Source organism: Megascapheus bottae, chromosome 15 (assembly GCF_031878675.1).
Source record: "Megascapheus bottae isolate mThoBot1 chromosome 15, mThoBot2.hap1, whole genome shotgun sequence".
Taxonomy (NCBI): Eukaryota; Metazoa; Chordata; class Mammalia; order Rodentia; family Geomyidae; genus Megascapheus; species Megascapheus bottae.
The window spans coordinates 27,805,987-28,034,825 of NC_143523.1; the positions used below are offsets into that span (position 1 = coordinate 27,805,987).

A 228,839-nucleotide genomic window follows, 5' to 3' on the forward strand; every position below is an offset into this window, starting at 1 on the left:
CTAGCTTCAAATTACAATCCTCAGTCTGATGCTGATGGCTCATGCCTGTAATCCTAGCTACTCAGGAAGCTAAGACTTAAGGGTCATGGTTCAAAGCCAGTCCAGGTAAGAAGGTCCATAAGACTTTCATCTCCAATTAGCCAAAAGAAAACCTAAAGTAGAGCTGTGCCTCAAAGTGGCAGAGTACTAGCCTTGAGCAAAAGAGCTCAGGGACAGCACCTAGGCTCTGAATTCAAGCTCCATGACCACCAACAACAACATAAAAACTTCCCAGTCCTCAGATTTCAGCCTCCTGACTCGCGAGGATTACAAGTGTGAGCCACCAGCGGCTGACTGAGTTTTTCAATGCCGTTATTGGTCTAAATCAGCAGTTCCTTAGGACATTCCATTGATTTCCATGTTTCTACTCGGCCTCCTGAATAGCTAAGATTACAGGCGTGAGCCACCGTGCCTGGCCTCCATGAGATTCATATTTCTAACCACCAGAAAAGCAGAAGTGGCTCAAAGTGATCAAGTGTTAGCCTTAGTCTTAAGCTGAAGAGCTCAAGGACAGTGTCCAGGCCCAGAGTTCAAGCACCATGACTGACCAAAAAAAAAAAAAAAAAAAAAGATGTAGCTTTTAAGTATTTGTTCAGGAAGAAATCTAGAAGGTGCATCCATAGTGTCAGCTGTTATTATTATCTCGCTTTCAAGACCATCCAGCTGTCACTTGTTGCCTAGAGTGATCTGTTGCTATCTCTCATGATTCTTCTGGGGTACAGTATGAGGATTGAACACGGGACTTATGCTTTTAAGACAGGCATTCTACTGTAAGCCATACTTTCAGTCCCATTTCCATTGGTTCTTTTGAGATCATATCTCACTTCTCACTCAGGCACGTGCCTGCACTGCACTGGGTTATTTGAGGCTTTTCCTTGCTGTTTGGGTGACGGCACATGCTATCTCATCCACCTTCCTTCCACTGGGATGGGTCTACAGCATGGGTAACAGAAGTACATTACTAAACCCAGGACAGGCATATACAAAAATACGTAGTACTAGTAGTAATAATATATCTTCACCAATAAAATTTTAAGATGTTATTTGATATGTTGGTATTTTCTTTGGGAATTGGAGGTGTGTGTGTGTGTGTGTGTGTGTGTGTGTGTGTGTGTGTGTGTGTGTGGAAGGGGCGTGTCTATGCCAGTCCTCAGGCTTGAACTCAGGTCTGGGTACTGTTCCTGAGCTTTTTCTGCTCAATGATGATACTTTCAGTTTTGGGGGGGGGGGGCAGGGAGGGCAGGGGTGGGAATCCCTGTCTTGAGGTTTAAATTCACAGCTTGGATGTGGTCCCTAAGCTTTCTGGCTAAAGGCTAGCACTCTACCACTTAAGCCACAGCTCCGCTTTGATTTTTTTGTTGGTTAACTGGAGATAAGTCTCACAGATTTTCCTACCCAAGATAGTTTCCAATCTGCAGATCTCAACCTCTTAAGTAGATAGGATTTACAGCCATGAGCCACCTGCACCCAGCTTCTTTGGAAGATTTTAAGATGACTTTGCTGCTCTTTTTCCAAATGCACATTTTAAATTCTTCTGATTAATGAGCAGCAATAGTCATAAAGCTGGATTATGGCGCCCCCTTGTGGCCAAATTTCAGCATTCACTTGAAACTGGCTCTAGCCATTCTAGATTTTCATGATTCTTTTTAAAGAAATTTTTTTGGGGGGGAGAAGCAATTGTAAAGTACCATTGGAAATTACTCAAGATTCTTTCTAGTACTTTTTAGCTATTCCTCTATTCCTTATTTATCTTCCATTTATCTAGGTTAAGTCTTCAAGAGAACTGAAAATTTCAAGAATGGATGGAGCTCTAGTACCAATTTGCCTAAAACCTCCCTGAGACCTCTACAGGCAGAATTCAGAACTCAGCTTCTCTGGGTTGAGTGGGAGAGAAAACCATTTGCCCCCTCTGGGTGGACATGGTGGGGGCAGCTGGCTCTGAAGACTTGGCACAGGTTCTTCTAAACGCTCATACTTCCCCATCACTCTTTTGAAACCAAACAATTTCCCCAAAATACAGTTTCTGGCATCCAATAGGAAATTGTACTAAACAAACGGAAATGTTTTGCTTTAAATACTGAAGCCATTGTTTACATTAAGAAATACTTTGTATTCAAAGCCCATTATTGAAAAGAAACCTGAACCATCCATCATGGAGGATTTTATAGATAAGAAATAAACCCTGGCCTAAACAATTGTATTAAACATGAACAAGTTTTCTGGGGAGCTTTTGCTGAGTCATATTTCAGGAAGTGAGTTGTCCAGGGAGATTTCTTCTGGAGGAACAATTGACAATATTTTCATATTAATAACCTCCAGTTGCTTTATTGTTCTCAAAAGTTTTGTTAATAAGTATTTTCCTGTTCAGTGAGAAAAAAAGGCATTAATCAAAAGACAAAGTCTAATCTGATTTACTTTTATGTGTTTGGGATTCTTTTCTTCTCTGTGATATTAAATATATTTAAGTAAGAGCTCACTGCAAAACATCCTCATTCACTGAGTATAATGTCAGGAAATCTCTTTTCTGACTTTTTTTTTTGATGGCTTGACTTTGCACATGCTGAAAAAAATACTCTACCACTGACTATATCCCAAGCTTTTTTTCCTTTTTTTCTTTTTTTGCCAGTCCTGGGGCTTGAACTCATGGCCTAGGCACTATCCTTGAACACTTTTGGCTCAATGCTAGTGCTCTGCTACTTCTTTTTTTTTTTTTTTTTTATAGGGATTTCTTTTTTTTTTTTTTTTTTTCTTGGCCCCTTTCTCTTTCTGGCCCTGCTCGCTCCGCCCGGCTCGCTCAGGCCGGCTAGGCCCCCTTTCTAGCTCAGGCCCCGCTCGCTCCGGCCCTGCTCGCTCCGGCCCGGACAGCTCTGGCTTGCTCCTGGCTCTGCTCGCTCTGGCCCCTTCTCGCTCCGGTCCTGCTCACTCAGGCCCTGCTCGCTCCGGCCACCACTCGGTTGGGCTCTGTTCACTTCAGCTCAGCTCGCTTCTTTTCGCTCTCTGTCGCCATCGCAGTCTTGTCTCTGCCACTTCCGGCTTGGTTGTGTATATGGGATACCGAGGAATCGAACCCGGGTCTTTGTGCATGCTAGTCAAGCACTTTAACCGCTAGGCCAAACTCCCGGGCCCCTCTGCTGCTTCTGAGTATGTGGTACTGAGGAATCGAACCCAAGGCTTCATGCATACTAGACGAGCACTCTACCTCTTCTTCCTCTTCTTCCTCTTCCTCTTCCTCTTCTTCTTCTTCTTCTTCTTCTTCTTCTTCTTCTTCTTCTTCTTCTTCTTCTTCTTCTTCTTCTTCTTCTTCTTCTTCTTCTTCTATCTTCTTTGTTTTTAGCATATTTCTTTCAAAGCAAAAGCCTGGAGACAGGTCTGCTCAATTCCCTTTGAACTCTTTGAGTTACCTTTCTGAGACAGCTGTGTTCTCTGAAGGCCCGCACAGAAGCAGGGCTGGGGTGTGGGTAGGGAGGACAGATTGCCCAGTAATGTTCCCAGAAGCTCCCAGCACCCACTTTAGATTCCACCCACAGCTAGCATTCTACCACTGGAGCCTCAGTACCACTTCCCTGAGCCTTTCTTTGCTTATGAATGAGGGTTTGTGACAAGAGGCTGAAGTCACCTCCAATTAGAGTAGGGTAGGTAAACTGTGAAATCAGATCATTGTGTGATTCTGATTTCTGCTATAAATAATTGTGTTTATTGTCTGACAACCCGCATAACATTTCCACAATCTTGCCCATGGAGGCTTTGGTGAGAAAGTGTGGCTTCACCCTCACAGTATAGACCTTCTGCCAAGTGAAGAGCCCAGAATCAAAGTAGGCTACTTTACATGGTAGAACACAGCCTGTAATACCAGAACTCAGGATGCTGGGGCAGGAAGATCTGAGCTCCATGCTAGACTGAGATACATAGTAAAAAAAGGAGAGAAAAGAAAAAAGCAAAAGGAAGGGACAGAGACAGGGAGAGAGGAAGGGAGGGAGGGAGGGACTCAACAAACTAATGAAAAGAACAGTACGAGGAATAGTAGGGCATCGTAGAAGAATTAGAATCATGTCATTGGTGAGGGACAGTAATGTATCACAAGGAGAGGAGGTGAGAGAGAAAGAGAAAGAGAGAGGAAGAGAGAGAGACAGAGAAAGACACAGAGAGCCGGAGAGGTTTACTGGAGTTTGAACTCAGGGCCACAGCTATCTAGGCCTCCAACTCATTTTGCTTTTCAGTTATTTCTCAAAGAGAGTCTCTTTTTGAGGGGAGAGGGAGCTGGTCTGGCCTAGACCAGGAACTTCTATTTGTGCATAATGAGGATACTAGTCAAGCATCACTACAGCTAGCTCATTGGTTGAGATTGGGTCTCAATAACTTTTTGCCCCTGCTAACCTCAAATCACAGTCTTCCTGCTCTCTGTCTCCTGAGTAGCTGGGATTATAAGCATGAGCCACTATGCTCAGTATTGATTTTTTTTTTAAATTTTGGTCTGATGGGTGTTACTTTTCCTCTAATTCTTTTCAAATGAGTACTTATAGGTAATGTCTTTGATGTTCAGTGATTACAGTTTTGGAAAGCTCAGTGATCTATAAAAATGTTAGAAGATTTCACTGCCCATATGCTTATTATAAAGGTTTTTCCTGATTACTATTGTATGGTTTGCTAATTTACCCATTCATTCTTTATTTTTATTTTATTTTATTCTTTTGTGGGTCATGGGGCTTGAATTTATCCTAGGTGCTGTCCCTGAGTTCTTCAGCTCAAGGTTACTGCACTACCCCTGGGCCTGGTCATTGTCCCTGAGCTCTTCAGCTCAAGACTGCTGCTCTACCCTTGAGCCAAGCCCCACTTCCCATTTTCTGGAGATTAACGGGAAATAAGAGTCTCAGGTCCTTTTGTGCCTGGGCTGGCTTTGAACCTTGATCCTCAGATCTCAGCCTCCTGAGGAATCAGGATTTCAGGCGTGAGCCACCTTGCCAGTTCTTCCATTTTTTAAAAAGATTATATACTTAAAAATCTACAGTGTAATGGGAGGGAAAAAATGGCAAGAGAGACATGGAAGGGGTGACAATGTACTCTTTACCTGACCTGTGTAACTGTACCCCTGTGTACATCACCTTGCTAACAATAAAAAGCAAAAATAAAAAGATCTACAATGTATCTAGTTCTGTACAAGCCCAGAGGTCAGGGGAAATGTTTCTCCTTTCTTCCCACTTGAATGAGCGGTGGGGATAGAAGTGAGGAATCTCCACCCACAATGGTCCACACATATCCTGGAAGAATCCACTCCAGACCTCAGGGCAAGGACTGAATGCTGATCTTCTTGACAGGCATTCCATCCTTGCCTCATTTGGAGGCTACAATCTTAATGACTAGAAGTTTCTATTCTTGCCTACTACCACCCATTTGCTCTGTCCAGTCTTTTAGAGTTCATTTGGGGAGCAAACAAAAAAAAAAAAAAACATTAGAAAAGGAGCTCCAGATGCTAGGAAAGAAAGAGGATCTGATCATGAGTTCCTTTAATGTTTTCTGTTCTAGTTTGTCCTTTCCCTAAGAGAAAAAGTAACTAAAGGACAATGCCTTTACACACAAGCACAGCCTCCATCTTCTTGTGGTTTTTCTTCTTATTTCCCTGACCTCTCCTTCTCAGCTTCCTCCCATGCTCCTTTAGATGTAGTTGTTACCCAGGATTCTGTCTCACTCCTTTTCTCTCTTCTTCTTATTCCAGACTCTTGAGTGGAGACACATCTTCAATCTAGATCTTCTACTGTACTTCTCACTGGAGCTCCATACTTCATTCCCAACAAATTATATTCCACATCATTCCAGTTTATTCCAGAATGAACTCGTTGCCTTCCTCTCTTCCCTCTTTAAGCCATTCTCCATGAACTGATAATGAGAAGAATCCTAATGTGCACATTCCCAGCTTGCTTTTACTCTCCAAATCAATCTCTGTGAGTCGTTGGCTCTGATCTGAGCACAATTAGGCATTTATAGTTAATCCTTTTATCTGAAGTGGACTCCTGGCTATCAGCCTGGTGAATAAATTTCTATGCATTCAACACTTAACATAGGGAACGGGAGCTTGGCCTAGTGGTAGAGCATTCCAGATCTGACCAAAAAAAAAAAAAAAAAGATTTATCATAGGTGAGTCTTCCTTCTTCAAAGATACTCTAGGTTGTAGATAAGATAGGACAAAATTTGGATCAGATTTATATGCTTTATTTGCAATACCAAGCTAAAAATTTAGCCACTTCTAGACATTCTATCCCCTTTGTCATTTCTAAGCAGTCAGTAGGCAATCTCATAAATAAAAATCTTCAGTAAATGTTTGTTGGCATGATCAATTAAGTAAAATGGAATTTGTGTGTCTTCAACTAGTGAGTTATTTCTTCCTCCACTCAAGCTTGTCTTCAAATTTCCCATTACCTAGTAGTTTCCTGGATTGGCCACTACTCTGAAATTTTTGATGTGGTAAGCAGTCTATTTTATATAGCTATTGGGAGCAAATTTGGTTTCTATACCCTGACATAATCTGAGCCTTTCACAAGGACAACTATTGTAGAGTTAACAACTAAAAGGATGACTAATGTGAATTCTTTCATTTAAGCACAGTGAGATAACAAGAAAAGTTTCCATTTATACCAGGTTTTACAGGGTTCTGGTTCAATAGGTGATCTGTATGCTTCCTTTCTACTTCTAAACACATGTGTTCCTTTGTCTCTCAGGAAGCAATCATCATGTAGCCATGGAAATCAATGAGTGCAAAGGAAATGTTGCAGGGGAATAATGAAGCCAACTAGCTCAACTCTACAAAAGTTGGTCACATCCTAAAACAATTAAAACACAACCGTCAGAGAGCTCTTAGAGGAAATGCTGCTCGGTGCTTGGTATGCTGACAATGACCTATACGGTATGTAAAAGCATCTTAAAACTTTCGAAGCACTTATAAAATACAATGACATTATCAAGACCAATGAGTGAACAAAGACCAATGAGTGAATGCTATGAACTTTTCCCTTTTTGCATACATTGCCTACTTCTGTAATCTCAACAGCTCTACACAACATCTATTTTCTGTCTTATTGGATGTAGAATCCTCAACATAGAGAAGTGGTACAGGTCAGAGCTGATGATAGGATTCATCAGGCCATAGGCAACATTGAAGCAATGAGATTGAATGAGATCATCAAAGTGGTAAGTGCAACTAGAAAACAGAAGATCTCTTAAGAACTGAGCATGGTATGTGCTACCACATATGGACCAAGGAAAGGAAAAGAACCATGGCAAAGCCAGTGGTTCTCAGGGTTAGGGCATGTGTTTAGCATTGAGTTCCTGCACTTAATCCCCAAAATGGAAGAAAGGGAGAAAGAAAAGGAGGAAGGGAGGGAGGGAGGGGAAGAAGGGAGGAGAAGAAAGAAGGGAGGGAGGGAGGCGAGCAAAGCATGGTGGGGCGTGCCTGGGGGCCTAGATACTTAGGAGATCGAAGTAGGAAGATAGAAGTTTCCATCTGGACCTGAACAAAAATAAAGCCAAAAACAAAAGGACTTGAGGTTATGGCTCCGTGGTAGAGAGCTTATCTAGCAAGTACAAGACTCCGAGTTCTCACTATTACTACTACTAATAATAATAATAAAGAGGAAGGAAGAGAGGAAGGGGGGACACGAGCCTTCTAAAAAGCATCCAAAGAACATATATGAGCCCAAATGCTGGATGAGTGAGGAGATGAAATTGTGGGAGTTTAAGAAAGTTTCCTATCTGTAGATCAAAAACAATGTCATCATGAAAATGAGATAGGAAAGAAGTGGCGTTTGGGGAAGGAAAGTAAAGATATACAATAGTCTTCCAGCAGAGTAAAGAACGACAGGCCTCGAAAAACTCTACAATTTCCTGAGCAGTGGGGAGAGTCCAGTGAAGATGAGTGAAGAATAAAATAAGGCTGAAGCCAGTGGCTCAAACCTGTAATTCTACTTACCTGGGAGGCAGAGATGAACGAATTGTGGGCATCACTACTCTACTTCAACCAACCAGTGGCTGGGAGCAAATGCGCGCAGCTGTGATATTAGCAACAAAGAAAAACAAAACTAGGAGGACTTCAGGCCAGCCAGAATATAAAGTAAGACTCAACCCTGTCAGGAAAATGCAGAAGGGGATGAGTGAAGGCTGGAGGTGTGATTTAAGCAATAGAGTGTCTGCCATGAGAGTTTGAATTCTGGTACTGTACCCATGAAAAACAAAAGAAAACTGGAAAAGCGACTCAAACCATTGAGTGCCTGCTTGGCAAGTATGAGGCTCTGAATTCAAGGCCAGCTAGGCTGTGTGTGCCTTTCTCCAGATGTTTCAACTGAAAATGGAGTGAGGAGAACGTCCAATGGAACAGACTGTTGTCTAGCTGAATTCATAAAAGGGAGCCACAAACAAGGGAGCACAGGATATTTCCAAGACTGATTAAATGGACCATGGATTTGAGCAACATGAGGAACATGGAAAGATGGACTGACAGCAAAAAAACAAACCAATGGATTTGAGATTTCTAGTGGAACTGGATAGAGTTTACAGTGTTTCTATGCCCATGAAAACAAAACAAAACCTTTATTATAGCTGTGCCTAAAACTGAGGGGTAGCCAGTGAACATTCACTCACTCCAAAACAAGTAAACCAGCCCTTTTTACAGATCCTCCAACCTCTGACGTGGTACAGTGTGACCTCTGATGTGACATGATTAAGTTTCCTCTTTGGATCCTGTATTTCCACGCACTTCCGGCCATTTCCCGATATTTCCTGCTCTGGGCAATGTGGAGATTCCAACAGACTCCCACCCAGAGCAGTGGGTGGGGTCAATCAGACTGGTTTCTAGAGCCTGGGGAGAATTGGCCATCTGAGCTTGGTGGGCTATTGTGTTCACCGGGCCACAGGTGTTTCTAAAGTGCTTCAGTGAAGTTACTCCACCAGCAACAAGGCTGCTCTCTCCTCATTTCCACTCTCATCCTGGGTGTGGAATAGAGCCATAAGCTCCTCTGAACCTCTCTGGCCAGACTCTTTAAACAGGAATAAAGAAGAACCCAACACCCGTGGACAGATACAGAAAAAGATCAAAGTATCCCTGTGTCAAGCAGCTCATAGAAGGCACTGTGCATGGAATACCAGGGCCCAGTTTTTCCAGCCAATAACTAACAGAGTCACTCCCAAGTGTCTTTCTGTTGTTGACTAACACCTCAGAAAGATGGCAGAGCCAAAAGGGTTGATGCATAAGTGATGCTGAAAGTCTCCTCTTTCTCAGACTGGTGCTGAAGCTTGAACTCAGGGCTTGGGTTCTGTCCCTCAGCTTTTTTGCTCAAGTCTGACATGTAACCACTTGAACCACAGTTCTTCTTCTGGCTTTTGGGTGGTTAATTAGAGGTAAGAGTCTCATGGACTTTTCTGCCTAAGCTGGCTTGAACCAAGACCCTCAGAGCTCAGCTTCCTTAGTAGCTAAGATTACAGGTGTGAGCCACCAGCACTGAGCTTCCAAGTTTTGTTTTTATTTTTGTTTTTTAAGTATCTAAGCTAATGACTTTATAGCCAGGTATTTTTAACTTCTTGTATACAAAAGTCTTCCCAGAATCTCAGAATTTTAAGGTTTTTCTTTTTTCTCTTCATCAAATATAGAACTGAATATAGAACTAATATATAACAGAAGAAGAGGAAATAGTTAATGATAATCCATCTGTTATTTTTTTCTTTTACTTTTACTTTTTTTAAAAGAATCTACCAGCAGTAAATACAATATTAACTATCTAGGAGTTATGAACAAACACAAGATTTTAGCCATCATGACCAAAATGGGCAGATAATATGTTTTGTATTTTGAAATAACAGGAAAAAATAGATCATTAAAAAAATAATAAATAAGGGGCCAGGAACTTGGCCTAGGGGTTAAAGTGCTTGCCTAGCATGCACGAAGACCCGGGTTCGATTCCTTGGTACCACATATATAGAAAAAGCTGGGAGTGGTGCTGAGGCTCAAGTGGTAGAGTTCTAGCCTTGAGAAACTCCAAGGATAGTGCTCAGGCCCTGAGCTCAAGCCCAGGACTGGCAAAAAAAAATAATAATAATAAATAAATAAATAATAAATCAAAACTCCTTCTCCCTGACTCTTTTAGTTAGGGTCTACACTACTTACACTGCTTGTCACCGTTCCCAAATTACAACATCGAATTTCAATCAAAAGGAAAAGATTTTTTGTTGGTGAATGAACTGAACTCAGAACATCCACCTGTACATTAAAGCAACAACGTTTTTATGATTCGTTTTGATGTGGGGTTTGGAGGCTGAGTCTTATTGAAAGCACTAAAGTGTCTCTAGTATTTAAAGGGATTAGGCTTCCAGCTCATTGTGTTGACTGTCTTTTGAAAGATTAGATAGTTTGGTTAGGCTCCTACTGGCCATGTAAATGTCTCAATGTTTATTGACTGTCTGCAGTCATTATCAAAGACCGAACACAATCGACACCTTGTAAACAGAAATCCCATTTGGGTGTGAGTGTGTGTGTGTGTGTGTGTGTGTGTGTTACTGATAAGTTTTTCTGAAGACTTAATTTTTTTTTTAATGATCTGTCAGCTAAAGACATCAGTATAGTATAGGAGAGTATGATAAGAGAGTATGAATTTAATCAGCCAACTGGCCCTTTTGGGAAACTCTCATCTTATTTTGCTTGCAGATTATAGAATTGATGATCTAAAAAGCATTGAGTTTACAAGTATTTCTGAAGTCTGTGTGAATTGTTACATGTATGCCTGCATTAATGGTCCACAAAAGGGATTTACATTTTCTTAGGAAGATGTTTTTTATTTTTTTAAGTATACAGAAAGAGAAATTATGCACTAATTTACTTTGGGAACATTATAAGGATTTGTTCTGGGGATGTTTGTGGGCCAGCATTTAATTTTTTAAGGTTTTGATCTTTTTTTTTCCTGTCAGTTGTTGAGTTTGAACTCAGGGCTTGAGCACCATCCTTGAGGTCTTTCTATCAAGGCTAGTGCTCCACCACCTTGAGCCACAGATCCACTTCCCATCTTCTCCTAGTTAATTGGAAATAAGAGTCTTAAGTACTTTCTTCCCTGGGCTGGCTTTGCACTGTGATCCTCCAGTCTCAGCCTTCTGAGTAGCTAGATTACAGCCTGAGACACCAGCACCTGGCTAATGTTTTAGTTTTTGTACAGGGGATGGAACTCTGGGCGTTGTGTATGCCTACTAGGCAAGCACTCTACCATTGAACGACATCTCCAGCCATTCGGCGTTTCTGGCAGAGTCTCAGTATGTAACTTAGTCTGACCTCAAACTTGAAATCCTACTTAGCCTACCAAGTGTTGAAATAACAACCATGTGCCACCATATATAGTTTGGGCCTCCATTTAAAAATATAATCAAAATAAAATTTGAAAAGGTGTCCAGTAGATGCATTTGGCCACAGCTAATATTCACGACACCAACATTGTGTGGATTCTGAATTTGGTGATCTCTACTAGGAGCTTCCATCCCTGCCTCAAGTAAGATGTGTGACAGATGGGAAATTGGCCTTCTCTCAGGATCTGCATGGCATGCCTTTAAGAAAGCACAGCTTTAATATAAAAAAAGAAAAAGAAAACACAGCTTTAGGGGCCGGGAGTTTGGCCTAGTGGTTAAAGTGCTTGTCTAGCATGCACGAAGACCTGGGTTCGATTCCTCGCTACCACATACATAGAAAAAAGCCGGAAGTGGTGCTGAAGCTCAAGTGGTAGAGCTCTAGCCTTGAGAAAGTCCAAGGACAGTGCTCAGGCCCTGAGCTCAAGCCCAGGACTGGCAAAGAAAAAAAAAGAAAAGAAAACATAGCTTTGACACTTTGACAGCATTTAGAGTATAGTCATAGGAAGAAGAAAGAAACTTTGCTGCAGGCTGCAAGAAGAGAAAGAGACAGAGGGAGAGGGAAGGAGAGAGAGGGAGGGAGAGGGAAGGAAAGAGAGAGAGAGAGAGAGAGAGAGAGAGAGAGAGAGAGAGAGAGAGAGAGAGAGCCCTCAACAGAAAACAGCAAGAACAGGACAATTCGTGAAAGAAATGGAAAGATTGCCTCCCACCCCCACTGCTGTTTATTGTCTCCACATAAAACCTTCCTTGCTTGATACAAAACATGAAATGCCAACATACCTTCAGAGCCCCAGTTCCTAACTTGACCTTCATCACCCATGGACCACTGGACCCATGCTGGCCTTTGCATTTGCTGAGCCCTGTTCCTCCTGAGGAAAGGAGTTAGCAGCTCCTCTGTGTGCGCCTTTCTTCCCACACTACTTGCTACAAGCAACTCACTGCTCCACAATTGTCATGGATTTTTAGTCATTTCCTTGTGTATTCAGATTCTTCAAATCTGTACGATCCTAGGGAACAAGCCTCAATCTGACTCTTGAGCATCGTCAGGGGTCTAGCAAATGAGTGTATAAAGCAGAAGAAATCCCATCCATGCTGTTGTTCATACATACCATCTTCTCTTCAATAGAAAGCCTAGCCAACCAGGTACCGGTAACTCACATTTATAATCCTGGCTACTTAGAAGGCTGAGGGTGGCAGTTCAAAGCCAGCCCAAGCAGGAAAGTTCATGAGACTTTTATCTCCAATTAAACAGTAAAAAGATGAAAGTAGAACTGTGGCTCAAGTGGTAGAGCATCAGCCTTGAGCAAAAAGGCTAAAGGACAGCATCCAGGCTCTGAGTTTAATCCCCAGTACCAGAACACACACACACACACACACACACACACACACACACACACACACACAGAGCAAGGTTAACCATCCTCAGGAGCCACTGACTATTTGCAGACCTCGCTAGCCAATGATCTCCAACTTCTATAAACCCTTATAGCACCTGAGTAACAATTGCACACTTGACACTTACAGAACTCATGTCCTCATCTTAGTTGTGTTTTGTTGTCCATGTGCTATTTCCCCAATCTCCATCAAAGACTCTTTGTAGTTACAAGCTGTCTTTAACTTCCCATCACCCACAATGCCTAGCTGTGCTCTCTTTCAGGCGGTTACCTATCAAGTGTTTGTTGATTAGGGTGAAGAGGCAGGCTGTAAGGAGAACCAGAAAGGATGGTAGCAGAATATACTGGGGACAGCTCAGACAAAGCCAGAGATCAAGCAAAATCTCCTCAATCCTCAAGCACCTCAAAAAGGGACAGCAAGTCCACTAAGTGTGCAACAAGGGAGTAATAGCCTTCACTTAAGCTAATGAAAAACCAGGCCACTAGAGGAAGGAGCAAATGTCTAATTAGTTCCTGGAGCAAACCAGGCAAGATGGAGAAAGTTCCGACTGTGAGAACTTACTAAGCACCAACTATGTGCTAAGTATGTAATTTACATTCTGTTGCCTAAGACTTTTATTGCTATATGGTTCATAGGCCATATAATTCACCCATTTGAAGTATGCAATTCTATGGATTTTAGTAGATCCACAGAGTTGCAAAGCCAAAAGCACAGTGGATTGTAGAATATTCTTTTTACTTCTCCCTAAAAGCTCCCTATCCATTAGCAATCACTCTTTATTCCCTCTTCCACCTATCACTTACACTATCACTAACCTACTTTCTTTTTATTCCTTTTTGCAGATTTTCCAACTCTGAAATTTTATCTAAAGACAGAATATAACACAATTTTGTATGATTTTTCTTCCTTCTTTCATTTAATGGCTTTTCAAGGTCCATCTACACTGTAGAATGTTACCAGAATGCATGCCCTTTGGTTTTCAAATAGTATACCATCACATGGATGTACCACACTCTATTTATCTGCTTATTGGTGGATGGGTATTTCAAATTGACTCCTAACAAACATTCACTCATTAATCCAGCCCAATACTCCTGGGTATTGGAAAGGTAGATGTTAGTCTCCTCATTTTACAAATGAGTAAACTAAGACTCAGATAGGTTAACTCTCTTGCCCTTTCATGTAAATAATGGTCCTGGGATTGAACTCAGATCTGCTTTAGTCCAAAGTCTCCCTGTTTAATCACCACCTGTTATTTATCCAACATTGTCAATGCAGGTCTATAGATTACATCAGATTCCCAAGACTCAGAGAGATCACTGGCACTTCCCACCTTTCAAGGAAATCAGTTAGAAGTAAAAATATGTAATGGTTATGGATAAAATGGAATATGAGCTTTGGAGTAAAAGGATAAACTTGATTTTGAATCCCATATTCTAGCTGTATGATAGGGGGCAGGTTGTTTAACTTCCTTGAGCCTCAATTTTCCCTCCTATAAATGTGCAGATAAGCTCTACCTCATAGGATTGTGAGGATTAAATGAGCTGATAATACAAAGAGCCTGACATTAAGTAGGAAAGGTAATTACAATATGGTAGCCATCATTATCATTGTTGTTTCACTGGTGGCAAAAGCAAGTAAAGCACTCTCTCTCTTTCCCATAGACCGGAGTCTGAGGTCATGATTGGATACATAGTGGTGGGAAATCCAGGCAGAAGTCTCCAGCAGTGGCAGACAGAGATAAGAGACAGGAACTCAGGTGAGAGGTCAGGGCTGGAGATATAGATTTAGGGGTTATCAGCATGGAGGTGGAGCCTGAAGCTGTGACAACCTTTCAGGTAGGATCAAGCAGAAAATAAAGAAATGAACACAATGTTCAGGTCTTTGAATGCCCACCTTAAAGCCAAGAGAATGAATAAGAATGAGTAGATGGTACCAAAATGAGTATTTAGTGGGATTGTGGTAGACCAGAAGAGCATTTAATTTCAAAGAGCAAAGGAAAATGTATTTAAGAAAGAAATAAGAGGCAGGGGAGGAAGTTAAAAAGGCTGGATTGCAATAATGAGACCACTAAATTTGGCCACCAGGAAGTCAATGGGAGCCTTAAATGCCAAGCATCCATCCATCTATCCATCCATCCATAGACACATTGGTTTTTCCACTCATTAAAAAAACTACCATGGAGGGAAGGGATGACATTGTACAAAAAGGTATGTACTCTTTACCTGACATGTAATTGTAACCCATTTGTATATCACTTTTATAATAACAATTAATAAGTAAGGGCCCTGGTGACTCACACCTGTAATCCTAGCTGGTCCAGAGGCTGAGATCTGAGGATCATGGTTCGAAGCCAGCCCAGGTAAGAAAGTCTGTGGGACTCTTATCTCCAATTAACTACAAAAAACCTGAAAGAGGTGTTGTGGCTGAAAGTGGTAGAGCTCTAGCCTTGAGCACAAAAAAAAGCTCAAGGACAGCACCTGGGTCCTGAGTTCAAGCCCTAAGACTGACAACAAGTATAATATGAAATTTCATAAATAAAGTTTCGGCCATTAAAGTAAGTGTCTAAGGAGGTTTCAACACATATATACAGTACAAAGTTGATAGATGTTTATTCTCAACATGATCCTCCAGCTTGAATAAAGTCATTCCCATCAGGTAAGGCAAAACCAAGAGAATCTGGAAGAAGAATCTCTCTCTTCTCCATCCAGTAGAGAACATAATGCAGGGAACCTGCCTGTTTGCCCAGGGACAGTGGGAGAGGCCAGGCTCCCAAAGACTCTAGGAAGCACCACTGTTTCCTATTGCCCATGTTAATACCATAAAGCAGGTACCCTGCTAAAGGAGTCAGAGCTTTTGGGGGTTTTTTTGCATATAAAAGGAAGCATCAGTTAGGTTAGGGCTAGCCACAGTACTAATGACAGAATACCAATAAGCTGGAATTGTTTATATTTCTCATGGAAAAGACCCGAAGTAAATGCAGACTGGCATAGTAGCTCTGCCCCCACGAGGTCCTCTGGTCTCAGACTCTTTTGAGGGTTCTGCTGTGTATTCTAAGGACCTTGCATTACAGCTTTGTCATACTGGTCCATAACAGAACTCCAGGCAGCTTTCTACAGGAGCCAGTAAAAAACAGCAAAGGACACACATCAATTATCTCTGCAGGAAAGCTTCCAGTCTACCAAATCCATTCACATCCCATGGACTACAAGGAATACTCTGAAATGTAGTTTTAATTCAGTGGCCCTGTGCATAGCTGCAAATTCTCTTGTGGTGGAAAGTGAGAATGACAATATTGGTTGTCAATCACCAGTTTTTGTTCAGAAGAATGGAACATCAGCATTCCTCTCCCTCCCTGATCCTTAGGGAAACACATTTATTGTGAATGAGAGCCAATTTTGAAATCTTCAATTATCCTCCGAAGGAGACGGGGGTTTGGGGAGGATGACAAAGACTCCAGTAAACTACATGAACAAATACTGGCACAGATATAGCTGTTTTTGCACATTCGTAAGAGGTTTCATGATTTGATCAAAGATGTCAGCAACTCATTTTGGTCTAATGTATCTGGAACCTGTGAAAAGTAAAGTTATTGTTCAGTTCTGAAGATCTTCACTGTAATCAAAGGATAACCTTTATTTTGGTTTGTTGTACTGTTCCTTGGCTTTTTGTTTTGTTTTGGTTTTCTCTTTCTTTTTGTTGGCTTGAACTCAGGGCCTATCCCTGAGCTCTATTGTTCAAAGCTAGATGTCTACCACTTAGAACCACATCACCATTTCTGGTTTTCTGGTGTTAAGTGGAAATAAGAGTCTCACTGGGGCTGGGAACGTGGCTTAATGGTGGTGCTTGCCTAGCATGCATGAAAACTTGGGTTAGATCTCTCAGTACCATATAAACAGAAAAAAAACGGAAGTGGTGCTGTGGTTCAAGTGCTAGCCTTGAGCAAAATAAGCTCAAGGACAGTGTTCAGGCCCTGAGATCAAGCCCCAGTACTGGCACAGAAAAAAAAAAAAAAAAAAAAAAAAAGCTGGGCACCAGTGTCTCAGGCCTGTAATCCTAGCTACTCAGGAGACTGAGATCTGAGGAACAAAATTCAAAACCTTCCTGAGCAGGAAATCCAAGAGACTCATCTCCAATTAATCACCAGGAAACCGGAAGTAGTGCTGTGGCTCAAAGTGGTAGAGCACTAGCCTTGAGCTGAAGAACTCAGGGACAGCACCAGGCCCAGAGTTAAAGCCCCATGACCCACAGGAAAAAAAAAAAAATCTCACAGACTTTCCTTCCAGGGCTGGCTTTGAACTCAGATCCTCAGATCTCAGCCTCCTGAGTAGCTCAGATTACAGGTGTGAGCCACCGAGCCCAGACTGATCTCCAACTCCTGAGCCTCCTGCCTCATCTTCTTCCACAATTACCACAGTGGGCGGGTACCACCATGGCCTACTCCCTTATCCTTTGTATTCAAGACTGGTTTCCTACCACTTGAGCCACAATCCCACCTTCAGCTATTTTTTTTTTTCTGGTTATTTGGAGATGAGAATCTCACACATTTTCCTGCTGGGGCTGGCTTTGCACTGTGATCCTCAAATATCAGCCTTCTAAGTAGCTAGGATTACAGGTGTGAATCACAGAGCAGCTGGCTCTCAATGCGATTTTTGTTTCTTCTGAGTAGCTCTCTGAACCGGTCACATGACCTTGCTGGAGAGAAGTTCTTTGAGTTAATGCCTTAAGTGTCATGGTACCCTCACCTGCCAGTGCCTTTAGCTCTGTTTGAACTTGATGTTTCCTTTGGGAAGGCCTTTTCCATTATAGTAATTGATAAGAGGATTTACAACCTGCCAGGTAAAGATCTCTGAAACAGGACCCTGAAGATGAGTCCCATCATAGAGTCATTAAGAGCACTTCAAGTACATTAATGTCCCCAGTGCTGGGATTTATTGCAACACAGTAAAGTCTCTTTGCAGAAAGCATCCTCTTAGCTCCATTTATCCAGCAGCCTTTTCCAGAGAGAGAGACATTAGAAGCAAAATGATTCGAGATAGAATCAAAGATTTCCAACTTTTTAATTAGTGTGTTAAACACAGGAACATGGAATACAAATATTTGACTACGTGGTCAAGCATGAACTCGAAGATTGCCGGAGGAAGTTTATAGGGAACTCGAAAGGCCCTACACAATAACTGTCGTGGGTTATGACTTCTTCAATCAGTCTTCATTGCTAATAGCATACATCTGGGCATAAATAAAATTTGTTCAATTAGGGTACTTTTCTGGCTAAAATGTTTAATCTTCACTTTAAATGAGTTGTGGTCATCAAAGCCTCTTTGTTGGGTGGAAAAGGATATCTTTCTATAAGGTTAGGTCTGTGAACCAAAGCCTAATGATTCATTAATTCAAAATGCTTTTTGGATAGAGGCCAGACTTGTCTAATCACCATGGGAAGGGAGAAAAGAAACATCTATTTCAAAATATTTTTGGTTAGTATAATTCTAATTTGCCTGGACTTCTTATTGTATATATTTTACCCAAGTCTTGGTAACTGCTGAAGTGGTAAAATCGTGTATTCAAATATTTCTGCTTTACATGAGAACTTTTCTCAGATTTGGTCTCTCCTTTCTTCTTTCTTTCCTTCCTACTCCCCTTCCCCCCCCCCTGCTTCCTGCCTTCCTTTTTAAAAAAAAAAAAAATCTTTCCTACTTTTTTGGTGCCAGTACTGGGGCTTGAACTCAGGGCCTGGGTTCTGTCCTTGAGCCTTTTCACTCAAGGCTGGAGCTCTACCACTTGAGACACAGCTCCACTACTGTGTTTTGGTAGTTAATTGGAGATAAGAGTTTCACAGACTATCTTGCCTGGGTTGATTTTAAGCTGCAGTTCTCATTTCCCAGCCTCCTGAGTAGCTAGGATTGAAATTTGCTCTATCCTAACACAGTTCTTTACACGGTGGACTTGTGACCATCTTCCCTCTCATGTGCCATGCTCGTTGTCTTACCTAAAACCAGAGATAGCTGTGCTATGGGGGAAGAATAAGTAAAGGAACTGATCTTGGGAGGGCAAGCAGACTATTACAGGCATACACTTTCAATACCAATGAGGAAATCATGAGTTTGAGGTCAGTCTGTGTCAGGCTGAACGGATGAACTCAGGTTCATCTTAAATATTCTGTTGGGTAATTCTGGATATGGCTTCTCCCAAGCTACCTTTATGGCAGCTGAAAGACTCTATTTCCCTTTGTAACACCTGCAATATTGCCACACGTATACTTCTCATGGCTCTCATATGTTCTCCTTGCATGCCCAAGACCTAGCCCAGAGCACAGCACAGGGTCAATTATCATTGTATGTTTGTTGAATGCATGAATAGATGGAGAAAGTGTAGACTCATCAATCTGACCTATTTTTAAAAGTCAAGACCTTCCAGCTGCACAGCCATGTTTATCACTGCACTGTTCACAATAGCCACAGGATGGGAGCAACCCAGATGCCCCACTACAGATGACTGGAGACAAAAAAAATGTGGTACCTATATACAATGGAATTCTACATAGCCAACAAACAAGATAAAATAATGGCATTTGCTGGGAAGTGGATGCAACTAGAGAAGAGTGAGATAAGCCAAGACCAAAGAGACAAAGGTGCATGGTCTCCCTGATATGCCGGCATTAGATCTGAACAATGCAAGGGCGTGGATGGAACTGAATGAGGAGAAAGAGGGAACAACCAGATCACTAGCAAAGGGAAGAAATGTACATAACATCCGACCTGGAAGAAATACTTTCACTGACAATATTCAAAGAGATAAACCTTTCATTCTAAGTCTAGAGGGTTTTTTTTTTGTTTGTTTGGTTGGTTGGTTGGGTTTTTTTGTTTGTTTTTTTGTTTGTTTGTTTTACCAGTCCTGGGCCTTGAACACAGGGCCTGGGCACCGTCATTGGGCTTTCCTCAAAGGTAGAGCTCTACCATTTGAGCCACAGCACCACTTCTGGCTTTTTCTGTGTATGTGGTACCAAGGAATCAAACTCGGGTCTTCATACATGCTACGCAAGCACTCTACAATAGGCCAAACTCCTGGCCCATGCTCTGAATAAATATTATCAGATTGCTGTCCCTTAAGAAAAATTGAAGTAACAAACAACCTGAAGTATAGACACTAGTGAACAGATGACAAGAAAGTAGGCCTAGGAGCCAGGGATGGGGGTGCATAGCTATCATCCTGACATTCAGGAAGCTGAGGCAGGACAATCATAAGATTGAAGCCAGTCTAGGCCATTTCATGAGTCAAAAGAAGCTGGGTGCTAGTGGCTGACACCTGTAATACTAACAACTCAAGAGGCTGAGATGTGGGGATCATGGTTCAAAGCCCGCCCAAGAAAGTCGGTAAGACTCTTACCCAATTAACTATCAAAAAGCTAGAAAAGAAGCTGTGGCTAAAAGTGGTAGAGTGCTAGACTTGAGCACAAAAGTTTCTGGAAAAGTGGTCTGTGGCTCAAGGGGTAGGGCAGTAGCCTTGAGCTTAAGAGCTCAGGGACAATGCCCAGGCACAGAGTTCAAGCCCCAGGACTGGAAAGAGGAAAAAAAGGGTAGAAGAAAGAGGAGAAAGAGAAGGAGGAGGAGGAGCAAGAGGAGGAGAAACAGGAGCAGGAGGAGGAGGAGCAGGAGGAGGAGGAGGAGCAGGAGGAGGAAAGAAAAGGAGGAGAATCAAAATTTTTATTGGGGGAGCAGAGGGATAAAGACTCCAGTAAACTACTTGAACAAATACTGGCACAAATACAACTGTTTGTGAGCATTTGTAAGAGGGTTTATGATTTAATCAATTATCTCAACATCTCATTTTGGTTTAATGTATCAGGAACCTGTGAAAAGTAAAGTTATTATTCAATTCTGAAGATCTTTACTGCAATCAAAGGATTACCTTTGTTTGTTCTACTAGTACTAAGGTTTAAACAAAAACCTGGGGCAATGTCTCTTAGCTTTTTTTTTTTTCTTTTTCTTTTTCTTTTCATCAGCTTGAACTCAGGACCTGGGCTCAATCCTTGAGCTCTTTTGTTCAAGATTTTGAGCCTGAAGGCAAATTATTGTTCATTTTTTAAAAAAGTAAATGAAACCAACTTTTTTTGCCTCTGAAAAATATTTCTCTCTAGTCTTCAGTTAATATTCCAAGAAGGGAGCCTAACAGAAATTTAAAAAACAATAACTAAGATTTATTGAATGATTACTTAAGTTGTGTACCGGAACAGGCAAATGACATTTAATTATTATTTTATAAGTATTGAGGATTGGACTCAGAGCCCAGCACAGGCAAAGCAAGTACTCTACTGCTTGAGCCATACCCCAGCCCAACATTAATCCTTTTAACAATGGTTCCTGAGCCTTGCTCAGAAAGGAGAAATTACAGGGTAAAAGCAGTAATTCACTATATGGTCTACTGTTTGCCCATTTTACTGTTCTGCACCTCAGACCTCAGATTTCCCACTCCTAGTTTTGAATATTCACACCCCAGTTCTCTAATCTTTCTTGTTAACAGCTTGTAGTTTGGCCCTAGATTAATTCAGTCAGTGATTAGCACTTCTCCCATAAGTGTTAATCTCTCCTCTAAAAGATCTCAGAGCTTGTCCCTCACTGAGTAATTGTGCCACAGCCCAACCTCACACAGAGAGGACTTCTCTATTGTGGGCTCTATCTTCCAGGCTTTCCCAGAGCACCACCAGCTTCAAAGCCTGCCACTCGGTGACAGCCAGCGTGGACTCACGGACTGGGGTTTGCACTCACGTCAGGCAGTAGCCTCAACCGTGTACCATTGATCACTCTTAAAGGCTGGAGATTTGAACACAAGGAAGGCAGAAGACAAGGCAACTCCCTCAGAGGCAGTTGCCCATGGAGGGAGGGAATCCAGCCTTTAAGGGGCTGAACGAGGGGCTGAGCTGGGCCTCTGAAGCCACCATGCTCACAAGCATGGAAATTGGCTTCGGGTCAAATTCCCCCGCAGGCATGAGGACCTGTTTTCTTCTTGGCCATGTGTCTATGTGAACTAATGCATACACTTCAGGGTGAACACACCACCAGTCCCAAAATGGCATGCCCTTAGAAGTCACCTCACAGGAAGAAAGGCAAAGCCGAGGAGTTAGGTTTTTCTCTTGCATTTGAAAGGGGACAGCTTTGATCCTAGTTTGGGGATAGGGGGTCAGTTTTTATTATAGACTTGAACTGTCAGTGTTCCCCACCCCAACACGCTACCAACAGACTTCCGAGTGTTTCAACCTTGTGATTTCTAAGACATCACTCCATCTCATTTGAATATTTTCCTTTAGGGTGCAGCCATAAACTGCAATTGTAGGTTTGAGATGATTTGTTTGTGGGCACTTCTGGCTCACATCTGTAATCCAAGGATTACTCAGGGACGTTGAGATCTGAGGATACAGGTTTGAAGCCAGCCCAGTCAGGTAAATCTGTGAGACTCTTTATCTCTAGTTAACTACCAAAAAACTAGACGTGGAGGCGTGATTCAAGCGAGAGGTAGAATATCAGCCTTGAGCAGAGAAACGTAAGTAAGATCACAAGGTTTTGAGTTCAAGCCCCAGTACAAGTGCACACACACACACACACACACACACACACACACACACACACACAGTGTCAAAGCCAGAGGAGTGATTGTCCTCTACCTCACACACCCCTCTGAGCAAGGTTCCAGAGGCACTGAGACTCCATTTCCTGGGCTTGGTACACAGCCATAGACCATTGACTTCAGAGTCTTTCCTGCACTGTAGAAAAGAAGTACCAGCCGGGCACTAGTAGCCCATGCCTGTAATACTAACTACTTAGAAGGCTGTTCAAAGCCAGCCTGGGCAGGAGAGTCTGTGAGCCTTTTATCTGCAATTAACCACCAGAAAACCAGAAGTGGCACTGTGGCTAAAAATAGCAGAGTAGTAGTCTTGGGCAAAAGAACACAAAGACAAAGCTCAAGCCCTGAGTTCAAGCCCCATAACCAACAAAAAATAAAATAAAATAGAAGAGAATTCCCAAGACAGAGCAAAGGCAAAAAACAAAAGGGGGGGGGGCTTTTATGTATTTTATACCTCAGCTCCTATTCCAGTTACTACAACCAAATGCACAACCGCTACAGAAATCTTCCAACTTTAGGAAAGAGTAGGAAACTTTACAGAAAAGTTCTAGACATGTTAATGTTTGGTGAGGGGGGTAAGCTTGCCAAGGCTCAATCTCAATATCTGAAGGAAGATGTATTTTTAAATCGTTATTGTAAAGGTGATGTACAGTTATATAAATCAGATAAAGAGTACATTTTTTTGGACAGTATCACCTCTCCCCCATAGGAAAAAAATTTTTAAACTAACATGGGGATATGGGGAGCTACTGTAGAATGAACGGGGTGGAGGAAGTAGCTCAAGTGGTAGAACATATCTGAGACCCTGGGTTCCATTCTGAGTAACAGATTCTTTTTTAAATTAGAAAAACTACTGAACTCAGTTGGGTTCCTCAAAAGTCATACATTGAAACCCTCCCCTCTAACATGACTGGATTCAGAGATGAGGCCTTTAGAAAGGTAATAAATGTTAATGAGTATGCAAAGCAGAGGCCCTAACCAGCCAGTATTCTGTCTGTGTGGGAAGCACATAGAGCTGGCTCTCTCCCTCCTGGCACTAATGACAGGCTATTTGAAGACAGGAAGGCAGCAGCCTTTAAGGCAGGAAAAGATTCCTCGCCAGAAGCCAATCAGCACCTTGACCTTGGGCTTTGACCTTCCAGAACTGTGGGAAAAACTATTTCTGTTGTTTAAGGCTCTCAGTCTATGCTATTTCTTCTGACAGCCATAGCAGACTGACTTGTCTCTAAGCTCTGACCCTTCATCTGTAAAGTGGGGAAAATGTCATTGAATGATTGCCTTTGCCATAGTTACTGAGAAAAGGAAATGAAGTCTTATATGTAGCCATGTATGTGGTGCGTGTGTTAAGCTAATGGGCACAGGAATTGGAATATGATGGAGTGAGAGAATCCAAGCAAATTTTTGACACAGCACTCCACAGGTATTTTTTAATTTAATTTATTGTTTTGTGCCAGCACTAGGGTTTGAACTCAGAGTCTCACACTCTTTTTTTTTTTTGCCAGTCCTGGGCTTGAGCTCAGGGCCTGAGCACTGTCCTTGGACTTTCTCAAGGCTAGAGCTCTACCACTTGAGCCTCAGCACCACTTCCGGCTTTTTTCTATGTATGTGGTACCGAGGAATCGAACCCGGGTCTTCATGCATGCTAGGCAAGCACTTTAACCACTAGGCCAAACTCCCAGCCCATCTTTCTTTACTTTGTACTTAAGGCTGGTGCTCTACCACTTGAGCCACGCCTCCACTCCCTCCTTTTTTCTGGATGATTGAAGACAAGAGTCTCTGGGATTTGTCTGCCTGGTCTAGTTTGTACAAGGAACCTCAAATCTCTGCCTTCTGAGTAGCTAGGACTATAGGTATAAAGTCCCCAACACCCAACTAGCACCCATGAATTTAAAATAACCATGGGTAAATAAATGTCATACTTTTGGTACACTAGTTTACTCTGTGAAAGTGCCTTCCAACTTATACTAAAGACTTTTAAAGAAACACATGATAACCATGTTATAAAAGAGAGATGAAAGAAGATCACTAAGCTCTATTTTGGGTTCCCAAGACAAACATCAGAGGAAAGAATTTCATTGAATCAATTTTTCAAAACCCATGAAGGAACCAAGTAAGTACTCAATACCCATTATACTAAAAGAAATCTACCATCCAGCTGAGAAGACAGGTTGACCGGAGATGTCCCAGGACAGCTGCTGCAGAGCAGGACAGACCAGGCTCATTGTCGTGAAATGTTTTGTCCCACATCCTTGAGTTTTCTAAAAGGTCAGGAAGCAAGACTTCGGTGACATTGTTCTTGGCTCCATTCCTTGATTTGAAGATTCTCATTAATTCAAGGAACTGCAGAGAGCTTGAAGAGGTCAGCCCTAGGTTCTGCGGTACTTAAAGAGTCCCCTGGAGAAGAATCAGGAAGGGAGGAGGGACAGCCAAGGCTGCGGAGAGGTCAGAGGTCAGAGGGCATATCAACAGCTACCCCACCTTGGCAGTCTTATCCTCCCCCTCCCCTCTTCCACCACCTGGAAAAGCATTCATCTGAATTTTTTTCCCCAACCCTAAAGCAAGAACCGTGTGAAGCAGAAATATATATATATATATATATATATATATATATATATTTCTCTCTTGAGAAGCCAATCTTACTTTCACCAACATAGATTAAAGTATCTTCAAGGGCAAAGCTGTATGCTAGGTGCTGGGGTTATAGCAGGAAAGAAAAATGTTTGCTTTCTTGAGGGCAAGGTATTTAAATAACTGATCCATAATAGAAAGTCAGGATGTGAAAATATATGAAGAAAATCAAAGCATGTTAGCAGGGCCACTGATAGTTTACAGAACCCTAGCTATTCAAGAGACTGAGTGCTGAGGATCATGATTTCAAGCCAGTTTGAGCAAAACTGTCTGTGGGACTCTTAATCTCTAATTAACCACCCAGATTCTGACTAGAGGCATGGCTCAAGTAGTAGAGTTCCAAACTTGAGCAAAAAAGCCAAATGAGAACATGGGTCCCTGAGTTGCTGGCACAAAAGTCAGAAAGAGAGTGAAAAGGAGGGAGAGGATGGAAAGAGAGAGGGGGGGAGACAGACAGACAGACAGACAGACAGACAGACAGAGACAGAGAGAGACACAGAAAGAGAGCATTGTGGCTCAAGTGGTAGAATGCCTGCCTAGCAAGCTTAAAGCTCTGAGTTCAAATCCCAGTACTACCAAAGAAAAATAATTGGGTTTCAAGTAGTGAGTGCCACTTTACATGAGAGAGGACTTCTCTGATGGAGTTAACTCTGAGCAGAGACCTGACTGAAGAGGCTGAACAAGCCATGTAGGCCTCTATCATAAGAGATTGTATCTTCCCGGAGCGTGGCCTAGTGGTAGAGTGCTTGCCTAGCATGTAGGAAGCACTGGGTTCAATTCCTTGGTACCACATACACAGAAAAAAATGGTGCTGTGGCTCAAGTGGTAGAGTGTTAGCCTTGAGAAAAGCTCAAGGACAGTGCCCAGGCCCTGAGTTCAAGCCTGAAAACTGGAGAGAGAGAGAGAGAGAGAGAGAGAGAGAGAGAGAGAGAGAGAGAGAGAGAGAGAGAGAGAGAGAGAGAGAGAGAGAGAGAGAGAGAAAGAGAGAGAGAGAGAGAGAATATCAAATGCCAATGCCCAGAGGAGATAAGAAGCTTAGGGAACTGGGGACATGACTGGGAAGCAAGTCAAGAGAGAACTGCAAGAATTCCAAGGAAAGATGATGGAAGCCTGGATCCAGTGGGAGAGACAGAAGGGAAAAGAAGAGCACACTTGGCATTGGCTATGACATCTAGCTAACACATGCTCATCAATATTTGTTTTGGAATAGCACATTTTTGCCTGTGCATACCCCTGTAATCTGGGCTACTCAGCAGGCTGATATCTTGAGGATTGTTCTTTGAAAATGTCCCAGGTAAGAAAGTGCATATGAGACACTTACATCAGGAGCCAGTGATCAAGTGGTAGAGCACTAGGTAGATGGCCTAGGTAGATGGTCCTGAGTTCAAGCCCCAGAGCTGGCACAATCAACCAATAAGAAGAATGAGTATGAAGGAAGGGCAAGAGCAGTGTTGCAGCTCTTGAATAACCAAGCAAAGCACTCATCCCTTCCCTCTGCCTGTTTGCAACAAGTCAAATAAGGCAGATTTACACTAGGGAGAAGATGGTGTATTGTCATCTATCAATTCACCTTCACAGACACACACAGAACAATTCTTTTGCCAATGACCTAGAGTCCACTGACCCAGTCAAAGTGACAATAAAACAGCTCATCATACTCTGATTACCACTTACTCACAAATGCTCTTTTTCTGTTCCAGGATACCCGGCAGGGTGCCATGGTCCTCAGATCTCAATGTCTTGAGTAGCTAGGATTACGGGTGTGAGCCACTAGTACCCAGCTTACAGGTTAAACCTCCCCTCTCCCCCACAACTTGGGGAGGGGCAGCACAGCCTTTTCCACATGAAATCTCCCTACTACACTGATAATATGAAACTTGGTAGCCACAGGCAACCAAGTTTCACTTCTCTCAGGCTGCCACCACAAGAAAGAAACTGTTCAGACATTCTGTGGTTCAAATTTAAAAGTCTTAGAGAAGAATTTTATGTACTTGATTTGTGACCCATGGTTTCTACTAAACCAATCGGGTATGACTGAGGAGGTTGTCTTCACACAGCATGCCTTCCAGAAGGAAGACTCATGGTGAATGGGGCAGTGACGGCCTGCCCATTACCTTATTTCAAAGACAATAATGTCAGCGGTTTACACCTGTACTCCTCGCTACTGGGAGGTCCAGAATGGGAAGATGAAGATCTCAGGCTCTATCTTCACGGAAAGGAAGTTAGATGGGAGGGATGCTAGCTGTGATCCCAGCTAAATTGGAGAGCCTACCGTAGGTAGATCAAGCTCAGGTACTCACCCAGGAGGAAAGTGAGACCCTATCCTAAAAATAACCAGTAAAAAAAAAAAAATCGAAACAAAAACAAAAAACAGGGCTGGAGGCATGGCTCAGGAGACGGTGCCAGCCTAAAGTTCAAAACCCCAGTTCAAACCTCAGTACCACCAAAACATGTAAAAAGGAAAGGTGAGGAGATTGTAGTTCAGAAGGCTGTAACCTTACAGCGGCCCAGAACTAATCTTTAGCAAAAGGAAGGCAAGATTTAGACTTCCCAACCACAGCCAGTCTTGGGTACTTTCCTGTCTCCCTACCATTACTGTGGTTATGCATTTAATCCGGAGAACCAAAGTATCTGAAATTAGAAACAGCCTTAACATTTATCGAGCTTTTCCTGGCACAAGAATCTCCTAGTGTATCCAAGCTGGTACAGAAAAAGTGGAAATCTTTCCTGTATATTTGTCCAAAATTGCTGTTTCATAGATATTCACACTCAACAACTTTGGATATATACTGTGCGTGTGTGTGTGTGTGTGTGTGTGTGTGTGTGTGTGTGTGTGTGTGTGTGTGCCAGTCTTGGAGCTTGAACTTGGGCACGGTCCCTGAGCTTCTTTTGCTCAATGCTGGCCTCTATCAAGTGAGCCACGGTGCCATTTCTGGCTTTATTTGAGAGGTTTAGTGGAAAGAAGAATTTCATAGTCTTTCCTGCTTTGAACTTTGATCCTCAGATCTCAGCCTCTTGAGTAGCTAGGGTTACAGGCGTGAGCCACCAGTGTCCAGCTTCATATACACTATTTTATATAGCAGATAATAGAAGAGGAGAGGGTTGAAGCATTTATAGCCTTATTAAATCATCTGGACTATAACTATAAAATGAAACTCCATGCATTCATTAAGGAGAATGAAGAGATCTGTAAGGGAAGTTGCAAACAGAGCATTGAGGAAGAAAGCACAGAGCACAGCACACTATGAGCCATGTGAGTCTCCATCTGGAGGTGGGGAAATGGCCCTGTGGGCACCACATTCTGAACAGTCTTCAGTGATGGTGGGTGCACAATAGCTATTACTTTCTTCATTAGCCTTTTTGGTAATATTGGAGTTTTTATTAATAAGCCAAAACCTCAAATGTCTTATGCTTAGTGAAAGTGACAAACACAAAAGATGACATATTAGGACCGGGAGTTTGGCCTAGTGGTAGAGTGCTTGCCTAGCATGTACAAAGACCCGGGTTCAATTCCTCCGTACCACATACATAGAAAAAGCCAGAAGTGGTGCTATGGCTCAAGTGGCAGAGCACTAACCTCGAGGACAGTGCTCAGGCCCTGAGTTCAAGCCCCAGAGCTGGCAAAAATTTAAAAAAGGTGATATATAATTCTGTTTATATAAAATAGCCAGAATAAGCAAGTCTATAGAAATAAAAAAGCAAATGAATGATTATCAGGGATGATGGGAGGAGATAATGATTAAGTACATGAGTATGAAGATATAAAAATGTTTAGGAAAGCCAGGCACTGGTGCATGACTGATTGCATGACTGCAATCTTACCTACTCAAGAGGCTAAGATCTGAGGATGACGGTTCAAAGCTAGCCTCGGTAGGAAAGTCTATGAGACTCCTATCTCCAACTAATGATCAGCAAACTAGAAGTAAAGCTGTGGCTCAGAGTGGTAGAATGCTGTTAACCTTGAGTAAAAAAGCTCAGAGACAGACTCAGGCCCTGAGTTTAAGCTGACAAAAAAAGGAAAAGAAAAATGTTTTGGGACTAGATAAAGATGATTGTTGTAAAGCATGGCTAATTTACTGAATTCCTCTGGATGCTACACTTTAAAATGGTTTTATGTTATGTAAATGTTTACCACAGTCAAAAAAAAAAATCTTAAGCTGGGGGCACAGCTCTAATGATAAAGTGCTAACCCAGTACATGCAAATCCCTGGGCTCAATCTCCCAGCACTATTTTTTAAAAATTTTCTTGGGGCCAGGAGTTTGGCCCAGTGGTAAGAGTGCTTGCCTAGCATGCACCAAGGCCCAGGTTCAATTCCTCAGTACCACATACATAGAAAAGCCAGAAGTGGTACTGTGGCTCAAGTGGTAGAGCGCTAGCCTTGAGGAAGAAGTCTAAGGACAGTGGTCAGGCCCTGAGTTCAAACGCCAGGACTGGCAAAAAAAAAAAAACAAAAAAAAAACCCTAAAACTTATCCCAATGTGGTAGTACACATCTGTAATCCCAGCCCTCAGAAGACAGAGGCAAGAGGATTGAGAATTAGAGGCTAGGCTACTAAATATTGAGGTCAGGGTCAGTCTGAACATCATAAGGCTTGTTTCCATTTGCTATTTATTAATGGCTTCAGAATTTTTTTAAAGAAAATGAAAACAAATTACCTTTTTTTACGTGTGACTTCAATTTCCTTCTGGTCATAGGTTTATGAAAATTTTCATACTTCCTCAATGCAAATGTCTTTTCTAGAGAATGCCTCGTTCATTATATTCTACTGGTTGGAAGAGATTTCTAGAATCAAGCTCTGTCCTTCCTTTGACAACTGTTTTTTTGGGGGGGAAATAATCTTAATATTGCACAGTAACACAAGAAAGTATTCCGAGCCCCTGAATCCTAAAGCTGGGGAGGAAGAAGCTCAAGATACCAATTCCACCTCCACCACCACCCAGAGCCTCTACAGCAGCCAGACCTTGCCCAGCGCCATAGAGCTGGGAGAGAAGTCTTTTTTAGGTGAGGCAATAGAAGAAATTGGCTGGGCAGATTTAAAAATAATAATAATAACTCGGTCAATTGGGTGGAGCCAACAACCCTGGGCAGAAGTATTACTTCACAGTTGCATTGGCTTCCTGTGGCTACCAATAGAAGCAGCATCTGGCAGTGAGCCCACCGCAGAGAAGAGGGAACTCTACAGTAAAGAAAATAGCAACAAGGCCCAAAGGTGGAAGTTCAGCTCTGAGAAACTTCAGCCACCCTGGAACCAGTCTGCTAGCTAGTCTTGCCACTCTACAGAGCATGGGACACAATGTCCCCTCAGGCTTGATAATATAGATATTGGCCCAGCCTGGTGGCACATGGCTATAATCCCAGCTATATGGAAAGACCATTGTTTGAGGACAACCTAGGCAAAAATATATCAAGAGGCTGGATGCTGGTGGCTCATGCCTGTAATCCTGGCTACTCAAGAAGCTGAGATCTGAGGATTGGGGTTCAAAGACATCCAGGGCACTAAAGTCCATGAGACTCTTATCTCCAATTAAGTACCAGAAAGCTGAAAGTGGTGCTGTGGCTCAAGGGGTAGAGCAATATCCTTGAGCTGAATCACTTAGAGGCAGTGCACAGGCCCAGATTTCAAGACCCACGACCAACATAAAAAGAAAAAGAATCAAGACTCAGTACCCCTTCCCCTCAACTCGGCAAACAAACTGGTTGTGGTCTATAATCTCAACTAGCTGGAAGCTGGAGTTAGGAGGAATCTTGATCCAAGGCTAGCTCTGGGTAAAAGTAAGAGACCTTATCTGAAAAATAAAAAGAAATAAATAACTAAATAAACAAAAAAAATACAATTGTGGATCATGTGTTAGTAAATATCATGTGACAAAGTGCCTGCCTAGCAAGCGCGAAGCCCTGAGTTTACACCCCAGTACTCCCCAAAATACAATGAAAGAAAATCTTGTTCCCCCTTCTAGGGGAGCCTATGACATATCACTTCTCACCTATTCTTTTATTCCATGTCATGAGACAAGTGCTATTATTTTTCAGATGAGAAAACCAAAGCTCAAAGAGGTAAAATAACTTAGCCAACGATTCCGACTCTGGAACCCATTCGATAACAGAAGCACCTGAACTTTTCCAGTGAAAATCAGGAAGATGTGAAGTTGAACCATCTCCACCAGCCTTGTAGATTGCAGCCAGCTCGCCTCCTCCCTTCTAGGTAGTATTTTGGGTTTTCCTTCCTTGCATACCACCAGGCAAATACTCAAGGAGACAAATATAAAAACAAGAAGTGAAAGATGCCAGACACCTGAAGCACAACCATTTCTGCAAGCTCAAGCTCACAGAAGTGTGCTTGTCACAAAGAGTTGTGTGCTGTACAGATAGGCTATGTTTTGCTTCAGGGCTGCGCATGCACAGCAGTGATAGGGCCTGGCCAGGACCCACTCCTTTGATGAGTTAAACACACAAAGGCCTACATTTTGATGTAATCTGATAGCCCATAGCTCAGCTCAGCCACACTGCCCTGTGAGGAACTGATAAACCCAGCTTCCTGCACAAAGCTGCCTGAGATAACACTTTCCATGGACAGGAAAGGTGGTGGTGGGGTGGGGGGGAGACATGATTGCTACAGAATTTAAAAGAAACTATATCCCATTCTTAATAACTAACCTCTTTTTCATATGGCCCAGTAACATCTAAGCAAAACTGATTATTGTCCGATGGCTTCGTGAATGTCACTCTGCCTGGAATGCAACGTTTGTTTATAAATGAAACCACTCAGGATTCAGTTTGTTTTGCTCGCATCCTAAATCTCACAGTTCAAACCCTAAATCTCAGGTATCTTCTTGACCAGGAGAAACTTCCCTGAGATTTCACAACAGTTCCGATTGAAAGAATTATGGCCACACTACCCCACCCAGTAACATTCTCCCTGAGCCATTGAGAGACTCGATCTGATAAATGCACACTAGAAAGGTACCCACTTAGCCAAGGTCTATAGCGGTTTCCATCATGCCAAAGAGGCATGCTCGTTAAGTATTTCTGTAGGCTGTGTCATCTATCAACAAGCAATGAAAACCAGGCATGATGGCACACAGCTGTAATATCAGGAGGCTAAAGTGTTATCATCAAATCGGGCCACTGTGGGCTATGAAGCAAGATCGTATCTCAAAAGCAAAAATAGACGATAACAAGTCAACAATCAGGTTGTGCTGGGAATTTTCTGTGAAGAAATTCACTCATTTACTCCTTCACTGAGTTAGTGAATCTTTGTTTCAGTGACTATTATGTGCTAAGAAATTCAGTCCTGAACAGAAAAAAAGGGGTGATCCCTTGCTCTGAAGATTTTTCTACTATAATTAGGGAAGAAACTCACAATCACAACCAGAAATTATCCAGCACTCTGCAAAGGTAGGTACAATGTAGCCCCCGTTCAACTGAAGTGCTGAAGTGTGACTTCATTCTGTCCCAGAGCAAGGGGGAGAAAACATCCTAGAGGAAGGTTCTGGATAGACACAAGTTTGTGGCTTCAAGGACCAAAGGAAACAACTGAATGGAGAGAGAGAGAGAGAAAGAGAGAGACAGAGGAGCTTTATTCTGTACAATATGGGGAGCATCTCATGAATCCTGCTGGCTTCTAAACGTGCTCTGCTTCTACACTGCTTGCTTGCTAGACTACAATCTCAAGGAGAATGCAGGCTCTAGTATCTTTTGGGGGAAATCCCTATAAGGAATCTGGTGCATCCCTGTAGTCTACCAAGTCCAGTTAGTTCAGCCAGACTCCAAAATGGGATGGAAAAAGATTAGGGTAAGGACGGGGAGGGGGAGGAGGAGGAGGAGGCAGCAAGCCAGTGCCAGTGGCTCACCCCTATAATTCTAGTTACTCAGCAGAAGGCTGAGATTTACAGGATCACAATTCAAAGCCAGCCCAGGCAGAAAAGGTCCAAGCGATTCCATTACTAAAATAACTGGCAAAAGGTTGAGTTGGCGGCATGACTCAGGTGGTAAAACACCAGCCAAATAAACGTGAGATTCTGTGTTTAAACCCAGTGTCAGGGGAAAAAAAAAGGAGAAGGAAGGAAGAAAGCATTTAGATCATGTCACTTTTTGAACAAGCCACTATATTACTTTAACATAATTCTAAAGTTGCATAGCTCTGACGCACAGATGGGACCTTGGGACCTTGGCAGTCATATCCCAGTTCTTTCCCATTTTACAAGGGAAGTGCTGGAGGCCAGAAAGCACAAAAGTCTTATCTCTTGCTCCACACGGTCTCCCCCATAAACAGTGGCTTGTGAAGAGCACACAGTGGAGGAGCTGAGGGCCTGTGACCCCTGCTCCACTGCCCCCCTCCCAGACTCATTCTCCCAGCTTCACTAACTTAGCCCCCCATATTACTTCTGAGGTTCCTTGGTTGAAGCCTTTGTGATGAAGACATAAAGGCACCAGAGATGAACTGACCCTAAGGACAGAGAGTCTGGATGGCTGAGCTTCAAGCTCACACCTGGTCCAAATTCTGTCCCTGTGAATCTTCATATGTTGCTTTTTTCCCACAATTGAGTGACCTAAAGGGCTTTCAGAAACAGGTTAATACAATCCTATCTCTTTCTGTCTCTCTTTCTGTCTTTGCACCTAAGACTCTGAGACCCTAATGGAGATTTGTGTTTTGTCCTGAGGCTCTTTCAAGGGAAGCTGAAGAACCTGTTGGCTGGAGGATGACAAAAATCACCTTTGTCACACACATGGTTTCCACGTGGAGACTGAGAGGGTTGGGGGGCCCTGGGGGCAGAGATCCCCCTTGCTCTGTAGGAGTTTTCTGACCTCAGCAGCATCATTATTGGCCTCAGGTAAAATCTTCACCTCTCTGGTCTCAGCTTCCTTCAGGCTATGCTCAAGGCCCTGGCAGGTTCAACAGTCTACATGTCCAAGACAAATTAAGTTGGGAGTCTCAACAGAAATTACTACCTTCTAAAACTGGAGGTGGGGGAAGAAGGGAGAGTGGAAGGAAGAGAAAGGAGTGAGAGACAGGGTGAAGAGGTAGGGAGGAAGGTAGAGAAGATAGAAAAGAGGGAGGAAAGGAGAAAAAGAAAAAAGAAGGAAGGAAGGAGGGAGGTAGGAAGAGAGAAAAAAAGAAAGAGGGAGGGAGAGAGAGAGGAACAAAGGGACCGAGAGAGGGAGGGAAGAAGGAAAGAAGGGAAGGAGGGAAGGAGGGAAGGAGGGAAGGAGGGAGGCCAAGAGTAATTAAACTAGTGCCCAGCTAAGGACGGATAGGTCAAGAAAGCTGTGTTTTTCAAACTTGTCTGTACCTGCATGGAAATCTATCGGACTTCTGTTGGAAACAAGTTAGTGCTTTTTTTTTAAGCTTTCAAAACATAGTCCAGTGGTGTGTGGCTGGAGCCCTTTGCAGACTTTGAATGTGAACGCGGCTAATTGCATAAGCAACTTTTGTGTAAAAAGCAAAGGAGGAGCTGAGCACCAGTGGCAGAGCTATAGCTCAAGTTATAGAGAGCAATCCTGGAGCAAAAAATCTTAGGGAGCCCGTGTGGCTGGCTCATCCTAGCTACTCGGGAAGCTGAGATCTAAGGATGGTGACTGGGAGGGGTGGGTACAGAGCCCAGGGATAGTATCCAAGCCCTGAGTTTCCCCAGGACAGGCATGTGAGTGCGTGCGTGCACACATGCACACACACACACACACAGGCATGCACAGGCATATATACACATGTGCACAAAAGCATAGGAGAAAAATTGCTACGGAAGAATAATTTTTACATTTAAAATATTCTGTATTTCAAGGATTTTGTGAAATGTTGGGGTTTTTTTTGATAAATACTATTTTATGTGACCGGAGCATTGTGCCTTTGTGCTCCTTCCCTAAGATCATTCTTCTTTGGTTTCACTGTGTGTGAATGAATGCCCAGAGTCCTGTATAATTGAATAGCTGGAGTTGATGAAAGATTCTTAGCTTGGTGAGTGTTGTTTGGAATCCTTACTTGGCGAACGGCATGGCATAAGTATTGACAGCTGCAGTTCCAGACGCCTGCCCTTCAGCTAGTCTCTGCACTCACATTTGTGAGCTGAGTTCGTCAGACTGAGCTGGATTGCACATGAACACTTCTCCCACCTGTAGGGTGCAGTTCATTTCTAATGGGTGCATGGCTCTTTGTTTGGCCTGAACGCTGACATCATCTCAATAAAAAGTGTCTCTCATGTCATGTGACAAACCATTTAGATAACCCGACAAATGTTTCTCTTTTCTTCCCTGAATTGGTAAGTGGTAAAACACTGAAATTAGATGAAGGTGACTGGCACTCAGAGCTCATGCCCATAATCTTCACTATTCAGAAAGCTGAGACCTGGACGATTAAGGTTTGAAGCTAGCCTAGACAGGGAAGTCTGAGAAATTCTTATACCTAATCAGCAAAAAAAAATGGATTGGCGGGGTGATTCAGGTGGTACAGCACCAAAAGAGCAAGCATAAAGCCTTGAATTCAAGCCCTCAGAAAACTAAAACTAGTAGCTAAGAAGTGGGATTGGTATTTGCCTAGAGAATTAATCAAGGTAATACATTTTGGACAATGAATTAAAATAGACATCATCTAGAAATGTGACGTTGGGGCATCTGGTCGCCCTTGGTGCCTGGTGAGATTGCAAGACCTTCAGTCAGCTTTCCCAAGCTCCACTGGTTCTTGACTACCTCACAATGTCTGCTGAATTCTCAAGGCTCCCTACAGCTAGATTGGAAACATCCTTGGAGGGTTCTTCTTCGGGTCATGTTGTTTCTGCTTTCCAAACTCTGTCATCATCATCAATCCAGCTCTCCTCCAAAAGGAAAAGGAAAAAAAAAAAACTATTGTGCAATGTAAAAAAAAATTGGCAGATCTTATGAAAACACATTCTTAAAACACCTTTCATTTCTGAGAAACAAAGTAAAATGTGGGGAGATTGTTTCGTGTTTTGGTGACTAATAAAATGACTCACTGCTGCAATGTGGTATGTTGACCATATCTACATAAAACAGGTATGACCACTGAATTGAAAAAAAAATTAAAATAACTCACTTAGAAAAACAAACCTTGAGTGAACCCCTCCTCTCTAAAAGGCACTGAACTTTGATTCAAAAAACCAGGCAAGTGGTCAAGAGCTATTTGAAATTACTTGGGTGTTAATCTTAGCTCAGAGCAATGACAAGTTACTTTGCTTTGCTTTGCTTATTTCTTGTGTCAGTACTGGGGCTTGAATTCTGAACCTGGAAATGTCCCTTAATTTTTTTTCACTCAAAAATGGTGCTCTATCACTTGAGCCACAACTCTACTTACTGCTTTTTGCTGGCTAATTGGAGATGGAGTCTTACTTTAAACCATAATACTAGCCTGGCATGGTATCTCACACCAGTAATCCTAGCTACTCAGGAGGCTGAGATCTGAGGATCATGGTTCAAAGCCAGCCTAGACACTAAAGACCAAGAAACTCTTATCTCCAATTAATCTCTAGAAAAGGGGAAGTGGGGCTGTGGCTCCAGGGGTAGGGTGGTAGTCTTGAGCTCAAGAGCTCAGGGACAGCACCCAGGCCCAGAGTACAAGCCCCATGACAAAAAAAAAAAAAAAAAGAGGTTAAAGTGCTTGCCTAGCATGCATGAAGACCCGGGTTCGATTCCTTGGCACCACATACATAAAAAAAAAGCCGGAAGTGGTGCTGAGGCTCAAGTGGTAGAGCTCTAGTCTTAAGAAAGTCCAAGGACAGTGCTAAGGCCCTGAGCTCAAGCCCAGGACTGGCAAAAAAAAAAAATCTTAGCTTCCTTTGTTTCTAAGATTCCAGGCCTGAGCCACCAAGCCACCAGCACCCAGAAAGTTTCTTACCTATGCTTGTCAGAGTCATCTAATGCAGTTTCCCATGTAATATGGCAGGTTATCTTCAGTGATGCTATAAAGATAAAATACACTCCAGATTTAGAAGTATTAGGAAGGAAGGAGGGCAGAGAGAGAGAGAGAGAGAGAAGAGAGAGAGAGAGAGAGAGAGAGAGAGAGAGAGAGAGAGAGAGAGAGAGAGAAGAAGAAGAAGAAGAAGAAGAAGAAGAAGAAGAAGAAGAAGAAGAAGAAGAAGAAGAAAAAAGATACCTCATTAATAATTTTATATTGACTACAGATTAAAATGAGACCATTTTACATAAATTATGTTTAAAAATACATTGAATTACCTCGCTACTCAGGAGGCTGAAATCTGAGGATCAAGGTTCAAAGCCAGTCTGGGCACAAAAGGATCTGAGACTCTTATCTCCAATTAACCTCTAGAAAATGGGAAGTGTGGCTGTGACTCAAGGGGTAGAGCAGTTTTCTTGAGCTGAAGAGCTCAGGGACAATGCCCAAGCCCAGGGATAGGGTGGTAGGCTTGAGCTGAAGAGCTCAGAGACAGAGCCCAGGCTGAGTTCAAGTCCCATGACCCACAAGGAAAGAAAGAAAGAAAGGAAGGAAGGAAGGAAGGAAGGAAGGAAGGAAGAAAGAAAGAAAGAAAGAAAGAAAGAAAGAAAGAAAATTGAATTAATCTTTTTTAATTATTTTAATGTGGCTAGTATAACTTGTTTCCATGAGCTGAAAACGCTTTTTATTAGCAAATATTGATTTGAAAAGGGTTCCATTTTTCTATTTACATATGCACATATAATGTACTTCGATCAAAGTTATCCCTGTTATTCTTTCTTATCATCCTTCCCTCCTATTTATTTGTTCATTTAGTGCCAGTTGTAGGGCTTGAATTCAGGGCCTAGGAGCTGTTCTGAAGGTTTTTTGCTCAAGGCTAGCACTCTACCACTCGAGCCACAGCTCTACTTCAGCTTTTTGGTGGTTAATTGCAGATAAGAGTCTCTGGAAATTTCCTGCCCACACTGACTTGAAACGTCAACCTTCAGCTCTCAGCTTCCTGAGTAGCTAGGATTACAGGCACAAGCTACAGGTGCCAGGCCCTTTATCATTTTTTATGGGTTTCATTATTCTATGTATTCTGTGTATACATGTATACACTTCGATCATATTCTTCCCCCAATCAATTTCTTCTTTCTCTTTCTAACCCCTGGCTGACTCCCACCCCACACTCTTCCTATTCCTTTCTGCCCAAATGATCCCTTTACATTCATTGCCATTTAATTTTAGGTCTAAATGCCATGCAGGAGAAAACAAACAAACATGTGGTATGTGTCTCTCTGAGTCTGCTTTATTTTACTTATACTGACCTTCAGTTCCATCCTTTTCCCCTACAATCTACATAGTCTCATTTATTTTTATGGCTGCACAATATTCCATTGAACTCATATAACCCTGTCCATTCACCAGGTAACAGACATAGGGTGATTCCACAGGTTGCTTATTGTGAATAGTGTTATACTGAAGATGAATGTGAGGGTATCTCTATTGTGTGTAGACTTCTATTCCTTTTATTCCTTTAGATATATGTGGTATAATAGGATCATATAGTATCTATCTTAAGTATTTGTTTTTCTCTTTTTTTTTTTTTTGCCAGTCCTGGGCTTGAGCTCAGGGCCTGAGCACTGTGCTTGGACTTTCTCAAGGCTAGAGCTCTACCACTTGAGCCTCAGCACCATTTCCGGCTTTTTTCTATGTATGTGGTACCAAGGAACTGAACCCAGGTCTTCATGCATGCTAGGCATGCACTTTACCACTAGGCCAAACTCCCAGCCCATCTTTCTTTATTTTTTTTCTTTATTTTTTTTTAAGCTTTTGGTTGGAAAGTTACATTTTCCTTGATCAAATGAATTTTGAGGGCCTACTCCTTTTCCCTCATACAAGATATATTGAAAACGAACAAAGCTAGAAAGCATCTCATGTAAGGGCCTGGCCATCAGTAACTATATAACCAATGCTCATCATTACTGTCTTATTAGCCATAAAAATCCAAGCTAGCTGGGTATGAAGGTGCATGTCTATAATCCCAGCTCTCAGGAGAGGGAGGCAAGAGAAAAGAAAGCTCAAGGCCAGCCTTGGCTGCATGGAGACCTTTTCTCAAAAAGAAAAGAAAAAGAAACCAAGAAACCTCAAGCTAAACCCGATGCAAACAAGGAAGTGAAATCAAAGAAAAAAAGAGAGACATGTGATGGCTACTGAAATGGCAGGAAATGGTGCCTGGAAGGCCATGGGAAAGGGTGGCACAGCCTCCAGGTTATTCCCAGAGCACACTCTCCAGGGATGAGCCTGGCAGATGATGGAGCCAGGTAGAGACCCACACTCGGAAAAGGACAAGAAAGATTCAGTGCGGGCAGTGAGAGTATAAAGGGATCTGTGCATATCCAATGATGAGTTCTTGGTGGTTGAATCTACATCCCCTCCCCACCCCACCTCACCCCACCCCCCCAAAAAACCCTCAATATTGGAACATTGCCTTTACAAAGCACTACCCAGAGAAAGCAATGTTTAGAAGGTGTTATTGATAGAACTGAGCTGTTGTAAAATTTGCATATTGAAATTTCACCTTTGTTCTTTCCCATGTGAGCTTATTTAGAAGTAGGGGCTAATGTGGGCCTCCATTGGTTAAGATGAGCTATGCCAAGAAGAATTCACCCAGCGGCCACCAGCATCCTGATAAAGATGAGCAATTGATACAGTGGCAGGAGAAGATGAAGACAGAGGTCAGGGTGCTGCTTTTACAAGCCAAGGAAATGAGCTGGCCATCATGTTGATGATCAACTTCCCGGTTATAGCAGCCCTGGAAAGCCATCCCCAAGCTGAACAAAATCAGGAGCTCCAAGAGAAAGGACAGAGAAAACAACTCTGCTAAGGTCACTGATGACCTTGAAAAGGTCAAGTTGCAGAAGAACAATGGAATCCAGATGAATGAAAAATAAGTTCTCCAGAATTTTGAGTAAGCAAAGAGAGTGGAAGGAACTTCAGAGGGAATCATTATATAGATTCCTTCTCCTCCTCCTCCTCTTTATCTAAGACAATCTTGTTCTATTGCCCTGGCTGAACTCAAACAATCACAGCTCAGCCACCTGTGTAGCTAAGGCTCCAGGTACCTGGACACCACCATACACAGCTCTGTATTTTCTTTGAGTGGAAAATATTTGGTAAGAAAGATGTATGAGATGAAAGGGATAAGGAAGACTGGAGGTAGAGCACAGAGGGGAATAAGAAGTGGTGAAGTGCCGGGAGTTTGGCCTAGTGGTAGAGTGCTTGCCTAGCATGCATGAAGACTGGGGTTCAATTCCTTGGTATCACATACACAGAAAAAGCTGAAAGTGGTGCTGTGGCTCAAGTGGTAGAGCTCTAGCCTTGAGAAAGCCCAAGGACAGTGCTCAGGCACTGAGCTTAAGCTCTAGGACTGGGGAAAAAAGAAGTGCTGCAGTTCAGATATTTGTATATTTCAGGGTTATCTTATAGGATTTGAACTTAGGGACTTGTTTCTCTCTCTCTCTGCATGCTTCCTCAAAGTTGGTGCTCTATGCCTTGAGCTATACCTCCAATTCTGCATTTTCTGTGTAGCTGGACATGGAATTTCATAAACTTTTCTGCCTGGGATAACTTCAAGCTGAGATCCTCAGATTTCAGCCTCCTGAGTAGCTAAGATTACAAGCCGTTCATGCTTGACTACGATTTGGATCTTGACTGCCTCTAAAAGCCCATGGGTTAAGGGCTTGGGAGATATGGGATCTTCAGGAGGCAAGGCTGTGTTAGAGGCCCTTAGGCCATGCAGGGGTTGGGGTGGTACCTCAGAAGGAACTTGTGGATGGCTGAAGAATCCCAGTGTGTCTTTCTTTTTCAACCTTCAAACCTTTAATCTCTCTCCACTTGGAAGCTCGTCACTACCTCAAACAACTCTCTCTGTTCTTGCCTCTCAGAAAACGTGGTCTTGACTTTGTCTCTGGGAACTGTCAGTAGTCCCTTCATCTGGTAGAGCTTCTTCTGGATGCTTCAATCAGGGCATTTGTAGAATTTAAGCCCTTTTCTGACCATAATATAATTATATAAAAACATAGCTCTCGGGGCCGGGAGTTTGGCCTAGTGATTAAAGTGCTTGCCTAGCATGCATGAAGACCCGGGTTCGATTCCTCGGTACCACATATAGAAAAAAGCCGGGAGTGGTGCTGAGGCTCAAGTGGTAGAGCTCTAGCCTTGAGAAAGTCCAAGGACAGTGCTCAGGCCCTGAGCTCAAGCCCAGGACTGGCAAAAAAAAAAAAACAAAAACATAGCTCTCACCTCTGCCAAGCTGTAACTTATTCATATTGATTCCCAAGCTCCCCTTTCCCCCACTGTGTCTTCAAATAAACTAAGGATCTATTACTTCAGCCACAGCCCCTACCTGGCTTTTGTGTGGCCCCCTCATGGGTAGCTGGTGTTCAAGTGGGGACTCACCAGAATGCCCTACCTGACTCAGGCCTAGTCTAGGTTTCTTTTCTCTTTTTTTGCATATATTTTTTATTGTAATTAATAGAATGGTTACATTATATTCTCCAGATAGAAGGTGCATTACTTCACATACACTGATACCCTTTCTCATGTCTTGGTCCCCATTTCCCTCCCCCCCATCTTGTTTTCTCCCCTTGCCTATCCTATTTCAAATAACCAAATAAACGTATATATAATATGTCAGATAACAAGGTAAATAGGTTTCCTTTTTCATAATGTTTCCCTCATCCGTCTCCAACCAGCCACCCAATCTGGCAAGAAAGAACCTGGGAGTCTTTGTTGAACTCTCTGACTTGGCTGTCACGCTCTCTATCTGGTCCCAACCCAGCTCCTGTAGATTTGACCATCTAAACAGTATCAAATCCCACATCTTCCCTCCAGCACACTGCCACCCCCTTAATCAGAGCTACCATCTGTCTCTTTGCACACCAGCTCTCGGGTATCCTAACTGGGCTCTTCCCATTAACCCTAACCTCGTATTCCCAACCCACACATCCCTGCGGCTAGAATGACACTTGGCTCTCACCAGGTCACCTCTATAGGTTTACAATCTTCAGTGCCTTCCATTGCTTTCAGGAAAGAGGTACAAAACCTTAATGGAACTGACTGTGGACCCCAATATCATCTTCCCCTGCATGGCCCTCCACCCTCATTTTGTGCTGTTCTCTTTGCTCAGTGTCTCAGCCACAAGGACTACTTTCAGTTCCTTGAAAGTGCCATCCCCACAGCCTTGGGCCTGCACACAAGCTGCTGCTTCTTTCCATGCAGTACCCTGCCTCTGCCTCTAAAATGCCTCCCAAGGCCATATCTCATTTTAGGCTCTTACTCGCCCCCATTTTCCTCTCCTATCAGAATTATACATGAAATATGTAAATTACTTAAGAGAGGGGAATAATAGCTGTGTTCTTTTGTCATGCAGATAACACATGAGCTACTCAACAATATTTATGGAAAAGGGGAAAGGAAGGAGGGAGAAAAGGAAGGAAGGGAGAAAAGGAAGGAAGGGAGGGAGGGAGGGAGGAAGGGCAAAAGTTGCTCAACTTGTGGCTCAAGTGGTAAAGCACTAGTATTAAGGAAAAAAAGGTCAGGGACAGCACCCAGGCTTTGAGTTAAAGCCCCAGGAATCTCAATCTCTCTCTCTCTCTCTCTCTCTCTCTCTCTCTCTCTCTCTCTCTCTCTCTCTCTCTCTCTCTCACACACACACACACACACACACACACACAAGCAAATGTAGCTACAAATATATCTCAGTAGTAGCACACTTCCCTAGCAGTCTGAGATCTGAAGATCAATGTTCCAATTGGCAGTTCAGCCCCAACAGACAAATCTACAAGACTCGTATCTCTAATTAATCAGCAAAAACCCATTAGTGGCTGTATGGCTAAAGTGATAGTGCACCAACTTTGAGCAAAAAAGCTCAGTGAGAGTTCAAGTCCCTGAATTCAAGCCTCAGTACTACCTGCACACGTATTCATATACATCATACACACACACACACACACAGATCCAAATCATAACTCAGAGCTGCCACCTCTTGACCAACTCCCTACAGAATTACATTCTTTCTTTTGTTAACCTGAAGTCTCTCTGGTCCCACTAAATCATATTAGACATTAAAAAAAAAATCTTTGTCCTTCTAGATTACTATTCTCTATTACTATGTCTCTACCTTTGTCTCTGTCTCTGTCTCTCTCCCCCCCCCCCCATTCTTTCTCTTTCCTTTTTTGGTGGTACTCAGGTTTTGAACTTCAGGACCTTGGACTTGCTAGGCAGTTGTTCTGTCACTTACATCACACTCCTTCCCTTTTTGCTTTAGGATAGCATCACCTGTACTATGCCCAGGCCAGCAAGGACTTCAATTCTCCTTACTTGGACCTCCTAGGCAGCTAGCTAGGATTACTGAGGTGAGGCGCCAAGCACAGCTGGATTACTGCCTTATCCTATGGAGACCTATAAAAGGCTGTCAAAGAGAAAAATCTTTAGGAAAAATGTAAAATATATTCTGCTAGCACTTGTGTCCCGCAGTGAGGTTGGAAGAAATAAAAGTAAAAGGCCATGGCTAGTTTGAGGATAGTGACTTCAGGAGCTGTTCTGCCCAGGGAAGAGTTCTGGTTATCAACTATTGGCTCTGGATGGTGTCTCACTATTAGGAGTAGTAGGTGTTCAAGAAAGCAAAGCTGAGAATTATTCCAACTTGTAGATTTGTGCATGCTAGTCAAGCCCTTTACTATTGAACTAAATCCTCAGCTACTATTGTTTATTTTAAAACAAGGTCTTGGGGCTGGGAGTTTGGCATAGTGGTAGAGCCCTTGGTTCGATTCCTCAATACCACATACACAAAAAAAAGCCAGAAGTGGTGCTGTGGCTCAAGTGATAGAGCACTAGCCTTGAGAAAAACTCAAGGATAGTGCCCAGGACTGGCAGAAAAAAAGAAAAAGAAAAAGACAAGGTCTCACCATATAGCCCAACTCTTGAATATCTTGTCTGAGCATTTAAAATGCTAAGATTACAGGAGTGTGCTACTACACCAAGTTTGGAATTATTTTCATAATAGATATGCATAAGACAAAGTCAAATAGGTAAGAATCGATCCAGAACTTCCAGAGAAGCTGCTAGGATTGTGAAGGAGGGGCCTCAGGGTACCTCATGTTCAGGTACTGATGTTCTGTTTGCTGTAAGATGTGTTAAGACTGGCAGCCATGGTGAGAAGGCAGCTGAGGAAAGGGTTGATTTTTTTCCTCATGGTCTTCCCTTTCCTCCCTCCTCCCTGTCTTCTTTGACCAATCACTAGTTATGGTTTGTATGACATTTCCCTTTGTGACCTGCAGGAGTGTGGGTCATAATATATACGCAGTAGATTTTGATATGTGGTGAGATTATAGATTATATTTTTAAATTTTTTTCTTGTTTCTAAGATTTTTTCCCCCAGCAAATGTGTTATAGGAAAGGGTATGATGGCATAATAGCTATTTTGCCACTCAGAAACTAAGTGTGGGGTCTTGTATCAGGAATACAAACCAAACCAAAACCAGGGAGGAGAGCTGGAGAGAGTTGTGGGGAGGAGAATAAGGGGATAAGTTCAAGGCTTTGCACCTACCTCTCTACCTTTTCCCTCATGTTTCTCTTGGGCCAAACATTCAACATTCTTGCTTCTCCACACCTAATTTCCCGCCTCTTCTTCCCCCATCGTCTGCTGGTGAGAGCCCCTCCTGAGCCACACTCTTCGCTTCAGCTGCCTTTATAAACTAGCTTTCTAAACTGGGAAAGTAATAATCCACGCGGCTAAGCACAGGCAGTTTCACTAAGACAGATGGAAGCAGAAACGGACCACATTCACTCACAGATTTGCATAGGGCCTCTCAATTCAGCCAAGACACCTTTCTATCTCCTGAAAAGTGACCCTCCCCACCCCCACCCCAGCCTTCTTCAGTAATCTTCTACTAACCTGACCAGTGCCGACAACCCACCCCACAGTCAAGCTGCTTGGGTTCAAATCATTCCACTGTCACTTCAGCCCTGAGACTTGTACAAAACTTCACTAAACCTCTACTTCCTCATTGACAAAATGGGTATCAGATGAACTAAAGGAGACAATGCAGTGGATCTGAGCTATTTCAATTTCAGTGATTCTACCACATCTCCTGTTACCTCTAATTGTTGAAGTTTCTTTTAATTAGATTGTCTGTTTTTACTCAAGGAACATTGGCTTTGATTGTTTCCCAGGACAATGGTGTCCCTCCTCTTTGGGAGGAGGAAGCCAGAAGATGAATTGAGTGTCAAATTCAATGCCAGCATCAGTGGCATAGCAAGACCCCGCCTGAGAAACAAAACCCATTCATTTTATTTGTAGATTACTTGAGGAATTTTGTCTGGATCGCTTGTGAAATGTGACATATATAAGGGAGAGAATTTCTTGGTTAATTGCTAAGCTGTATTCTGGGTATGGAAGTAGGGGCAGGAGGAAGAGGAGAGAGAAAAGCAGAAGAAAGAGAAGAAATGAGCAGAAGAAGAGGAGGAGGAAGAGGAGGAGAGGAAGAGGAAGAAGAAGGAGAAGGAGAAGGAGAAGGAGAAGGAGGAGAAGGAGAAGGAGAAGGAGAAGGAGAAGGAGAAGGAGAAGAAGAAGAAGAAGAAGAAGAAGAAGAAGAAGAAGAAGAAGAAGAAGAAGAAGCAGAAGCAGAAGCAGCAGCAGCAGCAACCAGTACAAGGCAAAGTGAAAGAACTCAAAACTTAATTGTCTAAAGCCTAGGCTGGATAGGGATGGACTGAGAGCCATGAGAGATTATTTGGGACTCAGAATCCAGAACATTAGATACATTTTTTTATTTTGTTATATTTTAAGGGTTCCTTCCATTTATGGTTTATGATCATTTGTAGCTTATGATAATTATGTAACATTCTCCTTCAAGACAAACTTACTTTGAAAGTGATTTGATGTAAAGAAAAATGATCAAATGAGAGGAATAGTAGGGCACAGATGGGCACAAGAGCTCATTATATACATCCCTTGAGGCAGGATAATGGCACAGGAAAGCCTAAAGTTTGAGCCGGGCTGAGGGTGTTGAGAGAGGTCGGGGGGAGGGAGGGGTGTCAGGGAAATCTTAGCTGCCAAGGAAATCAAGGCCCATTTGGGAGGGTTTGGGAGGAAAAAGAAGAGAAAGGATGGCTATTGGATTATTTATTCACAGAGGAAGATATTAGCAAAAGGAAAACCCCTATCTCTATATGTGTTTGACTATAGAATATTAGGAAAACTGATTTAGTCAAAGGCTATGCAATCCAGTAACAATTTGTTAAAAAGTAAAAAAAAAAAATCCCCTGGTAATTAACTGCTAACCTTGTTCATGTAAGGTGGCCTATCACTCCTTTTTCCCATTCAACAGATTTGAACAGATCGGCATTTTAAACACACACACACACACACACACACACACACACACACACACACACACACACAAAACACTGAACTGAACTGAACAATTGTTTGGGCTCCATTCTTCTTTGTTGTTTGTTTGTTTTTGAGATAGAGTCTCTCAATATGTATCCCGATGGAATTCCTGGCCTCAAACTCCTGATCCTTCTACTCCCACCTCCCAAGTGCTGGATTGTGATTATAGGTGTGCATAACAGGCCTGGCTTTGATCCCAGCCTTGTCTTCATAGCAAGATTCACTGATAGGATCAGTCCATATCGGAACTGAATATCATAACTAGTGGAAGACCTGACTGCTTCCCCACAACTATGCAGTGTGCTGTGCCTGGAGGAGTCTGGAGGCAGCATGGGGCCTTCACCCTCCAAAGCCTCCACACTCTAGGCCCAGGTCTGATCTGTTTGCCACTTGGTTATATAGAGACCTAAGAATGAAAATTAAGCCATCACAAGCTATTACTACTTTGGGTCAAGCTAGTTGCACAATAGATTGAGAGCCTTGAACAATAAATCTACTGAGGAAGACAGGCTAGGAAGTACTGAGAACTTTGGGTAGATTATGTGTACCTCAAAGGGAAGAGAGAAGGGCTCTGAGGTTAATGTACCTCTTCCTCATTTTGATGAAGGGCTAACATGAACCAATGAGCTGGCATTGGTAGAGGTTAGCTTACTTCACTTTTTTTGTCAAATATAATTTCTTCTTCCTCCTCCTCCTCCTCCTCCTCCTCTTCTTCTTCTTCTTCTTCTTCTTCTTCTTCTTCTTCTTCTTCTTCTTCTTCTTCTTTCTCCTCCTCTTCCTCCTCCTCCTCCTCCTCTTTTTCTTCTTCCTCCTCTTATTTTTCTCCTCCTCCTCCTTTTTCTTCTTCTTCTCCTCCTGCTCTCCTCTTCCTCCTCCTCTCCTTTTCTCTACTCCTCCTCCTTCTCCTTTTTTTCTCTTTTTCCTCCTCCTCCTTTTCCTTTTCTCTTCCTCCTTTTTGTGATAATGGTATTCAAACTCAAGGCCCCACATTAGGTAGGCAGGTGCTCTACTGCAGAGCCATACCTCCAGCTCTTGATAAATATTTAAAACATATAGCAGGCTGGGAGCTGGTGGCACCTAACTACAATCCTAGCTACTCAGAAGTCTGAGACCTGAGGATAAAGGTTCAAAGGCATCGCAGGCAGGAAAGTCTGTGAGACTCTTATCTCCAGTTAACCACCAGAAACCCATACGTGGTGCTGTGACTCAAAGTGGTAATGCACTAGCCTTGAGCCAAAAGATCTCAGAAACAGTGCACAAGCCCCAAGTTCAAGTCACACACACACACACACACACACACACACACACACACACACCCCAGCCCACACTGAAAATTAAGGGACTGATTACCAGTTATGTGTTTTATCATATGTGTGCCAGTCCTGGGCCTTGAACGCAGGACCTAGACACTGTCCATGAGCTTTTGTTCACTCAAGGTTAGAATTCTACCACTGGAATCACACAGTTCCACTTCTGGCTTTTTTTTTGGTGATTAATTGGAGATAAGAGTCTCATGGATCTTCCTGCCTAGGCTTTGAACTACAGTTCTCCAATCTCAGCCCCCTGAGTAGCTAGGATTACAGGCATGAACCACTGGTGCCAGCTATGAACATTCTTCAGCACAGTTTCATTTTTGTAAACAGTGTTAGCAGCATGGCTCTCAGGAGGCTCTGGGGCAGACCATCTAGTGGACATTACCCTAGATGCTGTCCAAGGCTGCTCCACTTACCAACTGAACACCATTCACAAGTAGCAGTCCTAACCCAAGTCCCTGGCACTGGGAGACTGGGTTCTGAGAAGGTGATTAGGTCATGAAGGTAGAGCCCTTTCAAGTAGAATTTAGACTCATCTGTTCTGTAAGAAAAGACCTTTCCTCAATCCCTCATTTCTCCCCCTCTCTCCCCATCTCTCCCTCTCCCCCTCTCTCCTTCTCCCCCTCTCCCCCTCCCCCCCCCTCTGCTTTCTGCCACAAGAGGACACAAGAAACTAACCAGGAAGTGAGCCCTCCCCGAGCATGCTGGATCCACCAGCATGTTGACATTAGACTTTCTGATCTCCAGAACTGTTGAGAAGGTTGTTCATTTAAACATGGAGTGTGGGGACCTCCGGCTACATTGTATGAGAGCAGCATACACAAACAAAAACACCCTATAAACAGGGGGAAAACAAAAATCTAAGGCTGCGATTGGTCACATGTTTTTTCTTTTCTAATGCCAGTATAAGAATAAGATTAGCTTGGGCTGGGAGTTTGGTCTAGTGGTAAAGTGCTTGCCTATCATGCACGAAGACCCAGGTTCGATTCCTTGATACCAAATACACAGAAAAAGCAGGAAGTGGTGCTGTGGTTCAAGTGGTAGAGCCCTAGCCTTGAGGAAAACCCAAGGACAGTGCTCAGGCTCTGAGCTCAGTCCCCAGGACTGGCCAAAACAAAAGAAGATAATAACAAGATTAGTTAACCTCCTCTAATATTGTTGGAATTAGAGTCTGACCCACTAGTAAGAGAACCTTCATGCTTTTCTCAATAGCAGTAACATTTATTCACCCTTCACCTAGGCCAGGCCTCTGAGAACTTTGCTTTCCCAGCAATATCATGAGGTCATTACTATGGTTCCTGTTTCAGAGATGAGCAGACAAGAGCTTTGGGGATGTTACGGCTCAATGACAGACACAGTAGAACAAGCAGTGTGTAGCTCTACCCACCCCACTGGAGCATGGTGGAAGTAATGGGCTTCATCAACTCACCTCTGCCTGTCCCTGTCTCTCCATCACATGAGCAAAGGGATGCCTGGGAATTTGTTCAGAGTAAAACCTTCACACACACACACACACACACACACACACACACACACACACCACCTGGACTCTTGTCACATGACACCCTGCACTTCCTGGGGACTCTGCCTGCCAGACAGTCATCCACAAATGCGGCGCCTCAGTCTCATACCTCCAGAACCCAAGTGACAAGCTGATGTCATACAGAAATGATGTGTGACCGAAAACAGCAAAAGTAATTTTGTAAAAAGACCATTTGAAATTTTACAAGACTCGGTGGTATGTCCCCAGTTTCCAGGCACATATATAATGACAACAAATACACTAAGCAAATAGCACAAAAGAAAAATAACAAGATGCTCATGGAGTGAATCAGAGGGTTCTAAGCTCCAGCCCAGAAAACTGCACTTAAAACAACTTCTCTAAGCGCTGCTGGTGTGCAGCGGGACTGGGGGATGCTGTTGACTTTTCCAGCTGGCTGGAGCCAAAGTGTCTAAGATGGTAAGACCTCCTGCCTCCCACCCCTTCACAGTGGACTGCATTTCTGAGATTCAGGTACATCCACGCACCATGTTCTTCCATGAGAACCTGGGTGCAGTGCTGGGAAAGGGTCCTATAAGATGCCTAGTTACTTAAGTTAGGCCTTCAGAGCCCACTCGCTGCCATTTGTGTCCTGTCCAGAGGAAGGGGTGTGACATGCAAGCCAAGCCAGGAGTCTCTAGAAGAAGAAAGTTCTTTATTGCATGCTCATAGACTCTCCAGATGATATCTACCCAGGAAATCAAGTCAAGTATTCTGGCTCTGGTATCAGATAAAGAAATCAGTTACAGCTTGGTCAATATCACTAAACTGACTTCCCAGCATCCGATGGGATGCAAAGCCACAAAAAGTTAGTCAGAGATGAGACAGAGAAGCCACTTGGTCATTTTATGGATGGAAAGCTGAGGCTTAAATATAGGGTACAGGTCTTTTTGGAGAAATATCCATATTTCAACCTAGATTTTTCTCTAAGAAGATTCAGGCTCAAAAAGGTGGTGAAGGCCTTACCCTGAGTCAAATAATATTAACTATACTCAATGTCTCAAGTCTATAATCCTAGCTATTTGGAAGACTAATGCTAGGTGACCATTGTTTAAGTCCATCCTCAGGCATAAAAGTTTGTAAGATTCCATCTCAACCAATGGCTGAGCATGGTGGCAAGTACCGGTCACACGAGATACCAGGGAAGCACAATGCCTGAGCACAGTGGTATGCTCCATGACTCATAGAAGTGCAAGTTCAGGCCTGTCCCAGTGTAAAATAAGATCCTGTTCCAAAAGTAACAAAGTGGGAAAGGAGCTAGAGGAGAGGCATGGTCTGAGCAGTAGCAAGTATGAGGCCCTAAGTTCAATCCCCAGTACCAAAATGCGTCATCATCATCACGACCATCATCAACTTAGCAAGTAGATTAGCTAGCTAGTCAATCAGCTAGAGCAAGGCATAGAGTGGACCACTGGGTTATCAAATTAGTTCTCAGAACTAATGAGTTTTCTGGTGCATGTGGATTGAGTTATAGTGAGAAAATAACACAATTATGTCCCTGAGTTCAAGTCCCACAGCTGAAAAAAAATAAATAAATAGAGTGCACAGGAGGAGTTCACTGATGCTCTACTTCCTGTGGGGCTCTCTGGGTCATTTGCGAACCTATGGATGTAATGATTTAATCTGTGGCCACTGTCCCACAAAGCTTACCTCAAAGAAAGCTCTCACTATAAGCCTGGGCTCCAGTTGTGTCAAATATTCAAAAAGCCACTGAGCCACTTGAAGTCCCAGGATGGTTGGTAAAGGAAACGAGCACTGAGGCTGAACTTCAGTAGTGGCACTATTTTACGCAAGAGAACAAATGGATTGTTTATCAGCTCTCTATCTGCCCCTAACAAGGCCATGTGAAATGAGGCATGAAACCCCCGAGGTTTTTAAAAAGATGACAAACATTGGCTAATTTGCTGGAGTAGGACATATTGAGTCAAATGTTTAGTTTTGCATTAAATCTGTATCTAGCGTTTTCATTAAGAGGAGCAAAATGGAGACTTTATTGATGCTTCAGCGCCCATTTCAGATGAATGCTTCGCATTGAAAACTGAGCATGAAATGGCAAATGTATCTGCAAACACATCAGTAAGGTGCAGGCTAAGTGCTGGCTAGGACTAAGAGCCTTGCTGGGGCCGCTGCCTTGTTAACGCAGAGCATATCTGAGCACATTTGCTTAGGCTGTTCCATAGTTAATATCCCTGATTGCTTAGTTAAATACCCTTCTAGATAGGGAGAGAAGTCACGGAGGAAATAGGAGGCCATATAATTTTTTTGTGTAATGAACAATTAAGTCATGATATACTTTCTGATCCCTACTTGTTATTCCCAGAATAATTAGGCTAGTCTCCCTCTGAAAAACCTATTCACGTCCATAATCCTTGGTCTAAGGAATAAGCAGGACTCAAAAATGTAGTGTAAAATTCACCATTTCTAAAATAGAACTTAATATTTGCCGTCACCAGAACCAGTATCATGAAAGCTGGACAGTGCTGGCTCACACCTGCATCCTAGCTACTCGGAAGCCTGAGATCTGAGGATCACGGTTCTCAGCCAGCCAAGGCAGGAAAGTTTGTTAAGACTCGTAACTCCCAATAACCACCAAAAATCCAGAAGTGGGTCTCTGGCTCAAGTGGTAGAGTAACAGCCTTCAGAGAAAAAGCTTAGGGACAGTGCCTATTCCTGGAGTTCAAGTCCCTGTATAGTATAAAGGTTTTCTTCATTATAAGATGAAGGTTTTCAGGCCAGGAGTTTGGCCTAGTGGTAGAGTGCTTGCCTAGCATGCACGAAGACCCAGGTTCGATTCCTTGGTACCACATACACAGAAAAAGCCAGAAATGGTGCTGAGGCTCAAGTGGTAGAGCTCTAGCCTTGAGAAAGTCCAAGGACAGTGCTCAGGCCCTGAGCTCAAGCCCAGGACTGGCAAAAAAAAAAAAATGAAGATTTTCTTCTTTATAAGATAAAAATCTGTATGATCTGAAATGTTGATTGAGTTGTCTATAAGGAAGAAATTCTGTAGTATATATCACTATGTACAGTACTAAAAATTAAATGATATGGAAGGAAAGAAATGTAATTTGGCATAGAAAGCAGGCTAAGGTAATTTTTGTAGAAGCAGATTCTGGAATCAGACTCTGAATCAAATCTCAGTTCTGGTTGATGCTAATGGGGATCGTGGATTGGCAGAGTCTCATGAATTTAGAATGAAAGAAGATTAGTTGTTTAAAGGAAGAGCACTGGTAGCCCAAAGTGAAAAATGACAGAGACCCAAGGCGCAGAGAACAACAAATGGAAATCACTTCAAATGATGCTAATATCACCAATGGCTGTGGATCAGGACCAAGTCCACTCTGAAACCCATAGAACGGATCGGGACCCAGAGGTTTAACGTGTGTGTGCACATGTGTGTGTGTGTGTCTGTCTGTCTGTCTGTCTTTCTGTCTGTGTGGATCCTATACCATGAATTCAGGTGCTGGGCACTGTCCCTGAGATTTTTTTGCTCAAGACTGCCACTCTACCACTTGAGCTACAACTCCACTTCTGGCTTTCGGGTGATTAAGTGGAGATTAGAATCTCCCAGACTTTCCTGCCCACACTGACTTTAGAACTGCAGTCCTCAGATATCAGCCTTGTGAGTAGCTAGGATTACAGCATGAGCCACTGGAGCCTGGCTTGAGACTTCTAATAAGAGACTGAGGAATTCTCCCAAATGCAATAAAAGTCCATAAAAATCATTCCCATCCTACACCTCATTTTCATCAGTAGCACCTCCACTTTCACATATTCAGGGTTTACCATGCTTGGAGTAGAGCTCCCGAGCACAGCCTTCAAGTCATACAAATACAGTGACCGCAAACACAGATTGCTCATTGGCTTTAGAAAATAAAGAGAAGCATGTCCGATAGGAAAACGAATGAAAAAGTCTAGAGGCTTCCAGATCTTCTTTTTTGGCTCTATATTTCACCTTCCTGTTCCACTTACCCAGCCATCCTTTCAAAGTCATAACTTACAAGATTAAACACTAACTACTGATCAAGGCCACTGCTGATGTGTCCAGTATATATGACCCCTCTGCCTCCAGGATGGGATCATAATAGCAGGAATAAGCTCAAAGATTTGAGTGCCTTCTTAGGGATCCTCACTCTCTATTTTGGCTTCCAAGAGGAAAATGTCATTGTTAAAGCCTCCATTTCTCCAACTTTTCACTCAATTAAATCTAAAAGAAATAATAGGTGCTGCAGACCAAACCCATTTTAGATAGCCTTTATTAAACCCAGTTCAATCCATGGGACAAAGCAGCATTTGTCTGCCTCAGGGAAAGAGTAAGAAACACACTTAAGTCCAAGGGTCCACTCTAGCGTAAGCAGTGACCTGCTGCTTCTGGGAAAGGGACAAGAGACACTCTTGGGCTGAGGGTTCTCCGCCAATTTAAAAACAAGTAGAACAGTGCTGACCAGTGTAAGAGAAGAGGTAGGACATCTTCCTCTGCTCTGGGTACACAACTTAGTAGGAGACAGAGGTTGTCTACCCGTGTGGGGAGGGCTGAGCCTGAACCCCTCCCAATGAACTTATCTATGCCACTGAAAGTCAACCCAAAAGCCAGGCACCTCACACCTATCATCCTAGCTACTCAGATCTGAGGACAGAGGTTCAAAGACAGCCCAGGCAGAAAAGTTGGTGAGACCCTTATCTCCAATAAATTACCACGACCACTCCCAAAGAAGCCAGAAGTAGTGCTGCGGCTTGAGGAAGAAGAAGAAGAAGAAGAAGGAGGAGGAGGAGGAGGAGGAGAAGGAGGAGGAGGAGGAGGAGGAGGAGAGGGGGTAGGAGGAGGAGGAGGAGGAGAGGGGGTAGGAGGGAGGAGGAAGCAGCACAATGGCTCAGGGACAGCACCCAGGCCCTGAGTTCAAGCCCTAGGACCAGCCAAAAAAAAAAAGGAAGGAAGGAAGGAAGAAAGGAGAAAGAAAGAAAAAAAGAAAGAAAGAAAGAAAGAAAGAAAGAAAGAAAGAAAGAAATTCAACTCAAGGTAAAAACAGATAGGCTTCCAGGAGCAATAACAGGATAGCAGAAAGGGTTATGGGAAGTCTTTACTGCCAGCATTGGCTTTGAACCATGATTCTCTGATCTCAGGCTCCTGAGTAGCTAGGTTCATTAGTGTGAGTCACAGTTGTCTAGTATGCTAATATTTTTATAAGCTAAGGTTTCTCACAAAGGAAGAAGTAACATTGTCCAAAAAGAAATGTGTTTGTTACCTGATTTATGAAATAGTAATCCCTTTGTATATAACTTTATAATATCCCAAGTAGGTCTGGCTCATGATCCTCCCGCCTCTATCTCCCAAGTACTGGGATTATAGGTATATGCCATCAAGATTGTGTATTTACTGTTAATCATATATATGTATGATTAATATATTATATGTTAACATAACTTATAAATAATATATTAATATATTTATTTGACAGAAAATCATGTATATATGTGCCTAGATACATCTAGAGATTGGGATTTTTTCAACCATTTTATTCAGAGCACATTATTAGGTATCACCCAAATTTAGCCATTTCCTACCCAGGGAAGGAGGCTAACAGGAAACCCCCACTCTCCCCCATTCACACACACACACACAGCATTGAAGACCAATGTGAAGAATTTCAACAGGAACCATTCCTGCAATAATAAATCAGATTTGTGTAATCGTCACAAAGTAGATAATAACCTCAAAACATTCATCTGAGGAAATACGATCACAAAAAGAGGAAGGCTAGAGGAGACTGCAAAAACTCTTCAGGCAGTCCTGAAGTTCACAAAAATGTAAGTCTTCAATGTGAAGAGAAAAATGGGTTTCAGTGTATGTATCTGCTTATAGGTAACCAATTCAGAAATAGTCCCTAGCACAACAGATTTCTGACCTTTTTGTTTACTCCACCTTTGGCAAGCCTAAAGTAAACAACATTATTAAGCTCCACTGGGCCCTCCTTTTTGACAGAGACAGTATCTGTAGCTGTGAAGCCCTAAAGTGGGCTTGGGAATTAATCATGGCTTTGGTCTGAGACCTTCTACAGAGCCTAGAGCCTCTGAGCTCTGTTATCCTGGACAAATGGTTTAACATGTCAAATGTGCAATCTAATACCCTACAGAATTATATAATCCTGAACAAAAGAGCATAATTCTGGTTCTATAAATTATTACACAAGTTAGACAATGCCATTCTTCACAAGTTATATAAACCAACTAAATTTTGTAGTGGTATCTGGCATAGTAAGTCCTCTGACAATGTGGAAAAAGAAGAAACAAGATGGAAGACCCATTTTTCCCAATTTCAAAATTTACTACAAATCTATAGTAACAATACAGGGTGATATCATCGTAAGGATAGACGTATAGATAGATGGATTAAAATTGGAAGTCCAGAAATAAATCCACATATATATGACCAACTGAGCTCTAATGAAGTTGCCAAAGCCATTTAATGAGGGACAAAATTTGACATTTTAGGTGAAGCTGGGACAACTGGATATTGACATAGGAAGGAATGAAGTCACTGGGTGCTGGTGACTCACACCTTTAATCATCCATGCTAAGATCTGAGAATCACCATTCAAAGCTTTCCAGGGCAGGAAGATTCCTGAGATTCTTATCTCTACTTTATCACTAAAAAGTTGGGAATGGAGATGTGACCCAAGTAGTTGAACACTAACCTTGAACCAAAGAAAGCTCAGGGACAAGCCCGAGTCCAAGCCCTAGGACCAGAAAAATAAAAGAAATCCATTCCTACTTTATATCATATTTAAAAATGTACATAATAGATTAACAAGTAGTATGACAGTGTACTTCAGAAACACCAGCACTCAGGAGAAAGATGAACATGCTGGAGAATCATGAGAATCATGAACTGAGACCAGCTTGAGCTACACAGCAAGACCTTGTCTCAGAACAACACAACAACAACAATAACACACACACAATTTACTTACTATTTACATTTTTATTAAAGAATTTATTAACATTGATTTTTACATCATATTTCAAATGATGTGTTTAACAAACAAGTATTTAAGAAGGGAATCTCTATATACAATCACTGGCACTTAGATTTTAGAACGTAAGTAAAATTAGGCTGAGGGTTTGTATGTCATAGATACATATTAATCTATGTAATAAAACATTATGTCTATAGAGTCATAAGCTTTTATGTCTATGTAGTTGTGTTTATATTTCCAGTACCATGTCCATAGCATTGGGTATGCAAATATCGAGTTCTCGCTCTTGTACTGTTTGGATCTAATAGCCACATGTTAAGGATACCATGCGCCTTTTGTTCCTTTGGTCTCGACTTGTCTCACTCAACATGATTCACTCTAGCTTCATCCACTTCCCTGCAAATGTCATTATTTTATCTTGTCCACACACACAATTTTTTTTGCCAGTCTTGGGCTTGAGCTCAGGGCCTGAGCACAGTCATTGGACTTCTCAAGGCTAGAGTTCTACCATTTAAGCCTCAGCACCACTTCTGGCTTTTTTCTATATATGTGGTACAAAGGAATCGAACCTGGGTCTTCATGGAGGCTAGACAAGCACTCTACCACTAGGCCAAATTCCAGGCCAACACACACACACATTTAACAACTCAAATATAAAGCTAAAATCATAGACCTTTTAGAAGAAATCATAGAGGATAAATCTTTGTGGCCTAGATTTGACAATAGATTCTTAGATGTGATGCCAAATCCATGAGCAGCAAAAGAAAAACAAATAATTTGAATTTTATCCTAACTAAACTCTTCCATGCACCAAAGAGTGGTATTTAAAAAATGAAAAGTGTCTGGGAATTTAGCCTAGTGGTAGAGTGCTTGCCTAGCATGCACAAAGACCCGGGTTCGATTCCTCAGTACCACATACATAGAAAAAAGCTAGAAGTGGTGCTGAGGCTCAAGTGGTAGAGCTCTACCCTTCAGAAAACCCAAGGACAGTGCTCAGGCCCTGAGTTCAAGGCCCAGAATGGGCAAAAAAGAAAAAAGAAAAAGATGGCCAGGAGTTTGGCCTAGTGGTAGAATGCTTGCTTTAGCATGCATGAAGATCCGGGTTCGATTCCTCAGTACCAGATACATAGAAAAAGAGCTAGAAGTGGTGCTGTGGCTCAAGTGGTGGAGCACTAGCCTTGAGCAAAAAGTGTCCAAGGACAATGTCCAGGCCCTGAGTTCAAGCCCCAGGACTGGCCAAAAAAAAAAAAAAGAAAAAGAAAACCCAGAGGATGGGATATATATGGTCTAATGCCTAGAATACAAAAACAAACTCTTACAAATCAACAACAAAATGACTTATTACTCAATTCTTACATAGACAAAGTATTTGATTAGATATTTCTCCAAAAATGACATTAAAATGCTAAGCTACTCGGCATTATTCATCATGAGGGAAATGAAAATCAAAACCACAATGACATATCACTTCCCACCCAGGAGAATGTCTATACTCTTATAATGAAAGGAAAATAAACATCATGAAGGGCCAGGAGTCTGGCCTAGTGGTAGAGTGCTTGCCTAGCATGCATGAAGACCCGTGTTTGATTCCTCAGTACCACATACACAAAAAAAGCTGGAAGTGGTGCTGTGGCTCAAGTGATAGAACTCTAGCCTTGAGAAAGCCAAAGGACAGTGCTTAGGCCCTGAGTTCAAGGCCCAGGACTGGCAAAAAATACATACATACATACATACATACATACATACATACATACATACATACATACAGTGAAGATGGAGCTATCTGGGAAAAGCCATGCCTGGGAATGTGAAATAGAAAAGTTGTCATGGGAACAAGTTGGAAGGTCCTCAAAAAGTTGATGTAGCCGGGCCAGGATGATTCACGTCTATAATCCTAGCTACTAAGGAGGCTGAGACCTGAGGATCACAGTTTAAAGCCAGCCCAGGCACTAAACTCTGTGAGATTCTTATCTTCAATTAACCACTAGAAAGCTGGAAGTGGCACTGTGGCTCAAGGGGTAGGGTAGTCGCCTTGAGCTGAAGAGCTCAAGGACAATGCCCAGGCTGAGTTCAAGCCCCATAACTGACAAAAAAAAAAAAAAAAAAGATGATGTAGAATTTACCATATAACTTGCATTTCACTCCTTGAAAATAAATACTTGTTCCCATTTATTCCTGTCATCACTATCCACAATAACAAAAAGATGAGATTAACTAAAAGGCCAATCAACTGAGGAATGAATAATCAAATTTAAATATGTTTCTAAATGGAATTGTATCCAGCTATCAGAAGGAATGAGGAGAACTATCTATAGATGAGAACTGTCTGTCCAATTAATTTGTCCATTTATTATTTTTTAGTGTTATAGGTTGAATTAATCCTTTATCAGTTGAATAGCTGAAGATTTTCTTCCAATCCATGGGCTATCTCTTACTCTGGTGCTTGTTTCTTTTGATATGCAGAAACCTTTTTAATTGGATGTAGTCACATTTGTCAAATTATGTTCTTGTTTTTTAGGCATACCTAATTACCTGTATCTATTATTTCCAGGGTTTTCCTTGCTTTTCACAGTAGATTTAAAGTGTTGGGTCTTATTTTGAGTTACCTGACCTATTTAGAGTTGATTCTTGGGGGGGGGGGGGGGTTGTTTGTTTGTTTTTGTGCCAGTCCTGTGGTTGAACTCAGGGCTTGGATGCTATCCTTGAGCTTTTTTTTTTTTTTTTTTTGTCAGTCCAGGCGGATTGAACTCTGGGCCTGGGCATTCTCCAGCTCAAGACTACCGCCCTACCCTTAAGTCACAGCGCTACTTCCTGTTTTCTGGTGATTAATTGGAGATTAGAGTCTCCTGGACTTTTGTGCCCCGGCTGGCTTTGCACTGCGATCCTCAAATCTCAGCCTCCTGAGTAGCTAGGATTACAGGTGTGAGCCGCCAGTACCTGGTATGTTCTTGAGCTTTTGTGCTCAAGACTAGTGTTCGACCACTTGAGCCACAGCTCCATTTCTTTGGAGTTCCTCAATTTTTGTACAAAGTGAAAGGATCATGTATCAATCTCCTGTATGTAGATAACCAATTTCCCTGGCACCATTTATTAAAGAGGTTATCTTCTCTTTGGTGTATATTTTGGCTTCTTTGTCTTAAAAATTAATTAATTATCTCTATGTGGAGCTACAGAATGCACAGAATAGATATGAAGTAACAAAGAAGGATCACACACATTTCTTAGTAAGCAGTTAAACTGTGTGTTCTGGTTCCTGCTTACAGATAACATGTGAAAGATATCACCATCATGAACACAATAACTCTTGGAGAAGCAAAATTTTGTCTTCGTTTATTTTTTTCATATATTTTTATTGTAATTAATAGAAGGGTTACATTATATTCACCAAATAGAAGGTGCATTACTTCACAAACATTGATACCCTTTCTCATGGTCTTGGTACCCATTTCCCTCTCCTACCCCCGCCCTGTCTTAGTTTATTTAAAAGTTGTGTAGCGGCCAGAAGTTTGGCCTAGTGGTAGAGTGCTTGCTTAACATGCAGGAAGACCCAGGTTGGAGTCCTCGGTATCACATATGTAGAAAAAACTATAAGTGGTGCTATGACTCAAATGGTAGAGCTCTAGCGTTGAGAAAGCCCAAGGACAGGGCTCAGGCCCTGACTTCAAGCCTCAGAACTGGCAAAAAAAAAAAAAAAAAAAAGTTGTGTCTTAGGGATCTTAAAAATTTGGTGGTTTAGCTGGATGAGATGGCTCATGCCTGTAATCCTAGCTACTCAGGAGGCTGAGATCTGAAGATCTTGGTTCAAAGCCAGCCTAGGCACTAAAGATCGAGAGATTTTTTTTATCTCTCTGAAGAGCTCAGGGACAGTGGCCAGGCTCAGAGTTCAGGTCCCAGGACTGACAAAAAAAAAAAAAAGAAAATTCATGGTTTAGGCCTGTGGTCCCAGCCCTTGGGAGTCTGAGGCAGGAGGCTCACAGGCTCAAGGTTAGCCTACTGTAATCCTGTTGCAAACAAACACAACACATATTTACCAGTCTTAGCAAAGCAATCAATAGTGGCTGAGATACTATCTCTGATATTTAATAACCCACACTATAAGACCATTCTTGTTTCATTATATAGTATTTTATGGCCATGTCCTAATGAAAAGAATAAAACTCCTGAAAAAATTTAAAATGTTGAACTAAAACATGATGGAAATATTAATATATTTTATAGTTTTATTAACTCTATCTGCATAAGTATATGTGTATTCCATATTCAGATAAGATGGATAATGCTGAATCATATATACTAGGACTTGCAGGCTTAAATTCCCTGGTTACCATTACCATTATGTATTTCTTAATGCCTGAAATAACATCTAAACAGGAGCCAGGTGTCTTAGGCAAAATGGTACTTAGGTGATTTTAAAGACCTTAATGAGATCAGGTAATTGCTTGGCGAAGCTAAAATTGTTGCCTTGGGTTAACTAAGCAACAGCACCATACATCATCATGAGAACTTCACTCCCTTCCATGAACATATCATACAGTCAATAGACAGGAGGCAGGTGTCTAAGAAACCACTTCCTCTGTATGGTAAGTGTGCACTCAGGGGATATTTTTAAAACATTTATTGAATTAACTGGGTCTAATTTACAACTAATAGGAAAGTTGTCATAATGCACATGCCATAAGCAGCTAAGGAAAGCTAAGACGACGAAGCCCTTTGTGAGGTAAACACAATGTGCAATTCATGAAAGATTTTGAGAAATTGTTTTTTTAAACATTGGGGTTCCTGAGTCCACTAATTAAATAAAAATAGTAGTAATGGGGCTGGGAATGTGGCCTAGTGGTAGAGTGCTTACCTAGAATGCACAAAGACCAGGGTTCAATTCCTTGGTACCACACAACATAGAAAAGGCAAATGGGAGAGCCCTTGCCTTGAGAAAGTCCAAGGACAGTGCTCAGGCTCTGAGTTCAAGCCCCCAGACTGGAAAAAAAAAAAAAAAGAAGTAGTAGCAGGCCACCCCAAATGGTGTCATTTTCAGTAATCTGTTTTAAATAGAAGCTCCTGACTGACATGGAGATGTGGGAATTGGACGTTGAAATTGCCAAGTCTGAAAGCTGGCAACCAAAACCACAGAAGCACTTCCTTTTAAAATGCATGCTGGGGAAAAAAAGGAGGGGAAAGACATCACTCCTTGCTGTCACCTTCCCTCACCCAACCTGCCATGGCCCAGGCTTGGCATACACTCTTTCCAGCACTGGTAGCCATCATAACTATTTCTGTCACATTCATGGAGCTAGCTGGGAGAAGCCATGTTTCCCATGGCAGAGGTATAAGCAATAGGGCATAAGGAAAGGATGAGGCAAGAGAAAAATGTATCTGTTCTCATTTGGGGATAACACCCAGATTTCACTTTTACTTGGTTTTATACTATTTATTAAAGGCCATAGCACTGCTGTATGTGCAATCTTCTATAGGTCATGTATGATTGGGTGAGATAAAAATACTAAACAGTTTATGTAATGGGAACATCAAGAAATGTGGGACCAGGAGTTTGGCCTAGTGGTAGAGTGCTTGCCTAGCATGCACAAAAATCTGGGTTTGATTCTTCGGTACCACATACATAGAAAAAGCCAGAAATGGTGCTGAGACTCAAGTGGCAGAGCTCTAGCCTTGAGAATGCCCAAGGACAGTGCCCAGGCCCTGAGATCAAGGCCCAGGACTGGCACAAAAAAAAAAGAGAAAGAAATATGGACAGACATTCTTAAATGTTTTGAAAGATACAACGTATATTTTATTTGCTTGCTTGTTTAGGGGTGGTATTGGGGCTAGAACTCTGGGCCTGGGCATTGTCCTTCAGCTCTTCAGCTCAAGGCTACCACCCTACCCCTTGACCCGCAGCCCCACGTCCCATTTTCTAGTGATTAATTGGAAATAATTGTCTCATAGACTTTAGTACCTGGGCTGTCTTTGAACAGTAAGCCTCAGATCTCAGCCTCCTTAGTAGCTAGGATTACAGACGTAAGCCATGGTGCCCAGATCACTTTCCTTTTATTTTTAAATTTTCTTTTATTGTATAGAAGGGTTACAGTTACATTCATCAGGCAATGGGTACATTGCTTCTCGAACCTTGATACCCCTTCTCATGTTTTTGTCTCCCTTTCCCTTCCCCCAGTTTCTTAATAGAATAGCATGCTACAGTCCCAAATTTTTCTGTCCCCCACAATGAATTATAATTCTGGATTAAAAATAATAAATGCTTATGAGAAAACAGATATTTTGGAAATGTTGCTATGTCTCCTTGAGCTGAAGAGCTCAAGGACAATGCCCAGGCCCAGAGTTCAAGCCGCATGATTGACCTAAAAAAAAAAAAGAGGAGGAGAAAATAGATATTTTCAGGCAACGGGAAAGGCAGTGTTCAGCAACAGAACCATGTTGGTAATTCTGGATTTAATACTAGACTTAAAACAAGAGATTAGCTGGGTGCAGTGGCTCACACCTGTAATCCTAGCTAATCAAGAGGCTGAGATCTGAGGATCAAGGTTCAAAACCAGCCCACGCACAAAAGGACCTGAGGCTCTTATCTCCAATTAACCTCTTGAAAATGAGAAGTGGGGCTTGGCTCAAGGGTAGGATGGTAGCCTTCAGCTGAAGAGCTCAGGGACAATGCCCAGGCCCAGGGGATAGGGTTATAGCCTTGAGCTGAAGAGCTCAGGGACAGCTTCCAGGCTAGTTCAAGCCCCATGATGAAAAAAAGAAAAGAAAGAAAGAAAACAAACCAAGAGATTAAACAAGAGGAACAGAAACCCCCTACATTCTGGGTATATCTGGATTCCCCCAAAAAGCTGAAGACGATTCCAACTCTGTTTCTTTCAAACAAGATTCTGACCTTGGCTGAAAGCTGAAATTTGGAGAAAAAAAAATACTGGCCTTAATACTGACATCTAAAGAAATGAGATTAGTCATTTTCTATTCTTAGTGAAAAAGAAAATCCTTAGAGGAGGAAGGAAGGAGAAAGAGGAGGGGGTTGAAAGAAGCAAGAACAGTCTCAAATCTGTGGTCTTAGCTATTTAGAACAAAGAGATTGGGTGGGTAGAGACGGGATTTCTGTGAGATTCTATCTCAACCAATGGCAGGGCTCAGTGGCACTTGTCTGTCATCCCTAATGAGTCTAATAAGCACAAGTGGAGGACTGCAGGTCATAAACAAGACCCTACCCCAAACATAACCAACATAAAAAGAGAGACTGGTGTGAGAGAGCTTTCCAATACAAGGCCCTTAGTTCAATCCCTAGTACCACCAAAACGAACAAAGAAAGATAGAAGGCACATAATTAAACTACAAAAGAAAAATACATTATATTAATTGATTTATCTCATATTGTTACAGTATCTCACTTTGTTAGCTGATATATCAGATATATTTGTATTTGGTTAGTTGAAATTGGATAGGGAAGGGGGAAAACAAGATGGGGATGGGGGTGGGGGGGAGGGAAATGGGGACCAAGACAGGTGGAAGGGTATCAATGTATGTGAATTAATGCACCTTCTATCTGGCAAATATCATGTAACCCTTCTATTAATTACAATAAAAAATATATGAAAAAAAAGCATTTTAGGTAACTTCATTGCTACAATTCTTCATGGAAGTAAAAAAAAGCACATACATAACTAAGTACGTCTTCATAATGAGATGAAATTAAATTAAATGTTATAGAGACCTAGAAAAATGAGGTTTGAGGATTTATTCAGATGAAAGCATATATGTATTGCTACATTAAAACAATACCCATGTTTTGTAATATATTATAGGAGCACATTTTTAAAAATACTCACTGTACAAGTATTGCTATGGGAACAACAAGGACACCTGATTACTAAGAGTCCAAAAAAAGAAAAAGAAAAACACAAAATGGAAACAACATCTCCTGTAAGCATTTATGAGTCTGGGAACATGGAAAAGGAACCCTTCACTAATGTTTTCCTGTTTGTTCTGAGATGTCTTCAGGAGTAATGAAAATTATCAGTCATATAAACCTTTCAAATTAGAAAGGTTTCTTGTGAATGGTTAGAAAATATGTATGAAAAAATATGCATGAAACAAACTATTTTCAAGTGGGAAGTGGTTCCACTGGCTTTCATCTGGAAAACCACCTAAAATTGCCAATGGCTTTCTCCTTCCCTCCCTGCCCCTCTGGTTTTTTTGGTTTCTTGCTTGCTTACTTTCTTCCTTCCTTCCTTTTTTCTTTCTTTCTTTCCTCTTCTTTTTGAATGCAGCTATGTAGGAAATTGATCCTTTGCTCTGAAAACCTCTAAGCACCTCTAGATGCTCCACAGTCCAGATAATGGCAGACAGGAAATGCCTTTGCCGGCTCCAACGTCTCCTTCACACCGCCCTTTGCATTGTCTAGGGAGATTTCCCTCTTGCAGCTGTGAATCAAAGCAGTGACACAAGAATATGGCTATGACTTTTTCCTGGCACCTCTTGGGGTTCCAGGTGTTGATATCTCCTCTCAGGTTAGAGGCCCACCCTTTGAGATACTGAATAACAGAAGTAGCAGCTGTTCTCATTTGCTCTGTGGGAATCCTCTACAAAGTGCTTCTCCTTGCACTTGACAATACCAAAAATGTCATCAGGAACAAAGTTAGCGTAATAATATAGGTTCCAGCTGGGAATTTCATAAAGTAAATGTTAGTACAACATGTGACTATTACAACAGGGTGAGCTCAGCTATTAGAACCATCTTGGTGACTGCCTTTCTGTCCCATATCATGGGTATTCACATAAATAATACCACCTGTCTCCGATTCACAGGATTATTCATTGTTGGAGTTGTGAAAAGAAATTTAAAAGGCGAGCTTTTCTGCGTTTATGTATTTTCCACAAGGCAACATAATGAGAATTGGAATCGGAGTGCCTTCTATTCCAAACAAAGTACACTTTCTTTCTCCTGATCCCAAATATTCAAGTTTTCTTGAATCCCTGCCCTTCATTAATGAAGAGAAACATTCACAGTAATAAAACCGCAAACAAAACAAATCTTGTCAGCACAGTTGAAAGACAATAGGTACTTTCACTATCAGAGATGGTTTCCTCTTGTCCCACAAGATGGCTTATCAGCTTTCACTCTGAGAACATAAAAAGAAACCTTACGCAATAGTTCTCCAAATAAAATAATCCACAACAGACTAGTCATCCCTTAAAAGTGATGTTGTTTAACAAGTCAAAGTACATCATCCAGCGAAATCAATACCCTATTAAGTTAGAAAGGTTTCTCAATATCAAAGAGCAACGAACTGAATAACTTCAAGTATAAGTACATGACCCAGAGGATTAATCACACACTGCCATGGTGAAATTAGGGCAATTCTTCCAATCATTAACGTTTTGCTTACAAAAATGTGCTTTTCTATTTGTCTTTCTGCTAAATGATAACCGTTTTCAAGTTGAATCTCCTGATAAAAAGAGTTAAAAACAAGACAGGAGCTGTGTTGTAAAGGTCATACATGCTGCTTCAACATGAAATAGCCAAAAGACAAACAAATGAAAAATGCCTGGATTGTAAGAAGAATTTGTAAATATTCACTGGCAGTCTGCAAGGGGGCATACTGTAGAGGAGTCAATGCCAGTCTGTGGTCTGAGAATACTGTCTCCTTCAGTTAATACACTCTCACTTCTTCTGTCAGGGTGGGAGGGGAGAAGGGGTGTATTCTTGCTTGGCTTTTTCTGCTCCACTGTGCTCTTCCACTTAAGACACCCTTACACTTCCATGCTCTTGGTTCTTAAGGACATGTTTAGATTTAGAACATGAGTGAGCAACTAAAAGGGAACTAGGGTTAGCTTTTTAATTTAATTTAATTTTTTCCTAGTCGTAGGGCTTGAACTCAGTGCCTCGGCAATGTCCTTGGGCTTCTTTTGCTCAAGGCTAGCACTCTACCACTTGAGCCACAGAGCCATTTCTGGATTTTTCTGTGTATGTGGTACTGAGGAATTGAACCTGAGGCTTCATGCATGCTAGACGAGCATTGTATGACTTAGCCACACTCCCAGCCCCTAGGGTTAGCTTTAACGTAGAAGACACAGTCTGGTTCCAAGCTGTCTACTTTAAAACAAGACTTCACCCCCTCAAGTTTTCTGTGTCAAATCAATACATAAGCTGGTATTTCTTTGCTCCATAGTCATGATACTGTTACTCTCAAGAATAAACATTAACCACAGGTTATCTCTAGAAATGAGACACAGAGATTTCAGGATTACTTCAATTCAATATTAAGGCCACAAGTCTCCCATTCTCTAACTCTGATACAAACAGTCTGATTTTCAGAGAAGGCTGGTAATGACCTTTGAGATCTGGTAGCAAGTCTGGAGCCTGAAGCTTATGGGAAGGTGAACTCTTCCACTGGATGGTTACTTTGGGTTCCTCCAACACTGAGGTGATAGGAGGAATAAGGGAAAACAATGGAGCATGATCTGGGCTGGGAACTGTAGAGTGGGACCGATGAGTTGTGTACAATTAGGCCATCTTTGTTGTACAGATGGGAAGACTGAGATCAAGAACGGAAACCCCAGCTTACTGCTGCTGGATGATGCCTGTAATCCTGGCCACACTGGAAGCTAAGATTTGCAGATTATAGTTCGAAGCCAGAAAAGGGAGATAAATTGGTGAGAAACTGAGCTCTCGCCCTGAGTAAGAAAAGCTAAGGGAAAGGGCTCAATCCCTGAGTTCAAGACACACACACACACACACACACACACACACACACACACCCTCTAATACAGGTTTTTAAATGTACAGATTTACCCACACCTCTGTGCTTAAATATTCAGTATTTTCTCAGAAACCAAATTCACCCACAGTTCACCCCTTTTTGGACTATGAGGAGGCACTATGTGACAACTGCTAGAACAATGACTTTAAAAATAATTATTATTAGAAGTGGCGCTGTGGCACTTGCCTTGAGCCGAAGAGCTCAGAGATAGTACCCAGGCCCAAGTCCAGAGATGAAGCCTCACGACCCACAATATATATATATATATATATATATATATATATAGTTATAAAGGTGATGTACAGAGAGGTTATTGTTTCGTAAGTCAGGTAAAGAATACATTTCTCTTTGGACAATGTCACCTCCTTCCCTCACTTTCTCCCAATGTTTCCCTCCCACCCCCATGTACAAGTTGTACAGCTAATTTTCAACAGTGTCCAGTGAGGACCACTGCTGCATTTTTTACTTTTTTTGTGTGTGTGCCAATCCTGGGGCTCGAATTCAGGGTCTGGGCATTGTCCTTGGCTTTCTCAAGGCTAGAGCTCGACCATTTGAGCCACAGCACCACTTCTGGCTTTTTCTGTGTATGTGGAATTGAACCCAGGGCTTCATGCAAGCTGGGCGAGCGCTCTACCACTAGGTAAGGCTTCGGCCCCACATTTTTTACCCTTTACCTGTGTGTTCATTTCTGGGGAATCACAGCCCTCTTCTGCCAGGCCAGAGGAAGGGTCCTTCTGTCACAGGCTCCACAAAGACCTAGACTAAAGGAAGGAACTTCTAGATCTCTCCCACTACCTTTTGGGGGTACACAGTTGGGGGGAGGGGGAGGAATGACTCTGCTAAGCAGGTAGCTAGACAGACTAGCCATACCCAGGACTGGTAGAAGTTCAACCATAATCCAGCCCATCCCACCCTAGGAGACTTCCTGGGCCTTCCACCCTCGGTACAGCCATCAGACTTCCCCTCTACCACCTGGGTTAGTGACCTCCGACCCAGCGCTGGCAGGAGTTACCGGGAGAGCGGAGGGAGGGCGGCCTGAGCGCTGGTCCCACCGGCCTCGCGGCCTTGCGCCCCGGCGAGCCCAAGGAAACTGCTCTGCACCTGTGGCCGGGGCGTCGCCTGACTGCAGAAATGCAAATTGTTGCTCAGGCCGGGAGGGATGGGGGCTGGGAGAGGAGGCGGGGAGGTGACTTTCCGGAGCCGGGCGGGTGGTCTCCAGACTGGCGCTTAGCTGCCCCGCGCGCCCACTCCCGGCTCCTCCACCGCGCTGCGGGCCGCCGGCCCGGTGCAGAGCCGCTCTGCCGCTCTGGGGCCCCGCGGCCGCGGAGGGCGCGCGGTGGACGCGGGACGCGCGGTGGACTCTCACCCGCCAAGATCGACGCGCGCCTCAGAGCTGCAGGGCACAGCCTGGGAGATCTTTCCTGCTTCCTGCCGCGTCCGGGCCTTGAATCTGCCTGGCATGGGAAGCTGGGGTCCTCCCGCAAACACTCACCTTCCCAGCTCTCTGGCAAGCACCCTAAGAAAGGCCCGAGTTCATGTTCCAGCTTCCCATCCCTGGCGAAGACTCCGGAGAGCTCTAAGCCCACCAGCAGAGCACCCCAACTCATTCCAGCTCAAGAGAAGGCGTGCGCAAGCTTTTGACCCAAACAATCAGACGTCCCCACGAGGTCAGTCTTTCTGGGAATAGATTTATTTTATAGACAAGTCATTCATTTAAAAAAAAAAAAAACTACTTGTGGCCAGGGCAATTTTATATACATGTTATGGACATTGTTTGATATAAAACAGTATCTACAATCTACTTACACTTAAGCTACTAAGTCTAGTTCGTCTGTGATTAATTTTAACCACTAATGGATCATGGATCAGTATCACTACCTGAGGAGCTGTATTACCCTTAGCACCTTGGTCAAATAGGTCCTAAGTGACAAAAACAGGCGCTCCAGAGTTTGTTTTTTTAACTCTCCCTTACAAAAAGAACACATATCCTCCAGACAAGATCTTGGAAGTGGATTTGGATTTATTAAGGGCCCAGGTCTAGGAATGTCATAAAAATAATGTTTGCTTTCAAAGTGTCTCAGGGCTATCTGAAATGGGAGAGGGGAGTCCTTTTTCCATGACCTATCTCTGGTTGAAAGTGTTCCTTTGCTTTTCTATCAAGTAGAATGTGAGGATTATAGAAAAGTCATTCAAGAGTGCCTAGTAAAACCTTTCAGGTATAACTTAACATTTTTAACAAGTTCAAAATTACTTCTTATAAATAGATACAATTTTCTTATTTCTTTAAAAAAGGGGATGTATTTAGTCACTTTATCAAAACATAAAAACAATATGTACATTATTTGTTAAGTGAAAATTAAGGTTTCATGGAGGTTTGTTAATTAGCCAGTGCACCAAATATTTTGGGTATCCAGAAAACACCAGAATTTCATGGATTTCCATTTTTCATACAGTTTTCCAGTTCTTCTGTGAAGAATGTTCATTCCCACATCTAGCTTTCAGAACATGTCAATGTCAATAACCATCATCCGGCATTAAAGTAGCCTTTATCACCCTCGATGTCCACTTCCTGGTCAGAATCGTCTGAGACCTCAGAGTCCAGGTCTTCATGAGAGGCAGGGGAGGGGGGACACTGAGAGCTATCCAAAGGCACACCTTTATCCTGTTCACTGGGCAAGTCTTGCGTCTGGTCACAGGGATTGTCCACACTCTCCAGTTCATCCCTTTTACTGCTTTGAGGGTTCTCCTGAAGGAAGCCAGTAAACATAGGGATTGATAAGATCATGAAGGATGGGCAGATAGCAGGTATAAATCAAGATGTCTTCTCTTCCTGTACCATCATTTAAGTGTTGAGCTTATCATGTGTTTTCAGCTATAAATCTTTTTATTCAGAAACTATGATTTCTCATAAGATTTCTCATTTAAAAGAAGTAAAAGCACATCTGAGATTAAACTCAAGCCCCATAAGAACTAGTTATGAATATGAATGTAAATGTATTATATTAATTGAATTTTTATTCTTTTATTTATTTATTTATTTATTGCCTGTCCTGGGATTGAGCTCAGGATCTGAGCACTGTCCTTAGACTTTCTCAAGGCTAGAGCTCTACCACTTGAGCCTCAGGACCACTTCTGGCTTTTTTCTATGTATGTGGTACTGAGGAATTGAACCTGGGTCTTCATGCATGCTAGGCAAGCACTCTACCACTAGGCCAAATGCTTGGCCCATATTAATTGAATCTTGTGGCCACAGCTCTCAGAAGGTTAGGGGAGGAAATCTTGGTATCACTCCAGATGCACAATATCTTAACTATTTAAACATTGCCAATTAGCAGAATCGTCTAGACATTTACTAAAGAAGAAGATTAGGAGATAGGGTTACACTATGCAACAAGTCTTAGGTTTAACCCTCAGCACCAAGAAAAAAATCTGAATACTGAATTAAAAAGAAAGTCACAGATACTGTATTAAAACACTTTTGTTCATTTTCTAGAATACACTTATGAACATCTATGTGTAAAAATGTTTTGGGACAACCATAAATCATGGCAAACAAAAACTGCAAAAGTGGATGAATATTGCCATTTGAGGAGAGACTACAATTTGCTTAAAATCGAGAGCAGATTTTCAAGGATGATTCCCATGTTATACAGAAATCACTATTTTCAAAAGTCCCTAGTAAATTAAAACAAGCTTTTGAACAAAGCCAGTGAAATTTTAATTATGGATTTGATTTATCTAAAGTGTATATAAAAATTACATAGAAGAGCGAGGACTCAATATTTGCATACCCAATGCTATGGACATGGTATTGGAAATATAAACACAACTACGTAGACATAAAAACCTATGACTCTATAGACATAATGTTTTATTACACAGATTTATATGTATCTTTGATATACAAACCCTTAACCTAATTTTGATTATGTTCTAAAAACTATGTGCCAGTGATTGTATATAGAGATTCCCTTCTTGAATACTTGTTTTGTTAAACATGTCATTTGAAATCTGATGTAAAAATCAATGTTAATAAATTCTTTAAAAAATTACATAGAAACCTGATTTACTGCGAAAAATAATCTGAAAACAAGACTATAAAATAATATAGTCACCAAGTTTGCAGCTTATGTAACAAAAAGATGCACAAGGTTGGAGGATGAGAAAAAAATCTGGGAATATTTAAATCATGTTAGAATAATTAAATTACCATTATTTTATGTTTCAAGATAGTTTTTATTTTGGTAGTTGTTTGGGGGAACAATATCTTGTATTTAATTTAAAAAGTAACGATCAATAAATTTTAAAAACCAATATTAATTTTTCTTATATTACTGTTTGAAAATTCATATGTACAACTGAACACTTCTCATATAACTCTGAAAACATTGACTAGGACAGCAAAAATAAATCTTCAGCTTTAAGTCAATAGAGCTTCTTTAAAAACGGAATTAGCTTTTGTTTTTTTATTACATATTGCGTAACAAGGTCACTGAAAAGACTGTTAGAAAGTTTAAGACACTTTTCAAACAGGCTTGCATATCTTCCTATGTGTTTTAAGATTTATTTTAAAAGGTGGCATTACACAGGAAAATTAGTTTTGAAACTTTTGATATTTAATTCTTCTTTTAAAAAAAGACAGTGCAAACATGACTTAAAGGTGTTTGTGTCTCTATATTTACCCTTGAGTTCTGCCTGGGTTTATTATGGCTGTGTAAATAAAAGAAACAATTTTCTCCCAAAGATAACTGCTTAAGTCATTTACTGTCAATTACTTTATCTTTCCTGCGTTAATTAGATAAACAACATATGGGGTTTATAAAACAATTAGGCCAGAGTTTTACTAGTCAGTGTGTGAAAACCCAGGCATAATTGATATAGGAACCGCATTAGGTGCTTTTAGCATTACTGCCACCTGAGCAGCTCATCCTGCATTTCAGCAGGACTATTTGCCTTTTTCATCAAGGTGAAGAGGTTAAATAGGCTCTCAAATGACTTTTGTATACAACCCATCACAGGCCTTCCACTGAGATAACACGATACAAATACTTATTTCTATAGAAACAGAACCGTGATGTCCATACCTGTTTTAGTCTCCTCCACTTAGCCCGCCGATTCTGAAACCAGGTTTTGACCTACAGGAAAGAAAGAAAACTTGTTAAGTGTCCAAAATCTCCAGAGACTGGGGCTGCAAAGCACAAAGCAGTCACCAACCCGCCAAGAGAGATCAGACACTTTTGGACCACGCCAGAGCTCAGTGGAGGCTATCCTAGAAGCCTGCTGTGGGGTGGAGGGAGGCCGGGGAGTGGGAGGGAGGCCCGGGATGCGGGGAGCGTTTATTTACCTGCCTCTCGCTGAGCTGCAGCATCTTGGCCAGTCGCTTCCGCTCGGGAGGGGAGAGGTATTTCTGGGTCTCAAACTTCTTCTCCAGCTCGATGGTCTGGTCGTTGGAGAACCTCACCTGGCCGCCTTTCCTTTTATGTAGTGGCCTCTGCAAGAAGGGGCTCCAGAGCAAGGGTTTGCCTGCAGGAAAAAGAGAGAAGAAGTGAGTGGTGGCCCGGGGCTGCCCAGCCTCCAGACCTGCCTGGTTTGGAGGAGAGGGTAACCCAGCAGGGGAAGCCACCCTGTGAGACGCATTCACATCACAATCCCACTGTCCTCCAAGCACGGAGTCAACCCCAATGCAGACACACACTAACACTCAGAGCGACAGGGCTAAGCTGCACAGGCACGGATTGTCCACTCAGAGCCCTGCAAGCAACCATCACACCTCGGGCTAGTTACAGACACTCATCATCTTGATCTCCCAAAGCGTGGCCGCTGCAGGCTAGACTTAAAACACCAAGACCCTCTTTTGCCAGTCTTTTTTGGATACAAGCACAACGTTTTGCACCCCCTCCCTTGGTGAGCTGCATTTCAGTGTGTATTTGGGGAGGGAGGGGTTGAAGAGAGCCAGACGCTTAAACTACTCGAAACTCGGCTGTGCAGAAGCGCGCGTGGTGTCTCCAATCCCAGCGGGTGGGCGTCGTGGCCTCCTCTGATTTCACACCCAGCCGGCGGGGACGCGGCCAGTTAAAGCCACCCCATGGACTATGGCAACATTTCCGTCAATGTGTTTCCTGTTGGTCTATCTCAAAAAAAAAAAAAAAACCTCTTTGCTTCCTCCTGTATGGTTCCAGCAGTCACCCAAGGAAACCCGGGGCGCGCTCTGTGAAAACGTTCGCCCCCCGGCCAACCCAGCTGAGGGTCTCATTTCTTGGCTCCCTAGGGGATCGAAGTGCGTCGTCCGTCGGGGGTGGGGGTGAGGGGGCCCTAGTCACCAAACCTCGAAGGCTCCAGTTTAAAAATGCAAATACGAAAAGCTTTTCAAACACCCAACTATTATCTAAAGATGGATCTGGAGGGAGGACTGAGCCAGAGGCTGCCCTATAATAAGGATCTTATCAGACAGTTAATTAAGATATTAATTGCCCTCTACTAACAGAGTTGATTTAAAACCTTGATGGCATAGAGGAAGCTCTCGATTTTCTTTTTTACCCTAGGGCTTCAGACCCCAAAGACGCCAAGGGCCGCTTAAAAGTCCCAATGGTGTCTTATATTTGTTAGGGTGCCCAGTGAGGGCACAAGCGGCCAAGATTCTACGTGCCGGGGTTATCTGCACTGGGCGTCCAAGCTGGCGCCCTGGGTCTGCAACTTCCTACTGCAAAGAGAAGTGAAGTCAGTGTGTCGGGTCCGCAGGCCTGGGTTTAAACGCTTAGAAAGCTGGCTTTGTTGTTGGGGCTTTATTGTTGTTGTTGTTGTTGTTGTTGTTTGGTTGATTTTCCCAGATTTGGCTTGCGTCAGGCTTCAGGCTGGTGCAAAACAGCCTCAAAAAAAAAAAAAAAAAAAAAAAAAAGGAAGCAACTGGTTATTTTAGCTGCCATAAAGTCACATCCCACACAGAGAGGAAATGAACAATATCAGAAAAACGGATCCTGGCTATCAGAAGTCGAGTGTTTCCTGAATTTGTCTGTATTGAGGATGTCGATAAAATAATCAGCAGCGTGCACTAGTCCGGGGGAAGGGTCTGCTTCGTGCAGCCAGGAAAACACTTAACAGCTTCTGAAACCAGATTTACTCCTATCGAGAACTCAAGATTTCCTGTATGAACGGAAAGGGTCAGGCTCTTTCACTGCACAAGCTTGTTGAACCAAGTCCAGCCCTGAAACCACCCGGGGTCGGGCAGCGATGGAAACCCGCCTGGGACGCCCCGACGCCCACTTCTCCGTCCCGGTTGTGAAGGGGAGGGGGATGCCGACCCGGGGGACGCTCGACGCCGGCGCTGCCCTCCGCCACCAGCCCCAGCAGCCGGCGCCCCTCGGTGTCTCCCAGGTCCGCGCGCCCCGACGCCTGCAGGGCGCAGGAAAACCAATCTGAGTCACCGTGCGGTCAGCGCCGGCCGCGCGCCGCCCAGGCCCGGACCTCCTGTCCCCGCGCGTGCCCGAGGGCCACTTTTGTCAATAGCTTTTTGCCACAACTTTCTATCGCCTCTCCTCCGCGTCCCCGCCGCCGCCCGGGAGCTGCCACCTGCCGGGTGGCGCCTTCCCCGTCTTCGCCCTGGCTGCTTGGCCCCCGCCGAGACCCGACCGCCCTTACCCAAGGGGTCGTGGCGCAGCAAGGCGTGCGTGTAGTCGTTCACCGTCCGCGGGAAAGGGTACAGAGGGCCTCCGAAGCCACCGGGGCCGTAGGCGGCGGCCAACGCGGCGGCCGAGGGGTGCGAGAAGGCGGGATGGATCGGCGTGGGCTCGTACACTGGGGTCCGGTAGGAGGACACGAGGCTGGTGAAGGAGGAGTTGGGGGACGGCAGCGTGGGGGTGGGCGTGGGCGCGGTGGGCCCACGGCCCAGGATATCCTCGATGTAGAAGGGCGTCGGGTGTGCGGGCTGCAGCAGCGGCGTGGGCGCATACAGCGGCACCCCCACGGCGCCCGCCGCAGCCGCCGGCCCGGGGTGCGGGTACTGCATGGCTCCGCCGCGCTCCAGCCCCTCGGAACGCTGCCCGCCCGCGCCGCGGCGCTACATTTATCGGCGCTCCGGCCTCCTGGCGATAGGCTCCTCCGGCTGCGGGGTGGGGCCGCGCTCGTTGGCCCCTTCCTGCCGCCCGGTCCTACGGCCAATGGCGCGGGGCCCCGGGAGCCACCTCCCGCCCCTACCCGTGGCCCGCCCCTGCCGTCCGAGCTCCCCGCCCCCGAGACGCGCTGGCCCTGGGCCTCCGGGGACCCTTCGTTAGGTGCCCCGCCACCGCTGTCGCCACCGGGACTCCGGAGCCGGGACGCCCTCCGGGACAGGCTGGCCTCCGGCCCCGGGAGAAGCGCGATGCCAGCCGCGGCCAGCCGCGCGGGTTTGGAGCCTCCCAGCCGGGGAGGCACCGCTACGGAACCTCAGGGACACTGCCCAGGCCTGGGCCCGGGTGGCAGCAGCTGGCCCCAGGCAGAGGCCGCGGACGTCAGCGGGGAGGAGGTGGCTGGCAAGGCCGCGACTTCTCAGGCCTGAGAGCCATCCCTGATCGGTCGGTGCGCTCCCTGGAAGGACGGTGGCGCTGACAGTGTCCCCCGGCGTTTCCCGAGCTCATCGATGTCGAGGGCGCTGGATTCCTTCGTCGTCGGCTCCAGTGAGAACAAGCCGAGGACCTCAGATGCGCCCGTCGGCATACAGACGACTGGACTCCAGGTGCTCGGAACTCTGGGCTGCTTCAGCCTGTTTCTTTTCGGGGGGGATCCCGGGCTCTGACACTTTCCTTAGATGCTGGCAGAGGTGCCCTGGCCCCACAGGATCTGGGAGGGGCCTGGGTCCTGAGTGTGCTAGGCGGAGGCACTGCAATTTTGTGTCACCCGATAGGGCACAGATGGGGAACCCTTCTCCCAGTCCCTCTCTCCGGGCCCTGGGGGTCGCAGCCGCGCGCCCTCCGTTGCACGCACGTGTTTCCCATCGTAGCGCTGCAGTTGCTCCGTGTGGCCTAGTCCCTGGGCGGCTCCACTCGCCTCTGGGGCCAAGGGGCATTTTCTTGATTGACGCCCTCCTGTGGTCATCACACCTCTCCGTGAGCAGTTTCTGTTCTAATAGAAAAAACTCCCTGGATTTTTTTTTCTTTCTTTCTTCTATCTATCTGCCTGTTTATTTAAGTCTTGGAACTTATTTCTTCACCTGCACTGGACTTAGAAGTAGGATAAGGAGAAAACTGGGAGCTGGAGGACTTTAGGTTCAGGTTCACGTCCAACGTTTTGTTGTAGGAAGGCAGTGATCCCTATTCTCACAGAGACAGGAAATGAAATTAACACAATAACGTATTTGTGCTAGGAAGGAGACAGGCATGAGCAAAGATCCGGAACTATAACAGGAGCCTGCTCCTAATGGAGGTAGGGAGGGCCAGTTAAGGAAGGGAAAGGCTTCCCCAAGGAGAGGATGTTTGAAAGAACATTCCAAGTCCACGAGCGCAGCATGTGAAAGTTTTCACTAACACAGCTTTGGACAAATACATCACCCTGGATCTTTCTCCTATAAAACACTAGGTATTTAGCCTAAAGCTTCCTACTTAAGAGGGTGGATTTATACGTCTATAGCAGAATCTGACAATGGGGGGGGGCAGTGATATATTGCTGTTCATTATGTATTCTGTTACATAAACTATTTCTGGTTGAATCACCATAACAGAAAAGAACCTTGGCTACCCATGGATGGAAAACGTAGGCCTTTCGAATATTCGGAAAATTAAACTGTCCATGTGGCCCATTCACAGTATCAATGAGTCCTTGAATTAGTGGCTGCATCTAGGTCTAGGGCAGGAAAGGCAGATGAGCTCAAAGATGCTGTGTGCCAGGAACTGTGGAAAGAAAGCTGAAGCTTCCACTAGCCAAACATGGGGTGATTTAAACTTCAAAAATACATTTTGTAGCTGGGTGCCTGTGACTGATGCCTGTTAATCTTAGCCACTCGTCGGGTGAGCTTTAACGCTTACCTCCAAGTGACTCAAGTAGCAGAATGCCAGCCTTGAGAGGAATGAGGTAAAGGATACCTCACCCTGAGTTCAAGCCCCAGTACTGGCACAAAAAATACATTATAGGCGCAGGGAGTTTGGCCTAGTGGTAGAGTGCTTGCCTAGCATGCACGAATATCCGGATTCGATTCCTCAGTACCACATACATAGAAAAAAGCTGGAAGTGGTGCTGAGGCTCAAGTGGTAGAGCTCTAGCCTTGAGAAAGTCCAAGGACAGTGCTCAGGCCCTGAGCCCAAGCCCAGGACTGGCTAAAAAAAAATACATTATAAATCACACATGCATGACTCCATAACAATACTTGTATAAGAGGTGGTCGATAGGAAGATTAGAACCAGAAAAAAAAATGCCAGCTAACAAATGTAGATAATTTGCTGATGTCCGAAGACTTCACTTGCTTAGTACATTCCTTAGAAGAAAGCACCATTGGCTGCCACAAGTACTGGGTAAAATACAAAAAGGATTCACAAGGTCTCATAATATCATCCCAATGGATGATATTCTGGGTTTTAAAAAAACCTTGACTTTTAGGGGAATAACAGGAAAAACTATGAAATGTACGTAGATGACCAAATTAATGCTGTCTCCATGTAATATTGATGGTATGAGTTATATTTGAAAATATTATTGGAAATAAGAATAAAATGAAGTATTGAGGGGTAATAGGTCATTTTTCAAGTACCTCAATGTACATATATATGCACACACTTATATATGTAAATGTAGACATGTGAATAAAGAGGGAGGTAAAATATATAGTTATTAGCTCAATTAATAAATTGAAGAGAATACGGTAGGGTTGTCCTATAACTTCAGCTTTTTGTAGATTTGAGTTTTCAATATAAAAAATTTTAAAAATCAGTATGAATTTTGTTAGAAAGTGAAAAATACTCCTTTACCTCTTTTACTTTTGTTGGTACTAGGATTTGAAATTGCTTGCTAGACAGGTGCTCTACCAGTAAGCCACACATGCAGCCCTCACCACTTCACCATTTTATAAAAAGTTAAACATATTTGGGCTGGGAGCATGGCCTAGTGGTAACATGCTCGCCTAGAATGCACAAAGTCCTGGGTTCAATTCTGCGGAACCACATACATAGAAAAGGTTGGACATGGTTTTGTGGCTCAAGCGGTAGAGTGCTAGCCTTGATCAAAATGTATCCAAGGATAATGCCCAGGACCTGAGTTCAAGCCCTAGGACTGGTACCCCCCCTCCAAAAAATGCCTTTGGGCCAGGAGTGTGAACTAATGGTGGACTGCTTGCCTAGCCTGCTTGAAGCCTTGGGCTCAATTACTTGGCACCACATACACAGAAAAAGCTGGGAATGGTGCTGTGGCTCAAATGGTAGAACACTACCATGGATAGTACATAGGACCTGAGTTCCAGCCCCAGGACTGACTGACTGTGTGTGTGTGTGTGTGTGTGTGTGTGTGTGTGTGTGTGTGTGTGTGTGTGTGTGTATTTGAGTTATTCATTAGGTCTGCGTGTAATTTCACTAATGCTTTATTCTTGGAAACCACCAGTGAAGGGTTCTGGGGTTACTCAGACGGGTTCACCCCACCTGTCATCATTCTCATTTTGAAGCCTAATCGAGACAGAAAAGGACAGTTATTATCTGAAGTCCAAATGTACCTTGAAAGTTCTATCTGAAGCCAGATGCCAGTGGCTCACACCTGTAATCCTAGAAAACTGAGATTTGAGGCTCTTGCTTTGAAGCCAGTCCAGACAGACAGATCTGACTCTTATCTCATTTATCAGAGGAAAGAACAACAACAAAACAGAAGTGGATCCTTGGCTCAAAGTAGAGAACCAACCTTGAGTGGAAAAGTCAAGTGCTGGAGACCAAGATGAAAAAAAAGTCATATCTCAGTTTGCCAACGTTATGACCTTGACTTAATCAGCTATGAATTATTTTTTTCACAAAACATTCCCCTCTTCTCTTTTTGTTTTCTCTTTGTCTTGCCCCATCCATCTAGTTAACAACTGGATGATCAGCGTAGTTCATTTAATGTCTCTGCGGAAATCTGTAGCCACTTTTTGACAATGGTATGATTTTGTGATTTGCTGATTCTGTGCTTGATGCAATGACCACTTGATCTTTTTTTTCTTTTTTGCCAGTCCTGGGTACTGAACTCAGGGCCTGAGCACTGTCCTTGGGTTTCCTCAAGGCTAGAGCTGTATCACTTGAGCCATAGCACCACTTCTGACTTTTCTATGTATGTGGTACCCAGGAATTGAACCCAGGTCTTCATGCATGCTAGGCAAGCACTCTACAACTAGGCCAAACTCCTGGCCCCCAAAACATCTAAAACTACAAACTTTCCAAAACTAAATGTTAAATTGCTGCAGAAATAATCACTAATGTGATATTATTAAAGTCACTAATAAAGGAAGCATCATTCCTTCATCATGCAGTGGAAGACACTGAAAGCAGGTAGAGATCTTAAAAGCCATTGGTAAGACATTCCAGCTCCACTACATAATCCCCACCAGCAAATCAAAGCACTTAATTCTGTTAAGCTATGCAGCACTGCTAAAAAAAAAAAAAAAAAAAAGTCATCATCAGATCCACATTCACTTGGCTGTAGTTAAAAAAAAATTACAACCACATTTGTGAATGTCACATTTATTGAACTACATAATTTTTAATATTACTTGTGTAGGTTTTATAGTTTGTTTTATTGTTTTAAAAGTCATTGGGGGCTCTAAAAGAACTTGATTTTTCCAAAGTTGTCCTTATGATTTTTTTCCTCACAGTTAGAAGTAATAAAACAAAACTGTTGTAGCTATTTAATTCAAAATCTCTTGGAGTTTCAATATTTTTTCTCTGCTGGATACTAAAACCAATAAAGCTACATGAGATTTTAATTATATACTGAATTAAACAACACTCCCTCCAAAAATTTGGTGCCATTTATTTTAGTCACTGCGATTGTGCAAGAGACCAAATTTGGCTTTTTTTTTTAAAAGGTAGATCTCACTTCTGACTTAATAGGAACTTAAGTAAACTTTTTGAAAATTCTTTTCAGTAATTACATATGTGTAGAAACCAGTTGCTGGTGGCCCAAACCTGTAATCTTAGCTACTGAGGAGACTGAGATCTGGGTATCACTGTTCAAAGCCAGCTCAGGCAGAAAACTCTATGAGACTTCTTCTCTCCAATTAATTACCAAAAAAGTAGGAAGTGGAGGTGTGGTTCAAGTGGTAGAACACTAGCCTTGAGCAAAAAAAGCCAAGAGAAAATACAAGGCCCCAGTTCAAGCCCCAGTACTTGCACGTGTGTGTGTGTGTGTAAAATTTCAAATTAGCTACAGCATGAAAACCTTAATGGATTTTGTAATAGCAACTTGATTCTACTTATCTGTATATACCTTTAACTGTTAGAATGACAGTAATTTATTAATTACATGTCAGATAATTTTATTATATCTTATTTAATATTGTAGTCTAATTAGTCAGAGCTTAATACTATATTAACTTACAAAATGCTGGTCAGTTCAAATGTTTTGTCATGAATAGGATCAGAATATGGCTACATGATGAGTCACTGGGGCAGCTCTTTCTTCACTTGTTTTTTTTTTTCTTTCTACATCATAAACTATGTTGCATTCACAGCTCTGTAATGTTGGGTAAACGTTATTCACCATAGAACCCTAGGTAGGGTTTATAGTATTTGCTAGCAAAAAGCTGGAAGCCAAGGAAGAACTCGGGATATAAAATAAAGTGATGAAAAACTCCAAGAGTACCCAATGTGTGTGTGTGTGTGTGTGTGTGTGTGTGTGTGTGTGTGTGTGCCTGCGTGCATGCATGGCTGTATCTGTCTGGGCACTTGAACTCAGGGCCTAGGTACTGTGCCTGAGTTTTGGTTTTGTTTTTGTTTTTGCTCAAAGCTAGTGCTCGTTCTACTGCTAGAGCCACAGTTCCATTTCCAGCTTTTAATGGCTAATTGGAGATAACAATCTCATGAACTTTACTGCCCTAGGCTGGCTTTAAACTGTGATCCTCAGATCTGAGCTTCCTGGGTGGCTAGGATTACAGGTGTGAATCACCAGCACCTGGCTATGAGCAGCCAATCTTCAAAATTATTTTTTCAAGATCCATTTGGACAGTTCTCTGGAGAAGATGTACAGATGGCCAATAAACATCTGAGGGCGTTCAACATCATTCATCAGCAGGTAATGCAAATCAAAACCACAATGAGATGCCACTTCACACTAGAATAGCTACAATAATTTTCTGAAAATGAAAACAACTATTGATGAGAATGTGGTGATTGGAAACACTCATGCTTTGATTGTGGCAGTATAAAATGAAGTAGATACTTTGGAAAACAGTCTAGCTGTTCCTGAGAAGGTTAAACATAGTTACCATAGCATCAGCAGAATAACAGAATTCCACCCATAGGTATAGACCCAAGAAATGAAAACATATGTTCACATAAAAACTTGTTCACAGGGGCCGGGAGTTTGGCCTAGTGGTAGAGTGCTGGCCTAGCATGCACGAAGACCCGGGTTCAATTCCTCGGTACCACATACATAGAAAAAAGCCAGAAATGGTGCTGAGGCTCAAGTGGTAGAGCTCTAGCCTTGAGAAAGTCCAAGGACAGTGCTCAGCCCCTGAGCTCAAGCCCAGGACTGGCAAAAAAAAAAAAAAAAAAAAAAAACTTGTTTCCCAGCATGGAATCATAATAGCCCAAAAGTAAGCAACCTAAATGCCCATCAAGTGGTAAACTGATAAGTAAAATGTGGTACGCCCATATAGTAGAATATTATTTGGTGATAAAAAAGGACTGAAGTTCTCATACACAACATGGATTAACTTTGAAAACATTTTCCTGTTCAAAAGTAACAAGACAGAAAATACCACCTACTGTATGACCTGATCTAAATGGCTGTCCAGAATAGCCAAGTTTATAGAGCAGAAAGTAGACAGAGGTTGCCCAGAACTGAAGAAGTTGGAAATACCTGAAAGATCATTGCTAATGGTAGGGTTTCTTTTGAGGGTGATGAACAATTTTAACAAGTGTCACAATATCAGAAATGTCATTTTTACCAAGATCCAAGGTAATAGGATTCTTTAGAACAGTGTGTATACACAATATATACCCAATATATACCCTATATTCATTATTGTACAAACACAAACAGAAGGGGGATTTGTTAGACTGGGCCATACCATCAGACGCTGGATAGTGCCACATCACCATCTTCAGAGACCCAGGTAAATTACTCAATTCAAGAAGCCTCAGAACAAGAGGGACCTATGACACAGCCCCATTTGAGGAGGAAGACTTGAATGCATCATCACTGGTATGAGTCTTCCCTGCAAAGCTGGACAGCTGAGGAAACTGGAATGAGTTCCAGAGGATGGCAGCAGCTCTGGATGAACCCACTCAAGAATGAAGCTCACAAGCACGGAAGGACTTCCTCATGTTCTACTTGGTCCCATCTAAACCCCTAGACTATTGGGGGCGCTTCCATCATTCATGGCAGTGTCTGATTATCACCCATCCTCCCCTCCCACTTGTTTAGTGTCTCACAAGACAATCTTGATGTTCTCTGACTATTCTAAAAGATTTACCAGTTCTCTAGGTGCCTCTTAATGCAACCAATTTAACAATCAGGATTAACCATTATGCCATCACACTCTCAAGGCTAGAACTCTACCACTTGAGCCACAGCACCACCTCCAGCTTTTTCTGTGTATGTGGTACCGAGGAATTGAACCCGGGTCTTTGTGCATGCTAGGCAAGCACTCTACCACTAGACCAAATTCCCAGCTCTATTTTTAAAATTTATTATAATTAAACATTTTATTTGAAGTTTACCCTTTTATTGTTTTGTATTTGGGCCACCTGTTCTATGTTCCTCTTTTTCCAGTTTTTGAATTATGTAAATAATTCTATTATCTCTATGCATTAACTTTAGATTTTTAAAGCTCCCCAGGGTATTTAAAATTTTGCTAAATTTTGCCTAAGATGCCTAACATTTTCTGTATACTTCACTTGCTCAAATCTAATTTAAAGCAGAAATTTCCTGCCTCCCCAAACAATCCAGTTTTCTCCTCCTCCTCCTACTATAGGGCTCATGCTCCAGAATTTTAATTTTCTAAGTTTGAACTATACAAAACATTGCTACTTATAGTAATTTATCTTTTCTTGTGCATTTATATTCTGTTGCTCTTTATTCTTTCTTATATCTATGAGATGCCATTGGCATCATTTAAGTTTTATGTAAATAATACTTCTGCCAGGCACCTGGTAGGTCAATTCTATAATCCTGCTACTCAGGATGGTGAAATCTGAGGAATACATTCAAAGCCAGCCCAGGCATGAAAGTCCGTTAGACTCATCTCCAGTTAATGACCAGAAAATGAAAAAGCGCTGTGGCTCAATGTGGTAGAGGGAGGTCTAACCTTGAGCTGAAGAGCTCAGGGACAGTGTCCAGGCTGAGTTCAAGCCTCACGACCAACAAGGAAAGAAAAAGAATCCTGCCATCTGGTTGTGTTTTCTTTCTTATTGTCAGAGAATGTATAGAAGGGTTACAGTTACATTCATCAGGAAGTAGATGCATTACTTTTTGTACATTGATACCTGTTTTTGTCCTGTGTCCTCTCCCCCCCCCCCCGCCCCACCCCGTTGGGTTTTCTATGCCTTGCATCTTTTTTTCTGTCTTCTATTATGGCTATTTTGTATGAAAGATTTTGCAGTGTACCATTTTAACTGTCCTTTTCGGGGAAAGGGGCAGTTCTGGGGTTTGAACTCAGGGCCTGAGCACTGTCGTTGGGCTTTCTCAAGGCTAGAACTCTGCCACTTGAGCCACAGCACCATTTCGAGCTTTTTATATGTATGTAGTACTAACTAATCGAAGCAAACCCAGGTCTTTGTGCATGCTAGACAAGCACTCTATCACTAGGCCAAACTCCTGGCCCTGTTATATTTTCTACCTCTGCAATTTTTAGTCATTTCCTTTTTTTTTTTTTTTTTTTTTTTTTGCCAGTCAGGGCCTGAGCACTGTCCTTGGATTTTTCTCAAGGCTAGAACTCTACCACTTGAGCCTCAGCACTACTTCTGGCTTTTTCTAAGTATGTGGTACCAAGGAATCGAACCCGTGCATGCTAGGCAATCACTGTACCACTAGGCCAAACTCCCAGTCCTCATTTCCATTTTTAAAAGAGTATTAGTCACCTAAGTTAGCCATCTGTTTCAGATTAATAGCATACAGAATCTTACTACTATATAGCTGCCTTCCCTTTATGTTACAAATTACATATTCATACAGTATGACTATCAGCAGATTTATAAAAATTGTAATTGATGTAGCTTTTTAAAAATCATGTGTGAGAGGGCCCGGGAGTTTGGCCTACTGGTTAAAGTGCTTGCCTAGCATGCATGAAGACCCGGGTTCGATTCCTCGGTACCACATATAGAAAAATAAAAAAAGCCGGAAGTGGTGCTGAGGCTCAAGTGGTAGAGCTCTAGCCTTGAGAAAGTCCAAGGACAGTGCTCTGGCTCTGAGCTCAAGCCCAGGACTGTGAGGAAAAAGAAACACTAAGCAAACAAACGTTTGGTCCATTTATATTTACTTATTTAGTTACCTTTACCAATGCTCTGTATTTCTTCATATAGACTATTCTCTAGTGTTTCTTCATTTTGGTTCCAAGTCACTTCAAGATTGATTCTCCCTCACTAAAAAGGAAAGTTTTGTTGGATATGGAATTACTGAGAATCAGAATATGAGCACTTGGCATAACCTCCATGGATTTGTCTGTTGGGGCCGGCTTCACTGGCACTCCTGACCTGTCAGCCTCCTGAACACCTAGGATTAAGTTATCTTCTTAATCCTGCATGTGCTTGATGGCTATTCACATGTTTCCAGAGTTTGAATGTTGTTTCTGGGTATTTTTAATTTTTCAATGCACTTATGAAGGATTAAGTTCTGATTTCACAATGTAGGCCTGAAATACTCAAATTTATCATCATCCTCTTACCATACTTTTTTTTTTTCCCAATGCCCACTCACAGCTGAGTGCTTAATATTGCATATGAAAGTTTATAGTGCTGATTTATGGTTCTGGATGCTAAAAATTTCTAGAGGTTTATCTATGCTTCTGTCACGTGGTTATATTAGTGATAGCCTTCCCAATGCTTTAGTTAAGGGATAAGATGACTTAAGCTATGCTTGAGGCTGTATGTGGGTGTGGAGTCTGTTTTTTATGGATCATGATCAGTGGGGGCTAAGGTAGAGCTCCCTAGAGTACAACTGGAGACCTGGCATGTCTACCAGGGGCTTTCTTGTTTAGAGGTACTCAAGTAGAAGTTTATTTTAGAAGTTTTGATGCAACTCACTTAACTATAAATGTCACTACCAGGTAAGGAATTATGGATCAGGCAAGTTAGTGAAAAATACTAATTACGGATTTACTTAGAAGCATGATTAAATTATCGTCCATCGCTTATATTGACATGCATACACAGAAAACTTATGTCCATTGCTGGACACCAGTGGCTCATACCTGTAATCTAGCTACTCAGGAAACTGAGATCTGAAAATCATGGTTCAAAGTCAGCCATGGCAATAAAGTCCATCAGACTCTTATCTCCAATTAATTACTGAAAAACCGGAAGTGCGCTGTGGCTCAAAGTGGTAAAGTACTTCTACCACTTTGAGCCACAGAGCCACTTTCAGGTTTTTTGAGTAGTAGTTTACTGGAGATGAGAATCTCATGGACCTTCTTACCTAAGCTGTCTTTAAACTGTCTTTGACCTGAGTAGCTAGGACTAAAGCATGAGCCACCAGTGCCCAGCAATCTGTTTCTTTTAGGCTCTCTGGTTCTTGATAGTTAAACATCTAAAGAACATCCAGAAACATGGCTGTCAGACCAAAGTGTTAGGGGGGCCCTTTTAGGGGTTAAGATTCCAACAGAAGAGATGTACATAAACACGTTTTTATTATATATAAAAAATGAAGTTTTATCAGGTAAGGAAAAGGATGTAAATTATAGTCATAATTGATACTTAATAAAAGCCCTTAAGTCATTGTGACCATCTCAAAAGATGAAGGCTATAAAATGGGGCTACAAAGCCATGGAACAGACATGTAGGCAGACCTTCCATAACCACAGTCTATATTCCAGGGAAGGTGGATATTGCTGTCAATTAAATCTGGGGAGGCTAATATGTTAGGCCTCACAAAGAAATGAAATGCTTTCCTATTTGGGACAAATAAATTAAAAATGCTCAAGAGGGCTACTTCCAGGACTTTTAGTATTGACAATGATTTTAGAGGTTAACTGTTTGAACCCTGTTTAAAGCCTTCTAGTTTAGTTTTGGCCTTCTTATAATAAGGACACCTTTTTGTGGCCCTACACGGTTGGATGAGGCAAAAAGGCAAGAAGTGAGCTGCAGAGAAAGCAAAATAGAAAAATCAAGAAAAGATACTTAACTAAGGCATAGCAGAGAATGAAGAGATGAGCCTTTCGGAGGCTATCTCTGCTGGTATTATCTACCTATGCAGGTCTTAGCCTAGGACAATGTGGTTCCCATAGACTCAATATTAAATAAAAATTTTTTTTAAAAAAACAAAACTTTTAATTTGCTACGAAGGGCTACTTTATATGAAAAAGTAGAAACATATTGTTCAATGCAAAATCCAGATGAAATTCAACTTAATACATACAGGAAGGACAAAACAATGGATGGACACTAAATTTAACTACTTTTGTTACACTGCCTAGACATTAATGATTCATTTTTAATCTGTATACAAGGCTTCAGCTGTGGCAGTTCAGGTTTTATTTTTCTTAATACTGCTGACCCTCATGTTAAGTGAAGTTTATCTGGGCTCGCAGTGGTAATCTGCTCTTTGTAACAGAGTGCTCTGCAGTTTCTTCTAGTTTAGACCTCTCCACTGGGTTAACACCTCTGTTTTCCTTGTCTTTTCCATGTGATTTTTTATGCTGCAGATTAAAAAAAAAGAGAGAAATTAAATCAATATAAATTCAATAATCATCCATTAGAAAAAAACTGATACTGTATTATTTGTATAGAAATGAAAAGACTTGGAAAAATACGTTGTGAAGTAAGTCAGGTCAAGAGAGACAGGGATGCAGATCGGGGGAGGGAAATGAGGAAAAAAACATAAGAAGGGGGCCGGGAGTTTGGCCTAGTGGTTAAAGCACTTGCCTAGCATGCACGAAGACCCGGGATCAATTCCTCAGTACCACATACATAGAAAAAAGCCAGAAGTGGTACTGAGGCTCAAGTGGTAGAGCTCTAGCCTTGAGAAAGCCCAAGGACAGTGCTCAGGCCCTGAGCTCAAGCCCAGGACTGGCAAAAAAAAAACAAACAAACCATAAGAAGGGGTATCAATTATGAACCCCTCTATACATTACCTTGAGAATAAAAAATAAAATGAGAGAGAGAGAGAGAGAGAGGGAGAGGGAGAGGGAGAGGGAGAGGGAGAGAGAGAGGGAGAGAGAGAGAGAGAGAGAGAGAGAGAGAGAGAGAGAGAGAGAGAGAGAGAGAGAGAGAGCTTATAAACTTATACCTAAAAGTTCAACAAAATATCCACCAGAAAGCAGGTACTTGAAAGGGGTGAGATGGAGTCAAGGAGGGGGAAGACAAATGAAGGAGGAAATTGCAGTCAAGAATTGTGTATACTACAAAATTAAGAGTTCAGGAAGAGATGGGTACAGAAGGGATGGCTAAGATGTTGAAACGGGTGACATCAGGATGGCATTGGATTCACAAACTGCTTTGTTAAATAGCAACTCCTTTGTGCAACTACTTAAAAAAAAATATATATATATATAACCTTCAGTATATATTACCTATATCTATGCTATAATTTCTTGTTTGTGTTCATTTGTTTCTTTTGTTGTTGTTGTTGTTGATTATGGGGCTTGAACTCAGGACTTTGGCGCTGTTCCTGAATTTGTGCTCAACGCTAGTACCTTACCACTTGAGTCATACATACACCAATTCCAGTGTGAGTAATTAATTGGAGGTAAGAGTCTCATAGGAACTTTTCTGCCAGGGCTGACTTCAAACTGCAATCCTCAGATTGTAGCCTCCGAAGTAGATAGGATACCAGGCATGAGCCACAGCTGCCCAGTTTCATTTGTTGTTTCCTCTTCCTCCTCCTCCTTCTTCTGGCTTTTTTGTATGTATATGGTACCAAGGAATCAAACCCGGGTCTTTGTGCATGCTAAGCAAGCACTCTACCACTAGGCCAAACTCCTGGCCTCGACTTGTATTATTTTTTTTTTCTTTAGAATATTATATTAGAATTTAGAAATTTTATAATATGAAAATATAACACCATGTATACTGTTTACCATCTTGCTCTTGGCAGAAAGTTTGCAGATCTCTGCTTTTGAGGGGAAAAATAACAACAAAAACAATGAAGACTAAGTTTTAGATGTCCATGATGCTGGAATCAGCAGGCAAGTAATTTAAGATATAATTTTGTTCATATATTATAAATGAAATGCGCACATAAAAGTTGACAAAAAGAAAAATCACCTAACAACTGTGAAAAAGAAAATCAAGACCAAAATAGAAGTTCTATAAGTAAAGCATATAGTATAGAAAAATTTTAACCATGCCCTGAATGAGCAGGGAAATAACTGAATATAAAGTCATATAATCTGAAGATGGTTGAGGGAAAGTTATCTAGTATAATGAACAGAGGTGGAAAAGAAAGAGAAAATACATGAACAGAATCTCAAAAAATAATGAGACAATACAAAATAGTCTTATAAGAAATTCAAGTAAGAAAATTACTGGTGGCTCACACCTATAATCCTTGCTACACAGGAGGCTGAGATCTGAGGATCAAGGTTCAAAGTCTCGACTTGTATTATTTTTATTTTTTTATTTATTTATTTTTTTGCCAGTCCTGGGCTTGAGCTCAGGGCCTGAGCACTGTCCTTGGACTTTCTCAAGGCTAGAGCTCGACCACTTGAGCCTCAGCACCACTTCCGGCTTTTTTCTATGTATGTGGTACTGAGGAATTGAACCCGGGTCTTCATGCATGCTAGGCAAGCACTTTAACCACTAGGCCAAACTCCCGGCCCCTTGACTTGTATTATTTTTAAAGTGTGTTTTACATTTCATATTTGGAAGCTATACTTCACTAGAATCTTCCTGTCTGCTCATAAAGAATTATAAAATACTGTCATCATTCTTTGCACACTGCTCTCAGTGTTAAGACATATAAAACTACTTTAGGGGATAAAACTGGCTGGGGATAGTTCTACAGTTATATCTTTCTAGCTTATCAACCCTGATTGAAAAAAAAAAATGTTCCTTTTCTTAGATGCTGTGGCAAAAGTTCCATTAAAATCTCAGTGATCAGCCATTGGAAAAGAACAGATGGATTATGTGGGTGGTAAATCCTTTCCCCTTTCTCCATTGGAGGGATGAAGTTGTCCACTCAAGCTATGGGAGATGACCAAGGAGAAGAGGAGCTTTTTAAGGGAAAATGGTACTTTCATCAAAAGAAGGTTCTGATTACTCAGTGGGCAGGTTGTCTGGATCTCTTAGGCTGTAGCTCAGTGGTTGAACTCTTACTTATACAAGGCCCTGAGTTCCATTCCCAGCATCTAGAGGAAAAAGTTTTAGGCCCATAGAAACTAAATACCACTTGAGTTTGAAACTCATCAAACTCCTTATGCTATACTGTTATCAGAGAAAAGATCATTTCTGGATTTCAGTTAAACATCTATAACTCAACCTCAAAGCCTGTAATACTGTATGGACTTCAGGACATAGGGGCAGGCCACACCACAATCGATAATGATCGAGGCGGCTGGGAATGGTGACACATGTCTAGAATCCCATAAACTCAGAAAGCCAAAGCAGATGGATTTCAGGGTCAAGGCAAGTCTGGACAATAAGTGCAGGGTAGGGGGAAGCAGGGGCGGGAATTTTGAGGCTGAAGTAGATGTGGGGGAGGAAAGGCATGCTTACAGATACACTTTTCAGAAGTATCATTTCAGCTATAAAAATGCAGATATCTATGTCTTCATAAGGAAAACCTTAGTCTTCTATGCATATTTCTTCAAAGTAAATAGAAAGATGCCAGGCAGTCTGTAGTACCATGCACCCCCCCCAAAAAAAAAAGAAGGGAGGGAATCATAGAATTCATTTTTTACAAGACTAGAGAAGCAAGGAGCTCAAGAAATCGAATAGTTAACAAGAGGAGAGCCCAAGCAGGAGAAACCTAAGAAGTTCTCAGAATTTTAAGCCCTTTAGCCTTCAAAGTCTGATGAAATAAGATACCCAACACACACACACACACACACACACACACACACACACACACACACACACACACACACACTCACTCACACGGAGTTTAATTCATAAAAGTTGAGAAGCTAGCCAGGCACATGCTTGTAATCTAGCTATTCAGGAGGCTGAGATCTGGTGAGGATCACAGTTCAAAACCAGCCAAGGCAGAAGCTCTTATCTACAATTAACTACTCCGAAATGCCAGAAGTGGTCCTATAATTGGTGGTAGAGCACTAAATCTTGAGCAAAAGCAACTCATGGCTAAGCTGCTCGGCTTAGCATCCGGATAGGCATACATACACACAGACACAAAAGCCATCCAAAAGGAATGACCAAAAATGTTTTTTGTTCCACACCAAAATAATGCCTTTATTTAAAAAAAAAAAAAAAAAAAAAAGTGTCACTGGGCCCAGTGGTTCATGCCTGTAATCCTAGCTACTCAGGAGGCTGAGATGTGAGTGTAAGGATCACGGTTCAGAGCCAGCTAAGGCACTAAAGTCCGTGAGACTCTTAAATCCAACTAACCACTAGAAAACTGGAAGCCAGAAGTGGCACTGTGGCTCAGGGTAGGGTGGTAGCCTTGAGCTGAAGAGCCTTCAGGGACAGCACTCAGGCCCTGAGTTCAAGCCCTACGACTGACCAAAAAACAACAACAACAACAACAAAAAACTATCTTGTTATGAACCCCAGTCTGGCTGTGAACTTTCTTGCCTCTTTAATGCTGAGGTTATAGGCATAAGCCACTACATCCAGTGAAAAGCAGTACCTTTATATCAAATAGTTGATGTCTGGCTTATGGCATACATGGAAGTTATGCGAATTGAAATAATCGGGTACCTGGAAAAATGGAACCCCACCACTTGAAGAGCAATCCACACCAGTATGGACAGTGTGTACAGGTGGTTCTTCACTTAAAGGTTCTTCAGTACACTGTCCCAGGACTGCCTTTTCTGTTTCTAAGCCCTAAAATAAGATCATCACAAAAGAAAAGCAGTTTTCTTTAGATATGACACAATATATGTTATCTAAAAGTTAAGCCTCAACAAATTAGTGAAGTCTACAAAATAATGGGAGTAATTCCTATTAATATACATATATTACAAGTTCTTATTCTACTAGATAGATAGATTGATTACAAGTTCCTATTCTACAATGTAATCTCAGTATTATGGGATTTTTCAGTTTACTTTTTGTTTTCTAATTTCCCAACTTTCTTATAATTACTAATGACTAGAGAGAACAAATTATAGGCTTGGCTATCTATGACTGACGGTGTGATTCTTAGTTTCCTTCGTTATATGAAGGGTTCAATACTATGTATACCCCATAGGATTACTGAAAGAACTGAGTCAACGGATAGAGTTGGCATAGTGTCTGGCACAATTGAAATAGTGGCTATTCCTTTCTATGTATTGGATAATTTAAAAGCTGACGGGAAAACCGGTTGAAGGGTCAGAGAGCTATCAGAAGAGATAGGATAAGGGGGCAGAGAAACATTCTGTACATGAAAGCAACCTCATTAGCACTTGCTAGAACAGTTTTAACTGTAGATAGCTTCAAAGTTTACCTGACAGGTCTCTTCTTTGTGGTTTTCTGGACTGTTCAGCATCTTTAACAGGTGAGGCTGTTTCTTTTCCAACTGATCCAGGAGCTGTTCACGAGGTTCAGTTCTTACCAGAGTCATTGGATATAGATAATTTTTCCTCTCTGGTGTGTTACCTTCAATTAACATTAGATATATAAGGGAAATTGAACTTTGGAGGTTAAAAAAAAGCTCAATTTTCAAATGAGCCTTGTCTTGTAAACTGTGTTGCTGCACATGAGCATCAGTGTCATTACCTGCAGGGACATGCTGCTTGAACCTAGTAAAGTTTCCTAATTTGACAACATACCTGGGCAAGCTTGAGTCACCCAACCTTCAAAAATAGGAAGAAACTTCACACATCCTGAGAAACGGCAGCATACTGAAGTGAAATATGCTAACCAGGTTTTGTCAGGAGTAATCATTTTACTATGTTTGGTTAATAGTTAAATATTAATGAGAGGGTGGGGGAGGGAACTAGGGACAAAAACATGAGAAGGGGTATCAATGAGTAAGAAATAATGTACCTACTATCTGTAACTCCCTTATACATCACAATAAAAAAATAGTTAAATCTTAATGAGTGACATTTCTTTGTAGTTCATGTTGTCATAATTTACAAAGCCATTTGCTTTTTCACAGAAGCACTTACATTACTAATTCCATTAATAAGTGAGCAATACATCTTAAAGGTCTCATGGGGAGGACAGTATTCTTTAGCAAAAATTCTTTTCAATAATTTCTCCTACTTCATTTGTGCTGGTACTGAGGTACTGAACTCTGGACCTCACATTTTTTCAAGCCTTTCTCACTCAGAGCTAGCTGCTCTACCACTTAAGGCACACTTCTAGTTCCTGATTTGTTCTTTAAATACAAAAGGCTCTGGGGCCAGGAAGTCTGGCCTAGTGGTAGAGTGCTTGCCTAGCACAAAGACCAGGGTTTGATTCCTTGGTACCACATAAACAGAAAAAGCCTGAAATAGTGTTGTGGCTCAAGTGATAGAGCTCTAGCCTTTCTTTCTTTTTTTGCCAGTCCTGGGGCTTGAACTCAGGGCCTGATTGCTGTCCTTGAGCTTTCTCAAGGTTACAGTATGATGATAAATTCCTATGAGGCAGTGGCAGGACCCAGTTGTAAAGAATACCATCAAACACTACAACTAAGACTTCCCATGCCCCATAACTAATATAAGCTTTGAAAACAAAATAACAAAAAACACCTAACACTGTATAGATTGAATTCAACTTACTTAAAAAGAAAATTAATTCTTGAGCCAGGAGTATGGCCTAGTGGTAGCATGCTCGCCTAGCATGAATGAAGCCCTGGGTTTGATTCCTCGGAGCCACATACACATAAAAAGCCAGAAGTGGCGCTTTAGCTGAAGTGGCAGAGTGCCAGCCTTGAGCAAAGTGTCTAAGGACAGTGGCCCAGGACTGGCAAAAAAAAAAAAAAAAAAAATCAATTCTGTTTCTAATTTAAATTAAAAGTACCTGTTGGGATATCCAGTTTTAGATCCTGTTCCAGAAAGCAGTTAAGTTTAGTCAGACCATCTTTTACAGTTTCATTTAGTTCTAGACTTTGTGCCACCATTTTTTTTTCATCACCAATTAGCTGATCAAGAAACGAAGTATGCTGGCTGGCAAAGACTGCTTTATGTCCACGTAGTAGTTCAGTCATCTCTGACCTGGAGGCTTCACAACCCTGGTTTACACCCTGCAAATGATATGAATAAGCTTTACTAATAAAATTAAAGTTTTCAGTGCTTCACTGAATGTGTCATTTCCCCTTACCATGAAATTTACTATAATAAAAGTAGAGAACAAGATAATAACTAAGCCCTTGTAGTTATGCCCCTTCTCAGCATGTGCTGACATAGGAGGTACAGCTGAGGGAAGACTGGGGGCCACCGCCTCATACTCAGAACAAATCCTGAATCATTTATACGTTGACTTCAGAGTTAAGAGCCTTAATTTTAAGACCACCATCACACCTAAAATTTATTGTATATTCCTTCATATCAAAGGTCAGTGTTCAAATTTTTACCAAATTGATTCTCACAAATAATTTGTTTGCATCCAAATTCATAGCTAGGAAATGCTGTATCTTTTTTATTTTTTGGTTGGTTGGTTGTGGGGCTTGAACTCTGGGCCTAGGTGCTTTCCCTGAGCTCTTCAGCTCAAGGCTAGAACTCTACCACTTGAGCCACAGCACCACTTCAGTTTTCTGGTAGTTAATTGGAGATAAGAATCTCACGAACTTTCCTGCCTGGGCTGGCTTTGAACCATGATCTTCATATCTCAGCCTCCTAAGTAGCTAATATTAAAGGCATGAGCCACTGGTGGTCAGTGATGCTATACCTTAAGAAGGTATAATTTGTTGGTCAAACTAAGACACTTTTCAAAGGAAAAAATTCATTCTTAACAGTTATCCCAATATAAGAGGTGTAAGCAAGGGCTATCTCAAGGAAACTAGGACTTTAGGTCCTCTAGTATTAATACTTTTATTTATTTATTCTGCCAGTCCTGGGGTTTGAACTCAGGGCACAAGCACTGTCCTTGGGCTTTCTCAAGGCTACAGCTCTACCACTTGAACTACAGCACTATTTCCAGCTTTTTCTATGTATATGGTACCAAGGAATCGAACCTGAGTCTTTGTGCATGCTATGCAAGCATTCTACCACTAGGCCAAACTCCCGGATTCTATTTCTTTCTTAAACAAATGTTTTTCACTGGGAGGGGGGAGGTAAATGGGTACCAAGACATGTGAAAGGGTATCAATGTATGTGAATTAATGCACCTTCTATCTGGCAAATATCATGTAACCCTTTTACTAATTACAATAAAAAAAAATGCAAAAAAAAACCAACAAATGTTTTTCACAACAAGACAGGTAATTTACAGATTAAGTGGTGCTATGGCTCAAGTGCTGAGACTCTTATCTCCAATTAAAATGGGAAGTGGGCTTGGCTCAAGGGTAGGGTGGTAGCCGTGAGCTGAAGAGCTTAGAGACAGTGTCCAGGCCAGAGTTCAAGCCCCATGACCCACAAAAAACAAAACACACACACACACACACACACACACACACACACACAATTTCCTCAGGGAAATTATAAGTAAAAAAGAAAGACTAGATACAGTACAAAAAATAGGACAAACATTAAATGAATTTTGAGGTCAAGGCATGAAATAGATCATGCACAGCTTATCAATACAAAGCTACTCATTATACCTTAAGAACATTTAATTTTCTGATTAGTAACTGTCCTAAAATAGGTTCCTGGAATAGTTGTTACCTGCAGTAAGTTCTCAAGTTCTTCTTTCCTTTTATTTAAGCAAGATATCCACTGTTCAGAAAAAGAAACTAAGTTCATGTTCAGAGACTCACATCTCTGTTCAGACTGTTGAGATACAGTTTTCAGGTCACTGTTGAGTGTATCACAGAGCTTCAAAGACTCTTCAACCAATTTTGTACCTTCTTGGTTAAAATGTCTGAGTTCTTGTGACAAGCCATCAGAATCAGCAACCATTTTTTTACTGTGGAAAGTCGTTTTGTCGATTATGTCCTTAGATTTCCTGTAGAAACAGAGAATAGCACTGTTCAGGGGAAAACTAAAGTTCAAAGGACATACTTCCCAAGGTTCTGGCGCTTTCCATTGGAGATGAGAGGTGGGCAGTGTAGCATGCAGCTCATGCTCCTGATGAATCTTCTCATCCTAGAATGGACTTGCCCATGAATTTTCCAGCCAACATCACACTTTCCATTAACAACCTTTGAAAAAGTAATCTTTTCTCATGAAAGCTTTCCTCAGCAAATGTGGTAACCCAGAGTGCTTAGACTTGAACCCTCCCCCCCTCATTCCTACCCAGGGAAGGGGCACCATACTTGAAGAGTACAGAGACCAGAGCTTTCTCCCACCCCTTCCACTTCCTATGGAAGATACACCCCCCCACTCCCCAACACAACCCTAACCCAGAGACAGGAAACTACAACTACTGATAGCCATTAGGACCAATATTAGTTGGCACTAGGCCCCTGTCTTCCTCATAGGCCAAAAAACCTGACCAGCTAAAAGGTAGCGGGAACAGTCTCTCTGAATAGCTCTGTGCCAGTCCCAGAAGGCTGAATGCTACAGCTCCCTGTCAGTAGAAAGCAGGCACCAATCTAGGAAGTGGGGATGAGTTCCCCATCCCGCCCTGCCCCTCCGAAGCTCATGCTGATCAGGACAAATGGGGACAACCTCGGCTCAAATGATGTTAAGTGAGCAAATCATGTTAAGCCAAGCTCAGAGAGATGAATGGCACATGTTCTCTCTGATATGGAAAGGTTAGATCTAAAACACTGGCACATGATGAACAGGATTTAAGATACACATAGTGAGACCAAAAGCGGGTACTCTTTGGAGAGAAACACAAGGGCACAACGCCTAAGTACCTCTTCATATTTATGTAAAACTATATGTATAAACAAACTCCAAGATGTGGAAACAAGAGATTTAATTTTTCTTTGGGGAGAGCAGGTAATTCTGTCTTCTTTATGTATGGCGTATTCATGTGTATATCTTCAGGACAGTAGGGATAAGGGTACAGAACTTGAGGGAAAATGGGTGAAAAAACGCAGCAGTAGAGGCTTATTTGGACACTGATGAACATGAACATACACTCGTAGGTAGAGACAGGAGGAAAGGACTAGGAGAGTGAGGGAACAGAAGACACTATACAAAAGAAAATATACTCATTACATGAGTAATCCCTCCGTATATCGCCTTCATAAACATAATAATAATGTAAATCAGAGGGAAAAATAGCAAAAAGGAGAGCTGGAGGCTTGATTTACATGGGTAGAGCACCAGCCAAATAAACTCTAGGCCCTGAATTCAAATCTTACTACAAGAAACAAAAATTAAGAAGAACTTACTGCTCTGTACTTTGTTGAATACCACTAAGTGGTTTTTGGATGTTTTCACACTTTTTTTCCAAAGCAGAGAATCTGTTCTCCCAAAGACTGACTAACTGGCAAAGTTCCTGTAGAAAAAAATATAGCAAGAAGACAGTTGAAATTGTGACTTTGAATATTTTTTTTCAGCTAATGACTGATGACAAAGAAGCATTCTCCCATAGGTAACAACCAGATTTTTTTTTTTTTTTTTTTGCCAGTCCTGGGCTTGACCTCAGGGCCTGAGCACTGTCCTTGGGCTTTCAAGGAAAGTGCTCTATCACTTGAACCACAATACCACGTCCAGCTTTTTCTATGTATGTGATATGGAAAATCTGGGTCTTTGTTCAAACTAGGCAAGCATTCTACCACTAGGCCAAACTCCCAGCCCCAACATACATTTTTGATGAGAGGTCTTTAATTGCATCTCCCACCCAAACTAGAAATCAGTGAAAGTGATATTAAAAGAATAATATTGCTGGGACGTAGTGGCTCATGCCTGTAATCCTAGCTACTCTGGAAGCTGAGATCTGAGGATCAAGGTTCAAAGACAGCTGGAGCACAAAAGAACCTGAGAATCTTATCTCCAATTAAGCTCTAGAAAATAGGAAACAGGGCTTGGCTCAAGGGTAGAGCAGTAGCCCTCAACTGAAGAGCTCAGGGACAACACCCATGCCAGAGTTCAAGCCCCATGACCCACAAAAAAAAAAAAAAAGAAGAGGAAGAGGAGGAATATTAACAGTCAGGAACTGGTGACTCATGCCTGTACTCCAAGGTAGTCAGGAAACCAAAATCTTATTAGTATCATGGTTCAAATCGAAGCTTAGACACAAAAGTCCATAAGATTCTTATCTCCAACCACTAGAAAACTGGATGTGGCACTGTTGCTCAAGGGGTAGAATGGTAGCCGTGAGCTAAAGAGCTCAGGAACAACACACAAGCCCAGAATTCAAGCCCCACACCCAACAAAAAAAAAAAAGAAAAAAAAAAAGAAAAAGTAAACACAGTGGTGCATGCCTGTCAACAACAAAGGAAGCATAAATAAAGACAAACATGAGACCCATTTTTAAAATTAACAAGAGTAGGGCTAGGAGTTTGGCCTAGTGGTAGAGTGCTTGCCTAGCATGCATGAAGACCCAAGTTCAATTCCTTGGTACCACATACATAGAAAAAGCTAGAAGTGGTGCTGTGGCTCAAGCATTAGAGCTCTATTCTAGAGAAAACCCAAGGACAGTGCTCAGGCCTTGAGTTCAAGCCCTAGGATTGGCAAAAATTAATTAATTAATTAACAAGAGTAGCCAGACCCCAGTGGCTCACAACTGTAATCCTAGCTCTCAGGAGGCTGAGATCTGAGGGTTGTGGTTTGAAGCCATCCTAGGCAGAAAAATCCATGAGATTCTTATCTTTAATTAACCACCAAAAAGCTAGAAGTGGAGTTGTGGTTTATGTGGTAAAATGCTCATCTTGGGCAATAAAGCTCAGGGCCCTAAGTTCAAGGCTGGACTGGCATGAAAACAAACAACTAACAACAATAAAGGGCTGAAGGCATGACTTAAGTAGTAGAGCACCTTCCTAGGAAGCAGAATACGGAGTTCAATCCCCAGTACTAAAAAAACATAATTTAGTAAAATGTGTCTTTTGTCAATAATACAGAAATAAAAGCAATCAGGACTTAAAGATATTGTCTTTCTATAAAGTAACTTTTCATTTTAAACATTACAGCTGCCTTCCTTTAAAAGTTTGATGTTTACTCACCTTTCACCTTAGTTTGAAGAAAAGATTGTTTTCGCAATGTGTTTCAGGTCAGTATTCTACATGAAGCAAATTCTCAAATATAACTGAGGTATTAGATATTAAAAGAGGTACTCTGTCATTACACATTAAATACCATTATAACAACAGTGGTGATGATGGTTTCAGGTTTGTACATGGATTTCACAGATCCTAAAACACTTTTTTTATTGCCAGTCCTGCGGCTTGAACTGAGAGCCTGGGCACTGTCTGTGATCTTCTTTTACTCAAGGCTAGCACTCTACCACTTGAACCACAATGACACTTTTGTCTTTTTCTGTATATACAGACTTCATGCATGCTAACTAAGCAAGCACTCTATTCATTAAGCCATATTCCAGCCCCCTCAAACACTTTCTCTCCCATGTCAACACACATGCTACCTGTGAGTGTGTCTGCTTTATGGTCTTCAAGTCTTCACTTAAGTTTTCACAATGTTTCTGTGATTCAACCAAGGAGGAAACAGTATTTTCTTGTAGCTCATGTAGACTGTCACATACTTCATGGAGAAAGCCATCTATTTCTCTTTTCTGATCTTCTATCTTTGAAGAAAGAGAAATCACTATCTTTCTTAAACAATACATCAGTTTCGAGATATGAAGAATCTAACATCTGTTACCCTTTCAGCGACTGTCCATGAAGTCTTGAAGATGTGTTGCACTTGTCTATTGATTTTCCATATGGACACCACAGAAGGGGACAAAATCTTTTCCAGTGAACTTAGAAGTTCAGTTGTAAGTTCGTTCTGGTTTTTTAAAAAACCAACAAACAAGTCTTTGAGAATATTTTCATTTCCATAAACTTAATTAGCTAAAATGTAATATAATAAATGGCTGAGCAAATTCAAATTATGAAATAACATTTTCTATATATCCCACACAGAGATAACCACATATCTCAAGTTAATATTCATCAAAAATCACTTAGTTTTGCCTCCAGTAATTAAGAAAATTTTTCAGCCAGGCACAGTGGTTCACACCTGTAATCCTAGCTATTCAGGAGGCTGAGATCTGAGGATCCCAGTTCAAAGCCAGCCTGGGCACTAAAGTGTATAAGACTCTTATCTCCAATTAACCACCAGAAAACTAAAAAGTGGTACCGTGGCTGAAGGGCCTAGGGTTAGCCTTCTGCTTAAGAGCTCAGGGACAGCAAATGCCCAGGCCCAGAGTTCAAGCCCCATGACCAACAAAAAGAAAAGTTCATGCAGTATACAATAAATCCTTAAAAGAGTCTAGTGGTGGGAGAAAAAAGAATTCAGAAGAGACAATAATCATTTAATAAGATTTTAACTTTGTAGTATGAGCCTTAGCAGGAGAGAATAAAACAACCTATAGGTATATTTTAACAAAACAAAAGTTCACGCAAATTTAGGTTACTAGCCATAAGAGCTGAGTCCAAATAGTCATTAGGGTCTGGAGCCAGGCACTAGAAGATTGTGGTTCAAAGCCAGCTAGCTAGGCTTTGAGAATCCATCTCTAGTTAGCTAATTATACAACCATGCCTTCTTTCAAATGAAGCAAAGTTTGCAACTTGTTATACAGACACTAATTTAGTGTTTCAATTGCTTCCTGAAAAGTTAGTAATAACAGAATGTTTTAATTTCATCAAATTTGGATGAGTGAAATATATCAAGTAGTATCATATAAGCACTGAATCTAGACAGAGGGCTAATATTTATAGTATTTACTAGAAAAATGTTAAATGTTATAAACTTCAAAAAAAGGGGGGGGGCAAAGAGTCTACACACAGAAAACAAAATAAGCTAGGCACAGTGGCTCATGCCTATAATACTAGTTATTCAGGAGGCTGACATCTGAGGATCTCAGTTCAAAGCCAGTCCAGGCTTTAAAGTCATTGAGACTCCTCTTTCCAATTAACCACTAGGAAACCAGAAATAGCGCTGTAGCTCAAGGGGTAGGGCAGTAGCCTTGAGCTGAAGAGCTCAGGGACAAGGCCCAGGCCCAAAGAGTTCATGTCCCACAACTGGAAAACAAAAAAACAAAGTAAGTAGTATGGCCCAGTACTTCCTAGATAAACCATAGAGACAGAATAAAGCCTGAACTTGAATCAAGTATGAAGATGTAATATTAAGTGTAATTAAAGATGTGATTTCTATACAACTGTGGAGAACACAAGAGTCAAGATCTAATAGGATTTGCCACACAGATCTAATCCCATGAATTTTTATATATGGTCTCATAATTCTATTTGTTACAGTTCCTACATTGCTGTTACATATTACCATACTTTTAAAGCTAACTACTCATCACTACCTTCTGGTCAGGTATAACATGACTTTCTAAGCTACACTAGATTAAGGCTCTTATCTCCAATTAGCCACTCAAAAAAACAGAAGTGAAGCTGTGGCTCAAAGTGGCAGAGCAGTTAATATTGTTTTTAATGACTTATCAAATGTAACCTTTGAAATACATGGAATCTACTGATGAAGTAGCATAAAATGATGAAGAGGGGGACAATAAAGAGAGTACCATATGAGATTAATCTGATTAAAATATGTGAATTTCCAAGGTGAAATCCCTTTAATATATGCTTTAAAAAAAATGGAAGATAGGGCCGGGGTTTGGCCTAGCGGTAGAGTGCCTGCCTAGCATGCATGAAGACCCAGGTTCGATTCCTTGGTACCACATACATAGAAAAAGCCAGAGTGGTACTGGCTTAGGGTAGAATTCTAGCCTTGAGGAAAGCCCAAGGACAGTGCTCAGGCCCTGAGCTCAAGCCCAGTACGGGCAAAAAAAAAAAAGGAAGATATGAATCACAAGAAAGTAAAACTGTCCGGAGACCTGCAGGGAGGGAGGAGAGCCAATGGAGACAGTGAGTAAGGATTAATATAGTATGTATGCTTATTAAATAAGCATACATAAAATGAAACAATGAAACTTGTTGAAATTGATTAAGAAATAGGGGATGGCTGGGTAATGGTGGCTCATACCTATAATCCTAGCTACTCAGGAGGCTAAGACGAGAGAATTACAGTTTAAAGGCACTTCAGGCAGGACTGGAAGTTTGGCCTAGCGGTAAGAGTGCTTGCCTAGCATGCACGAAGACCCAGGTTTGATTCCTTGGTACCACATACATAAAAAAAGCTGGAAGTGGTGCTGTGGCTCTAGTGTAGAGCACTAGCCTTAAGAAAGCCAAAGGACAGTGTTCAGGCCCTGAGTTCAAGCCCCAGGAATGGCCAAAAAAAAAAAAAAGCACTCCAGGCAGAAAAGTCTGTGAGACTTTTACCTCCAATTAACTTCCAAAAAGCAGGAAATGGCATGGTGGCTCCAAGTGGTAGAGAACTAACTAACCTTGAGCACAAAAGCTCAGGTACAGTGCCTGAATTTGCCCAAAGATGGGAAAAAAACAAAAACTAAATAGGGGACAAAGAATGAGAGAAAAAGATGGGTAGGGAGAGTTCTTAGGGGACGAGAATGAGAGGAAAAAGATGGGTGGCGAGAGTTCTATCAAGATATATTACAATGTATGGAACTGTCACAATGAAACCTTGAACAACTAATATATAACAATGATGATGATGATGAGCTGGGCGCCCATGGCTCACACCTATAATCCTAGCTACTCAGAAGGCTGAAATCTAAGGATCTCAGTTCAAAACCATTGAGACTCTTATCTCCAATTAATCACTAGAAAACCCAAAGTGTAACTGTGGCTCAAGGAGTAGGGAGGTAACTTAGCTGAAGAGCTCAAGGGCAATACCCAGGCCCAGAGTTCAAGCTCCATGACCAACAGAAAAAATAATAAAATAAAATAATATTAACAATAATAATATAAGATTATCTTGATACCCATTTCCTACATGAACAGAAAATATGTTTCTCCGTACTTTAATCCTATGAAACAATATTAAAATTTTAAAAGTTTTAAAGAGATTTACTAACAATCTGTTTCTGTAGTTCAGTTTTACTTTGTGATGCTAATGACTGCTTCTCTAATATCATATTAGAAATGTGAGCAATATGAGTGGAAACAGTTTCTGGGACAGCTGTGAGAGACTCCAGTGAAGTTGTGGTAATGGTGTCTAATGCAGAAATACTGGAAGACATCAGATTACCTGCAACAAAAAACAAAGACAAAAACTTTGGTATAAATAAACATATTTGAATGCAGTTAGGCCAGGCACCAGTGGCTCAGGTCTTTAATCCTAGCTACTCTGGAAGCTGAGATGCAAGGATCACAGTTCAAAGCCAGCCCAACTAGGAAAGTACATGAGATTCTTATCTCCAATAAACTACTCAGAAAAAGCCAGAATCGATGCTGAGGTTCAAGTGGTAGAGCACTAGCCTTGAGCAAAAGAAGTTCAGGAACAGTTTGGAGGCCCAAAACTCAAAACCCCAGGACTAGCTAGCAGGCTGGCAGGCAGGCTGGCAGGCAGGCAGGCAAGCAAGCAAGCAAATAAATAAATAAATAAATAAATGCAGTCAGGACCACTTTAAAGAGGTTAACAAAAATCAACTCCTTGGGGAATTTTCAATAACAAAGAATTTGCTCAGTCTATAATCATAGCTACTCAGAAGGCAGAGAGTTGAAGAGTAGTTTGAAGATAGCCCATGGGTCTTTGAGATTCTTATCTCCAATTAAATCATAGAAAAGCTAGAAGTAGTGCTGTGGCTTAAGTGTTATAGTGCTAACCTTGAGCAAAAGTAGCTCATGAACAGCGCACCTAAGCCCAGAGTTGCAGAAGCCTAGAGTTCAGCATCATTATTCAGGTAGGGGTGGGCGGGGAGAGGGCGATTGCCTCACTACATAAGATTTAAGATTTAGAATATCGGGGCCGGGAGTTTGGCCTAGTGGTTAAAGTGCTTGTCTAGCATGCACGAAGACCCGGGTTCGATTCCTCAGTACCACATACATAGAAAAAAGCCAGAAATGGTGCTGAGGCTCAAGTGGTAGAGCTCTAGCCTTAAGAAAAGTCCAAGGACAGTGCTCAAGCCCTGAGCTCAAGCCCAGGACTGGCAAAAAAAAAAAAAAAAAAAAGAGATTTAGAATATCTAAGCCAGCCACAGTGTAATCCTAGCTACTCAGGAGGCTAAAATCTGAGTTCTTTGTTCAAAGCCAGCCTGGGCACTAAAGACCTTGAGACTCTGATCCCCAATTAATCTCTAGAAAACCAGAAATAGTCCTGTGGCTCAAAGGGTAGCTCAGGGAAAATGCCCAGGCGCGAAGATCAAACCCCACAACCAACAACAACAACAACAAAAAAATTAAATAGCTAGTGTATATGCTCCATGATGTTCTATAGGCTCTTGCCATATTCCTAAGTATATAAGATTCATAAAACATCTTCTTGTAGCTGGGTGCTGCTGGCTCATGCATATAATCCTGGCTACTTAGGAGGCTAAGGGAGTTAAGGATCATGGTTTGAAGCCTGCCCAGACAAGAAAGTCCTATCTCCAATTAACCACCAAAAAGTTACAAGTAGAACTCCAATGGCTCAGCAGTATGGTCCAAGACCTACGCTAAATAAATGAATAAATAAATAAATCCCAGTGGAAACTAAATTAGAATATTCTGAAATTAACATCTAAAGACAGTGCCCAGGCCCTGAGTTCAAGCCTCAGAACTGGCAAAAAAAAAAAATTCATTTCTAAAAGGAAGGTTTAAAAATTATTAACATAGCAAACTTTCAAGAAACACAATTTCCAAAATTAATAAAAAGAAGTACCAGACGGGGCCGGGAGTTTGGTCTAATGGTTGAGTGCTTGCCTAGCATGCACGAAGACCCGGGTTCGATTCCTTGGTACTACATACATAGAAAAAGCCAGAAGTGGTGCTGAGGCTCAAGTGGTAGAGCTCTAGCCTTGAGAAAGCCCAAGGACAGTGCTCAGGCCCTGAGCTCAAGGCCAGGACTGGCAAAAAAAAAAAAAAAAAAGTACCAGAGAATATTTCTAGAAAGAGAGTCAAGAAATTTAACAGTAATTATAAAGAATGAAAATGGGGTTGGAGACCTCTAAGACTTGTTCTAACTCAGAGAAAATAAAAGCTCTAGTCTCTAGCCTAAACAGCTTGCGTGAGCTAGGGGAGAGGACTAGTCACCTAAGGTGTTCCCTTCCCCACTGTACCCTGGGTACTGGCAATGGAACTCAGAGCTCCCAGCACCATGGAACTACAAACATCCCAGCCCCTTTGTATATTTTGAAACAGGGTCTCACTAAGTTACACATGCTAGCCTCAAACTCACAATATAGCCTAGGCTCCTTATCTTCCTGTCTCAGCTTCCTGAGTAGATAAAATTACAAAAGGTCTACACCACCACACCTAGCGTGTATGTTGTTTCTTTTTACAGTATTAAATTATCAATTTTAAATTTAGCCTCACATAAAGACTAAGATAATGATCTGAGCTTAGTGGTGCATACCTGAAATCTAGTACTTGGGAAGGCAGCAGCAGATTGTGAAGTCAGGATGCACAAGATAGTAAGACCATGCTGGACACTATGCTCCCCCGGAAAAAGAAAAAGAAGAAGCCGCATGCCAGTGTCTCATGGCTATATCCACAGTACTTGGGAGGTTGAAGATTATGGTTTAAGGTCAGTCCAAGCAAAAAAGTTTGTGAGGCCCCCTTCCCAACACATACCTATCATGCAGAACACACTACATGGGGGAATGAGATTGGGAACACTGTGGTTTCAGGTCAGCCCAGGCAAAAGTTAGGAAGACTCGATCTCTATGGAGGGAAGGGGGAAGTGGTAGCATGTACCTCTCATCTCAGCAGTAATAACAAAAAGGGGTGAGTCATGGTCCAGAGGAGTGGGAGGAACACTGAGACAGAAAGCAAGACCCTACCTTAAAAAGTAACTGAGAAACAGGGCTGGAGCTGTGGCTCAGTAACAGAGTACCTGCCAGCACTGGGATCAATAATCTTGAGAACCACTAAGAAAAGAAAGATGAGGGCTGGGAGTTTGGCCTAGTGGTAGAGTGCTTGCCTAGCATGCATGAAGACCTGGGTTCAATTCCTCAGTACCACATACATAGAAAAAAGCCAGAAGTGGTGCTGTGGCTCAAGTGGCAGAGAGCTAACCTTGAGAAAGCCCAAAGACAGTAAGATAGTGCTCAGGCCCTGCGTACAAGCCACAGGACTGGCCAAAAAAAAAAAAAGGAAAAGAAAGGTGAGCCGGGAGTTTGACCTAGTGGTGGCCTAGTGCTTGCACAGCATGCATGAAGACCAGGGTTTGATTCCTCAATACCACAGACACAGAAAAAGCTAGAAGTGATACTATGGCTCAAGTGGTAGAGCTCTATCGTTGAGAAAACCTGAGGACAGTGCTCAGGCCCTGAGTTTAAACCCCAGGACTGATGAAAGAAGGAAAGAAAAAAGGAAGGAAGGGAGGGAGGGAGGGAGGGAGGGAGGGAGGGAGGGAGGGAGGGAAAGAAAGAAAGAAAGAAAGAAAGAAAGAAAGAAAGAAAGAAAGAAAGAAAGAAAAGGAGGGAGGAAGGGAAGGAACTCACCAAACCAAGTCTTATGAACTTCAAGTATGTCCTTTTGTTTTGAGCTGCCATCCTTAATTAATTCTTCCATATTATTAAATAGACTGCTCAGATTTTTACCAAAAATATTCTGAGCTTCTGCATTGTATTGGTCGATGGCTTTCTTGCGGTCCAGTTTAGAATGGAGACCACATACATCTTTTGTAGTTTCTTCAACAGTGCTAAGCAACTGAATAAAATTTGGAAAAATTAACAATGACAACATACAAAAGGTAGATCTAGTGATTACCTCCCCTCTCCTAGAAATTTACACAAGAAAAAATGATTTTGCTATTTCATCACAATTGTGATGAAGCTTTTTCATATGTTTTACTGCTGCCTCAAAAGCATACCTAATGGCCACGAGTTTGGCCCAGTGGTAGGGTGCTTGCCTAGCATGCACAAAGACCTGGATTTGATTCCTCGGTACCACAAATATAGAAAAAAGGAAAACAGTGCTGTGGCTAAAATGGTAGAGTGCCAGCCTTGAGAAAGCCCAAGGACACAAGAGGTCAGGCCCTTAGTTCAAGCCCCAGGTCTGGCTAAATAAATAAATAAAAGCATATCCAATAAAAAAACCAGCAATTCCATCATTACAAAGTACTAAGTTCAGGGGCCAGGAGTTTGGCCTAGTGGTTAAAGTGCTTGCCTAGCATGCACGAAGACCCAGGTTCGATTCCTCGGTACCACATACATAGAAAAAAGCCGGAAGTGGTGCTGAGGCTCAAGTGGTAGAGCTCTAGCCTTGAGAAAGTCCAAGGACAGGGCTCAGGCCCTGAGCTCAAGCCCAGGACTGGCAAAAAAAAAAAAAAAAGAAAGTACTAAGTTCAGCCAAGTATGGTGGCTCACACCTGTAATCCTAGCTACTCTGGAGGCTGAGATCTGAGGATCACAGTTCAAAGCTAGCCTGGGCACTAAAGAAAGTGAGACTCGGGCCGGGAGTTTGGCCTAGTGGTTAAAGTGCTTGCCTAGCATGCATGAAGACCCGGGTTCGATTCCTCGGTACCACATATAGAAAAAAAGCCGGAAGTGGTGCTGAGGCTCAAGTGGTCGAGCTCTAGCCTTGAGAAAGTCCAAGGACAGTGCTCAGGCCCTGAGCTCAAGCCCCAGACTGGCAAAAAAAAGAAAGTGAGACTCTTACCTCCAATTAACCTCTAGAAAACTGGAAGTGGAGCTGTGGTTCAAGGAGCAGGGTGGTAGTCTTGAACTGAAGAGCTCAGGGACAGTACCCAGGCCCAGAGTTCATGCCCCATGACTCACAAAACAACAACAACAACCAAAAAAACCCACTGTCAGGCTGGGAGTTTGGCCTAGTGGTAGAGTGCTTGCCTAGCATGCACCAAGACCCAGGTTCGATTCCTCAGTACCACAGACTCAGATTAAAAAGCCAGAAATGGTACTGTGGCTCAAGTGGTAGAGCTCTAGCCTTGAGAAAGCCCAAGGACAACGCTCAGGTCCTGAGTTCAAGCCTCAAGAGTGGCAAAAAAGAAAAATAACCACTGTCTACCTCCCACACACATACACACCTTCATTGTAATCATTTTTACAAAAAAGGAACCACAGGCACAGTTTGTCAGCCTGTGTAGCCAATCTGCTGGGGTTGTCTTGGCGATTGGCTCCCAGGATGTTAGATGTAGGGTTTACATAGAAGGAATGAAGTCCTTCGATGCTAGATTTGTGTTTTATTAAACTAATAATCCACTCTTCAGGTTGCAGACGGGGCTGGCTAAAGGGGCCTGATCTCCTTGCAAGCTTCCTTCCCTTCCATCTTAACCTAGAGTCCTCTTTTTTTTAATTTCCCATCTCCCATAAAGAGAAATGAATGGAATAGTAAAAATAGTGTTGCTTAAAACTGCAAAACAATCACTTGGGATAATTAAAGAGAACCTCATAATTGACCAAATAACCTTACTTCTATCCATCCTTTAATTATTATTCTCAGGGTTTTCTGCTTGCTAAGCAAGCATTTGGGTATACCTCTGGCCTTTTTTGTTCTAGTTATTTTTGAAAGTCTTGCTTTTTCCCTGTATCAGTTTGGACCATGAACCTCTTACCTACTGTATATCTACAATGACAGTCACTGACTGAGCTTAGCATCTTCCAAGGACATGGGGGTATTTGTCTGAGCTGGCCTGGAACTGTGGTCTCAAGCTCTACTTTCTGTGTAGCTGGAACAAGTATGTACTCTGCATCCATCTCTGATCCAGTTACAATGACAATGGTGTCTCACAGATTTTTTTTTTTTCCTGCCAGGCTGGCCCAAAAACCTAATCATCCCACTCTCAGCCTCCAAAATAAATAGGATTATTTAGGTAAGAGCCAACAGTACCAGCCCATCCTTTATTTAATAGTATAAAGCAAAACAAAGCACAAACCTGGCTGGCAGCATCATGAAGTTTCTCTTCAGTACTTTCCAAAGCAGAAGTGACATATTCTTCTCTAACAAGCTGTAATTTAGTTTCTTGCAGATGTTTCTGAGTGGTTTCAAGTTCCTGTGTCTTATTTTGCAGTTCAGATTTACATTGGTCAAGTTCATTCTTATTATCCACAAACAACTCTGTAACCTACACACATTACATTAAGCATTTCTTTCAGAATTAAATATGTTGAAATGGTTAGTCAAACACCTGGCTAGTTCATAATATATTAGGAAAAAAAGAACAAATTATTCTCATGTTAAAAGAGGGCCGGGAGTTTGGCCTAGTGGTTAAAGTGCTTGCCTAGCATGCACAAAAGCCCGGGTTTGATTCCTCGGTACCACATACATAGAAAAATGCTGGAAGTGGTGCTGAGGCTCAAGTGGTAGAAATCTAGCCTTGAGAAAGTCCAAGGACAGTGCTCAGGCCCTGAGCTCAAGCCCAGGACTGGCAAAAAACAACCAAACAAACAACAACAACAAAAAAAAAACACAGAAAAAGATGGAAGTGAGGCTGTGGCTCAAGTGGAAGAGTACTAGCCTTGAAAAAGCTCAAGGACAGTGCCCAGACCCTGAGTTCATGCCCCAGGACTAGCAAAAAAAAAAAAAAAAAGTAACATACAGCTAGGCACTGTATGTTTGTTATTCACTGGCTCACACCTGTAATCCTAGCTATTCAGGAAGCCAAGATCAGAAGATATTGGTTTGAACTCAGCCTAGGCAAGAGTCCATGAGACCTTTTTTTGGGGAGGGGGGGATGTTATGGGGCTTGAACTCAGCCTGGACACTATCCCTGAGCTCCTCAGCTCAAGGCTACCACCCTACCTACGAGCCAGGCCCCACTTCCTGTTTTCTAGAGGTTAACTGGAGATAAGAGTCTCAGGTCCTTTTGTGCCCAGACTGGATTTGAACCTTGATCCTCAGATCTCAGCCTCCTGAGTGGCTAGGATTACAGGAGTGAGTCATGAGACTCACCCGGCCCGGTCATGAGACTTTTATATTCAGTTAACTACCAAAGAGCAAAAAAATCAGAGCTCTGGCTCAAAGTGACAGAGCACTAGCCTCAGGCCAAAAGGCTCATGGACAGCGCCCAGAACCCCCAAGTTCATGCTCCACAACTAACAAGAAAAGTAACACATATCTTATGTGCAAACCATAATTCATGAAAGTAACAAATGACTATGACACTAACTAATATATTTACTACACTGTACATTTTACCACTACAGCATACTCCTACCAGCCTCAAGCAGGACTTTCTCAAGGCTAGAGCTCTACCACTTGAGCCTCAGCACCACTTCTGGCTTTTTTCTATGTATGTGGTACCGAGGAATCGAACCCGGGTCTTCATGCATGCTAGGCAAGCACTCTACCACTAGGCCAAACTCCCGGTCCAACTGTGAGATTCTTATCTCTAATTAACCTCTAGAAAAGGGGAAGTGGTGTTGTGGCTCCAGGGGTAGAGCAGTAACCTTGAGCTGAAGAGCTCAGGGATAGCCCCCAGGCCCAGAGTTCAAGCCCCATGACCGAAAAAAGAAAAAAAAATTAAAAACAAGTGAAAGTAGCAGACTATATCCTAGACGTATAGTAAGACTCATGTAATATGCTATGAGGTCTGCAATGATGGAATCACCTAGCAACACATTTCTCATAACATATCCAGTCATTAAATGACACCTAACTATAATTCTGGTAATGTATTAATTCAAGTGTCAAAGATTTTTCATCCTCATAAATGAATGTAAAATTATGATACATCTTTCTGGGGCTGGGAGTTGGGCTTAGTGGTAGAGTACTTGTATAGCATGCACAAAGACCCAGAGGTTAAATTCCTCAGCACCACATACATAGAAAAGCTGGAAGTGGTGCTGTGGCTCAAGTGGTAGAGCGCTAGCCTCGAGTAAAGCCCAAGGACAGTGCTCAGGCCCTGACTTCATGCTCCAGGACTGGGGGAAAAGAAATAAATGATAGATAGATGGATGGATAGATAGATAGATAGATAGATAGATAGATAGATAGATAGATAGATAGATGATACAACTTTCTTCAAGTGTAAGAGTTGGCAAGAAAAAAATTCTTAAAAAGAAAAAGAAGTGTCAGATCTCTAATACCCTAAATTTTCATTTAGTATTTGTTTTAGTTTTTCTTATAATATGAAATCTTGTTTGGAATGCTTACCCTACTTAGCTCCTCTTCAAGTGCACCAATTTTTTCAACCAATTCAACAATCTGTTCTTCTTGAACAGTTAATTTTCCATTCATGGCTCTAAAGTGAAATTTAATGTGAGTTTAATGGTTAGTAGTTGTTTTTCTAAATCCAGCAAAATATTTCACAATAAGAGAATTACAAAAGTTACACAAATTCTTTGCTACTCCTATGACAATCATGACAAGAGCACACATTGGTATTGTAAAACAATAAATGCAAATGACAAAGAACAAAGCCACTGTCGGTCTTTGTTTTATAAATGGGTTACTTTTTTTTCCTTTGGACGCTAACACTAAGAATTCCTACCAAGGGAAAAGTGGTGTGTATATCAAATCTGAGTAGCTAAATTGAGGTGGGGGGTGGGGAGACTAGCTCAGTGGTAAGATGCTTTCCTAGCATGCAATCCCTAACATCACCAACAAAGGAAAAAGAAAAGAGGAGTGGGGGGGCAGGGGCGGGGGAGGCCGGGAGTTTGCCTAGTGGTAGAGTGCTTGCTTGCCTAGCATGCACGAAGACACGGGTTCGATTCCCTGGTAGAAAAGCCAGAACTGGTGCTGTGGCTGAAGTGGTAGAGCACTAACCTTGAGAAAAGCCCAAGGACAGTGCTCAATGAGTTCAGCAAAAAATTCTTTTTAGAATTAGAAATCTGACAGAAGGTTCAGGTGTGTGACCTATTCATAAAGTGTTCAATTCCTTGGTACCATATACATAGAAAAAGCCAGAAGTGGTGCTGTAGCTCAAATGGTAGAGCACTAGCCTTGAGAAAGCTCAGTTCCCAGGACTGACAAAAAGAAAGAATGAAATATGCTGGGCACAGTGCTTCACACCTGTAATCCTATCTACTCAGGAGGCTGAGATCTGAGAACTGGCTCAAAGCCAGCCCAGGCACTAAAATCTATGAGACTCTTTATTTCCAAATAACCATCAGAAAACCAGAAGTGGCACTGTGGTTCCAGGGGAAGGGTGGTAGCACTGAGCTCTGAAGAGCTCAAGGGCAATGCCCAGACCCAAAGTTCAAGTCCCACAACTGACCAAAAAAGAAAAGATAGGAAGAAAAAAATCTGACAAAAAATTCACTTAAGGGGCCGAGAATTTGGCCTAGTGGCAGAGTGCTTGCCTTGCATGCACGACGACCCGGGTTCGATTCCTCAGTACCACATACATAGAAAAAAGCCGGAAATGGTGCTGAGGCTCAAGTGGTAGAGCTCTAGCTTTGAGAAAAGTCCAAGGACAGGACTCGGGCCCTGTGCTCAATCCCAGGACTGGCAAAAATAAAAAAAAATAAAAAAAAGAAAATTCACTTAAAGTACTGATGGGGACAGGAGGATACAATCTGAGTTTCTATAATAAGGGCTATAAAAGATAAAGTTTTCCCTCTTCCCTAAATGGGGAAAAGACCGAAGATTTGAAGGTATAAGATACTATTACTAACACTATCACACTACCATATAAATCCTAGGCAGAAAGAGTTATCTCTAGAGCAGACCTTCTCAGCCTCAGCACCAGTGACATTTTGTCCTAGGTACTTCTTTGTTCAGGGGATGTTCTGTGCATTTCAAGAAGTTTAGTAATAGTGTTCATCTCTACTAGCTGCCAACAAAAAATTCTATCTCTACAAACTATGATCATCAAAAACACAAAGGGCTAGAGATGTGGCAGCCTACTCACTCCCTCATTCACTCACACTCACACTCACACACACACACACACACACACACACACTGGTGGCTCACACCTGTAATTATAGCTACTTGGAAGGCCAATATCAGAAGGATCTCAATTCAAGGCTAATTTGGATTTTTAAAAAGTTAGTGATAACCTCATTTCAACTAATAAATATCTGGGTAGAGTGGTACGTGCTTACTCCAGCAGCTTCGTGGGAAGCATAAATAGGAGGATCATAATCCAGGCCTGCCAGGGCAAGACCAGCCACTACTAAAAACTAAAGCAAAAACAGCTGGGTATATAACTCAAGTGGTGAGGAACCTACCTATAGCAAGCATAAATCTCTGAGTTCAACCATCTCTTGCCCACAAAGTCTGGATATTGCTGAATTTCCTCTAGGGGGCAGCCTTTTCCTAGTCCTGAAGCCACTGTCCATAATAAAAGCAGAAGTTCCAGCTTCCCTTTCATTAACATACACAATGGAAAGCATGACAATAAGGTTTAAGATCTAGCAATAGACAACTGAATGAAAACCTACATAGTGAATGGTGGGATCCTCAGTCCTTACAGCCCCTCTAATCCACTATCAGCAGCCAGAGTAATCTGGAAGCAGAAAGGCCCTGACTAAGATTATTGATGGAAGTCCAGACTAATACTTTTTTTTTACAGTACAGCAAAACTTGTTAAATTTATAAAACACATTCATATACATAACCCCTTCTGTTTCCATTAACAGTCAAAAATCAGTAGACATTTGAGGAAAATAAGCTCAAATAAATATGCTACAAAATATTGGGAAGAAATGGGAATGAGAAGAAAAAAAAATTGTAAGGAAAAAGAACTGTAAAAGAAAAGCATGTTACAATAGTATGAAGCTAATTGAAAGGACCTCCAGGATATTGAAACAAAAGCCATATACGAATGATTGTTGTCCTTAATGTACTATGTTATCTCTCATCTCCTTTGCTGTCCCTTGGGTATCTCATATTGTTACACTTTGTTATCTGATATATTGAATTTATTTGTATTTGGTTATCTGAAATTTGATAGGGAAGGGGGGAAAACCAAGCCGGGTGGGCGGGTGGGGGTGGCAATGGGTACCATGATATGTGAAAGGGTATCAATGTATGTGAATTAATGCACCTTCTATCTGGCAAATATCATGTAACCCTCTTATTAATTACAATAAAAAATATATTTAAAAAAAGCATGTTACATACTTATAGGACAGGGAACAAAGCTTTTAGAAACTAAAAGTTTGATAGCAAAAATAAAATTCAACAGTCAGTTTTTGGGCTGGGAACTGGCTTAGTGGTAGAGTGCTTGCCAGCATGCATAAGCCCTGGGTTTGATTCCTCAGCACCACGTAAACAGAAAAAAGCCAGAAGTAGCTCTGTGGCTCAAGTACTAAAGTGCTAGCCTTGAGCAAAGAAGCTCAGGGACTGTGCCCAGGCCTTGAGATCAAGCCTCAGGACTGGCAAAAAAAATATATACATACATACATACATACATACATACATACATACATACATACATACAATGAACAACCAAAAGACCAAGTCGTATTCTTTGGGCCGGGAGTTTGGACTGGTAGTTAAGAGTGCCTGCCTAGCATGCACGAAGACCCGGGTTCGATTCCTTGGTACCACATACATAGAAAAAATCCAGAAGTGGTGCTGAGCCTTAAGTGGTAGAGCTCTAGCCTTGAGAAAGTCCAAGACAGGGCTCAGGCCCTGAGTTCAATGCCAAGACTGGCAAAAAAAAAAAAAAAAAAAAAAAAAAAAAAGACCAAGTCGTATTCTTAAAAATCAACTCCACAGCTGAAGATTTACCTAAAATTTTCTTCAGAAATATATACTCCATTTTTCTCCCGGGCTGCTGCAAGATCTCGTTTCAGACGCTCTATCTCTTCTGTATACTCCTACACAAGAACAGTGTATGTGTTAGTTAAGTACTTTTTAAAAAATCAGTTTGGGGAACACATACAACAAATAAAACAAAGTTAGCGTTTTATGGCTTTTTCAAACAAAAGGCATGATTAAAAAAAAAAATTTACTTTTTTTATTTTTTTGCTAGTCCCAGGGCTTGATCTCAGGGCCTAAGCGCTGTCCTTGGGCTTTCTCAAGGTTAGAGCTCTATCACTTGAGCCACAGCATCATTTCCGGCTTTTCCTATAATATATGGTACCAAGGAATCGAACGCTGGTCTTCATGCATGTTAAGCCAGAACTCTACCACTAAGCCAAACTCCCAGCTCCTTAACTATACTTTGAAATCAATAGTAGCTTGCATGGAGTTTTTAGTAGTCTTCAAATTTCCTTTAAACTTCCTTTAAAAACTATTACATTTCGGGGCTAGAAATGTGGCTTAATGGTCGAATGCTCACCTAGCATGTATGAAGCCCTCGGTTCAATTCCTCAGTACCATATAAACAGCCAGAAGTGGTGCTGTGGCTCAAGTGGTAAGAGTACTAACCTTGAGCAAAAGAAGCTCAGGGACAGTGCCCAGGCCTAAGTTCCAGCCCCAGGATTAGCACTAAAAAAAAAAATTCAATTTCAGGTGGGCACTAGTAATTCTAACTACTCAAGAAGTTGAGATCTGAGGTTCATAGTTCAAAGCAAACAGAAAAGTGTGTAAGATTCTCATCTCCAATAAACTATCTCCAAAAGCCAAAAATAGAGATCCGGCTCAAGTGATAAGAATGCTAGCCTTGAGGGCCGGGAATTCAGCCTAGTGGTAGAGTGCTTGCCTAGCATGCACAAAGACCTGGTTTGATTCCTTGGTACCACATACATAGGAAAAAGCCAGAAGTGTTGTTGTGGCTCAGGTGGTTGAGCTCTAGCCTTGAAAAAAAACCAGTGATAGCAATGACAGTGATCAGGCCCTGAGCCCAAGTCCAGGACTGGCAAAAAAAAAAAAAAAAAAGCTAGCCTTAAGCAAACGAGATTCAGGGACAGCACCCAGACACTGAGTTCAGGCCCTAGGACAAAGGAGAGCAGGAACGGGTGGAGGAAAGAAACCTATCCAATTTCAAAACCAGGTACCAGTGGCTCATAACTGTAATGCTAGCTGTGGGGTGGCTGAGATGTGAGGATCTCAGTTTGAAGCCAGTGTTGGTGTTGGGCAGGAAAGTTTATGAGACTCTTATCTCCAATTAGCCAGCAAAAAGGAAGTCACTCAAGAGACAAAGCACTGGGACCAGGAGTATGGTCTAATGGTATAGTGATTGCCTAGCATGCATAAAGCCCTGGGTTCAATTCCTTGGTACCACATACACAGAAAAAGCTGGAAGTGGTGCTGTGGTTCCAGTGTAGAGTGCTAACCTTGAGAAAACTCAAGGACAGTACCCAGGCACTGTGTTCAAGCCCCAGGACTAGCCAAAAGAGGGAGAGGGAGGGGACACACACTTACCCAGAACCAAAAAGCTCAGCATTTAGGCCCTAAACTCAAGCTCCAGGGCAACACAAATAGATAAAAGCAAAAAATTTCAAGCTTGTAGCTCACGTGGTCTAGCACCTGCCTAGCAAGCTACAGATCAGTTGCCAGTGAATGATTACCAAGTAGCAAAAGGTAGCTATTGCAACAAAATATTCTAAAACTACACTGTGCTACATTGTAGAACTACACAAATGTATTAGAAATCATCTAATTCAAAGTTTATGTTAATATGTAAATCTCACCTAAAAGATAATAATTAAATAGAATTAGTAACTCACTAAATGCACATTTTGCCAAGGTATCACTTGAGTTAGCAATCTAGTTAAGTCAACACTTTAGTACTAGAAAAAAGCTTTAGTTTAAATCTAGTTTAATGCCTACCATAAAGGGTTATGAATGTAGCTTAGTGATAACAGGGCTTTAGCCTAACATGTTCAAGGATCTAGGTTCAGTTTCAGCACTAAAGAAAGAAAAATATTAACAATAATATTTATAATAATCAGATTGGAGAAAAAAGCACCATTTGCTGGGCTAAAGAAAAATGCCATTTCAACAAAAGCCCACGACAAACAATTTAATTTTGTTTTTCTTTTTGCCAGTCCTGGGGCTTGAACTTAGGGCCTGAGTACTGTCGCTGAGCCTCTCTGTGCTCAAGGGTAGCGCTCTGCCATATGAGCCACCGCATCACTTCTGGCTTTTTCTGTGTATGTGGTACAGAAGAATCAAACCCAGAGCTTCATCCATGCTAGGTAAGCACTCTACAACTAGGCCACATTCCTAGACCATCAACAAATCTTTTTCAACAATGATCTATTTATTTTTTCCACATGCAGAACAAGATTACATTGATCCACAAAAATCTGCAGTTACCTTAATAAGAGCTTTTTTGGTGAGTTTTTGATTAACCTCAGGCTTATTCATGATGTTCTTTGCTCTATGGGCATATTCCAATGTACTCAGAGTTTCCTGTCATGAAAGATCAATTATTGAAAACATTATGAGGGCAATATACTTCAGCCACCAAGAAAGTACCACATAACTTACAAATGGTCATTTATATCTATATTTGATTTAAAACATATTCATCAAGATCATAATATGCAACACTTTTTTTTTCCCCGAGTCCTGGGGTTTGAACTCAGGGCCTGAGCACTGTCCTTGACCTTTCTCAAGGCTAGAGCTCTACCACTTGAGCCACAGCACCACTTCTGGCTTTTACTGTATATGTGGTGCTGAGGAATTGAACCCAAGGCTTTGTGTGAATGCACGCTTGCACTCTACCACTAGGCCATGCTCAGCCCCAATATGCAACTTTTTTTTTTTGCCAGTCCTGGGGCTTGAACTTAGGGACTAAGCACTGTCCTTCAACTTTTTTCTCAAGGCTAGAGCTCTACCACTTGAGCCATAGCATAACTTCCAGCTTTTTTCTATGTATGTGGTACCAAGGAATTGAACCCAGGCTTTCGTACTTGCTAGGTAAGCACTCTACCACTAGGCCAAACTCCTGGCCCAACATGCAACTTTTTATCCTTCCATCCTTCCTTTTTTAGCAACTTCTTCCTTATTTATCTGTGTGTCCCCCCACACACCCCCAGTCCTGAGGCTTGAATTTAGTCAGGGCCTGGGCACTGTCCTTGGGCTTTCCCAAGGCTAGTGCTCTACCACTTGAGCTCCAGAGTACCACTTTTGGCTTATGCTGTGTATGTAGTACCAAGGAATCAAACCCATGGCTACTATATAGTGCATTCTAGGCAAGCACTCTACCACTAGACCACACTCCCAGCTCTCTTCTATTCAATTTTATCTTTTCTATTTTTAATTAGTAATTTTGTGTGGAAAAGTTAAACAGTTTGCCTCTGAAAATTAATAACTGTTTTTCAATGATTCCTCTTCCATATTGCATATGTCTATATGCAATGTCCTGAATGGAGCTAGTAAATGAACTTTCAAAATGTTCTATAGCTAAATTATAGCTACTTTTCTTGCAGCTTCCTTTCAAAAGGATTACCTCCAGATTGAAAGATGCAGGAGAAATTGTTGCGATTATAGATGTTCTTGTTCGTCCCCCAAGGGAATCTTGAAGGATCCTAGTTAGTTTAGACTCTCGGTAAGGAACATGAGGGGTTCTTTCTACAAGAGCAGTAATGACCCTCCCCAAAGTCAACAGTGATTGATTGATATTTCCAGCTTCCCGAGCTCTCTTGTCAACAGCTCCAGAACGACCGATGTTTTCACTTCCTGCAAGATCAACCTTTGATTTTAAAAATAAAAAGTTACCATACTGGATCCAAAGATTTTCAATCTCATATTATTTATGAGTTATCAAGTGTAACCAGCAAAAAAAAAAAAAACAAACCACATGGGGCTGGGATGTAGCTCAGTGGCAAAGCATTTGCCTAGCAAGTGCAACATCCTGGGTTCGATCCCCAGTACAAAAATAAAAAAAAATAAAATAAACACACACACACACACACACACATTTATATACTGGGTGAGGGGGAAAGGGGGGAGGGCTGGCCCTGGGGCTTGATCTCAGGGCCTGGGCAGTATCCCTGAGCCTCTTCATGCTCAAAGTTAGTGCTCTACCACTTGGGCCACAGCAACACTTTTGGTTTTTTCTAGGTAGTTTATTGGGGATAAGAGTCATATGGACTTTACTGTCTGGGCTGGCTTCAAACGATGATCCTCAGATCTCAGCCTCCTGAGTAGCTAGGACTATAGGCAGGAGCCTATAATCCAGAGCCCAGCACAAAATAAATGTTCTTTTTTTTTTTTTTGCCAGTCCTGGGCTTGGGCTCAGGGCTTGAGCACTGTCCTTGGCCTTTCTCAAGACTAGCACTCTACGACTTGAGGCTCAGCGCCTCTTCTGGCTTTTTTGCTATGCATGTGGGGTACTGAGGAATCAAACCCGGGTCTTCATGCATGCTAGGCAAGCACTCTACCACTAGGCTAAACTCCCGGCCCCAAAATAAATGTTCTTTAACAAATTTCTTCTTCCACTACACAGCTAATGTGAAGTGACTACAAAAATGGTGTTCAATGTGAAAGGGTATCAATGTATGTGAATTAATGCACCTTCTATCTGGCAAATATCATGTAACCCTTTTACTAATTACAATAAAAAAAAAATTAAAAAAAAAAAAATGGTGTTCAGAGCCGGGCAGTGGCACTGGCTCACACCTGTAATCCTAGCTACTCATGAGGCTAAGATCTAAAGATTGCAGTTCAAAGACAGCCCGGGCACTAAAGACCTTGAGACTTATCTCCAATTAACCATTAGAAAAAAAAAGTGGCACTGTAGCTTAAGGGGTAGGGCAGTAGCTTTGAGCTGAAGAACTCAGGGACAGTACCCAGGCCCAGACTACAATCCCCACGACTGACACTGACACAAACACACAAATATATACATATATATACATATATATATGTATATATTTGACATATATAGTGTTCACAAGTATAAGACATCAAGTTGCTGAGGTGAACAAGATGGAAACAGTGGTAATTAAGGTGGATGCTTACCAAGTTGAGTTTCCCAATTTTTACAAGCTCCTCTCCATCAATTGTTGTTTCTTTCATATGTATTGTAACAGAAAAAACTGAGTGGGAACGACTAGAAAATAAGATCAGGTTGCCCGTTCATTATAATGTAAAACATTTTTACCTCCTATAAAATACCAAAAATAAGAAAGATCTAACTAAATCCATAGAGGAAAGAAATTATCAGACAGAAAACATCAATAAAACTTTATAAGACAGAAAGCAGATGGAACAATGCTTATGTTTGTGATTTCTTAGATTTGCTGCCTACAGGGAAAATACCAATAAGGAGCCGCTCAAAATTACCATAAAAGAATCTCTGTTCCTGCCAGGCATGGTGGCTCACTCCTGTAATCCTAGCTACTCAGGAGGCTGAGATCTGAAGATCAAGGTTCAAAGCCAACCCAGGCACAAAAGAACCTGAGACTCTAATTAACCCCTAGAAAACGGGAAGTGGGGCTTGGCTCAAGGGTAGGGCGGTAGCCTTGAGCTGAAGAGCTTAGGGACAGTGTCCAGACCTAGTTTAAGCCCCATAACCCCCCCCCCAAAAAAAAACACTGTGCCATTAACAGAAGTTCAAGCACCAGGCAAGCATCAGATTATTCCCCATCTCTGTCAACTTTTATCCATGCACAAGGACATTTCTTTCTCTTTCTTTCTTTCTTTCTTTCTTTCTTTCTTTCTTTTTGTGGGTCATGGGGCTTGAACTGGGCCTGGGTGCTGTCCCTGAGCTCTTCAGCTCAAGGCTACTGCCCTATCTTTGAGACAAGCACCACTTCCCTTTTTCTAGGGGTTAATTGGAGATTAGAGTCTCAGGTCCTTTTGTGCCTGGGCTGGCTTTGAACCTTGAACAAGGACATTTCTTTACTTTGAAAATGTAATCAGAAATAAGGAATTGGTGACAGTGACTTATGTAGATAATTCTAGCTACTGAGGAAGTTGAGATCTAGACCCAAAGTTCAAAGACAGCTATGGCAGAAAACTGCAATACTCTTATCTTTAGTTAAGTAGAAAAAGAGGGAAGGGGAGGAGAGGAGTAACTCCTCCTGAATAGGAGAAAGAATCAACAGTATTTGCCTTGCAGTGGCTCTTGTCAGGAGGCTGAGATCTGAGGATCAAGGTTCAAAGCCAGCTGGGACACAAAAGGACCTAAGACTCAGACCGGGAGTTTGGCCTAGTAGAGTGCTTGCCTAGCATGCACAAAGACTCAGGTTTGATTCTTCAGTACCACATACATAGAAAAAAGCCAGAAATGGTGCTGTGGTTCAAGTGGTAGAGCTGTAGGCTTGAGAACACCCAAGGACAGTGCTCAGGCCCTGGACTCAAGCCCAGGACTGGGCGGGGGGAGGAGGGGGAGAATGGCCTGAGACTCTTTATTCTTTTTTTTTGTGGGTCATGGGGCTTGAACTCTGGGCCTGGGCACTGTCCCTGAGCTCTTCAGCTCCAAGCTATTGCCCTACCCCTGGAGCATCAGCCCCACTTCCCGGTAATTTTTTTCTCCCCAAAAGTTTATTGGAGATAAAGAATCTCAAGTTCTTTACTGCCTGGGCTGGCTTTTAACTGAGATCCTCAGGTCTCAGCCTCCTGAGTAGCTAGGATTACAGCTGTAAGACACTGGCCAGCAAAAGTCTGAGACTCTTATCTCTAATAAATTGCTCAGAAAAAGTCAGAAGTAACATTGTGACTTAAATGGTACGGAGCTAGCCTTGAGAAAAAGCTCAGGCACTGAGTTCAAGCCCCAGCACTTACACCCAAAAATAAATAAATTCCCACTAGATTTATAAATCAGGGACATAACATTCATCATATAATCTAGGGATGGTGATGTATGCTATAATTGCAGCCCTTGTAAGAGTGAGGCAGGAAAATTAGAAGTTTGAATAGAACCTGAACTATGTGAATGCATTTGAAAACACACACACAACAACCCACTTCTAATCCGTGATTATAGGTACAGAAATCTTATCTGATTTGGGAAGAGTTAATTTTTCTTTTTCTTAACCACACGTGGTGATAAAAAGTGATCTTTGCTGGGTGCTGGTGGCTCAAACCTGTAATCCTAGAGACTCTGAAGTATGAGATCTGAGGATCACAGTTCAAAACCAGACCGAGTACAAAGTCCAAGACTCTTACCTCCAATTAACCACCAGATAACCAGAAGTGGTGCTGTGGCTTAAAGTGGTAGAGCGAGTACCAGCCTTGAGCTGAAGAGCTCAGGGACAGTGCCTAGGTCCAGAGTTCTAGCCCCATGACAAACCAGAATTTTTTTTTTTAAAGTAATCTTTAGGCCGGGAGTTTGTAGAGGAGTTTGTAGTTTGTAGAGTGCTAGCCTAGCATGCACGAATAGCCGGGTTCGATTCCTCGGTACCACATACATAGAAAAAAGCTGGAAGTGGTGCTGAGGCTCAAGTGGTAGAGCTCTAGCCTTGAGAAAGTCCAAGGACAGTGCTCAGGCCCTGAGCCCAAGCCTGGCAAAAAAAAAAAAAAAAAAAAAAAGTAATCTTTATACTGGGCCCTAGTGGCTTTTACCTTTAATTCCTACTCAGGAGGCTGAGATCTGAAGATTGAGGTTAAAACTAATCAGAGAGCAACATCCATGATATTCTTACCTCCAATTAACCAGTAAAAAGTGGTAGAACACCAGCCTTGAGGGGAAAAAAAAAGCTAATGGACAGTACCCAGACTATTCAAGACCCAGTACTGGAGAAAAAAAAAAGGGATGTTTATTAAAGTTTACTTAAAAGAAAAAGGCGCACCAGGTGCAATGGCTCTCATCTGTAATCCTAGCTACTCAGGAGGTTGAGATCTGAGGATCACAGTTCAAAGCCAGCCCTGGCACTAAAGAACCCAAAGAACGTGAGACTTGTATCTCTAATTAATCACTAGAAAACAGAAGTGGGGCTGTGGCTCAAGGGGTAGGGTGGTAGACTTGAGCAAAAGAGCTCAGGGACAGCACCCAGACTCATGACCCCCCCCTCTCCAAAATAAAAAAGAACTTATCTTCATAAGGTAGGAGAGCTTAGCCTCTGTGCACACCATCTCAAAATTGACTAGAGTAACCACATTTTAATTTGGCCTCCCATGAGTGATTTCATTCAATTTCCTTATTTTGGTTTTTGACAGTGTCTCTTTTTTCTTCTTTTTACCCGTCCTGAAGCTTGAACTCAGGGAACACTGTCCTTGGGCTTTCTCAAGGTTAGCACTCTACCCTTGAGCCACAGCCACCACTTCCAGTTTTTTCCATGTATGTGGAACAGATGAATCGAACCCGGGGCTTCATGCATGCTAGGCAAGCATTCTACGGCTAGGCCATGCTCCTGGCCCTACAGGGTCTTTTTATATAACCCAGACTAGACTTGATGTCATGATATTCTTGCCTAAAACATCAGTATTAGGATTGATATGCTAACACTATGTCTGTCAATATAATTGCTTTGAAATAAAGTATTTTGCCTAAAAAGTTAGTTTAATACTTTTGTTATAATTCAACTTATTGTTGTCCTTTCAACATTCTTTCAACATTGGTACTCTCTTTATAAATCCAAGACATCAAATCTTTTTTTTTTTTTTTTTTTTGGCCAGTCCTGGGCTTGAGCTCAGGGCCTAAGCCCTGTCCTTGGACCTTCTCAAGGCTAGAGCTCTACCAGCTGAGCTTAAGCACCATTTCCGGCTTTTTTTCTGTGTATGTGGTGCCAAGGAACCGAACCCGAGTCTTCATGTGTGCTAGGCAAGCATTCTACCACTAGGCCAAACTCCTGGCCCCAACACCAAATCTTAGTATGTGACTCAACAGGGTGACTCACACAACCTGACTTCTCTTTTTTTTTTTTTTTGGTCAGTCGTAGGACTTGAATTCTGAGCCTGTGCGTTATCCCTAAGCTCTTCAGCTCAAGCCTACCATCCTACCCCTTGAGTCACAGCACCACTTCCAATTTCCAGGTGATTAATTGGAGATAAGAGTCTCAGAGGGCCAGGAGTTTGGCCTAGTGGTTAAAGTGCTTGCCTAGCATGCATGAAGACCCAGGTTCGATTCCTCTGTACCACATATAGAAAAAAAGCCGGAAGTGGTGCTGAGGCTCAAGTGGTAGAGCTCTAGCCTTGAGAAAGTCCAAGGACAGTGCTCACACCCTGAGCTCAAGCCCAGGACTGGCAAAAAAAAAAAAAAAAAAAAAAAAAGAGTCTCAGAGACTTTAGTGCCTGGGCTGGCTCTGAACCATGACTCTCAGAACTTGGCCTCTTAAGTAGGTAGGACTGCAGGGATGAGGTACCGCCTCTAGCCTGACTTCTCATAAATTGCCAGTTTTTTACTTAAAAGGAAAATAGAGCCAAGGAAGACTGTAGCTTTTACCTGGAGTATGCATTCATCAAAGTTGCTGCAGTTGTCCTTTTCGCTGCCCCCTTCTCCAAAATTTGATAGACTTCATCTTTGTTGTGTACTGTAATTTCTTCTAAACCTTTGATTATCACTGCCCTCTGACCAAGTATCAAAAGAACATCAATTAGATTGGTTTCTTTTTTCCTAAAATATTCACACATAGAAATTTAGAAACATTTCATTCTCAAAACTCAGTTACCTTGTTACGGGGATCATCAAACATCTGCAGTCTCTCAGACACATCAGAAGACGGATTAAGAAGATCAAAAAGTTCTTCATTATAGATTTCCAATAGAGATACCTTTACTGAAAATTCAGTACCATTATCACTTAGTTTCTCAAAAATTTGGTGAAGGGTACGTGGGATTATACCAGCCAAAGGATCCTAAAATACATTAATAATTATATATAATTTAACAAGGATTAAAATGACATTCATTGTAACAGCTAAAACATTTAACAAGGACCTCCAGTTTTGTTTGTTTGCAATACTGAGGACTGAACCCAGGACCTTGTGCTGGCTGGCTAAGTATTCTCCCACTAAGCTTTACCCCAACTCTTTTTATCTTTTCTAGTATGAGAAAGGGTCTCACTAAGCTCCTCAGGTTGGCCTTGAAATTGTGACCTCCTGCTCCAGCCTCTTGAGTAGATGGCTGGCAATACTTACTTCTGTGTGACACCAGGCCCAATTATATTTAAACCGAAAATATTCGGGAAAAAGAAAACCCACTTCATCTGCAGAGTCACTATTTTCCCTTGTTATTATTCCCTAAACAAGGCAGTGAAACAACTATTTACATATTATTTGCATTGTGTCAGGTATAAGTAATCTAGAGATGATATAAGGTACATGAAAAGGAATACATAGATTATTGGCAAATACTACACTGACCAAACATAAAAACTTGAGCATCCTTGGATATTGGTATAAGAAAGGGTCCTAGAATCGTCATCTCACCCCCACCACAGATCCGAGGAGACTGCTACATGCCATGTTTAAATAACAAACAAACAAACTAGCCTATCCATGCACTGGTAGCTTAAACGAATAATCTTACCTACTCAGGAGGCTGAGACCTGAGGATTACAGTTTGATACCAGCCTGAGGAGCAAAGTCTGCAATATTCTTATCTCTAATTAAGTACCCCACACACACGCACACAAAAAGCCAGAAGTGGAGATATAGCTTAAACTGTGCACCATTCCGAGTAGCATAATGAAACCTTGCATCATTCAACCAGGGACATAAATCATCTCTTTGTCTCCTGTAGTCATAGTATATATGCTACCTGCCTGTTAATACCTTAGGAGTCCTAGAGTGACAGTGGTAGTGTTTAAGTAACTCTCATTTTACTTAATAGTCCAAAGCACAATGGCACTGATTCTGGCAATCCCTAGAGGTCAAAGAGAAGATATAAACTGTTTCTTTTGACAGACAAATGAAAAGCATAAAATATTTTGAAAGACTGAGGCCAGGAGTTTGGCCTAGTGGTAGAGTGCTTGCCTAGCATGCACAAAGACCTGGGTTCAGGTACCTACCATATACATAAAAAAAAAAGCTGGGACTAGTGCTATGACTCAAGTGGTAGAGCCCTAACACTGAGAAAGCCCAAGGACAGTGCTCAGGCCCTGAGTTCAAGGCCCAGGACTGGCAAAAAAAAAAAAAAAAAGATATTTTGAAGGACGAAAAGAAACTGTATTCAAGTACTTAATTTTACACAGTAGCAGTTTACATTAAATTCATGTTTGACATGGTATCTCTAATCTATATTTCAAGACATACTTGTAATAAAGTATGTCACTGATAAGGTAGTTTTGCCACACTAGAAATAAAAGTATGTTATAAACAATAAATACCAGGTCCAGGAATGTAGTTTATCAGTATATTGCTTAACTTGTATGCATGAAGCCCTGGGTTCAATTACTTGGTACCACATACACCGAAAAAGGCCAGAAGTGTTACTGAGGTTCAAGTGGTAGAATGCTAGCCTTGAGCAAAAAAAGCTCAAGGACAGTGCCCAGTCCCCAAGCTCAAGCCCCAGGTCTGGCAAATAGATAAATAAACAAATAAACAAATACCTCCTCCCAGGTGAATGCTTCATTGGGTGACCTTTCACCTTCCATTGTAAAAGTCTTTCCAGTGCCAGTTTGGCCATACCTGTCAAGATTAACAGCAACATTAAATCAAAACAAATACATACATCTAAACTTTTTCATCAATTTCAAAAATAGTGTTTTCTTACGCAAAGATAGTACAATTATAGCCCAAAATAACTTCATCCAGAATTGGACAAACAACACTGCGATAAACATCAATCTGTTTAGTAGATGCTCCAAAAACCTACAATTAAAAAGAAAGAAAGGTCATAAAGAAAACATGCATAACTAATGTAAGCCAATTAAAACAAAACTAAAAATTACTAATTTTAATAATTTTGTCTATCTGACAACTTGAGGAGGCAATTGAAATTTATATAAGAATATGCCACCATTTTCCAAGAAAACACATATATTAGGATTACTTTACATCAGTGGAAAACTAGAAAGAACAACAAAACAAAGCTAAGTACCATATCAAAAGTGTATGTTTTCCTTGAGCTCTTGTCAGTCAGTCCTCCAGTTCGCACACTAACTTCTTTACGTACATGATCGCATTCTACTACTGAATGGGCATTAGCTTTCCGCTCTGCCAAATTAAATGGCCTATAAAAAGAAATATCAAAGGTTATTCAAGAACTCTTCGCAGGTTATCAATGGCATTTTCTTTTTCGGTGTGCTGGTACTGGGGCTTGAACTTAGGGCCTAAGACTTGTACTAACCTCTTGCCTGCACGTAATTAAGTCACCAAACGAATAGCACTCAAGTTGTCAATACTGAGAAGGAGGAAATTTATATAAATCACACAAAGAAATGATCAAACTCCTAGAAAAAGTATTTCAAGGGTCCAGGAGTTTGGCCTAGTGGTTAAAGTGCTTGCCTAGCATGCGCGAAGACCCAGGTTCGATTCCTTGGTACCACATACATACAAAAAAGCCAGAAGTGGTGCTGAGGCTCAAGTGGTAGAGCTCTAGCCTTGAGAAAGTCCAAGGACAGTGCTCAGGCCCTGAGCTCAAGCCCAGGACTGGCAAAAAAAAAAAAAAAAAAAAAAAAGTATTTCAAATCCATTATTTTCCTCAGACATTTCTAATTAGAAAGTGCATGGTGCTGGGTGTGATGGCTCACTAGTCATCCTAGCTACTCAGGAGGCTGAGATCTGGGGATTGAGGTTCAAAGCCAGCCCAGCACTAAAGAACCTGAGACACAGAAGTGGTGCTGTGACTCAAGGGTAGGGCAGTAGCCTTGAGCTGAAGAGCACAGGGACAATGACCAGTCTCACTCAAAATTCAAGTTCCACAACAAACAACAACAAAAAGCACATGGTTTCTAGGCTGGGAATGTGGCTTAGTGGTAGCATGCCTAGCATGCATAAAGCCCTGGACTTGATTCCTCTGTACTACATAAACAAAAAGGATCCAAAGCAGTGCTGTGGGCCAGAAGGTTGACCTAGTTAAAAGTTGTTGGAAATGTGGTCTAGTGGCAGAGTGCTTGCCTAGTATGCACAAAGACCTGGGTTCAATTCTTCAGTAACACATACATAAAAGCCAGAAGTAGCGCTATGGCTCAAGTAGTAGCAGTGCTAGCCTTGAGAAGGCCCAAGGACAGTGCTCAGGCCTTGAGTTCAAGCCCCAGGACTGGCAAAAAGCAAGACAAAGCAAAAAACATACTTTTTTTCACTACAAATTAATCATACCAGTGGGTTTCATTGTGATAGCTTCACATATACATATATTTTGATCATATTCACTTTATCACTTTCTTATACCCTCCCTCCTCCACTTTTTAAAAACAATATGGTTCTCATATGGTATTTCCATACATATATACAATATACTTCAATTATATTTACCCCAAATAGCCAGTCCTTTTCCCCATGTCTCATCCACTGGCCTTCTCCCAAGAGTTCATATCACTATTACATTTATTTATTTATTTAGTCAGTCATGGGACTTGAACTCTAGGCCTGGGCTCTTCAGCTCAATGCTAGCACCACACCACTTTGAGCCACAGCACCACCTCCAGTTTTCTGGTTGTTAATTGGAAATAAGAGTTTTAGGGACTTTCATACCCAGGCTGGCTTTGAACTGGGATTTTCAGATCTCATACTCCTGAGTAACTAGGATTACAGGCATGAGCCGTGGAAAGGCTCATTTTTTCCCCCAGTCATGGGGCTTGAACTCAAGGTCTGGACACTGTCCTTGAGCTTCTTTTGCTCAAAGCTAGCACTCTACAACTTGAGCCACAGGGCTACTTCTGGCTCTTCCTGTGTGTATAGTGCTGAAGAATTGAACCCAGGACTTCATGAATGTTAGGAAAGCATTCTACCACTAGGCTACCTTCCCAATCCTCACTATCAATTTCTGAGGTCTAGATTCTACATCTGAGAGAAAAATTTTCCATTGTTGATGGGCACCTAGGCTGATTCTATAGCTTGATTACTGTAAATAAAATAAATTACAGTAAACCGAAGTGTGCAGATATCACAATTATATGGGGGGAAAAGAACAACTGCTGATGAAAATGTGAAGAAACTTGAACACTTACTTTTGTCAAAACATAAAATTGTACAACCACTGTGAAAAATGTATTGGTTCTTCAGAAAAAATTAACAAGCCAAGTGCCAGTGGCTGTAATCCTAGCTGAGATCTGAAGATCATGGTTTGAAACCAGCCCAGGCTATGACACTCTTATCTCTAATTATACACCAAAAAGCCTGATGTGGAGCTGCAGCTCAAGTGGTAAAGCACTAGTCTTGAGCAATACAGCTCAAGGACAGCACCTAGGAGGCCCTGAGTTCAAGTCCCAAGACTGGCACACACAAAAAAATGCATTATATGAGTTAACAATTCTACTCCTAGGTAAATATCCAAAAAATAAAAATAAAGATCAGGGCCAGATGTGGTAGCTCTCATCTGTAATCCTAGCTACTCAGGAGGCTGAGATTTTAGGATCATGGTGGAAAGCCAGCCCAGCTACTAAAGTCCATGAGACTCTTTTCTCCAATTAACCACTAGAAAACCATATGTGGTGCTGTGGCTCAAGGAGTAGGGCAGTAGCTTTGAGCTGAAGAGCTCAAGGACAATGCCCAGGCCCAGAGTTCAAGCCCCACAACTGACCAAAAAAGAAAAAAGGAAAAAGCCTGAAGTGGTGCAGTGGCTCAAGTAAGTAGAGTGCTAGCCTTGAGAAAGCCCAAGGACAGTGCTCAGGCCCTGAGTTCAAAGACTGACAAAAAAAAAAAAAAGGTTTTGCCCAGCTTCAAAAGCCTCATCCATTGCTAATTACTAAAGTCCAATGACAGACTTGAACCAAGAAGGCTACCTGAAGTCTAACCAGAAAAAAAGCTATACCAAAAATTACTGTGTATTAGACACAATCTAAATACTATATATTAGACATAATGTAAGTACTTTTCATTGGTTGTAATGTAAATAAAATTTCTTCTAAGGCACAAAGCTTAATGTATGAGGTGAACTACAGATGAAAGAAGAGAACTAAAATAATTATCGTCCTGCTTAATTTGGATAATGGATGGATACACAAATGTTAGTTAAAGCATTCTTCACAGCTTTGTATAAACTTAAAATATTCTGTAGACAGAAAGAATAAAGTTTAAAAAGTTAAATAAAAGCACAGAGAAAGGCTAAAATTGCCTAACTTTATTAAACATTTTATTTAATAAAGCTTTATTAAAATCTTTCTACTAAGTTTTTTGAAGTAAAAATTTGATTTTTATCAGCTATTCTAATTAAAACTAGATCTTTTAACCTTTTTAGTTAAATCTTTATGACCCAAGTGAAGGCTCATATCCATAATTATAGCTATTTGGGAGATGGAGACTGGGAGAATCAGAGTTTGAGAATAGCCAACCAAAAAAATGAAATTTCCACCTCACTTAGCAAGGGTATGTGCCCAGCCATGAGAGAAGCTATCCATAGGTAGGAAGATCATAGTCCAAGGATGGTCCCTATCATATAACTAAAGTCAAAAGGGAATGGGAAGGTGCCTAACAAGTGGAGCCCTGAGTTCAAACCCCAGGACCTAGTTGAGAGAGGTTGAAAGAGACAGAGAATCTTTAAAATATCTACTAACCAAAAGCTTGTGCAGCAGTTATGTCCCACTGACTAGACTGGACTCATCACTAAATTTCCTCTCTGGCTCTTAGTTAAAAACTTGAACCATCGCCTTTGATATCTATATCTCTTATTTGCGTAAGAAATTTTGTTGATATGGGTATTTAAAAAAAAAAACCTTTTTAGTTTTAGAATACTTCTGCATTTACAAAAAATATGCAATAATCAATTTAAACAGCAAGAAAACGCATATATATAAAGTACACCAACACAATGGGCTGTGAAGAGCGTCTAAAAAAGGAATGAAACAATCAAGTAAGCAGCAGTTTCGAAAACTTTGTTCTTCCTCTACTAGCTCATTTTAAAATTGAGAAGTAGAAGGCACAGAAGTGAGTGCCAACAATTCAGGGGCAACCTGGGCAACACAGGAAGACCTAATTTCTTAAAATAATAATAATAATATATATATTTTTTTAATCCGAGACATTTTGGGGAGCCTCTCAAGGGAGAGTTGAAGACCCTCCCCTCACCACCACCGCCGCGGCCCACCCCACCACACACACCCTACACACATCCTCACCCCTAAAATTCTGTCTTTTTGATCTGTAAACAGCCCACCCCACACACACACACTCTACACATATCCTCACCCCCCAAAATTCTTTTTGATCTATAAACAAAGAGGACGGTGAAATAGAAGCTGCAGTTACATTAACTCATTCATCCTTACAACCCCGCTATGTAAAAAATAAATATTTACGTGTTTGATAAACATGAACAACATATGGCATCTAAAGAATGGAAATGACGGGGCCGGGAGTTTGGCCTAGTGGTTAAAGTGCTTGCCTAGCATGCATGAAGACCCGGGTTCGATTCCTTGGTACCACATACATAGAAAAAAGCCAGAAGTGATGCTGAGGCGCAAGTGATAGAGCTCTAATCTTGAGAAAGTCCAAGGACAGTGCTCAGGCCCTGAGCTCAAGCCAGGACTGGCCAAAAAAAAAAAAAAAAGAAAAGAATGGAAATGAGAACTTCAAGAAGTTAAAACCATCTGCCAAGTGTACAAACTGACACCAGCGTAGGAAAGTGACACTTCAGTCCACATCCATTTAAAAATGAAAGGAAGGAGAACGCAATTTTCAGGAAAAGAAAGACCGACGACCCAATTTTTCCTTGTGAATCGCAGTTTAACCACTGCCTCTAATACAAACATTCCTCATCTACACAGAATAACAACTGGAATTTTCACCCGACCGATCCCCAGGAACCGAGAAACAGACAGACGAGTGTGATCCGCTACGGAAAAGCAAACACCCCCGCGGGGCGGACGACCGGGCTCGGGGAGGCAGCCCGGAGGTCCGGGCCCGGAGCTCGAGGCCCGCCAGCCTCGCTCTCGCCCTCTGCCTACCTGCATCTCACCACCACCTGGATGTTCTTCCCTTTCTCGTCTTTCTTCTTCGCAGAAGAATTCGGCTGGGACGCCATGACTGTCCGGGTCCAGAAAGAAGAAATAAATGGGCGCTTTGGGTGCCCGCCTCGGCTCCCCGGGCGCTGGTGCGGTCCGGAGGATCGACGCACGTAGCTCCGGCGTTCGCCTTCTCTGCCCACCCGGAGCTCGAGCGTCGGCGGCGGCGGCGGCAGTGAGGCCCCAGCGAGAGCCCACTACACCTCCACTTCCGTCGGCGCCCAGAAACCGAGTAACGACTGTGCGCCTCAATTTGAAAAATGAGCGGAGTTGCCAGGCCAATAGCAGCGCGGGAGCGCAAGGCACCATGGAACGCGGTGGGGTCAAAGGAGTCCCGCCCCGGGGGCGTGATTGACACTGAGTCCGCGCCTGCGCAGAAGTTTTAACCGGAAGGGAAGGGCGGAGTTGCTTTCCTGTGTCCAGTCGACGTGGTTTTTGCTCAAGTTAAGTGAAGTCGCTAAGCCCAGGTTGTCTCACCACAAAGACGAAACGATAGTAACCGTCTCAGAGGGTTACTATCAGAGTTAATGAGATCAGGCAGGTAAATAGTATAGTCCTGCACACATAGTAAGCATCTAAGAAAGGCTAGCTAGGGTTAGAAAATGGTAAGCACAGAAACGTCCGAGAAACGCTCCCTGTAGACAGCGTCTAGCATAGTTTTCGTGAAGTAGACATTGGACATTATACGAAGGACTTTAGATTTATCCTCTGGTGGAGGAAAAGCCACAGCCAAATGAGTCCAAGCGAAACTACAAGGTAGCGTTTACGCTGTCTGCAGCAGTGCGGCGCGGGTGCGGGGTGCGGGATCAGCGTCCCAGGCTTCTGGAGAAGATTGCGCATGCGCGCCCCTCCCCCCGCCGCCTACAAATCCCGGCGTGCCTGGCGCTCACCGGTGTGGCCGACCTCCGGGACATCGAGTTTTCCGAAGGTGCGCAGGCTCGGGAGACCTCCGGCTTGCAGGGCGCAGGCCTCGGTGACCTCGGGCTTTCCGAAGGCCCGCCGGGCACGTCCTGACTGCGCTGGGGGTTATGCATGGTGTGGGATCGCCGACCTAGAAGGTTCTCCCCTAGGCTCTTGTCTGTGGTCCATCCCCAGAGCTGCACTTCTGGGATACATTTATGCCCGTGGGACCGCAAATGGCAGTTTGGCTTTATCTTAAGTAATGGCAGGGCGCCGTGGAAAGCCTTGGTATCCCCTCCGCGTTCCCCCACTTAAATGCATCTTCGGGTGAGACCTTCGGGCCTGTCCACCGTGCGCCGCCAGACGTCTACCGACAAATTACCTCAGACAAATTACCTTAGACGTCTCTACCCGCCTGCATCTACCCTCATCTGGACGCTCACCAGAACCTTCGGCTCCTCTCTGTCTAGGGCGGGCCTCTTTGTTCAGCCTCATCTGTCTTAGCTGGAATTCCTGTTATCAGCTGCCTTAACAAGTGTAATGGCTTGTGCTCTCTGCTCCCTGCCCCCACTGCGCTCACTCTGCTAGGGACGAAAACCCTGTGAACTAAGAGACCAGGCCCGCAGGCCTAGCAATCCTAGCCACTATTGGAGGCTGGGATCCGAGGACGCTGCGAAGCCAACCCGGGCAGGAAAGTCGGGGAGACCCTTACCTCTAATTAACTACCAGAAAACCAGCAGCAGTGGAGCTGTGCTAGAACACTAACCTTGAGCAACAAGGTCAGGGACAGCACCCAGGCCCTTAGTTCAAGACCCATGACCGCCCCCCACCACAAGAAAAAAGTGCCTTTTTTTTTCCTTTTGGCCAGTCCTGGGACTTGGACTCAGGACCTGGGCTCAAGGCTAGAGCTCTACCACTTGAGCCACAGCGCCACTTCTGTCCTTTTCTGTGTATGTGGTACCGAGAAATCGAACCCAGGACTTCGTGCATGCTGAACAATCACTCTTCCGCTAGCGCTCCCCTGGCCAAAAAAGTGCCTTCTTATACTACCTTCTCATTGTACTTGTAATTAAATCCAAACTCATTTACAAGCCTTTTAGACCTCACAAGCTGAACCACTTTGCTTCTCTCACTACTTCAGCTACAAAGTTTCTAAATTTTTCTTTTTTAGAAAGTCCTTTTGCTCTTTGGTGATTCACGTCTCAGATTTCAGGCTACGCCTCTAGGCTTTTCCCATCAGGAGAGATAGTACATACCTAAAATCCTAGCATTGGGGAAGCTGAAGCAGGAAGATTACAAGTACGAAGCCAATGAGTTACCTAGTGAGTTCCAGGCCAGGCTGAGCTACAGAGCTACATAATGAGACCCTGTAAGAGGGAATAGAGGAGAAAGAAATGGGAGAAGGGGGCTGGGAGTTTGGCCTAGTGGTAGAGTGCTTGCCCAGCATGCATGAAGACCCAGGTTCGATTCCTCGGTACCACATACATAGAAAAAAGCCGGAAGTGGTGCTGAGGCTCAAGTGGTAGAGCTCTAGCCTTGAGAAAGTCCAAGGACAGTGCTCAGGCCCTGAGCTCAAGCCCAGGACTGGCAAAAAAAAAAAAAAAAAAAGAAAGAAATGGGAGAAGGAAGAAAATAAGAACCATATCCTGACTTTCCTATCTACAATATGTAAACACATTGTCATGGTGTGCTTTCTCATCCTGGATAAAAGTTAAGTTTCATGGACCCTGTTTGTTTGTTTTGCCAGTCCAGGGGCATATACTCAGGGCCTGGGCACTGTCCCTGAGCTTCTTTTGCTCAAGGCTAGCACTCTACCACTTGAGCCATAGGCCACTTCTGGCTTTTTTTATGTGGTACTGAGGAATGAATCCAAGGCTTCGTGCATGCTAGGCAAACATTCTACCACTAAGCCACATTCCCAGCCCTCAATGTTACATTTTTTAAAATAAATCAATAGTTGTATTTGGGTTATTTCTATTCATAGTTGAATATTTCATTCTAGATACTGGACTTTCAGGTGTTTTGCTTTTGGGGCTTGTTTGGGTTTTTAATTGTTGTTTTTGTTGTTTTTGGTACTGGGCTTGAACCAGGGGCCTGGGTGCTCTCCCTAAACATTTTGCTCAAAGTTAGCACTGTACTACTTCAGCCATGGCTCTACTTCCAGCTTTTTTTGTGGTTAACTGGAGATAAAAATCTCACACAATTTCCAGCTTGGAGCAGCATCTCAGCTTTCTGACTAGGATTACAGGTGTTAGCTCCTGGCACATGACTGGGACTGGGCATCTTGATAATATACTCTGATGTGCATCTATTTTCATCCATTGAACTGAGCATTCAGAGAATTCTTTCAGTCTAGCAACTCATTTCTATCAATTCTGGGAAGTGGCTTTGAATTATTCATCAAACATCTCATTCCTTTTTATCTATTCTTTCTTTCTGGAACTCCTATGTATGGATAGTAGATTTCTACTTCCCAGAAATTAACACTATTAAATATGATGGATTTCTTTCCAGTTGCCTATATAAATTTAAAAATAAGTGCGATTACAATTGTACATGTGTTTTTGCATCTTGAATTAGCATAACTTCAGCATTCTTTTAATACTCTAGAAATTCTGCATAAACAAGTTCTATTTGCATGATCTTTTAAAATTCTTCAGCAACACATGTACATTTCTGTAGTGTACAGTTCAAGACAATGTGTTTAACTTTAGCCGCATGTTTGTAGTCACTAGAATTGTGTCAGGTTCTGTTTCTATCTACCTGTGAATATCAGTGTTAAAAAGAACAATAGTAAATAAGTTTGCATGTGCCTATAACATTGGGGGAGGGCTGGGAATTGGGCATAGTGGTAGAGTGCTTACCTAGCATGCATGAAGACGGGGTTCGATTCCTTGGTACCACATATATAGAAAAAGCCAGAAGTAGTGCTTATGGCTCAAGTGGTAGTGCTCTAACTTTGAGAAAGCCCAAAGACAGTGTTCAGGCCCCAAGTTCAATACCCAGGACTAAAAAAAAAAAAACTGTGGGGGTGGAAGCACAGCTCACAAACTGTTCATAAACTTTACAATAAATAGTTAAAAATGTGCAAGTATGAAGCTCCCCTAAGTCCAGAGTTTGGTTATTATTTTCAGTTCTAATAGAATATTAATAACAAAGGTTAATTGGGAGGGAAAGAGAAAAGTTTCCAGCTCAGTTGTAGGCCACTTGTCAGTCCCTGGACTCTGCCAGACTCTCCTGTCTCAAACCTTCACAAGCAATGTCTTCTTCACCTGCTCTCATAGGTTGTCTTCTGGTTAGTATCTTTCAATCTGCAATGTAAATGTTACCTTCTCAGAAAGTTCTTCCTCTCCCCACTTCACCAAACACTCCTTCTGCCCAAGCTAGCAGCTCATGCTTATAATGCTAATTACTCAGGAGCTGAGACCTGAGAATTACAGTTTGAAGCGAGCCCAGGCAGGAAAGACCAGGAGTCCCTTATGTCTAAATAACTACCAAAAATGTGTAATTGGCACCTAGGACCTGACCTCAAACCCCAGGATTGGCATACACACAGAAACACACACACACACACACACACACACACACACAAACACACACACACACACACACACACACGAAGTAGATAACTTTCCTTTTTTTCTTTTTTTTTTTTTTCATTCCTAGGGCTTGAGCTCAGCCTGGACACTGTCCCTGAAATCCTGTTTGCTCAAGACTGGCACTCTACCACTTGAGCCACAGTGCCACATCCAGTTTTTTCTGTTTATATGTTTCTGAGGAATCAAACCCAGGACTTCATGCATGCTAGGCAAGCACTCCACCACTAAGCCACATTCTCAGCTTCACTGTACCTGCTTAACTTTTATCCTTTACTGACAAATTTCTGGCTTGGATGGAAAGAATATCAGGAGCTGAGGACAAGCAAAAAGAGGAGGGAGAAGGTTCAGGAGAAAAGACCACAGCAGCTAACTCTCCATTGACAGCTACTGCTGAAGCTCAAATACTGACCCCTGTGCCCTGGAAATTTACCCAGCCCCCATCTAAATAAATGATATCATGTACAAACTCCTGTTATCAACAGCCCAGTGGTATTACTTAGGTGAAGCTGGATAATAGGAAACCCCATCCTGGTTCCCCTTAATAGTATTTTAATCACATTGTGAAACTATTTTATGCAATAATTTATCTCATTCACTATATTATGAATCTATAAGACTTATGTTGGTTTATGCTTACCATTAAGGTCAAGGCATAGGCTCATAATATATTCATCAATACTAGGACTTAGACTTAAGGCCCTGATGCTGCCCCTTACCTTTTTCCAAAAGCTCAAAGCTGGCACTCTACTGCTTGAACCACAACTCCATATCTAACTTTTTTGTTGGTTCATTGCAGCTAAGAGTCTCACAGGCTTTTCAGCCCAGGGTGGCTTTTTCTATGTATGTGGTACCAAGAACTAGAACCTGGAGCTTCCTGCATACTGGGCAAGCACTCAACCACTAGGCCACACTCTTGGCCTGCACAGGGTGGCTTTGAACTTTGATCCTCAGATCTCAGCTTCCTGTGTAGCTAGGATTTCAAACATGAGCCACTGGCATCCTGCATAAGAGTAGTCTTAACATCCAGGGAGAGTGGTGCATGCCCAGTGTCTAGGAAGCTAAGGAAGTGGGGAAATCACAATTTCAAGGCTAGCCTGGGATACATAAGTGAAACACTGTCTTATTTAAATAAAGAAGGTAGTCTTAATTGTGGAAAATATGAATTATTTAGTTTATATATTTTAAGTAGTATCCATAAAAACTTTTAAGACTAAGCAAGTACGAGTCATTCAGAAGAACTTTTATAACTAATAAATCACATGCTGGGGATATATATATATATATATATATATATATATATACATATATAGCTCAGTGGTAGAGTGCTTGCCTGTTATATTCAAGGCACTGGGCTTAATCCTCAGTCCTGTGGGCAGGGGTGGAGGAGTAAGAAAAGAAAAAAGGAGGAGGGCCGGGAGTTTGGCCTAGTGGTAGAGTGCTTGCCTGGTTTGATTCCTCGGTACCACATACATAGAAAAAAGCTGGAACTGGTGCTGAGGTTCAAGTGGTGGAGCTCTAGCCTTGAGAAAGTCCAAGGACAGTGCTCAGGCCCTGAGCTCAAGCCCAGGACTGGCAAAAAAAAAAAAAAAAAGAAGAAGAAGGAAAGTGGGAGGAAAAGAAAGGGAGGAAAAGAAAGGAAAAAATCAATTACCTATAATTTTTTAAAATTCATATTATCATAGGGTATTTTGTTACTGTAGACTTAAAACATATACATTTTAAACTTCATGTTACTGAAATTCAAACATATACAAAAGCAAAGATAACATTGTAACCAATAACCCTTGGATCCATTAGCCAGCTTCAGTAATGATCCCTTCCAGGTCAAAATCATTTATCCATACTTTCTCCTTCTCCCTCTTCCTTCTATAACTACTCTGAACTAAACTCTACTTATGATATTAATTCATCTTTTAATATTTCAAGATGTATCTCAAAGGATTTGCGTGTGTGTGTGTGTGTGTGTGCACGCACGCGTGCGCTAGTACTAGGGAACTCAGGGCCTGAGCACTGCTTCTTTTCTCTACCACTCATCATAGATCTTCTTTCAGCTTTTTGGTGATTAATTGGAGATATGAATCGAAAAAGATTTTCCAAATGAGATTCTCAGATCTCAGCCTCTTTAGTAATTAGGATTATAGGCACGAGACACCTACACTGACTATTTCCATGTTTCTTTTTTCTTTCCTTCAATAACACAGGGTTTAAACTCAGGATCTCAAGCTTGATCAGCTTGCTAGCTCTACTTGAGCCATGCCTCCAGCCCTGCTTTTTGCTGGTTGTTTTTGAAGATGGAGTCTCATGCTTTTCTGCCAGGAATGCCCATGAACCTTAACACTCCAAATAGCTAGAATAGTAGGCATGAGTCACCAGCAACTTGCTTTTCCTTTTTGGCAAGGTTTTATTATGTTGCCCATGGTAGTCTTGAATCTGATGATTCTACTACCTTCAGCCTCCCCTTGACTGCTCGGATTATAGTCATGTGCTACTATGCCTAGCTGCTTGGGAAGATTTGATTGCAGTATTATAAGCTTAAGTGTTCAGCTCAATTAATTTTCAAAAATTGTACACACCTATATAAAACATGCCCCAAGGCTACTTTATCTCCACCTTCTCCCTTTCCATTACTACCCCCAAGTCAGGTAACCATTAACTTGATTTCTAACACTCATATTAGTTTTGCCTTATTTTCAATTTCATTTAATTGGAGCTCTGCAGGGGTGCCAGTGATGCATAATTGTAATCCTAGCTACTCATGAGGCTGACATCTGAGCATCATGGTTTAAAGCCAGTCCCAGCCTGGTCAGAAAAGTCCTATGAAACTCTTATATCCAATTTGTCACCAGAAAACTAGAAGTTCTGCTGTGGCTCAAAGTGACAGAGCCCTAGCCTTAAGCAAACAAGTTCAGGGACAGCACCCAGACTCTGAATTGAAGCTCCACCACCCATTTAGAAAAATAAAAAAAGCTTAAATAAATGGAGTTCTATGCTAGGCACTGTAATCCTAGTTATTTAGGAGGCTGAGATCTGAGGACCCTGGTTTGAAACCTGCCTAGGCAGAAAGCTTAAGGACAACACCCAGGCCCTGAGTTCAGGCCCCATGACCAACAAAACACAAAAACAAAAACACCAGTCAGTTGTGGGGCTTGAACTCAGGACCTGGGTGCTGTAACCTGAGCTCTTTTGCTCAAGGCTAGCACTGTACCATTTTAAGCCAAAGCTTAAAATGTGAATTGGTGTATTGTAGATAAGAATCTCACAGGGCCTTTTCTGCTCAGGCCAATCTTGAACCACAATCCGAAGATCTCAGCCCTCTGAGTAGCTAGCTTACAGGCATGAGCCACCACCTAACTGGGTTTATTCATCATTTCCATGAATTCCATATTGTTGATTTTCATTACTATGTAGAATTCCCTGCATATTCCATGATTTCTTCCTGTTTAGTTTATTGCTAGTAGGCATTCAGATTGTTTCCAGTTTGGCACTGTTACTAATTTTGTTGCTATGAACATTCTGGTACATGTACCTCAACAATTCTTACTTCATTCCATAGTATTAGCTTTTCAGATTCTTCTTCAATCTGGCATGTTAGCCCATGCCTGGATCACCAGTACTTGGGAGGTTGAAGCAGTAGGATCATGATTCTGAAGCTACCTGGAGCTATATTGAGAGAGCCTCTATTGAAAAAAACAAAACAGGGGCTGGGAGTGCAGTCTAGTGGTATGATTGTCTAGCATGCATAAAGCCCTGGGTTTGATTCCTTGGAACCACATACTCAGAAAAAGCCAGAAGTGGAGCTGTAGCTCGAGTGCTAGAGTGCTAGCCTTGAACAAAAGGTGTCCAAGGCCCTGGGTTCAAGACCCATGACTGGCAAATAAACAAAAATCAAATCAAAACAGAAAAGTCCTAGATCATCTGTGCCTTTTCCATTTTCAAATATAATTTTAGAAAAAAGCTTGTAAATTATGAGTCCTTTTTTAATCCACATGCTTCTTCACGCTGTGTGTGTGTGTGTGTGTGTGTGTGTGTGTGTATGTATAGTGTGTGTGTATGTATGTGTATTTGTCCTGGAGCTTGAACTCTGTCCCAAAGCTGCTTTTGTTCAAGGCTAGTACTCTACCACTCAAGCCACAACTCTACTTCTGTTTTTTTTGTTGTTGTTGTTGTTGTTGTTTTGTAGTTTATTGGAAACAAAAGAGTCTCACAGACTTTCTTTCTTGAATTGGCTTCAATCCTCAGATCACTGGTGCCTGGCTCATCTCTTTTTTATATTGTAATTTATTTGTCAAAGAAATCAGATCCTAGCTGGGTGTGGCAGACAGACTATTCCTATAATCCTCTGGAGGCTGTAGCAGGTGGAGGCCAGCCTTGGCGATGCTAAGAGCTCCTATCTCAGCAAACACACATACAAACAAACAGAAATTAGGTCTTCCTCTTTTTTTTTTTTTTTTTTTGCAGTTCTGGGCACTGCCTTTGTATGCTTTCTACTCAAGGCTAGAGCTCTGCTACTTGAGCCACAGCTCCACTTTCAGCTTTTTCTGTGTATGTGGTACCAAGGAATTGAACCCAGGGCTTTGTGCACTCTAGGCTATGCTCCTGGCCCCAAAGTCTTCCTCATTTAGAGAATGGTAAACTCGAGAACTGCAGATCAAAGAGTGTTACTTCCTGTCCAGTAAGTGAGGAAAGGAATGCTGAGTTTGTGAAAGCAACGACATTTTAGAGGGGCTTGAAAATTGCTAGAGCCCTGTTATCATAACTTGGCTGTAAGAACTCAAGTTAGTGGAAGGTGAGGATAGAGACTGAAAATGTGGGGGGTTGTGTTGACCCCTAAAAAATGACATTCTGAGCCAGGCACCGGTGAGCAGTAATCCTATCTATGCAGTAGACTGAGGATCACAATTCAAAACAGCCAGGCAGGAAATCCTGGTAAGACTCTTATCTCCAATAAGCTACTCAGAAAAAGCTGGAAGTGGTGCTATGACTCAAGTGGTAAGAGCACTAGCCCTGAGTACAAGGAGGATCAGAGACAGCACCCAGGCAGAGTTCAAACCCCAGGATGGGGCTGGTAGGGGAGTGGGAAGTTGCATTCTAATTCCAGCAGCTTAGGATCAGATATTTGGAAATGTCTTTGTGTGCATGTGTGTGCGCACACACACACACACACATGCACTAGTACTAAGGGCTTGTATGTTATCCCTTTGCTTTTTCACTTAAAGCAAGTACTCTAACACTTGAGCCACACCTCCTCTTCCTACTTTTTGGTGGTTAATTAGAGATAATCTCAGGAAATTTTCTGCCCAAGCCAGTTTGGAATCAGAATCCTCAGATCTCAGCCTCCTCAGTAGCTAGGATTATAAGCATGAGCCACCTGCATCTAGCTCATATCCACTTTATTGAGACAGTATTAATATTCATATCTAGTACATGCATTCCCATCAGAGGTAGAGTTATCATGAAATTAATGAAACTTCAGTGTCCCTCTCTTGTACTGGCCCCAGACCAGGTGTAGTAAGAGGAAATTGGTTGTTCTGCTAGGAATCAAGCCCATGTACTTGGCAAGTGGTACTATTAAACTACATCCTTTGCCCCAGTTCTGGGGCTTGAACTCAGGACCTGAGCACTGTCCCTGAGCTTCTGTTGCTCAAGGCTAGCACTCTACCACTTGAGCCACAGCACCATTTCCAGCTTTTTGTTTACGTGGTACTGAGGAATCAAACCTAGAGCTTCATGCATGCTAGGAAAGGACTCTACCACTAAGCCATATTCCCAACCCAGAGAAGCTTTTTTTTTTGTTTGTTTGTTTGCCAGTCTTGGACTTGGGCTCAGGGCCTGAGCACTGTCCTTGGACTTTCTCAAGGCTAGAGCTCTACCACTTGAGCCTCAGCACCACTTCCAGCTTTTTTCTATGTATGTGGTACTGAGGAATCAAACCCGGTCATGCATGCCAGGCAAGCACTCTACCACTAGGCCAAACTCCCCGCCCCCGAGAGAAGCATTTTTATGAAGCATTTCTAATTAAAGCCTAAAGAGATCTCAGAAGAGTCCTCAATCTCCAAGTCTTGAGGTATTTCTTATGATTTATTTTCTCTTTAAATACAAATTTTTTTTTTTTTGGCGAGTCCTAGGGCTTAAATTCTGCGCGTGGGCACACCTGTGGGCATATTCTTCAGTTTTGTGCTCAAGGGTAGTGCTCTATCACTTGAGAGTCACAGCTCCATTTCCAGCTTTTGTGTTAACTGGAGATGAGAGTCTCATAGATTTTTTCTGCCTGGGCTGGTTTCAAACCCCAATCCTCAGATCTCAGCCTCTTGAGTAGCTAGAATTACAAGTGTGAGCCACTGGCTCCCGCGCCCGCCCTAATCTTTTTAGTCATAATTTGTATCCTAGTGCAGGACTTATAAAAACCTCTTTTGCAAGCCAGGCGCAGTAGCTCACGCCTGTAATCCTAGCTACTCAAAGAAGCTGAGATCTGAGGATCGCGATTCAAAGTCAGCCCAGATACTAAAGACCACTCTTTTTTTTTTTTTTTTTTGCCAGTCCTGGGCTTGAGCTCAGGGCCTAGGCACTGTCCTTGGATTTTCTCAAGGCTAGAGCTCTACCACTTGAGCCTCAGCGCCACTTCCGGCTTTTTTCTATGTATGTGGTACCGAGGAATCGAACCCGGGTCTTCATGCATGCTAGGCAAGCACTTTAACCACTAGGCAAAACTCAGCCCGTTTTTTTTTTATTTTTATTTTTGTTTGTTTGTTTGTTTTGCCAGTCCTGGGCTTGAGCTCAGGGCCTGAGAACTGTCCTTGGACTTTCTCAAGGCTAGAGCTCTACCACTTGAGCCTCAGCACCACTTCCGGCTTTTTTCTATATATGTGGTAGCAAGGAATTGAACCCGGGTCTTTGTGCATGCTAGGCAAGCACTTTAACCACTAGGCCAAACTCCCGGCCCAACCACTCTTATTTCCAATTAATCACTAGAAAAGGGGAAGTGGGGCTCAAAGAATAGGGTGGTAGCCTTGAGCTGAAGAGCCCAGGGACAGCCCAGGCCCAGAGTTCAAGCCCTGTGACCCACAAAAATATAAATAAAACCACTTTCGGTCCAATCCACTTACAGATTTCATTAAGTAATCACCAATATACTCAGAGAGTCTATAGTAGCTCCCAAAGGAACCAGCCACTACAAAATAGAGGATGGCCTGGCGACAGTGGAACGACTCATAACATCAACGTTCCTAAAACGATACCTGCAGTTAATTTTTTACCTGTTTGCATCCAAGGGTTGGCTTTTAGTCAAATGGAAGTGCGTTTTTGCAAAGGATAAAGCACAAACTTGATTTCGGGACCCTCTGATTGAATTCCTAAAAGCAGCAATAATAGGATTCACAACCCTGTGATTGGCTGCAGTCTTTGATCCACATCATCGACCACCTAACAGTGCCTGAACTGGGGATCACCATCCCTACCCACACTCCCTCCTCCTTCTAGACAATGTCCTCCCTCCCTCCTTGGCAAGACGTGATGGAAAGTCTGATCCATAACAGCTACTAGGTTATTAGCGGATACAAAGCCATGTGAAACTACCAGGGGAAAAGTCACGCCATACAACGGACTGACACTAGAAGAACCGGAGTACTACTAGCGGTAGTATCAGGACGGAGCAGGAATTGGAAGGACCGCAAAAGCCTGGTGGGCCTAGGCCCTGTCCTGTGTCCCCTTCAAGGAGCTGGTCGGGGACGCTTACCCCTGGGCTCTCCACTTGACCCTGTGCCCTTGGATCTTCAGTCCCTCCGCTCCCCACCAGCACTCCCTCACACCCCGTGGACTCCTCCTTTGTTTGTTTGTTTGTTTTTAAATCTCAACCCCGGAGGGCTCTGTTTGCAGCACCTAAAGGGCCCCGTGGTACTCCAGGAGCCGTCACCCCACTCATCCTGGCCAGATATACAAACCACTGCCCCTAGAAAGTGCCCCAGACCCGACCCAACCCAGATCCTACGGGGATCTCAAAGGTCGGAGGCTGGGCAGCCAGGGCGCCAAGGGCCCCTTGCTCCGTCCCACCTGCCAGTCCGCCAAGGCCCAGGCTGCGGTTGTCCCCGCCCCGTCCGGCGCCAGCTAAAACCCGGTGCGGAGCCGCCGCGCCCTGGCGCGGAGGACTGGGCATGCGCAGTGGGCACGGCCGGCTCCCTGCGCCAGGTGGAAGCGTTCGCCGTGGTCCCAGCGGCTGCGCTGGGTATGCGGTACCGGCTGGCGTGGCTGCTGCACCCCGCTCTGTCCAGCACCTTCCGCTCGGTCGTCAGCGCCCGCCTGCCGCTTCCGAAGTGTCCCTGCGGGTAAGCGGACCGACTCCCCGGACACTCGGGGCCCGTGGGTCCCGGTGGTTTGGCTCCCGGCTTGCAAAGTGGTGATTCAGCACTTAGAGCGGCCGCCGCCGCCCCTCACGCTGCCAGTCCCCGCCGGCCTGGGGCGCGGGTGTCCGCACGGGAGGGCGGGCCCCGGCGCGGCGGCGGCGGCGAGGACGGACGCGGACGGTGACCCGGGAACGCGGGCCGGGGACGCGGGAAGGGGGCGCTCAGCCCGGCCCAGGAGGGGGCCCCGGAGGCGGAAGCCGACCCCCGGGCCCCAGGTCGGGTCAAGGCTTCCCAGGCGTCCGGGGGAGGACCGGACTTCCCAGGACCCGGGAAATGCCCGCGGTGGGAACTGTGAAAGTTTGCTGCCTCCGAGGTAGCGAGGATGGTGCTAGGTTTCCGGTCGCGGGATATGGGGAAGTCGAAAGGTACCTAGGGGATCCTCGCCTTGCTTTTTGCCTCCAAGCCACCCTTAGCCCGGAGAGATTGTGTGGCTCCCTCCCACCCCCCCCCACCCCGGGCCAAAGCAGGTTTAGGACACTAGCTTTGGGGTTTTGTTTGCGTTTTGCATGCCCTCTTCACTACGTCTCTGTTCCGTGTGTACACTTGAAGTTTGCAGTCCTGTGGTGAAAGCTCAACACTCTCTACCGTAAGTAAGGTACCCTGCTTAGGTAAATTATCTGAACCCCTTCTGGTTTTAACCGGTAATGTTTCAGAGCACGGTGATAAGATTCTGTGTCATCCGTGTGACCAGTCTTCCAGGGACTTTGCTTGGAGTCGATTGACAACAATGAGTTTGTGCCAGGTGCCCGGTGGTTCACGCCTGTCATGCTAGCTTCTTCACAGGCGGAGATCACAGTTCGAAGCCAGCTGGAGCAGGAAAGTCTGAGAATTTTATCTCCAAGTAGTCACAGAAAAAAGCCAGACGTGGCGCTGTGGCTCCAGTGGTAGTGCAAAAGGAGCACAGAGACAAGTGCCCAGGACCAGCCAGAAAAAAAAAAAGAAAAGAAAAAGGAAACAATGAGTTCCGGTGTCAGAAATGGGCTGGATGGCCCTGCATGCTTTAGGAGCATTGGAGAGAGCTGGTCTCCGCTACTTATTGAAAGAATGATGGAAGTGGTGGACCCTGGGCAAGTGTGAGTGTAATCTAGCACTGGTGTGCAGGTAGTGTGTGTTGGGAGGAAAGTAACCGATTGATTTAGTTGAAGCTTTAGAGAATTTCTCTTGGGGACTCAAGGAAGATAATTATCAAGTCCTGTGTCATACTAGTAGAGAATGCTAGCCTGGACCTTAAATTTCAGTTGGGATTTTTTTCCCCAGTTAAGTAATTGAATATTAAAAATCATTAAATGTTTTGAACTGGGTTGACTGGGCATGGTGGGGCACACCTATAATCCCAGCACTTGGAAAGCTGAGACAGGAGGATCTCAAGCTCAAGGACAGTCTGGGTAAATAGCAAACAAGAGCTTGTCTCAAAATATAAGGGAGGACAGGGGAAATCGTGGTGATCTAATGAAACTGGTCGTTTAAGAAACCAAATAGGGCTGGAAATGGTGGCTTAGTGATAGAGCGCTTGCCTAACATGCATGATGCCCTGGGTTTGATTCCTCAGTACCACATGAACAGAAAAAGCCAAAAATGGTACTGTGGCTCAAGTGGTAGAGCCTAGCTTTGAGCAAAAGAAGCTCAGGGACAGTACTCAGGCCCTGAGTTCAAGCCCCAGGACTGGCAGAAAGAAAGAAGGAAAGGAAAGAAGGAAGGAAGGAAGGGGAAGGGAAGAAGGAAGGAAGGAAGAAGACAGACCAGATGACTGTGTTCACAATGTAAGAGAGTGGAGAGAGAGATTGAGACTTAGTGTTTGCTGCTTGGACTATGAAGGCAGCTATGCTACTAAGAGGGACTGATTAATACAAATGAGTAATCTTTAGGACTTGTTTTCCTCTCCACTAGTTGCTGAGAGAAAAGTGGGTATGGTCAGCACCAGCAAGATGCCTCCTGTCCTCTCACCAGAATGCTTTACCATGCTTTATTTTTAATTCATCCCCTATAGGCAAGGTTTAGCTCCCTTTTGTTCCTAGCATGAGAGAGACAGAGAGAGAGACAGAGAGATAGACACAGAGAAAGAGAGAGAGAGAGAGAGAGAGAGAGAGAGAGAGAGAGAGAGAGAGAGAGAGAGAGAGAGGGAGAGGGAGAGGGAGAGGGAGAGGGAGAGAGGGAGAGGGAGAGAGGGAGAGTGTGAGAGTGTGAGAGTGTAGGATACTGGGGCTTGAAATCAGGATCTTGGCAGGCATTCTGTCACTTGAACCACTCCATCAGCCTTAGAGTTTGTAGTTTTAAAGGAAGCATCTATTTTAAGTTTTATACAACTAAGTGGTTTCCTATGTTCTACTGTAATTAGATTTACTTTGTGGTTTTCTCCACTGCTCTTCACTTAAATTGATGAAGTCCTGGGCATAGGTTGGCCAAACAGTCAAGGTTCTTAGAGAGAGAAGGAAATTATGAAAATTCAAAGCATGATGAATGAGGTCAACTATCTAGAAAACTATCATGAAAGTAAGTGACTGAGGAAAATATGGAAAATTCAGGTTCAGTCAAAGGGATCAGGACATAGTTTTTGTTGTTGTTGATTGTGGGGCTTGAACTTGGGGCCTGGGTGCGTCCCTGAGCTCTTTTACTAAAAGCTAATGCTCTACTACTTTGAGCCACAGCTTCACTTCTGGTTTTCTGGTGGTTAACTGGAAATAAGAATCCTATGGACTTTCTTGCCTTGACTGGCTTTGAACCCCGATCCTCGGACCTCAGCTTCCTGAGTAGCTAGGATTACAGATATGAGCCGCCGCACCCATCCAGGGTACCACATACGCAGATTGGGAGGGGGGCAGTGTTCTAGATGTATCTTTTTTTGCCCAATTATGTGTCTGTAAGCTATTAAGTTCTTTTTTTTTCTTAATTTGAACATTTTTTAAAAAAAGTTTTATTGTTTGGTGGGGTTACAGTTGCATTCATCAGGTAGAGGATACTTCTTGGACATTGTTTCCCCTTCCCATGTTTTTCTCCTATTTTCCCTTTCCCCACCCCAGCTATTTTATTTGGCAACCTGGATCAATTATCCCCACATATTCAGATTTTTTTCCTTTTTTTAAAAAAATTTTTAATTTTTTTTATTGTAATTAGTAAAAGGGTTACATGATATTTGCCAGATAGAAGGTGCATTAATTCACATACATTGATACCCTTTCACATGTCTTGGTATCCATTACCCTCCCCCCTTTTTTTCCTTTTTGCCAGAGCCTGGCACTGTCCTTGAGTTTCAAGGCTGGCACTCTACCATTAGAGCCATATCACAACTTCCAGTTTTTTTCTGTGTATGTGGTACCAAGTAATTGAACTCAGGGCTTTGGGCATGGTAGGCAAGCACTCTACCTTTAGGCCATGCTCCCAGCCCATATTCAGATTTTTTTTTTAAATTAAAGTTTAAGGGCATTGTCCCTGAGCTCTTCAACTCAAGGCTATTGTTCTAATGCATTCCCCCTTCCCCCCCTTTTTTTCTTTTTGCCAGTCCTGGGGCTTGAACTAAGGGCCTGAGCACTGTCCTTGGGCTTTTTCCTCAAGGCTTGTGCTCTGCCACTTGAGCCACAGCACCACTTTTGGCTTTTCTATGTGTGTGCTACTAAAGAATCAAACCCAGGTCTTCGTGTATGCTAGGCAAGCACTCTACCACTAAGCCAAACTCTCCTTACCCCTTGAGCTACAGTGCTACTTCAGGTTTTCTGGTGATTAATAGGAGACGAGCCTCACAGACTTTTTAGTGCCTGGGCTGGCACTGAGCTGAGATCCTCAGATCTCAGCCTCCTGAGTAGCTAGGATTACAGGCGTGAGCCACTGTGCCCAGCTTCCATATTCTGATTTCAAGGAAGTTAATCAATCTGTTATACTTAGGAAGAATTTTTTGCCAGTCCTGGGACTTGAACTCAGCGCCTAAGCGCTGTCCTTGGGCTTTCTCAAGGCTAGAGCTCTACCACTTGAGCCATTGCTTTTTCTGAGTATGTGGTATCGAGGAATCAAGCCTGGGTCTTCATGCTTGGTAGGCAGGCACTTTTCCACTAGGCCAAACTCCCGGACCAGGAAGAATGTTTTAACAGAGATGAACATAGAGGTCATGATGGCATGTTTATTGATGTTTAACCCAGGCATGAGAGCCTGGGATAATCTGTTGTTCTATAGTACTTCTGCCATTTTATTGGAGCATTCATTTCCTAGTTTGATATTCTGTTATCTTCCCTGCCCCTCTCTTTTTGAGTTAAGGTCTCACTATTAACCCAGACTGGTCTTGAACTTTTGATCCTACCACCTCGGCCTCCACAGTGGTAGGATTGCAGGCATCTGCCACCACACCTAGCCTAGTCTAACCTATTAGTTCATTTATAAAAGTAGACCTCTGTTCACCCAAGTGGTAGCGCACCAATGAGATAAAGATCTATATGGGACTGTATCTGGGGGACTTAGAAGTAGCAGAGCCATCTCTGGCAACCATTTGGGACACCTAGACATCAGTCACCTCACTTTGCAGGTGCCACTACTTTGCATTTTTTTTTCCCACTCTCCCTTTTTTTGGTCTGTCCTATGGGCCTGGGTGCTATCCCTGAGCTTTTGTGCTCAAGGCTAGTGCTTTATTACTTCTACTGTGTGAGCCACAGTCCACTTCTGGCTTTTTGTGGTTACTTGAAGATCAGAGTCTCACAGACTTGTCTGCCAGGACTGACTTTGAACTGCAGTCTTTATATCTCAGCCTTCTGAGTAACAAGGATTACAAGTATGAGCCTGTCCTCACCCTCTTTTTATCATTTTCTTCAAATAGGGGTTTCAATTTAATATATAACAATGCATCTTGATCAATCAGCTCTTGAATCATTCCTCTCACTCCACATGTATCATGTACTTCGCAATTCTGCATCTCAGACTTTGGAAACAGTAGTATACTAAGTGAGACTAACCAACTATTGAGATACTCAGACCTTAGGTGGGCTGTAGTTTATTACATGCACTAGGCCCTGAAGAAATACTCAGACTTTTAGACTACTTTTTAATCTCACCTTTTGTTTGTGTTCTGGGGTTTGAACTCAGGGCCTGAGTACTGTCCCTTAGCTCTATCCTTTTTTTTTTTTTGCCGGGCTGTGTGTGCGGGGGGAGTCTGTTGGTCAGTCAGTCAATCATGGGGCTTGAACTCTGGGCCTGAGTGCTGTCTCTGAGCTCTTCAGCTCAAGACTACCACCCTATCCCTTGAGTCACAGTGCCACTTCAGTTTTCTAGTGGTAAGAGTCTCATGACTTTAGTGCCCGGGCCAGCTTTGAATCATGATCCTCAGATCTCAGCCTCCTGAGTACCTAGGATTATAGGTGTGAGGATTACAGGCTTCCCTTAGCACTTTCTGCTCAAAGCTGGTGCTCTGTACTCTTTGCTGGTTAATTGGAGAATGAGAATCGCACAGATTTTCCTGCTTCGAGCTGGCTTCCAACCCTAATCCTCAGATCTCAGCTTCCTGAGTAGCACCCTGTGCATTTTTTTATTTTATAGTTTGTAAGTAGTTTTTAAGTACAGGCTTTATTTTGTATGTTATCCACAAAGTTTAGGGAGAAAAGTAATGAGGGAGACAGGTAACACAGTTTCTTGTTCCTAAAAATGTTGTAGTTGACTTTTGTCTGTAGAACAGATACAGTATGAATGGGGCTCTACCTGTGTATACTTAACAAAGTGCAGAGTGGTTATAGTAGCTTGAATTTATAACCATTTATGTAGGATAATTGTTCAAATCCTAGCAAAAGCACAAAACCCTATCAAAAAAACAAACTACACAGAGAAAATGGGGCTTTGAGCTCAATCCCAATATTGTTAAGAACAACAAAAGCTCCATCTTTTACTGTGAGGTGAAATGCCATGTGCGCCCAGTGCTGTGTTTCCAGATATACTAAGATCTAAGTCTGTAATTGTTAGTTTTTTTTTTTCTGCCGATCTATCTTTTCATACTCCAATACCTTTCTGTTTTCTGTTGCATTTTTCCTTTTCTCTCTCAGCATGCTAGACCCTGTGATGGTGTTTGCTTGTTTGTTTTGGCAGTATTGGGGTATGAAATCAGGGCCCCATTCTTTCTAGGCAAGTGCCATCCTCCCAGCCCTTTTGCTTTAAGATGATATCTTGAGTTTTCCGTCAGAGTTTGCCTAAACTTTGATTAGAGCTCCCATATACCTGGGATTGTAGATGTAATCATCACACCTAAGGTTGTGTTGTTTTTGGTTGTTTTTTTTTTGGTCAGCTCAGAGCGTGAGCACTGTCCTTGGACTTTCTCAAGGCTAGAGCTCTACTGCTTGAGCCACAGCACCACTTCTGGCTTTTTCTATGTATGTGGTACTGAGGAATCAAATCTGGGTCTTTGTGCATGCTAGACAAGCACTCTACCACTAGGCCAAACTCCCGGCCCCACACCCAAGGTTTTTGTTGGGTCTTAATTTCTTTCCTAAGTTAGTCTCAAACATCCATCTTCTCAATCTCAACTTTCTAAGTAGCTGGCATTATAAGAGTAAGCCACATATTTGGTCCAGAGAGAAGTTTACTATAGTTAGTTTCCTGTATTTTGATGAGGCTCTCTCCTGAGCTTAGTAGAGGTGGACTGAATTGGTGCAGTGGTTTTCATCCACTACTTTTGGGTGATCAAAATATAGTCAGTATCTGACTTATGTAATTTTAAACCTCTCTATACATCAACTTTACAACAACAATTTAAAAAATTTTTTTAAAGCTATAGATAGATAGATAGATCTATAGACATAAAGAGTGTGTTAAAAAAAACTTCAGTGCTTGAGGCCTTTCATCCTCAGTATTACTGACATTATTTGAACCAGTTAATTCTTTGTTGAGAGCTGTTATGTGCATTATGGGATGCTTGTCAGCACCTGTGCCTCTGTCTGCTCACTACATGCCAGAGCAACCTTCATTTTGTACTTTTTTTTTTGGTCAGTTGTGGGGCTTGATCTCTGGGCCTGGGCACTCTGTCCCTGAACTCTTCAGCTCTAGGCTACCGCCCTACTCCTGGGCCTGGGTGTTGTCCTGAGCTCTTCAGCTCAAGGCTACCACACTACCACTTGAACCACTGCCACTTCTGATTTTCTAGAGGTTATATGGATATGGAAGTCTTATGGTCTTTAGTTCCCCGGGCTGGCTTTGAACCCCAATCCTTAGATCTCAGCTCTGAGTAGCTAGTTTTACAGGCATGAGCTATCACACCCAGCCATTTTGTACTATTTTAAAATGCCTCGAAACTGGAATGTGGCTTAGTGCTTGCCTAGCATGCATTAAGCCCTGGGTTCAATTCCTCAGTACCACATAAACAGAAAAGCCGGAAATGGCTCTGTGATTTAAATGGTAGAGTGCTAACCTTGAGCAAAAGAAGCTCAGGGACAGTACCCAGGCCCAGAGTTCAAGCCCCAAGGCTGACAAAAAATTAAATTAAAATTTTAATTTATTTAAGTGGGCATCAGTGGCTCATGCCTGCAGTCTTAGCTACTCAGGAGGCTGAGATCTGAATGTCAAGATTGTAAGCCAGGATTGCAGAGAGAAAAGTTCATGAGACTCTTGCCTCCAGTTAACCACAAGAAAACTGTAAGTAGAGATATGGCTCAAGTAGAAGAATGATAGCTTTTGAGAGATAAAGCTCAGGAACAGGAACTTGGCCCTGAGTTCAAGTCTCAGAACTGGTGCACACTCTCATGCTCACACACACAATGCCTGTAGACATTGCCACATGTTCCCTAGGGGAGGGAGTAAAACTGTCACCTACTGAGAACTATTGACTGTAAACTTTGCCATACCAATCGCAATTATGAAGGGATAATTAATGATCTGTTTTCCTCATAGTCTTACGAAGTATTATATTATTACCAATCCACCCACCTTTAAATATGACAATATACAACTGGAATTTGCATGAGTATGTGTTAATAACATGGTAGTTATTCAGGTGGCCTATTTGTTGTATCTCATTCCATAGAACCATGATGATGATCATGAAAAGGCTTCCATTTATGGATGTATTATGTACCAGATATTACTATGCTTTGGAGAAACTTAAGCATATTTTACAGAAGCCCTATATGAAGTCTGCCCTAATCTGATGCAAATTTAGGGGCCCCATCAATATAATGGACTCAGGCAGACATTTCATGTAATTTCTTAATTTACAAATTGACATGGTTTAGTTTGATCAAAAGTCCATTTGTATCCTGAATCTGAGAGCATAGGCCATTTGTTAAAGGTGAAATGTAACTACTAAACTCAGTATGTAGGTTTGAAGCATCACACAAAATCAGAGTCTGGTTCTGACAGAAGACAAAAGGGGTGCAAATGAGCCCTCAAGTGGAGATATGTCCCTGTGAGTAGTAATGATTTGCTTTCCTTAGGAAGTTCTAAGACTATTTGTTATAAGACTGTGTTCTAAATTATCTTTAAGAACCGTGATAGTCTTGAAGCTGTCTTTGCCATTCTTTTTTTTTTTTTTTTGCCAGTCCTGGGCTTGAGCTCAGGGCCTGAGCACTGTCCTTGGACTTTCTCAAGGCTAGAGCTCTACCACTTGAGCCTCAGCACCACTTCCGGCTTTTTTCTATGTATGTGGTCCCGAGGAATCGAACCTGGGTCTTCATGTATGCTAGGCAAACACTTTAACCACTAGGCCAAACTCCCGGCCCCTGTCTTTGCCATTCTGTGTTCATGGAACATCTATAAGGAAGATAGCCACATGAAAATATTAAATCTGAAGTTAAAGAAATACTAACCTCATGTGGTATAGTTGTTTTTGTTTTTGTTTTTCCAATCCTGGGGCTTGAACTCAGGGCCTAGTTGTCGTCCTTGAGCTTCTTTTGCTCAAGGCTAGCACTATCACTTGAGCCAACAGCACCACTTTCTGGCTTTTTCCGCTTATGTGGTACTGAGGAATCAAACCCAGGGCTTCATTCATGTTAGGCAAACACTCTACCACTAAGCCACATTCCCAGCCTAGTATTTTTGTTTTGAAATAATTCAACTGATTTTTTTTTTTCCTGTGTGTGTGTACCAGTATTAAGGCTTGAACTCAGGGCCTCCCACTTTCCCTTGGCTTTCTCTGCTCAAGGCTGGTGCTTTACGATTGAGCCATACCACCTTTCAGATCTGATTCAAATCTGAATTATTTGATATAAATGTTGAGTATGTTGAGAGAATTTATTCAAACTTTAAGAATTTCAATTCTATTCTTATTGTATTTAGTGCTTGCTTCTTTTTTAGTGCTTACTGGGGTTTGAACAATGGGCCTGGGTACTGTTCCTGAATCTCTTTGTGCTCAAGGATAGCACTCCACCAACTAAACCACCCTGCTACTTCTGGCTTTTTCTGAGTAGTTTACTGGAAATGGTGGATTTACTGCCTGGGCTGGCTTTGTAATGTGAGCCTCAAGTCTCAGCCTCCTGAGTAGCTAGGGTTACTGGTGTGAGCCACTGGTGATGGCTAGTGCTTGCTGTGTTTAATTGGTTTCATTTTCACTGGAGTCTAAAGTAATGACCAAACATTTTCAAATCATCATGAATAAAATCTTGAATTAAAATATTGAGTATGTGAGTCTAGGTATTGATGGCTCATGCTACTCAGGAGGGTGACATCCAGGATCAGAGTTTGAAGCCAGCCCAAGCAGTAGAGTTCATGAAACTTACTTCCAGTTAATCACCAAAAAGCTGGAAGTAGAAACATTAATCAAGTGGTAGAGCCTCTCTAGCCCCTGAATTCAAGCCTCAATACTGGCATGTACACAAACATATTTACTATATGTTAGTGGCTTAGTTGAATCACACTGTTTTTACTTGGTCCTCCTATTATGGTCAAGATAACCATAAGCCAAAGTAATCATCTCAGAACACACCCAAGAAGGTTTAGGTAATTGTCACACTAATTAGGCAATTATATCATAGCCTTCTCAGATTAGAAGCTACTTCCCACTTGAAGTGAAAATATTTCCATTGATAACTTTTGGTGATGAGTATTTATAATATCAATAATTCTTTTATCTCCTTTTATTTTATTGTTCTGTTTTCAGAAACTGTCTTCTGTAACTTCTTATTGAAATACAAGTAGTCAAGCTTGACTTATTTTCACAAACTGGGCATACCTGTATAGGTAGCAAATGGCCATGGAGCAAACCCTCCTCCTTCTCACCTCTAATCACTGCTAACCCCCAAAGGTAATGACTTTCCAGACTTGATGGCATAGCATGGCATTCTCGTTCAGGTACTTGATGTAAATGCAAGAACTGTGCCTGGGCTGCCTTCCAACTTCAATCCTAAGATCTCAACCTCCAGAGTAGCTAGGATTACAGGCATGAAACACCTGTGCCCAGCTTGTACATTTATTCCTGCCATACGTTTCTTTTTTCCTATGGACAGTGTATATAATGAGATAAAGTTCGGCTCAGGGACTTCTTTGATGGATGTGAAGTATTTTTCCATATCCTTCTACCACCTATGCTTGATTTATATGAGGAAGAAGAAGGAAAGAACTAAAAGCTTCTCTTGGAGCATTTCTTTTGACCCACTTTAATTTTTGTCTTTTTTGTTCTGTGGTGTTGTGAGGAAGGAGAACGGGGTCAGGAGAGTGGTAACTAGGAGCTGGAAAAGAAAGCCTGAAGCACCACCTCTGCTCCTCCCGTTCCCACGCTTCCTCTTTCTCTGTCCTTCCAGCTTTACCACAAATCAACTGTGCCTGACTGCAGTTGGGCAAGTCACTTAATCACTGGGCCTTTGTTCTTCATTGGGTTGAGGAAGGATGACCCTTGCAGCAGCTGCTGAACCACCATTTAGGGAAAATGAGAAGATTAAATGAACAATTTACAAAGCCTAAGACATGCTTAAAACATGGGGGTGATGCAAATATCACTGTGGCTCAAGAGTTGCCTTGAGCTCGCCAGCCCAGAGACCAAGCCCCACCACCACACCACCACCAACAACAATCACAAAAAATGGGAGTGATTGTTAGGATTCGTTTTATGTGCCGGTATGCTCTCTCAGTTTGTAACAACCTGAGACTTTGCAGAGGTCACTTGTGAAAGCCCTTGTCCTCACATCACACCTGTAAGAAACTATCTCTCATTTGTTTAAATTTTTATAAAGTCTCCAGAGGTGTTCCTTGTTAACCTTGTCATTTTGGGAATTTACAGTTATTGATAAAAGCATGGACCAGAACTAAAACAAATGTGCCAAGGAACTAACCTTCAAAGTGATACTGCAGGGGGGAGGGAAAGTGGGAGAAAACAAGGGAGGTAGCATTGTTTGACAAGAAATGTACTGATTACCTTACTTATGTAACCTTAACCCCTGTGTACATCACCTTTGCAGTAAAATTAAATTAAAAAACAGAGCGATAATACTATAGGATTCATTGAAAATGCGATCATCCTAATTCATTTCAGTTTTTGGGTGTTGTTTTCTTTTGTTTTAATATCAGCTTTTTTTTTTAAGGTGTATATTTTGTGCCAGCTTGAACTCAGGACCTCAAACTTTTGCTTAGCTTTTTTCACTTACAACTGGAGGTCTATTATTTGAGCCACAGCTCCAGTCCAGCTATTTTGCTGGTTAACTGGAGATAAGAGTCTCAGGATTTTTCTGACCAGATCTCAGCCTCCTGAGCAGCTATGATTACTAGTGTGAGCCATAGGTACCAAGCCTGAGAAGGTTTTGATATGTAAATTTGACTTGGCATGATCACTTACCTGGTCTAGTTTATAGGTTTTCATTTCTAAATGGGGCCTGTCTTTAGATTTGTAGAGTGCATTGATGGCGATGGGCAGGGGTTAAAAGTCAAAATAAAATTTCCCAATCTGGGCCGGGAGTTTGGCCTAGTGGTAGAGTGCTTGCCTAGCATGCACGAAGACCCGGGTTCGATTCCTCGGTACCCCACATACATAGCAAAAAGCCGGAAGTGGTGCTGAGACTCAAGTGGTAGAGTGCTAGCCTTGAGAAAGTCCAAGGACAGTGCTCAAGCCCTGAGCTCAAGCCCAGGACTGGCAAAAAAAAAAAAGCTAGAATTGGTGCTGTGGCTCAAGTAAAAAACACTAGCCTTGAGAAAACCCAAGGACAAGTGCTCAGGACTGGCAAAAAAAAAAAAAAAAAAAAAAATTCCCAATCTGTTTGTTATTAAATAGGCTGTGAAATACAGGATTGTAAAAGGTCATTGGAATAAAAGGCTGTTTGCAGCATCAGATTTGCTTGGGAATTTGGAAATGACCTTTTATTTAGGAATTTGCTGTCAATCTGACATTTAAGCCTCTTCATATCTTAGTCTGTGAATGTGTATATATGAGCACACATGATGCTAGGGATGGAAGCTGGGAACTCACACGTGCACACGTACTCTACCTCTGAGCTATAGCTCCCAGCCCAGAGTTTTTAGATTATGGTGGTAGTTTGACTAATACAAGCTCCTCTGTTTTCCATTTTATTCTTTGTGTTTTTCTTCTCCTTATCAGGCTTAATTTAGGCATTCCTTTCTACTTTGTCCCTCCCTTACCTCGGATTTGACTGCTTCTACTCACCCCTTTCTTTACACCCTTGATGCCCTCTGGACAGCTTTATTGACAACTTAAATGATAAGTTCCTGTTACTAGTCTGGTTCCTTCAGGGCCAGGGCTCTGGGACACTCCTCTTCATGCAAGAGAGTTTGAGTTATAATTGTAGCTTGTGATAGAATGGTTTAGGACAAGTGACTTAAGCTCCTGAGCTTCTTTTTCTTTTTTTTTTTTCCTTTGGACTCAAGGCTTGGGTGCTATCCCTGAGCTCTTTTGCTCAAGGTTAGTGGTCTACCACTTCGAGCCACAGTGCCACTTCCAGTCTTCTTGTGGTTAATTGGAGATAAAAGTCTCAGACTGACCCACCCAAGCTGACTTTAAACTATGACACTCAACTCTCAGCCTCCTGAGTAGCTGGGATTATAGGTATGAGCCACCAGTGCCCAACTCTGAGCTTATTTTATTTCTTAGAGGTAAATTGAGATTAGTCCACCTAGAGATCTTGTCAAAAAGTGTGTAGAATCTATCACCTCCTCAACTACCAAGGACTAAATAGCATAAAATGACTCTTTCAGCTTTTCACCTCCCCTGAGAATAGGCATTGTCTTAAATTCTGATCACAAAATATGCTAAACATCTCTTTAGTTTATCATAGTGCTGAAAACTGACAGTATTTTAGGACATTTCCAATGTATGCTAACATCTCTAAAAATTGAAAGAAATTTTCTTGCTTCTAAAATTTTGACTTTGACAAGTTAAAAATATTGAATAAATGTCTGAGAATGCATTTGAATTAGCGCTTGTCATCTAAAATGTCAGAATGCTTGCTTATTGGAGAACATAATACTCTTGAAGTCTTTTTTTTTTTTTTTTCTCCAATCCTGGGGCTTGAATTTAGGGCCTGGACACTATCCTTGGGCTTTTCTCAAGGCTAACACTCTACCACTGAGTCACAGCACCACTTCTGGCTTTTCCTATGTATGTGGTACACAGGAATTAAACGCAGGGCTTCATTCCTGGTAGGCAAGCACTCTACCACTAGGCCAGACTCCCAGCCCTATTCGGGAAGTCTTATGCTAATGAGAAACAGGCAGTCATGTGATGGCCTGAGTATGCATATAAGTGCACAGACAGATAAGCTCATCAGAGGAGTTCCCAGCCCTTGCTGTCAGTTCTCCAGGAGGTAAGGACCAAATCTGTGTAGGAAGTGGTGCTATATAGGCTCCAGGTAAAGCCAAACTACTTGCTGAGTGAAGATGACTGGGAATGGGTCTTGTTTGAAATTGTTTTTTACTGTTGCTTTTGCCTTTTATTTATTCATAAAGCCAGGATATTTGACTGGAAGCATTGCTAGTATAGAATATAGCTGTTGTTAATCCTGTCTACAAATGTCTAAAAGTACTGCACTAATGTTTATATGTGACTTCCAGAATGCACATACCTCTTCTTTTCTCAGTCACACCAGTATTGATCAGACATAGCTTCAGTGTCAAATAAGTTAAACCATCACTAGCCTGTGTGTGTTTATAAATGGTTCTTACAGGTCCAGGAGCTCTCAGTCTTATGCTTTTTGTCTACCTACATGTTACTCTCTGTTTTACTATTTAAGTTTTGTTTTTGTTTTTGTTTTTCATTGTATGAGAAAATTGAAGTCTAGACAAGTAAAATCTAATCTTTGAAAGGGGGTAGAATGTAGACTGTGATTGAGGTGGCTATCCTTATATATTTTCTTTATACGTACTTATATAGTATTTGTGTTTATATATATATTTTTTTGGGGGGGAGTGCTGGATCTTTAACTCAGGGCTTGGATATTGTCCCTATGCTTTTGTGCTACAGGAAAGCACTCTACTTTGAGTCATAGCTCCATTTCCAGCTTTTTTTTCTTTTTGCCCATCCTTGGGCTTAGACTCAGGGCCTGGATATTGTCCTTTAGCTCTTTTGCCCAAGGCTAGCACTCTGTCACTAGAGACCCAACTCAACTCCACTTCCAGCTTTTTGGTGGCTAATTGGAAATAAGTTTCACAGGTGTTCCTGCCCAGGCTGGCTTTGAACTACAATTCTCAAATCTCAGCCTCCTGAGTAGCTAGAATTACAAGTGTGAGCCATCTGTACCTGTCAGTACTCACTTTTTGAGTTCCAAACAGGGTCTCACTGTGTAGCCCAGATTGGCTTGAAACTGATGATCCTCTAAGTTCAACCTCTTGAGTGCTGTTATTGCAGCTTTGGAGCTCACTTTTTTTAAATTTTATTTTATTTTTTATTATCGAGGTAATGTATAGAGGGGTTACCTTTACATTCACCAGGTGCATTACTTCTCAGACATTGATACCCCTTCTTATGTTTTTGTCCCTCCCCCCTCACTTTTTTTAGTTGTTATTTTACAGTCGATGTATGGAGGAGTTACAGTTGTGTAAGTCAGGTAAAGAGTACATCTTTTGGGGCAATGTCACCCTGGGGCTCACTTTTTAAGTAAAAATTTATGTTGAACTCAAGATTTTTGAAACAATACACCAAAGGTATTAGTTGCATTCTAAACACATCTGTCATTTGGGATATAAATGAAAAGTAGATGTGTTAAGATTCTTTGTGTCCTTCTTACAAGTCTTAAATTGACTACTTCTGTCACCCTGAGATTACCCCTCCCCTGCCCCTGAGACAAAACACCATTTTGAGCCCAAGTGTTTTCATTTCTCTTTGAGATTGAACTTGACCATCTTATAGCTACTGAAGTAAAAATTAGTTTTCCTCTCCAAAAACATATTCACCCCAGGCTCTGGAAAAATCCCATCACTGCACTAATCCCTTCCCCATCACTTCTCTATTCTTCTTGAAGAAAGGAGAAAACCATCAAAGGTTGTCCTTGTAAGAGATTTATCTGCTAAGATGCCAGGCTACTCCATTTCTGAAATTTAGCTGTTAAGTGGATTATAAAAATGACTTGAGCTGGGCGTGGTGGTTCACACCTGTAATCCTAGCTACTCAGGAGGCTGAGATCTGAGGATTGCAGTTCAAAGCCAGCCCAGGCACTAAAGTCACTAAAGTCCATGAGACTCTTATCTCTAGTTAACCACTAGAAAACCGGAAGTGGCACTGTGGCTCAAGGGGTGGGGTGGTAGCCTTGAGCTGAAGAGCTCAGGGACAGCACCCAGGTCCAGAGATCAAGCCCCATGACCAAAAAAAAAAAAAAGACTTGAGGGGTGCCTAGAGTTTGGCCTAGTGTTTAGAGTGCTTGCCTAGCATGCATGAAGCTTTGAGTTTGATTCTTTGGCACCACATACACAGAAAAGGGCAAAAGTGGCACCATGGCTCAAGTGGTTGAACTGTAGCCTTGAGAAAGCCCAAGGACAATGTTTAAGCCCTGAGTTCAAGCCCCAGAATTGGCTCAAAAAAAATGATTTGAGGGTCTTTCAAGCATTTTATTTTACGTTGTTGTTTGTGCTGCTTTAAGACAGCCCATGTCTTTGATTTGAGTACTATCTTCACAGGATTGTACTTTATGGAGGTTACCTATGTGCTGTATAAGATCCAAGGGTTCTTTTTTGTTGTTTTTGGTTGTGGGGTTTGAGCTCAGGGCCTGGGCACTATCCTTGATGTCTTTCGCTCAAGGCTAACACTCTACCACTTTGAGTCACATCTCCACTTTTGGTTTTTGAGTGGCTAATTGGAAATAAGAGTCTTATGGGAACTTTTCTGCCTGGGCTGACCTTGAACTGAGCTCCTCAGATCTCAGGCTCCTGGGTAACTAGGATTATACATGTGAGCCACCAGAGCCTAGCTTGACCCAGAAGTTCTTGATTTGTTTTATCTGAATATCATCAGGTTGAGCAATGTTTTAGCTGACCCAGTAATAATTCTTACCCAACATCTCACCATACTTAATTTGATAGATACCTCTCAAATGTGAATGAAAGTAGTTATTTGTAATTAAAAACTATTTGAAGTCAGTATACTGGCCAACTCACAGCCCAATCCACCCTATTGTCAAATCCTCCATCCATGTGTTCTCCTGGATACAAATATGGCTTCACAAAAACAACACTGTTAGCTTTTCTCTAAAAGGACAAAGGCAAGATGAAGTAGGTAAGCGACAATAGCCTGTGAGTAAAAGTTTCCACTACAGCTGGAGTTAGAGCTCAGTGGCAGAGCATGTGTTTAGTATGGACAAGCCTGGAATTTAATCCTCAGCAGCAGCAATAGTTTCATTCAGGTTTTTAAATTGGTGGTTTTTTTTTTTTGTTGTTGTTGTTTTGCCAGTCCTGGGGCTTGTACTCAGGGCCTGACCACTATCCTTAGGCTTTCTCAAGGCTAGAGCTCTACCACTTGAGCCATAGCACCATTTCTGGCTTTTTTTCCCCTATGTATGTGGGACCAAGGAATCCCACCCAGGCCTTTGTGCATGCTAAGCAAGCATTCCTCCACTAGGCCAACCAAACTCCTGTCCCCTCCTTCAAGTTTTTTTTTGATGTAAGGTGTTGGTTTTAGTCCTGGCTGGCCTTGATCTTGCTATATAGCCCCGGCTCACCTCAAACTTGAGAGACTTCTGCCTCAGCCTCTCAAGTGTTAAGATTATAGGTCCAAGAATCCATGCTTGGTCAAATATATTTTATTAGTTGATTAACTAAATTGATTTACTTGATGTTATTTCTTGTTCTTTAAAAAACAAAACAGAACTTACTGGGTGCTGGTGGCTCTTGCCTGTAATCTTAGCTACTCAGGAGTCTGAGATCTGACAACTCAAGTAAGAAAGAAGTTAGTGAGATTTTTTTTTTTTTTTTTTTTTTTTTTTTTGCCAGTCCTGGGCTTGAGCTCAGGGCCTGAGCACTGTCCTTGGACTTTCTCAAGGATAGAGCTCTACCGCTTGAGCCTCAGCACCATATCTGGCTTTTTTCTATGTTTGTGGTACGGAGGAATTGAACCCGGGTCTTCGTGCATGCTAGGCAAGCACTTTAACCACTAGGCCAAACTCCCAGCCGTTAATGAGATTCTTATCTCCAGTTATCACCAGAAAAACTGGAAGTGGCTCTGTGGCTCAAAATGGTAAAATGTTACCCTTAAGCTGAAGAACTCAGGGACAGTGCCCAACCTCAGAATTGAATCCCTGTGACCATTGGCTTATGCCTATAATTCTAACTACTCAGTAGGCTAAGACACAGAAGATTGAGGTTTAAAGCTAGCCAGGTAGAAAGATCCTTGAAACTCTATCTCCAAAAATAGCCAGCAAAGAGCTGGGCCGGAATTGTGGAATTGTGGCTCAAGTAGTAGAGTGCTACCTGAGCAAGTGTACGGGCTTAATTGTTTATTTTTCTTGATTTTTGCCAGTCTTGGAGCTAGAACTCTGGGATGGGCATTGTCCTTGGGCTTTCTCAAGGCTAGCACTCTACAACTTGAACCATAGCACCACTTCTGAGTTTTTCTATGTATGTGGTACTGAGGAATTGAACCTGGGTCTCTGTGCATGCTAGGCAAGCACTGAACCACTGGGCTAAACTCCCAGCCCAAGTGTAAGGCTTTGAATCCAAACCTCTGTACTGAGTACTGGGCAGGTGCTGGGGGTTGGGCATGACGGTGGGGAGAGTGAAGAATCGTCACAGAGTAACAATTAATCTTTTTATTTTCAGTTTCCAAAGTAGAATTTACAGCAAAATGAATAATCCAGCTATCAAGAGAATAGGAAACAACATTGTCAAATCTCCTGAAGATAAGCGAGAGTACCGAGGACTAGAACTGGCCAATGGCATCAAAGTACTTCTCATCAGCGATCCTACCACAGACAAGTCATCAGCTGCACTTGATGTACACATAGGTACCATTTAAAATTGTCGGTTTAAATTTGTTCAGTTTTATCCATCTGATGCTAACATTTATCAGGATCCTCCATTATGAGTAAATGTACACTGTTTTGCTGTGCTTTTTTGGCTTTAATACCTTTATGCTGGAACCTTTATAGAACTAGTAAACTACCGTTGTCTAAGTGGAAATAGTCTTTTATTTATTAAGAGCGTCTTGTGAGGTTCTCACTCGAGGTGACCTAGCAGCAGGGTCATCCTTAAGTAAATCGTAGTAATTACTTAAATCTGAGGCATAGTCAGAGAATGTTCGGAAAAATGGTTCCCTATCCCTGCCTGCTCCATCTATTTATTTGTTCATTTCATTCACTTGGTTATTGTGACATTTTTGTAAATTCTTGTGTGCACATTTCTTTTATGCTACTTCTTTTTCTTCTTTTTTTTTTTTTTTGTCCATCCTGGGGCTTGTATTCAGGGCCTGAGCACTGTCCTTGGGCTTTCACAAGGCTAGTGCCCTGTCACTTGAGCCACAGCACCACTTCCGGCTTTTTCTATGTATGTGGTATCAAAGAATTGAACCCGGGTCTTTGTGCATGCTAGGCAATCACTCTACCAGTAGGCCAAACTCCTGGCCCCTTTTATACTACTTCTTATGTGTGTATACATACATTTTTTATTTTATTTATTTATTTATTTATTTTTGTGGATCATGGGGCTTGAACCCACCCAGCCTGGGTGCCGTCCCTGAGCTCCTCAGCTCAAGGCTACTACCCTACCCTTGAGCCAAGCCCCTTTTCTAGAGGTTAATTGGAGATAAGAATCTTGGGTCCTTTTGTGCCTGAGCTGGCTTTGAACCTTGATCCTAAGATCTCAGCCTCCTGAGTAGCTAGGATTACAGTCATGAGCCACCATGCCTGGCAGATACATTTTCTTAAAATAAGTTTTTACTAGTCAGGAGTTTGGCCTACTGTTAGAGTGCTTGCCTAGCATGCACGAAGACCCTGGTTCGATTCCTCAGTACCACATACATAGAAAAAAGCCAGAAGTGGTGCTGAGGCTCAAATGGTAGAGCACTAGCCTTGAGGAAAAAAAAAAGAACCCAAGGACAGTGCTCAGGCCCTGAGTCCAAGCCCAAAACTGGCACAAAAAAAAATTAAAAATAATAAAAGTTTTTACTTATTAGGCTTGAGGAAATAAAGATGATATTGAACAAACAACTAGCTTCTATGTGTTTTAGAATATAGATCTCATGTACTAACCGGACCCTCTTAAGACAGGTATATGTAGAAGTGACTAAGACAAGATAGGTAAAACATTGCACCTACAGCTCTACAGGGGACTCTTATCTCCAGTTAACCACCAGAAAACTGGAAGTGGTACTGTGCCTCAAAGTGGCAAAACACTAGCCTTGAGCTGAAGAGCTCAGGGGCAGCGCCCAGGCCCAGAGTTTAAGTCCCATGATTGATTTAAAAAAAAAATTCAAACCATTTGTAATTCATCTTTAGTCATTAATTTTTGACAAAAAAAAAAAAGATGATGTGTTGTTTTTTTTTTTTCTTTCAGGTTCATTGTCAGATCCTTCAAATATTCCTGGCTTAAGTCATTTTTGTGAGCATATGCTGTTTTTAGGAACAAAGAAATATCCTAAAGAAAATGAATACAGCCAGTTTCTCAGTGAGCATGCAGGAAGTTCCAATGCCTTTACAAGTGGAGAGCATACCAATTATTATTTTGATGTTTCCCATGAACACCTAGAGGGTGCCCTAGACAGGTAATGCCATGTACCCTATGAATTATCCAACCTGTGTACTTAACTGTGTTAACAAAACAGTAATAATTACTTTTTACAAATATTGTATCATAACTTTACAGTTTAAAGAAACTTTAACCAGTCTCCCTCCCCTCCCCACCCTATGTTTCCTGAAAAGAAAAAGAATAATGAGTGATATCCTATCTTTACACTCTGATAAAAAAAGAAGGTAATGATATGCTTTAACCCAGCCTCCAGGCCTACAAAATATTATATTAACTTGTAAAATTGTCCAGCCCTTCCTATTCTAACTGGTGTTGCAAATAAAGCATATGGTGAAGAACCGGTGACTGTTGCAGATCTCTTCTCACACTTACTTCAGTTCTAGAGCAGGAGCCCTTAATTATTCTGTTCTCCTTGAGTTCCTCGATTCTCAGGGATCCTTAGTAGATACAGACCATGTTCACTTGCTCTTTCAGTCTTGGAGCAAGCTCTCTTAGGGCATTTAATTTCTTAGTCCATTTTCTTTTATTCAGTCAGCAAGTTCTACTTTTTTTTTTTGTTATGTCAGTGATTTAGTTTATTGTTCAAAATGTAGTTTTTCCTGAGAGTACTATATAGCTCTTTCATAGGTTTTTAATGAACTCTGACTTTGTAGTTTTAGTTATTGTCAACTTTATTTGCTTATTCCTGTTTATCTGTTGTTATATTTTTGAGAAATGAATAGTTTGCATTTGTTCCTTTGCAGAAAAACATTAACAGGGAAAAAAGTATGGGCTTAGGGCATATGAATGAGTCAGAGTAGTATGCTTTTTACTTACTTTTTTTTTATGTTCCAGTCTTTTTTTTTTTTTTCTTCCATATCCTGGGGCATGAACTCAGGACATGGGTGCTTTCCCTGACCATTTTTGCTTAAGGCTAGCACTCTATCACTTGAACCACAGCTCTGCTTGCAGCTGTTTTGGTCACTAATTGGAGATAAGAAGGTCATAGATTCTCTTGCTTGGACTTGCTTTGAACCAGAGCTCAGCCTCTTGAGTAGCTAGGATAACAGGCCTTAGCCACTTGTCTCCAACAAGAGTAGCTTTAAAAAAAAAAAAATTGCTTATTAGGTACTGTGTATTGAGGTAAGTACATAAAAGAAATTATATGCCTGTAACTGTGTATAGACTCCGGATGGATAGCGTTTTCTTTTGGAATTGGTATATGTAAAGTACTTAACATATTCATTTATACACTTAAAATAAATATTAAATAATGACCACAGCCTCTTCAACAGCAGGACTGAGGTGTATATCTGAAATGTTAGTTCCACTAAATGGTGGTTTTGTTTAAAAATCTCAATCCTCAGCTTCATCTGAATTCTGAGTATCCTTATAAAATACCATCTTAGGGGCTGGGAGTTTGGCCTAGTGGTAGAGTGCTTGCCTAGCATGCACGAAGACCCAGGTTCGATTCCTTGGTACCACATACTTAGAGAAAGCCAGAAGTGGTGCTGAGGCTCAAGTGGTAGAGCTCTAGCCTTGAGAAAGATCCAAGGACAGTGCTCCGGGCCTGAGCTTAAGCCCAAGACTGGCAAAAATAAATAAATAAATAAAAAATAAATAAAATACCATCTTACTCCTTTAAGTCTTTAATGCAAGCTACTTAGAAAATGGAGTGGGTCGGGAGTTTGGCCTAGTGGTAGAGTGCTTGCTTTCATAGCATGCATGTAGACCGGGTTTAATTCCTCAGTACCACATAGAAAAAGCAGGAAGTGGTACTGTGGCTCAAGTTGTAGAGCCCTAGCCTTGAGAAAGTCCAGTGACAGTGCTCAGGCCTTGAGTTCAAGCCTCTGGACTAGCAAAAGAAAGAAAGAAATGGAGACAGGAGGATCCAGAGTTCAAGGACAGCCCAGACAAAGTTAGGGAGACTTTACCTCAAAACCAAATAAAAACAACTAGTGTGGCTTTCAAGTCCCTGAGTTCAGTTCCCAGTAATGAAGTAGGGGGAGATTACTACATGGTATCATGATTAACAGTTATTACCGGAGAGAGACAATTCAAATTATTGAATGACTTTAATGAAACTTTGGTACTGTTATTAAAGAATAACCATGAGAAAGAGATATGTGTTACTCATATTGGAGTTACATACCATGTTATTTGTTGAATGACTGCTTATTAAAAATTCATAGGTTGTTCACTTACTGTTTCATAAAGCTTGTAATCATGGTTTAGTCAATGTACTATGTCATACCTTAGATGTTTTACCTCATTATTACTTTCTAATAATTGAAGTCTGTTTTTCCCCACAAGAAAAATAACCTGTTATGACTTTTGAAAGTAGATGTCTTAATTTGTTTTTCCTGAGGCACTACAGTCTTAGTGAAATTGCACCTAAAACTGTAAACTTGAGATTTATTTAAGAACTGTCACTTGTACTCCCTCTCCCCATCCCACTCCCCCCCCACTTTCTTTTATTTAGGGAGTTAGATACATAGAACAAGCCTTTTCTTAGACATATCAAGTTGCAAACAGACTTCTGCTGATTCCATAAGCCTCCTTGACTTTGATATTAATTTGTGTCTCTCCACTAACAATTTAGCATATCTGGAATTGATCAGTTCCTCCAAGTTTATGTACATTCAGTGTTATTCTTTACTTTTAGAGTACTTAACATTTATGTGTTTTTTCTTAGTAGCAATGATAATAGTTTGTTCACTTGTTTATTTGTTTGCTGATCCTGAGGTTTGAACTCAGGCCTGGGCTCTGTGCCTGAGCCTCTCTATGCTCAAGGTTAGAAGAGCTCTACTACTTGAGCCACAGCACAACTTATGGCTTTTTTCTGTTTATGTGATAACTGAGGAATGGAACCCAGGGCTTCACGCATGCTAAGCAAGCATTCTACAACTAAGCCATATTCCCAGCCAAGCAATGATAGATTTTTTTTGTTGTTGTTACATAGAACTTATATTTCCTACCTCATAAGCTTCAGAAGTATTTTAAAAGCCAGCCTCTTATTAAATGACAGTATTCAAGTTGTTAATTATGTTTTGCACCTTTAGGTTTGCACAGTTTTTCCTGTGCCCCTTGTTTGATGCAAGTTGTAAAGACAGAGAGGTAAATGCTGTTGACTCAGAGCATGAGAAGAATGTGATGAATGATGCCTGGAGACTCTTTCAGCTGGAAAAAGCTACAGGAAATCCCAAACACCCCTTCAGCAAATTTGGGACAGGTTTGCCAACAACAGCTTTCATGCATTAGTTTTCCCTGACCTCCTTTAAACCCTTGGCCTCTTTACACAATATAGTATTTACAATTCAAGATGAAGATTTCCTAGTTTCTTATTCCTGCTTGACTCTCCTTGAAGTATGGGTCTAAATGTTTAAGGAACAGAGTGCTTACAGTTGCAAATAGGTATTAACAGTACATCGAAGGGAGAGGATTTCAAAATTCTAAAGTCTGCTCTACAAATGACAGTGCTTTATTTGTTTCATTTTTTCAGTGCTAGAGATCTTTTTTTTTTTTTTTTGCTGCTGTTGTTAATTTTTTGGTTAGTATTGGGATTTGAATTACAGACTTTGTGTTCTGCTACTTGAGCCATGTTTCTAGCTCTCATATTTTTGTTTTTGAGACAAAAGTTTCCCTATGTAGCCCAAGTTGGCCTCAAACTTGAAATCCTCCTACCTCAGCTTCTAGAATGATGAAATTACACTCAAGCATGGGCCACCACATCTACCTAGAAAGTACTTTTTTATTACTTTTTTTTTTTTTGCCCCTAAGTGGTACTGGGACTTGAAAGCCTTGAGCTTTCTAGGCTGTGCCATGCCGAGCCTTGGAAGTGCTCATTTTCAAAGGCTCATTTCAAGGCTTGTGGAGTCCTCCTGTGCCCCTCCCATCCACTTCTACTTCTGCAGATATATAGCATCTGCTGTGGTAGCAGCTATGTGGGAGATAGAATGCTACAAAATACAAGAGGGTTCTGCTTACAAAGTTTCTGTTTCCTCCTAGGAGATAGGAGGTAGGAATAAAAATGGGTAGAATAAAACAAATATAGAGTGTCTGATTTTATGATTATATCCTTTTTTTGAATACTTTTCATTGTTTAAATATTTAAGCAGTACAAAAGTAAAGTTTGTTTGTTTTTTTTGCCAGTCCTGGGCTTGAGCTCAGGGCCTGAGCACTGTTCTTGGACTTTCTCAAGGCTAGAGCTCTACACTTGAGAGTCAGCACCACTTCCGGCTTTTTTTCTATATGTGGTACCAAGGAATCGAACCCGGGTCTTCATGCATGCTAGGCAAGCACTTTAACCACTAGGCCAAACTCCTGGCCCCCAAAAGTAAAGTTTAAAAAAAAAAAAAAGCAAAAGCAGGTGCTGGTGGCTCACGCCTGTAATCCTAGCTACTTAGGAGGCTGAAATCTGAGGATCATGGTTCAAAAGCAGGTGGGGAAGCCCATGAGACCCTTATCTCCAATAAACTACCAAAAAGCCAGAAGTGGTGCTGTGGCTTAACGGGTAGAGTGGTAGCCTTGAGCCAAAGAGCTCAGGGACAGCACCTAGGTCCAGAGTTTAAGCCCCACGACAGACAAAATAAAAATTAAGACTAAAAATATAACTTTTTTTCTTGTCCTGTGGCTTGAACTGAAAGACAGCTTTCTTTAAGCTTGTATACCATTCTTAGATATCAAACATCAGCCAGGGATTTTTTTTTTTTTTTTTTTGTGGGTCATGGGGCTTGAACTGTGGGCCTGGGCACTGTCTTCAGCTCAAGGTTACTATCCTACCCCTTGAGCCACAGTGCCACTTCCAGTTTTCTAGTGGTTAATTGGAGATAAGAGTCTCATGGACTTTAGTGCACAGGCTGGCTTCGAACCGTGATCCTCATATCTCAGCCTCCTGAGTAGCTAGGATTACAGGCGTGAGCCAGTGTGTCCAGCTAGTCAGGGAAATTTTTTTTTTAATGTTGCAATTTTTCTTTTTTTTTTCCATATATTTTTATTGTAATTAATAGAAGGGTTGCATTATATTCACCAGATAGTAGGTGCATTACTTCACAAACATTGTAAAGTGCCCATTTCCTTCCTCCCATCCCTGCCCCTCATCTTGTTTTCTCCCCTTCCCTATCCTTTTTCAAATAAATAAATAAGCATATATACAATATATCAGATAACAAGGTAAAATACTGTAACAATATGAGATAACCAAGAGGCAGCAAAAGAGATGAGAGATAACAGTACATTAAGGACAACAATCACTCATTTAGTGTCATTCTATATGGACTTATGTATCTAGGTTTTGTTTTATTGTAAATCTCTGCTATGAGAGCCCAAGGTTTCTACTGCTTATGACAAATGAGGAAAACCTATATTCCTTTGAGTCTTAGCCAGGGAAATTTGATAGCCTAGCAAAATTAGAGGAAGTTTGTTAAAAAAAAAAAAAAAAGAAAGAGAAAAGAATTAGAAGTACTGTGTTCTTTGGACCACAGGACAGTATCAGCATTGATGTACAAGCACTTGATTTACAGACTTAACATACAGATGAAAACTACATCTATAAATTGTGTGTGTAATGCTGAATTGTTTAAATAGTGGGTTTCATGAAGACCATGGGCATATATATGCATGTTATGTCAGAAAGAGAATGTAATTTCAAAATTATTACATCAATCAAACGTCTAAAACTCCTTTCTAGTAGTCCTGTTTGTATGTGTGATGCTCAGGATTGAACTCAGATTCTTGTGGTATGCCTGTCAATGCTTTCCCTGCCTGAAAAGTAATTCCTTTTGATAGGTTAGATAACTCCTACCACAATGTGCCTATTGCACAGAGAATGTTGGAAATTCTCTGGAGAAATTGATTTCTTCTCTCTTTCTCTGTCTCTCCCTTTTGAACACAGGTCCTCACACATGCCAGACAAGTGTTTTATAACTTAAATTATGCACTATGCCCCTGGCACTTTGTTTTTGTTGTTGTTCTAATTCTGGAGCCCTGGACACTGTCCCTGAGCCTTTTTTATCAAGGCTACTGTTCTACTACTTGCCACACTAGCTTTTTGGTGATTAATTGTGTAGAAGAGCCTCACAGACTTTGCTACCTAGGTAGCTTTTACCCACAATCCTCAGATCTTGGCCTTCTGAGTAGCTAGAATTATAGGTGTGAGCCATCAGGCCCTTTTTATATTTTTATTTATTTATTATTTGCCAGTCCTAGGGCTCAAACTCATGACTTGGGCCTGAGTCTCTTTTTTTTTAATTTTTTTTTTTTTTTTGCCAGTCTTGATGCTTGAACTCAGGGCCTGAGCACTGTCCTTGGACTTTCTCAAGGCTAGAGCTCTACCACTTGAGCCACAGCACCACTTCTGGCTTCTTTCTATGTATGTGGTACCGAGGAATCGAACCTAGGTCTTCATGCATGCTAGGCAAGCACTCTACCACTAGGCCAAACTCCCAGCCCCCTGAGTCTCTTTTGCTCAAGGCTAGAACTTTACTACTTGACCCACTTCCTGATTTTTCTGTTTATGTGGTACTGAGGAATTGAACCCTGGGCTTCATGCCTGCTGGGCAAGCCACATTTAAAGCCCCCTTTTATATTTTTACTTGTTTTTGACACAGAGTCTCCCTATCTTTGTCCCTAGCCTTGAACTTGAGATCCTCTTTTACCTCCTGAGTAGCTGGGATTATGGGTATAAGCCTCACCACACTGTAGGAGTTGATTTTTTGTAAAAGCTTGTAGTTAGTGTGGGCCGGGGGTTTGGCCTAGTGGTAGAGTGCTTGCCTAGCATGCACGAAGATCCGGGTTCGATTCCTCGGTACCACATATATAGAAAAAAAGCCAGAAGTGGTGCTGAGGCTCAAGTGGTAGAGCTCTAGCCTTGAGAAAGTCCAAGGACAGTGCTCACGCCCTGAGCTTAAGCCCAGGACTGGCCAAAAAAAAAAAAAAAAAAAAAAAAGCTTGTAGTTAGTGATAAGTGATAATCCGAATAATGAGGTTATATATCTTTCAGAAATCTAGTGAATGAATTGAGCTATGATCACAAATAAGGAACACTCTTAAAATGTAGTTTAGGAAGGTTTGTAAATGACAGGTAGAGCTATGCTGCATGGCCATATATGTTTGGGTGGAGTTTGAGGGTTTCTCTGTTTTTCAGCCTTACATGACAAGGTAGTTAGTTAGCAAAGAGTGAGGTAATATCAAATAGCTATGAGATAAATGAGGCAAACTCAGAACACAAAATATGAATTAAGTCATGCAAATGTCAAGATCTCTTGTGATTTTAGAAATATCAACATTAAAGTGTTTGTAGTAGAACTCCTCTCTATTTTGATGTTTGAAAATAAGAGTTGGGCATGGTGGTCCATACTGATAATCCTAGCTGCTTAGAAGACTGGAGCAAGAGGATCTCAAGTTCGAGGCCATCCTGAGCAACATAGCAAGTCTCAAAAAAGATGTAGGGAAAGGAAATAGAATGAAAGCTATATATCTTAACCCCAGAAATCACACACACACACACACACACACACACACACACACACACACACACAATCTGAAAAAGTAATACATGAAGAAAAAAACCTCATCAGAAATTTGTATTAATTTACTTCTGTTCTTTTGAGTGACTTCATGTGTTTCTATAGTAGTTTTGAAATAGAGAAGGGAAAAGATTTTGGCTGTTCTTCAGTGATCTGTTTCTCCAAACAGAATCCCACAAACACTGGTAGTAACTAGATTTAGTCCCGTAGGAGGAAGTAGGAGGAAATGGATGATGAGAGAGTTGTAGGGAGTGGAAACCAGTGCTCCCTGATCTGTAGGAACATAGGTGGCAGGGTGGGATAAACTGGAAATGGGTGGAGGTGCACTGCTTGTAAGGGTGACATTTTCCTTATTGTCCTGTACTCTTAATTATTATGTAATTAATAGGATGTTGCACGCTCCTTAAGATTAGAAGTATGTGTGGCCCAAATTTTCTTTTCCAGCTTCTCAGGTGGCAATTTAGTAAGTTTTCTTTTTTTGTACAATGTATTATAAGTCACAAAGAAGCATAACTAGGGTCTGTACTGCTGGCACCAGAAGTTCAGGTAGGGAGGAGGCATGGGAAAGGCAGAGTCTTATTGGAGAGTATAGCCAGCTTTCATTTCCAGGATCAGGTCTTCTTTTTCTCCTTCCTTCCCCTTACTGAATTTAATCCCCAGTGTACACACCCAAAACCAGAGCTTATATATATATATATATTGTGTGTGTGTGTGTGTGTGTGTGTGTGTGTGTGTGTGTGTGAGAGAGAGAGAGAGAGAGAGAGAGAGAGAGAGTGTTCATGTGTCCATCCATATTAGGGCTCAAAGTCAAGGTGTAGGTGCTTTCCTGGAGCTTTTTTGCTCAAGTCTAGTACTGTTACTTGAGCCACTCATTTCTAGCTTTTAGGTGATTAACTAGAGATTAGTTTCACATACTTTCCTGCTTGGGCTAGATTCGAATTGTGGTCCTCAGATCTCAGCCTTCTGAGTAGCTCAGATTACAGGCATTAGCTACCAGATGCCTAGCCCAGAATTGGGACTTTTAACTACTATTCTGTTTAGCTTGCTTTATTACCACCTAGAATTGAATTCTCTAGGATATCAAAAGAGATATAATGACAGTTCTCCTGGAATTAGGATTTTCTTTTTTTTCTTTTTCTGCCAGTCCTGGGGCTTGAACTCAGGGCTTAGTCACTGTCCTTAAGCTTTCTCAAGGCTAGTACCCTACCACTTGAGCTACAGTACCATTTCTGGCTTTCAGAGTCATGAACTTTCCTGCCTGGGCTACTTAAAGAAGTAGGGAGTGCGGGGCCGGGAGTTTGGCCTAGTGGTTAAAGTGCTTGCCTAGCATGCATGAAGACCCGGGTTCGATTCCTCGGTACCACATATATAGAAAAAAGCCGGAAGTGGTGCTGAGGCTCAAGTGGTAGAGCTCTAGCCTTGAGAAAGTCCAAGGACAGGGCTCAGGCCCTGAGCTCAAGCCCAGGACTGGCAAAAAAAAAAAAAAAAAAAAAAGAAGTAGGGAGTGAAGCTGGGCACCGTTTGCAATGCCTATAAGCCTAGCTACTCGGAAGGCTAAGTTCTGATGATCACAGTTTGAAGCCAGCCCAAGCAGGAAAGTCCTTGAGACTTTCTGACATTTGACGGCCAACCTTAGTGTGGATTACTCATTTTTAAAAATCTTCACAGCGGGCTGGGAGTTTGGCCTAGTGGTTAAAGTGCTTGCCTAGCATGCACGAAGACCCATGTTCGATTCCTTGGTACCACATACATACAAAAAAAAAAAAGCTGGAAGTGGTGCTGAGGCTCAAGTGGTAGAGCTCTAGCCTTGAGAAAGTCCAAGGACAGTGCTCAGGCCCTGAGCTCAAGCCCAGGACTGGCAAAAAAAAAAAAAAAAAGAAAAGAAAAGAAAAAAAAATCTTCACAGCAATTCTATAAATTAGTTCCTATTATTCCTATATATGGAAAAAAGTAAACTGTGGCTTAGGGCATTTAAGGAACTTTTCGGTGTCACAGCTAAGAAAGGAAGGAGCTAGGAATTGAGTTGTTGCTTTTAACTACTGAGTATCTGTCCATTTTTTCCCAGTAAAATAAACCACCCTCAGAAATACTTAATTATTATATGGTAGAGTCATAACAGGTATCTCTGAATCTCCCAGGTGCCAAGGCAGTGCTTTCTCGAAGCAAGCCCAGGGTGGAAGGGCTGTACTGGTCAGCCACTCTCTCCCTCCATGGTTGGAGCTTGACATGACAGTGAGAGCCAGAAAGTAGGATTCAAGATTTCCATGGCAGCATTTTGATATAAATGACCCAGCTACATTCACACTAATTTGGGTCAGTATGTGTCTAGAGACTGAACTGGTACTTGTTACCAGCTGTATTCAGTGTTCCTCCGTGTGGACCTCTAAATGGAAAAAGTCATCTGCTTCCTTTCCTCTGCTTTCCTCCCTTCGCTTATTACAACATCTGTTTTTCTCTCTTTGAGAATACATATATCCCTTTGCTTAATGTTTGAAGTCCCTTTCTACTTAGAAAAGCAGAAGCTGCTGTATATTGTCTGTTTTCTGCTTCAGTATTTTACTTTTTTTTTCCCCCAGTCCTGGGGCTTGAACTCAGGGCCTAGGCACTGTCCTTGAGATTTTTTTTTCCCCTAAAAGCTAGCATTCATCACTTGAGCCACAGCACCACTTCCTTCTTTTTCTATGTATATGGTACTGAGGAATCGAACCCAGGCTTTGTGCATGCTAGGCAAGCACTCTACCACTAGGCCAAACTCCTGGCCCTTCCTGAGCCTCTTTTGCTCAAGGCTAGCATTTTACCACTTGAGCCACAGCACCACTTCTGGAGATGGTCTCATGGACTTTCTTCCCAGGCTGGCTTCAAACCATGACCCGTAGAGCTCGGCCTCCTGAGTAGCTGGGATTATAGATGTGAGCCACCAACACCCAGCCTTTACAAATTTTGGATGACGCAGTTGTCATTTAGAGCATTTGCCAGCTGATTCTGTCATACTGCTTAAAGAAGTGTCAAATATCTGTACATTTACACGCTGATAATTAAAATTGCATTTTCCTGTTCCTGAGAAATAACCACTCTTCTAATGCATTGCTAGTTGCATTTTCTCATATATAATCTTGCCACTTGTATTTTTTTATTCAACACTGTGTTGAGTTGTTCATGTTGTTGCGTGTGCCTCTGGTCTATATTTTTATTGCTATTTGGACTACTTATGAGATGAATTTACCTCTGCTTGCCGCTTTGTTAGAGGAACACAGTTGTAAGCGTGCTTGTTCATGTCTCCTTTGAGCTCTCGGAGTGCATGTGTCCAGGTGCATTGTTACTCCATAAAAGACAATGCTTGTCTTTAGGTTCACCAGATACTGCCAGTGGCTTTTTGTCATCACTGACCTTGCAACACTGTCCCCTGAAGTATATGAACTCTCATACCCTCACATTCTTAATAGCAGTTGGAATTGGACTTTAAAACGAGCCTAATATTTATTGTATGTTCCATATGCCTTTCGATTCTTTTACATTTTGTTTTGGTTTTGGACACTGGGTTTTGAACTCAGGGCCATGTACTTGTCAGACAGGCCCTATACCCACTCTATTAAGTAAGCCATGCCCCGCCCACATGCTTTTTTTTTTTTTTCTTACTTGATATAAGCCTACTAATATCAGGTTAGAAGACTGAGCCTTGCCTCCTGCTTTTCTTTTGCTTTTTATGTACTGGTACTGTGACTTTAATTCAGACCTGGGTACTGCCCTTAGCTTTCTCATTCAAGGCTGGAACTCTGCCACTTGAACCACTTCTGTGTTTTTGGTGGTTACTTGGCGATAAGAGCCTCACAGACCTAACTGGCTGTGCTGGCTTCAAACCACAGTCCTCAGATCTCAGTCCTGTGAGTAGCTAGGATTTCAGGTGGTAGCCATCATTGCCAGTTGCCTCCTGTTCTCTCTTTCTTTTCTTTTCTTTTCTTCCTCTCTTTCTTTCTTTTTCATCTAACTGTTCCTTAAGAACTTCGACCAAAATATAGAAGGATTGTAAAAAGAATATCCAGCTAGCCTTCCTGTTCTTAGTAAATTCATGAGCGGGTTTGTTACAGATGTGCTGATCATTTCAACAGCAAGCCTGACTCTGGCTCCACTATTAAAACAGAGTTGTAATGTTTCTCTGCTAGTGCTATAGTGGAATAACTCTTCCTCTTTCTCATTCGGGAGCTTTGGAGGAAGAACTGCCATTGTGGGCACATCCTACTGAACAGGTCCTCCTCCCATTACATATTAGAAACAACTGAAAACATCTAGGTTTAAACTCGGGGGCCTAGGCATGGACTATGATATTCATAAAAGCCACTCTGAATTCTCACTGAATGCAATTGAGCTTCTGTTTAGTAGCTGATATCAATACATTGTTTGCACTTAGGCAGACCAGGTTACTATGGACAAAAGCTTTGTTTGTTTGTTTATTTTTGTGCTAGTACTGGGGCTTAAACTCAGGATCTGGGAACTGTGCCTTAGCTGGCAGATGAACACTTCTACTTCTAGTTTTTTGCTGGTTCATTGAAGATAAAAGTCTCACAGGCTTTATTACCTGGGCTGAAAACCTGATTTTGATCTAAAACTGTCACATACTGGTATGGCCACCTAGTATGTAGAAATAAAGTTTCTCTAAACTTGGATCTAATCATGGTTTACTTGTAGGAATCTGAGCTTGGCAGTTTGAAAGGCTAGTGGAGCTCTGAGGATGGGTCACTCTGAAATTAAGACTTTGAAATCTTCATTTAGTAGAAAAGGAGGCACCACCAAGGCTTGAGCTTCACTTTGGTCTGAGAGAATGTCAGAGTTCCCCAGCGCGCGCGCACACACACACACACACACACGCATTCTGGCTTTTTTTTTTTCTTCAAGGCTACAGCTCTACCACTTGAGCCATAGCACCACTCTCAGCTTTTTCTTTTTCTTTTCTTTTCCCTCTCTTTCTTTCTTTCTTTCTTTCTTTCTTTCTTTCTTTCTTTCTTTCTTTCTTTCTTTCTCTCTCTCTCTCTCTCTCTCTCTCTCTCTCTCTCTCTCTCTCTCTCTCTCTTTCTTTCTCTCTTTCTTTCTTCCTTTCTTTCTTTCTTTCTTTGTCATGAGGCTTGAACTCTGGGCCTGAATGCTGTCCCTGAGCTCTTCAACTTAAGGCTACCACACTACCCCTAGGCCTGGGCATTGTCCCTGAGTTCTTCAGCTCAAGGCTACCGCCCTATCCCTTGAGCCTCAGCCCCACTTCCCATTTTCTAGAGATTAATTGGAGATAGGAGTCTCAGGTCCTTTTGTGCCCAGGATGGATTTGAACCTTGATCCTCAGATCTCAGCTTCCTGAGTAGCTAAGATTACAGGTGTGAGACTTTCAGCTTTTTCTATGTATGTGGTACTAGAACCTGGGTCTTCATGCAGACTAGGCAAGCACTCTACCACTAGGCCAAACTCCTGGCTATTTTTTAAGAGAACCTGAGCCCCTCCAGTAGACCTGAGTTGGATAGATATGGAACAGAACTGGGTCTTTAATAAGAAAGAGGAGGATTATTTATAAACCTGGGAACTCGGTTGACAGGCTACTTCTATCACTGAACATAAATGATTGCTTTGGGACTTTTTTTACATCTTCTGTTCTCACTGGTTTAAGCATCATGGATTTGAATCTTGACTTGGTTCTATGTAACACTTTTAGATTAGAATGTGTGTGCCAGCTGGTATCTTTACAGACTTCCAATTCATTGAAAGGGATATTCTCTGGAGCCTAGTTTATTGAATGTCATATAAATAGGAAATACTTTTAAGTATATAAACCACATAAAGAACACATACTCAGGATAGAAGGGGTGGCATTGACCAAGAAGCATTGTATTCCTAACCTGAAGGATTTGTAACTCCTTTGTACATGTACTTGATAGTGAAAAAAGAAAAAAGAAAAAAAGGTTGGCGGGGGGAGTGGGAATTGCAGGAGAGAAAATCCTACATGGTCATGCAAGCAGGACGGATAACATAAAGTTCTTAGGGTCTTTAGGTGTTTCTAGTCAAGATGCTATTTTTGAGAGATGTGGATGATGGGAAGCGTATCGTTTAGTCCCTAATTTGCAAGATCTTTGCAAAAGAGTATTTGGGCAGTTCTACTATGTACTTTACCATGCATTATTTTACCTCAATTTAATTATTAAAATTTTAAAAGCAAGCCTCGTAGTGGAATAGTGTATATATCACTTGAGATTTATAAAAATAGCATTGCATCCTATTTTTTGCCTGCCTACATCATAAGCATTCACATCACAGATTTAGTGTTTCAGCTCAAAATAGAACATTTTTTTTCTCTTCCACAAGTAACTTGACAAGTTCCAAAATGATCCCTTGGTGACTCTGTTCAGTTAATTATGGCCCACACAGGGAATTGAAAATTAAATTAAGTGTGAATGGAGGTTATGTGAATCTCATTTTGTCTTAAAAGTGTTCATAATAACTTTTATAGGATTTTTAAAACTTTTTTTTATCACTATTATAAAGTTGGTGAATAGAGGTCTCATAAGAATTTTAAGACCCTTCTCTCTCTGACTGAGATGGTGTTTTGCTGTATAGCCTTGTCTTGCCTTGAACTTTCAATCTCCTTAGCCTCCTGAGTACAGGAATTACAGGAATCCACTATCATGCCCAGATCAAAAAATGTAATTTATGTAAAAATTACATAAAAAGGTAATTTAGTTCCTTATGGAAAAATCTAATTGAAAAGTCTTACTAGGGGCCAGGAATTTGGCCTAGTGGTTAAAGTGCTTGCCTAGCATGCATGAAGACCTGGGTTCGATTCCTCGGTACCACAAGTAGAAAAAAGCCGGAAGTGGTGCTGAGGCTCAAGTGGTAGAGCTCTAGCCTTGAGAAAGTCCAAAGACAGTGCTCAGGCCCTGAGCTCAAGCCCAGGACTGGCAAAAAAAAAAAAAAAAAAAAAAAAAAAAAAAGTCTTACTAGTTTGTACTCTACTCTGATATCAGACGTTTGACTAATTGCCATATATGTTGGAATTTTGTTGTCAAACTTCATCTTATAGCAATACATGTAATCATTAACAAAACTTTATAAAGCTCACAAACGGTGGTTGTGCTTGTGGTGACATATGCCTATAATGCTAGATAGAACTCAAGAGAGAGAGGCAGGAGAATTGTGGGTTCAAGGCCAACCTGGGATACATAGGGAGCCCTGTTTCAAAAGAATAAGAAAGGGGGCGGCGAATAGGGCTGAACACCAGGGGCTGATACCTGCGATCCTAGCTACTCAGGAGCTTGAGAAACAGAGGATCACAGTTTGAAGTCTGTCCATGTAGAAAGAGACTCTTCATTTCTAGTTAATCAACAAAGAAAGGGATAGCGTAGTGGTAGAGCACTAGCCATGAATGAAAAAGCTGAGTGAGAGCGTGGTGCCCTGAATTAAAGTCCTGGTACAGGCACATTTAAAAGAACACAAAAGGAAAAAAAAAAAAACTCACAAGTTTTTCTAAGAAATGTTTCTCTTTCTTTGCAGGTAACAAATATACTCTAGAGACTCGACCCAACCAAGAAGGCATTGATGTTAGAGAAGAGCTATTGAAATTCCATTCCACTTACTATTCATCCAATTTAATGGCTATTTGTGTCTTGGGTCGAGGTAAGAACTCTACAGTTTGGTGACTTCCTCTAAGTATTGGAAGAATTTGGGAGAATGATCTACTTCTTGGTGAATATGACAATGAAAATCTTATTTTTACTTCTGTTCAAAAAAAAAGCTTAGATGGCTTTAGAAGTTACTAATAGGTGTTTTAAGTTATTGAGCAGAAAGGAAGTAAAGGGAAGAATGACAGATTTGACCTAATAACACTCCAAAAAAACAAAATCAAAACATCTGTAACATCAAGTGCAGTCCTTCTTTACAGTAGGACGTTACAGATAGACATAAGCCTCCAGGCCCAGCTTATTTGTTGAGTTAGACTGTTGTTAACACTTTGCCTAGGCTCACTTGAACTATAGTCCCTCTGATGAACTGTCAGACATGGCCAATATCATCCTTAAAAATACATATATACGGCCGGGAGTTTGGCCTAGTGGTTAAAGTGCTTGCCTAGCATGCATGAAGACCCGGGTTCAATTCCTCATACATAGAAAAAAAGCCAGAAGTGGTGCTGAGGCTCAAGTGGTAGAGCTCTAGCCTTGAGAAAATCCAAGGACAGTGCTCAGGCCCTGAGCTCAAGCCCAGGACTGGCAAAAAAAAAAATACATATATACGTTGGATGCAGATAGGTCACACCTGTAATTCTAGCTATTCAGGAGGCTGAGATTATGGTTTGAAGCCAGCTTGGGCAGAATAATCTGTGAGACTCTTTATCTCCAATAAATCCATAAAAGCAGAAAGTAGAGTTGTGGCTCAAGTTGTAGAGCACTAGTCTTGAGCAAAAAAAAGTTCAGGGATGGCTGAGTTCAAGCCCCAAACATAATTAGCCAGATATAATGTATTGGTGTATACCTGTAATCTTAGGACTCAGAAAGTGAGGCAGGCAAGTTTGAGGACAGTCTGAGCACCATAGTGAGATACTATCTTGAAAACCCAACAAAACATACATGCTTACTCCTTTCTAGGAGTAAGGATTTAGAAAACAGTTATTTGTTTATGTGTATATTTATTTATTGTTTCTATACAAAGGCTTGAACTCTGGGCTTGGTTGCTCTCCTTTAGCCTTTTTGTTCAGGACTATTGCTCTACCCTTTGAACTCCACTTTCCCCTTTTTGTTGGTTAACTACAGATTAGAATCTCATGGACTTTCCTGCCTGGGCTGGCTTTAAGCCTTAATCCTCAGATCTCAGCCTCCTGAGTAGCAGGATTACACTGGCATCTGACTTTAGAAGTTATTTGTGCAGTGATAGGATTTACTTTATTAAATACAGGTTTGCTTTTATTTATTTTTTTTTTCTTGTCAGATTTTACTTTTGTGTATTTTAAAATTTTTTGTATTTATGTATGGAAGAATCCAGCCCAAGGCTTCATGCATGCTAGGCAAGCACTCTAAAACTAAGCCATATTCCCAGGCCTCAGGTTTTCCTTTTTTTTTTTTTTTTTTGCCAGTCTCAGTGCTTGAAATCAGGACCTGAACACTGTCTTTGGGCTTTCTCAAGGTTAGAGCTCTACCACTTGAGCCACAGCACCACTTCTGGCTTTTTCTATGGATGTGGTACTGAGGAATCGAACCCCAATCTTCATGCATGCTAGGCATGCACTCTAAATATTAGGCCAAACTCCTAGCCAACATTTTTCCTTTAAAGCTGAGAAACATTGTAGGAGCTCTTTATTAAGACTGTAAATACTACCTATATTATATTATAGTTATTTAAATATTCTTTCCAATGTCTCTTTTCTTATAGAATCTTTAGATGACTTGACTAATCTGGTGGTCAAGTTATTTTCTGAAGTAGAGAATAAAAATGTCCCATTGCCAGAATTTCCTGAACACCCTTTCCAAGAGGAACATCTGAAAGTAAGTGTACTACTCTTTTTTTTTTTTTGGTGGGTCATGGGCTTGAACCCTGGGCCTGGTCGCTATCCCTGAGCTCTTCAGCTCAAGGCTACCACCCTACCCTGAGCCTGATTGTTGTCCCTGAGTTCTTCAGCTCAAGACCACAGTCCTACTCCTTGAGCCACAGCCCCACTTCTGGTTTTCTAGTGATTAATTGGAGATGAGTCTCATGGACTTTAATGCCTGGGCTGGGTTTGAACCTCTATCCTCAGATCTCAGCCTCCTGAGTAGCTGGGATTACAGGCATGAGCTATCCTGCCCGGCTTGTGATATATATATATTTTTATTTTTATTTTTTGGATCATGGGGCTTGAACTCTGGCCTGGACACTGCCCCTGAGCTCTTCAGCTCAAAGCTACCACCCTACCCTGGGCCTGGGTGCTATCCCTGAGCTCTCTTCAGCTCAAGGCTACCACCTTAACCTTGAGCCACAGCACTTCTAGTGAATTGGAGATAAGAGTCTCTCAGCTTTGTATTGCCCAGGCTGGCTTTGAACCTTTTGATCCTCAGATCTCAGCCTCCTGAGTAGCTAGGATTACAGGTGTGAGCCACCATGCCCAGCTGTGATATTTTTTTGAAGAGAATATGTTGAATATTCTCTTTTGTACAACTATTTAAAGATAATAAAATTTTGAATGCATTTGTTAGGATAATCAAATCAATCCCCTGTGGGTCACTAAAATACCTATACATTCCGATCTCTGCCTACTAAAAGTAGTTTTGGTAGCTATAGTCTTGGCAGACTATTGAAGTTCTTATTTAGTACCAGAAGGCAAACATCTAGAACTATCTTCAGTACCCAGGACACACACAAGCCTGGATTGCTTACCCACTGTACTAAGACTCTAGATGATTAGGAACCTGATTTATTGAGTGCCTTGTGGTCTGGTAGTTGATACAATGAAATCAGTATTCTTCATAGCCTATGAATATTTTATTCAGTAAAATTGTACATTGCAAATCTTTTGTGATTTTTTTCCCCCCTCCAGCAACTTTATAAAATAGTGCCCATTAAGGATATTAGGAATCTTTATGTGACATTTCCCATACCCGACCTTCAGAAATACTACAAATCAAATCCTGGACATTATCTTGGTCATCTGATTGGGCATGAAGGTCCTGGAAGTCTCTTATCAGAACTGAAATCAAAGGGTAAGTGTGTTGGGCAGTATGTCTGGGTATAGTTCCCATGACAGGGTTGACACTGCTTTCATTTTTTCCTTTCTTCCTGAGAAGGAGTACGTTTTAGGGTAGGGTAGTGTTTTACCCTTCATCATACATACTAGCTGGAACCTAGACCTTGTACATGCTACCTAGACAAGGCAAGTGCCCCCCTATTGGGCTTTGCTTCCTGCTATTTGTCTGTTTAGTTAGTTTTATTTTATTTTTGTGTCTGTGCAAATGCTTGAACTGAGGGTTTCAAGCTCTCCCTGCACTTTCTTACTCACAGCTAGTACTCTACCTCTTGAGCTGCACACTCACAGTCTAGCATTTTGCTGGCTAAGGAGAAACAGAATCTCCTAGACTTTTTTTGTATTTTTTATTTTGGCCTAGATTGGTATTCTCTCTTCCCAACCCCCACCCCAGGTCATGGGGCTTGAACTCTGGGCCTGGGTGCTGTCCTTGAGCTCTTCAGCTTAAGGGTACTGTCCTACCCCTTGAGCAACAACACCACTTCCTGTTTTCTGGAGATGAGTCTTATGGACTTCCATGCCTAGGCTAGCATTGAACCAAAATCCTCAGATCTCAGCCTTCTGAGTAGCTAGGATTACAGGCGTGAGTCATTCTCACCCGGCTTTTTTTGTTTGTTTGTTTGTTTTTTTATTGCCAGTCCTGGGGCTTTTTATTTTTATTTAATTGCCAGTCCTGGGGCTTGAACTCAGGCTGGACACTGTCCAAGGCTAGCATTCTACTAGTTGAACCACAATACCACTTCTAGCCTTTTCTATATATATGGTATAAGGAATCAAATCCAGGGCTTCATGCATGCTAGGTGAGCACTCTACCACTAGGCCATGCTCCCAGCCACTGAGACTCTTATCTCTAATGAAGCATCAGAAAATGGGAAGTGGAGCTGGAGCTCAAAGTGGTCCTGTGTGGATCTTGAACAAAAAGAACTCAGGGACACACCCAGGCCCTGTGTTTAAGCCACATGACCCACCCCCTCCAGTCCAATTAAAAAAAAAAAAATCCCTTATCATGAATGAAGTCCACAATTAACCGTGTTGGTCTTTGTTTGTTTGTTTGTTTTTTAATGATTCAGGCTGGGTAAATACCCTGGTTGGTGGACAGAAGGAAGGTGCTCGAGGTTTTATGTTTTTTATCATTAATGTGGACCTAACTGAGGAAGGATTATGTAAGTATTGGTTGACTTTGCTCTTGACTAAAGATTTACTTCCTCTGATTTATTCTCTTTAATTTTTTTTATGCTGTGGATCTGTTTTGTGTTGAAGAGCTGTAGACAGCTTTATCCGTTGTATTTCACTTGTACTTTGGCCTTTGTTTTGTGAATGATCCCACCCCATCTCTTAATTAATGGCTCGTTATTATTTTGCACTTGTAAAATGTGTGCTTGGCTCTCCATTTGCTCATTTACTCCCCAAATATCCCTGAGCCCTCAGGGCTGTGTGGTGGACATCTAAAACCAGACTCAGAAAGGTAAGGACTCCATTTTCTAACAAGGACTATCTTCCACTTACCTGACTGTACTTTAGGAGTGAGCTCACTGCTTTGAAGGATGCAAGGACTGAATGGTTTTTAAGTGTGCCCCTTTTTTCCAGTACATGTTGAAGATATAATTTTGCACATGTTTCAATACATTCAGAAGTTACGTGCAGAAGGACCTCAAGAATGGGTTTTCCAAGAGTGCAAGGTACTTTTGTTTCACCAAAATTTTTCTTAAGGAGTCTATTTTTCAAAAGCAAATCTATGTGAATTAATTGAAATCTAAGGCCCAGTTAACATTTTGAAGTTTTTCCCTAATGTCTAAAGTCTTGCAATGCATATTTAGTGTTAGTCAAGAATTAATTTGCCCTGGTTTGATTTGCTGCTTGGAGCACAACTAAGGGTTTAAGATACTTTCTTTTTTCTTTTTTCTTTTTGTAAGGAGGGAAAAGTGGATTGCCTTTCTGTCCATCAGAAGAAAGCTAACAGTTTGTTAAGCTGATACTTTTTTAAGGGCTTATGTTACTCCCTGACTGAAGCTACATGGTCTATCATTTTCAAATCTAGTAGTAAAAAACCTAAAGTGAACATCAAAGAAATAGTGAATTGTTTTGTTTATGGTTGTGTTCTTTTTTTCCTTATTGGCTTATTTACTTATTTATTTATTTTTGCCAGTCCTGGGCTTGAGCTCAGGATCTGAGCCCTGTCCTTGGGCTTTCTCAAGGCTAGAGCTCTACCACTTGAGCCTCAGCACCATTTCCAGCTTTTTTCTATGCATGTGGTACCGAGGAATCGAACCTAGGTCTTCGTGCATGCTATGCAAGCACTCTACCACTAGGCCAAACTCCCGGCCCTGCTTATTTATTTTTGAGACAAGATCTTGTTTGCTATGTAGCTCAGGCTGGCTTTGAACTTATATTATTTGTTGCAGCCTCCCGAGTGCTGAGATTCCAGTGTGTGCCCTTGTGTTCAACTATACTTAAGTTCTTAAATGTGATTTTATTGTTAAAAGTATAATATGGAAAAAGCCTAGGTATCTTTTTGTTTTAATGTATAAAACAACATGTTTGCTTTCCAAAATTCTAAGGCTTCTTTTGGGAGGATTTTTATTTATTTAAAAGTAAAAAAAAAAAATTGTGTGTGTGTGTGTGTGCATGTATGTGCATGTGCATGCCCAAGCCCCAGTACTGGGACTTGAAATTCAGGACCTGTGTCCTTCCTTGGCTTTTTCACTCAAGGCTGGGGCTGTTCCTCTGCAGCCACATCTCCACTTCCTTAGGAAGATTTTTTCTTTTATACTTAAGACCTATGAAGATTCTGAACTATATATACTTGATCATTTAATACCTATCAAGATTCTGAAATACATTTTGAGTTAAGATATACCCTCTTTAGATCAAAATCTAAAATTACAGTCTGTGCTTGTGGAAATTAGGATAGTAATTTTTTCTCTGAACGGATCACCAATACTTGTGTGGAACTGTTGAATTTTACAGAGATCTTTCTAAATCTTTAATTCTCTCAATAGTTTAGTCCGTATAATCTTATACTATATTTGTTATTTACTTCCATTCAAATTTGTTTATCAGTTTTACTTTGATTTTAAACCTAGGTTGATTAGTTTTATACACTTTAAGTAATTTTGTTTCCATCTCTTATCTATTCCTAAGTGAAGCATAGCCATTTTCCCCCCCAGAAACTGTGATAAAGTTAAACTTGAAGTAGAATGTTTATAATTTAGGTGAGGCATTAAAATTTAATATTTCCAGGGCAGTATCTTTGAGCTTAAGAATCCAGGCCCAGAGTTCAAGCCTCATGACAGACACCCCCCCCCAAAAAAAATAAAAACCAAACTTATTATTTCTGGCTGGGAATATGGCTTAGTGATAGAATGCTTGCCTAGCATACATGACGCCCTGGGTTTGATTCTTCAGTATATAAACAACAACAAAAAAACCCCAAAACTGGAAGTGGCACTGTGGCTTAAGTTATAGAGTGCTAGCCTTGAGCAAAAGAAGCTCTGGGACTGTACCCAGGCTCTGAATTGAAGCCCCAGGACTGGTTAAAAAAACAGCCAACTTAGTATTTCTAAATAATACTGCTTATGTCTAATTGGATTAACTTCTATTTTAGGATTTGAAAGCTGTTGCTTTTAGATTTAAAGACAAAGAGAGGCCACGGGGCTACACATCTAAGATTGCAGGAATATTGCATGTAAGTTATCTTGTTTACTGTTTCCTTGGTGTATAGAATATTTCAGATCCTGTGTATATTACTTATAAAAATTGATGCTGTGGTATAAAACTATGGACTTGAGGGCCAGGAGCATGACTTAGTGGTAGCATGCTCACCTAGCATGCACAAAGCCAGCCCCCTAGGTTCAATTTCCTGGAACCACATACACAGAAAAAAAAGCTGAGGTGGTGCTGTGACTCAGGTAGCAGAGTGTTAGCCTTGAGGAAGCCCAAGGACAATGCTCAGGCACTGCGTTCAAGCCTCAGGACTGGCAAAAAAAAAAAAAAGGAAAGAAAAGATAATAAAATACAAATTTTGGGTCAGAAACATAGCCTAGTGGTAAAGTACTCACCTAGCATACATGAAGCCCTGGGTTCGATTCCTTGGCACTACATACTCAGAAAAAGCAGAAATTGGTGCTGTGGCTCAAGTGGCAAGGTGATGGTCTTGAGCAAAAAGTGTCCAGGTCCTGAATTCAAGACAGGCAAAAAAAAAAAAAAAGAAGAAGAAGAAAAAAAAGGAAAAAGCCAGAAGTGGGCTGTGGCTCAAGTGGTAGAGCGCTAGCCTTGAGAATGCCCAAGGACAGTGCCCAGGTCCTGAGTTCAAGACCCATGACCCACCAAAAAATAAATAAATAAATATAACTTTCCTAAAGCATGTAATACAAGAGAAAAAAGAAGATTCAGGGCTATACAAAGTTTCCGATGTAGTAAAATGTAATGTTATGGATATATCTATTTTAATAAATCCTGTGTTTGCCTTGAAACTTTTACTTATTTTGTGTTTTTCTTTCTCAAAGTATTACCCTCTAGAAGAAGTTCTGGTAGCTGAATATTTGCTAGAAGAATTTAGACCTGACTTAATAGAGATGGTTCTTGATAAACTCAGACCAGAAAATGTCCGGTGAGTCACCTACACATTTTACTGTTACAGACTCAGTTTTTTGTCATGACCACAATCTAAAAAGTTGAAGTTGTAAATAAAATGTTTTCATTTTTGAAAATCAAGTAGGGTTGCACAGATAGAGAATAGTATAATGAACCAACTCCATGCTTCATCATCTAATACATGTCCATCTTTTTTTTTTTTTTTTGGCCAGTCCTAGGCTTGATTTCAGGGCCTAAGCCCTGTCCTTGGACTTTCTCAAGGCTAGAAGCTCTACCACTTGAGCCTCAGCATCATTTCTGGCTTTTTTCTATGTATGTGGTACCGAGGAATCGAATCCGAGTTTTGTGCATGCTAAGCAAGCACTCTACCACTAGGCCAAACTCCCGGTCCTCTTTTTTTTAATGCATTTTATGGTCAGGGTAATGTATAGAGGGGTTACACTTATATTTGTTAGGTAGTGCGTATATTACTTCTCAAACCTTGATACCTCTTTCTCATGTTTTTGTCCCCCTTTTCCTTCCCCATCCCCTACATGCCCACTCTTTACATTTATTTATTTATTTATTTATTTATTTATTTTATTTATTTATTTTTGTGAGTCATAGGGCTTGAACTTGGCCTGGGCACTGTCCCTGAGCTCTTCAGCTCAAGGCTACCACTCTACCCTTGAGCCAAGCCCCATTTCCCATTTTCTAGAGGTTAATTGGAGATAAGAGTCTCAAATCCTTTTGTGCCTGAGCTAGCTTTGAACCTTGGTCTTCAGATCTCAGCCTCCTGAGTAGATGAGATTATAGGCATGAGCTACCACACTTAGCTTTTATCTATATTTCTTTATCCTCACCCTCATCCAAAAGTCAAGTGATAGAAATAACTTGAATTACAAACCAACTTGTACCCCTGCACTCACCCTCAACAACAGGCCTCATCTATCAGGTGGCTAGGAGTTTTTCCTCACAAGGTAAGCATAGCAGTGACTCCTCCTAATCCTAGACAGCTCTGATGCTCTCTCTGCTTGGAACTACGATTTAGTTAAATACATTGGTTGTTAGGGATGCTGGAATGAGCACAGATAATTATCAAACTTTCAGAATTACTACGTTCTAATAAAATGCTTTGGTTTCATAGTTACTATATATATTTGTTCATATATGAATATATTTATTCACATATGCATATATATGTGACCAAGAAGCTCATTGGTCAGTTGAGACTTGTTGATTCAGCCCTGCCTGAGTATTGATGGACTCTAGCTGCTTCTTAGGCAGTTTGTGTTTGAGTCAGTCCTTGGAAAGGCTTTTTTGCATTCTTCAGGCAGTGCGATTCTGTTTAAACTTTTTTCATTTAATTATGGAATCTTTTGAGGCATGGTTACTCCCTCTGTTAAAAGTATAGTCAGCCTTTACTGTATCACAATTCACCTATTAGGGTTCTTTAAAACCTTTTAGAAGCTATGTTGCAGATAACCCCACAATAGGTGAAAATCCTCAAAATAGCAGGAAGTGAACTGCCGAGATATATTAGGGATCACTAAGACTCCTACTACAGGGATTTTCACCTATCGCAGGACTATGTGGAATGTAATCTTTGGGGTAGGTGAAGGATCACTGTATTTCTCTGCATGCATGGTAGGTACTTCACACATCAGGATTGTTTTATTTCCTTTGTTTATTTAGGTAGTCTCAGTTTACACCCCAAAGCAAAGTAGTAAACACTCAAGTGGAAGCACTCTCATCCAGAGTCCCATTTACTGTCACTGGGAAGTGCTTATCTCTTTTTGCCCTAAAAAAAAAAAAAAAAAAAAATGTTTTTTTTTTTTGTGGGATTTGAACTCTGGGACTGTGCATTGTCCCTAAGCTCTTCAGCTTAAGGCTACCACCCTACCTCTTGAGCCACAGCACCACTTCTGGTTTTCTGATGGTTAATTGGAGATAAAAGTCTCAAAGACATTGAATCTTGGTCCTCAGATCCCAGCCTCCTGAGTAGCTAGGATTATAGGTGTGAGCCACCATACTGGCTTCTGGGTGCTGTTTAATTAACTTCTTTGCTCTAGGCAGGCACTCTACCACCTGAGCACAGCTCTACTTCCAGCTTTTTGGTGATTAATTGGAGATAAGAGTCTCTCAGACTTTCTGCCCAGACTAGTTTTGAACTGTTATCTTCAGATCTCAGACTCTTAAGTAGCTAGGATTACAGATGTGAGCCATTGGTGCTTGGTAGTAAGACTATTTATTTATATATTTATTGCCAGTCCTGGGCTTGAGCTCAGGGCCTGAGCACTGTCCTTGGACTTTTCTCAAGGCTAGAGCTCTACCACTTGAGCCTTAGCACCTCTTCCTGCTTTTTTCTATGTATATGGTACTGAAGAATCAAATCTGGGTCTTCATGCATGCTAGGCAAGCACTCTGCCACTAGGCTAAACCCCCGGCCCTAAAGTCCATTTTTAAACACCTTTGTTCCATTTTTTTCCCCCTAGCTTTTCTTTTTAAACTAAATGAGAGAGTAGTTAAGATAATTTCCTCTGAAATGACTTTTTCACACCAAAAATAATGGAATATAATCAATATTCCAATATAACAGGAATTATAATCAGAAATATAATATATATACATATGTGTGTATATATATGTGTATGCATGTGTGTACAGACACGCACATGTGTATATATTATATATGTTCTGTACACGTACACACATACATATAGTTATTTGGTTATTTTTGGTTTTTGCCTGTTTGGGTTAAGCCTCACAGGATCTACTTTGTGTTAAGTGGCTCAGCACATTCTCAGCTATTACTTACATTTTATGAGTCAGATTCTTACATTCATATCTGCACCATGAGTTTACTGGTTTGTTGCTGTTTGGTTTTCCCATCCGTGTCTAGGGTTGCAATAGTGTCCAAATCTTTTGAAGGACAAACTGACCGCACGGAAGAGTGGTACGGAACCCAATACAAACAGGAAGCGATACCTGATGAAGTGATCAAGGTAAGGCTCCTCCATCAGGGATGAGCCTGCTGGGGGAGGAACCATGCGATCATGAGCTCCCTGGCTCCACAGGCTTAAGGTCCAGAGGATGGATGGGCGTGGCCTAGCAAGCACTGTCCCTAGAAGGCCTCAAGATATGAGTCAGGCCCTAAGAAACACTGAGGGGGAAAATGCTCTTCTAATTTAAGCTTGGGCTTCAGGCCAAACATGGAAATAATTTAATTGTCCTAGTGGATGACTGTTATGTAAACACCTTATTGTCTAAGAGTTTGGAAAAATATGTCACTGCACAGATCATTTTGTTCTGGAAAGAGCTGGAGCAAACACCATCTTCCAGTGTGCCAGTTAGATTCTCTGTGTTCTACAGTCTTGTTTATTCCTGATGCTGATCATTTTAGAGATGTGGAAAGGAAAAATAATGAGTATATACTTCTCTAGTGCCCCGAGAGAAACTCAAGTTTCATAAAGACCCACCAATAAATTCTGCTTGTAACCCTTTTACATGTTCTAGAAAAGACTGTTAGGTGATACTTTTTCCCTTAACATAGTTTACATATTGAGCAAAGACACATTTTCTTTTCAAGTCTTGAGACTTGAACTCAGGGCCTGGGTGCTGCCCCTGAGCTGGTTTTGCTCAAGGTAGCACTCTACCACTTGAGCCACAGCACCATATTCAGCCTTTTCTGTTTATGTAGTACTGAGAAATAAACCCAGGGCTTCATACATGCTAGGCAAGCACTCTACCACTAGGCCACATTCCCAGACCCAATATTCCTTTTTCTTTCATAACATAGTGCTAGGGATGGAACTTTGACTCTTGAAAGAGACTCTTAATTCTCTCTCTCTCTCTCCCCCTCTCCCTCTCCCTCTCTCTCCTCCCCCCCTTCTCTCTCACTCACTCTCTCTCCCTCCCTCTATCCCTCCCTCCCTCTATCCCTCCCTCCTCCTCTCCCTCCCTTCCCCCCCCCCTCTCTTCCTCACTATTCATCCAGAAATGGCAGAATGCTGACCTGAATGGAAAATTTAAACTCCCAACAAAGAATGAATTTATTCCTACGAATTTTGAGATCTTATCATTAGAAAAAGATGCAACATCATACCCTGTTCTTATTAAGGTAACGTGCTGGAATCTTTCTTTCATTTTGTATTGGTTTTATTTGGGGCTCTCACTGTGTTGTTTGGGATAGCACTGAACTCCTATGATCAGGTGATTCTCTTGCTTCAGTAGCTCAAGTAGCTGATTCTATAGGCATATACCACCCATCCCACCCGACCCCTCACAGAATCAGTGGCTTTATTTTAGTTAGTCCTGTATGTTGTTTTGTTTTGTAGTACTGGGATTGAGCTCAGGGTCTTAGAAATCCTAAGCACTTATTCTTGCACTGAAGCTAGACTTTAGTGGTTTAGTTTGGGAGATATATCTACTGCATGGAAACTAGTGGGGACATACTTTGTATTTGGTATCTTGTTGATTTAGGGGTCTCATTCTTTCTTGCAGAAAGAATATAAGAATATTAGGTTTAAAATATTTCAGGAAGGAAATGAAACTACTGAACAACATAGAATCTCAAGAATTGCTTCCTTTGTAAGGTATGGACTGTAGCCAGGAGAGATTCCTTGTCCATCCACTGGAAACTCACTCAGTAAATAGATGTACGCTGCATCATTAAAGTTAGCAGTGAGGAGCCATCCCTGAGCCTAGAAGACAGCTATTCCAAGGGAAGCTGTTAGGTTTACTACACTTAAAAAAACAAGTCTCAGTAGGATACAGGGACTGGATGAAGTTAATGCGAGTTTATATCAGTGAGATGGGTGACAGAGAAGTGGAGGTTTTCCTCTTTTTTTTCAGAATGATCTTTTTGTATTGTTTCATATTATGGGTAGTAAAAGTAGAAAAATAGGTCAAATTACTACAGCAACATTCTCTTTTCTAAACGTACAAACTTAAATTCATAACTATTAGCACGTATCTTTTATTGTCTTTAGATGACTTAAAATTCAGACATTCATAAGTTAATAAGATGAGAATTGGTGTTTTGGTGGGTCATCGGGCTTGAACTTTGGGCTTGGGTGCTGTCCCTAAGCTCTTCAGCTAGTGATTAATTGGAGATAGGAGTCTCAGGTTCTTTAGCTGGGGCTGGCTTTGAACCACCATCATCAAATCTCAGCCTCCTGAGTAACTAGAATTACAGGCTGAGCCACCGTGCCTGGCTTGTACTTGTACTTATTAGTGTTAGAGGAATCCAGTACTGTGTGCAAAGTACACATTATGCCACTGTGTTCTACCCTCAGCCTTTGCTTGTTTATTTTAAATAGGCTTTTTCAGAGTAAATCAAAGCGCAAATTAGACATGGAAAATTCCAAGTATCTAAGACCATCCCTAGCATATCGTGAGTGAAATGAGAGTCAAGTTGACAGGATGATTTATTCATTTTTGCATGTTAATTTCTAATCACTAACAAATTATTTTTAAATTTACCAGTTTAGAAACACAAACATTAGCTGGGTGCTGGTGGCTTCCACCTTTAATCCTAGCTACTCAAGAGGCTGAGATCTGAGGATCACGATTCAAAGCCAGCCCAGGCACTAAAGTCTGTGAGACTTACCTCCAGTTAACCACTAGAAAACCAGAGTGGCGCTGTGGCTCAAGGCATAGTTTGGCAGTTTGGGTTCAAGTTCTCTGAGTGAGTAATCAAGCCAGTAGCCATGGCTTTTGGTCATCTGAAAGCTCAGGAAGAGCTGAATTTCAGATGTGTGGTTGTTACAAGGCCTTAGTTCTCTACCAGGTGGACTTCAGGGTGTTAGTTGAACTGGCAGCTGGCTTCTGCCAAAGAATTGATCTAGAAGGGATGAGTAATCAAGATAGATGCCTCAGCCTTAGACTTCACAGTATCACACCAGCACTTTTGTCCTTTTCTGTTAGTTAGACAGACTTAACTGTTCTCATTGTAGGAAGGGCTGTGAGTCATAGCACGCAGGGACTATGTAAGCCTGCTTGGAGGCTGGCTGCCCATACTTCCCACAGAGGAGTCCTACCTTTCCTTACAGTGTCCAGAAAGATGAGGACAGGACAGGTGATGTCAGGACATCAATCTGCCTCTTCCTTCACCATGCTCTCCTGTCCATAATCCAGAGGACATAGCCGGCTTTTTCTCTGCCACTGGAGGCCAGTCTTCTCTGTTAGCTTCCTACTTGCCAACTCTGTGCTTCAAGCCATGGGACAGCAGCCTCTAGAACAAACATTCAACTGTGATCTCTATTCTCCTTGTAGAAGAGTAAATTGATTTCCCAGTCTTCCTGAATATGCCCCAATTTTCCAAACCTAATTGTTTCTCCATCACAGGATACAGCTATGAGCAAACTGTGGTTTAAACAAGATGATAAGTTTTTCTTGCCGAAGGCTTGCCTCAACTTTGAATTTTTCAGGTATGTAAGACAAATCTAGCTATAAAGCTTTAAAAATGTCAAGTTCCTTCCTTCCTTCCTTCCTTCCTTCCTTCCTTCCTTCCTTCCTTCTCTCTCCCGCCCTCCCTCCCTCCCTCCCTTCCTTCCTTTCTTTCTCCTCCCTTCCTCCTTCCCTCCCTTCCTTCCTTCCTTTCTTCCTTCTCTCTCTCTCTCTCCCTCCCTCCCTCTCTCTTTTTCTCTCCCTCTCTCTCTCCCTCTCCCTCACCCCCTCTCCCTCTCTCTCTCTTTCCCCGCCTCCATCTCTTTCTCTTTCTTCTTTGCCCTTCTTAACCATCCATGTCTAAGAATAATGGGAGTGGGGTTTTACCTACACAGAGGAAATTTGCTGCTAACAACCAAGGCTATTCATTTTTTCCTTTTTTACATGAATGAATCCATACGTTAGTTGAAATGATTTATGTTGGCTGTCATTAAGAAGACTTTCCTAGCCTTCACAGTTCTAGAAATTGGAAAGGTTATAGATCAATCCGGAAGGTTCACTAGGGGAAGCATAAATAATTTGGGGGTGTTCTATTGTTTTAGTTTTAAATGTCTAAAGCTTATACAGAAAAAGAGGTAGAAATTATAAAATGGTCTTGAGCCCATTCCAGGCCTTCAGTTGTCTGGATTTTACTTTTTACTTTAGTATTTAAAAAAAAAATAGCTTACATTAGTTATACAGAAGGTGGTGTCATTGCATTTTCACATGCTTGCAATGTATTCCAGTCAGACTCACTCTCTCTATCACATTCATTTCCCCTCCCAAAACATTTTCATCAGGTTTCATTGTTCTGTTTTCATGGTAGTGAGCAGCATATTACAACCATGCTTATCCTCTTTCAAATTGTATTTCTTGTTTTACTTTTTTATCATAGAATGTTCAGTGTAAGCTGGACGCTGGTGGCTCACACCTATAATCCTGGCTACTCAGGAGTCTGAGATCTGAGGATCACGGCTCAAAACCAGTCTGGGCACTAAAGTCATTGAGACTTTTATCTCCAATTAACCATCAGAAAACCAGAAGTGGTACTGTGGCTGTGGTAGAGCGGTAGCCTTGAGCTGAAGAGCTTAGGGACAGCACCCAGGCCCAGAGTTTAAGCCTACCACTGGAAAAAAAAAAAAAAAGTTCAGTGTATTGATCAGCTATTTCATTTGTTTTCTGCTATACAGTAGGCTTGACTTGAAATTAAAGTGAGATGTATTGTAAATATCTTCAAAAAGATTTTTTTTAATTGCTAAAAAGTGAATACTAGGACCAGGAGTTTGGCCTAGTGGTGGAGCACTTGCCTAGCATGCACAAAGACATTGGTTGGATTTCTTGGTACCACATACACAGAAAAAGCTGGAAGTGGTGCTGTGGCTCAAGTGGTAGATTGCTTGCCTTGAGAAAGCTTAAGGACAGCGCCTAGGCCCTGGGCTCAAGCTCCAGGACTGACAAAAGAAAAAAGAAAAAAAATAAAAGAAAATGAATATTCTATCAACAAATATATTGAGTGTGTTAGGATATTGGTATACATATTGTGTTGCTTAGCATTATACACCTATCTTTTAGTACTCAGATTTTAAATTTTTGGTCCAAACTTGATCTGTTAGGTTATGGCTCATAGTTGATCAAGAGCATTGTGAAGCCTAATTCATTTCTTAATAGTAGAGATCTGATAAGCAGCTTGTTACTGCTTCTCCACTTGGCTGCTGAAACCAGTTCAGAATACCCTTTGATAGACTGACATTTTTGTCAATTCCTAGAAAGAATAATTTTTTAAATGAAAAGAGAATTCTGGTGCCATGGCACATACCTAATATCCTAGCTACTTAGGAAGCTGGGAACTGAGGCTCCTGTTTGGAAGCCAGCCCAGGAAGGTAAATCTGAGAGATTCTAACTTGCCAAAAAAGGCAGGTTGGATCAAATGGTAGAATGCCAACTTTGAGCAAAAAATGCTAATCAACAGCATGAAGCCCTGCATTTAAACCCAAATGAACCAGAATGTATTCGAGTTGAATCCTGTGGTCTAAAGTTAGTTTAGGCCTGTGGCTACTACAGATATAGCACTTTAGGACATGTGAACTCCCAGAATTGATTTTCCTTACATTTTACTCCTCCCTGAAAAGAATGGTGCCTGTGGAGCTGAACTTTGTCATGGTCTCTCCTTTGTTTTAAATGTGTGTGTGTGTGTGTGTGTGGTGGGTGTCTTTTAGTTTTGCAGCTGCTGTTTGCCTAAAAATGAAAATCGATCATCACATATATTACATTTTTATTATTAATATTATTTGTTGTACTTGTGAATTGAACCCAGAGATTTGCATGTACTTGGAAAGGGCTCTACCACTAAGCCTCATCCCTAACTCTGTTCTCCTTTGAGAGAGGAAGATGGAATTGCAGGCATACCCCATGCCTGCCATGTACAAGACTTGTAAAAAAAAACAAATGCCAGAACATTCCTTTAGGTTTTCCAGTTGTACAGTGTGTAGAGAACTGTAGAATTTCTCTCTTTGGTTTTAATTCTATAAATGCCTAAACATTTTAAACCTATTTATAAATGATTTAATAAGATTGCTGATCTTACTATCAATATGTCCATATTATATACTTACCATGTTATAAATGGAGTGGAATTATTAATTACCTGCGAAACAAGCCAGGCAAACAGTAGCATTTTCCTCTCATCCCTCAGGTAGCCCCAGGGCTTGCTCCTATGCTCATCTCAGGTCTACACCCCGAAGTCACTGTCAACCTGACTTATATAAGCTTGCAGTCTACCTTTATTATTCCTCACCCCCCTTATTCACTTGCATTTTTCTCCTTCATACTATGGCCACTTGATATATGATATTTACACTTACATCTCCTACACCTGGTGAGAAGCCCTGAGAGGTCAGGATTCTCCTGATTCACTCCTTCTTTATTCTCAGTGCCTGGGGAAGAACCTGGCCATGAAGCATGCATGTAACACATTTTTAAATAAATTAATTTTTACTTGCTTTTATAAAGGTAAGCATTATGTTAAATGAAATCAGTAGGTTGACTTGCGTTTACTGACCTGAGGAGAAAAAGATTTCATATGTGGGGAATGAAGATGAGTTGATATTTGATTCTCTCTAGTGTTGACATCTACAATAGTTCTTCTCTTTAGTTACTATTTCTCAGTTAAAAATTTTCCTATTTTAATAATTTTTTCTCCTAATTCTAGCTGTGGCTCTACAAGAGAATCCATCAACTGTTTCACTGACCACTCTGGTTTTATTGATTTGGAAGCAACCTTAGAAATAAACTAATACTTTCAATTTTTCTCTTTTAAAGTAATATAATCATAGCAAACCAGTTTCGTGCATTCTTGTCCACCAGGAGTGACTTACTTGGGAGAGAAAGGATGTACAAATGCTGTGCATGAACTCATCAAAGGTGCCTCCTCCTCTCAGTCTGGGGAGCAACGTGTGACCTGGCTCTTGCTTCTCTTGCTGTGTTGCATTTCTGACTTGTTGGTTCTGCCTCACCATCTGTGACAAATGGTTCTTTTTCCCTTCTTGTTGCCAGCAGTGTGCTCACACAGCCCATTCTAGACTTCTTTTCCAGACTTACTGTTTTCCAACGAGAAGAAGAAACTGAAGAATTCAACATGTCCCCAGGAAACTCTACTCACCAATATTCAGTTTCTTGACCCATCTCAAAAGACCACATTACAGTGGGAAATAATAAATCATCTATTTTACTGTCAACATTTTTTTCCAGCCCATTTGCTTATGTGGACCCCTTGCACTGTAACATGGCCTATTTATACCTTGAGCTTCTCAAAGACTCACTCAACGAGTATGCATATGCAGCAGAGCTAGCAGACTTGAGCTATGACCTCCAAAATACCATCTATGGGATGTATGTAAGTACCCATGTCTTGGAGCCTTCCACTCATCAACATTTTTATATTGATTTGATGGAAGCATTTTTAGTTGAGGGTTTGACTTTCTTTTTTTAAAAAAATCTTCATGGCTAATCATATTTTTATTTAAGTTTTGAGTTAGCTTTTTTTTTAACTATACAGCCACATGCATTCATATTATACAGATTTTCCTTTTTTATTTTAAACATCTTTCATCAGATTGTCATATTTTTCTCCTCAAACAAAGTTGGACCCCATTATGATTCTGAAGTCTTAATCTTCAGCAAATCAGAATGGAGTCTTCTTTGTGGAACATAAAGTTGGCCTGTATTATTTCCCTAGAAATCCAGATCATGAGGCTGCATATCCATACTCTTCGGTCATGTTTCTTCATTACCATGTCACTGCCTGAGGTATCAAAGCATTTCTTTTGTTTTTCTTTTTTGTTAGTCGCTACATTTATGCTGATCCTCTCCATTGCAACATGACATACCTGTTTATCAGGTTATTGAAGGATGATTTAAAAGAGTATACATATGCAGCACGCCTGTCAGGTTTGAGCTATGGCATTGCATCAGGAATGAATGCAATACTTGTAAGTAAAATGGAAATCAAAGAAAAGGCACCACACCATGAAAGCTTTATATTGAGCTTGGGAAAACTATTAACTTCTGCATTGTTAAGCAAGAAGATTGATGGTTTTTCTCCTTGCACCTTTTTAATGATTGAGGAACTCAAATTAGTATTAGTTCCACTAATAAATGATTGGTAAAACTTCACGCATCTTGTGAACATGTATGTGTGCTACATTTTTTGCATGTTCTGCTTGAGATGTGTAACCATACTAATCCTAGAAGCATGATTTTCTTTCCATGTATTTGAATATATTCTCATCAGTAAGTAAAAGAGATCCATAGCTATTGTTGTAGTACTTGAACTTTACTAATCTATAAGCTTCCATTATTTGGACAGTAGTAGACAGCTCCCTTGTTCACATATATCTGACAGTTCATTTTGTTGCATGCATCACTATTTTGCATGTGTTATAACTCAAAATGTTTGTGACATGTTTCCAGCCTTGATAGCTGTTTCAAATTAGCATCCCTTCTATGGCACACATTCATTTTCACTTTTATTAAAGACATATGTCTTAGTAAAAACTAAAACAGGAGATTTGTGAATATCTTTTTTTTAAGTTAATCAAAACAATTTTAGAGTTCTTTATTTTGCTGTGGGTCTTTACCTTTTTATCAAAACAAGTTTTCTAGTAATTTGTTTTTGAATAGTTATTGTGCAACTATAGGCTTGAGACTCAGAGGATCAAAATTAACTCAGATTTTCTGGTTCTTTTTCTATTGATTCTTTTTTGGGGGGGAGGGGGTAAAGGTGATGTACAGAGATGTTACAATTACATAAGTAAGGTAGTGAGTATGTTTCAGTGTTATCCACTCCTTCATTTTCAGCTGCTTTTCCTCCCCTATTGTTGATTCTTAACAGCATAATACCATTAAGGTGAATAATTTTATTTGTAGTAAAGGGGCTTTCTGTTGGTCTGTCTAGTGTATATAGAATCTGGCATGCCTTCAGTAGCCATGCTCCAGTTCTTCACAGGAAAGAGGCTTCCAAAGTCACATTGTGTTGTACTGCAGTGGGTGCCACTCTGTGAAGACACACTAAAACTATTCCCTATTCAGCTTTTCAGGCTACATTTGATTTGGCTTTTAGAGAATAAGTACATTGTCCGAAGGCAAATGCTGAGATTTGGAATGTGTCCTCCCTGTTCATTTGTGGCTTTTAGAGCATCAGCAGACACTCTAAAACTTACCAGTATGCAGGTAGTTAGAAACATGGATTCTTTGGGAGTAACACTGAAAAAAGAGTAGCACAATGCTATGCAGTATAAATTGAGGCTGCCTCATTTTTCCCCAAGGTAATTTTATGTGTATGTGCTGGTCCTGGAGCTTGAACTCATTTTGTACCTGAACTTTTGTTACTGCTACTTGAGCCACAGTTTTACTACCAACTTATTTTTAGTTTATTAGAGAAAGAAAGTCTCATGGATTTTCTTGCCTGGGCTGGCTTCGAACTATGATCATCAGATCTTATCCTCCTGAGTACCTAGGATTATAGCTGTGAGATGAGTTTTGTGGGGTTTTTTTTTTTTTTTTGGGTGGGTCATGAGGCTTGAACTTGGCGCTGTCCCTGAGCTCTTCAGCTCAAGGCTACTGCCCTACCTTTGAGCCAAGCCCCACTTCCTGTTTTCTAGAGTTTAATTGGAGATAAGAGCCTCAGGTCCTTTTATACTAGGCTTGCTTTGAACCTTGATCCTCAGATCTCAGCCTCCAGAATAGCTAGGATTACAGGCATGAGCCACCACATCCAGCTCCAAGATACGTTTGGGGATTTATCTAACAGTTAGGTGACATTCCCCTGTGATTTTTTTTTCCTTCTTATTACATGTAGAAAGACTTTAAGCTTACCAAACATTAGACATTATTTTTTTATTTTTAAGATAGAACTTAGGACTAGATGTGTTGCTCAATGATGGGACACATGCTTAGCAGGCTTTAGACTCTGGGGTCAATGCCTGCCATCAAAAGAAAAGATAAAACTTAAGCACGTTCTGTAATGAGGTTTGATGTATTATAGTATAGGACACCATAGTTTGGCCCAGGTGAGTTTACCTACTGTTCACTTCATTTAGGAAAAGCACAATTATGCTTTTGAGAATTACTTAAGGGTGGTTTATGCCCTTTATGTTAAGCTATTTATGGGAGTTAAATTCATTTAATTTCTTACTTCTTTGTCATTTTAATATACCTGGCATTGAGACTTTCTGTATGTTGTAAAAATTAGGCTCTAAGATGAAAGGTATTGTAGGCCTTTTTTTTTTTTTTTTTGCCATTCCTGGGCTTGAACTCAGGGCCTAACCACTGTCCTTGGGCTTTCTCAAGGCTAGAGCTCTACCACTTGAGCCACAGCACTACTTTGGCTTTTTCTATGTATATGGTACCAAGGAATCAAACCCAGGTCTTTGTGCATGCTGTACCACTAGGCCAAACTCCCAGCCTGAATTTTTTTTTAATTATTCTTACAGAGGGGCTGCTGTTATATAATTGGTAAAGAGTACAGTTTTTCTCCAACAATCTCACCCCTTCCTCCATGCTCTCAATTTCCTTCCTGTCCCCACCCATAAGTTTATTGTTCTCAATATAATGTCTAGTGAATACCACTGTTATATGTGTGCACCCTTTGTCCCTCCATTTCTGTGCAAGACAAATAGAGAAGAAAAGAAAAACAACAAAGGAAAAAAAAAACCCTCCATTTCCTGGAATTCATTTCAATAAATACTATTTTGTATGATCAGATGCAGATAGGCATTGCCTCTTTGTACTTCTGTCCTACGAGTGTCCTCCTTTGTTCTCACTGTGGGTGAATGTCTAGAGTCCTGAATGATATTTTTAGACTTTTAATATTCTGAACTCTTCCTGTAGCTCTCCGTGAAAGGCTACAATGACAAGCAGCCAATTTTGCTCAAGAAGATTACTGAAAAAATGGCTACCTTTGAGATTGATAAAAAAAGATTTGAAATTATTAAAGAGGCGGTAAGTTTTATAGCTCATTTTATGATAGTTTTTATTCCAAACATAATATTGTCATATCATGAACACTTACGATGGGAAGGGAGCACAATGCTTGGTGGTGTTTTGCTCAGCTCACATAATCTTTGCTAAATCCTACTGTCTTCTCATAGAAAGCCCCCAACCCTAGGCACCTACCTTCTTGATGGGCTTACGAGTCAGGACAGCTGCAGTGCTAATTCTCAAACAGAAGCACGTGAAAGTATCATGAGCTTCAGCTGCCCTCCATCTCGGGCACATTTTTTAAGTTCATGTCATATTTCATCCAGTTCTTATGTGATGGATGGTTGCTTCAAAGATACACTATGTTGCTGAGTGTGGTGGCTCACACCTGTAATCCTAGGCACTCAGGAGGCAGAGATCTGAGAATCAAGGTTCAAAGTTAGCCCAGGCACTAAAGAACGTGAGACTCTTATCTCCAGTTAACCAGTAGAAAACAGGAAGTGGGGCTGTGGCTCCAGGGTTCTGGCAGAAGCCTTGAACTGAAGAGGTCAGGGACATTGTCCAGGCACAGAGTTCAAGCTCCATGATCCACTTTAAAAGAGAGAGGACCGGGGGGGGGGGGGGGGGGCGCGGGGAGACTGTGTTCTTTATTGTGTATCATGTATGTATAATAAGAATCTACTGTGTTGGGGTTTTTTTTGGTTTTTTGTTTTTTGGCCAGTCTTGGGGCTTGAACTCAGTGCCTGGGCACTCTCCTTGAAAACTTTTTGCTCAAGGCTAGTGCTCTGTCACTTGAGCCACAGTGTCATTTATAACTTTTTCTATGTATGTGGTACCAAGGAATTGAAATCGAACCCAGGGATTTGTGCATGCTAGGCAAGCACTCTACCACTAGGCCATGCTGCTGGCCCCCTACTGTGCATTTTTAATTGAAGATCCAGTATGTACTCATCCACGTTTCTTACTGGTGTATGGTCCTATGTGTAGTATCTAAGGAAGCTGGAACACAGAGACCTGAAAACTGGCAATGGTGAAGGCATTTAGAGTACATGTGATATAACAGGACACAAGAGGGTGTCATTCAGTTGAATGATTAGCAAGGAGTCCATCCCATGCTTAATTATACATTTCAAGAGGTGAAGAAGTAAATATTCCTGCATCCCAGTAGCATATAGAAATGAAGTTCTTGAAATGCATATAGAAAATGGCATCTAGAAATGAATAGCATGACTGGCACAGTGGCTCACACCTGTAATCCTAGCTACTAAGAAAGCTAAGATCTGAGGATGGCAGTTCAAAGCCAGCCTGGGCACTGAAGTCTGTGAGACTCTTCAGTTAATCACCAGAAAACTGGAAGTGATGCTATGGCTCAAGGGATAGAGTGGTAGCCTTGAGCTAAAGAGCTCAGGACAGCACCCAGGCCCAGAGTTCAAGTCCCAAAACTGACCAAAAAAAGAAAATGTAGCACCTAGAACTGAAGGGGTTTTGAAGGTAATTTCTTAAAACGTTCTGAACTAATGAGGCCATGTCTTCCTGTACTAGTACATGAGGTCTCTTAACAACTTCCGGGCTGAGCAGCCACACCAGCACGCCATGTACTACCTCCGCCTGCTCATGACTGAAGTGGCCTGGACTAAGGACGAATTAAGAGAAGCCTTAGACGGTGAGACTTCTGCAAGCCTAGTGTTGCCTTCATTTTTCTTCTAACATCTTTCTAGTTTAAAGTGATGTAGACTAATACTTTCTTTTTTCTTTTTTGGTACTCCTAGAGAATTTATACTTCTTTTTTCCTTCTAATCCTTGTGATCTCAGGGCCTAGACACTGTCCTTGAGCTTTTTCAATGCTAGCATTCTACCACTTGAGCCACAGCACCACTTCCAGTTTTTTCTATCTAAATACCAAAGAATTGAACCCAGGGCTTCATGCATGCTAGGCAAGCACTCTATCACTAGGCCATGCCCTTGGCCCTTGAATAACATAGGTTCTATTGAAACAATCTATGTTCCTGGATAGGGTGGCTCATACCTGTAATTCCAAATTCCAGTTGATGGTTTTGTGTTGAATTCAGGGCCCGCTTGTGTGATATAGCAAGACCCTGCCTCAAAAAAAAAAAAAGGAAGATACCTGTGGCTCATGCCCATAATCTTAACTTCTCAGGATCTAAAGATTGTGGTTCAAAGCCAGTCCAGCAGAAAAGGCCTCAATAATAAGGCCAGAGGGCTAGGAGCCTAGCCTAGTGTAGAGTGCTCACCTAGCATGCATGAAACCCTGGGTTTGATTGCTTGGTACCACATTCTCAGAGAAAGCTGGAAGTGGTGCTGTGGCTCAAGTGGCAGAGCGCTAGCCTTGAGCAGAAAGTGTCCAAGGACAGTGTCCAGGCCCTGAGTTCAAGCCCTAAGACTGGCAATAAATAATAATAATAATAATAGGCCAGTTAGCAGTTAGCATAATATTGTGCTAGAACCCAAACAAAGGGAATAAAAGATATGATCACTGCTCAGATTTAAGACTTTCAGCTGGCACCAAGGTCTTGCTCCTATAATCCTAGCTATTTGGGAGGCTGAGATATGAAAATCAGTTTACAGCCACCCAGGACAGAAAAGTCTCTGAGATTCTATCTTCAGTTAGCCAGCCAAAAAGCTGGGCTAGAGGTGTGGCTCAGAGAGTAGAGCACCAGCCTTTAGCAGAAGTGACCTTTGACATCACGTTGGCATTTATATAGTAGAGCTACATTTGCTTGATCTACAGTCAATGAATACTGTTCATAGGTTCTGCAGATGACCAAGTATTCTGACCATACCACTTACCTTATTAACACTGAACTTCTCAGAAAAAGGAAAATGGGTTGAGTTTTAGAGTTTTATCCACAGAAGTATTTAGGAATGTCTTCAATGACAAATCAAAAGTAAAGTACTGAAGGCCATTATTTTATTGGTTATGTCAATACTGAATAGGAAGCTAGATTGTGCAATTCCATAGCATTTAAAACATTTAGACAGTTAATATACTTTACTTTGAAAAATGGTCATGTACCATTAATAGCAAAAAAAAAAAAAACCTTTTACCTTAAAAACATACCTAATTGGGGTTGGGAGTTTGGCCTAGTGGTTGAGTGCTTGCCTAGCATGCATGAAGACCCGGGTTCGATTCCTCGGTACCACATACATAGAAAAAAGCCAGAAGTGGTAGAGGCTCAAGTGGTAGAGCTCTAGCCTTGAGAAAGTCCAAGGACAGTGCTCAGACCCTGAGCTCAAGCCCAGGACTGGCAAAAAAAAAAAAAAAAAAACATACCTAATTGCCGGGCATCAGCACCATGACTCACTCTTGTAATCCTAGCTATTCAGGAGGCTGCGATCTGAGGATCAAGGTTCAAAGCCAGCCCAGGCACAAAAGGACCTGAGATGCTCCAATTAACCTCTAGAAAACAAGGTGGGGCTTGGCTCAAGCCTTGAGCTGTAGAGCTCAGGGACAGTGCCAGGCCAAATTTAAGCCCCACAACCCACCAAAAAAAAAAAAAAAAAAAAAAAAGGTACATAATTGACAAATATTCCCAAGCTTTGCATGGTGCCTCATGTTTATAATTTTAACAAATGGATCAATTGGAAGCCAGAACCCCATCTCAGAAAAACAATAACAACAACAACAACAAAAAACCAACTTCTGGTGACTCACACCTGTAATCCTAGCTATTCAGGAAGCTAAGATCTGAGAATCACAGTTCAAAGCCAGCCCAGGCACTAAAGACCTTGAGACTCTTGTCTCCAATTAACCACTAGAAAACCAGAAGTGGCACTGTGGCTCAAGAGGTAGGGCTGTAGCCTTGAGCTAAAGAGCTCATGGACAGTTCTCAGGCCCAGAGTCTAAGCCCCACAACTGACAAAAAAAAAAAAGAAAAAAAGAAAGAAATGAATTACTATAAAGGAACTCTAGCATTTAGAAAATCAAATTCTCTCAGATACAAAGTTTTTTGGTTGGAGGGGCTGGAAGTTTGGCCTAGTGGTAGGTAGAGTGCTTGCCTAGCATGCACAAAGACCCAGGTTCAATTCCTGGGTACCACATACATAGAAAAAAGCTGGAGGTGGTGCTAAGACTCAAGTGGTAGAAGCTCTATCCTTGAGAAAAGCCTAAGGAGTGCTCAGTTCCTGAGTTCAAGCCCAGGACTGGTGAAAAGAAAAAAGAAAAAGGATTTTGGCTGGGGATATAGATATAGTTCAAGTGGTAGAGTACATGCCTAACAAACTCAAGGTCTTGTTGTGTTCAACAATACCACCACCCAAACCAAAAGTCTTTGTTTTTCAAACTTGTAAAAGAGTTTATTTCTTATTTACAGATGTCACTCTCCCTCGACTTAAGGCTTTCATACCTCAGCTGTTGTCACGGCTCCACATTGAAGCTCTTCTCCATGGAAACATAACAAAGCAGGTGAGGGGTGAAGGGTTTAGCTTGTAAAACTGAGTTGTTGTTGTTTTTTCTTGCCAGTCCTGGGGCTTGAACTCAAGGCCTGGGCACTGTCCTTGAACACTTTTTGCTCAAGGCTAGCGTTCTGCCACCTGAAACACAGCACCACTTGCAGCTTTTTCTGTGTATGTGGTACTGAAGAATCAATGCTAGGCAAGCACTCTACCACTAGCTACACAGCCTCTGTGAGTGATTTTTAACTCTTGTCTGTTAACCAACACAGTGAGTTCTTGCAACCTTCTGTACTCTGGAGGAAGGGAAGAGAGAGCATTGGACAGTGGGGTGATGGCAGTTCACTAAGGGCCTACTTTCGTGGCTGCTTCCAATCCTGTAGTTGGACTCATGCAATCAGTCATAAGAGGAAATAGAAATATTTATCCCTACTCTTTATAGGGTCACATAGTGCAAGATTAGCCAGCCTGCATTCAGATCCTGACCTGCCATTTATTTACTTGCTATGCAATCTTAGGAAATGTCTTAACTGTTCCATTTTGTTACCTGTAAATTCAGAGTGTAAATCTACCTGCATCATGGGTTAGAAGGATTAAATGGTACATGGCAAGGACTCTGCACACCATAATTTCTATGTCAGTTCCAGGATCCTTCCTCCTCTACCACTCTGCTCTACTGCCTCCAAAACAACATGCTAACAACTGGCAGGGATAGGATGCTCGCCTAGCTTGTTTTACTCTGAGTAAAGCCTATGCCCATCTCCTTTGTTTTGCTGTGACCGTAGGTGTCCATGGTCAAGGTCATTCACTTGGGATCAACTCGCGATTACCAGTATTCCTCCAGCTTTGGCAGTTGTCCACATCAGCATCATTGTCAGACCTCTGTTTTACAATTTTTGTCCATTTGAATAGGATTGAAGAAATTTAGAGTCTTAAAATCCATTTTTATGGTCAATGAAACCACTTTATTTTAGAATAATGTTTTATTTTTATGTTGCAAGACTAATCTACTGTTTCTATTATCATAGACAAGATATGTTTGTCACTTTTGTAATGAGTTATAATGTATCCTTTCCCCAGGCTGCATTAGGGATTATGCAGATGGTTGAAGATACCCTTATTGAATATGCTCATACCAAGCCTCTCCTTCCAAGTCAGCTGGTTCGATACAGAGAAGTTCAGCTCCCTGACAGTAAGTTGAATATTAGAACTTTAGAATAGACTATTTTAATATAGTAATATGAATGATTATTGCTGAATTGAATTTACTTAGATGATAACATATGGTTTTGGGAATCACTTACTTAGAAATACGATTAGAGATAGATAATGCTACCAGGAAATTCTCTGGGGTAAGAGCCAAGAAGGTAAATTTGAAGCTGTGAGCCAGTAGCTCATGTCTGTAATCCTAGCTACTCGGGATTTAAGGATTTCAGTTCAAAGCCATCCTGGGCTGGCTGGAAACTCGGTGAGCCTCTTAAGTGACCACCGAAAAGCCAGAAGTGGAGCTGTGACTTATGTGGTAGCATTCTAGCCTTGAACAGAAAAGCTCAGGGACAGTGTCCAGGCCCTGAGTTCAAGCCCCAGTACTGATAAGCTTGTGCGCGCACACACACATACACACACACACACACACACACACACACACACACACACACACACACACACACACAGAGGTAAATTTGAAGGTAGACAATTATTTTGAAGAGAATACTAAAATTGACTGGTACCTAAGATAGAAGAATTGGGAAGTAAAAATATCTCAAAAGTAAAGAAAGAGGGCCAGGAGTTTGGCCTAGGGGTAGAATGCTTGCCTAGCCTAGCATGCACCAAGATCCACATTCAATTCCTCGGTACCACATACTTAGAAAAAGTGCCAGAAGTGGTGCTGTGGCTCAAGTGGTAGAGCTCTAGCCTTGAATACACAAGGACAAAGCTCAAGTCCTGAACCCAAGCCCAACCCTGGGGGGGCGGGGGGTGAAGTAAAGAGATTGGCTGTGAAACATGAAATAACATTTATTTTCTTTCTTAGGATTTCATCTATTCAGCCTCTTAAATTACCTCTAGTTTAGCCAGGCCAGTGGCTCATGCCTGTAATCCTAATTACTCAGGAGGCTGAGATCTGAGGATTAAGGTTCAAAGCCAGCCCAGCTCAAAAGGACCTGAGACTCTTATCTCCAATGAACCTCTAGAAAATGGGAAGTGGGGCTAGTTCAAGGATAGGGCAGTAGCCTTCAGCTGAAGAGCTCAGGGACAGCGCCCAGGCCAGAGTTCAAGCCCCATGACTCCCCCCCCCCAAAAAAAATGCCTGTATTTCAAAATATCCCTTTCTCAAAGTACCACGTGTTAGGACTGGCAGGGGAAACTGAGTGTGAAGGAAGGTAAAGGGGGAAGGAAAGGATGACAATATCCAGAAAGAAATGTGCTCATTACCTGGCTTATGACATAATAATCCCTCTGTATAGCACCTTAATAACAATAAAATTTGTCAGTGTCACATATTAGGAAATCACTCTGACTTAGCCAACTGATCAGGTATGAATACCTTAAACAATTCTTCACTTACCTTTCATGGAAAAGGAAAATTATGTACTGTGAAACAGGACACATTTACAGATGTGTACAAAAATGGGGTAGAATTTAGAGGCCATATTCCCTCCTTCTTCTAAGAGGAAACGTAGTACTGCCTATTTACAATCAATGTATAATATAAATACTATAAGAGGAGGAAACATGAACTTGATATGGTAGTGCACATCTGTAATCCTAGGACTCTGGAAAGTAAGACAGGATGATCACAAGTTTGAGTTCTGCTTGAGCTACAATGAGATCCTGTCTCAAAAATTAATTAATAGGGCCGGGAGTTTGGCCTGGTGGTAGAGTGTTTGCCTAGCATGCACCTGGATTCAATTCCTCAGTACCACATACATAGCAAAAAGCTGGAAGTGGTGTTGTGGCTCAAGTGGTAGAGCGCTAGCCTTGACTTTTTTTTTTGTCAATTGTGGAGCTGGACGCTGTCCCTGAGCTTTTCAGCTCCGTGCTAGTGCTCTACCACTTGAGGCACAGCACCACTTCCAGTTTTCTGGTGGTTAATTGGAGCTAAGAATCTCATGGACTATTGTGCCCAGGCTGGCTTTGAACTGAAATCCTCAGATCTCAGCCTCCTGAGTAGTTAGGATTACAGGCATGAGCCACCAGTGGCCAACCCTTGAATTTTTTCCTGAAGGCTAGCACTGTACCGCTTAATCCATAGCTCCATTTCTGGCTTTTCAGTGATCAGTTGGAAATGAAAGTTTCACTGACTTTCCTGCCTAGGCTGGCTTCAAACTCTGCTCTTCAGATCTCATCCTCCCGAGTGAGATGACGGGTGTGAGCCACCGGCGTGTGGCTAGCATTGACTATATTAGATTCTAAATAATACATTTTTCAACTTGTTGTTCTCTTTTTGAAATTTTTCAGGAGGATGGTTTGTTTACCAGAAGAGGAATGAAGTTCACAATAACTGTGGCATTGAGATTTACTACCAAACAGACATGCAGAGTACCTCAGAGAACATGTTCCTGGAGCTCTTCTGCCAGATTATCTCTGAGCCTTGCTTCAATACCCTGCGTACCAAGGAGCAGCTGGGTAAGAAGGAAGTGGGGAGGGGCCAGGATGCCACAGACCTTAATGAGTGCCGGTGGTCCTCAGAAAACATTTTCCACTGTAAGATCATCTGGCACAGTATCAGTGCTCTGAGAAACCGTGACCACCCTTGTTCACAGGAAATATGCGTCTATCAGATAAGCCATCCATATCTTACAGACACTAAGCAGTTCTTAATGAGGCGATACTAGTATATTATTTGCATGTCAATAAAGGGCATTTGGGGAATAGAGAAGAGAGTGCTAAGGGCAGACTTACAGACAGCAAGGTGGTGGTCAAACCTCCAAAACAGCTTAGATTCAGCACTTTGAATAACCTACCATCTGTTGCTGTATCCTAAACCTGGACAATACAAAAGAGACCTAGCAAGTGTCCATAGAATTTAGGCACTGTCTTGGAAATCAAGCCAAGCACCAGTGGCTCACATCTGTATTCCCAGCTACTCAGGAGGCTGAGATCTAAGGATCGCAGTTTGAAGCCAGCCAGGTCAGAAAAGTCCCCATGAGATTTTTACCTCTAGTTAACCACCAACAAAACAAGTAGAGCTGTGGCTCAAAGTGGTAGAGCACTGGCCTTGAGCAAAAAAGTTCAGAGACAGGGCTTAGTTCAAGCCCCATAACCAACAAAAATAAAAGTCTTGGAACTCTTAACAGATTTAATTAATGAGAAGAGAAGTTCAAAAAGTCTCATAGTAGGGCCGGGAGTTTGGCCTAGTGGTAGAGTGCTTGCCTAGCATGCAGAAAGACCCGGGTTCGATTCCTCAGTACCACATACATAGAAAAAAAGCCGGAAGAGGTGCTAAGTCTCAAGTGGTAGAGCTCTAGCCTTGAGAAAAGTCCAAGGACAGTGCTCAGGCCCTGAGCTCAAGCCCAGGACTGGCAATAAATAAAAATAAAAAAAAATAAAAAGTCTGATAATGACAGGGAAAGAGACAGTGAGAAGCTGGCATTTTAAAAAACAATCTCCATGCTAGGTGATAAACATCAAAGCCAGTAAGTTGTCCCTAGTCCTTTCCCTTAAAGAGCCTGCAGTGCAGTCATTGCCGAATGCCCCTGGAATGCATGGGCAGCTGGTGAGGTCTTGGTAGACTGTGACATGTCCCAAACATTAGGGTCATTGGATTGCTCATTATTCAGACTGCAGACTGCAGACACCACTTCCTGCTTTCCATCCATGCTTTCATGCAGGAGTTCAAGGTGGTAGAGCCATCAAAGTGGGCAAGGCTGAGCTGTTTGCTTTGGAACACTGCACCCATGTCATGTTGCAACCTGCAACTTACCAGTTGGGAGACCTTTACTACCCTGCCAACTCCCATCCCAAGTCTCATCCCACCAGCTGCCTGCCACCATGACAGTTTTGTAAATTCCAAATGCCCATGCTAGAAGTGTTGAACTAGAAAGAGTGAAATAAAATATTGTTAGTCATCCCAAAGAAAAAGATACTTGACTCACAAGATGTTGAGTGTCTTCAGCTAGCCTGGTCCATGGAGAGTTCTAGCTCAAGGAGAGCTGATTAAGGAATGGATTACTTAAGAAATGAGCTAGGCTCAGGAGCTTACATATTAAAGCACACAGACCTAGAACAATGGTTAGGGGATGGGTGGGGCACAGCTCTTTACAGGAAGGGGATTTACTTGAGTCTAGAAGGAAGATGAATCAGCAGAGTGAGGAAGGTATGGAGTGTGTGTTTAAATGGAATGTAGCATGCTCAGCTCTCTTGATGTTCTTTGCAAAATCCTCCTGCTCCATCTTCAGGAACTGAGACTGAATTGTTCATATTTCTTCAGAGATAAATAACCTAAAACCCAGAAGTAGGTTTTAGCTGCTGTGAATGATTAGAAGTCTCAAATGTCAAGGTCCTGACTGGCTGGTCTCTGTTGCAGGCTATATCGTCTTCAGCGGGCCTCGTCGAGCCAATGGCATACAGGGCCTTCGATTCATCATCCAGTCAGAAAAGCCACCTCACTATCTAGAGAGCAGGGTGGAAGCTTTTCTCATCACCATGGAGAAGTCCATTGAGGAAATGACGGAAGAGGCCTTCCAAAAGCATATTCAAGCACTAGCAATTCGTCGACTAGACAAACCAAAGAAACTGTCTGCCGAGTGTGCTAAGTACTGGGGGGAAATCATCTCCCAGCAGTACAATTTTGACAGAGGTAAAGTAAAATTCAAGCCCCAGCATGAAAAACATCCAAGTGGATAATAGGAGAACATTGAGGCCATCATTCTGCAATGTTTCGGTTACTAAAAGCCTGAGGGCTATTTAAATAACTAAAGACCTGGTATTTTAATATAATTTCCTACTTTATTCCTATGACAAGAACACCAGGTTATCATTTTCTTAATTTTCACTATAGTCTTACTAAGTACTATTTTCCCTCAATTTCCAGAACTGGGGCCTTACCCCACCCTGATCCGCCAGCTCATAGGAGAGAGCCAGGATGTGAACCCAGGCCTGGCTCCCAGTCCACACTATGACAGTACATTTTACTCCAAATCGTCTTTTCTACTTTAGAAGCAGATGACCACTTAAAAATATGGAAATCTGAGAAGCTTAAAGATATTAGCATTCAGACTGCTTGATGTGGAAATGTTAGTAATTTATTATTTGGTTATCTTTTCAGATAACATAGAAGTTGCATATTTAAAGACACTTACCAAGGAAGATATCATCAGATTCTACAAGGTAAGTTGAATCATGTAGTTCTGACGAGTAAGGACATACATGCCGTGTTGTGTGCTGCAGCTTTGAACCCATATAAGCTGGATTTTTTATGGGTTGAAGTACTTGATACATTTTTTACTTTGTTGAAAAAAATAAGAGATAATTGTAGGAGAAATACAATTCATATTGAAGCCAATATTCTTTTGCTTCCCTTCTGGACCTCAAGGGTGGTGACAACCTTCCTGGTTCCTAGACTCCCCTTTTGCTGTTTCTAACCCACTTTATAAAGAGCATTGCTCAACTGCTTTGGTGTGGAGGAATTGCCAAGAAAACAGAAGAAATCAACTGGGTGCAAGGATTCCTACAGATAATCCTAGTTACTTAGGAGGGAGAAAGAGGAGGATTGTAGCTCAAGGCTAACAACAAAGATAAAGCAAGATTCTATGCAAAGAACTGCAGAGTGAGCCAGCATGGGGTGGCTCAGGCCTGTAATCCTAGCTGCTCAGGAGGCTGAGGTCTGAGGATCACGATTCAAAGCTAGCTCAGCACAAAAGGACCTGAGACTCTTATCTCTACTAAACCTCTAGAAAATGGGAAGTGGGAATTAGTTCAAGGGTAGGGTGGTAGCCTTGAGCTGTAGAGCTCAGGGACAGCATCCAGGCTGAGTACAAGCCCTATGACCCACAAAAAAAAAAAAACAAAACTCTGTGAGCCAGGCACTGGTGGCTCACACCTATAATCCTAGCTACTCAGGAGGCTGAAATCTAAAGATCACTGTTCAAAGCCAGCCCAGGCAAGAAAGTCCATGACCCTCGGAGCTCCAGTGCTAGAGCATTATCCTTGAGCACAAAAGCTCAGGCTTGTACGTAGGCCCTGAATTTAATCCTTGATACTGGCACGCACACACACACAGAAAGACAAAAACCAGAAAATCTTTTTTTACATATCATAAATGATGGATAGAGGGTTATAGTTACATTTGTACAGTGGTGAGTACGTTACTTCTTGAACATTGTCACCCCCTTCCCATGTTTTCTCCTGCTTTCCCTCCTTCTGCTTCTCTAAAACCTGGAAAACCGTATCTGAAAAATAAGGCAACAAAGGTCTGAAGGTGTAGTTCTGCAACTTGTACATTTGCCTGATAAGCACAGGCTCTGAGTTCAGACACTAATATCGCACAAAAAAGGAGGGGGAGGTTGGGGAGGCTTGAGCATAGCACTGCATATAAAATAATATTAATTCTTATCTACATTGTTGAATCTTTGCAGAATTGAATTAATATGAAGAGAAAAGGCAGTATCATTTCTGTACTTACCTGAGTGCTGGCTGATTGTTCCTAATCATCAGAAAAACTTCATTTTGGGCCCAGAGTGTGGCCTGGTGGTAGAGTGCTCGCCTAGCATGCACAAAACCCTGGATTCGATTCCTCAATACCATATACACAGAAAAAGCCAGCAGTGGTGCTATGGCTCAAGTGGTAGAGTGCTGGCCTTGAGTGCGTTCAAGGACAGTGCCCAGACCCTGAGCTCAAGCTTCATGACTGGCCAAAACAACAACAACAAAAACCTTCATTTTAAGTTCCTTACTATGTATAAAGGTGATCTTTCTCTTTTTTCTCTTCTTCCTGCCTAGGAAATGTTGGCAGTAGATGCACCAAGGAGACACAAGGTATCTGTCCATGTTCTTGCCAGAGAAATGGATTCTTGTAAGTATTAAAGAGCAACTTTTTCCCCCCAGTCTATTTTTAGGCCTAGAGTAAGCCAAATGGTGGCTGGAGCCCCTTTACTTACCTTACACTGGAGAGGACATGGATAAACAAAGAAGTATCAGTGGGGGTAGGAAATGAAGCAGTGAAGGAGAGCCAATGCCAGGTGTCAGTGCCAAACTCAGTACACTTTTTTAGGGAACCACAGATGGCTGTTCGGAATGTCTCCAGGAGGCTGTGTGCTATCCTGCACACATCGGCTTAGTTCTCATTATCCCTTGTCCCCTGCTCTGGCCAAAGCTCTATAACTTCATCCGTATCACCCTCCCTGGATGTGAGGCAGGACAAGCGGTCACATCCTCAGCTGGGAAGAGGCAGCCTGAGAGAATGTGGGAAGTGTATAAGCCAGACCAGGCAATTTTCTAATTAACTGAATTGGATTTTTTTTTATGTTTTTCTTATGTACAAGTTATGAGTAAGTACAAAATGTTAGAAGTTTTATTTTCTTCCAGGTCCTGTTGTCGGAGAATTCCCTTGTCAAAATGATATAAATCTGTCACAAGCACCAGCCTTGCCACAAGTAAGAAATGTTGCTAAGCTCCTGAGTACTTGTCCTTAGGAGATGATTATTAGGGAGACATAGCACCTCAAAGTTTCAGGTCACTGGGTGTCCAAGGGGCTATTTTAAGTCTTCCTGGGGTTCTGGGTCACCGCCTCTGACCTTGTCTGCCACTGCAGACTGTGTCACTTTGCAGTGAGTCATCGGTGGCTTGAGCTATCCCCAGCACTGATGTTGAAGGGAATTGTAAAACTTCTTAGTGCCTCTGTACGTTACTCACCTAAAAAGATTGGCCTTGACCAATTCCTGCAAGAGGAAAAAACCGGCAACACCACTAAGAGCCTTGCTAGATGGGCACAGCAGCCTCTGGTACCCCAGGTGGAGCCTTGGTACCTAGCCTCCAGTGAGCCAGCCATTACATTCCTTGGTGAGAGTCAGTGTCTTCCTTCTGTCCCAGAGTCCCACTTGCCATAGGTTTGCACATGTCTCTGTGACCCCTTGGCCCTAAGAATCCTAGAGAAAAGTAAACATCACAATATTTGGAGCCCTTCTGGGTACTGGTGGCTCACACCTAAATCCTAGCTACTCAGCAGGCTGAGATCTGAAGATCATGGTTCAAAGTCAGCCCAGGCACAAAAATCTGTGAGACTCCTTATCTCCAGTTAACCACCAGGAAACCAGAAATGGCATGTGGCTCGAGTGGTAGAGCATTAGCCTTGAGCCGAAGAGCGTGGGGACAGCCCCCAGGCCCAGAATTCAAGCCCATGACCCCCCCAAAAAAACAACAAAACATGGAGCCCCTTTCTGCCTTATATGCTATTAAGTGAAACACATTAAAAGAAAATGTTTTCTTCGCAGCCTGAAGTGGTGGAGAACATGACGGAATTCAAGCGTGGTTTGCCCCTGTTTCCTCTTGTGAAGCCACATATTAACTTCATGGCTGCAAAACTCTGAAGATTCCCGCACGTGTGCTGGAGGGTGCAAGTGGATGTTCCTACGTCTTCCAGGACCCAGGAAAACAATCTTGGCCACTTTAGTAGTTTCCGGTTCACTATATTAGAGAGACCAACACACACAAAAGAGTTCTCAAATATTATGTAGAAATATTTAAAACCCAAAGTAATTAAATTTCAAAATCTTATAGATACAGAATATTTTTTAAAATACATGCCTCCTAAGTATTTAAATTTTTTTCTTTTTCATTCCTATGAGATGATCCCCTTATATAAATGATGACCCATAGATACTCCTGTAGCGTTTCTCCTCCCATTCTGTAAGGGAGTCACATGTCCAGAAGAACAAAAGTGAGCTTCTCAGATCCTCCTGGGCTGACAGAGAAGGCCTCAAAACATTTATAAAGGTAATTGCCTCTGGAAAAAATCCTCTTGTTTTCTTTCTATATCAATCAGTGGAGAACATTACATTTGGAAGATGACGTCAGAGCAATGTCATTTTCTTTTAGTATTAGTGAAATTGCTGATTCAATATGGCATGGTTTTAATCTTTTTATAAAAAAAAAATTGAACATGTTTTTTATTCCAACTAGTTAAATGCTGGAAACCCTAGAATACCCTTATTTATAGTGCTAGAAGAACAGATTTACCTTATATCAACTTTGTCCCAAATTGACTTTCTCAGGATGAATGCAGTTTTTGTTTGTTTTTTTGTTTGGGTTTTTTCCTGATTGACCTTCTTCATTGGTCATAGCTGGCTTGCAGTGTCCCCTCAGTTTTACTTTTCACTCATCAACATGTTGCTGTATTTACTTTGAAGGTATTAAGTGCTGTCTGTTTCGATCCTACTGAGTGTGTGGCATGCCTTTTCCACATCAGCCATCGTTAACTCCACACAGCTTTTTACTGCAATGAAATTGCAGTCAGTGTGTGATCCAAGAGTTTGCTCCTTTAGGAATTTTAAAAAGCAGCAGAATCAAAGCTACCTTGAGTTACCAAAAAAAATAAATAACTAAAAGTCTCCATAAGACTTTAAAAATTCCCTAGCCCTGCCTTAAGTATTAATTTTTTTGAAAATATAAGTAGCTAAACACTCAAATATGACTAGAGTGGACTTTTTAAAATATTTTTTTCACAGGATACTATGTAAGATGAAATTGCTACTGGAGCTTGCACAGCTGTTTTTAAAATATTTATGGTTATTCAAACTTGCTTCAGGAGAAAATGCAGCTGTATTTGCACATACAGCCACTGGCAACGGGAAGTAGTCCATCTGTTCCCAGACTCCAACCAAGTAAAAAATGATCTTTCAAATGGTGTTTTACCTCCCTATGTGATCTGATTTTCCAGGACTTCTTTCTCTACAGTTATGTCTTTCCACATCTTAAGTTTTACATTCACCAATCTCCAAGTAGTCTCAATTTGGGGCAAGAATGATAGTCACAAAGATGGAGGATGCTCCATCTCCACTGTCAGGCCAACGTGGTGCTGTTACTGTCTTTTTATCTATACCTTCAAGTACGGTACGAAGCCTGTCTCTTCCATCAGAAGGCTTGTGAGCTCATCACTTCCTTCTGCTTTTATGCATTTGTAGACTATGCAGCTTTTCTTCTAATGGCAGATATCTACACAAGGTGAATCTAAAACTAATCTTGAGTGTTTAAACCCCTCACTAAAAGAAAAATCCACCAACCTTTTCTATGGAGAAGTGCATGTTGTAGGTTTTTTTTTTAAAAACGGTGGAATTCAAGTGTCAATTTTAGAAGGAAAAGCACCTGAGGACAGCTGAAGGCAATCACACAGAGTCTTCCATGAACTTGAACTTGTAATTCTGTGTGCTCCAGCATTTGCTGGCTTCCAAATTGAATGTGAGCAGCCATGGGGTCTCTTGGGCATACTAATGGAGTTGTTTCAATGGGTCCCAGCTGCAATCCACAAGCAATAACAGACTACCCCAAATACTGCTGTTTACTCAGTGCTTAGCAAATGAGACTTAGGAAACACACACTAAGTTTTTGGTTTCTGGGGACTTTAAAAAAAAAGTCTTTTTGTCGAGTTGATGTGAAGGAGAGAGCATGTGACACAGCCAGTATGGTGGAGCCCTAGGATTATCCTGTTTACAAATAAATCACTTGAATTTAAACTTGAGTGTGCACGTGCATTAATTTTACAAGCTCTCAGCCTAATTCTAAGCATCTTAATCTGACAAACATTTCTTGCTCTTGTTCCTAATGCAGAAAGCAGTGCATTGTTGCATATACATATGTGTATATATATACATACACACATACATGTGTATACATGTGTGCACAAAAATGTATCAGAGTACACATGACATAATTTCACAGGCTCGTGAATAGGTCACTTTTGTAAACTCCTAGCTGAGTATTGTCACTGACCTGAAACCCAGAAAGATGGTTCTCTGGCCTCACAGAGACGAAAAGAAAAAAATAACTCCTTACAATCAAATTTTACATCTTTTAGTCACATCTCCAGCTGCAAGTTGGGCAATATCTTCTCTTACCTATGGTCCCTAACTCCTGACAGCAGAAACTTTCTGCTCGCCCTCAGTGTCCAGCCCTTTTCAGGAGTGCAGCCCACTCAATCACCATTGTGTTTATGATACCACAGCCCCACCCAGAGACCAGAAGGCTTAGGAAAGATTTCCTGTGTTACAGAATACAAGGGCAACCAGCAGGTACCTCTGCCATTGACTTTCCTTTCTAAATAATCAGACCTTTACTCAGCTCTGTAGATACTAGGTCTCTGCCCCATGTCACTCCCTGTAACAATGCCTTCCAACTGCCAGGATAGTTGTGAAACGAGTATGTCACATGTCCTTCCTTACCTGCACTCGCTTGATCATGACAGTTGCCTAGTTGGGAATGTCAGAGCAGATCTCTGGTCTGTGACTCTCCTCCCATCCACCGTAATTTCTGCTTGCCTAAGTGGTCACCACTCAGTAAGACCTTCACTCCACCCCTCAACCTCCTACCACCAGCATAATCCAGTTTATACCTCCTGGCCTTCTAAGGTCCTAAGTCCCCACAAACATCACTTCCTGTTGCCTTTGGAGCAAGAGTATCTCGAAGAGATGTCTAAGAATGTGAAAAGCCAAGTTCACTTGTGCCATTGCTCAAAAATATCTACTCTTGTTTATTGTGGTCTTTTGTCCCCAGTAAATTTGCCAATTTAAAAGAAGTGGTTAGATTCCTTGAAAAATATGGATGACCAGAGCAGACATGAAATAAAACATTGGACTATACTCAAGACATTGGATTCATAAATAACTTTCCCACATGGCTGGAAAGAGCTTAGTGATAGCAAAACTTCCCACAAAGAAAATTCTTGGCCCAAATGTCTTCAGCAAGTTCTATCAAATTATACTAATATTCAGGAATAATGTTAGTATAGTAAGGGAATAGTATAATTAAGGGACCTTCTCAGCTCAGTAATATTTACCATAGTCACAGAATTAAGGAAGAACATAAACATTTAATGATTTATAATGAAAGCTCTAGCAAAAAAAAGAAGGAACTTCCCAACCTAATAAGGGAATTTTTGTGTTAGCCACAGGTAACATTTAATGGTAAAATATGGAGCATTTTCTTCTTCAGAACTGCACAAGAACACTTCTATTTAAACCTGCCTTTGGAGTCCTGGTCAAGGCAGCAAGGCAATCAGAAGCCACCTGATCACCAACATAGGACTACAAAAATACTGCTAGTAAGATTACAGGAGAAAAGTTAACATTAACATCTGGCCTGGTCTTGACTACCTGTTCTTCCTACCCCTGCCTCCAGAAGAGCTCGGATGACAGACACCTATCACCATGTTTAGCTAGCACACACCAATCCACAACGCCCACAGGGAAGCCAGGCAAGGTGGCTCACGCCTGTAATCCTTGCTACTCAGGAGGCTGAGATCTGAGGATCGAGGTTAAAAGCCAGCCTGAGCACAAAAGGACCTGAGACCTCTCCAATTAACGTCTAGAAAACAGGAAGTGGGGCTTGGCTCCAGTAGGGTGATAGTCTTGAGCTGAAGAATTCAGGAACCGTGCCAAGGCTGAGTTCAATCTCCATGACCCACAAAAATAAAAACAAAAATTATAAAAAAAAAAAAAACCCACAGGGAAGAAACAACAACAAAGCTTACATAGGCTAAGTAAGTCCGTAAAAACCTGCTCCGACTCTATTATTAGCAGCATTCCCTTGTTGCTCAACGGTCCCTTAGCTGTTGCACCCTAACCGAGCTATAACTTCTGCTTGGTAATTTCTTTTACAGACCCATAGCATCAAAATGCCCAGCAAATAAGAAGGTATTGGGAGCTGGAAGGCACCATTTTCTAGCTAAGGGAACGTGGGGGCAATTATTATTTATCTGGTACTTCCTCCTGAATAAGGCTACAGATCTAGATTTGAAGAATGAAAGTGTTCAGCAGTTAGTTGGAAATTATTTTCAGGCTCCCTGGCCTTCTAGTGAACCTACTACTTGAAAAGCAAGGACAGCTTTGAACCACACTTCCGATCTCTCAGCTGCCCAAGTAGCTAGGAATGTAGGCATGAGCCAACCTAATCTACCACTGACTGCTTTGTTGTTTGGCTTTTAATGTTTGTTCTTTGTTATTTTTATATGGCAATAGGGATCTAACCAAGGGCCTTTCAAAGACTAGACAAGCCCTGACCATTATACTACTGCCTGTTACTGGTTCTTAATTCTAAATGCACATTAAAACTGACTATAGATTTTTATAAAATAAAACGGAAAGAAACCAGCAATGACAATGAACTGACTCTGTTTCTTATTACAGTGCTGCTGATTGAACTGGCCCAGGGTGAAGCCAGCCTGTTGGATTGTTCACAGGCACCACAGAGTGAGTGACTATATAATGTGGAGCCTGGCTTTAGTACAACTGATGCTGCAAAGTTCATATTTTCCACCAGATGGAGACAAAGAACTTCTCAGCGAAAAGGCTCCCTAAGCACAAAACCCATTCTTTGACTTTACGTCTGCACCAATTCTAATTTATATAATACTGCTAGCAGAACAACAACAAAAAAAAAAAATTGAGAAAGGCAAGCTGAACATAGAATTTGTTTATAATCCCAGCACTGAGAAGGCAGAAGCAAGAAGATCAACCATCAATGCCTGCCTGGGCTACACCACCTACAAAAAAGAGTGGCAACAACAAAAAAAGGTTGGTAAGTGTGTAATAATTATTTTTGGTATTCTTGCCACCACTGTGGAAATTTGCAGGAACAACACCAGCAACAAAAATAATGGCTGGCTGGGTGAGGTGGCTCACACCTGTAATCCTAGCTACTCAGGAGGCTGTGACATCTGAGGCTCAAGGTTCAAAGCCAGTCTGGACACAAAAGAACCTGAGACATTTATCTCCAATTAACCTCTAGAAAACAAGAAGTAGGGCTTGGCTCAAGGGTAGGGTGGTAGCCTTGAGCTGCAGAGCTCAGGGACAGCACCTACATCAAGTTCAAGCCCCATGACCCACACAAAAAAAAATTAAAACTAATGAGAGTTGTGGTAGACTTCAGAGTCCACGCCTGTACAAGGTCCTTCACTGAAAAATCAAACTGGAAAATAAAAAGGATAATATTGTGCATATATAGCAGAGTGGAAAGTTTTGAAATGAGATCACCCCAACATCTGCAGACACAAATTAGCTGATGATATATGACTCAAAGGTTTTCAGGAAAGAGGCAGATGTGGTTTAGAGGCCTTAAATAGTTTATATTTTTGTGCCTGTACTGGAACTTGAACTCAGGACTCCATACTGTCATTCCATTATTCCACTCAAAGCTGGAGCTCTCCCATTTGGGCCACCCCTCCATTTCCAGCTGATCAGTTGGAGATAAATCTTTCTCTTGGATTTCTGCCAGCTGGCTTTAAACTGTGATCCTCAGATATCAACCTTCTGTGGAGCAAGAATTATAGGCATGAACCATCCATCCCTGGTAGTGTAAATTCTTAAATCTGAAGTACTTGACTGTCCATTTCCACTTTCATTTCTCCTTTCTCTCTTCGTGTAGTGCTGGAGATTGAACACAGATGCTTACTCATGCTAAGCACTCATGCTTTCCACTGAGCTACAGCCCCGCTCAGTGCACAGCTCTACCACACAAGCTATAAAAGCTACAAATACCCTCTGTCCCCTTGCAAGTGGATATGGCTGATGATGTAGAGGAGACAATCACTGAAATGTCCTGGGTATGCATAGATAGATAGATAGATAGATAGATAGATAGACAGACAGACAGACAGACAGACACACAAGTTTATTAAGGTGATGTATAGGCTTATCATCTCCTAAGTCAGGTAATGAGTATATTTCTTTGTTTAAACAACATCACACCTTCCTGGTTTGGCTTTTACTCTTTTATCAGTCATAGGGCTTGGATTCAGGACCTGGGTGCAGTCCCTGAGCTTTTTTTGCTCAAGGTGAGCACTCTACCATTTTGAGGCACAGCACCACTTCTAGGTTTCTGGTGGGGTAATTGGAGATGAGTCTTGTAGACTTTCCTGCCTTAGCTGATTACGAACCGTGATCCTTAGATCTCAGCTTCCTGACAAGCTAGGAATACAGGTGTGAGCTACTGGTGCCTGGCTCTGATTTTTTTCTTTAAACATCAAATGATTATTCAATATTTAAAACAAATAGACATATTTATATTCCTGATTCTTTCTTCAGTGGGTTTTGGTAGATTTTTGTCTAGCAAGGAATTCGTTTATTTCCAGGCTATCAACTTTCAGAACACAAAATAGTTCCTCATAATCCTCCTCTATTTTAATGTTAGTGAGAGTAGTAGTGATAGCCCATCCTTTTGAGAAGCAGGAGGATGCCTGTCTCTGGTGCTGGGAGGTTGCCCGCTTGGTGATGGGGGGGGCAGGGGGAGTGTTGCTGGTCCCCAAGCCCAGCGATGGCAGTTAAGGATTCTGTTACCCAACTGCCTTTTGGAAGGAATCACGTTTGACTTCCTCTAGAAACCACCTGCGTACTGGGGTACTTGGTCTCTTTTAGGGCAACTACTTTACTCTGTTTTGGTCTTTGAAGGATGGTGAGGGGTTTGTTTGTTTTCTTGCTTTAGCTTTTGTACCTAATAGTGGGACCAATTTAGAATATTCATCTTGCAGATTCCAGATTCGGATTTGCACGTGGTCACCCGAGCCTCTCAGAGGGGTTGGAATTTGGCCAGACATGTGTCCACTGTGTGATATCAACCCCCCCCCCCCAGCTTCTTCCTTATTTTGTTAGTCCTTTCTCTTTTTGAGATGGGATAGCCAGAGCTGAGATGTCATCCTCCCATCTCAGCCTCCTGAGGGCTGGGGTGAGAGGCGGCCTCGCCACTGCTCACCCCATCTGCCAAGAGCCGGTGCATCTTAAAGATGGGAGTGAGCAGATGGCATTTCACCAGTGGAACAAAGGTCAGGCTCCTTGTCTATCCACACTAGGACCAATTTACCTCTTTAATTTTGTTTAGAGACATGAATGGTACTTGTCAGAGAGAGACATGAATGACCAAAGGAGAATGAAAGTCACCTAGAAAGTCGTACTCCTAGGGAGGTCCTGCCAGCACACACTTGTTACCCTGGCGGCTCAGGAGACTAAGATCTGAGCACTGAGTTTCCAAGTCAATCCAGGCAGAAAAATCAGAGACTTGTCTCTCATTCAAGGCCCACTGCTAGTATTGTACACACACACACACACACACACACACACACACACACACACACACTGCATTCTTAACTATCAGTATCTGGGGAGCTGATTGGACAGGTTGCTAGGGGTTACTCTTTGCTATATAGACTCTAACATGTTCCTTCTATTTTTGTTTTTGTTGTTTTTTCCCAGTCCCGGAGCTTGAACTCAGAGCCTGGGCACTGTCCTTGGGTTTTCTCAAGATTAGCACTCTTAACACTTGAGCCACAGCACCATGTCTGGCTTTTTCTGTGTATGTGGTACCAAGGAAGGGAATTGGTGTGTTTGTACATCTAGGAAAGCACTCTTTCACTAGGCCACACTCCCTCTCCCTCTCCCACCTCTTTTTATTTTGGCCAGTCCTAGAACTTAAACTCTGGACCTGGACACTGTCCCTGAGCCTCTCTGTTCTCAAGGATAGGGCTCTACCCGCTTGAGCAACAGCACCACTTCTAGCTTGCTTGCTTTTTAAATTTTTTCTTAAGAATCAAACCCAGGGGGGCCGGGAGTTTGGTCTTGTGGTTAAAGTGCTTGCCTAGCATGCATGAAGACCCGGGTTCGATTCCTCGATACCACATACATAGAAAAAAGCCGGAAGTGGTGCTAAGGCTCAAGTGGTAGAGCTCTAGCCTTGAGAAAGTCCAAGAACAGTGCTCAGGCCCTGAGCTCAAGCCCAGGACTGGCAAAAAAAAAAAAAAGAATCAAACCCAGGGCTTCATGCTTGCTAGGTGCGCACTCTAACATGACGCCACATTCCCAGTCCATCACATGTTCCTGTTCTCAGTACAGCCTCATGCCTGCCACAATGCCGTGGGCCCTGAAGTCTACAGCTTTGCAGTGTCAGTAGTTCCAGAGAACAAACCCCCAGTTGTCTGCCAGTATAGAGATTAACTGACTGCCAACCAATTCTGAATTGAGGCTTTACGTCTGGGTTTTCTACCACCTGATCATCACAGGTACCTAATGTGAGTTCAGAGCTTTTGAGAAAAGCTCTTGCCTTGCCCGCATAGGTTTGGCTTTCTCATGTTTGCTGCACAGCTAACAGTCACTCATCTGCATTCTTGCCAAAATTGCATCGCCATTGTCTGTGCTGCTGCTATTTATTCTGTGGTTTGACCTTTAAAGTGAATCCCTTTACTATCATTTTAGTAGAATCCTGAGCAGCCGAGGAGGTAAACATCCATGTTCATCTTTGGTGACTAAAGGGAAGTGTCTCATCAACTACTTATACATATTTTATGCAGTATTCAAGTTTAATCTAGTCCCCGGACCCCATAGGACAAAGCAACTGTTTTAAGTATGTGTGTATTAAAGATGAATGTCAGCAAGACACTCTGGGGCTTAGTTGAGTCTTATGTTATACTGTTTCCATATCTATTCATCACATATTTTTCATCTTCTTTGTTACCTTTCCCTTCATATTTTATAAATAGCTGAACTTTAAGACCTATTTTTTATACAGTGACATTAGATCTACACCAAAGTTACTTCCTTTGTAGAAACAAATAGTGCTTGAAACTTTTTTCCTCACAAAATATAGCATGATCACTGAAATTTTTTTTATATATTTGTGGCCTATTTATACACACATTAGGAAAAGTGAACCTTAAGGGTCAAGAAAACATGTTTTTTTTTTCTTCTGCTTGCTTATTTTATTCTCTATATAGTACCAAGGAATCAAACCTAGAGCCTCATGCCTACAAGCGCTCTACCACTAAGCCATATTCCCAGCCCCAAGAAAACTTACCTAAAAATGTAAAATTCTATTGAGGTTTTCACAAGCAGACAGTAATAAAAATAAAACTATAGTTAAATTTCCATTTTGTGAGATGGGCAAGGTGGCTCACACCTATAATCCTAGCTACTCAGGAGGCTGAGATTTGAGGATCGAGATTCAAAGCCAATTGGGCACTAAAGAATGTGAGACTCATCTCCAATTAATCACTAGAAAGGGAGTAATGGGGCTGTGGCTGCAGGGGTAGGGTGGTAGCCTTGAGCTGAAGAGCTCAGGAACAGCATCCAGGCCCAGAGTTCAAGCCTCATGACTCACAAAAAATAAATAATAAAACATTTTGTGGTTCTCATTTCATTCTGACATGATTTATGTCTGTAGCACAAATATGTACTTACAAATGTTAAATTATTGAGTGGCCGTTTATTCATTTATTCATTTATTTATTTGGGTGCCAGTTCTGGGGTTAGAACTCAGGGCATGAGCACTGTCCTTGAGCTTTTTGTTCAAGGCAAAAAGACTCTACCCTGAGCCACAGCACTACTTCTGGGTTTTTCTATTTATGTGGTACTGAGGAACTGAACCCAGGGCTTTGTGCATGTTAGGCAAGCACTCTACCACTAAGCCACATTCCCAGTTTGTTTATTGCCTAGTTTCTCAATATATTGCCCATCTGGCCTTGAATTTGTGAGTTCAAGAGATCCTCTTGTGTCAGCCTTCCCAGCAGCTGAGATTACAGCATGCACTGTTGTGCCCAGTTAGGCCCCAGTTTTGTTGAAATAGCTGTTTGCTTGCTGCTAAGCTTCTCAAAGAAATTGTTGTTTTCCCAGAAATTCTTGAAATGGGAGTGACAGAAAGTCATCTCCTGGTAACTGAAACTCAAAGGTCATTTATTTAAAAGGTAGAACCTGGGGCCAGGAGTTTGGCCTAGTGGTAGCGTGCTTGCCTAGCATGCAGGAAGACCCGGGCTCGATTCCTTGGTACCACATACATAGAAAAAAGCTGGAAGTGGTGCTGTGGCTCAAGTGGTAGATCTCTAGCCTTGAGAAAAGTCCAAGGACAGTGCTCAGGCCCTGAGTTCAAACCCTACAACTGACAAAAAAAAAAGTTAGAAACCTGGACTAGGAGTTTGGTCTCATGGTAGAGTACTTGCCTAGTATGCACAAAGACCAGGTTTGATTCCTTGGTACCACATTCATAGAAAAAGCCAGCCGTGGTGCTGTGGCTCAAGTGGTAGAGCTCTAGCCTTGAGAAAACACAAGGACAGGGCTCAAGACCTGAGTTCAAGCCCCAGAACAGGCAATCATCATCATCACCACCACCACCACCACCATCATCCTGGAAATTCTACTAGCTCTAGTTTACAGTCAGTTCAGGAAGTTATCAAATGATATTATGGTTTGACTGCTCTTTTTGGGAGTGGGTGGAGGAGGTCCATGGGGCTTGAACTCTGGACCTGGGCATTGTCCCTGAGCTCTTCAGCTCAAGACTACCACCTTACCCCTTGAGCCATGGCCTCACTTCCCATTTTCTAGTGGTTTCTTGGAGATAAGAGTTTCATTTTCTTTCTGTCTTTCTTCTTTCTTTCTTTCTTTCTTTCTTTCTTTCTTTCTTTCTTTCTTTCTTTCTTTCTTTCTTTCTTTCTTTCGTGGTCATGGGGTTTGAACCTTGGTCCTCTGATCTCAGCTTCCTGAGTAGCTAGAACAGCTAGAATTACAGGCATGAGCCACTGCACCTAGCAGGTTCTGTTCCTTCTGTAACACATAAAATTGGCATCCTTTCATTAACCTTTATGTTGAAGTATTATGGAATCACATTGTGGTTTTACTCTGTGCTATCCTCATGTACTATCCTACTTAATCAGTACTGATTAAGTAGGGCAGTGTTTCATAGGTTTATTGCCCATTTCCTTTTCTGGGAAGTGCCTGTTCAGATGTTTCAGCGAAATATTTCTCAACTGAATAGCCTGTATTTCTCTTTAGGTATGTTCTTTATACATGCTGGATATGGCTTTTGCATGCCACTCCTCTCTTCCCTGCTAACTTCCTAATGCCGTGGTGCACTGTTTCACGTCTTGGCCATCCCTTTGCAGCCATTGGACCTCTTGCTGCTCACACATGACAGGCATTCTGGCCCCTTAGGCTCAGCCCTGGCTTCTCATGTGCCTGGGACATACTTGTCCATATAACTCCCTGTCTACCTCCTTCAGGTCTTCATTCTGATGTCGCCTATGTGGGGTGATCTCTGATTTACTACTTGGACTCACAACATACTTTGAATAGCCTATCTGCTAACACTATCTATTATTGTACTTAAAATCAAGGCACCTTAGCAGAGCTCAGTGACTCGTGCCTATAATCCTAGCTCGTCAGGAGGCTGAGATCTGAGGATCAAGGTTCAAAGCCAGCCTGAGCACTAAAAGACCTGAGACTCTTACTTCCAATTAATCTCCAGAAAACCGGAAGTGGGGCTTGGCTCAGGGGTAGGGTGGTAGCCTTGAGCTGAAGAGCTCAAGGACAATGCCCAGGCCCAGGGGTACGACAGTAGCCTTGAGCTGAAGAGCTCAGGGACAGCACCCAGGCCCAGATCAAGCTCAATAACCCTCACACACAAAAAGGCATCTTGTATGTGGCTTAGTGGTAGAGTGCTTGCCTAGCATGCCTGAAGCCCTGGGTTCGATTACTCAGTACCACATAAGCAGAAAAAGTTGGAAATGGTGCTGTGGCTCAAGTGGTAGAGTGCTAGCCTTGAGCATGCCTAGGCCATGAGTTCAAGCCCCAGGACTGGCAAAAAAAAATGTGTAGGCTGTCTAATATCTACGCTTAGTGAGCTTATTTTATTTTCATTGTAAGTGCCTTTGTAAGCCCAAGCAGATAAGATGTAAAGATTTCTGTCTTAAGCTGATGTGGTGACTCCTGCCTGTAATCCTAGCTACTCAGGAGGCTGAGATCTAATGATCAAGGTTCAAAGCCAGCCCAAACACAAAAGGACCTGAGACTCTTATCTCCAATTAACTTCTAGAAAATGGGAAGTGAGGCTTGGCTCCAGGGTAGGGAGATAGTCTTGGGCTGAAGAGGCAGGGGCAATGCCCAGGTCCAGGGGTAGGGTGGTAGCCTTGAGCTGAAGAGCTCAGGGACAGCGCCCAGGCCTAGTTCAATCCCCATGACCCACACCCCCAAAAAAATTCTGTTTTGCCTAAACAAAGGTTTGACCTTTGTCCCTGATTCTTGGAAAGAGACTGTTAAACCCTCGAAATTTCTTGAGCAATAGGATATGGTGGTTATTCATTTCCTCAGCCGCACCTCAGCCTATGCCTGAGGGTTATTTAAAAGGAATGATTTACAGCAGGCCTCTTGGCCAGCTGATAGCAGCCTGATCTGTAGGGAAAAGGAAGTAGATCTGGAGACTGAGTTCATCTATATGGAATGCATGCAAATTGACCTTTCTGCTCATATTGATTAGACATGCTTCCCTTTGAGTAGCCAAATAATAAGAACCATTCTGTCTTCAATAAGAGATGGAGGGCCGAAGTTTGGCCTAGTGGTAGAGTGCTTGCCTAGCATACACGAAGACCCAGGTTAAATTCCTCAGTACCACTTACATAGAAAAAAGCCGAAAGTGCTGCTGAGGCTCAAGTAGTAGAGCTCTAGCCTTGAGAAAGTCCAAGGACAGTGCTCAGGCCCTGAGCTCAAGCCCAGGACTGGCAAAAACAAAAACAAAAACGAGAGATGGAGATTGCTGGTGTGCTGATGCTCTCAGGGCTAACTCTTCAACAAGAAGGTGCCACACCAAGCCAGCAAGTCAGGCTGGTGCCAGCAGCCTCTGGAGGTCACAAATAGTTTCAGATGTGAATAGACTCTCCGAGCTAGGCTTTTCATGCCTGGTGGGATGGAACTATAAATGCTAGGTAAAGATACCAGAAGAACTGGGTGTGGTGGCTCATGCCTGTAATCCTAGCCACTCAGGAGGCTCAGATCTGAGGATTGTGGTTCAATGCCAGCCCAGGCACAAAAGGATCTGGGACTCTTATCTCCAATTAACCCATAGAAAATGGGAAGTGGGGCTTGGCTTAAAGGTAGGGTGTTAGACTTGAGCTGAAGAGCCCAGGCTGAGTTCAAGCCCTATGAGCCACAAAAAAAAAAAAAAAAAAAGAAAGGAAGAAATCAAAAGATAAAAATACTGTATCAAAGGACCAATAAGTTATTTCTTCAGATCAAACAACACACTTTGCAACTTATGTGATGGATAAAGTGATGCCCTAGAATAATAGTTGATAGAGAATTGAAATGAGAATTTGAGATATTTGTTGGAGAAAATAAGGCCAGCTTAATGGCACATACCTATTCCCAGATAGTCAGGAGACAGAGATCAAGAAGATCATGGTTTGAAATGTTCTGGACAAAAATGTTAGTACTTGCTTAAAAAAAAAA

The 228,839-nt window shown here is 41.9% G+C and overlaps 3 protein-coding genes across 7 annotated transcripts; 1 reads left to right on the forward strand and 2 right to left on the reverse strand.

Moving 5' to 3' along the window:
* Nucleotides 1–68,638: 68,638 nt before the first annotated feature.
* Hhex (hematopoietically expressed homeobox) lies at nt 68,639–74,985 on the reverse strand. The gene is made up of 4 exons (XM_090346270.1): nt 74,603–74,985; nt 72,312–72,490; nt 72,052–72,102; nt 68,639–69,713 (listed from the first exon to the last, which is right to left on the reverse strand). The coding sequence occupies exons 1-4, from the start codon at nt 74,967–74,969 to the stop codon at nt 69,492–69,494; spliced, it is 819 nt and encodes a 272-aa protein (XP_090202396.1). The 5' UTR covers nt 74,970–74,985; the 3' UTR covers nt 68,639–69,491.
* An 11,782-nt stretch (nt 74,986–86,767) lies between these two features.
* On the reverse strand, nt 86,768–143,044 carry Kif11 (kinesin family member 11). Of its 2 annotated transcripts, none has more exons than XM_090346246.1 (22): nt 142,960–143,044; nt 126,296–126,428; nt 125,969–126,066; nt 125,805–125,883; nt 123,925–124,110; nt 123,699–123,823; nt 119,333–119,423; nt 117,819–118,061; nt 116,681–116,776; nt 114,206–114,294; nt 110,678–110,765; nt 108,459–108,647; nt 106,066–106,273; nt 102,499–102,671; nt 99,216–99,341; nt 98,980–99,138; nt 96,788–96,894; nt 95,166–95,445; nt 93,364–93,586; nt 91,862–92,013; nt 91,132–91,257; nt 86,768–86,954 (listed from the first exon to the last, which is right to left on the reverse strand). In XM_090346246.1, exons 2-22 carry the CDS (start codon nt 126,296–126,298, stop codon nt 86,820–86,822), a joined length of 2,976 nt encoding a protein of 991 aa, XP_090202372.1. In that variant the 5' UTR covers nt 126,299–126,428; nt 142,960–143,044; the 3' UTR covers nt 86,768–86,819. The 2 variants fall into 2 exon arrangements, with proteins under 2 accessions (XP_090202372.1, XP_090202371.1); XM_090346245.1 differs by lacking the exon at nt 142,960–143,044 and adding an exon at nt 131,301–131,708.
* Nucleotides 143,045–144,039: 995 nt separating this feature from the next.
* Ide (insulin degrading enzyme) lies at nt 144,040–220,437 on the forward strand. 4 transcript variants are annotated; one of them, XR_016537818.1, is made up of 26 exons: nt 144,040–144,174; nt 162,385–162,569; nt 164,116–164,323; nt 167,349–167,518; nt 179,337–179,459; nt 181,206–181,318; nt 182,347–182,509; nt 183,621–183,713; nt 184,138–184,229; nt 186,155–186,235; nt 187,056–187,159; nt 190,025–190,127; nt 191,120–191,242; nt 193,471–193,553; nt 197,299–197,443; nt 200,938–201,048; nt 202,570–202,690; nt 205,359–205,450; nt 206,518–206,629; nt 208,897–209,064; nt 210,965–211,237; nt 211,706–211,767; nt 213,379–213,451; nt 213,964–214,031; nt 214,869–215,370; nt 219,774–220,437. XR_016537818.1 is itself a non-coding variant. In XM_090346247.1 (25 exons), exons 1-25 carry the CDS (start codon nt 144,077–144,079, stop codon nt 214,962–214,964), a joined length of 3,060 nt encoding a protein of 1,019 aa, XP_090202373.1. In that variant the 5' UTR covers nt 144,040–144,076; the 3' UTR covers nt 214,965–217,106. The 4 variants fall into 4 exon arrangements, 3 of the variants coding, with proteins under 3 accessions (XP_090202373.1, XP_090202374.1, XP_090202375.1); XM_090346247.1 differs by lacking the exon at nt 219,774–220,437 and having other exon boundaries at nt 214,869–217,106; XM_090346248.1 differs by lacking the exons at nt 197,299–197,443; nt 219,774–220,437 and adding an exon at nt 197,894–198,038 and having other exon boundaries at nt 214,869–217,106.
* The last annotated feature ends 8,402 nt before the right edge of the window (nt 220,438–228,839 follow it).

Excerpts from the sequence above, each read along its gene's own strand:
- Hhex (XM_090346270.1), bottom strand. The coding sequence starts at position 74,969 with ATGCAGTACCCGCACCCCGGGCCGGCGGCTGCGGCGGGCGCCGTGGGG. Across the intron at positions 72,103-72,311 it reads TGCAGCTCAGCGAGAGGCAG|GTCAAAACCTGGTTTCAGAA; the intron begins GTAAATAAACGC and ends TCTTTCCTGTAG. Across the intron at positions 69,714-72,051 it reads AGTGGAGGAGACTAAAACAG|GAGAACCCTCAAAGCAGTAA; the intron begins GTATGGACATCA and ends GGCTTCCTTCAG.
- Kif11 (XM_090346245.1), bottom strand. The coding sequence starts at position 131,377 with ATGGCGTCCCAGCCGAATTCTTCTGCGAAGAAGAAAGACGAGAAAGGG. Across the intron at positions 124,111-125,804 it reads AAGCATTCACCTGGGAGGAG|GATCCTTTGGCTGGTATAAT; the intron begins GTATTTGTTTAT and ends AATGTATTTTAG. Across the intron at positions 123,824-123,924 it reads TTGATGATCCCCGTAACAAG|AGGGCAGTGATAATCAAAGG; the intron begins GTAACTGAGTTT and ends ATACTTGGTCAG.
- Ide (XM_090346247.1), top strand. The coding sequence starts at position 144,077 with ATGCGGTACCGGCTGGCGTGGCTGCTGCACCCCGCTCTGTCCAGCACC. Across the intron at positions 190,128-191,119 it reads TACCTGATGAAGTGATCAAG|AAATGGCAGAATGCTGACCT; the intron begins GTAAGGCTCCTC and ends CTATTCATCCAG. Across the intron at positions 214,032-214,868 it reads AAGCACCAGCCTTGCCACAA|CCTGAAGTGGTGGAGAACAT; the intron begins GTAAGAAATGTT and ends TTTTCTTCGCAG.